General features: G+C 42.4%; 1 protein-coding gene and 1 long non-coding RNA gene across 4 annotated transcripts; both read left to right on the forward strand.

Moving 5' to 3' along the window:
• Positions 1-24541: 24541 nt before the first annotated feature.
• LOC134353619 (potassium voltage-gated channel subfamily A member 4-like) lies at positions 24542-138910 on the forward strand. 2 transcript variants are annotated; one of them, XM_063061755.1, is made up of 3 exons: positions 24542-27709; positions 66272-66527; positions 137537-138910. In XM_063061755.1, the coding sequence occupies exon 1, from the start codon at positions 24547-24549 to the stop codon at positions 26032-26034; it is 1488 nt and encodes a 495-aa protein (XP_062917825.1). In that variant the 5' UTR covers positions 24542-24546; the 3' UTR covers positions 26035-27709; positions 66272-66527; positions 137537-138910. The 2 variants fall into 2 exon arrangements, with proteins under 2 accessions (XP_062917825.1, XP_062917827.1); XM_063061757.1 differs by lacking the exon at positions 137537-138910 and adding an exon at positions 133950-133995.
• Positions 138911-187008: 48098 nt separating this feature from the next.
• LOC134354242 (uncharacterized) lies at positions 187009-238909 on the forward strand. Of its 2 annotated transcripts, none has more exons than XR_010019741.1 (3): positions 187009-187423; positions 187531-187932; positions 238766-238909. It is a non-coding gene; the product is annotated as an uncharacterized LOC134354242 (long non-coding RNA). The 2 variants fall into 2 exon arrangements; XR_010019742.1 differs by lacking the exon at positions 238766-238909 and adding an exon at positions 201218-201452.
• The last annotated feature ends 49449 nt before the right edge of the window (positions 238910-288358 follow it).

Raw genomic sequence — 288358 nt, forward strand, 5'->3', positions numbered from 1 at the left:
ACTTGGAAAAAAAATCACATCTAAAGCTTTGAACTATGAGGAAAGGATGGAATTACTTGTATGTACTTTAGTAGAATTCTTCTCTAGAGGTGACATGGCTGAAGTGTTAAATGACAAAGAAACCAAAAATATACACTGTTCTCCAAATGCGGCTTAGCAAAGTCCTCATGTGTACCTATAAGACCATGTTACTCCGGTATTCAGATTCTCTCAGATAAAAGGTCTGTGTATTTCCTTTCCTAATCACTTGCTGCATCTGCATATTGGTTTTCAGTGACTTATGTAAAAGCACACCCTATGAACATCATCAGTTCCTATTTGTTTACTATTCAAAAAATATTCTGCCTAAATTTGGTACCAAAGCGAGTGATCTCACATTTTTCACTCTTACGGTTAATTTACCATGTCTTACTTGCTCTCTTCATTTAACTATAATCTCTTGCCAAGAGACAGACAATTTGGAGATGAAAGAGAAATGAAGTTTTGTTCAGCCTGTTTTGTAATCTCTTTGCTGGAAAATATGCTGTGCTGATGGTGGGACCAAAGACAATGTTTTCAGTCATTCAGAGATTTTACCTTAGGAAATAGCAGCACGATTACTTTGGATCTGTGACAAGGAGTCTGATGATGTGGAGATTTGGAGAGGTGAGGCAAGTGTGATCTGATCTCTGTCTGCAGATGATGAAAGAAAGGACCAGTACATCAAATAGGAAGGGAAAGGTCATGTCTGAATCCCAGTGATCTCTTGACGTGATGATGAGGGTGTGGTAAATGAAGCCATTTTATGAGTTCAAACAACAGGAATTCTGCAGATGCTGGAAATTCAAGCAACACACATCAAAGTTGCTGGTGAACGCAGCAGGCCAGGCAGCATCTCTAGGAAGAGGTACAGTCGACGTTTCAGGCCGAGACCCTTCGTCCTGACTTTGATGTGTGTTGCCACTTTATGCCACTTCTTGACTATAATGCACAAATAAAAGTTGAACCAGATAAAGGCTGTCATTCTAATTGTGGTAAAGGAATTAAGAATGAACTTATTAGAAAGAGGTTAAGAAATCTTACAAGCTCTGTGTGAATCTGTGGAAATTATCATACAGAGTTTAAGAAACATAGGCCTAGAAATTGGAAGATTTGTCCCGAACATTTATATGTTAAGTTCAAATGTCAAAGTACATTTATTATCAATGTACGCATGTTTTATACAACCTTGAGATTTGTCTTCTTGCAGGCAGCCACAAAACAAAGAAACACAATAGAAAATGTTTTTAAAAAAACCACACAACCAAGACCCAATGTGTGAAAAAAGAGCAAATTGTGTAAAAACAAAAAAAAACAAATAACACACAGAAGTTTAACTGCAGAGACTCCCAAAGCCATGGAGCCAGTTCAGCACTGTGCCAATGGTTGCAGACCATAGCTGTAGAATCTGTTCAGTGCTAAGTACCTTGAAGCGAGTCCACAGGTACAGAGCCCGTTGAGCGCTGAGGTGAGTGAAGTCCATCCAGGAGCCTAAATGGCTGCAGGGCAACAACTGCTCATGAACCTGGTGGTGTGATACACAGGACTTCTTCACCTCCTGCCCAACGGCAGCAGCGAGAAGAGAGGGAGACCTGTCAACCTGAGGTAGACAGCGCTGAACACCCGTTCATTTCCTGCTCTCCTTCTCAAGGATTTTAATTTTGATCGACTCTTTAATCTGCACTGAGCTATGGAGCCAACCATGAATTTGTTTTCTGATGTCAAGAATCAATGTGGTGTTCCCAGCGATGGTCGTTTTGACTGCAGCTGCTAACTCTACTCTCATCCTCACCAAATCCCCCAAGACATTGCAAAAGTGCTGGATCATTTAGTCGGATCAAAAATTACATCCTCAGAATGGAAATTACAGGTTGCAATTGATTGCTCTTCAGAAGAAGTATATCCAGAAGAAGAGTATCCAGTTATTTTGTGAGGTGTCTGCAACGTGTCGCCGTTGGTTGCTGGTGCCATTTTAACACATAAATGCTATTTTATGGATCAAGCAACCATCATAAAGTTGGTGCAGCTACTCTTTGGCATGCACCCTGCCAAAGAATTGGTTATATTCAGTCACAAAGCAATTGACATCATTGGATATATTTCCCTTATTGACAGTGAAACTTGATGGTTTTTCTTAGGGGAACCTATGACTAATTAATTCATGATAAAAACAGGAACACATCATTAGATTAGATTGGTTAATAGTTATATACACCAGGGTACAATGAAATTCCTTGTTTGCATGAAGTTCCCCAGAGTAAAGAGTAAACTTTGTAACAATACAAAGAGTGATGAACACAAAACAGTAAAATGGAGCCAAGATTGCAGAGCAGTCTGAATTAGTGCAGATAAAACACTACAGTGACCTTTATTGATTGATTGATTGATTGATTGATTGATTGATTGGGATACAGCATGGAATAGGTCCTTCCAGCCCTTTGATCTGCACACCCCAGTAACCCATGATCTAACACTAGCCTGGTCACAGGACAATTTACAATGACTAATTAACCTAATAACCAGTATGCCTTTGGACTGTGAGAGAAAACAGAAGTACCTGGAGGAAACCCTACTTATTCCACACACAGAAGGTACATGTTTCTCAAGATGACGTTGGAATTGAATTCTGAGCTCCGATGCTCTGAGTTGTATTAACTTTGTTTTTACTTCTATGTTACTGTGGCATAATGAAATAACCATGAGTATGAGTATGTGACAACATCTTCTCCTAGAAGGTAGAAGGAAATGGTTAAGGTGGCAGGTATCCTTGACAGTACTAGCTTTCCTCAAGCAGCACACCAGGATGGTGGACTAGAAGGCAGGAAATGATGAGCCTCTGATGGATTGGGCTGGGTTTGTCCACTCTCTACAGGTTCTGAAAGTCAGAGTAGGCAGTTACCATATCAGGCTGAGATGCAAGCAATTGAGATACTTTCTATAGCATATCTGTAGAAGTTTGAGAAAATCCTTCTGGATGTGCTGGATCTTCTCAGACACCTAAGGCAGTAGGTACACTGATGTGCTTTCTTGATTCCGCATCAGTGCGAAAGGACTGGGTGAGTCTGCTGGTAATGTAAAACCAACTTGAAGCTCTCTCTACAGCAGCTCCGTCGATGAGGACAGGATTGTATTCCCTTCCCTACCCCTCCCCTCTCCACACCACACATTCTCCCACACCTCTCCCAAGAGCGTTAGGTCAATAACCAACTCTTCAATCTTGCTGATGTTAAGCCCAAGGTTGTTTATTTGACACCATGATCCAAGGTTCATGATCTCTTTGTAATAGTCTGTCACATTATTGTTTTTGATCCAGCTGATCGCTGAACTTAAAAGATCAAGTAGGCATTGCATCTGGCCATGCAGTCATTGATAGAGGGAGAGCAGTAGGTCAGGGGACTGAGCACACATCCCTGGCGAGCACCAGTGTTGGGTATCAGTGTGGATGGAATCTTATGAACAACTCTAACCAACTGAGGTCTGTCATTCACAAAATCCAGAAATACATGGTTGGGAATGAAATATCACTTAGATTGATGTACCGTACATTGATGTTAAGTGTTTAGTATTTCAAAGATTCAAAGCACATTTATAATCAAAGAATGTATAAACTATATACCATGAAATTTGTCTGCTTACAGGCAACCACAAAGCAAGAAACCTGTACGATCCAATTAAAAAAGAGACCAAAAGCCACTGGACAGAGAATAAGAGAGAGAGAAAAAAACCCAAATCATACAAACAATAGAAGCAAGATAACAGCATCCTGAACCAGACTGAGTATGAGATCTGCCTCCAGAGCAGACGGAGTAGGCCCAAGGCTCAGTCCTCAGTACATATTTTACAACGACTAGGATAACTTAACTCAGGGCTACTTTACACCAGTATACCTGCTTGTTAATGCAAATATCCAATCATCCAATTATGTGTCAGCAACTCGATGCATAAAAGCATGCAGACATGATCAAGTGGTCCATTTGCTGTTCAGGCAAAGCAACAGAATGGAGAAGAAATGTGATCTAAGTGACTTTGACGATTGAATGATTGTTGGTGCCAGTTGGAGTGGTTTGTGTATCTCAGAAACTGCTGATTTCCTGGGGATTTTCACACACAGATCTCTAGAGTTTACAGAGAATGGTGTGAGAAAAAAAGAGCATCAGTGAGCTGCAGTTCTGTGAATGACAACAACTTGTTAATGAGAGCGGTCAGAGGAGAATGGCCAGAATAGTTCAAGTTAGTAGGAAGGCGACCCTAACTCAAATAGCCATGGGCTATAACAGTGTTGTACAGAAGAATATCTCTGAAGACAAAACACTTTGAACCTTGAAGCTGATGGGCTGCAGCAGCAGTAGAACGCAAACGTCGCTAGGGCTCCCTTCACTGATCACAGCCATTCTCTGTTGGGCCTGCTTCCACTGACACCTCCAACCCTGCACATGCAGGAACTTCCCAGTATCCACCCAGATAATAGGATTCACCTGCCACTCATTCCAGACTCCTCACCTGCAGCCTATTTAACCCCGGTTCTCATCCACAGCCCTTGCTCACATAAAACCAGCCTGCCTCAACTAGTTTCTCCTAGCTTTTACTCTCTCTGCTTAAAGTTTACCTTGTTGCCTGCTGTGTTCAGTTTCTGTTCTCTCTTGTTCGGTGGCTCCTCGTAGCTTGTTATTTCCTGGTCTATTATTAAAGTTATCGTTCACTGCTGTTCTGCTTTTGGGTCAACCTCCTCTACATTTCCAGACATTTTCATATCTCACTTGTGATCTGTATGTATATATTACTGATTCACTGATCAGTTCATAATTCTTAAGGTCACTTGCAGTCCAATCATATGGACCTGGGGACCCAGAAAAATAGCAAACTGCTTTGCCCCCTTCCCTGTTTTTCCCTTTCTGTCATCACAACCTTCTTTGTCACTGTATGTGTTTGCTACAGGGAGAGTTCTTTTAGCTGTGCCCATCTACTGAGCAGACAGAGGCACAACAATATAGTTACTGTATGCTCTACACTGAGGTCCTAATGGAAACAAATGAAGCCCTGCTTTAAGGCTTGAATTTGTGCCAATTGTTTTTGGACTAACTTACGTAAATGTTTAGCAATCTTGTGAAGATTTTCAGGAGATTGGTGTGGGTGTAAGTGCTATACATACCATATGTTTAGCTGCTATCTCCCTCAGCTCTAGGTTTCTTCCCAACTGCCTCCACCTAGCTGTTAAAGATCTATGCCCAGAATCACAGAGTGGATTCCATCTAATTAAAGGTCCAATGGATATTCTTCACCATGCATCAACTGCATAAGAAATGCAAGGACTATTTTCAGCCTCAATAAATGACCTACTTTGACGTCCATCAATCAAGACAAATTTGGCTGCCAGGAGTAATTTGTCTCTATCTTAAAACTCTTTCTTGATGGCATACATGTGGTCATCTTGATCCATGAATCCATACAAATCTAATCACAGTACAGACTGGACGTCAAGCAAGGTTGCTTCATCACTCTAATACTTTGCTGAAACTATTTCAATACAATGATGGAACTCAGCTCCAACAGAATCTCTGTTGTAATGGACTTAATCTATGAGACGTGGACATCTGTTTTTCTGATGTTATCACCACTATGGAATTATGGCCACCCCAACATCAGTCATCAAATGGCAAAACACAGACAATGCTTGTGAATTTCCATGTTGTGAAGTTCAGCTGAAGGTTATCATTGGTTTATTCACTGAAGACCATGAAACAATGGATCATACACTTTAAAACTGTAAATCAAAGCTCTTCTGCTGATCTGCCACTGCTGTGCAGCATCACCTTCTGATAACAAAGATACACAATAAGAACATGAAAAACATGGACTCACTACCTTTATTTCAAGAGCCAGGACTCAGTGCAACAACAGAGCCTGTAACCATCTTGAAGAAAAGTATGTTTGAAAATCAAAGTTGTGAGGCAGGCTGAAAAAAATGAGAGAAATGTCAACACAAAATCCTCTAAAATCATAAACAGTTTCTTTTCTTCCGCCAATAGATGCCTGAATGGCCCATGAGCAATACCTTGTTCATACATTTTGCTTAACACTATTTATTTTTGTAATTTATAGTAATTATTATGTCTTTGCTCTGTACTGCCGCTGAATTGCACATCATTTAATTCAATGATAATAAATTTGATTTTGAGTCTGTTTCGTTGCTACATCTACGACCAGTCTATTGAAGAAGATGGGGGTGAGGGGTCACTCCCTCCAACAAGCAATCAAGTCCTTGTCAAATGCAGCAGAAGAAAGCAGCAACTGGATTTGGATTAAAAGGAAAGACAACAACTCTGCTGCAAGATGAAGACAGGACGGTACGGAACTGAGGGGGGTGTATCTGGGACGCCAGGTAGCACCGTTGAGCCCTCTGGAGACGTCGTGGGCTTATCAACGAAACGTCAAAGAAGGAGGGTGCCCACCTGATGACCCCGATGATGTACCTACCCTCCCTCCTTGTCACCACTCCAAACCCACTGCCAACATCAAGAGCGCCGACTTACCACAGGGATTGAAACATCAAGCCCTCGTAGTTCTACTACTCTACTGATTCTCTGCTGTAAAAGTAACTCAACCTGGAATTTATTTGTCACACGTACATCGGAACATCAAACATTCAGTGTCATGTGCCATTTGTGTTGAGAATTATGTTGAGGGCAGCCTGCAAGAGTGGCCATGCTTCTGGCACCAATATAGCAAGCCCTCAACTTACTAACCCTAGCTTGTACGTCATTGGGAGGAAAACCACACAGTCACAGGGAGAACATACAAACTCCTTACAGCCAGCAGTGGGAGTTAAACCTTGGCCTTACTGCTGATGTTGTAAAGTGTTAAGCTAACAGCTATGATGCTACCATTATACATGCCCAGTTATGAGGGGCACGCTACTACGTCACTGAAACAAACACTCTAGCATGAACTCATTTAATGTAAGAGATTACCAGGTGGACAGAAGAAAATCCACAACCTATGGACTCACTTTTAAGGACTCTACAACTCATGTACTCAGTATTATTTAGTTATCTTTTTTTCTGTATTTGCAGAGTTTGTCATCTTTTACACATTGGTTGTTTATCAGTCTTTATGTGTAGTTTCTGATTGATTCTATTGTATTTATTTGGTCTACTGCAAATGCCTGCAAGAAAATAAATCTCAAGGTAGAATCTGATTATATATACTTACTTTGTTAATACATTTACTTTGAACTTTTGAACGCTGAAGATTCGAAGCGGTTCTCAAAGCCTTGTTGTAAAGTTTAAATTCCCAATGATTAGTAGAAGTTCTTGGTTTGTGACAGAGAAGAGGTTTTCCAGGTGGCACTGTGAACTTTGAGTCCAGTCACCTGGAGAACATTGAAGCCCAGCATAAATGATGGAAGCAACGCACCATTTCCCAAACTATCTACCAGCTGGCATCATTAAACACTTAATCCACACCAGTGTTAGAGTTTACATATTCCACATTGGTCCCATTGGGTACCTGAGCAACCACAGAACCTGAATCGAGGGAAGTCCTCCTGGAGTCCGAGGGGCTCATTATGAAGAAGATGTGTTTAGCACACCACATGAGTTTCTAGGCAGCAACTGGGAACACGAATTAAAATAAAATGCAGTAACATAATAGTACAAACTAAAATTCAGCTCGATGATTTGAGAATTGACAATTACTTACGAGGCTATAAAACGTTCAGGAAAGACAAAGAACAAAAATAATATGTATCAGTAATATTAATTAAAGACAATTAAATTAGAATGTGAAGATTTAAGTGCAGAATTGGTTTAAATACAATTTATATGGATTGGTCTAAGGAGGATCTTATTACAGAAAGTGAAATGTAAATCAAATTGTGGAGATGAAATTTGCAGACAAATTTTTGAGGCAAGCAAGAATGCTCTAAAGCAATTGCTGTTATTTGGATGTAAAGATGAAGCCACACTCAGGTTGGAGGAACAACACCTTATATTCCGTCTGGGTAGCCTCCAACCTGATGGCATGAACATCGACTTCTCTAACTTCCGCTAATGCCCCACCTCTCCCTCGTACCCCATCTGTTACTAATTTTTATACACACATTCTTTCTCTCACTCTCCTTTTTCTCCCTCTGTCCCTCTGAATATACCCCTTGCCCATCCTCTGGGTCCCTCCCCTTCTTGTCTTTCTTCCCGGACCTCCTGTCCCATGATCCTCTCATATCCCTTTTGCCAATCACCTGTCCAGCTCTTGGCTCCATCCCTCCCCCTCCTGTCTTCTCCTATCATTTTGGATCTCCCCCCCCCCTCCAACTTTCAAATCCCTTACTCACTCTTCCTTCAGTTAATCCTGATGAAGGGTCTCGGCCTGAAACGTTGACTGCACCTCTTCCTAGAGATGCTGCCTGGCCTGCTGCGTTCACCAGCAACTTTTATGTGTGTTGCTTGAATCAGCATCTGCAGAATTCCTGTTGTTTGCTGTTATTTGGAATGTTTTGGATTATTTTAGACATAGCTAGCTAAATTTCTCAACAGAATGTTTCAAATATTATCTCAGAACAATTAGAAGTAGCAGATGCTGTTATAATCCCTTGCTGTCTTTCGCTCTCTCTTTCTCACTCTCACTTTCTCTCACCTCCCCCTGTCCCTCCCTCCCCTTCCCTTCCCTTCCCCTTCCTCCTCTTCCTGCCCCTCTCCCTCTCTCTCTCTCTCTCTCTGATGCGCACCAAAGATATGTTTATCTTCCATGGATCAAGCAAACTTCCTAATTTATTTATGCTCCTGTATCTGAGGGCTAACCAATATTTTATTACAATTTTAAACAGAACTTTGAAAAGACACCGGCAGTACTTAACTGCAGTTCCAGTAGTGTTGACACTTCATGCACCTACTGCTTAATCGTGTTCACAGAAGGAATAGCAGGAACTGGGCAAGTGGAACTGTCATGAGATCTCAGTTGATAGCCCTACTCATGAATAAAACATTGCCTGAAATGAGACTTTAAATGTTTTATAATATCAAATTACATAACAATTGGAAGTTTTTTTTGTGAATTGGGATTTCAAGATCTTTATTAAAAATTTAAATTTAAAAAAAATCGTTCAATTTCCTGTCAACACAAATAAAAACAACTGTATACATTGACTGGGATTAACCAGATAACCCCAATAAATTTGTATGAAGCTGACGACGTTTAGCTTTACAGCTGTGAGGAAGTTTGGGATTTGTGTACAAGCACTGCATGCTTACAGAGAATCCCAAAGTTCTTCACCGTTGGCTACTGTATTCCATAAGAGCACTGGACTTTGGAGCAGAAGTAGTCTATTTGGCTCCACCATTCCATCATGGCAGATTTATTATCCATCTCAACCCTATTCTCCTGCCCTTAATATCATAGAACCTATCAACCTCCGCTTCAAATATACCCAATGATTTAGCTGCCATGGCAGTCTGTGGCATTGAATTCCACAGATTCATCAACCTCTAGCGAAAGAAATTCCTCCTCAACTCCATTGAAAAGGGATGTCCTTTATAGGCTATATCCTCTGGACCTAGACTTCAAGTCAAGTCTTGTCAAGTCAAGTTTATTGTCATTTAACTATATACATGTATGCCAACAAGCAAGAAATTTCTCTGGACTAGTGTGTAAAGCACAGTTGTACACATAACACACATATAAGCACAATAACTCAGGAAACATCTCCCTCTCCATGTCCACTCTATCTAGGTCTTTCAAAATTTGATAGGTTTTAACTAAATACCTCTCTCCCCCCCCCCCCGCCCATTCTTTTAAACAGTGATTAAGTCCCAGAGCCATCAAACATTCCTTATATGTTAACCTTTTCATTCCTGGAATATTTCTTGTAAACCTCATCTGCGTCCTCTCTAATGCCAACAGATCCTTTCTTGGATAAAGGGCCCAGAACTGCTCACAATAGAATCCAGCAGAAGAGTACAAATCTCCTTCTGTTTCTCAGTTATGATGCTGGGAAATTTGCCCCTTAAACTTATACCAGAATAGTCTTGGCCCAGTTTACGTGACTCTCTTCATTGCAATAGAGAGAAATGGTAAATTTCAAACTATCAATATATTTTGAATTGATGGCATTACAGTCAAAATATTGTATACTTAACTGTTCTTTAGTGTTTCAATTGTTTCAATGCTTTAGCTAATCACATCAAGCTTTTTTTTTTAACTTTTGAGAGATTTTGAATGTGAATGCCAACATTCAATTTATTTGACAGCCTTTTTTCCCCATTCAACCTTGTGTTGTAGCTTCATTGGTGTTTATGGCCTTTCTCTCGGACGTATAATTGGAAAATACTGCACTGCAGTTAGACCTGGCTTTCATGGGGAACTTCATAACAGTGGACCAGCTAAAGGTAAGAGCAAATTCTTATGGTAGATATACAATGAACACTGATAGTATTGATATTGGTTCATTATTGACACATGTACCAAAATTCAGTGAAAAGCCCAGGTTTGCATGCCATCCAGACAGACCATTCCATACATGTATAAGTATGCAAGATAGTTAAAAGGAAATTAGAATGAAAAATATACTGCTACAATTACAGAGGAAGTACAGTGCAAATGGACAAATAAAGAACAAAGGCCAAGACAAGGTAGATCCTGCCAAAGGGTTTTGGTCCAAAACGTTGACTGTACTCTTCCATAGATGCTACCTGGCCCGCTGATGCTCAGATTTCCAGCATCTGCAGATTTTCTCTTGTTCTAGATCTTTTAAAAGTCTGTTCCGGAGACTGACAACAGTGGGTTAGAAGTTGTTCCTAGGCATGGTGGAAATGTGCACTTTCAAACTGTTGTATCTTTTACCTGATGGGAAAAAACAGAATGACTGGGGTGGGAGAAGTCCTTGATTACTTTGGCTGCTTTTCTGAGGTGGGTGGAGGGTAGGCAAGGTCGGTAAGGGGATGGACTGGGCTGTGTTCACATCTCTCTGCAATTTCTTGTGGTCTTGGATAAAGCAGTTGCCATATCAAGCTGTGATGCATCTGGACAGGATGCTTTCTATGGTGAATCTGTAAAACTTGGTAAATGTCATTAGGGACAGCAATTCCAAGGAAATCCCAAGCTATTACTTGTACCACAGACTTCATTCATAATGATAAGCTATGTTTTCTAATTAGTTACTTCGTACTTTATACTTTTTTTGTCGCCAAACAATTGATACTAGAATGTACAATCATCACAGCGATATTTGATTCTGCGCTTCCCGTTCCCTGGATTACAAATCGATAGTAAATATTAAATATTTAAATTATAAATCATAAATAGAAAATAGAAAAATGGAAAGTAAGGTAGTGCAAAAAAACAGAGAGGCAGGTCCGGATATTTGGAGGGTACGGCCCAGATCTGGGTCAGGATCCTTTCAGCAGTCTTATAATAGTTGGAAAGAAGCTGTTCCCAAATCTGGCCGTGCGAGTCTTCAAGCTCCTGAGCCTTCTCCCGGAGGGAAGAGGGACGAAAAGTGTGTTGGCTGGCTGGGTCGGGTCCTTGATTATCCTGGCAGCCCTGGTCCGATAGCATGTGGTGTAAAGTGATTCCAAGGACGGAAGATTGGTTTGTGTGATGTGCTGGGCTGTGTTCACGATCTTCTGCAGCTTCTTCCGGTCTTGGACAGGACAACTTCCATACCAGGTTGTGATGCACCCTAGAAGAATGCTTTCTACTGTGCATCTATAAAAATTAGTTAGGGTTTTAGGGTTCAGGCCAAATTTCTTTAGTTTTCTCAGGAAGTAAAGGCACTGGTGGGCCTTCTTAGCAGTGGACTCTGCTTGGTTGGACCAAGTCAGGTCATTTGTGATATTGACCCCGAGGAACTTAATTATTTCTTCAGCAATAGGAAAGATGATATAATATTTAAACTTATGTGTTAGTAACACACCTCCAAGAAGACCACAATCTTGTCATAGTTTGGAGGCTTGAGTGCTTCAACAACCCAGAGAGCTATCTTGACATCAGTAAGGGCTTTTATGCTTTGAATTGTGGTAGGCTCACCCATGCCAAACAAGTCAAAGAGAAGAGACCAGACTAAGAGTTGTCCATCAGTCCTCCAGGTTCAGGGGTTCAGCTCAGGACTAACAACCCTGACTGGTCAAACAAAACTGTTTTGAGATATCAATGAAGAATCCTTCTGCATCTGAGTGACCAAGGATAGACAGAGATGGAGGAACTTCATTTCTGCCCTAAATGCCAGCGGCATTAATGGCAGTAAATAAATAAATTAGTTCATAAAGAGACATGGTGTCAATTTCAACTTAATTGAACTTTTAGTAAAACTGGTCTCAATGATAACGTTGGATCTGGAAATAAAATTGTCCAGACATTTCTTAGGACGTTTAAAATGCAGAGCAAGTCTTGTGATTATAGCTGTTTTGTTAGATGGTCTGCAAAGCATACAGGACCAGCTGTAATACAAATTCCTGAAAATCCACTGAACATTTACAGACAAAAAGGTGATTATATAAACATATAAGCAATCATAAAGAAAATTGATTCGATAATTTAGACCCTAATCCAACAGTAGTAACTATAAAGTCTCAGGATTGTCTGAACTTAATGTTCTTCAAAAAAAGTAATCTACTGTCCTTGCCTCTTATGTGATACTAAACCCACCCATTGATTCATAACTGTCCACTGAAGAACTAATTTCAGAGTGGTAACATTATTACTGGGTTATTTGCTGACTTTTGAAGGGCATTGAGCAAATCTGGCAGACTAAAATTGGGCATGGGCAGAATTTTGTACTGCAGCAACCTGTAACCTCATGGCCCACAAATTCCTCATCTTACAAATGCAACCAAGTCATGGAATCATCTTTGTTCAATGAGGAGTAATGAAGAGAACGTGAGGTTGGCTCTATCCAGTTCCAAAAGGGAGGTGCCAATGACACAAAGTTGCAATATGTGAAAGAAACAGCAAAAAATAGGTGGTTAAATAATGCCACAACTAACAAATCAGACAAAACTGCCACATTTAGTTATGAATGATGGACATGCAAGTTGCTAAGAAGAGAAAGAGGTTCCAAAAAACATTATTTACTCCCAACTGCTGGGCCAGGACATAAATGCCAAAGACAAGGCTGAGGGACTATTGACCACATTCAGATTCGGATTTACTTACACACGCACACCAAACTATACAGTGGAGTGTGTCATTAGCATTAACAGCCAACACACCTGAGGCTGTGCTGGGGGCAGCCCGCAAGTGTTGCCACACATGCTGGTGCAAGCACAGTATGCTCACAATTGCCAGCAGAACAATCAGAGAACATAATGGAACAGAACACAACAAACAACAAAACAACGACAGCAAAACAAGCCCCTTTTCTCCCTCTCACCTACGCACATGCAAGTACAATCCAACAACTTCTGTATCCAAGCTTCTGCCATCAGGCTTTGACTTCTGGTCTCCAATTGACCTTTGGGCTCCGATCTTCAGTATCAACCCTGGACTAACTGATGATGGAACTGAACTCCAGGCTTGAACATTGGGCTCGCCGACCAACTGGCCCTCAGGCCTCCTCCTCATATGCTTCATCCATGTGCTGTGGACAAGTCATCTCGGCTTCCTTCATCATAGAGGCCAGTCTTCAGCAAACTTGATTTATGCAGCATGATATCAAGGAATATCAGATTCAGTAAAAGCTTCAGGACCAGACTATATCATTTCTGTGATACTGAAGACTTTTATTACATAGAAAATTGAACATAAAGCTAGTATAAGCACTGGAAATCCAGAGGGACACACACAAAATGCTGCAGGAACTCAGCAGGTCAGACAGCATCTATGGAAATGAACAAACTGTCGACATTTCAGGCTGAGGCCCTTCTTCAGGACTGGAAAAGAATGGGAAGATGCCAGAATAAAAGTTGGGGGGAGGGGAAGGAGGACCAGCTAGAAGGTGATAGGTGAAGCCAGGTGGGAGGGAAGGGTAAAAGGCTGGAGAAAAAGGAATCTGATAGGAGAGGAGAGTAGGCCATGGGAGAAAGGAAAGAAAGAGGGGCACCAGGTGGAGGTGATAGGGAGGTGAGAAGAAGAGGTTAGAGGCCAGAGTAGGGAATAGAAGAAGGGGAAAGGAGAAGGAAATAAAATTACTGGAAGGAGAGATCGATGTTCATGCCATCAGGTTGGAGGCTAACTAGACCAATTTTGAGGTGTTGCTCCTCCACTTGGAGAATAGCCTCATCATGGCAGAAGATGTAGCCATTGACCAACATGTTGGAACAGGAATGTGGATAGGAATTAAAATGGTTGGCCACTGGGAAATTCTGCTTTTCGCAGATGGAGCGGAAGTTCTCAACAAAGCAGTCCCCAAATTTACATCGGGTCTCACAAGTGTAGAGTAGGCTGCACAGGAGTGCTGGATACGATAGATGATTATAATAGATTCACACATGAAGTGTTACCTCACCTGAAAGGACTATTTGAGACCCTGAATAGAGGTAAGGGAGAAAATGAATGGGCAGGTGTAGCACTTCGATCACTTCCAGGGAAATTAGAGGGGAGGGACAAATGGAGAAGGGATTCAAGGGGAGAGTGCTTCCTGCAGAAAGCAGAGAGTGGGACAGAGGTAAAGATGTACTTGGTGGTAGGATTCTGTTGAAGATGGCAGAAGGAATGGAGAATGATGTGTTGAACTTGGAGGCTCATGAGGGGCTAGTATGTTTGCAAAGCAATATAGTATGTCAGATGAGTTTTTAAACGATCAGCCAATTATCATTTCAAGCTGAGGATAATTTGAGTCATAGAGTCATAGAACTCTACAGCAGAGAAACAGGCCCTTTGGCCCATCTGATGCAGGCTGAATTATTGTTCTGCCTGGTCCTACTGACATACACCCAGACCATAGCCCTCCATATCTCTCCCATCCATGTACCTATCCAAATTTCTTTCAACTGTTGAAATCAAACCCGCATCCAACACCTCTGCTTGAAGCTCGTTCCACACTCTCACCACCCTCTGATTGAAGAAGTTCCTCCTCATATTCCCCTTAAACATTTTACCTTTCACCCTTTACCACAACCTATACTTCTAGTCTGACTTCACATGGTGGGAAAAACCCACTTGCATTTAACCTATCTGTATCCCTCATAACTTTGTATATCACTATTAAATATTCCCTCTTTCTTTGATGCTCCAGAGACTAAGGTGGACCTATTCGCTCTTTCCCTATTACTCAGGCTTCAAGTACCGACTTATATCCATGTAAGTTTTCCCTGCACTCTTTCAGTCTTATCGATCTCTTTCCTACATTCACTACATTTTAAAGTTATAAAAGTATGAAAAAAAATGTTTGAGGTTTAGAAGTTACGAACAGAACACTGTGATCTGGGAGCATTGCCCAAAGCTCTCAAAATCCATTTATGACGACACTGAAACAATTACATTAAAAATTTACGTTCCCAAATCTATTATTGACCGGTCCCTTTCCAGCTATGAAACAAAGGAAGAGAAGAAATAAGAAAGAAAAGTTTGAAGTTATACACTTCTTTATGTGTACACAGAGCTGCAGTGACAAGGGCTATCCTGATCTCAGCTGCTCTCAGTGTGAATTTACACATTTGTTTTCACTGTGACTGAATGGGTTTCCACTTGGTGCTCCTTTTTCCTACCACATCCCAAAGATGTGTGGATTGCTAGGTGAATTGCTGCAGTGCATTACCTCCAGCATACAGGTGAGTAGTAGAATTTAGGAGAGTAGATAGGAAATCGTGGGGAGATTAAGTTGAATTAGTGTACCATCAGGCTCTTCAATAAAATGGGATGACTGCACTCAACGTCACTTGCCCCATCATTGAAATGTTCCCACAATCAATGATTTCGCTTTCAAAGACTTTTCGTATCATTATCTCATGTTCTCATTATTTATTGCTACATATTGATATTTGCATTTGCCCATTTTGTTGTCTTCTGCACTCTGGTTGATCTTTCATTGATCCTGTTATAGTTACTATTCTATAGATTTGCTGAGTATGTCCACAAGGAGACGAATCTTAGGGTTTTATATGATGACATATATGTACTTTGGCAATAAAATCCACTTTGAACTTTGAGTAAACATAAACGTGTGCTTGCTGGTTGGTGTGACCAAAGGGTTTGTCCCCATGTTGTAATACCCAATGGCTTTATGATATTATGGCCTTTTGTGCCTTCAGATATTTAGACACTAAGATTTTGAATACCTGTATTTATCCTTTCCACCTCCCCACTTCTATCTTAAGATGAAAGTTGAAACTTTCCTCTTTAATGGTCATTTATCCTAATGTTGGCTACTTGTCTTGTTATACCTCTCAATAGCTCTCAATATGCTTCACTATATTAAGGGTCCCACATGACCACCAAGTACATCAATGAGAGCTGCATGACCACCAAGTACGTCATTGTGCACCAACTTTAATGTAAAAAAACTCACTTCAAGTGCCTGCATTGATCACAGGATCTTTTCATTACCTACCAGCAGGACTTTTAAAATATTAGTGACGCACTACATCCCGTATATTTTGTTTCAGGGGGAGAGGTAGCTGAGGAAGAGTCAGTTGACGTTTTATTTCTACCTGTAGAATTCTGTCACAACCCCAACTATAATTTAGAAATTGCCTTAATAATATTGAGAACTAAGTAGCCAGAAAAAAGAATATTTGTTTTTCTTAAACTGGGCTCTGGCAGTTCTGCTTTGATTTTACTTAACTCCACATTTTGGGCAGTGATCACAACCGGATAACCGAAACTTGCATCGGTTCCTATTAAATCATTAAATCCTATTATATGGCCAGACAGAAGGCAGACATGTGACCAGTTTGGTCTGTCACAACTCTTTGAAAGTGCATGCAGTTAATTTGATACTGGTATTTTCCATGTCTCTGCAATATTTTTCACCTGTATGTATTTCCAATGCCCTGCTGAAAGCTGCAATTGAATTTGCTTCTATCAGTCTTTCTTAACATATGCTCTAATTCCTAATCGCTCATTTTTCTCATTAATTCTAAACTTGTCATTTTACCTACAGCCCATTCAACCACTTTTACTACTTAGTCAAAATATCTTCATTAACTCTTAAGCAGAAGTAATTTTGCTGATGCTGGAAATCCAAAGCAACATACATAAAATCCTGGATGAACTCAACAGGTCAGGTAGCATCAATGGAAATGAGCAAGCAGTCAATGCTTCGGGCCAAGACCCACATTAAATCTTCGCTCCATGAAAATGCTTGAGATTATTATAACGAGCCACTCTAAGGCTATGGCTACCTTTGGGGTTCTCTGCTAATGTGGCACCATCCTTGGTTCTGGATGAGGGAATAGTGGGTCAGCAGATTTGCTGATGACCTGACAGAGGGCACCATGTGTTGTAGCCATTGCCTTACTTGTAATTTCATAGGGCTGAGGATCAACAATTCTATCATCTACAGGAAAGCAGATTGAAGAATATGAATTAAGAATTATGCAGACACTGTTTATTTACCTTATCAATCTTTCCAAAGATCTTGAAGCAGATACTTGACTCTATGAAGTATGATTCAGTTTTCTTCAAAGTTGAGACCAGATTTGAAGCCTGAGTCTGTTTTGGTTTAGATGCTGTATCCTGTGGATTCTGATTCTCAATATGAAGGTTTAACTGCAGTAGTTGGCCAGATTCCTAGCACAAGATTGCAGAAAACTTCTACATCCTGGAAGCAAATTCCTCCAAACTTGGGCCATTGTGGTGAAAGCCCAATGTAACAATATACACTAAATGGCCACTTTATTAGGTACACCCTAATTAAAATGCTTGTTAATGCAAGTATCTAATCACCCAATCATGTGGCAGTAACTCAATGCAGAAAAACATGCAGACATGATCAAGAGGTTCAGTTGTCATTCAAATCAAACTTCAGGATAGTGAATATATGTTATCTAAGTGACTTTGAATGTAGAATGATTGTTGGTGCCAGATGGGGTGGTTTGAATATCTCAGAAACTGATAATTTCCTGGGATTTTCACACACAGCAGTCTCTAGAGTTTACAGAGAATGGTGAGAAAAACAATAAAAATCACCCAATGAACAACAGTTCTGTGGGTAAAAATGCCACGTTAATAAGAGAAGTCAGAGTGGTTGAAGCTGACAAGAAGGCAACAGTAACTCAGAAAACTGAGCAGTACAGCAATGGTGTGCAGAAGAGCATCTCCAAATGCACAGCATGCAAATCTTTAAGTGGATGGGCTTCTGCAGCAGAAGACCACAAACATACACTCAGTGGCCAATTTTACTTGGTATAGGAGGTGTCTATTTAAGTGGCCAATGAAAGTATATGATGCAGTTAATATTATTTTCATTGTTGCACATCTGAAGTTCACTTCTGCATTCTGTTTGGTAGAGTTGGGAGAAAAGCACACTCTTCATCTATTTGTTTATCAGGCTGTCAAAGACTTAAAAGAAGCAACCTGAGCCACAGAATGAAAGATATCACTTTGCACTCAGCAGCCAGCCCACCTCCTGATCCACTTTTTGAAACAGAACTGAGTCACTGGACTGACAAAGTATAAAGAAATCATAACAGCTTCCAACATATTATGAATTTACTCATATACAGCAAACAATAGCTATCAGAATCAGAATCAGGTTTATTATCACCGGCATATGACGTGAAATTTGTTCACTTAGCAGCAGCAGTTCAATGCAATACATAATTAGCAGAGAGAAAAAAATAAATAAAATAAAAATAATAATAAATATTAAACATAATAATAAACATACATTGAATAGATTTTTAAAAAACATGTAAAAACAGAAATACTGTATATTAATAAAAAATTAGGTAGTCTCCAAAGATTCAATGTCCATTTAGGAATCGGATGGCAGAGGGGAAGAAGCTGTTCCTGAATCGCTGAGTGTGTACCTTCAGGCTTCTGTACTCCTACCTGATGGTAGCAGCGAGAAAAAAGCATGCCCTTGGTGCTGGAGGTCCTTAATAATGGACACTGCCTTTCTGAGACACTGCTCCCTAAAGATAAGTAGCACATTTATGGAATGGAAACTATTCAAGTCCATATAAAGGCCATCCATTTGGCACACAAAGCTCACATATACAATCAATGGCCTTGCACTACTGAAAATTGCTCTGACTTCCTTAGTTATCTGCTTGTGCAAATGTTACTCAGCATCATAAACTGAGCTCCACTCAATAAGCTGAACTCATTGATTACTTGCCTTTTAGAATAAAGCAGAGGAAATTGGCTAATAGGATAAATTTGCCCTTGGCTCCCTGAAATGAATGTGGTAATTTTCTCTGCAATGTTGAGAGCCTGGCACTGCTGTGGATCAATAGCCTCCTCCAAAGATTTATGAATGAAACACAGCCTTCCAAGCCAGACCTTGTTTTAATGTTTTCCTGCTGTTAGTGAAGAAAATTATAACAAATGGAAAAAAAATTAAAGTTTATTATGCAGTAATTGGGTAGTAGCTCCTTAAATCTCTTGACATATAGTGCTTTTTAAAAAGAGAATGTACTATGTACTGGTCGACACAGTAGTACAGAAGATGGTCATTACTTGGAATGAGTCCTAATTATTTCCAAAAATCTCCACTAAAAATAAATCTCAGTTAACCAGTGTACTGATAAAGCCAGTATCATCTAATTTGATGAATGCATTTTGGAGAATTGTGTCTATGCTTAACAGCAAGGAAACGGTAAATAATGGATTTTGGTCTCATTTTGCCATGTGTTGTCATCATTTGCATCTGGCTATTCAGTATGTATGTAATGAAATAGAACTTATTTTGAGATACTTGTACAACAGAAATTCAGCATACAGTGATACCATTAATTATTCCTAATCCTGAAAAGACAATTGCTGTGACACACCCTTTTCATTCCAGGACTTTAAAGGGCACAATATAATATAAAAGGTCCCAGATTAAAATTCAGAATCTTGGCTAAATTAATTGATCTAAGACAGGTGAAAATTATTGGAATATAGAAATAAGACTGCACGGCTGAGTCATGAAGATATAACACTACAATAAAGTAACACAATCATCTACCATAACTATTTTCTGAATCTGACTTTTTAAATTATGAATTCCTTGAGCTAATAGTTTTACCGTAAAATTGAAATTTAATTTGTGGTAGATATGAGCCATGCCTTCCCAGCAGTATAATATATGTGGTGACAATTGGCGATATTAACAAAAAATTAAATAGCAAGTCTAGCAAATATATAGGTGCACCTTTTGTTGCTAATATTTGCAATGTTCCTTTTAATTCAAATCGCTCCACCATTTGCAGTGTGAAAAAGCATCTTGCCCACATGCTCCCTATTTTTCTATCAATACGATGGATTTGCATGTTAAATCTATATTAAAATGTAGCAGATGCTTAAATCAGTGTTACTTACTTGATAAGCTTGAATATAATGTCAATTGACTTCCCAAGTAAAACAATGAGGAAATGTAAAGGGTCTTATCCCTGCATTTCAAAATATTTAAAATTCCAAGAGTGCTGTTAGGCATTCCTGTCTTTTTCTTTGTTCATTTTTAATCCACTTCTTCATTTCCTTCTTTCCTTGAGTTGACTGTAATTCACCTTTTCTAGTGCACTCTTTTTCTCTGTTATTGCCTTGTTTTTAGCTCCATGTGTTTAGGAAGTATATTGTTGGTCCCATTGTTCATTACTTTCTTGGATGCCATCTTGCAGTTCCAGCAAAGTATGCCATTTGTTTTTATCTCAGTGTTGCTGGGGAAAAGCTAATGAAAGTATACGCCTTGATTTTCTACTTGACAAGATACATGTCCATATGACTTGGCCCAAATATAATGGAACTTTTCAACATATTCAACAAATTCCTTCCTTTGTCCTCCATGTTGCTGCAATTTCAATACGAAGAAACTTTGAAAAGCTGCCCTATAGTTGTTCAGCTACTGTACATCGATTCAGGAAATATTATTCAACATATAAAATCAAGGTCTAATAAGCCTTCTGCACTCATGAGGGGAATACAGTTAAACATAGCTTTTCCTGTTACTTCAACTTGATAGCAAATTATAATTACTAATTTAAAATTTATATTAGTCTAAATTAGTTTATTTCCTTAAAATATTTAATCATGGGGTGCCTAAAACCCTTACCAGAGTCAGATTTATTATCACTGATATATATTGTAAAATGTTTTTTGTGGCAGCAGTACAGTACAAATTATAGAAAATTACTATAAATAAATAAGAGCAAAAGGAGAATAGCGAGGTCATATTCATGGGTTTATGAACCTTTAAGTGTTTATTTCAACTAAATAGGTTTCTCAAGCAATCTTTCCTATGTAAAAATAACTTTCTGTCAAAAAAGTGGCTCCTCATGCATTCAAACTGAAATTCCTTTTAATATTGAGATAAAAGACGCCACAGATACTGGAAATCTGGAGTAACACACAAATGCACTGGAGAAACTCAAGTAAGTCAGGCAGCATCAATGGAGGAAAATGGAGAATTGATGACGTGTTGAGACCCTTCATCTGGACTGGAAAGGAAGAGGAGGGATAGACAGCCTTGCCCCATCCACCCTCCATCTTTCTATACCAGCTAAATACCTCCATTCTTTAAACACAAAATACTGTTTTGTTGTTTGAAATTTCCTCCAGCGTGTTGTGAGTGTTACCTCCATTCTTTCCAGTTAAAATGAAGGGTATCACCTTAAATCTTAGATCTTCATATGTCCATTTCCCTCCATGGATGCTGCCTGACCTGCTGAGTTTCTCTAGCGCCGGGGTTCCCAGTCTCGGATGAAGGTAAGCCTCATTGGCATGAACAAGTTTGGGAACCCCTGAGATAAAGCCTTTTTGTGTTGTTCTTTTCAATACGATGTGCAATCCCAATGTTGTACTGATTTTTTTTTGTAAATAAGAAACACAGTTTTCTTGTTACTTAATCATTTTATGTATAAATTTGCAACAGTTATTAAAAACAAATATTTTTAGGATGCAACCGTCAGGTGCAGTTCAGACAAGTTTTCCCAACTACTGCAAAAGCATTTTTTAGTCCTGCAAGTTAGTCCTGACGAAGGGTCTCGGCCTGAAACGTCGACTGCGCCTCTTCCTATAGATGCTGCTTGGCCTGCTGCGTTCACCAGCAACTTTGATGTATGTTGCAAAAGCATTGACTGATTTTGTTAGGGAGGGAGCAAATCACTATTGTTTGCTTTTATAGCTGAAATTACAAACAGACAGACAACTTCATATAATTATATACATATTCCTAGAACAGTACGTTATGTAACCGCTGTAGCTAATTTTAAATCATACCACCAAGAGTTTAAATAAACCTGCAATTTCTATTCCATCCACTAAGGGAGGATATAAGGCTGTTATGTACGATGCGAGTCGCTTAGAAAACACTTCCTTTTGCCCTTCACAATACACAGCACAACTGGAGTTGAGAGCAGCAACAGTAAGACGTATAGATATGTAGTAATAACTAACGTCTAATGTTCTGTATTATTAAATGGAGAGGCGATTCGGCTTTGAGCGGATAAATCTGAATAGAAAATACAATGTTATGGGCAAAATTCAACCTGAAATTGATTTCGGAAAGCTGCATCTGAATGATAATTTACAGCGATTTGAGGGAAATGATCAAAAACTGTCATCGTTTTAATAACATGTTAGGATAAGGACGCAGGGATTATGTTCTTCCATTTGTTTTCCAAGATTGTGTGCACAGAAATACAAGTCCTCGACCCTCTTTACAAAATTCATATCTTTTGATATTTTACTCGGGTAAAATCGGTTTGGAAGCACTTGATCAAGTAATCATAGTGGAATATCTGTACCGGCTAGTTTTGCTCCTGTACCGGTGGTACAGTAATCTTATCACAAACAAAGCAGACTGGAGAGTGACTAACAGAATCTATAACCGGCATGGGTTTCAGACACATCTTGAATCTTGATGCTATTTATCAAGGATAAATCGTAAGTATTATTGTACTGGCCTTTGTGCTTCAATACATATATATATATATATTTAATCTACTTTCATGAAGGTGTTATTTTGGATTAGAAAGCGTCTACAATAGAACAACTCGATTTTAAGACATCTGCAGCGGAAATGTTTTTGGGGTTAAGAGATAGCCTGTAATTGACAGTTTTGCTGTTCAAAACACAGACAAATCAATCTCGTTCGTGCCCTCAATTTCACATGCACACCCTTGATCTGTTTTCAATAAGCTCCAAAAATATTTCTATTGACAATAACGATTTCATTTGGTATTGTGCTGCTCACCTACTGTGGTAGTCAGGTTAAGTTTTTTTTCGCATCCTTGTTGACAGAGCGCTAGCAGTGTAAACAATGGAGACCCCTATTTTTAAGCGGATAAGTCTCTAAGATTGTCTATCACTTAGATGTTATTATGTTGTGTCTGCTTTGCCCAAATGCTAGGTGGGGTTCTGCGCGAGCAACATTGCACTTGTGAGGGTTGTTGGCGGGGGTGGATTCTGTGGGGGAATACGAAATGTCTTTGCACCATCACCCTGCAGAAATCTACTTCTTGACAAGGGCCCTAGAACATTTTGATGAAGTGGCAGCGTCAGGAGAAAAAAACTGATAGATGTTATTTTTGAGGCTGTACTTAATTCGGAGATGTCCGTTTCCATTCCATAAATGTGTTGATATTGTTTATCTATAGTTATACGTACATATAGAACAACGATATACATGTGCATGATATATCCTTATTGGCAGTGCTAATGTATACTTTGCAATATTGATGGTTTGTAGATGGCAATGTTGCTTTTGTGCTTATTATCATGCTTATTTTAATCTGTGTAAACAAAAACTGGATCCGTCAAATTTTATTATTTAGAGGCAATTTTATGTTTTGCAGAGCCTGTGAAATTGCTGGTGCGCTCTTAAAATTGCTGAGGTGTTTCATCCTTAACCAAGATAACAAGTCTGTGAATCCGTGGACCTTTCCAATACTGTGAGGCTGGATCCATTGGTAAAGGAAGATGGAAGCTGCAATGGTGAGCGTGGAAGGCGGTGGGTGCAACAGCCACCCGCCCTATGGCTACGCCCAACGGAGGGAGCGTCTGGCCAACTCGCGTGCTGCCGCCGCCGCCGCCGCCGCCGCCGCCGCCGCCGCCGCCGCCGCCGCGGCCGCCGTTGCCAACAGCAACCAGCACGCGGCGGGCGGCGGCGGCTGTCAGCAGCAGCAGGCACACGCTGGGGAGGGGAGGAGGAGCACCGATCGTCATGGCAACGTCGCCGCTGGTTCGTTCGGAGCAGCCGGGCTTGGTGGTGGGAGCTCCTCGCGAGCGGATGCCAGTCGCAGCGCGCGGCGGCAGCAGCAGCAGCAGCAGCAACAGCAACAGCAGGACAGCCGGAGCCGGCATACGCCGGGGGGTCGCCAGGGCAACGGTGGCTCGCGCGCTCTCGGGGAGGAGGAGGAGGAGGCGGGAGAGGAGGAGGAAGAGGAGGAGGAGGAGGAGGGGGTGGGTCGCCATCGGCAGCGGGCGCGCCGATCCCGCCGCCTGCACCTCAACATGGACGGCGACGAAGCGTCGTGCCCTGTCGAGCCGCCTCCGCCGCCGCCGCCATCCCGCCACGGTTACGGTTCGGTGTACAGCGAGTACGAGTGTTGCGAGAGGGTGGTCATCAACGTGTCGGGACTGCGCTTCGAGACCCAGACCAAGACCCTGGAGCAGTTCCCCGACACACTGCTGGGCGACCCCGGCAGGAGGATGTGCTACTTCGACCCGCTGAGGAACGAGTACTTCTTCGACAGGAACCGACCGAGCTTCGACGCTATCCTCTACTACTACCAATCTGGGGGACGCCTCAAGAGGCCGGTCAACGTGCCCTTCGACATCTTCTCCGAGGAGATCAAGTTCTACGAGCTGGGCGACGAGGCCATGCTCAAGTTCCGCGAGGAGGAGGGTTTCGTCAAAGACGAGGACAAGCCGCTGCCCGAAGACGAGTTCAGGCGCCAAGTCTGGCTGCTCTTCGAGTATCCCGAGAGTTCCAGCCCGGCGAGGGGCATCGCCATCGTGTCGGTGCTGGTCATCCTCATCTCCATCGTCATCTTCTGCCTGGAGACACTGCCCGAATTCCGCGACGAGCGGGACTTCTCCCCGGGCTCCAATGCAGCGGCGGCTAACGGCACCGCCCGGGCCTCGGGGGCGTCCGCCGTCGCCACCACCTTCAGCGACCCCTTCTTCATCGTGGAGACGGTGTGCATCGTGTGGTTCTCCTTCGAATTGTTGGTGCGCTTCTTCGCCTGCCCCAGCAAGCCGGGCTTCTTCAAGAACATCATGAACATGATCGACATCGTCTCCATCCTGCCCTACTTCATCACCTTGGGCACCGAGCTGGCGCAAGTGCAGGGCAACGGGCAGCAGGCCATGTCCTTCGCCATCCTCAGGACCATCCGCCTGGTCCGGGTGTTCCGCATCTTCAAGCTGTCTCGCCACTCGAAGGGGCTGCAGATCCTCGGCCATACGCTGCGGGCCAGCATGAGGGAGCTGGGTTTGCTCATCTTCTTTCTGTTCATCGGTGTCATCTTGTTCTCCAGCGCCGTGTACTTCGCCGAGGCCGATGACCCCAAGTCCCACTTCAGCAGCATCCCCGACGCTTTCTGGTGGGCCGTGGTCACCATGACTACTGTAGGTTACGGGGACATGAAGCCCATCACGGTGGGCGGGAAGATCGTGGGCTCCCTTTGTGCCATCGCCGGGGTATTGACCATCGCACTGCCTGTCCCTGTCATCGTTTCCAACTTCAACTACTTCTACCACCGGGAGACCGAGAACGAGGACCAGTCTCAGGTGGTCCAGGCTAGTACCCTCCCTTACCTCCCTTCTAATTTCTTAAAAAAGTTCCGTAGCTCTTCTTCTTTGGGCAACAAGTCCGAATATTTGGAGATGGAGGAAGGCTTCAAACAATCTCTGTGCTTGAAAAAGTCGAAAGGCAACGGCACAGAGACTGTCAAACTCAATTCTGTAAGTCTCAAAGCAGTGGAGACAGATGTTTGAAGCGACAACTCGTGTCCATTTTCACCAGTGCCAGTTGACACGCCGTGTTCATTCACTCACTGCTTCACCGGTACGCAGAAAAAAAAACAACAAAGTGATCTAAAAATAACGGGAGAGGTTCAGCTTTTTATAAATAAAGCGAAACATCAAAGTAAAATTGCGATGGTTGTATTTTGCAAACGGGCGATTCTGAAACGGTGGCAGTTCTCTTGAATGGAAAAGCTTTGCACTGTTATACACTTTGGAGACAACAACAAAAAAACTTTTTGTAGTTTCTGGTGAACCATGGATGCCTGCTGCAGCCAGATTCCATACGCAGTATACAAACAAACCTCCGATTTTTTTATGGGAATGTTGCTCATTTTGCACTGCACTTTCTTAGTGATATGTTGAAATGAATATCATTAGTTATGTCCTTTTTTTAGATATCTAAGTGGAATTATACATCATTGTAATCCCAAAAGTACTGTTAAACTATTTCAGTTTTTTTTAATAGCCTATAGTTTACTGAATCATCCTGTTGGTGTTTCCCCTTAAAATGATCAGAACAGATCGTTAATTTAAAAAAGAGCCAAAGCTGAAATATATTTATTATGTTAGATTTATTTAGGTATTTTGGATTACCCTGGGCACAGCATTAACATTAACTATGTACTGCAAACTTTCTACTTGTGAGCCAATGGACAGAGAACACTGACAGGGAAATAATGTAAAACCCATGCTTGTGCTGCAGATTTGTGTAATTTCAGAAGCTGATAGGGTGGAATCAGCACATACATTCAAGCACCAAAAAAAAGTTTAATGCTTCGACAGCACCAGGAATATCAACAGTGACTTCCTAATTGGAGGATTATGAAACTGGGCTTCTGGATAACGCATGCACTCATCAATATCGGCTGGATTTTGGCTCTTTTATTTAAGCATTCATGTAGAACCTGCTGAGAAAGAGTTACAAAGCTCCCATGTGAATCCCAATTTCTCAACAAATAGAAAGGATGTAAATTTAACATTGGGCTGTGATTAGTAAGAAGATTACTGTTTAAACTGTCTGACGTGGCTATTGCTTTTGGTGGAATAACCCTGCATACAGATCTGCCTTTTTTTTGCTCTGCCTGTCAAAAGCTGTGAACCTTTGGAAACTTATTGCAGTTAGTCCACTTTTAACAACTGTGAAATAATGTCAGTGGGAGAAATTGCTTGACAATCATTGGAGCCGACTTAATGCCACATTCACCAATGAAATCACTAAGGAGTCAGCTGAAGAATGAAGATCATGGGATCAGGTTGTAATGATTTGAACTGCACTTTCTGAAAGTGTTTTACTGTATCAAGTACCAACTTAAATTAAGCTGCAAGTATCGAGCCTCCCTTCTGTTGAGGATAAATGCAGTGAGTTGCTGCTACATTTTCAACTTTAATCAGCTAAAGTATTTCAATTGCACTCCAAGAACAAGTAGTAATCAAAGAAGTGAACATTTATGTTTGCATACATATTGAATGACGGCTTTGGGGGTTTTCTGTCTGAAAAGCAAGATTTCTAAAACAATATGAGCACCGAATACAGTCTGTCATCCTGAAAGGTATTTGTTTTGGGATATGAACTGCGAATTATTGATCTTCCTCTGAACTAGATATTCCAAATGATGGAGCAGCGAACTGAGAATGAAGTTCAAAGGTATGAAGGGGTTTTATACTTCCTCCTTGGTGTGATGAATAGCAGAAGTTTGCTCACAAATTGCAGTGGGGTTAGTGGATGATGGTAGTGGACTTAAATGTCAGCCATTTGGTGACTGAACACTTCCTGACTCTATACGGTAGAAAATCCAGCACTCTTCTACTCATTAAATAAGCTTTTGTGTAAAATACTTCCCTTCAAACAGCTATGGCTAGAATTTATTTTTAGGTTAAAAGATTTATGTTACAAGCTTCACCTAACCTTGATTTAACTCTCAGATTTTGAGATATTTCAGCATAAAAATAATTGCAAATAATATCCCACATTCACCAATCAGCTTATTTATGCAAGGGCTGTAAATAGAGTACAGACTTCACATTAAACTTTTGGTCATCTGAATACAATGATACAAAGTTGGGTGGATTTTGAGGAGAATGGAGAGAGCCTCCAGGCTGATTTAGGGGCTACACACATAAAAGTTGCTGGTGAACGCAGCAGGCCAGGCAGCATCTATAGGAAGAGGCGCAGTCGACGTTTCAGGCGAGACCCTTCGTCAGGACTAACTGAAGGAAGAGTTAGTAAGAGATTTGAAAGTGGGAGGGGGAGGGGGAGATCCTAAATGATAGGAGAAGACAGGAGGGGGAGGGATGGAGCCAAGAGCTGGACAGGTGATTGGCAAAGGGGATATGAGCAGATCATGGGACAGGAGGCCTAGGGAGAAAGAAAAGGGGGGCGGAACCCAGAGGATGGGCAAAGGGTATAATGAGAGGGACAGAGGGAGAAAAAGGAGAATGAGAGAAAGAATGTGTTTATATAAATAAATAACGAATGGGGTACGAGGGGGAGGTGGGGCATTAGCGGAAGTTAGAGAAGTCAATGTTCTCCACCTCCCCCTTGTACCCCATCCGTTATTTATTTTTATACACACATTCTTTCTCTCACTCTCCTTTTTCTCCCTCTGTCCCTCTCACTATACCCTTTGCCCATCCTCTGGGTTCCCCCCCCCCGCCACTTGTCTTTCTCCCCGGACCTCCTGTCCCATGATCCTCTCATATCCCCTTTGCCAATCAACTGTCCAGCTCTTGGCTCCATCCCTCCCCCTCCTGTCTTCTCCTATCATTTTGGATCTCCCCCTCTCCCTCCCACTTTCAAATCTCTGACTATCTCTTCCTTCAGTTAGTCCTGACGAAGGGTCTCGGCCTGAAACGTCGACTGCACCTCTTCCTAGAGATGCTGCCTGGCCTGCTGTGTTCACCAGCAACTTTGATGTGTGTTGCTTGAATTTCCAGCATCTGCAGAATTCCTGATGTTTGTGATTTAGGGGCTAAATGGTATACTTAGCACCTTGTTTGTGGTCTAGTTGTTTATCAATTAACTTTAAGCTGCAAGAGGAAATCATTCACTCATGAGCAGTTACCTGCGTGTTGTGAAATTTAATGCCCTGCTTACACCTCGTTGAGAAGTTTCTGCCCTCTGCTGAAATTTTTGGTATTGGTTAGGTAGTATACTGATAATCTTTTTTAACGCGATCATGTTTGTAGAAAACAGCTTTTGAAATTCATTACTGGTTGTATGAAAATATTAACTCAGTTTTTTTTGGTGTTAAAACTCAGTCTATAATTAATTTCCATCTTACTGAAAGAGTGTAATTGCCATGTGTAATTTAAATTCAATGACTAGTTATTATATAGGTTAGATCAAAGGTCAGCCCCATTGCAATCCTTGTGTAGTATTCATAAACATGAGAAAATCTGCAGATGCTGGAAATTCAAGCAACACACACAAAGTGCTCGAGGAACTCAGCAGGCCAGGCAGCATCTTGAGCCGAGATAGACTGGGAGACTGCTTTGCCGAGCATCTACGCTTCGCCTGCCAGCAAAAGCAGGATCTCCCAATGGCCACCCATTCTAATTCCACTTCCCATTCCGATATGTCCATCCATGGCCTCCTCCACTGTGTAATGAGGCCACACTCAGGTTAGAGGAACAACACCTTATATTCGGAATGGTAGTCTCCAACCTGATGGCGTGAAAATCAATTTCTCGAACTTCTGGTAATGGCCACCCTGCTCCTCCTCCACCATTCCCCATCCCCTTTTTCCTCTCTCACCTTATCTCCTTTGCCCACCCATCGCCTCCCTCTGGTGCTCCTCCCCCCTTCTTTTCCTTCCATGGTTTTCTGTCCTCTCCTATCAGACTCCCTCTTCTCTAGCCCTGTACAGTATCTCTTTCACTGATCAACTTCCCAGCTCTTTACTTCACCCCCCCAACGGTTTGATCTATCACCTTGTGTTTTTCCCTCCTCTCCCCCACCTTTTAACTCGACTCATCTTTTTTTCGCCAGTCCTGTTGAAGGGTCTCGGCCCGAAATGTTGACTGTACTCTTTTCCATAGATGCTGCCTGGCCTTGAGTTCCTCCAGCATTTTGTATCTGTTCCTTTTGTAATATTTCTAATTTAATAAACAGTTCGGTAACTCACTTGTATGATTTTTGACAATTAATGGCACTGTATGGTTACCCTTCTGTGAGCATGCTCTTAAGTCACAGACTTCTGTCTGTTTTCCCTTTAATTCTTCTATTTGTGCTATGTCTCATTCTAGCTTATGGTGAACAATGAGGTACTGTGGGATATTGTACAGTTAGGGGCACCATGGTAGCGTAGTGGTTAACATGACGCTGTTACGCTGTAAGAAAGTTTGTACTTTGTTCCCATGTGTATGTTGGTTTCCTCTAGGTGCTCTGGATTCTTCCCAATGACATACCGGTTAGTAAGTTAATTGGCCATTGTAAATTGTTCTCTCATTAGGCTAGGGTTAAATTGGTGGGTTGCTGGGCGGTGCAGCTCGACCGGAAGGGTCTGTTCTGCACTCTTTCTCTAAGATAAAAAAGTTTTCTTGGAAGCCCTTTGAGATTGCTCACTAATCATTTGGGAATGGATTAGGAATCTGTCTTATTTGTAGGGCCACTTTTGGGATGTAGTTTATCAGGTCCTGGGGATGTATCAGTCTTCAGTTCCATCTCAGACCATTTCCCCTGGAAAGCTCAATTCCACTATCTCTTTCACACTAGCTCCCATATTTCAACGTAAGATGGTTACTTGTATCCACCTTCAAGAAGACAGAACTAGGGGTTTGTATGTATATAATTCATCTGCTTTTACTTTCTTTCCCATTTCTACATTTATCTTCATTAATCCTTCAAAGTTGAAAGTAACTTTATTGTCAAAGTACATATATATCACCATATCCTGAGATTCATTTTCTCGCAGACATTCACAGTAAATAGAAAGAAACACATATGAGTCATGAAACACAGCACACAACAAAAACAGAGAAACAACTAATCCAAAAAAGACAATACACTGTGCAAATACAAAAAGATGTATAATAATAACAATAAATAAATACCTGGCAGAGATCAACATCCTTGCAGGCAGATTTGCTAGAGCTGTTGGGAAGAGAAGCTAATTTGAAGGGGGGATGGGAGCCATAGTGAAAAGGCTGAGGATAAGACAGTTGCTATATAACTACATGCAGTGTGTAGTGAGACTGTCAGAAAGGACTGGCAGATGATAAGACAAGTTTGTAGACAGTGGGACGAGTTGCAGTATAACATGGGGACAGAATCGAATACGGTGATAAATACAGGTGGTATATTTGAATGCACGCAGTAAATGGAATAAGGTAGGTCTTGTAGCACAGTTAGAGATTGGTAAGTATGATATTGTGGGCATCACTGAGTCGAGGTTGAAAGAAGATTATAGTTGGAGTTTAACACCCACGGATACAATTGTAGCGAAAGGACAGGCAGGTAGGCAGAAGCGGTGGGGTGGCTCTGTTGGTAAAAAATGGATCAAATCATTGGAAAGAGGTGACCTTGGATCGGAAGAGGTAGAAACTTGTAGGTAAAGTTAAGAAACTGCCAGGATAAAAAGACTCTGATGGGAGTTATATACATGACTCCGAACAGTAGCCAGGAAATGGACTACAAATTACAATGGGAGCTAGAAAATGCATGTCGATGTTATGATAGTCAGGGGGAGTTTCAGTATGTGGGTACATTGGAAAAATCAGGCTTGTACTGGATCCCAAGAGAGGGAATTTCCAGAATGACTACAAAATGGCTTTTTAGAGCAGCTTGTGGTTGAGCCCACTAAGGGAAAGACTATTCTGGATCCGGTGTAGTGTAATGAACTGGCAGATTAGGGAACTTAATGGAAAGGAACCCTTAGGAGGCGCTGATCATAGTATGGTAGACTTACCCTGCAATTTGAGAGGGATAAGCTAAAGTCAGATCTATCATTATTACAGTGGAATAAAGAGAATTATAGAAGTATGAGAGAAGAGCTGGCCAAAATTGATCAGAAGGGAAGACTAGCAGGTATGATGGCAGAACAGCAATGGAAAGATGAAGTAGTATTGTAAAGGCAGAATCATGTAACCATGGCTGTCAAATACAACATAAACACAAAAGAGAGGGCATATAATAGAGCAAACATAGTGGGAAGTTAGAGGAATGAGAAGCTTTTAAAAGCCAAGAGAAGGCAAATAAAAAAAGCCATAAGGAGGGAAAAGATGAAATGTGAAGGTAAGCTAACCAGTAATATCAAAAAGGATGCCAAAAGTTTTTCACTTGTATTAAGAGGAAAAGAGAGGTGAGGGTAGATATTGGACCACTAGAAAATGATGGTAGAAAGGTAGTAGTGTGGACAAGGAAATGGTAAATGAAATGACTATTATGCATCCATTTCACTGTGGAAGACATTAGCAGTATGCCAGAAGTCGAGAGTGTCGGGACAGAAGTGAGTGCAATTGCTTTAACTAGGGAGAAGGTGCTTGGGAATCTGAAAGGCCTGAAGGTGGATAAGTCATTTGGACCGGATTGACTGCACCCCAGGTTTCTGAAAGACATAGGTGATGAGATTGTGGAGGCATTAGCAATGACCTTTTAAGAATCAATAGACTTACAAGGTTTGGAGGACTGGAAAATTGCAAATGTCACTGCACTCTTCAAGAAGGGAGGGATGCAGAAGAAAGGAAATTGTAGGCCAGTTTGCTTGACCTCAGTGGTTGGGAAGATGTTGGAGCCGATTGTTAAGGATGAGGTCTCAGCGTACTTGGAGGCACATGATAAAATAGGCCAAAGTAAGCATGGTTATTTAAGGGGAAATCTTGCCTGAAAAATCTGTTGGAATTCTTTGAGGAAATAACAAGATGGATAGACAAAGGACAATCTGTGGATGTTGTGTACTTGGATTTTCAGGAGGCCTTATACAAGATATCGCACATGAAGCTGCTTAATGATAAGATTCCATGGTATTCATGAATAGAGGATTGGCTGATTGGCAGGAGGCAAAGAGTGGGAATAAAGGGAGCCTCTTCTGGTTGACTGCCGTTGACTAGTGGTGGTACACAGTGGTCGATGTTGGGACCATTTCCTTTTATGTTATATGTCAGTGATTTAGATGACAGAATTGATGTCATTGTGGCCAAGTTTGTGGATGATCTGAAGATAGGTGGAGGTCAGGTAGTGTTGAAGAAGCAGGGATGCTGCAGAAGGATTTAGATTACGAGAATGGGCAAAATAGTGGCAGATGGAATATAGTGTTAGGAAGTGTATGGTCATTCATTTTGTTGGAAGGAATAAAAGCGTAGACTATTTTATAAATGGGCATAAAATTTAAACATTCAAGGTGCAAAGGAACTTAAGAGTTCTTGTGCAGGATTTCCTAAAAGTTAACTTGCAGGTTGAATTAGAGGTGAGGAAGGCAAATGCAATGTTAGCATTCATTTCAAGAGGATTAGAATATAAAAACAAGGATGTAATTCTGAGGCTTTGTAAGGCACTGGTGAGGCCATAGTTGGAGTATTATGATCAGTTTTGGGCCCTTTATCTAAGAAAGGATGTGCCAACATTGGGAAGGTTCAGAGGAGGTTCATGAGAATGATTCTAGAAATGAGAGGGTTAATGGATGAGGAGCATTAGATGACTCTGACCTGCACTTGCTGGAATTTAGAAGAACGAGGGAGAATCTCATTGAAGCCTATCGAATGTTGAAAGGTGCAGATATAATGGATGTGGAGAGGATGTTTCCAATGCTGAGGGAGTCTAGGACCAGATAGGGCACAGTCTCAGAGTAGAAAGACGTCCATTCAGAATGGAGATGAGGAATTTCTTTAGCCAGAGGTTAGTGAATCTGTGGAATTCATTGTGGCTGTGGATGTCAGGTTGTTGAGTGTGTTTAAGGTGGAGGTCAATAAGTTCTTGATTAGTCAGGGTGTGAAGCAGAGTAGGAGCAGACTCAATGGGCCGAATGGCCTAATTCTGCTCCTTTGTCTTGTCTTGTGAAAGGTTATGGGGAGAAGGCAGGAGAATGCTGAGATGGAAAATGGATCAGCCATGATGAAATGGCAGAGCAGACTCGATGAGCTTTAATGGTCTAGGTAAAAAATAAATATTGAGGACATGAAGGGTCCTTGAAAGTTTGTCAGTAGCTTGTAGGATCAGTTCATTGTGGGCTGAGTGAAATTGAGTGAAGTTATCCATCCCGTCTTATTCAAGAGCCTGATTGTTAACGGTTAATAACCCTTTTTTCTTCACCTATCTTTGAAGCATTTATAATCAATTTTATGTTTTCCTTAAATTTACCACTTTATTCTTATTCTCATTGTTCTCCTTTGTTGAATTCTAGCTAATCTGTGTCTTCAGGTTTTCTGTTTTTTCTGACTACTTGATTTTTTCACCTCTTTGAATCTAATCTTATTCATAATTTCCTTTGCAAGTCCTTTTCTGTGTTATTTTTGTGCCAGATAGAAATAACGATTGTTCTAACTCATCCATGTACTCTTTAAAATTAATATTAGACACTTTAAATGTTAACATTGTATTACCACCATTAAGTCTTAAGTCCCCCAGTGTATCCTACCATCTGGTACTTCATTATTTTCATAGTTTCCTTTTATTTACATTCAAACCATAGTTTCACAATTAACTTTATCAATCTCTATCTGAATAAAGAATTCTCTCATGTTAATTATTTTCTTATCACACAATAATGAGTCTAGGATGCCCTGTTCTCTAGTTGGCTCCTCATTTTATTTGGTCCAAAAAAAAGTAACAAATGCACTCCCAGATTTGTCCTATACTGTATTCCTGTTACTTTGATATAATAAATCTATACGTAGCTTAAAGTCACCCATAATTAGTAATTAACATATGCATCTCCAATTTTTTACATAACCTCTACTCTTTAGGGGGTTTTATATAGTACAATCAGTACAATTACCTACCAATGTTTTCTGCCTGTTGGTGTTTCTTAACTCTAGATTCTACATCAGGAATTCCAGAACCAGTATCCTCCCACATTCAACCCCAGCCCCCAAACCAACTGCATATGGATTTCTTTTTTTTTAGCGAAATATATTCCCTTACGCCTGTTATTTCTAAATTTAAATATTTCTGCGTGTTCATTTCTCATACTTGGACATCCCACATCATGATTTCAAAATTTGTCACATCTGTTTACATCTATTTGCTCAGTTAATTCCACTAATTTATTGTGAGAGCTCCATTTATTGAGATGCAATGGCTATAGGCTTGTCTATATGACATTCTTAGTTATCTTAGCATTATTTCACAACATGGCTGTGTTTGTTTCTCACCCCTGATTTCTGTACCATCTGCTTTTCCTTTTTCTCTTGTTTCTATTCATTTCTTCCTTCTCCATCTCCCCACTCATGTTCTCATTTAAGTTCTCAACAGCACTACAAAATCCATTTGTAAGAACATCAGTTCTGGTCATGTCTTGGTGTGATCCGTTACATTTGTACAGGTACCACTTTACCAGAATGAATCCCAGTATCCTAGGAATCTGTATCTCTCCCTCCTGTGCCATTTTTCAAGTTTATTCTTTGGTTCCTATGCTCATTAGCACAAGACACAGGAAGTAATCTTAATATCATCACCTTTGAGATCCTGCTTTTTAATTTCATTTCAACTCGTTAAATTCACGTTTATTTATTTATTTGGAGATACAGTGTGGAACAGGCCCTTCCAGTCCACTGAGCCGCACTGCCCAGCAACCCACAGATTTAACCCTAGCCTAATTACAGGGCAATTTACAATGACCAATTAACCTTCTAATTGGTATGTCTTTGGACTGTGGGAGCAGCTGGAGGAAACCCATGTGCACGCTTTCTTACAGATTTGAACTCCAAACTCCTATGCTCCGAGCTGTAATAACATCATGTCACCCAATACACTGCCATGACACTCTTCACTGTACGATAATGTCCTACAGAACCTCGTAGTTCACTGAAAGCTAGAAGTGACGCTACTTACACTACCGATTCTATGACAGTAGAATCAAATCTACCTATGATGTTGTACTGATATGCAGCACAGCAAATGGCTGTTCACTTCCCTCTTTGGAATGTGTTGCAGCCACTCGAGAGCAGGGACGCAAAGTGTCAACCTAGAATGTCATTTATCGCTACAGAACTGCTGTTTAATCCCTTCTAACTGAATCCCCTATCACTACTTTTTTCTTCTTCCCTTCCTCCTATGGTTCCACCACCTTGGCTGTGGCTCCTTCCCTCAATTATGTTATAAATATTTATCAGTTTTCAAGGAAGATGGTTACAGGGAACCCCTGCAATACACTACACCTGGTTGTTAACCACTTTCAGCCATTCCTTACAATGTGATAACCTCATTAAGTATGCTCTCTGTGATATCCTCAGCATCCTGGACGATTTACATTGAATTCGTTCGCAGGTCTCGCTATTCAGCACAGTCAATGAAGAGCTGTATAATGTCAGCAAATATACGTATATACGTAATATACGTATTTCACACATGGCTGCTAGGGATATCCGAAGAGCAGTATGCGATGTGACAAAACACTTGTGCTGTGAAGTGCACTTAAATTAAGTTCCTCAGTTGCTGTCTAATTTTGAACATTAATTTCACTGAAGACCTTATGAATTTCAAGCACTATCCTTGAAAGTCCCTGCATTTATTTTTGCTTGAGAAAATCAGAATGGTATACTGAGGTAGAAATATCCAGCTGTTCCTTTTTAACTGTTTTCTGTGCAGTGCATTACTTTCTGAACTGTAATCTTGCTGATGGTTTCTGAATCCACTTGCAAATTTACCAAACTGCTAATTGAACTCAACAATTAGCAATTTCTTTCAGGTCAAGTATCTGACATGCGCATTTTATCTTCTCACAAAACATTCAAAATCAGAAATGAAGATGCTAGACTTTATTTCTAATCAGTATCTCTTGGGGAAAACTAATGGGATAGAAATTTCATGTTCAATTTATTGTCTCAGATCAAGGAATTAACATATTTAGTAATTGTTAGTGTATATTTGAGCTATTTCAGGCCCAACTAGAATGTCCCATTTTTTTAATTGATGATCACAGTGTCTGATCAAGAGAAATGGTATTTCCATAACATTCTGTAGATAAATAGAGTTTATTGGGGCAAAGGAATGTTATGGTACATTCTTCTACACTGCGTATGGACTTATTGGGCTGTGAGAGTGAAGAGTCTTAAACTTACTGTTTATTGATTTGTCAGTTTTTCAAATGTACCCATAGGTTTTACATTGCTAAGATTGGTATTCATTGTGGTTACTGAACAGTTCTGGAGGCCAGCAATCATCTGAAGTTTCCATTATTAAGCCCTACTGGTGCAAAAGTATAGGAAAGTATTTTTCAAATTTTGCCTATTTGTAATATACTGATGAGTTGGACATCATTGTCAGACAGGACTTTTGTATAATTAGGCTGCATGAAATTTCCTCTAGCCCTCCTATGCTTTGTCAGAAGTCATAGTTGTAAATTTTGAATATCTAACTCTTTAGTGGTAATTGTTTATTCATATAGCTCATGTGAATATCTTTGATAGTTCCACATTGTTTTTTAATTTTTGATGATGAATCTATCTTTCATTGCCAATACTGTTTTCAGAATTCTTAGTTTTATTTTTTGCTTAGAAGCTCTTGCTTCAGTAAGATTTAACTTTCAGGAAACAACAATTCAGATTAAAATCTACAAATTGTACTCACAACGGGAGAAATTAATCAGATATGTTCCCAGCACTGGTTGCTTAAAGTTGTTATACCAAATGCTCCTAATGGCTTGCATCTCAAATAGCCTCTGACAACTAAGTTTAGCTTCTAGCCTTCACAGGTGGCTTAGCTTCTGAGCATGGCGGAACTGTTTCTACTGACAGGAGAAGGAGCAAAGGCGGGTTACTAGCGTTTTAAAATCAGTCGCTTTGGGCTGATGGGACTCATCAGCCATGTTTGGCAGCTCATCTAGGAGAAGGAACACTCCGATCTCAAACCAATGCTGCCATGTAGCTATACACACTCATGGGGAAGGTTTCGGGAGTAAACCCAAAGGAAAACACTGAGCTGGAGTCCCTAAGGTAGTCCTACATTGAGTTCATTGCTGACTGGCAACTCCTGCAATGCCATTGGTGCCTGACTGTATCGGTCTCTGCTGTTTCTTTGGGTTCATCAGTTGCATAGAGAGGGGGGGAGCCTGGGCAATAGCTTGCTCTCCACAGTGTACTGCCCTATCCTCTGTATCAGGTGGACAGCTGGGACACAACGTCCATGGTTGACCCTGACCAACGGAGGGCTTCTAGCACTGCCAGTCAAGATAAAGGAGGAAAATATACATTCAGCTGATTTTGACTTGCGGGCGTTGTGCTAAGCCTGACTGATGTAGGATTGATAACCAAGTACTCCAACAAAAATTTTATGCTCTGCATTTGAGCATCTTGCACAGAGTGTAGTGGAAAGCTTTTTGGAATCTGTCAGCATTACATATTCACATAGGTTGGTTCATGGCACTGGGAAGCCTAAGCAGTAGCTGCAGATGCCATGCCCACACTGGTATGCATAAGTATGTGCTAAACTTGCAAACTAGCTTGCAACTTCTACAAGATAACCAAAAGACAATAAGACCACAAGACATAGGAACAGAATTTAGCCATTTGGAGCATCAACTCTGCTCGGGCATTCAATCAGGTCTGATATCTCCTTCTCAACCCCATTCTCCTGCCTTCGCTCTGTAAACCTTTAATGCCCTTACTAATCAACAACCTATCACCTTCTTTTCAAGTAAATCAAGGACTTGATCTCCATTGCCTTCTGTGGCAATAAATTCCATAGATTCACCACCCTCTGGCTAAAGAAATTCCTCCGTGTCTCTGTTCTAAAGGATATCCTCCTATTCTGAGACTGAGCCTTCGGGTTCTTAATTCACACTCAGAATAGAATCAGAATTGGAATCAGGTTTATTATCACCGGCATGTGATGTGAAATTTGTTAACTTAACAGCAGCAGTTCAATACAATACATAATCTAGCAGAGAGAGAGAAAAAAATAATAAATAAAATAAAACATAATAAATAAACAAGTAAATCAATTACGTATATTGAATAGATTATTAAAAAATGAGCAAAAACAGAAATACTGTATATTAAAAAGTGAGGGAATGTTCAAAGCTTCAATGTCCATTTAGGAATCAGATGGCAGAGGGGAAGAAACTGTTCGTGAATTGCTGAGTGTGTGCCTTCAGGCTTCTGTATCTCTTACCTGATGGTAACAGTGAGAAAAGTGCATGCCCTGGGTGCTGGAGTTCTTTAATAATGGACGCTGCCTTTCTGAGACACTGCTTCCTAAAGATGTACTGGATACTTTGTTGACTAGTACCCAAGATGGAGCTGACTAGATTTATAACCTTTTGCAGCTTCTTTCAGTCCTGTGCAGTAGCCCCTCCATACTAGACAGTGATGCAGCCTGTCAGAATGCTCTCCATGGTGCAGCTATAGATGCTTTTGAGCGTATTTGTTGACATGCCAAATCACTTCAAACTCCTAATAAAGTATAGCCGCTGTCTTGCCTTCTTTATGACTATATCAATATGCTGAGGTTAGATCCCCAGAGATCTTGACACCCAAGAACTTGAAGCTGCTCACTCTCTCTACCTCTGATCCCTCTATGAGGATTGGTACGTGTTCCTTTGTCTTACCCTTCCTGAAGTCCACAATCAGCTCTTTCGTCTTACTGACGTTGAGTGCCAGGTTGTTGCTGCGGCACCATTCCAGTAGTTGGCAATCTCACTCCTGTACACCCGCTCGTCACCACCTGAGATTCTACCAACAATGGTTGTGTCGTCAGCAAATTTGTAGATGGTGTTTGAGCTATGTCTAGCCACACAGTCATGTGTATACAGAGAGTAGAGCAGTGGGCTAAGCACACACCCCTGAGGTGCGCCAGTGTTGATTGTTGGCAAAGAGGATATGTTATTACCAATCCGCACAGACTGGTCTTCTGGTTAGGAAGTTGAGGATCCAATTACAGAGGGAGGTACAGAGGCCCAGGTTCTGCAACTTCTCAGTTAGGATTGTGGGAATGACGGTATTAAATGCTGAGCTGTAGTCGCTGAACAGCATCCTAACACAGGTGTTTGTGTTGTCCAGGTGGTCTAAAGCCGTGTGAAGAGCCATGGCGATTGCGTCTGCCGTTGACCTATTGTGACGATAGGCAAATTGCAATGGGTCCAGGTCCTTGCTGAGGCAGGAGTTCAGTCTAGTCATAACCAACTTCTCAAAGCATTTCATCACTGTTGATTTGAGTGCTACAGGGCGATAGTCGTTAAGGCAGCCCACACTATTCTTCTTTGGCACTGGCTTAATTGTTGCCTTTTTGAAGCAAGTGGGAACTTCCACTCGTAGCAGTGAGAGGTTGAAAATGTCCTTGAATACTCCCGCTAGTTGGCTGGCACAGGTTTTCAAAGCCATACCAGGTACTCCATTGGGACCTTATGCCTTGCGAGGGTTCACTCTCTTTAAAGACAGTCTAACATCGGCCTGTGAAACAGAGAACACAGGGTCATCAGGTGCAGCAGGGATCTTCGCAGCATGCATAGAAGGCGTTGAGTTCATCTGGTCGTGAAGCATCACTGCCATTCATATTGGGTTTCACTTTGTAGGAAGTAATGTCTTGCAGTCCCTGCCAGAGTTGCCGTGCATCTGATAATCACCTCTAACCTCGTTTGAAATTGTCCCTTTGGCCTTGAACTAGCCCTCTGCAAATCATACCTGGTTTTCTGGTACAGGCCTGGGTTGCCGGACTTGAATGCCACAGATCTAGCCTTCAGCAGACAACGTACCTCCTGGTTCATCCACGGCTTTTGGTTTGGGGATGTACAGTAAGTCTTGGTAGGCACACACTCATCCACACAGGTTTTAATGAAGTTGGTAACAACTGCAGCCTACTCATCCAGATTCAAAGATGAATCCTTGAATACAGTTCAGTCCACCGATTCAAAGCAGTCCTGTAGGCACTCCTGTGCTTCCCTTGTCCAAACCTTCTTGGTCCTCACTACTGGTGCTGCCGTCTTCAGTCTCTGTCTATACTCAGGGAGTAGAAGTACAACTAGGTGATCAGACTTCCCAAAGTGAGGGTGTGGAGTAGCACGGTAGGCGTTCTTGATGGTGGTGTAACAATGGTCCAGTGTGGTGTTTCCTCTGAAATTGCAAGTGATCTGTTGATGGTAGTTGCTTAGTGATTTTTTTCAGACTAGCCTTGTTAAAATCTCCCAAAACGATGGTGAAGGCGTTAAGGTGCGCTGTTTTGTACACGTTGATCCTGTTGCTCAGATCATCCACAGCCTGCTTGACATTGGTCAGAGGTGGAATGTAAACTGCTTCCAGAATGACCCCAGAGAATTCCCATGGTAAGTAAGAAGGACGGCACTTAACTGCTAGATATTCCAGGTCTTTTCGTCCTTCTTCCCCCCCGGGAGAAGGCTCAGGAGCTTGAAGACTCATACGGCCAGATTTGGGATCAGCTTCTATCCAACTGTGATAAGACTGCTGAACGGATCCTGACACGGATCTGGTCCGTACCCTCCAAATATCCGGACCTGCTGCTCGGTTTTTTTGCACTACACCTTGCTTTCCCTTTTCTATTTTCTATTTATGTTTTATAATTTAAATTTTTAATATTTACTATCGATTTGTACTCTAGGGAGCGCGAAGCGCAGAATCAAATATCGCTGTGATGATGTACGTTCTAGTATCAATTGTTTGGCGACAATAAAGTATAAAGTATAAAGAATTGGAACAGCACTGATATATTCGTGCATCAAGAAGAGTTGATCATGAGGCATACTCCTCCACCTCTGCTTTTGAGAGATTCTATTTATCTATTCTAACGGTCCACTTACATTTTATCTAGGTCTTTCTCTATTTGCTGCACTTCATTGAGGTTCCTCCTAAAAAGAAAAGAATGTGTACATCCCCTGAGCCATCAAACATGCCTCATACATTAACCCTTTCTTTCCTGGGATCATTCTCATAAACATCCTCTGGACCTTCTCCAATGCCAGCACATCCTTTCTTAGATGTAAGGCGGAAAACTCCGCAAAATAATCCAATTGTGGTCTGATCAATGCCTTGTAAAGTCTCAGCGTTGTATCATTGATATATATTCTAGTCCCCTTGAAATAAATGCAAACATTGCATCTGCCTTTCTTACTACTGACTCAATCTGCAATTTAACCTTTAGAGAATCCTGCACTAGGACTCCCAAATCTCTTTGCACCGCTGATTGCCTTTATTCTCTCTACCACAATGCATGACCATAAACTTCCTTACACTGTATTCCATCTGCTACTTGTTTGCCCATTCTCTTAACCTGTCCAAGTCCTTCTGCGGACTCCCTGTTTCCTCAACGCTATCTGCCCCTCCACCTGTCTTTATATTGTCTGCAAATTTCAAATTTAAAAGTAAATATATTATCAAAGTATATATATATATATCACCATATAATACTACCCTGAGATTCGCTTTCTGTAGGCATTCACAGTAGAAGAAAGAAATACGGTAGAATTGATGAAAAACTACACAGAAAGACTGACAAAAAACTAATGTGCAAAAGAGAAACAGCCAATATTCAAAACCACAAAGCCATAAACTCCATCCAGATCATTAACATAAAACATTGGCCCCAACTGAACACACTACTCATCAGCAGTCAACCAGAAAATTACTTTTTCTGTCCTGCCTGTTATTTCCTCAAAGAATTCCAACAGATTTGCCAGGTAAGATTTCCCTTTAAAGAAACCATGCTGACTTTGGCGTCTTTTACCATGTGCCCCCCCCCCCCACCCCAAGCAGCCGGATACTTTATCCTTACAATGATCTCTTAATATTTTACTAGTCTCTGAAGTCAAGTTAACTGGCCTATAATTTCAAACATGAAAACATCTGCAGATGCTGGAAATCCAAAGCAAGACACACAAGATTCGGGAGGAATTCTGCAGGTTAGGTAGCATCTATGGAAAAGAGTAAACAGTCGAGTTTTCGGGTGAGACCCTTCATCAGGACTGGAAAGGAAAGGGGCCTCACCTCCCCCCATCTTTGTATTCCGACTTCTTTCCCCTTTCCAATCTTGATGAAGGGTCTCAGCTGAAAACATTGACTGTTTTCTCTTTTCCATAGATGTTGCCTGCCCTGCTGAGTTTCTTGAGTATTGTGTGTGTTGCTTTGACCTTTAATTTGCTGTCTTCTGTTTCCCTCTCTTAAAGAGTGCCGTGACATGAAATTTTCCAGTCCTCCAGAACAATTCCAGAATCTAGTGATTCTTGAAAGATCATTACTAATGCCTCCACAATCTCGTCAGTTACCTCTTTCAAAACTCTGGGGTGCTGCCCATCTGGTCCAGGTGATTTATCTACCTTTCAGCTTCCCAAGCTTCTTAGCAATAGCTTAAGAAGCTATTACTCACTTCTACCCATTGACATTATTGAATTTCTGGCAAACTGCTGCTGTCTTTCTGCAGCATCATTTTCCAGTAGTCCAAAGACCACTTTTGCCTCCTTTTTATCTATCAGAAAAAAAACTTAAGGTTTCCTCTTTTATATATTATTGACTAGGTATTCTCTTTTTATATTATTGGCTAGCTTACATTTATCTTTTCTTTCCTTATTGCTTTATTAGGTGCCTTACCTTGTTTTTTAAAAGCTTTCCAATCCTCAAGCATCCCACTAATTTTTGTTATATTGTATTCTTTCACTTTTGCTTTTATGCTATCTTTAACTTCCCTTGTCAGCTAGAGTTGCCTCATTCTCTCTTTAGAATGGCTCTTCTTCCTTGGGATGAACTGATCCCAGAAACTGCAGCCATTTAACTTTGGCCAGTTCCTCTCTCAAGCACCTGTAGTTACCTTTGTTCAACTGTAATACTGATATATTCAATTTTAGCTTCTCCCTTTTAACTAAGCTTCAACTACTGCAGAGTCTTGTCATCTTCAGAAGTTTTCAGATGACTCTGCCATAGTTGGATGCATCAGCAAGGGAGATGAGGCTGAGTACAGGGCTACGGTAGGAAACTTTGTCACATGGTGTGAGCAGAATTATCTGCAGCTTAATGTGAAAAAGGCTAAGGAGCTGGTGGTAGACCTGAGGAGAGCTAAGGTACCGGTGACCCCTGTTTCCATCCAGGGGGTCAGTGTGGACATGGTGGAGGATAACAAATACCTGGGGATACGAATTGACAATAAACTGGACTGGTCAAAGTACACTGAGGCTGTCTAAAGGAAGGGTCAGAGCCGTCTCTATTTCCTGAGGAGACTGAGGTCCTTATAACATCTGCCGGACGATGCTGAGGATGTTCTACAAGTCTGTGGTGACCAGTGCTATCATGTTTGCTGTTGTGTGCTGGGGCAGCAGGCTGAGGGTAGCAGACACCAACTGAATCGACAAACTCATTCGTAAGGCCAGTGATGTTGTGGGGATGGAACTGGACTCTCTCACGGCGGTGTCTGAAAAGAGGATGCTGTCTAAGTTGCATGCCATCTTCGTCAATGTTTCCCATCCACTACATAATGTACTGGGTGGGCACAGGAGTACATTCAGCCAGAGACTCATTCCACCAAGATGCAGCACAGAGCGTTATAGGAAGTCATTCCTGCCTGTGGCCATCAAACTTTACAACTCCTCCCTCGGAGGGTCAGACATCCTGAGCCAATAGGGTGGTCCTGGACTTATTTCATAATTTGCTGGCATAATTTACATACTACACTCTAACTATTTATGGTTCTATTACTATTTATTATTTATGGTGCAACTGTAATGAAAAACCAATTTCCCCCGGGATCAATAAAGTATGACTATGACTATGACTATGACTATTTAAACTGCAGGGTGAATTCTATTATGTTCAGTGTCCACTAAGGGTTCCTTTGCCTTAAGCTCCCTCATCAAATCTGGGCGTGGTACAATGAACCAATCCAGAAATGCTATTTTCCTAGTGGGCTCAACTGCAAGATGGTCTAAGAAGTCATCTCAAAGACACTCTAGAAATTCTTTCTCTTGGATTCCAACACCAACCTGATTTTTCAAATCTACTTGCATATTGAAATTCCCAATGACCATTTATCACCCATTATAATTTGTACACACATCTTGGCCACTGAAGTTCCCATCAGAACCAGGTTTAATATCATGAGATATGTCATGAGATTGTTAACTTTGCAGCTGCAGTTCAATGCAATGCATGATAAATATAGAAAAAAAGTGTAATTAAATATATGTATATTAAATAGTTAAGTTAAAATAAGTAGTGCAAAAACAGAAATAGAAAAATATAGTGAGGTAGAGTTCATGGGTTCAATGTCCATTTAGAAATTGGATGTCAATGGGGAAGAAGCTGTTCCTGAATCGCTATGTGCCTTCAGGCTTTTGTACCTCCTTCCTGGTGGTAACAATGAGAAGAGAGCATGTCCTGGGTGGTGGGGGTCCTTAATGACAGACCGATGCTAGTACCCATGATGGAGCTGACTAATTTTACAACTTTATGCAACTTACTTCGATCCCGTGCAGTAGCCCATCCCCCACCCTCTTACCAGACGGTGATGCAGCCAGTCAGAATGCACTTCAAGGTACTTCTCTAGAAGTTTGCGAGTGTTTTAGGTGACAAATGAAATCTCCTCAAACTCCTAATGAAATATACCCTTCTTTATATAGCATCAATATGTTGTGACAAGGTTAGGTCCTTCGAGATATTGACACCCAGGAACTCGAAATTGCTCATTCTGTCCACTTTAGATCTCATTATGTGATTGGTTTATGTTCTCCCATCTTGCCCTTTCTGAAATTCACAATCAGCTCTTTGGTCTTAGTGACATTCAGAGCAAGGTTGTTGCTGTGACAGCACTCAACTACAGGTGTATCTCACTCCTGTGCGCCTTTCGTCACGATCTGAGATTCGACCAACAATGGTTGGTATCATCGGCAAACTTATAAATGGCCTAGCCACACAGTCATGGGTGTAGAGAGAGTAGAGTAGTGGGCTAAGCATATATCCCTGTGGTGCGCCAGGATTGATTGTCAGCGAGGTGGAGATGTTATTTCCAATCTGCACAGATTGTGGTCTTCTGGCGAGGAAGTTGAGGATCCAGTTGCAGAGGAAGGTACAGGGGCCCAGGTTCTGTAGTTTTGGATCAGGACTGTAGAAATGATGGTGTGAAATGTTGAGTTGTAGCCAATAAACAGCATCCTGACATAGGTATTTGTATTGTCCATTTGATCCAAGGCTGCGTGGAGAGCCATGCAGATTGCGTCTGCCATGGACCTATTGTGGTGAAAGGCAAGTTGCATTCGGTCCAGGTTCTTACTGAGACAGGAATTGATTCTAGCCATAACCAACCACTCAAAGCATTTTGTCACCATAGATGTGAGTACTACTGGCCAATAGTCATTTAGGCAGCTCACACTACTCTTCTTGGGCACTGGTATAATTGTCCTTTTGAAGCAGGTGCAAACTTCTGATCAAAACAATGAGAGGTTGAACATGTCTTTGAATACTCGGGCCAGTTGGTTGGCACATGTTTTCATAGCCTTACCAGGTGCTCCATTGGGACCTGCTGTTTGCGAGGGTTCACCCTCTTGGAAGATAGCCTGACATCAGCCACTGAGACAGAGATTACAGGGTCACTGGGCGCAGAAGAGATCTTTGTAGCTGTAGTTTTATTCTCTCTTTCTAAGTGAGCATAAGAGGCGTTCAGCTCATCTGATAATGAAGCATTACTACCATTCATAATGTTGGGTTTTGCTTTGTAGGAAATAATGGCCTGCAAACCCTGCCAGAGTTGATGTGTGTATGATACTGCCTCCAGCCTTTCTCAAAATTGTTTTTTAGCTCTTGAAATAGCCTTCCACTAGTCACACCTGGTTTCCTTGTACTAACCTGGGTCAATAAGACTTAAATACCACAGATCTAGCCAGCAGCAGACGACATACCTCCAAGTTCATTCATGGCTTTTGGTTTGGGAATATACATTAAGCTTTTGTAGACACACACTCATCCTCACAGATTTTAATGAAATCGGTGATAACTGCAGCATACTTATCCAGACCTGAAGATGAATCCCTGAATTCAGTCCGGTCCACCAATTCAAAGCAGTACTGTAATTGCTCCTGTGCCTCCCTTGTCCATACTTCTTGGTCCTCACTACTGGTACCACAGTCTTCAATCTCTGCCTATAGTCAAAGAGTAGAAGTACAGCTAGGTGATTAGACTTTCAAAAGTGTGGGTGTGGAATAGCATGGGAGGTGCTCTTGATTTTAGTGTAACAGTGGCCCATGTTCTGTTCTTCTGGTACTACAAGTAATTTGTTGACAATAATTATTCAGTGACTTTCTCAATCTGGCCTGCTTAAAATCCTCTAAAATGATGGGACAGGCATCAGGATGTGATGTCTCATGCATGTTGATTACATTGCTCAGTTCGTCTAGAGCCTATGTACACTGCTACTAAAATGATCACTGAAATCTCCTGCGGCAGGTAAAATCAGGGACTTTTTATCCTCAAAGTATCTTCACTATCCACAAAGAATCTTATTTTCTGATTTTTGTCACTTCTTTCTAAGGATTTGATTTCGCTTTTTACCAGCAAAGTCACCACATTCCCTCTGCTTACCTGCCTGCCCTTTTGATATAATGTATATCTTTGGATGGTATGCTCCCAAGTGTGATCTTCTTTCAGACACGACAGGGATGTCCACACATCATGCTGCCATAACTGCACAAAAAGATCATCTACCGTATTTTGTATCCTGTGTTCATTCAAATATCACGCCTTCAGATGTGTAGTCACTACCCATCTTTCCAATTTTATCTCATTTTGCCTGAAGTTAAATTCTTATTCCTTTCTGAATGTTTTAGAAACATAGAAACATAGAAAATAGGTGCAGGAGTAGGCCATTCGGCCCTTCGAGCCTGCACCGCCATTTATTATGATCATGGCTGATCATCCAACTCAGAACCCAGCCTTCCCTCCATACCCCCTGACCCCTGTAGCCACAAGGGCCATATCTAACTTCCTTTTAAACATAGCTAATGAACTGGCCTCAACAGTTTGCTGTGGCAGAGAATTCCACAGATTCACCACTCTCTGTGTGAAGAAGTTTTTCCTAACCTCGGTCCTAAAAGGCTTCCCCTCTATCCTCAAACTGTGACCCCTCGTTCTAGACCTCCCCAACATCGGGAACAATCTTCCCGCATCTAGCCTGTCCAATCCCTTTAGGATCTTATACGTTTCAATCAGATCCCCCCTCAATCTTCTAAATTCCAACGAGTACAAGCCCAGTTCATCCAGTCTTTCTTCATATGAAAGACCTGCCATCCCAGGAATCAATCTGGTGAACCTTCTTTGTACTCCCTCTATGGCAAAGATGTCTTTCCTCAGATTAGGGGACCAAAACTGCACACAATACTCCAGGTGTGGTCTCACCAAGGCCTTGTACAACTGCAGTAGTACCTCCCTGCTCCTGTACTCGAATCCTCTCGCTATAAATGCCAGCATACCGTTCGCCTTTTTCACCGCCTGCTGTACCTGCATGCCCACTTTCAACGACTGGTGTATAATGACACCCAGGTCTCGTTGCACCTCCCCTTTTCCTAATCGGCCACCATTCAGATAATAATCTGTTTTCCTATTTTTGCCACCAAAGTGGATAACTTCACATTTATCCACATTAAATTGCATCTGCCATGAGTTTGCCCACTCACCCAACCTATCCAAGTCACCCTGCATCCTCTTAGCATCCTCCTCACTGCTAACACTGCCACCCAGCTTCGTGTCATCCGCAAACTTGGAGATGCTGCATTTAATTCCCTCATCCAAGTCATTAATATATATTGTAAACAACTGGGGTCCCAGCACTGAGCCTTGCGGTACCCCACTAGTCACCGCCTGCCATTCTGAAAAGGTCCCGTTTATTCCCACTCTTTGCTTCCTGTCTGCTAACCAATTCTCCACCCACACCAATACCTTACCCCCAATACCGTGTGCTTTAAGTTTGCACACTAATCTCCTATGTGGGACCTTGTCAAAAGCCTTTTGAAAATCCAAATATACCACATCCACTGGTTCTCCCCTATCCACTCTACTAGTTACATCCTCAAAAAATTCTATGAGATTCGTCAGACATGATTTTCCTTTCACAAATCCATGCTGACTTTGTCCGATCATTTCACCGCTTTCCAAATGTGCTGTTATCACATCCTTGATAACTGACTCCAGCAGTTTCCCCACCACCGACGTTAGGCTAACCGGCCTATAATTCCCCGGTTTCTCTCTCCCTCCTTTTTTAAAAAGTGGGGTTACATTAGCCTTATGTCTTATTCTTTATTCTGGAAACCTCAGTAAGCTCTCTTGCATTCTCTTTCCTTACTTTTCAAAGCTGTTGAACCCACCCCTCCATAGCCATAGATTTAGTTATGCGATTCACTGGAATCCTGGTCCTGACATGGAGCCCTCCCATAAGAACAGCTCCTACCTTTCCCAATATTGGTGCTAATGTCCCATGAATTCAAACCTATTTCTTCAACACCAATCTTTGAGCCGCACTTTAGCTCTGATCTTATTGACCATGTGCCAATTTGTACATGGCTCAGGTAACAATTCAGAGATTATTAACTTTTTTCCTGCAATTTAATTTTGCCTCACCCTCTCAAATTCTCCCATCAGAACCTCTTTCTTTGTTCTTGCTATGTTTCTACACATGGACCACAACAACTGGATCTTTCTCCTGCCATTCCATATTCTTCTGCAGGTCAGATGAGATAACTTGAACCCGGGCACCAGGCAGACAACAGAACCTTGAGGTCTCTTATTCTTGTGACAGAGGATTGTGTCTATTGCCTTGAATGTACTGTCCCCAGTTACAACTACATTTCTCTTCTCACCCCACTGCTGAATGGCTCCCTAAGCCGCTTTAGTTGAGATTGGAAATCAGCCATAATTTTCCAACTGCTTAGTAAGATTTCAAACTGATATTGGTGGCTTTGAAAACACCCTTAAAATAAATAATGAAGTACAGGTTTCCCTCGCCATCCGAAGGTAGAGCGTTCCTATGAAACGGTTCGTAAGCCGAAATGTCGTAAAGCGGAGAAGCAATTACCATTTATTTATATGGGAAAATTTTGTGAGCGTTCGCAGACCCAAAAATAACCTACCAAATCATGCCAAATAACACATAAAACCTAAAATAACAGTAACATATAGTAAAAGCAGGAGTGATATGATAAATACACAGCCTATATAAAGTAGAAATACTTTTCCACAATCATTGCCTGAACTGTTCTCCGTAGCGAAAATCTCACATAAGCGCAGTCGGCAAAAACACAGCGCAAGCGCTCTCCAGTAACCTTTAAGCTATGAAGCTGCCAAATCATACCAAGTAACACGTAAAAATACACAGCTGATATAAAGTAGAAATAATGTATGTACACTGTAGTATCACTTACCGGAATTGGGAAAGCGCGGAGCACACTGATGGTGGTGTGTTAGACTGAGTCGTCGGAGATTGGGGTGGTGCAGTGGCCCTCACCCTCCGGGCAGCGAACCGATACCGATCTGCGAAGCGTGCAGCGGTAGCTGGGAGGCGCACAGCAAATCTTTAAGAAAAAAGCCAAAATAAACATGCCAATTAATTAGGTGCCGCCCGGCGCATAATTGTCGGCCCAGATCAGTGCCGATTGCCAATTGCATCGCATCTGATCTGGGCCAACAACTACGTGTCGGGCGGCACCTAATTAATTAGCAAGTTTATTTCAGCTTTTTTCTTAAAGATGTGCTGTGTGTCTCCCGGCTACAGCTGCATTCTCCGCGAATCGGTATCTGTCCGCGGCCTGGGTGTTGGGGTGGTGGGACACTGGGGTGTCTTCTCGTCGTCTGTTTCCATTAGAGCAGGCAGCTCATCTTCTCCTATGACTGCCTGCCTCGATGTCGAAGGTCGAGGTTCGTCGTCTGCTGTGGCTGACGTGGAAGGCTTGCTTGACTGCTGAGCCTCTCGCATTTTTCTATCATACAGTTCTTTGTAAGCACTCAAACCATCCTGCAAATATCCCCTAAACCGACGTACCCTTTCAAAATTAAAGTCGTACTTTATCATTACTCATTCGGTTTCGATTGTTATCTTTTCCTCTTCCAATTGCATCAGTTCTTCATCTATCAGTTCTTGGTCATGGGATGCCAAAACCTCTTCAACATCATCTTCGTCAGCTTCCACAAGCCAAACTCACTTAGTCCTTATTTCGTTCACCATGATCAAAATGCTTAATTTTGTCTAGTTTTATGCTAAGTGTAACACCCTTACGAGCTCTTTCAGGCTTTTCCGATACAGTACCATAGAACTCATCTTGCAAACGGCTGCTCACAGGCACGTGTTTAAGCAATGCCAGCGAGAATGCCGTTCCAAATCCAGGGGACAGCGGCTGCTCGGGGCGCGCGCTGCCTTTTATCGCGCGCTGATTTTTTTCCCACACTGCTTTTTATCGCGAGCTACTTTTTTTGTAACAGTGAAAACACCTTCTGTTAGCAAAAACAGGGTACTAATGTAGGTCTTTTGTAACAGTGAGGTTTTGTAAAGCGAACGTTCGAAAAGCTGGGGACACCTGTAGCAAGTCTTATGTGTGAGAGTCTTTTACTGTTTAAAAGGTACAAGAGAGAATTTTTGGCAGATTCTAAACACAATGTTATTCCAACATTGGATCTGTGCAAATATACTCATACTCATTGTAAACTTTTTCATCAACACACACAAAATGCTGGAGAAACTCAGCAGGCCAGGCAGCATCTGTGGAAAAAAGTACAGCCGACACCCAACACATCGACTGTACTTTTTTCCATAGAAGATGCCCGGCCTGTTGAGTTTCTCCAGCATTGTGTGTGTGTTGCTCAGATTTCTAACATCTGCAGATTTTCTCTTGTTTGTAAACTTTTTCATGTCTGTTACTCTTTAATTTCTCTATAAAACACTTTTGCCATTAAAATCAATAATGGGTAGATACAGGTCAAGCAGATTTTAGAAATTAAAGGGAGAAGTCAAGGCCAGATGATGATGATGTTGTTAGACATAGAAGCAGTGAGTTTAATCTTTAAAAGCTGCTGTGCAAATAGCATTAAACAAACAGTAATATTAACATATTTTGTCAAAGCCTTTAATGCATAAAATATTTCACAGGAATATAATCAAGCAGAATTTGATGTTGAACCACAAGGAGATAGTAGGATGAATGAACATTTGGACATGTAGATACATTTTATGGAGATATCTTGAATGAGAAGGGGAGATGGAAAAGTAGAGTAATTTAGGGAGGTTATTCCAGAATTTAGAAGACTAACTGATGACAGTACATCTTAATTTTCTGTATTCTTCTCCAAAGTTGCTGGAGCAATTACATTTAGTAGTGGTGAAAAGGCCAAGTGTGTGAAAGTCTGGTTGACCTTCCAATATAGCAGCAACTGAACAGAATTTAATAGTGATGAGTGTAACATTATATCACAACACAATGTAATAATTTGGAGACAGAAAAGGAGTTAATAGAAATGATGGGTGATATGTTTTGGAACTTCAAGACATCAAACTAATTCAAAGGAAAACTTTAAGCGAGACATGCACATATCCCCATGGTAGCTTCATGATACATGCAATTCATGTATTTTACATAAAAATATATACACAAGAAAGAATGTTTAATCAAACAATATATTTACAAGATTACTCAAATATTACTGAAATATTAAATACACAGCACTCCTCCCTACTTAAATATAAATTCCAACTTGACATAGAATGCATCTCAACTATATACACAGTATATGATCTTATGCAACTACTATACAGACGTTCACAGTATAGCAAATTTTAAATTATCCCATTCAGGCCTAAAGAATTAATCACTATTCAGGATTTCTCACTCTTGTGGTATAACATCTTTCATGACAAGGGAAGTCACACTGCTTGGCAGGTGTGACTTGTGGATGTGAAAACAATCTCAGGTTCTGGGTCCTTCTCCGTGGTGCTTGTAAGAGTTGACTGAGGCTGCAGGAAGTAGTTCTGAGAGCTCTAGACATCTCGTCTTCAAGTTCATGCAACTTGATCTTGGGAAGGTGCATTTAGTTCACTTGAGTATTATTAATTCTTATTTTGCTCCCTTTACTAGCTGCTCTCCTCGTGGTTTCCTCATGCATAACATCATCAAACTAATCCTCTGTTTTCTTATCTCTATTGACTCCTTTCTTTTTGGCCTTCCATCCATCTAGCTGGACTTTGGTCTTTGCATCCTCTTTTACAATCAGCTTTTTGACTCCCACTTGAAGTTCGTGCTGTAACCTTAATGTATGCAGAATAAATTCTGGTTCTTTATACTCATCAAACCCAAATATTTACAACTTTTCTGAAACTCCTTGCACTCTCTTCCATTTTAAAACCAAGCCATATTTCTGAAGTAACTGCCTGATTAACATATCAGCAGCTTTCTCAGATATGTTGCCTACAAAATCTGTTGTAGTCAGACTACTGCTTTTATCATGTTCACACTTCCTCTGAGCAGCATGGTTGTTCCCTGGTCCAATATGCTTTCTAACCAAAGGCACCGAGGTTGACACCTTTTTAAAATTTGCTTTCAGTTGACTCTGTTACCGGGGGTTGGGGCGCGTGGGGATGACATGCAAATAGTGGATGTATCTCCAATCAAGTTGTTGTCTCAAGTAATCAGGCACCAACAATGCTGGTCCTCCTGTTTTTACCACATGCGAGTTTAATGTGGCTTTGCAGATTGTTGTATTTCACTGTTACAAATGTCATTCCCACAGGAGTTATCTTTTCTCCAATACAAGTTCTTAGTTTGCTATCTGGAAGTTTTAATTCAATATCTTTGAAATGCTATTCAAACTCATTTTGTGGAATAACTGAAATGGCCGAGCTAGTGTCCAATTTCATTTTAATTAATTTGCCATTCACTTCGGTGTAAGTCATTTGCTTGTCTATGGTTAGTTTTCATATTGTAAATCTCAAGGCTACATAGCCCTGTGTTACTCTCATCATTATCAGATTTTTTATCAACATCATGCAGATTATTGCTCTTTTTAAAAATGCAACTTGACTTTTTAGCTTTTTCTCTTCCCTGTGCAGTCCATTTATTTTTGCCTGCCCAACTGCTCTTTGTATGTGCCCTACTTTGTTGGATTTTCTGCAAATTTCACCTCTAAATCTGCATTGGTGTATTGTATGTGAGCCCCTGCCACAACAGTAACACAATTTGGTAGACGAGGCCAGTTTCTGTTTAGCCATTACAATTTTGTTCACGCTCACTTTCATTCCTGACTGCAGATCCACAATCCCTCAGTGCATCATTTATCTCATCATTGAACTGAGAATGCTCAGACAATCCCTTTAATTTAGCCACACGTGCTGAAATTGACTCCCCTCATTTTTGATTCTGCTTATGAAACCTAAAGTGTTCTATAATCAGTAATGGTTTTAATTCTGGCTGTTCCTGCATTATTTTAATATCAACAAAGCTCATTTTTACTGGTTTGTTTGGAGCAGTCAAACTTCAAAACAAACTATGCTTTTAAACCCAATGCATTCAACAAAATTGCTACTCGCTTTTCATTGGCTATTTCATTTGCTTCAAAATACTGTTCAATTAGCTTAGTATACATGAGCCAGTTACCCATTTAGCAATTGAATTCAACAATCTTTCCAATGTAGCCTGCTCTTTTATTTTTGCTCTTTTTTAAAATGACTATTATCACCCAGTACTCACTGTTTATAAACGCAAGAATTCTTCCATTTTCTCCCTTTTTTAAAATCTCGACTGCCTCTGCATGTGGTGCACTGTTTTCTTTACTCATCGTTCCTTGCTGCACTTTGTTTTTAACTCAAACATCTCATTGCGCTTCAACAGGTCGAAAGTCATCTTGGGTTTATTTTAAAACTATCTGTTAAGTTTTGTAACTTCTAGATGCTAAACTAATTCAATGGAAAACAAGTGAGCCAGGAGATAAGTTGTGTACTTTGTTTTTCACTTCTGTGGTAGTGTCATGATATATGCAATTCACTTATTTTTACATATAACCATAATTATATTAACAACAAAGAATGTTTAATCAAACAGTATATGCATAAGATTACTCAAATATTACTGAAATATTAAATACACGACAGAGGGTAAGGTAGAGCTTATGGTGTGGAAAACTGATGGCTGGCTGTATTTTCAACATGATCTATAAAAGAATCATGGGTCATTTATAAATGAGAGAAAAATGGGGTAAAAAAGCAACATGGGGTGGTATGGGGGGTTTAGTAGGCTGAAAGGAAAGGATTGGGATAAGAAATGGGTGTGCTGAAGTATACCATAGTCATACAGTAACACACCATGGAAACAAGTGTTTTGGCCCAACTCGTCCAGGCAGATCATCGTGCGCAGTAAACTAATCCCATTTGCAGATATAAAGAGCAATAAGAGTATCCCAATTTAGATCATGTGAGAGTAGAATCCGTTTGGGCGGAGGTATAATGCAACAAGGGATGAAAAGCAACCCTGCCTGAGAAAAGTTCATTGCACAACTTCCCACACATTAAAGAAAAATAATCAGCTGCACTTGTAGAAACACTGTTCATAAAATAGGAGCAACTTTTATTAGGTAAATTAAAATTCTGTATGTGTTGGGGGCGGTGTTGAGTTTTTTACATAAATTGGATAAAAGCAATTTGAAGAATGAGTTCATATTATGAATTCAGGAGCATTCCTAGGAATAATTCATCATGGAACCGACCAGGGAATAGACTATTTTAGATTTTATCTTTAGTAATGAGACCTGGCTATTTTGTAATATAATGAGGAATCCTGTAGGGAAGAGCAATTATCACTGAATCAGTGAATGACATACTTAGTCAAAACTAGATTGTTAAACTTAACACAATTCTGTAACTACCAGGGTTCAGATAGTTAGAGTAGATAAGGAAATTAGATTTATTACCATGATATTAAATCAACAAACCAGTAATTGTTCTCAAAACTTCTTAAAAAATCTCAATAAATATACATTTTATTGAGAAATAAGTAATCCTCAGGAAACTGACCATCAAGGAATAATGGGAAGTATCGGATTAAATCAAGAGACATAATTTAACAAGGAGAGGAAGCTAATGATCATGTAGCAATGAAAGCCATGAATTACTTTAAATTAACTAATTGATTCTCTGCTGTTCAGAAACATGCAACAGATTCCAAAAATTGATCAGGAGGGAAAAATGGAAAATCAGAGTACACTGGTACTTAGCTTAGTGTACAATCTTATGAATGTGGGTGCGAATAGAATCAATGATAAAAGGAGTCATTATGTAATTATATTTAGAGAGATGTATTTCTGACTAATCTAATGCTAAGCACCATGCTCCTTGCTGTGCTTTCCTGTGATGGGAACCTGGAACAAATTGTGCCCTTCTTGTTTTCCTCATTGCGGTGTGTGGCTAATGTTGGGAACCTGCCACAAATCCTTGCCCTCCACTGTTGCTCTCAGAGCATTGTGTCAGTCATAGATTGTTGTGAGTAGGACGAGGGTGAGGGCTGGCATTGGTGGTGTGGCCATTGTGCTGAGATGTGTAACTTAGGTTTCCATCATGATTGGTGAATGTGGGCCATTTACTACAGCCTTTCCTGTAGAATGTAATGGAAGCTGATGTTCCCTTCTTAATTGTGTTTGTTGCCATATAGCAGTCTTTAAGATATGTGTAGCCTGAATAAGTATAAAGTAACTTCAATTAAGCTCTTCTGTTGCTTCTTTTTAATTTTCTGCACTTATTTTTATTCTACTTCAAACACTATCACTAAGTCTCTGTATTTACTTTTACTTGAGAGAATGAAAATTGTAAACTAAAGTAGAAATACCCAACCTTTCCTACTTAACTGCCGTACTTGCAATGTGTTTCTCTCCAAACAGTGATCTTGGATTTCCCTTGCTGTCCTCATGACAGTCTTAAATATTTGCCATTCCTTGCTCTTTCACGCTTCATGCTGATAGTTGGCTAACCCATCACCCCTTTCCTGTGCAGACCTGCCAAAGTATAATGCCTTTACTGCTGCTTGAACTCGGCAATTAGCAATCTCTTTCAGGTTAGACACCTTAAGTGCTCAGTTTCTGCTGCATCTACATCCTGCCTGACCTCTGGAGTTGCCTGAAATTATCAAGTCAGCTAGAAAGCTATCTGGAAGTACTGAGCAGTACAGTGTTTGTCCCTACTACTGAATTCCAATGCATGTAGGCAGCCTGTCCACCCCAAACGATAAGCCATTCATTGTTGCAAGGGCACAAGTGGAAAGCAAAGATTCACACCAAGTTCCCGTTACATAGATTCCCACTCCATCACCATGAGGGCAGGGGTTTGTGTCAAGCCTTCAGTATAGCAACATAAATCCCAACTAGCTGTATTTATGCAAGTACGGGGGAGTATGTACCTGAGAGTCATTCAACATTGAAGCGGACTTTGGCTCACTACATCCAAGCCCATAAGATATAGGAGTAGAATTAGGCCATTTGGCCCATTGAGTCTGCTCCACCATCCATCAATGGCTGATTTATTACTCCTCTCAACCCCATTCTCCTACCTTCTCCCTATCACATTTGACTCCCTGATTAATCAAAAACCTATTAACCTATGCTTTTAATATACCCAGTGACTTGGCCTGCACAATTGGTTGTGAAAATGAATTCCACAGATTCACCACCATTTGGCTAAAGAAATGTTTCTTCATCTCTTCTAAATGGATATCCCTTAATTCTGAGACTGTGCCTTCTGGTTCTAGACACATACAAGAAGAAACATCCCCTCCACATCCATTCTGTCTAGGCTTTTCAACATTCGATAGGCTTCAGTGAGATCCCTCCCTATTCTTCTAAACTCTAGTGAGTACAGGTCTAGGGTCATCAAATGCTCCTGATATGTTAACTGTTTCATTCCTGGAATTATTCTTGTGAAACTCTTCTGGACCAATGCCACACACCTTTTCTTAAATAAGAAGGGCAAAACTGCTCACAATGCTCCAAATGCAGTCTGATGAATGCTTTATGAAGCTTCAGCATCACATCCTTGGTCTTATATTCTAACCGTCTTGAAATGAATGCTAACATTGCAGTCGTCTTCCTTATCACCTGCTCAGTCTGCAAGTTAACCTTCAGAGAATCTCGCACAAGGACTCCCAAGTTCCTTTGCTCCCCTGATTTTTTAATTTTCTCCTGTTTATAAAATAGTCAATGCCTTTATTCCTTTTACCAAAGTGCATGGTCATACACTTACCTGCACTATATTCTATCTGCCATTTCTTTGCCCATACTGCCAATCTGTCCAAGTCCTTCTGTAGATTCCCTACTTCCTCAACACTATCTGTACCTCCATGTATCTTTGTATCGTCTGAAAACTTCCCGCAGTCATCAGTGGAGTTCTCCAAATCAATGACATATAACATGAAAAGGAGTGGTACCAATACCGACCTCTGCAGCACACCACTAGTCACTAGCAGCTAACCGGAAAAGGCCCCCTTTATTCCCGCTCTTTGCTTCCTGCCAGTCAGCCAATCTATCCATGTTAATATCTTTTCTTTAATATCATGGGCTTTTATCTTGATAAGCAGCCTCATGTGTAGCACTTTGTTAAAGGCCTTTTGAAAATCCAATCATCCACTGACACTCTTTTGTCTATCCTGTGTATTATTTACTCAAAGAATTCCAACAGAATTGTCAGGCAAGATGACTATAATCTATTTTATCTTGCGCCTTCAAGTACCCCAAAACCTCATCCTTAATAGTAGACTCCAACATTTTTTTAACCGCTGAAGTCAGGCTAAAGAGTTAAAGTCTGTCCCGAGTCTTGTGGCCCATCAAGCCGGTGCTTATGCTGGTTTCTGTGGTGTGAAGCGACTGCGAGTACGAGACTTGCCCCACCCCCCACCCCGGATAGGATGCCAGTCTGTCGCGAGGTTAACCCCCAGCATTTGCCGGTGCCCATTTTCAGCTGGGTGGACTGTAGCAGTGTGTGGTTAAGTGCCTTGCTCAAAGGGACAACACGCTGCCTTGGCCAAGACTCAAACCCAGGACCTTCAAATCATGAGCCCAACGCCCTAACCACTTGGCTGCGCGCCACACATGAAGTCAGGCTAACTGGCCCCTAATTTCCTTTCTTCTGCCTCCCTCCCTTGTTAAAGAGTGGAATGACATTTGCAATTTTTCAGTACTCTGGAACCATGCCAAAAACTAGTGATTCTTGAAAGTACTAATGCCTCCACAATCTCTTCAGCTACTTCTTTCAGAACCTGGGGTGTAGTCCATCAGGTATAGGTGACTTATCTACCTTGAGACTTTTCAGCTTCTCTTTGGTAATAGCAATGACATTTACTTCTGCCCCTGGACACTCACGCATTTCTGGCATTCTGCTAGTGACTTCCGCAGTGAAAGCTGATGCAAAATACTTTTTGTTTGTCTGTCATTTCTTTGTTCCCCCCATTGCTACCTCTCCAGCGGTCCAATATCCACTCTCGTTTCTGTTTTACTCTTTATATATATATCTGAAAAATGTATTATATCTCCTTTTACAAAAGTATATTATTGGCTAGCCTACCTTCAGATTTCATCTATTCTGTCTTTATGGCTTTTCTAGTTGCCTTTGGTTGGTTTTTAAAAGCTTCCCAATCCTCTTAATTTCCCCCTAATTTTTGTTATATGCCCTCTCTTTAGCTTTTGTGCTCCTTTTAGAATACTTTTTCATCTTTGGGATGTATCTATCTTTCCTGTGACTTCTGAATTTCCCCCAGAAACACCAGCCGCTGCTATTTTGCTGTCATCCCTGCTAGTGCCCCTTTCTAATCAGCTTTGGCCAGCTCCTCTCTCATGCTGCTGTAATTTCCTTTACTCCACTGTAATACTAATATGTTCAATTTTATCTTTTTCTCAAACTGCAGATTGAATTCTCTCATATTATGATCACTGCTTCCTAAGGGTCCTTTTGCCTTACAATCTTCAATCAAATTGGGGTCATTAAAGACACCCAGTACAGAATTGCCATTTCCCCAGTGGGTTCAACTATAAGTGCTCTAAAAAGCCACTCCGTAAGCATTCTACAAATTTACTCTCCTGGGATCCAGCACCAACCTGATTTTATCAACTTACCTGCATGTGAGAGGCGGGACTGCGCAGGCGTGTGACGTCGGGCAGTGCAGCGCGGCAGATTTAAAAGGGCAGACATCCTGCTTCGGGTTTGATTCGAAGAAGGAGTCTGAGAGTCTGAGTGGGAGTGCCGAGAAAGAGATTTTTGAAATTTTCGTTGTTTTTTTTCTCCAACGGCTTTCTGAGAGGCGGGACTGCGCAGGCGTGTGACGTCGGGCAGTGCAGCGCGGCAGATTTAAAAGGAACAAAGCCTCATAGAGCGGGCAGCGTAGTTTGCGGGCGGCGGAGTGAGATGGGAGCAGAGTGAAGACTTAAGGGCTTCGGCTCACCGGGCTTAGGCGGAAGCGGGCGAGGCGAGGAAGGTTTGACATTCATTTTCTGTTGCTATTTGAGGAGAGGGGCATTATGACTGTGAGGGCAGTTTGCTGTTCTCGGTGTCGGATGTGGGAGGCCCTGGAGTCTCCAAGCCTCCCGGACGTCTACATCTGCGCCAAGTGCATCGAGATGCAGCTCCTAAGGACCGCGTTACGGAACTGGAGCTGCAGCTCGATGACCTTCGTCTGGTCAGGGAGAGCGAGGAGGTGATAGAGAGGAGTGGAAGGCAGGTGGTCACGCTGGGCCCACGGGAGGCAGACAAGTCGGTCACGGTTAGGAGGGGGAAGGGGAAAAGTCAGGTGATGGGGAGTACCACGGTGGCTGTGCCCCTTAACAACAGGTACTCCTGTTTGAGTACTGTTGGGGGGGACAGCTTACCCGGGGAAAGCGACAGTGGCCGTGCCTCCGGCACAGAGTCTGGCCCTGTAGCTCAGAAGGGTAGGGCAAGGAAGAGGAGGGCAGTTGTGATAGGGGACTCGATAGTAAGGGGGTCAGATAGACGATTCTGTGGACGCAGTCCAGAGACCCGGATGGTAGTTTGCCTCCCTGGTGCCAGGGTCTGGGATATTTCTGATCGTGTCCAAGATATCCTGAAGTGGGAGGGTGAGGAGCCAGAGGTCGTGGTACATATAGGTACCAATGACATAGGTAGGAAAAGGGATGAGGTCCTGAAAGGAGAATATAGGGAGCTAGGAAGGGAGTTGAGAAAAAGGACCGCAAAGGTAGTAACCTCGGGATTACTGCCTGTGCCACGCGACAGTGAGAGTAGGAATGCGATGAGGTGGAGGATAAATGCGTGGCTGAGGGATTGGAGCAGGGGGCAGGGATTCAAGTTTTTGGATCATTGGGACCTCTTTTGGCGCAGGCGTGACCTGTACAAAAAGGACGGGTTACACTTGAATCCTAGGGGGACCAATATCCTGGCAGGGAGATTAGCGGGGGCTACTGAGGTGACTTTAAACTAGAATGGTTGGGGGGTGGGAATCAAATTAAAGAGGCTAGGCGTGAGGAGGTTAGTTCACAACAGAGGGATGGGAACCAGTGCAGAGAGACAGAGGAGTGTAAAGTGAGCGTAGAAGCAAAAAGTACAAAGGAGAAAAGTAAAAGTGGCAGGCCGACAAATCCAGGGCAAGCATTAAAAAGGGCCACTTTTCGACATAATTGTACAAGGGCTAAGAGAGTTGTAAAAGAGCGCCTGAAGGCTTTATGTGTCAATGCAAGGAGCATTCGTAATAAGGTGGATGAATTGAAAGTGCAGATTGTTATTAATGATTATGATATAGTTGGGATCACAGAGACATGGCTCCAGGGTGACCAGGGATGGAGCTCAACGTTCAGGGATATTCAATATTCAGGAGGGATAGACATGAAGGAAGGGGAGGTGGGGTGGCGTTGTTGGTTAAAGAAGAGATTAACACAATAGAAAGGAAGGACATAAGCCGGGAAGATGTGGAATCGATATGGGTAGAGCTGCATAACACTAAGGGGCAGAAGACGCTGGTGGGAGTTGTGTACAGGTCACCTAACAGTAGTAGTGAGGTCGGAGATGGTATTAAACAGGAAATTAGAAATGTGTGCAATAAAGGAACAGCAGTTATAATGGGTGACTTCAATCTACATGTAGACTGGGTGAACCAAATTGGTAAAGGTGCTGAGGAAGAGGATTTCTTGGAATGTATGCGGGATGGTTTTTTGAACCAACATGTCGAGGAACCAACTAGAGAGCAGGCTATTCTGGACTGGGTTTTGAGCAATGAGGAAGGGTTAATTAGCGATCTTGTTGTGAGTGGCCCCTTGGGTAAGAGTGACCATAATATGGTGGAATTCTTCATTAATATGGAGAGTGACATAGTTAATTCAGAAACAAAGGTTCTGAACTTAAAGAGGGGTAACTTTGAAGGTATGAGACGTGAATTAGCTAAGATAGACTGGCAAAGGACACTTAAAGGATTGACGGTGGATATGCAATGGCAAGCATTTAAAGGTTGCATGGATGAACTACAACAATTATTCATCCCAGTTTGGCAAAAGAATAAATCAAGGAAGGTAGTGCACCCGTGGCTGACAAGAGAAATTAGGGATAGTATCAATTCCAAAGAAGTAGCATACAAATTAGCCAGAGAAAGTGGCTCACCTGAGGACTGGGAGAAATTCAGAGTTCAGCAGAGGAGGACAAAGAGCTTAATTAGGAAGGGGAAAAAAGATTATGAGAGAAAACTGGCGGGGAACATAAAAACGGACTGTAAAAGCTTTTATAGATATGTAAAAAGGAAAAGACTGGTAAAGACAAATGTAGGTCCCCTGCAGACAGAAACAGGTGAATTGATTATGGGGAGCAAGGACATGGCAGACCAATTGAATAATTACTTTGGTTCTGTCTTCACTAAGGAGGACATAAATAATCTTCCAGAAATAGTAAGGGACAGAGGGTCCAGTGAGATGGAGGAACTGAGTGAAATACATGTTAGTAGGGAAGTGGTGTTAGGTAAATTGAAGGGATTGAAGGCAGATAAATCCCCAGGGCCAGATGGTCTGCATCCTAGAGTGCTTAAGGAAGTAGCCCAAGAAATAGTGGATACATTAGTGATAATTTTTCAAAACTCTTTAGATTCTGGACTAGTACCTGAGGATTGGAGGGTGGCTAATGTAACCCCACTTTTTAAAAAAGGAGGGAGAGAGAAACCGGGGAATTATAGACCGGTTAGCCTAATGTCGGTGGTGGGGAAACTGCTGGAGTCAGTTATCAAGGATGTGATAACAGCACATTTGGAAAGCGGTGAAATGATCGGACAAAGTCAGCATGGATTTGTGAAAGGAAAATCCTGTCTGACGAATCTCATAGAATTTTTTGAGGATGTAACTAGTAGAGTGGATAGGGGAGAACCAGTGGATGTGGTATATTTGGATTTTCAAAAGGCTTTTGACAAGGTCCCACACAGGAGATTAGTGTGCAAACTTAAAGCACACGGTATTGGGGGTAAGGTATTGGTGTGGGTGGAGAATTGGTTAGCAGACAGGAAGCAAAGAGTGGGAATAAACGGGACCTTTTCAGAATGGCAGGCGGTGACTAGTGGGGTACCGCAAGGCTCAGTGCTGGGACCCCAGTTGTTTACAATATATATTAATGACTTGGATGAGGGAATTAAATGCAGCATCTCCAAGTTTGCGGGTGACACGAAGCTGGGTGGCAGTGTTAGCAGTGAGGAGGATGCTAAGAGGATGCAGGGTGACTTGGATAGGTTGGGTGAGTGGGCAAACTCATGGCAGATGCAATTTAATGTGGATAAATGTGAAGTTATCCACTTTGGTGGCAAAAATAGGAAAACAGATTATTATCTGAATGGTGGCCGATTAGGAAAAGGGGAGGTGCAATGAGACCTGGGTGTCATTATACACCAGTCATTGAAAGTGGGCATGCAGGTACAGCAGGCGGTGAAAAAGGCGAATGGTATGCTGGCATTTATAGCGAGAGGATTCGAGTACAGGAGCAGGGAGGTACTACTGCAGTTGTACAAGGCCTTGGTGAGACCACACCTGGAGTATTGTGTGCAGTTTTGGTCCCCTAATCTGAGGAAAGACATCTTTGCCATAGAGGGAGTACAAAGAAGGTTCACCAGATTGATTCCTGTGATGGCAGGACTTTCATATGAAGAAAGACTGGATGAACTGGGCTTGTACTCGTTGGAATTTAGAAGATTGAGGGGGGATCTGATTGAAACGTATAAGATCCTAAAGGGATTGGACAGGCTAGATGCAGGAAGATTGTTCCCGATGTTGGGGAAGTCCAGAACGAGGGGTCACAGTTTGAGGATAGAGGGGAAGCCTTTTAGGACCGAGATTAGGAAAAACTTCTTCACACAGAGAGTGGTGAATCTGTGGAATTCTCTGCCACAGGAAACTGTTGAGGCCAGTTCATTGGCTATGTTTAAGAGGGAGTTAGATATGGCCCTTGTGGCTACAGGGGTCAGGGGGTATGGAGGGAAGGCTGGGGCGGGGTTCTGAGTTGGATGATCAGCCATGATCATAATAAATGGCGGTGCAGGCTCGAAGGGCCGAATGGCCTACTCCTGCACCTATTTTCTATGTTCTATGTTCTATGTTGAAATCCTCCACGATTATCGCAACATTACCCTTTCTACATGCTCTTTTTTAGTCTCCCATTGTAATTTGTAGCCCACATCCTGTCTATTTTTCAGAAATTTGTGTATAACTCCTATCAGGGTCTTTTTACCCTTGCAGTTTCTTAAGTATACATCTTCTGACCCTATGTCACCTCTTTCTAAGAAGTTGATATCAATTTTTTTTTACCAACAGAGTCACCCTACCCCCTCTGCTTACCTGTCTGTCTTTTTGATACAATGTATATCCTTGGATGTTAGTTCCTAAATATGATCTTCTTTCAGCCACAACTTAAAAATGCCCACGTCATATCTGCCAGTCTCTGACTGTGCTAAAGATCATCTACCTTATTCTACATACTGCCTGCATTCAGATGTAACACTTACAGTCCTGTATTCATCAACCTTTTTGATTTTGCCCTCCCATTACACTTTAACTCATCACACTGACTGCAATTTTGCCCTATCATCTGCCTGTCCTTCCACACACTTTCACTGCACACTGCATCTAGTTGCCCCATCTTCAGCCCCATCACTCCACTTCCCATCTCCCTGCCAAATTAGTTTAAATCCATTCCACAGCTCCAGTAAACATGCCCGTTACATCTGTCATGCCCGTTAAGTGCCTACCATTTACCATGACTTGTATACCATAGTGTTACAAGTGCTTATACAAGTATTTCTTAAATATTGTGACAATGCTGCTTCTACTACTTAGGTAGTATATTGCAGGTTTCAGTTTCTCCCTTGGTTAAAGTATTATTCAATCCTGTTTAAAGCTCCTTTCCCTTATCTTAAACCTGTACCCTCTGATTATAGACATCTCTATAAGGTGATTGATTCTCGCTACCTACTCTTATCGGTCCTTCTCATAACTTTGTATATTTTAATTAGATTTCCTCTCAGCCTTATCTGCCTTCTCCTCTCCTGAAATCTCCATCCCAAGAAACATGCTGATGAATCAACTTTGCATTGTCGTTGTCTTCATCAAAAGGCTCTGGTAATTGAGCTTTTGATTAATTGATAGAATATCAATTAAAAATTGCAGATGCCAGAAGTAGGTCAGGCTGCATGTGGAAAAAGAAACAGTCAGTGCTTCAGTTCCAAGAGTCTTTAGGTGTGGTCTCACTTGCTATTTCTAGCAATTTATGTTATTGCATTTGATAGAATTTTACTTCCAAAAGAAATCAACTGATTGTGAGAAACCATTGGTAAAATTGCTGCAAGACAAGAGCATCCCTAATTTTATAGACTATCAGGGAAGACGACGATATGTAGGGTGTATTTTTGCTCATATTTATTAATTTTTATAACAATATATTTCTTGTGAGTAGACATAATTATGTATAAAATATTATAATATAACATATATTTTAAATGTAACAAAATTCATTGTCCACCTTGATTTAATGGTAATTTTATAATATTGTAATGTATCTTGTACAATATACTATGAAGCAGATAAAGTTAAAACAGTATTAATAACTTATATTTGAATATGATCTTTTATTTTCTGTTCACAGTGAACATGATTATAGACATTGTGTGTACCTATAATGTAATTCAAGAAGGTTCATGACCATTCCTTGGAGTCTACATAACAGACTTTAACTGTAACAGTTTGAAAACGGAATTTGTGGTGATTTTAGAATTTTAGAATTTTATAATTCTAATCAGTGTCATAATACAAAATCACAAGGGATACAGACAAAACTGAAAGTTCAACAGTAATGAAAATCCAACTGAATAATGAGGCAGATGGATTCTGCAGGATCCAAGGTAAGGACAATTAATATACACTTCTTTTATGCTTTGATCAAGTTATTTTTGGCAGTTGTCCTGTTTGAACTTTGAACAATTATTTCTGTGGTATCTGGCAAAAAATAAAGATTCATATTTGCATATTTATTTGCTGATGCAGGGTTCAGTTTTTACTATGCAATTGGTACATTGAAGTGTATTTGGCAGAGATATAAATTACATTTCAGTGTTGGTGAAATTTCTTTTTCATAAGCTTCTTTTAAATTATGTATGCTTAAAAATTGAAAACAATTTATTGTTCACATTAAGTGTATTTATAAATAATAATTTAGCAGAGAATAAAATTATCAAGACATCAGAATGATAAAAGCAAACAACAAAATAGATCATTTGACCGTCCAGATGTTAACATTGTTAACATGGAAAATCTAATTTTAACATGATTGAACAATCAATGTTTCAAAAATGAATTTCAGAACTAGGCAATGATGAGAATATGATAAGATTATGAAAATTCTGCAATATAATTTTGTTGAATTTTTTTGTTGTAATTGTGTATACATAAATTGTTTAAGTTAAGTAGCACTAGTTCATATGGATGTTAAAGTAAAAGTCTAAAGATGAGGCCAATTTCCCAATCATATTACAGCTCTAATTTCCAGAAACTTGTTTTTTTTTGGACTTTTTCCCCCATCTGCCTCTTATAAATAATAGCTAAGATAAGAGTTATTTGATGTTTCCACTATTCTAGGAGTTCCAGCTTCTTTGCCTCACTCAGGACCGGTATACCAGTAAGTTCTAGTGAGGTCTTTCACTAATTGGTTAGTATTGTTGCAGGTGGTCATTATTTGGAACTTCTCTGGTACAAATGTTATTTGCCACTTATAAGCCATTATTGAACCTGCTGCATTTGCTGCAGAATAGTGAATGGAACTAAACATGTGGCAGTCACCAGCATACATTCAAATTTCCACCTTCAGGAAGATAAACAATGAAAGAGCTGAAGGTTGTTGGTCCTAGTTCCCTAAGGAACTCAGGCAGTGTCTATTCCTCTTTCCACAACTGCCTGATCAGTTGAGATGTTCTGTTTTCAATCATCTCTTGGGGCTGATATCATTGACTTCTAACAACTACACACATTTTTCTTTTTGAAAGATGTGACTCCTGTTGAGGTGGAAGAAGGGCATTGGAGACTTTCAATTTCATTGAGGGGGAGGGAATTATTACAGGGCAGTGGGTGTTTGAGAGGATGGTGGTGTGTTCGAAGGATGAAGGTACAACATTTATTTATCTTGTTAGATCCAGAGTTATCCTATTAAGATCTTATTATCCTGTACACAATGGTCCATGTTCCTTTGAAATATTTCTACAGGAGAATCGAATGTGTCTTTTAGATATGGTATATTAAAATAGCAACAGTAATGGTGACAAATTAATGAGCAAAAAACATAAAATAACGAGGATCTGAAATGACAGTGTTCTCCATCCAGTAGTACTGCTATGGGACTGCCATTTTTAGTTAGTCTGCATTTATATGCAGTAAAATTTGTATAGCTGGATAAACCAGTCAGTATTTCAAATTTTACCTAACACAGATAAAAATGTAAAATAAAGTTAATAATTACAAATATGATTGTTTTAGATCTGGATAAGAGGATAATATTGAGCAAATTGATCTAAAAGTTTTATTGTGAAATCATTTTTTTCTCAAGTATTCATTTTAAGCTTGTAATATATTATCTGGGTTTCAGTTCAGAAGAGCTTTGGTTTTATGTGATAAATTGATCTGAAGTCTCTTCTCAAAGCAAGCAAATATTCAAGTAGGATTTAATTTAAGTGAAATTGCTATTTTATGAATAAATACTTGAAACCATTAGGAATTGATGTTTTTCTGTGTTTTTGCCAACTTTGGCAAGAAAAATAAGTTATTGGCAGAAACACTTCTCAAATATTTGTTGAAGTGCAAAATTAGAGCTGCTTTGGCGTTTGGTGTTAGAAGCAGCTAGTTAAATTCCTACAAAGGTCAGATTGGTTTAGTAATTCTTTTATTAACAAAATGTAGAAATATAATAGAAGAATAAATCAGTACAATATTGGTGAAATAACTATCTCAAGCTACCTTGGGCAATTTTGAGGAAATCAAATCTTGAACTAACTTGGTTCACACAGGCCCCATTTAATGGAAGTAATACATAAAAAGTTACAACGTTCACCCACATTACTCCATGAATTCAGGAAACCAGCTGGATTGTTTTTCTCTGTCAGACTACTGCTTTCCAACCTCACAGTGTTTGTGGCTCACTTTAGTCTTAAGGAATGTCAAGAAGGTTTAAACAGATACTCCAACAATATCCAAAAGCTCTGACTTTTTATGTTTTGTAATTTTTAGGGTAACAAGATCTGCAGGGGGAAGAGTGATGGTTGAGGGAAAGAAAGAGAGAGAGTGCTAGGAGAAGAGAAAAGGGAGAGAGAGTGAGAGAGAGACAGAAAAAGAGTGACAGTCAAGAAGGGGAAAGGGGTTAAGGAGGCAACTGCAGAATAACTCTAAGGCCTTTGCCCTCAACAACAGTTGTATCACTTTGGATAGTGTTGGGGCGGGGGGAGATTTCCTAACAAAGGAAAGTCACAGTAGTCGGGGTTCTGGCACTGAATCTGCTTCTGTGACTCAGGGAACTGGGGAGAAGAGACACGCTGTGGTGTTAGGGGAATTGTTAATTGGGAAAAAGATGATTTTGTGGGTGAGAATGAGATTCCCGGATAGTATGTTGCTCCCGAATGCAGGGTCTGGGATATCTCACATTGAGTCCTCAGCATTCTTAGTGGGAGGGTGAACAGCCAGAAGTCATTGGCAATGTAGGTACCAATCACGTGGACGAGTGACGAGGTTCTGCATAGGGAGTTCAGATTGTAGCATGGATAAAATGATGGCTGATTGGCAGGAGGCAAAGAGTGGGAATAAAGGGACTCTTTTCTGGTTGGCTACCGGTGACTAGTAGTGTTCCATAGGGGTCTGTGCTGGAACAATTCTTTTTACGTTATATGTTAATGATTTGGATGATGGAATTAATGGCTTTGTTGCAAAGTTTGCAGACGGTATGAAGATAGGTGGAGGGGCAGGTAGTTTTGAGGAAGTAGAGTGGCTACAGAAGAAATTAAACAGATTAGGAGAAAGGGCAAAGAAATATAGTGTCAGGAAGTGTATGGTCATGCACTTTAGTAGAAGAAGTGAAAGGGTTGACTATTTCTAAATGGACAGAAAATACAAAAAAAAACTGAGACGCAAAGGGACTTTGGAGTCCTTGTGCAGGATTCCCTAAAGGTTAATTTGCAGGTTGAGTCTGTGGTGAGGAAGGCAAATGCAATGTTAGCCTTCATTTCAAAAGGACTAGAATATAAAAGCAAGGGTGTAATGTTGAGACTTTATAAAGCACTAGGGAGACCTCACTTGGAGTATTGTAAACAGTTTTGGGCCCTTTATCTTGGAAAGGATGTGCTGAAAGTGGAGAGTGTTCTAAGGAAGTTCACAAAAATTATTCCAGGATTGAATGGCTTGTCATATGAAGAGCATTTGATGGTTCTGGGCCTGCATTCACTGGAATTCAGAAGAATGAGGGGTGACCTAATTGAAACCTATCGAATGGTTAAAGCCTTCATAGAGTGGATGTGGAGAGGATGTTTCCTATGGTGAGAGAATCTAAGATCATAGGACACATCCTCAGAATAGAGGAGAGTCCTTTTAGGATGGAGATGAGGAGGAATTTCTTTAGCCAGAGAGTGGTGAATCTGTGGAATTCTTTGCCACAGGCAGCTGTGGAGGCCTAGCCTTTATGTATATTTAAGGCAGAGGTTGATAGATTCTTCATTGGTCAGGACATGAAGGGATATGGAGAGCAAGCAAGTGATTGAGGCTGAGAGGAAAATTGGATGAGCCATGATGAAATGGCAGATCAACCTCGATGGGCCAAATGGCTCCTATGTCTTATGGTCTAAAAGGAAGCTGGGATGGAAGAAGAGGAAGATGGCATGAGCCCTTAGTGCAGGAAGGATGGAAGGAGACAGGGAGAGTACAAGAGTGTCATTGCTTTGGCTTTATATATCTGTTGATTGGGTGGCACAGGTCTGAGATGAGTCCATTGACAGGAATTGTAATGCTCTGCCAGTATCTTTGGCTGCATTTCATGGTGTCAGATAAATTAAGGTTCAAGATCGTTTAATGTTATTTCCAGTAGACAAGTGTAAAGGAGAATGAAATAATTGTTACTCTAGCTCTGATGCAGCACGAAAAACAATAGGATAAATAACAGTAATAAAAACAGAATAAATATTAATATATAAGATAGCTTATATACTGTATATAGACTGATTGTATGTCCATAAAGTGATGCTAGGCCCAGGAGTGCCTGAATCCAAGGTGACTGACAAGAAATGATAAAATAGTAGTAATGGGGAGTATGGCGGGGTGAGTTAGTGGGTGGAGGTGTTGATTAGCCTTACTGCTTGGGAAAAGTAACCGTTTTTGAGTCTGGTGGACCCGGCATGAATGCTATGTAGCCTCCTCCCTGATGGGAGTGGGACAAGAAGTCCATGAGCAGGGTGGGTGGGATCCCTCATAATGTTACTAGCCCTTTTCGAACATCTTTCTGTATATAATATGTCGTTGATGACGGGTAGACTGATGCCGGTAATGCATTGCACAGTTTTGACTACCAGTTATAGAGCTTTTCTGTCTGCTGCAAGACATGGTGTGGTGGATTTAGTACCGATGAGTCCAGAAGTAGATTATGAGAACACTCAGTCCACTTTTATTGTCATTTAGAAATGCATACATGCATTAAGAAATGATACAGTGTTCCTCCAGAGTGATATCACAGAAAACAGGACAAACCAAAGACTAACACTGACAGAACCACATAATTATAACATATAGTTACAGCAGTGCAAAACAATACCATAATTTGATAAAGAACAGACCATGGGCATGGTAAAAAAAAAGTCTCAAGTCCCGATTGACTCCCGAGTCCCTGATAGCAGGTGGCAAAGGGGAGAAAATCCCTGCCATAAACCTCCAAGGCACCGACAACTGCCGAGGCCTTGGAAGCAGCTGACCACAACCGACACCGAGTCCGTCAATCTGAAAACTTCGAGCCTCCGACCAGCCCCTCTGATACAGCCTCCCGAGCGCCTTCGACCTAGCCCCGGCCACCGAAACAAGCAAAGCCAAGGGTTTGGGGCCTTCTGCTCTGGAGATTCCGGTTACCACACAGTAGCAGCGGCAGCGAAGCGGGCATCAAATCAGAATTGTGCATGGTCCCCTACTTGACAGATTACAGATATCATTCACTGGAGAGGCCGTGCGTGCTGTGTTGCACCACCATCTTCTCCTCCTCCTAATAGGTCTAAATAGGAAATCTGAAACTTGAGCATAAGAGTGTAGGTTGAAACTCCCGTGCCATGTTTCACACAGTGCTACAATAAAAGAGTTGCCATCTATAAATGGATTGCAAGGATTATAGGCCATTTGTCCAGCCAGTCCCTGCTGGAATCGATGTCCCATTCTTGCCTCCTGTTATTCCTTAAAGAGTTTTCTTTTGAATTTTCCTTTTGTTCAACATCATAGAGTGATGACTTCCAGTTACGCTCTTCCCCATTTGGAGATATAATTTATATTTCCACTCTATCAAAATTTGTGTTCATTTTAATTATCTTTATTATCTCATCACTTAGCTTTCCTTTCTTAGGAGGAAAGGGGCCCATTACGTTTATCATTTTTTGTTTTGCAAACTTCACATTGCTGGTATTATCCTTATAATGTTTCTCTTAATCTTTTCCATTGCCTCTATATCCCTTAAAAAAGATGGCAACCAGAACTGTCTTTGTGTATAAGTTAACTAAAGTTCAATTCAAGTTTAGTGGAACTTCTCTACTTTTCAGTTCTGTTCCTCTAGGAATAAATGACTACTTGTTTTAATTTTCTGTGATTGGTGTGTTTATACATTGAAATCCCTTTATTCCTAGTCTATCTCATGTAGGATAACAACTTCTAAATCATAATACTCTTATCTTTTTTCCTAGAGAATAACTTTTGTTGCACTTATTCTTGTTAAACTTTATTTTCCATTTGAAAATATCAGTCTCTTTCCTCAGTGATGTAAATAATTCAAAGAAATCATTTAAAAACAATATCGGAAAATTCTGTTAGCATTTGGCTGAATTTTTAATTAAATTATTAGGGCATGATTACATGACCATTTGTACTAACTTGACTTGCAGTAGTTGCTGCATTGCTTGTTTGCTTATTTGTCTTGCCTTCTGAGTCTGAGAACTTTCAAGTAGTGATATAGGGCAAGCAAGGAAAATAAGGTAACCTTGATCGAAAGGGTATTAAAGTAGAGAAATGAAAGAAGCTTGTGATACTTTTGTTTCTATTGTAACCTTTTGTATATTTTCTAGCCTTTATTTAGCATTCTGCAAAATACCAGAAAGTTAATTAAAAATTGTGCTCTTTGGTTTCTGGTTTGCTTTTAACAAGAATTATTCAGTAAGGTTGGTTACTCAATCAGCTTGATTACATCACAGCTGTTGAATAGTAGAAATCCACTTGAAGTTGAAGCTTGACAAGAATAGGCTTTATACATAGATGTAGTTTCGTTAAGATCATGCAGACTCTAGTTAGAGATAGGAATGGAACATTTCGATTTATCACCTGATAGAATTCTATATTAGTGATATTATGTATTAATCAGGCTCTTCCCTGGCAGTCCGGTTTAATAAACCAAAGGCACTTAATGTTTATATTGTTCAGATATCCATAATTGATAGTGTCTTCTTTAATTGGGAAAAAGAACAACATATACTTATTTTAAAATAACTTTTCAGTAAAACTATCAATATTGAAATTGAGGCTATGATTCTATGCATAGCAATTTGGAGGATTTTAGTGAATTTAGTGCTTTGTAACTATAATTGTTGTAATATGGAAAATGTTGCAGCTAAATTGTGTATATAAGCTCCCAGAAATAGTAATGTTATGACCATATCTTTAATACTATTTGGGAAATAAATAATAACCATTACAGTGGGGATCACTGAGGAACTGTCTCTGATACTTTGTGTGAAAATGGACCATTCGGACAGAAATTGCTGGAAAAACTCAGTAGGTCAGACAACATCAAGAATTTTAATGCATGGGGCAGGTGTCATCAGGGAGTGCCTTTTAAATCAGAATTATTTAAAGTAATTAAAAAGCCATTTTGATTTTATTTGGTGAGCCAAAAACCCAGATCATACAAACCTTGGAGGATTGCCAGTTCTATGGAAAACACTCAATGTGGGCCCTCATTTCAGCCCTTCAGTTATTGTCTCACCTTTCTGATTACCACAGAAGAGTCATGCAATCCTGTGCTAGTTTCTATCACAACTGCTTTATGCAATGACACTCATCCATCCTCTCACAAGTTCACTCTTCCAGAAATTGAAAGGAACAGCTGTTTAGCATCATGTGATACCATCTGCAAATGTGACTGATAATGCCTCATTGAATCCCCAGCTTGGATTCAATTGCAGCATTGAGTTGAGAACACCAGGAAGATCATTTAGCAATTGGGCTAATGTGTCACTGCAGTGTGCTGTGTAGGATGGCAATACTGAGAGGACTTTGGGAAGAAGAGGCTGCTCAATAAAAAGTCATCGGCTGATAGGGAAGGATGGGATGAAGTTGAATGAGGAAAAACATGTTGGTTGAGCAGATTGCATCATAGCTAATATTCAGAAATCAGCCGTAAAACAGTGCTTTTTGTGACAATCTGCACAAACCTCCATTAGTATTCATGCCCTTACTATCTATTTGACCACTTCTTCAAAGTGGTATAAAAATAGATTTATATTAATGAATACTGACAGTGTAGATGTAGGAATTGTTGTGAGAAGAAATTGCACTCTAAAATACCAAATGTGATTAATATAAAATTTAGTAATTGCTTTGGACAAGCTGCAACCTAGTGTGTGGGATGGATTGCAAGTTGAGTTCACAATTGCCAAGGCAATTGTTTGTTTTCACTAATACATACAAGTTACTCTCTTTTGATGTACGTATTTAGCTGCAGGATTTGTGATGTAGATTGAAGATACATGTTCTAGGAATTGCTTAAAAGTTCAAAAGTGAAATTTTACACCATTCCACCCATAGTGGTAAAACTCTTAGATAGGCTTTACATTATCTATTAACTCATGTATGTGAAATAAGTAGTTTCTTTCTGATGTCTGGGTCTTTAAAGTCCATATTCTGCCTCCTTCGTAGAGTGTGGGGAAAAAAGAAATTACCTTTTCAGTCCTAGGTGCAAGTATTGCCGCTCAGTAGTGCTCAGTGTTTAACGATACTCTATCCATTCTTTAAGCCATCACAGATTGGTGCTGATGCTTGGGAGTGATGTGAGTACTTTTAAAAGTGTATTAGATGTTGATTATTTCATTGCTTATGTGGATGAGTATATGATTAAATCAGGGGAAGTAATGAAAACTGAATAACAGATGTTTTAAAATTGAGGCATACAAATATCAGAATAGCATGCTCCATTGTGATGTAACTAAAATGTAGAAAAGTAAGAGTTTAAATTCAGCAGTATGCAGAATACATTAGCATTACTGGGGTTAAAAAGGAGAATAAGTCAGCCATGATTGAATGGTGAAGCAGACTTGATTGGCCAGAAGGCCTAATTCTGCTCCTATCTCTTAGGGTCTTATGTCCTGTTGGTTACTCCCGTGAAATTACAACCATCCTGAGTGATCTTCACCATGGATGATTTTAACCTTGCGCTGATGTTGGACTGTGTTGAGTATAGCAGCAGTGTTAAATTGCTGCAATGTTAAATTTTCAATAAGCAGTGTTAAATCTGCATTTCCTTGCTTTTCATAATGGCACTACATTATTAAGTAAAACAATCATCAACATTTCAGAAAAACTTTGCAGAAAGTTTTTGTTTTTTTATCATACTTATCCTTCAGCTTCCAGATGGAACTACCAGAGTTCAGATACTTCAATGGCAATAAAACCCAGATTACCACATGTGGACTATCAAATGAACAAGTCTAGTATTTATTGACAGATGTGGTCTTCTGAATCCATTAATTTGCTTTATTGCTGGACTCCCTGTCTTGTGATTTTCTGTGATATAAAAGCTACGTAAATTCATAATTTTTAGTATATTGGGCAATTTAAAAATCAAGCACTTATAAAGTGCTGGCCTGATCCTCAATGGTGAAGCTCTGCATGATAGCAGAGAATTATATGTGCAAGTGCCATTTCGTGGGTTTTGCTGGTGAGAGGGGTTTTGCAGAGCAAGTTGAAACATGAAATAGCTTAAAAAAAAAGACTGGCAGCTTGCCTAGCGTCACACACTGGCTTTGTTGCTTATCAAGCTCATCAAGAGTGTTCACATTCTGAAACATTTAAAAATGATGGAAATTAATCAAAGGTCAAAGTAAATTTATTATCAGAGTACATATATGTCACCATATACAACCCTGAGATTTGTTTTTTGTGGGCATACTCAATAAATCTATAGAATAATAATCATAACAGAATCAATGAAAGACCACCCAACTTTAGCATTCATCCAGAGTGCAGAAGACAACAAAAGTATGCAAATACAAAAAGGAAGAACTAATAATAATAATAAATAAATAAGCAATAAATATTGAGAACATAAGATGAAGAGTCCTTGAAAGTGAGTCCATTGGTTGTGGAACCATTTCAATGATGGGACAAGTGAAGTTATCCCCTTTGGTTCAACCATCTGATAGTTGAGGAGTAGTAACTGTTCCTGAACTTGGTGGTGTGAGTCCTGGGGCTCCTGTACCACCTTTCTGGTGGCAGAAGCAAAAGGAGAGCATGTCCTGGATGACGGGGGTCTCTGATGCTGCTTTCCTGTGATATTGTTTCATGCAGATGTGCTTAATGATGGGGCTGGCTTTGTCTGTGATGGACTGGGCTGTATTCACTAATTTTTGTAGGAGTTTTGGTTCAAAGACATTGGTGTTTCCGTACCAGGCAGTGATGCAGCCAGTCAATATACTCTCCACTACGCATCTGTAGAAGTTTGTTGAAGTGTTAGATGTCATGCTGAATCTTCACAGTCTCCGAAAGAATTATTACTTATGAGATTATTCTGCGATTAACTTTTTGGGGAGTAACAACAGCTACCTGGTGGTCTTCTCAACTCTTCATTATATTGTAATGAAAATTATCTGTAGTATTCAAAGCCTTATTCAAGTCCCAGTTCTTTGTGTACTTCTTTCCACTAATCCATGGCAACACTCCAACACTGCACAAACACAGAAATAGTGGGGACCACTAGGTTTTATTTCTATCTATGGCTATATTCTTTGTGTGCTAATCAGCAAAGGATAATGAGAGAAACTATTTTTGGATCAAGAAATTGTAGAAGACCTTCCCACCCCATTTCTTTGATCAATTTGAAAAATTATTTTCAGCATGGAAGAAGGCATATTTGTGTTCCATTGCACTGAAATAAGATGTTAAATACCTTGATCACAGATGCTTACTAACCTGTCATACCATTATTAATAAGGAATTAGTTGTAAATTTGATTCAAACCCTCTGTAATTTAAATGTGAAGGTAGTTTACCTTACAACAAGAACTTGAAATGTACAATATCGTAATATTATCAAAGGCCAGGTGACACTGCATGCATTTAATCATGATTAGTCTTGAGCTTTTAGAATCACAATACAATACTTCAATTGTGTCCTAAACCACCAATGCAGTGTCATTGGATCTCTTCAAAATGATGTAAAACTTTAAAAATTTTAATTGAAAATTTGATTAATTGTAGTTTTTAACATTGCAGGCCGAGAAGGAAAAATGGATCAGAATTTGATTTTCTTGTTATGTTAATAATATTTAGATGCAAAGGCATATATTACAATTTATTCAAGAATACAAGAATTATGATTTGCTAGTTCTTTAAACATTATTTTGTCGAAAGAAACATCTGTAGAAGATACATGATATACTGTACTTTAATGTACTCATACTTGTAGAACTGCCTGCTGTAGCTTACATGGATAGAACATTTACCAATTGGCTGACAATCAACCAAGGAGCGTTCTCTTCGTAAAGTTTAAAATCCCAGTACAGACATCTAGCCATCACAGTAATGGAAGGCTACATGCCAGAACTGCAAGAATGATCTGAGCCCTTCACTGTAATTGTACCATCGGAAATGAAGCAGGAGAACTTTGCCTTAGAGTCCATGTCTTAAATTGTTCAGGGGGTATGGGCACTGTGTCTCAGAGCAGAAATGAAAGGAATACTCCTTGTTAGTGAGACCATTGGAATAAGTGTATGGACCAAAAAGACCATGAGACCCAGTTGTACTGGCAAAATTGCTGATCTCCTATTTTAATGGTTATTCTTGAGTTGAATATGTGATATTTTAATGATTGAGGTATTGTCATAGAGTTATAGAAAAGTACAGAACAGAAGTAGGTCCTTCGCCCCATCTAGTCCATTCCAATGCATTTAAAGCAGAACTCCCTCCATTTTCATATGCAGGCATCCCACCTCTCCTGGAAGTTCTGGGAGTCTCCCGCATATTAATAGTGGCTCCCTGATGCCCGCAAATTATATACAATATCCCGGAAATCAATTTTTTTGAGAGCAAGTGAGCGAGAGAGAGAGCAAGAGAGCGAGTGCGAGAGCAACCATGAGAGAGAGAGAGAGAGCGCGAGAGCGACCACGAGAGAGAGAGCGAGAGCGAGCGAGAAAGCAACCACGAGAGAGAGAGCGAGAGCGCACCATGGCAGAGTGTTCCAAAAAAAGAAAATATAAAATGTACGTCACCCCAGACTACCCTAAAGTGTACCCCTGCCTAATAAGGGTCAAAAATAATGACAGTGTTGCTCGCTGCACTATTTGCAACAGTGACTTTTCTATTGCCCATGGTGGGTTAAGACTGTAAAAGACATGTTGAGGTGAGTTTAACAGGTGTTACTCATTCTTGATGAAGTGTCTCGGCCCGAAACGTCGACTGTACCTCTTCCTAGAGATGCTGCCTGGCCTACTGGTGATCTTGTCTGCTGCGTTCACCAGCAACTTTGATGTGTGTTGCTTGAATTTCCAGCATCTGCAGAATTCCTCGTGTGTGTGAGGTGTTATTCATTCATTAGCATAGCTAACATTATTTAAACTAGCTGGCTAGCTGCGAAGGAGCTACTCTATTGAAGACATCCTACCTCTCCTGGAAGTTCCGGGAGTCTCCCGCAAATTGATGGTGCTACCTCCCTGAAATGAGTTTTTGCAGGGTGGGATGTCTGCATATGCATTCAAATAATGTATTTGTTTGACCCTTTCATCCTCTGTCCAAAATATATTGAACATACTGAAAATTTGCCAATATGCATATTTTTTCATTTGGTTGGAAATTAACCATCTTCTGCATTGTTTAATTAGAAAAGTCTAAGAAACTACATACTTTTCATTATACTAATGCCACATTGCTGAGTTGTTTGATATTTTTCCCATGTTTAGGCTGTTAAGATAATTTATTGTCCGTTGTGTGCTGTTTGGAAGGGACTTCCAATTGAAGTAGTATTTGGAAATTCACTCTTCTGTGCCTGAATGTTTGCTGTCATTTTAAATATGTGTATAAGTCATATGGCTCATGAAACTGCTCTTTCATTTTACAACCTTAGCCTGTAGTGCTGTTCTTATCCCAGCCTTTCTCCCTTCCTTTTAGTTACCCTTGGTGGCATAATTGCTGTTATTAATGCCTTACAGCTCCTGAGATTGTAGTTCAGTCCTGATCTCCAATGCTGTCTGTGTCGAATTTGCTTGTTTTTCTGGTGACTGGGGTGGGGGGGGGAGGATGTTCTCCTAGGCACTCTAATGTCTTCCCACTTACCAAAGATGTGCTGGAAGGTTTATTGATTTAATTATCTGTTGTGTGGGTATTTGATAGGAGAGTCAGGGGCAGGGCAGGAAGAGTATAGGAAGTATATGGGAAGAAGATCGAAAATCTGGTTGAATGGAGCTACAGTAATGACTTCTCACTCAATGTCAGCAAAACCAAAGAGTTGATTATTGACTCCAGGAGGAAAGGCTTGAGGTCCATGAGCCATTCCTCATTAGGAAATTGGAGGTGGACAGGGTCAGTAACTTCAAATTTCATGACATTAATGTTTTAGAGGATCTGACCTGGAACCTGCACATACTCTAAGTGGCATCACAAAGACAAATCCTCTACCTTTTTAGAAGTTTGCAAATATTTGTCTTGATATCTAAAACTTCGACAAACTTCTATAGATGCATAGTGCGGTTCATCCTGATTGGTTGCATCTGATCGGGTATTGAATTGACTTTATTTCTTACATCCTTCGCATACATGAGGAGTAAATATCTTTACATTACGTCTCCGTCTAAATGTGCAATCATAGTAATTTATAATAAATAGAACAGTCAATGTAACATAGAGTACACTCAAATCAGCGTGAATTAATCAGTTTGATGGCCTGGTGAAGAAGCTGAACTGGAGCCTGTTGGTCCTTGCTTTTATGCTGTGGTACCGTTTCCCAGATTGTAGCAGCTGGAATAGATTGTGGTTGGGGCGACTCAGATCCCCAATGATCCTACGGGCCCTTTTTATGCACCTGTCCTTGTAAATGTCCTGAATCATGGGAAGTTCACAACTACAGATATGCTGGGCTGTCTGCACCACTCTCTACAGAGTTCTGCAATTAAGTACAGTTCCCATACCAGGCAGTGATGCAGCCAGTCAGGATGCTCTCAATTGTGCTCCTGTAGAAAGTTCTTAGGAATTGGGGGCTCATACCAAACTTCTTCAACCGTCTGAGGTGAAAGAGGCACCACTGTGCCGTTTTCACCATACAGTTGGTGTGTATAGACCACGTGAGGTCCTCGGTGATGTGGATGCCGAAGAACTTAAAGCTGTTTACCCTCTCAACCCCAGGTCCATTAATGTCAATGGGGGTTAGCCCATCTCTATTCCTCCTGTAATCCACAACCAGCTTATTTGTTTTTGGAATATTGAAGAGAGCTTGTTTTCTTGACACCACTGTGTTAGAGAGGTGACTTCTTCCCTGTAGGCCACTTCGTTATTGTTTGAGATAAGGCCAATTAGTGTAGTGTCATTGGCAAATTTAATTAGGAGATTAGAGCTGTGGGTGGCTTCACAATCATGGGTATACAGGGAGTAGAGGTGGGGACTTAGTACACAGCCCTGACGGGTTCCTGTATTGAGAATCAGAGGGGTGGAGGTGAGGGAGCCACTCTTACCACCTGCTGGCGATCTGACAGGAAGTCCAGGGTCCAGCTGCACAAGGCAGGTTCAAGGCCAAGGTCTCTGAGCTCCTTGTCAGCCTGGATGGAATTATGTTGTTGAATGTTGGACTGTAGTCCAAGAACAGCATTCTCACATAAGCATCCTTCTTCTCCAGACATGTAAGGATGGTACGTAGAGCAGTGGCTATTGCGTTGTCTGTCGATTGGTTGTGTCAGTAGGCAAATTGTAGGGGGTCTAGTTTGGGTGGTAGTAAGCTGCAGATGCAATCCTTGACCAGCCTGTCAAAGCATTTGCTTATTATTGAGGTGAGTGTGACAGGTTGCAAGTCGTTCAGGCAAGTCACCTTGGTCTTTTTTGGTACAGGGACAATGGTGGATAATTTGAAGCAAGGGAGCACTCTACACTGGGAGAGTGAGAGATTAAAAATGTCAGTAAACACACCTGCCAGTTGTGCTGCACACACCCTGAGTACTCACCCTGGGATGCCGTCCGGTCCCACAGCCTTGCGACTGTCCACCTATTCGAAACACCTGTGTACTTCAGCCTCAGAGAAAACCAGGTTGCAGGTTGTAGCAGTGGCTTTCCTTGGAGGCTCAGAGTTAGTGACATCGAACCAAACATAAAAGCAATTGAGCTGATCTGGGAGAGACGTGGCAATGTTGGTGGCACCGCAACGTTAGGCTTTGATGTCTGTGATGCAGCCCTCGCCACAAGTCACGTGTGCTATTCGTTGTGAATCTTGACTCAATCTTGCCCCTGTATTGTTGTTTCGCAGCCTTCATAGCTTTGCACAGATTATAGCTGCTTTTCTTGAGCTCTCGCTGATTGCCAGTGATGTAAGCTTGATGTCGCACTGTAAGTGCTGCTCGCACGGAACTATTGATCCAGGGTTTCTGGTTTGGGAAGACCCTGACCATCTTCTGGGGGACAACATCGTCGATGCACTTCCGGATGAAGCACGTGACTCCATCAGTGAACTCGGAGACATTTTCATCATGGAAGACAATCCAGTCAACATCATCGAAGCAGTCCTGCAGCATGGAGGCTGATTGGTCAGACCAATGGCGGACGGCATTAACTATAGCCATCTCTTCTTTCAGCTTCTGTCTGTAATTCAGCAAAAGCAGGATCGAAGAGTGATCTGATTTTCCAAAAGCTGGGCGAAGGAGAACTTTGTAAGCATTGCAGAAGGGAGTGTAACAGTGGTCAAGTATCCCATCTCCACGAGTGCTCACCTGGATGTGCTGACAAGACTTTGGAGAGACTTTCGTTAGCGATGCTCGATTAAAGTCACTGGCGACAATGAAGGCAGCCTCTGAGTCTGTAGTCTTCAGTGTGTTTATGGTCTTGTACAGCTCCTTGAGAGCCAAGTAGTATCAGCCTGCGGCAGAATGTACACCGCTGTGATGACAACAGCTGTGAACTCCCTAGGCAGCCAGTAGGGTCTGCACAGTAGTACCAGGTATTCCAGGTCTGAGGAACAAAAGGATATGAGTACGTGCATATTCTAGGGGTCGCACCAGGCATTGTTAACCATGAAGCATACCCCTCCTCCTTTACTCTTCCCAGTGAGATTTTTTGACCTATTCTCCCAGAACAGACAGGAAGAACCCAGAGAGCTCGATGGCAGGATCCAGTATCTCCTCCATCAGTCAGGTCTCCACGAAGCACAAAACGTTGCATTCCTTTGTTTCCCACTTACAGGAGATTCTGGCCAGGGATTCACAAAGCTTGTTGTCCAGGGACTGAACACTAGCCAGGTGTATTCTAGGGAGTGGCGGCCAATTTGCATTCCATTTCAGCCTCACCAAGGCTTCTTCCAAGGTAGTGGCGGTGTAAGAGATGATTCTCCCATGGATCACGCAAGCAGGGGATCCCAGTGTAGGAAAGGCGGCACATAGTGGGTAAATGCTGTCTTTCTGTGTTCAGAAGGGTCATTCTATCGTATCTGATGTGACTATCAGCTACTTGAACAGAAATAGTTAAGAAAATCGTAGAAATTAGTAGTATACTGTAGATTTGGAACGGAGCTTGCTACACAGCCGCCGTACGCGACGCCATCTTGAGTGCAAACATCAATACCCAGGAATGGAAAAATCGACCAAAAATGGTGGTCCATCACAGGCAAATCCGCTGATGAGCACATTTACGAGGAATACTGCCACAGGAAAGCAGCAGCCCTCATTAACCCCCCCCCCCCCACAATCGTCCAGGCTGTCCTCTTGTCCTCTCTTCTCGCTACTACCATCAGGCAGGAGATGCAGGAGGAGCCACACCATCAGATTTAGGACCAGTTGTAAATATCACACTTCTGACCCATTGTGGGTAACTTCACTCACTATAACGCTGAACTGACTCTCCAACCTATACACTCATTTTCAAGGACTCTACAACTATTCTCAGTATTATTTATTTACTTTTATTTGCACAATTTGTCTCCTTTTGCACATAGGTTGCTTGTCAGCTTTTGTTTATGTATATATAATTTTTCACAAATTCTACTGTTGTTTATTTTCCTGTAAATGCCTGCAAGAAAATGAATCTTAAGGTTGTATGTGGTGACATACTTTAAGTTGCCTGACAATTGAGAATAAGTAATTGGGAAATTATGGGAGAATAGGCTGATAGCATTGCTCAGATGCTTGAAGAAATGGTGCTTGACAATGAATTGTAATGTTGACAGCCCTTAAGAATAGTTTATGTAGTAACTTGGCACTGTAATATAGAAACTGAAATTAAAGAGTATCATATACATGAGAAAGTCTACAGATGCTGGAAGTCCAAAAGAACACACACAAAATGATGGAGGAACTCAGCAGGTCAAGCAGCATCCATGGAAAAGAGTAAACAGTCAGCATTTTGAAATAGTTAAATTAATTAAGTTGTAAAAAATAGAAATTAAAAACGTAGTGAGGTAGTGTTCATGAGTTCAATGCCCATGCAGAATTTGGATGGCAGAGGGGAAGAAGTTGTTCCTGAATTGTTAAGTGTGTGTTTTCAGGCTTCTGTGCCTCCATCCTGATGGTAGTAATGAGAACAAGGCATGACCTGGGGTGATGGAGGTCCTTAATAATGGACACTGCCTTTTAGAAGCATTGCTCCTTGAAGATATCCTGGATACTAAGGAGGCTAGTATCCATGATGGAGCTGACTAAGTTTATAACTCTTTGCAGCTTACTTTGATCCTGTGCAGTAACCCTCACCACTCTGCCCCATACTAGATAGTGATACAGACAACTAGAATGCTCTTCACAGTACATCTGTAGAAATTTTCAAGTGCTTTTGCTGATATACCAAATCTTCTAAAACTCCAAATTAAATATAACAACTATCATGCTTTCTTTATAGGCGCATCGACATGTTGGGTCCAGGTTAGATCCTCATATATTGAGACCCAGGAACGTGAAATTGCTCACTTTTTCCACTTCTAATCACTCTGAGGACTGGTGTGTATACCCTCGTCTTACTCTTTCTGAAGTCCACAATTAGTTCTTCGGTCTTACTGCTGTTGAGTGGAAGGTTGTTGCTGTGACACCACTCAACTAACTGATATACCTCATACCGAAACATCCTTTCGTCACCATCTAAGTTGTGCCAGCAATGGTTGTATTGTCAGCAAACCAAAGAAAAAGATCATTCTCCAATAAATGTTAAAAGTATTAAGTTTAAATGTTTATTGTTGTATATTATTTAGTTTTTATGTTATCTAAAGTATTGACTTGAGACCAGTTCATTAGTGCTAGACATGTTAATGGTTCATTAAGTACTTGGATTTTGCTTTAAAATAAAATATTGTAGAACTAGTGAAGGGTCTTGGCCTGAAACACTGACTGTACTCTTTTCCATAGTTGTTGCCTGGCCTGCTGAGTTCCTCCAGCTCTTTAAGTGTGTTGCTTGGATTTCCAGCATCTGCAGATTTTCTCTTTGCCATTGTGGAAATGTACATGGTTTCTCAGATTTAAAAAAAATGCAGTATAGCTCTTTCAAAGAAAGCCTAATTTAATGTTCAAACCTGCTGGTTTAAATCCATGAATCCTAATACACGAAGCATAGACTGTTCATGTTTAGGATCCCAGGATATGAACTTTACATGGTAAAGTATTCTTATGAGACTAACTACTTTCGATGCTGAAAATTGTATATAAATTTTGTACCAAATCAAATACAATACTTGAACAGGGGTTGTCGACAGAGTTTCTGTGGGTGGAAGTTAGGAATAGAAAGGGGTCAATAACTACTGAGTATTTTTTTATAGACCACCCAATAGTAACAGGGACATCGAGGAACAGATAGGGAGACAGATTCTGGAAAGGAGTAATAATAACAGGGTTGTTGTGATGGGAGATTTTAATTTCCCAAATATTGATTGGTATCTCCCGAGAGTGAGGGTTTTAGATGGGGTGGAGTTTGTTAGGTGTGTTCAGGAAGGTTTCTTGACACAACATGTAGATAAGCCTACAAGAGTAGAGGCTGTGCTTGACCTGGTATTGGGAAATGAACCTGGTCAGGTGTCGGTTCTCTCAGTGGGAGAGCATTTTGGAGATAGTGATCACAATTTTATCTCCTTTACCATAGCATTGGAGAGGTATAGTTACAGACAAGGTTAGGGAAACCTTTAATTGGAGTAAGGGGAACTATGAGGCTATCAGGCAGGAACTTGGAAGCATAAATTGGAAACAGATGTTCTCAGGGAAATGTACGGAAGAAATGTGGCAAATGTTCTGGTGATATTTGCGTGGGGTTCTGAATAGGTACGTTCCAATGAGACATGGAAAGGATGGTAGGATACAGGAACCGTGGTGTACAAGGGCTGTTAAATCTAGTCAAGAAGAAAAGAAGAGCTTACAAAAGGTTCAAAAAACTAGGTAATGATATGAATCTAGAATATTATAAGACTAGCAGGAAGGAATTTAAGAATGAAATTAGGAGAGCCAGAAGGGGCCATGAGAAGGCCTTGCTGGACAGGATTGAGGAAAATCCCAAGGCCTTCTACAAGTACGTGAAGAGCAAGAGGATAAGATGTGAGAGAATAGAGAAGTGTGACAATGGAAAAGTGTGTATGGAACCGGAGGAAATAGCAGAGGTACTTAATGAATACTTTGCTTCAGTATTCACTACAGAAAAGGATCTTGGTGATTGTAAGGATGACTTGCAGTGGACTGAAAAGCTTGAGAATGTAGATATTAAGAAAGATGATGTGCTGGAGCTTTTGGAAAGCATCAAGTTGGATAAGTCACCGGGACCGGATGGGATGTACCCAGGCTACTGTGGGAAGCGAGGGAGGAGATTGCTGAGCCTCTGGCAAGGATCTTTGCATCATCAATGAGGATGGGAGAGGTTCCAGAGGATTGGACGGTTGTGGATGTTCTTCCCTTATTCAAGAAAGAGAGTAGGGATATCCCAGGAAACTATAGGCCAGTGAGTCTTACTTCAGTGGTTGGTAAGTTGATGGAGATGATCGTGAGAGGCAGGATTTATGAACATTTGGAGTGGCATAATATGATTAGGAATAGTCAGCATGGCTTTGTCAAAGTCAGTCGTGCCTTACGAGCCTGATTGAATTTTTTGAGGATATGACTAAGCACATTGATGAAGGTAGAGCCGTAGATGTAGTGTATATGGATTTTAGCAAGGCATTTGATAAGGTACCCCATGCAAGGCTTATTGAGAAAGTAAGGAGGCATGGGATCCAAGGAGACATTGCTTTGTGGATCCAGAATTGGCTTGCCCACAGAAGGCAAAGAGTGGTTGTAGACGGATCATATTCTGCATGGAGGTCGGTGACCAGTGGTGTGCCTCAGGGATCTGTTCTGAGACCCCTACTCTTTGTGATTTTTATAAATGACCTGCATGAGAAAGTGGAGGTATGGGTTAGGAAATTTGCTGATGACGCAAAGGTTGGGTGTCTTGTGGATAGTGTGGAGGTCTGTCAGAAGTTACAACAGGACGTAGATAAGATGCAAAACTGGGCTGAGAAGTGGCAGATGGAGTTCAACCCAGATAAGTGTGAGGTGCTTCATTTTGGAAGGTCAAATATGATGGCTGAATATAGTATTAATGGTAAGACTCTTGGCAGTGTGGAAGATCAGAGGGATCTTAGGGTCCGAGTCCATAGGACACTCAAAGCTGCTACGCAGGTTGACTCTGTGGTTAAGAAGGCATACAGTGTATTGGCCTTCATCAATCATGGAATTGAATTTAGGAGCCGAGAGGTAATGCTGCAGCTACATAGGACCCTGGTCAGACCCCACTTGGAGTACTGTGCTCAATTCTGGTCGCCTCACTATAGGAACGATGTGGAAACCATAGAAATGGTGCAGAGGAGATTTACAAGGATGTTGCCTGGATTGGGGAGCATGCCTTATGAAAACAGGTTGAGTGAACTCTGCCTTTTCTCCTTGGAGCGACGGAGGATGAAAGGTGACTTGATAGAAGTGTACAAGATAATAAGAGGCATTGATCGTGCGAATAGTGAAAGGCTTTTCCCCAGGGCTGAAATAGCTAGCACGAGAGGGCACAGTTTTAAGGTAGAAGTAGATACAGAGGAGATGTCAGAGGTATGTTTTTTTATGCAGAGAGTGATGAGTGCGTGGAATGGGCTGGCGGCGGTGGAGGCGGATACGATTGGGTCTTTTAAGATACTCCTGGATGACTACATGGAGCTTAGAAAAATAGAGGGCTATGGGTAAGGCCTAGTTAGTTCAAGGTAGGGACATGTTCGGCACAGCTTTGTGGGCCGAAGGGCCTGTACAGTATTATGCTGTATGTTTTTCTTTGTTTCTTAACTGATAGCTACTCAGAAACCATGAAGAATGGAGAACTAAGCAATGAAAATTATGTAGCACTCCATTATTCTCTCACAATTTGGTAACTCCAACCATCTAGTTGTACTATTTCTGCCTGCAATCAGACAGAATCTGAAGAGTGTTGTGAAGTGGACTATGAAGAGCTGAACAATGAGGAGCAAAGTCAGTATTGCTTCGAGTCCTCAGATTGCAGCATATTCAAGGATTTGTCAATGAACCTAAATGAATATGCCACAGTCATCATTCATTTCATAATAGCACACATGGATGAGTGTGTACCCATAAAAATATTGAGTCTTCCCCAACCATAAACCCTGGATAAACCAGGAAATTCATAATCTGCTGAGGGCTACATCTATGGCATTTAGGGCTGGCAACCCATAATCAAATAAGAAGTAAGATATGACAAGAACAAAGAGGTAATTTTGAAATAAACTGGAATAAACAGATGGACGAACACTCAACAGCTTGGCAGAGCAGTGATAGTACTTGTTGCAAATGGCAGTGTTCCATCACGCCCGGATGAGGTCAATGCTTTCTATGTACACTTTGATAAGGAGAACTATGACACATTCATATGAACCCCCATGTCTCCAGATAATGATGAGTCAGCTTAAAGGAGTGTGATAGGACAACTGTTTGAGTGGTAGTGCAACAATCACCTCCAGCTCAACATCAGTAAAACTGGAGAGCTGACTGTTGATAACAGAAAAGGGAAGGAGGGTGAACATGTACTAGCTAGATTGGGGATTGGTAGTGGAAGAGTCAGCAGCTTTAAATTCTTGACCTTCACCCATATCAGATGATTTTTTCTTGGCCCAGTACATTGATGCAAGAATAAGGAATGTATGCCAGCGTTTTTACTTCATTAGAGGGTCGGCATGTCTCCAAGCATGCTAAAGAACTTCCAGAGATGTACTATTGAAAGTATCCTGACTAGTTACATCATGATCTGGTACAGCAATTGGAATGCACAGTAGCTGAAGAGAGTTGTGGATACACCCAAATACATCATGGGTACATCCTTGTTACCATCCATAGCTTCTATATAAGGTGCTACCTTAAGAAGGCAACATATGTCAGAGATTCCCACCATCCAGACTATGCCATCTTCTTGTAACTGCCGTTTGCTAGGAGTTACAGAAACTTGAAGTCCCAGACCACCAGGTTCAAGAATGTCTACTTCCTTTCAATCGTTCAGTTCTTTAATTAACCTGCACAACTCTAATCATTACCTCAGTATAGCAATACTGTGACCACTTTGCAAAAAATGTACTTTGTTTCTTTTCGTTCTAATTGTGTTTTCTTATACAAATTGTGTATATTTTTTTCTTGTGAATATTGCATATATGCTGCTGTATGCCTTAATGCTGCTGCAAGTTTTTCATAGCACCTGTGCATGCTTGTACATACAATAACAAACTCAACTTTATAATTTAATATTTTCAGCTTGTATTATATTCAGCTCATATGTCATGCTGCTGTTTATTGATAACAGCTCAGACCTACATCAGACTGTTGTTTATTGATTAAAGGTTGGTGTTCAACCCCATCGTACCCACAGTACTAATTAATAAACTACAAGGTTTGGGACTCTGTACCTCCTTCTGTAGCTGGATTCTTGACTTCCTCATTGGGAGACCACATTCAGTGCAGATCAGAATTAACACCTCCTCCTCACTGACAATTAACACTGACGCGCCTCAAGGATGCATGTTTAGCCCACTGCTGTAAGACAGTACCTGCGACTGTGTGGACAGGCACAGTTCAAGCACCATCTATAAATTTGCCAATGACACAACTAATGTTGGCAGAATTTCAGATGGTAATAAGGAGTCATACAGGAGTGAGATAAATCAGTTTTTTGAGTGGTGTAGTAGATGCAATCTTGTACTTAACATTAGTAAGACCAAGGAATTGATTGTGAAAGGAGAAGTCAGGAGAACACAAACCAGTTCTCATCAAGGGATTAGCAGTGGAAATGGTGAGCAATTTCAAGTTCCTGGGTGTCAGCATCTCTGCAGATCCGCCCTAGACCCACCATATTGATGTAAGATAGCAGCTATATTTCATCAGGGATTTGAAGAGACTTAGTTAGTCACCAAAGACTCTTGCAGGTGTACCAGAGAGCATTCTAACGGGTTGCATCTCTGTCTGGTATAGAGGTACCACAGCACAGGATTGTTAAAAGCTGCAAAATTCAGCAAATTTAGCCAGCTCCATCATAGGCACTAGCCTCCCCAGCATTAAAAACATCTTCAAAAAATGATGCTTCAAAATGGCAGCATCCCTCATTAAGATTTTCCCCATCACCCAAGAAATGCCCTCTTCTCATTGCTACCATTAAGGAGGAACAGGAGCCTAAAGATACACACTCAAGGTTCTAGGAACAGCTTCTTTCCCTCCACCATCAGTTTCTGAATGGACAACGAACCCATGTATACTACTTTACTATTCTTGTTTTTTGGGTTTTTTTTTGCTTTTTGCACTATATTTCTTGTATTTTATTGTTCTTTTTGTTCTTTTATCACTATGTATTGCTGCTGCAAAACAATAACCATGACATATGCCATTAATATTACACCTGATAATGATAGTTTAATCCAGTGGTCCCCAACCTCTGGGCCGCGGACCGATACTGGGCCATGAAGCATGCAGGGGTGCAGCGGTAGCCGGAATGCACCCAGCACATCTTTAAGAATGAAGCCGAAATAAACAAGCTAATTAATTAGGTGCTGCCGGTGGCATGCTTCACGGCCCGGTATCAGTCCGCGGCCCAGAGGTTGGGGACCACTGGTTTAATCAATACCTATGAACAAATATTTAAAGGTTTAGGGGAAAGATTTTAAAACTTTGGAAAATACAGAATATAATTTCCTCTGCAAAGGTTGTCCAAAGCTCACATTACAGTCCCAGGATAGTCAATTTTCATGCTTATCACTTGTTTGGGAAATCCACTGGATGATTCAAATATTTTCTGATATCATTTTATCGGAAGAACCTAAGTTAATAGGTTTTGTAAATTGCTAATGTGTCAGAGTTGATTTGTTTGAGATTCCTCCTGTTGCGTGGGCTGAACTGAAAAGTTATTTTACTGTATCATTTGGAAGTGGCTTTCAGTTGTAATAGGATGTGGATTTTAATCACTGTAAACATTGGAGAAATATGACTTAATAAAGGAGAACCAGCACAAATTTATTCAAAGGCAGATCATATTTGACTAACTTAATAGGATTTTTTGAAGCGGTAATAAAGAAGTTTGACAAAGGGAATGCAATAGATGTTATGGAAATAAGTTTTCAAAGTCCCCCACAAAAGCCTAGTTGACAGAATTAACAGCGGCATCAACTTCATGAAACCTGTACAGATTACAGAGTATGAGGTAGAAGGCAAATCAGGGTGGATAAATCCCAGGGCCTGACAAGATGTTCCCTCGGACTCTATGTGGGGCAACTGCCGTAATTGTCAGGACCCTAGCAGAGATATTTAAATCATCCTTAGTGACGGGGAGGTACCAGAGGTTTGGAGGATAGTCAGTGTTGTTCCACTGTTTAGAAAAAGGCTCTAAACAGAAACCGGGAAATTATAGGCCAGTGAGTCTGACGTCAGTTGTGGGAAAGTTATTGGAAGGTATTCCAAGGGACCAGATATATAAATATTTGGATAGACAGGAACTGATTAAAGATAGCATAGCTTCGTGCATGGTAGGTCATGTCTAACCGACCTTATAGAACTTTTCAAGGAAATTACCAGGAATGTGGATGAAGGCAAGGCAATGGATGTTGGCTGCATGGACTTTAGTAAGGCATTTGACAGTGTCCTGCTTTGGAGGCTGGTCAAGAAAGTTCAGTCACTTGGCATTTAGGATAAGGTAGTCAATTAGATTAGACATTGACTTTGTGGGAGAAGCCAGAGAGTAGTAGTAGAGGTTTGCCTCTCTGACTGGTAGCCTGCCACTAGTGATGTGCCACATGGATTGGTGCTGGGTCCTTTGTTGTTTGTCCTCTATATCAATGATCTGGATGATAATATGGTTAACTGGATCAGCAAATTTGTGGATGACACCAAAATTTAGGGTGTACTGGATAGTGAGGAAGGCTATTGTGGCTTGCAGAGGGATCGGCATCATCTGCAAAAATGGCAGATGGAATTTAATACAGACGTGTGCAAGGTTTTGCACCTTGTAGGGCCAGCCAGGGTAAGTTTTACACAGTGAATGGTAGGGCACTGAGGAGTGTGGTAGAACAACTAGATCTGGGAACACAGTTAAATAATTTGTTGAAAGTAGTGTCACAGGTAGATAAGGGTCATAAAGAACGTTTTTCACAAGTTGGCCTTCATAAATTAAAGTACTGAGTACACAAGATGTGATATTATGTTGAGGTTGTAGAAGACGTTAGTGAGGCCTAATTGTGTGCAGTTTTGGTCATGTACCTACAGAAAAGTTGTAAACAAGGTTGAAAGAATGTAGAGAAAATTTACAAGCATGTAGCTGGGTTTGGAAGACATGAGTTACAAGGAAAGGTTGAATAGGTTAGGATTGTATTCTTTAGAACGTTGAAGATTGAGGGGAGATTTGATAGAGGTTTACAAAATTATAAGGGGTATGGATAGGGTAAATACAAGAAGGCTTTTTCCACTGAGGTTGGATGGTCTACAACCAGAGGTCATGGGTTTAGGGTGAAAAGTGAGAAGTTTAAGGGGAACATGAGGAGAAACATCTTCACTCGGCGGGTCATGGGATGGTGGAAACAGCTGCCAGCACAAGTGGTCCATGTGAGCTTGATTTTAACATTTAAGAGAAGTTTAGATACATAAAGGGAAGAGTTATGGAGGGTTATAGTCCTGGTGCAGGTCAATGGGAGTAGGCAGTTCAAATGGTTTTGATATGCACTGAATGGGCCAAAGGCCCTTTCTCTGGGCTGTACTTCAAAGGTTCAAAGGTCCAATTTAATGTCAGAGAAATGTATACAATATACATCCTGAAATGCTTTTTCTTCGCAAATGTCCTCGAAAACAGAGAAGTGCCCCAAAGAATGAACGACAGATACACGTAAGAACCCCAAAGTCCCCCCCAGCTCCCCTCCCTCCCACGCGTAAGTGGCAGCAAGCAACAATCCCCCTCCCCCCACCAGCAAAAAAACTCAGTACTTCTCTATGATGCTTTGACTAATTAAATCATCAGTGGCAAAGTTAAGAAGTTGTCTTGAAAAACAGATAGTAGGTGGTGATAAGTGACTGTTTTTCCTTTTGGAGATGGTAATTACAGATGATTCCTGGGGGCCACGAATTTTTGATGGGAAAACGTTTTCAAATTTCCAAATGACAAAATAAGAAAAACTTATGGTAAAATTATGGTGAATGAGTCATACATGAGATATACAGGTTGGCTGAATGGACAGACAAGTGGTTGCTTAAATTGAATACAGAGAAGTGTAAAGTGATGCACTTTGGCATAAAAAATAACAAGTGATGACTTCAGAATCGTGATAATCACTGACCTATGTGTCATGAAAATTGTCATTTTGTTACAACAGGACTGTGCAAAGACAAAGTTACTGTAACTTTGGTTAAGCCATAACTAGACCATTTTTGGTTTCTTCACTCTTTAGATATGGCTGGTGACAAGGAGTGCTAATTGACCTCGTGTTTTTCTGCTAAAACCAGGCACAGTGGAAAATTCATTCTAGAAGGAAATCCCTAACTCATTTTCCTAGCTACCCACTAGTTGCTTAAATCTTGCTGACTCTCTATTTCAAGAAAAACAAGGATCTGATAAAAGTCTTTGAATGTGAAGTTGTGACTTTATGCCAGGACTCCTCCACCCACCTTATCCCCGAACTAGGTCTTGCTTAATTTCTATCTCAACTCTCGACATCTTGTCTATGCTTATTTTGTAAATGAGCTACACGTGTTTGCTTGCCAAAGGGGGAGCAGCTTGCTATAGCTATGCAAGTTATTCAGACCATACCAGGAGTACAGTTTAGTCTCCTTAGGAGTGATATACTTGCATTGCAGTAGAAATGCTGAAGTTAAAATTTATGGGACAATTAATTCCTGAAATTACAGTTATATTCCTTAAAATAACACCAATAAGGTAAGATGTAAAAATTATTAAAGAAATTCAATGTTTCTAAACTCTTTCAAAACTATTTAACTACTGAAGTTAAAATAAAATTTGAAAACACAATACACAGATTATGCCAATTAACTATGTAAATTATATTTATTTTTTCTCTCTTGCTGACATACTTCTACACTAAATGAATGGTCTTTCTAGAATTGCTCCAGGTTTAATATGGCACAGGTTCATCAATTGCATTTTCGACATAGATTTTGTCTACACCATATGGAACTTACACCTTCTGTGCAATAGATTCAGACCTTTGTTTTGGAGGTCTGGCCCATCAACAGGATCTTCTAGTTTCCTAAGACAAAATAATCGTTCAGAACCATATTTATTGACACTGACTTACAGTATATGACATGAAATGTGTTGTTTTGCAGTAGCAGTGCAATGCAAAGGAATAATATTACTATAAATTACAGAAAGGAATAATAAAGTATTGTTCACGGACCATTCAGAAATATGGTGAAGAGGAGGGTCCTTAGTGTTGTACGCTGCCTTCAGGCTCTGCCTCTTGAAGATGTCTTCAGTGATGGGGAGGGCTGTGCCTCTGATAGAGCTGGCTGAGTTACAACCCTCTACAACCTCCTTTGATCCTGTGCATTACAGCCTCCATGCCAGGCTGTGATGCAACCAATCAGAATGCTCTCTACCATTCATGTATTGAAATTTATAAGTCTGGGGTTACATACTGAATTCCCTTAATCTCCCAATGAAGTAGAGCCGTTGGCATGTTATTTTGGAGGCTTAAAATAGATCCTCTGAGATGTTGATGCCCAACAACTTTAAGCTGATCACCTCAATGAAGGTTATTGTGTGTTCTCCCAACTTTTTGAAGTCCACAATCACTTCTGATGTTGAGTGCAAGGTTGTTGTTGCGACACCACTCAACCAGCCAATCTATTTCAATCCTGTACATCTCCCTGCCACCATCAGAGATTCTACCAGCAACAGTGGTGTCATCAGTGAATTTCTAGATAGTGTTTGAACTATGCAGTCATCAGTGTAGAGAGGGTAGAGCAGTGGGCTAAGCATGCATCTTTGAGATGTTCCTGTGTTGTTTTTCAGAGAAGAAATGTTACTATTGATCCACACTGACAGGCCCAGGTTTTGAATCTTGATGATGATGCTGAGTGCCAAACTGTAATCAATAAACGGCAGCCTAACATATATTTTGTGGCTGTCTCTGTAATCCAAAATAGAATGGAGAACCAGTGAGATTGTGTCTGCTGTAGACCTGTTGTGGCATAGGTGAATTGCAGCAGGTCCAGGAGTTAATTCCAGCCATAATCAACCTCACTAAGCATTATGATAGATATGAATGCTGAAAAGAGATAACTGTTGAGGCAGCCCACCCTGCTCTTTTTTGGACACCATTATAATGGGTGCCCTTTTGAAGCAGATGGGAAACTAACTGTAGATTCAAGATTCAAAGATTCAAAAAACTTTACTGTCATTCTAACCGTACATCAGCTCTGCAGGGCAGAATCAGACAGCATTTCTCGGGGGCAGTGCAATCATAACATAACAAACGCAACACTAAATAATAAACATAACAATAAATAGTAAAACACAACAGGCATATGTCAGTTAAAATCAGTTATAAGTGTTCAGTACAAGTTAAAAGTGTCCAAAGCAGAGTCAGGTAGAACAGCTATTTAGCAGTCTGACTGCCTGTGGGAGGAAGCTGTTTAGTAGCCTTGTGGTTTTAGTTTTGATGCTCCTGTAACATTTGCTTGATGGCAGAAGAACAAACAGTTCATGGAGAGGTGTGAGGGGTCTTTAATGATATACCATGTCTTCTGGAGGCATCGACTCTGAAAGAGGTCTTGGACAGAAGGTAGGGAGACCCCAGTAACCTTCTCTGCTCCCCTAACCACCCTCTGCAAGGCTTTTTTGTCGACAGCACTGCAGCTGGAGTATCAGGTTGTGATGCTAAAGGTCAGCACACTCTCAACCACACCTCTGTAGAATGTAGTTAAGATGTTAGTGGGGAGTGATGCTTGTTTAAGCTTTCTCAGAAAGTGCAATCTCTGCTGGGCCCGTTTCACAATCCCGTTGGTGTTCCTGGACCAGGTGAGATTGTCCGAGATCTGCACCCCAAGGAACTTGATGTTTTCCACTTGCTCCACTGTGGAGCCGCTGATGCTGAGGGGTGTGTGCTCAGGCTGAGACCATCTGAAATCGACGATCATCTCCTTGGTTTTGGTGACATTAAACATCAAGTTGTTATGGAAGGTTGAAAATGTCCTTGAACACTCCAGCCAATTTGTTGGCGCACATTTTCAGTACCCAGCCTGGTACACCATCAGGTCCTGATGCCTTGCAGAGATTCACCCTCTTGAAGGGTGTTCTGGCGTTGATGTCTTAGACAGAGATCACAGGGTCACCGGATGCGGTGGGGTTTCACACAGGTGTGTTATTCTTCTTTTCAAAGCATGTACAGAAGGTGCTGTACTCACTGTCGAATGTACCACTGCCCTTTAGAGCATTTTGAGCTTATGGCAGTTTCTGTGGTATTCTTTCAGGCTTTTATGCAAGCACAGAACATATCAACCTCAATCTTTAGGGTGCAATTAAATAACATGCATATTCTAAAAATAAGGCATATCTTTCATTATGACAATGTAACTTTGTACTGAAGTATAATCTGCAACAAATCTATATATTTTTAAATTATTTGACACTTTAGTTATAGAAGGTAATTTATCATTCAAAAATAAGGTATAAATAAGGAGGTAGCATGGGTGAAATTTATTTGCACTATCAAGAGAGATTCCTGTAGTTCCTACAGTTTTCTTGGATGATCACTCACAAGCAAGTTTGTTTGTTTTAGAGGTCAGGAGTGAAGTGAGCTAACAGTATGGGGCAGATCGTATCTCGTTTAAAAATAGATGTCATACCCAAAGCAGAACAATTAGCATTCCTTTTCTTTCTTTTTCCCTCCTGTCTCCTTCGTCCTCATGTTCCTAGCACTTCTCCACTCTATCCCTCCCTCATTTATCTCATCCCTCTTTCAACTCTACTGAAACATTAATTTCCCTTTTACTTGCAGAAGCAGCACCCAGCATCTTGATAGGTTACAATGCAATGCCAGCTGACAAAGGTAGCAGCTGCAAACTTTATCAAAAGTAACATTTTTAAAAAGGCTCAATTTAAAATCTATTTATTTATGAAATTTATGCTGCCTTCAGCAGTACCTTCAACAGGGTTTCTTCAAGGAATAGTAGGAACAGTATTTAGGCAGATTTCCCTGTTAGTCTTACAGTCAGGGGAACTTCAGTATTAAGGAACATATGAGTTTGAACATAGACATGGGCAGGAGATTTCAAACTTATTAAATTGTCAGTGTTGTGTCTGTGCACAACTACATATCAATTAAATAAAAGCACAAACACAAGAGATGGCTTTAACTGGTGTATTCACATTGCAGCGAGAGGGGGAGCAGTGCGCATGCATAGACAGCTGTGCAGGTGCAGACAGCAGATCAATATGTACTGCTAAGGGGGGATGTCATTGCTCTGAAAGAAATATATCCTTACACTTTCTCCCCCTTTAGATTAATGCAACATAAAACTGTACATGCGCAAAACATTCAGTTTCCCTTTCATAAACCCATATTCCAAATAAACATACTTTCACAATAACAATCCATAACTAATTTCACAGTTCTAAAGGTTCAGTCTTTTGGATGGTGCTCCATTTCTTTCAGGATAGTGCTTTGAGACCTGTGGAGTGGCATCAGATTTGGCAGGTGTCTTGTCAACGATAACGCTCTCATCACACCTCTGGACCTGTGGAGGTTTGGTAGGTGTCTTGTTTAAGACAACGTTCTCGGTTTCCAGTGTTATTTTGCTGTCGGTGATATGATCATTACTGAGAAGTAAGTCAGGAGACTGTAATGTGTCTGTTTTGTTGGATGCAATCGACTCGGGTATGTTCTTCCGTTGAGCATCCAGTTTCTGGTCCACATGACGTCTCCATGTCTGATCTCCAACATCCACTGTGTACATCATCGGTCCAGTTCTTGCAGCTGCCCTACCAGATGTCCACTTGTCTTCTCGGCAATCGTGTGCAAGGACTTCCTGACCAATCTCAAAGTTCCTTGTTGCTTCACTTAGCATCTGGCTGAACTGTTTATTCTGCACTTTCCTCTATACATTTGGTATCAGGAAGTCTATGCGAGCTCGCAGATTCTTTTCATGAACAGCACTGCAGGTGTTTGATTTGTCATCGCATGAACAGATTTCCAGTACACAAAAAGGAAGTTGTCCAGCTTAGGCTGTAAAGAATTGTTCTTGTCCATCACTTTAATGGACTTCTTGAAGGTTTGGATAAATCTTTCAGCTAACCCATTCGTTGCTGGGTAGTGAGGAGCTGACTTGAAATGTTTGATGCTATTTTTCTTCATGAACAGTTGGAATTTTTATGTGTATTGTGGTCTGTTGTCACTCAGTTTGTTCTGGTAAGCTATTTCTAGTGAAGATGCTGTTCAGAGCAGAGACAGTATTTGCTGAGGTGGTTGATTTCATTGGTATAACCTCTGGCCACTTTGAATGAGCATCCACAGCAATCAGGAACATGGAATCCATGAACGGCCGAGCAAAGTCAATATGTACCCTTTGCCATGCTGAAGATGGCCATTCCAATGGGTGTAACGATGCCTGCGGGGCTGCATCTTGAACGTTTTGGCATTCTGAGCAGCTTTTGGCCAAGTCTTCAATCTGTTTATCTAATCCTGACCACCACACGTAGGTCCGGGCGAGACTCTTCATCTTGACTGTACCTTAGTGTCCTTCATACAGATTTTCAATCACTCTGAGTACACTTTAGTGAGTACCACAACATGAGATCCACACATAAGCATTCTTTGACATACCGACAGTTTGTCTCGTCTTGCTGAGAACTCTGGAAACATAAGGTTACCATGAGCTGGCCATCCTTGCATGGTGATTTCATAGACTTTTGACAATGTTGGTTCATTCCTTGTTCCCCTTTGTACTTTGAAATTTGTTACTGGAAATTGGTCCACCAATGCAGTGTGGATCACTTCTGTTGGGTCACAGTATAAAGACTTTTTCTTCAGTTGCCAATAGGTGAAGAACTAACAAGCTATCAGTATTGCTGTGTTGTTTGGTACCCTTGAACTCCATCATAAGAATGGACTTCCTAGGAATAGTGCCCAACGTTGTAACCAGGTTGCAGTCATCACTGGAATTCCCTTCCTGGGATTGAAAATGGACACAAGGGACTGATGATCTGTTACCAGTGTAAACTTTTGTCCATAGAGGTAGTGGTGGAATTCCTTTATTCCCCAAACTAGACTAAGGGCCTGTCAGTCGATCTATGCATATTTGCGTTCTGTTCTCATCAGTGATCTTGACACAAACGCAATTGGGCACTCAGATCCATCTTTCATAATGTGTGACAAAACAGCTCCAATACCATGAGGGGTTGCATTACACACTAGTCTGATGGGCAGGGATGGGTCATAATGAGTGAGCAGTTCATCGGATGTTATTAACCTCTGTTTCCTTGAATGCTTTTTCACATCTTTCTGACTATTCCCACTTTGCTCCTGTCTGTAACAGTGCATTCAACAGATGCAGCACTAGCAATATTTGGGAGAAACCAGTGATAGAAGTTTACAAGGCCCAAATATGACCTGAGCTGTACACATTTTCCAGTTTGGGTGCCTGTAACACTGCTTCAGTCTTCTCTTTGGACTTCTGTAAGCAAAGCTAGTCAATGGCATGTCTGCAATATGAGATTTCGTTCCTGGAAAAACTCACATTTCCCTCTCTTGGCTTGCAGACCATACTCACTCAGTCTGGTAAGCACTTTATCAAGGTTTTGGAGTTGCTCTTCATCATTTTTGCCAGTCACAATGATATCATCAAGGTAACATTGTGTTCCTCGGGTATCTTGGAACACTTGGTCCATTGCTCCTTGCCAAATTGCTCAAGCTGATGTGACGCCAAAGACAAGACGGTTATACTGGAACAGTCCTTTGTGAGTGTTGATTGTGAGGAACTTCCTGCTTGACTCTTTAATCTCCATTTGCAGATAGGCTTCTGACAAGTCAATCTTTGAAAACTTCTCCCTGCCTGCCAAAGATACAAAAATGTCTTCTATTCATGGCAGGGGGTACTGCACAATATGCAGCATTGGGTTGATGCTGACCTTGAAATCCTCACGTATGCAAATGGTTCCGGCCTTCCCTTTGTTGATCACCGGGACAATGGGCTTGGCTCAGTCGCTCCACTCAAAACCTTGGAGATAATTCTAGACACCTCCAGTCCCTGAAGTTCAGCATCCACTTTAGGACGTAGTGCATAAGGCACTGGATGTGTGTTATGGAATCTTGGTGTTGCTAGTTCATCCATTTGAATCCTGGTCTTTATGCCTTATAGTTTACCAATCCTCTTCTCTAACACCTTCTCACTGGCATTAAGCAGCTGTGCTAGTTCTGGTTAGTGCTACCATTTGGGCTGCCATTGCATGTCGATGTCACACTGAGAGTTTTGACTGAATGTCAGTCTAGTTGGATTGTTCTCAACCATTCACATCTGAAAAGTGCTGGCCCTCCACTTCTCAATATATAAAGCTCTGTTGTGTTTGGCCTCCATATGTCATATTTACTTTCAGTTTGTCTTTGGGAGATACTTTTTCGCCTGTGTAAGTCTTTAGCATCACTGAGGTCTTTTCTAATGGTATTTAGTCTGTTGTAGTCAGCCTCTGGAATTATGGACAAAGCTGACCCTGTATCCAGCTCCATTTTCAGTTTTACACCAGCCACATCTTTTGTGATCCAGATGATTTTGTGATCTGCTTCAGTTATCCTATGTAGTTCTAGGCATGATAGTTCACCTTTATCAGACACTGTTGTCTGATTCTGTTTTGCATTTGGTAACTTTATGCATTTGCTTAGTTTTGTGCTTGAGACTTTTCACTTGGTTGTGCATTTTGTCTATCTTGCACACTCTCTCTATGTGACCTTGTCTGTGACACTTTCTGGAGACTTTTTCTTTGAATTGACAGTCAGATTTGCCACATCGATAATGTTTTTGGAGTTTTTCACCATTCAGGAACATTTTGTGCATTTCACATTCTAACATCCTTTTCTGTAGTTCTGCCACATCCTTTGCTGCAGTATCTACCAATATTGTAATGATCATTGCCCGTTCTAAGATTAGGTCTCTTTCTGCCAGTCGCCTCATTTGGGTGCTTTGACTATGGATGCCATATACAAGCCTGTGTCTTAATACATCAGAAAGACGATCTCTAAAGTTACAGTACTGGGAAAGTTTGTATAGTTCTGCAATGTATTCAGAAAGGTTTTCATCTTTTGACTGGTTCCTGTTGTAAAATCTAAATAACTCAGCTATTACCGGCTGTTTAAGGCTCAATTGATTTTGTAAAATCGCAACAAATGACTTTGCTGGGATTACTAAGTTTCATAGAGATTGTATGTTCTTGGGCCCATTGAGCTAAGAAATGAAGGGCTTTCTTTTGCCTTTGCACGTTGTTCATGTTACAGTACAGTTCAACCATCGTGATATATGCCTCCCAGCACAATGAAATTTGTCAGCTTTCCCGACTGAAGCCATCACTGCGTTATTTTCACTTTAAATTCTGCACATCTTTCACTGTTACTCACGTGTTTTTTAGTGTCTGTGACAGCCTTCTTGTGCCATTTAACTCTCACTGTTTTGTCCCATAACTGTAAATGCAGTTCATGATATTTTTTGACATTCAGTTTCGTATTCGTCGCCAATTTGTTGTGTCTGTGCATCACTACATATCAACTAGAAGCACGTATGCAGCAAATGGCTTTATCTGGTGTATTCCAGTTGCAGAGAGAGAGAGTGGATAATAGTGCATGTGCAGACATTAGATCAATATGTTGTGCTTAGGTTGGGGGGGGTGTCATTTCTCTAAAAGAAATAGATCCTTACATTACAGTCAAGCCTGGAGATGTCTAGGATTTTATTTGATGCATGTTAGAATAATTGTCCCTAACCGTTCTGATAGGAGAAATTGCACGTTTCAAATTCCGTGTGGATTGACGTGCATTTTTGAGTTTCTTGGTTTGTTCAAAAGTTGCTATTTAAGACAAAGTTAGGGAAGTGCACTTGGGGTTCCTCACTGAGGGGTTATGAAAATGTAGTGTGTACGTTATTGGAACAGCTGTCAGAATTAGTGTCAGGAGTTTTACATCATAGAAGTAAGCCCTTTGGCCCATCAAATCTATGCTGGTCATCATGCCTATCTATTCTAATCCTACTTGCCTGCATTAATTCTATATCCTGTCTCTTGCTCATTCAAGAAGCTGTCCAGACGTCTCTTAAATGTTCCTTCCTCCACCAGCTCATCTGGCAGTTTATTTCAGATACAAACTACTATATGTGTGAAAGATTTATCCCTTATAAACCCCTTTAAAATTCCTGCTTCTCACTTTAAACCTATACCCCCTAATTTTAGACGCCACTGCCCACCCCAGACTTCCATGGGAAATGCATTTTGGCTATCTATGCAATCTGTGCTTTTCATTTTATTTTATTTACCTGTATCATGTCATCTGTGTAGGAGGAGGAGAAAATGGCAGCACGACACAGCACGCGCGGTCTCTCCAGTGAATGATATCTGTAATCTGTCAAGTAGGGGACCGTGCACAATTCTGATTTGATGGAGACAGACATGAGAGTACGGAGGAACATCTGGAAAACTTCTGAAATGCCCGCTTCGCTGCCGCTGCTACTGTGTGGTAACCGAAATCTCTGGAGCAGAAGGCCCCGAATCCTCAGCTTTGCTTGTTTCGGCGGCCAGGGCTAGGTCGAAGGCGCTCGGAAGGCTGTATCGGAGGGGCTGGTCAGAGGCTGGAAGTTTTCGGATGGACGGACTCGGTGTTGGGGTGTTGTCGGTGCCTTGGAGGTTTATAGCAGGGAGTTTCTCCCTTTTGCTGCCTACTATCGGGGACTTGGGAGTCGATCGGGATTTGAGACTTTTTTTTACCGTGCCCATGGTCTGTTCTTTATCAAATTATGGTATTTTTTTGCACTGCTGTAACTATATGTTATAATTATGTGGTTCTGTCAGTGTTAGTCTTTGGTTTGTCCTGTTTTCTGTGATATCACTCTGGAGGAATATTGTATCATTTCTTAATGCATGTATGCATTTATAAATGACAATAAATGAGGACTGAGTGTTCTCATAATCTAAAATCTCTCAGCCTCTTTCTTCTGCCAAAAAAATGCCCAGTTTACCTAATTGCTCTTTATATCTTAAACTCAAATCTAGAGACTATCCTTGTGAATGTTTTCTGCACTGTCTAAGTTGAAACACATCTTTAGTCTGCTGACCAGAACTGCACTCTATACTCCAAATGCAGCCTAACAATGTTTTTTACAACTGTGTACTAACTCTTGGACTCAGTGCCTCGGCTAGTGAAAGCATGCATGTTATGTTCAGGGGCAGGTGTATTATCACTGTCTTATACTTATAATGTGACTATTCTATCAACCTGTCTTGCCAGCTTTGGGGAACTATGTTCCGGGGTGTGGTGGTAAACTGTCCATCCACATTGTTTCTGTTGGATTATAATCATAGCATTGAATAATTTCTGGCTGTAGCTTTTATGACGATTTATAATTAATGTTAATACATGGATGTTTACTTGTAATGAGCCTCGTGGAAGCTGAACCATGTTACTACATGATTAGAGTTATTCATCCACTTCTCCCATATCCTCTTGCCATGATGCACCTCAACATTTCTCTTCTTTGTGCCCTTCTTGCTGGACAATATCCTTGGGAACTGATCATGTGCGACTTTAGGCAGTGGGTGTTGCAAAGCTATTCACTTATGGGGAAAAATCTCATCTTTTTTAAATGCAAGGTTAGATAGCACAGGACTCATTAGAATATAAAATTTGGGTGTTGCATACATTGTTTAAAATAGTGTCATAACAAGCCAGACTTGGCCCTGTTGCATATGTACACTCCACATCTAAGTAATTTTGACAAAATTACACAAAATGTAGCATTTTCTACTACCTTTAAAATTTGTTCCAAGTTTCAAAAGTAAACTACTTTTATCTAGAAGTAGAAAAATTGATTGTATTGGTCTAAAAATCTGAAGACTGCCGAGGTAAAATTGTAGCACTACTAATGTCCTGCCTGAACGTAGACTGAGGATGAAACTTTCCAACTCAAGTGTACCATTCACCAGCTGCTGATCAGAAAGTTGTAGTGCCTCCAGATACAGTTACTCTAACTTGTATATCATGATTCTTATAGCAAAACAAATCCAATTTTGGTTTGTAGCAAGATCTCTAACCTAATAAACATTTTCAGAAATCACTTTAAAAAAAAAACCCAAGTAACTTTGCCTACAAATGTATTCCTAGTCAATTACACAAAAATGTAGCATGTTCTATTCTACCTTAAAATTTTTTTTTCCAAATTTCAGAAGCAGACGAGTGTAATAGTACCACTATATAGAACGCTGAAGTGGGTTTCTCAGAATTCTAAAAAGACAGGAATGTCAATGAAACTTCATTAACTTGTTCCTAAGAGATAACAAGTGAACATGGCTGATTTGATATAGTTTCACTTAAATTAAAATTGATTCTTTTATATTCTATGAGATAGAATTTAATATGTAAACTATTAGTTGACATTGTTATTAATAAAATTACAATTACATTGTATCTGGAATTTATTGAGACATTTTATAGACTAGAAAAACAAAGGACCCCTCTAGTTGTTTGGATGAGAGTTACTTCAATCTGTTTATTATCCCCATAATTATAAATACTATTTACTGGATGCTGTTAATTTATAAGTTTGTGTTAAAGGTCTTCATTTTCACAAGAAAAATAAGAACAGGTGCTAGTGCCTCTGCTGACCGATAACTACCCTGACCTGAGTTGAAAGCAATACAGTTTTTTGATAAGACCCCATTCTTTGGATGCCCTACCAGCAAAGGGTATTCCATTATCTTTTGACAGCAATAGTTTTACTTACTATTTACTCATAATATTGGCATTGATGTGTTGAATTGAAGGTAAGAATCAGGTCATGGAGTTCAAACATAAATGACCCCCAAACCATTCTTACTCAATGGATTACCTCTAGAAATTTATTAAAGGCAATCAGTACTTACTTGTCATATTTTGGGGGTGTTGAAGAAGTCCTCATATACTGTAGGTACATGAACGCGCAGGAAATAGAAGGATTTATGCAGGCAGGATGGGTTAGTTTAGTTGGGCATTTGATTACTAATTTAATTAGTTTGGTACAACATTGTGGACCAAAGGGTCTGTTCCTTTGCTGTACTTTTCTACATTGTGTTCTAACAGCATCAACTAACCCCTGAAGAACGCGACAAAGAAGCGTGAGATTGATCCAATTTTCAGAATTGGAAATATAAGGAAGATCATTTTTTTCCATTCCTTAACTCTCTTCTCACTGTACGTTTCCATGAACTTGTCTGTTTCTCAGGATTTCAACCAGAGCATTATTCTATTCAGCATTAGCAGATGAGATGGAAATCACTTAATCTGTACCTGTGCCACTCTGAAAAGGTGTTTTGTGACACTCCTGACCATAATTAGTTCAATGTGCCTAACCTATTCATGATAACAAATAACATTTATCATTGTTCATCTATTACTGCTGAGGTTAGGTAATTTAGATACAGAATTCTGGTCACATGATCACCAAACCTCTGAAAATTACACATTTAAGTGGACTCAGATGGTCAAACTTGCACTGATCACACACTACTACCCAGCTGTTAAACAGCATTAGTTCACTGCTAGGTGTGCTATGTATCTACAGTTGTGAAATTTTATAAAGCAAGTGCTACATTTTAGGAGTTCTATAAGTTTAGTATGCATGAAAAAAAATTTAGCTGAGTATTAGGGTTTAGGTAGTCCAAATTGCCATATTGCAAGACTCTTAGGCAGGCTGGAATAAAGATCTATGGTCTGGATGTAGCCCAGCGCTTAACATTAAGATTCTGAGAAGTTGGCTGGAGTGATAAGTGGAGTGAGAGTTCACCATCGGCTGGCTATTTTGCTAATTCTATCTGAAGAGAGCAAAGAGTTGAGAACGAGGGAGTAGTAAAGATGAGAGATGAAAGATTACGGTATTTATGACTGGTAAATCGGTAAAGATTGCAGATTAAGTACATAGGTGTTTGCGGGAAAAATTGTGGTTGATTTTTCAATAGCTTCTACCCTCCATTGGCCATTGCCTCAGTTATCATTGATTTCATTATAAACAGATTCCTCTTCCTCCTGAGAAAGGTAATATAATCTTTCTTATTCCCTGATATTTAGTTATGGTTGCCAGCAGTTAGGCATTTCTTATTTTTGTAAGAGAAAGAAGTTGGCTCAACCAGTATAGCTGATCTAATAGTGTTCTGCAGTACCCCACTGGTCATAATTTCAGAGGCAATATGGAATAACAGGAATTTCTTAATTTGTCATAAGACCATAAGATAGTAGCAGAATTAGGCCACTCGGCCTATTGAGTTTGCTCTACCATTTCATTGTGGCTGATTTATTACACCTTTCAACCCCATTCTCCTTCCTTCTCTCTATAATCTTTGACATCCCCCTTACTAATCAAGAAGCTACTAACCTCGGTTTTATATACCCAATGACTTGGCCTCCACAGCTGTCTGTAGCAATGAATTCCAAGATTTACCACACTTAAGGCTAAAGAAATTCCTCCTCATCTCTGTTCTAAAGGAACACCGTTGTATTCCAAGGCTGTTCCCTCTGCTCCTATACACCCCCACCACAGGAAACATCCTCACCATGCCCACATCTGGTCAATGAATAACATGAATAATAATAGTGAGTACCTTGCTGTGTGTGCCCGCTGTTTTACTTATTTCAGTGTGAGGATATGCATAAATATGGGTGAATATTAGAAAGCCATTTTTCTCATTGAAAAAATGGTTGTTGTTGGGTGAGTGATGGGAATATTGTGCACTGAGCATTTCTGAGATTGGTGAACAACTAGTAGACTGTCTTTTGGAATTGTATTCACTGATCTTTGCTATTGGAAGTGGGGGCATTGAACAGCTGGCAGTACTACTTCCAGGAAGCATCACTTGTACTGCTTCTTCCTATTGCACTGGAAGCATTTGCCTGAAGGGCCTTCTGGCCCCAGTGTATAGAGGCCCTCTATCAACCAACACTTGCAATACAGAATCAGAAAAGGATGAAGGTTCTAACTTCCCATGTTGTGTACTGTTTATATAAGGTATACTCACTGTTGCTCTGATCCATACATTTCTTAAGCCATAATGCCCCTCCCTATGAGAAAATGGGTTTTAATAGTGCAGCATAATTCCAGCTGCTGCAAATCACTTCCAAAATTCAGCCCACTATGCTGCAACAGTAATTAATATAACAGCAGCATTATCATTGGCTAGGCATCAAGATCACGAGCAGGCAGCAGAGAATTTACATGCTTTCTGTATTAGTTCAGATGGACTATCTTCTGGTTTATAAAAATAGACATGCAAGCAACTAATTAATTTGCAGATTTGGTTGTACAAATTTCACTGGGGATATAGAAACATACTTCCCATTAAAATAAAAATATCAAAGCTACCATGAAGTGCACTGGCAAAGAAATTAAAGTCACACTGACAAATTCAGTGGTTTGTCCTTCTATGGAAATAGTTTAAAATTTCAGCATGTTAACACCTACCCACATTCTCAATCCCGGCTCTAGCCTCATATCTAGCCCTCAGTTCATCTAGGTCCTAGCTCTGACTGCACACTTAACCCATGCACCTGATACCTGCTCCAGCCACATATCAAGAACTGATATCTTGTTACTTGCTAGCTCAAAAATATCAACTGCAATCTCTCTGAAATGGGATGCATCAGATACCACAGGAAAGGCTCTGGTGGAACATACTGTATACCTAGTGTTGTCATCAGTTGACTGTTTAGTTCAATGATACTATTTGAGCAGTCTTCATTGGTGAGTCGAAGTTTGGTACTACGGGGGACATGCAAAAGAGACTGGCAGATGCAGACACTGAATCTAAATTTTGTTGACCATCTTGAAATTTGATACAAGCCCTTTTGGTCAAAGTATACCAGCCTGGTCCATCCTAAGCACAAAACTACAGTACTTTTGTTGAAATACCACTGAGTTAAATACTGCCTTTGTTAGAATCTTTGTACCTATTTTTTTGGATATCTTTGCAGAATTCCATAAAGGAGTTGGCATGCCATAAAGGAGCTGTCCAAATGGATTACTTAGCCTGTCAGTTGCAACTGTGCCCCCGGGTACACAATGCTGACCATGCCAGTCCTGTCCAGAACTTCCATCACCTTGTTCTGCCATATGTTGTCTTACAATGACCACTGGAGGAGCATGCTTTATTTCGCAACATGCTTTATTTCTCAACATTCACTGCAATTAATGTCAATCTTGCAAATGCACTGATCCACAGACAATAAGTCAGAGGATAACAACAATTTTTATGCTGCTGCAGAATATGTTTTGGGGAAATTTGAATGATTTTAGAGAAAACAATGGAGACATGAGAGACTGAACATGCTGGAAATCTGAAGCAACACCCTCAAAAATGCTGGATGAACTCAACACATCTGGCAGCATAAACCTGATGCTGATTCTTCCATTTCATGGTCTGAGACCCTTTACACCAGTGGTCCCCAACCACCAGGCCATGGACCGGTACCGGGCCGTGAGGAAATGATATGATTTGGCGATATGAACCGATATGAGTCAGCTGCACCTTTCCTTATTCCCTGTCACGCCCACTGTTGAACTTGAACGCACATGAAGTCTGCAAGAATATTGTCAATATTAAACCGGTCTGCAAAAGGTTGGGGACCCCTGCTTTACACAACCCAGTCTTTGTAATTGAGATCACTATTTTTTTAAACTAATTATCAAGACGCTGGAACAGGGATCCAATCGCAGACCCAGTACCATACAGAGTGATATTAATTGAGTAACAAATCCCCAGATGCAAACCAAGTCGACGTCAAAGTTCAGGCAGAGGTCAAAACATCCAGAGAAATCCAAAAACCAGAATCGGGAAACAGGCAGAGTCGATATTCAGATGCATGGAGTACAGATACGAATGCTGGAAAGGCTCAGGAAAATTCACTGGCACAATCTGGCAACAAACAGGTGAAAACACGGGACTGAAATACACTGAGCAATAAACAGAGAGGCAGATGATAGGTGGAGCACAATGAGACAGTGGCAGCAATACAGGTAATAATGAGAAACAGATGAGAGACAGTACTCAGTAATACAGGGGCCGGAGTAGAGCAGGAGAGGGGACAGGAGCACATTGCAATACAAAACTGCAGACTGACAGCGAGGGGGAAAACACATAAAGACAGAGTTCAACTGAAGGTACTGACACTAATATCTAATATATACAATTTTATATACAATACTTACGTATTTGTATACAGTATTAAGTTTTTGCTTAAACAAGTGCAAATTTGCATTTTAGTTGTGAAGTGACAGAGCATGGAAACTGGTTCATGCCGACCAAGGCATCCTCTGTGCCAGACCTAATGCCCATGTTGAAACTATAACCTTTCAAGCTCCTCCCCTATGTGTACCTATGCAAATACCTCTTAAACATTGCAATTGTACTTGCCTTAACCACTTCCTCTGCCAGCTCACTACCTTCTGAGTAAAGGAGTTACCTCTCAGGTCTCTTTTCAGTCTGTCTCCTCTTATCTTGTATTGGTGCTCACTAATTTTGAAGAGGTCCTAAAAACAGACTACAGGGAGTTAGGAAGGAAGTTGAGAAGCAGGACCACAAAGGTAGTAATCATTACTGCCTGTGCCACGCGACAGTGAGTATAGGAATAGAATGAGGTGGAGGATAAATGCGTGGCTGAGGGATTGGAGCAGTGGGCAGGGATTCAGATTTCTGAATCATTGGAACCTCTTTTGGGGCAGGTGTGATCTGTACAAAAAGGATGGTTTGCACTTGAATCCCAGGGGGACCAATATCCTGGTGGGGAGGCTACTGGGGAGAGCTTAAACTAGAATTGTTGGGGGGTGGGAACCAAACTGAAGAGACTGGGGAAGAGGCGGTTGGCTCACAAATAGGGAAAGCTTGGAAACAGTGTTTGAGGGAGGATAGGCAGGTGACAGAGAAGGGACACGCTCAGACTGACTTTTTGAGATTTGTCTATTTTAACGCAAGGAGTGTTGTGAACAAAGCGGATGAGCTTAGAGCGTGGATCAGTACTTGGACCTATGATGTGGTGGCCATTACAGAGACTTGGATGGCTGAGGGACAGGAATGGTTATATCAAGTGCCAGGTTTTAGATGTTTCAGAGAGGACAGGGAGGGAGGCAAAAGAGGTGGGGGCGTGGCACTGTTGATCAGAGATAGTGTCACGGCTGCAGAAAAGGTGGATGACATGGAGAGATTGTCTATGGAGTCTCTGTGGGTGGAGGTTAGGAACAGGAGGGGGTCAATAACTTTACTGGGTGTTTTTTTATAAGCAGCCCAATAGAACAGGGATACCAAAGAGCAGATAGGAAAACAGATCCTGGAAAGATGTAATAATAACAGAGTTGTCGTGATGGGAGATTTTTATATCCCAAACATTGACTGGCATCTCCCTAGAGCAAGGGGTTTAGATGGGGTGGAGTTTGTTAGGTGTGTTCAGGAAGATTTCTTGACAATATGTAGATAAGCCACACTTTCAGTATGCTGGATGAACTCAGCAGGTCGGGCAGCATCAGTTAGTCGACGTTTCGGGCCGGAACCCTTCATCAGGACTGAAGAATGAAAGATGGGGAAGGATTTGAAGAATGCTTGTAGCTTCAGTTGAAAGACCAGTAATTTGAAAGACAAAGGGGTGGGGGAGGGGAGCATTGACGTCATAGCCCTAGAAAACAATAGGTAGCAGAAGAAGGAGGCGGAACCATGAGGGAGCTGGGGGAGGGGTAGAGTGAAATAGGGATAAAGGAAGGGAGGGGGAGGGAATTACTGGAAGTTGGAGAATTCTATGTTCATACCAAGGGGCTGGAGACTACCTAGACGGTTTATGAGTTGTTGCTTCTCCAACCTGAGTTTAGCCTCATTATGGCAGTAGAGGAGGCCATATATGGACATATCTGAATGGGAATGGGAAGCAGAGTTGAAGTGGGTGGCTACTGGGAGATCCTGTCTGTTGTGGCGGACGGAGTGGAGGTGCTCGACGAAGCAGTCCCCCAATCTGCGCCGGGTTTCACCGATGCAGAGGAGGCCGCACCGGGAGCACCAGATGCAATAGATAACACCAAAAGACTCACAAGTGAAGTGTTGTCTCACCTGGAAGAACTGTTTGGGGCCCTGAATGATTGCAAGAGATGAGGTGTAGGGACAGGTGTAGCACTTACGCTTACAGGGATAAGTGCCGGGTGGGAGATCAGTGGGGATGGACGTGAGCTCGACTATACCTCTTCCCACCCCGCCACATGCAAAAATGCCATTCCCTATTCCTAGTTCCTCCGTCTCTGCCGTATCTGCTCCGAGGATGAGGCTTTCCGTTCCAGGACATCTCAAATGTCCTCTTTCTTTAAGGATCGTGGTTTCCCTTCTACCGTCATCAATGATGCCCTCACCCGCATCTCCTCCATTTCCCGCACTTTGGACCTCACCCCATCCTCCCGCAACCACAACAGGGACAGAGTTCCCCTTGTCCTTACCTACCACCCCACCAGCCTCCGGATCCAGCACATTTTCCTCCGCAACTTCCGCCACCTTCAACAGGACCCCACCACTAAGCACATCTTTCCCTCTCCACTTTCCGCAGGGATCGGTCCCTCCGCGACTGCCTTATCCGCAGTCCATCCCCACTGATCTCCCACCCGGCACTTATCCCTGTAAGCGTAAGAGCTTCAACTGTCCCTACACCTCATCTCTTGCAATCATTCAGGGCCCCAAACAGTCCTTCCAGGTGAGACAACACTTCACTTGTGAGTCTGTTGGGGTCATCTATTGCATCTGGTGCTCCCGGTGCGGCCTTCTCTACATCGGTGAAACCCGACACAGATTGGGGGACCTCTTCATCAGCACCTCCACTCTGACTGCCACAACAGACAGGATCTCCCAATAGCCACCCACTTCAACTCTGCTTCCCATTCCCATTCAGATATGTCCATATATGGCCTCCTCTACTGCCAAGATGAGGCTATACTCAGGTTGGAGGAGCAACACCTCATAAACCGTCTAGGTAGTCTCCAGCCCCTTGGTATGAACATAGAATTCTCCAACTTCCGGTAATTCCCTCCCCCTCCCTTCCTCTATCCCTATTTCAATCTACCCCCTCCCCCAGCACCCTCATGGTTCCTCCTCCTTCTTCTGCTACCCATTGTTTTCAAGGGCTATGACGTCAATGCTTCCCCTCCCCCACCCCTTTGTCTTTCAAATTACTGGTCTTTCAACTGAAGCTACAAGCATTCTTCAAATCCTTCCCCATCTTTCATTCTTCAGTCCTGACAAAGGGTTCCGGCCCGAAACGTCGACTCATCGTTTCTAACTGATGCTGCTCGACCTGCTGAGTTCATCCAGTGTACTGAAAGTGTTGCTTTGATCACAGCATCTGCAGATTATTTTGTGTTTATGTAGATAAGCCTACAAGAGGAGAGACTATACTTGATTTGGTATTGGGAAATGAACCTGGTCAGGTGTCAGATCTCAGTGGGAGAGCATTTTGGAGATAGTGATCATAATAACCCTCAATAATTTTTAAAGGTGCACTGTAGAAAGCATTCTTCTAGGGTGCATCACAACCTGGTAAGGAAGTTGTCCTGTCCAAGACCGAAAGAAGCTGTAGAAGATTGTGAACACAGCCCAGCACATCACACAAACCGATCTTCCATCCTTGGACTCACTTTACACCGCACGCTGTCGGAGCAATGCTGCCAGAATAATCAAGGACACGATCCGCCCAGCAACACACTTTTCGTCCCCCTTCCCTCCGGGAGAAGGCTCAGGAGCTTGAAGCCTCGTACGGCCAGATTTGGGAACAGCTTCTTTCCAACTGTGATATGACTGCTGAACAGATCCTGACCTGGATCTGGGCCGTACCCTCCAAATATCCGGACCTGCCTCTCGGTTTTTTTGCATTACCTTACTTTCCATTTTTCTATTTATGATTTATAATTTAAATTTTTAATATTTACTAAAGATTTGTACTCCAGGGAGCGCGAAGCACAGGAACAAATATCGCTGTGATGATTGTACGTTCTAGTATCAATTGTTTGGTGACAATAAAGTATAAAGTAATTCTGTCTTCTTTACATTAGAATTGGAGAGAGATAGGAACAGACAAGTTAGAAAAGTGTTTAATTGGAGTAAGGGGAATTATGAGGCTATCAGGCAAGAAATTGGAAACAGATGTTCTCAGGGAAAAGTACGGAAGATATGTGGCAATTGTTCAGTGGATGTTTGTACAGAGTTCTGTATAGGTGCGTTCCAATGAGACAGGGAAGTTATGGTAGGGTACAGGAACCATGGTGTGCAAAGGCTGTAATTAATTTAGTTAAGAAGAAAAGAAAAACTTACAGAAGGTTCAAAGAGCTAGGTAATGTTAGAGATCTAGAAGATTATAATGCTACTAGGAAGTAGCTTAAGAAGGAAATTAGGAGAGCCAGAAGGGGCTATGAGAAGGCCTTGGCGGGCAGGGTTAAGGAAAATCCCAAGGCATTCTACAAGTATGTGAAGAGCAAGAGGATAAGACATGAAAGAATAGGACCTATCAAGTGTGACAGTGGTAAAGTGTCTATGGAACCAGAGGAAAAAGCAGAGGTACTTAATGAATACTTTACTTCAGTATTCACTATGGAAAAGGATCTTGGTGATTATAGTGATGATTTGCAGCAGACTGAAAAGCTTGATCATGTAGATATTAAGAAAGAGGATGTGCTGGAGCTTTTAGAAAACATCAAGTTGGATAAGTCGCCGGGACCGAATGAGATGTACCCCAGGCTACTGTGGGAAGTGAGGAAGGAGATTGCTGAGCCTCTGGCGATAATCTTTGCATCATCAAAAGGGACGGGAGAGGTTCTGGAGGATTGGAGGGTTGCGGATGTTGTTCCTTTATTCAAGAAAGTGTCATAAGGGTGGCGCTGGTGGCAGACCCAAATACAAGACACAGACACTGAAGTACTAGGAACAGGACTAGGTGTGTCAAGCAAGCAAGGGAAGTGGGGAAGAAACAATGCTGGACAAGAAACAGGCCCTGGACGAGGCTAGGATACAGGGCCTGGGCTAGGACTAGACTAGGAAAGCAGGACCTGGATGAGGAACTAGGAACTTGGAACCTGGACAAGGACTCCAAGCCAGAGACTTGTCAGGGACCCAGAACCTGGGTCTTGACTCAGGCTCAGACTCTGGATCAAGGCAAGGACAAGACGTGACACTCCTGTACAGGACGTGGCACATGGACAGGATAAGAATATGAAGGCTTGACTTGGTCGAGGGAGGATAGGAACACAGGGCCTTGGTCGAGGGAGGACAGGAACATGGAACACAGAGCCAGGACCCCTCCTTGGGAACAGGACATGGGGCCAGGACTCATACACAAAACACAGACAGTTCTCAATACAAGGTAGCAGCAAACAGCCAGACCTACCTACCAAAGGCACGGACACAGACAGTTCCCAACACAAGGTAGTGGCAAACAGCCAGACCTACCTACCAAGGCGTGGACACAGAGACAGTTCCCAATACAAGGTAGTGGCAAACAGCCAGACCTACCTAGCAAAGGTGTGGACACAGAGACAGTCCCCAACAACAATAGACAGTTCCTCATCTAGACATAGCAAGGCTCCAGCTTTACTCCAACAGTTGAACTTGACTGCAGTGCAGGCAAAGGTTGCAGGCAAGACAAGGCTTCATAAAACAAGACCATAAGACAAAGGAGCAGAAGTCAGCCATTCGGCCCATCAAGTCTGCTCTGCCATTTTATCATGAGCTGATCTATTTTCCCATGTAGTCCCACTCCCCCACCTTCTCACCATAACCTTTGATGCCCTGGCTACTCAGATACCTATCAATCTCTGCCTTAAATACACCCAATGACTTGGCCTCCACTGCTGCCTGTGGCAACAAATTCCATAGATTCACCACCCTCTGGCTAAAAAAATTTCTTTGCATTTCTGTTCTGAATGGATGCCCTTCAATCCTTAGGTCATGCCCTCTCGTACTAGACTCCCCCATCATGGGAAACAACTTTGCCACATCCACTCTGTCCATGCCTTTCAACACTTGAAATGTTTCTATGAGGTCTCCCCTCATTCTTCTAAACTCCAAGGAATACAGTCCAAGAGCAGACAAATGTTGCTCATATGTTAACCCTCTCATTCCCAGAATCATTCTAGTGAATCTTCTCTGTACCCTCTCCAACATCAGTACATCCTTTCTTAAATAAGGAGACCAAAACTGCCCACAGTACTCCAAGTGAGGTCTCACCAGTGCCTTATAGAGCCTCAACATCACATCTCTGCTCCTGTACTCTATTCCTCTAGAAATGAATGCCAACATTGCATTCACCTTCTTCACCATCGACTCAGCCTGGAGGTTAACCTTAAGGGTATCCTGTACGAGGACTCCCAAGTCCCGTTGCATCTCAGAACTTTGAATTCTCTCCCTGTTCATTGCTTCTGCCAAAGTGCATAACCGTACACTTTCCAACATTGTATTTCATTTGCCACTTCTTTGCCCACTCTTCCAATCTATCCAAGTCTCTCTGCAGACTCTCTGTTTCCTCAGCACTACCGGCCCCTCCACCTATCTTCATATCGTCAGCAAACTTAGCCACAAAGCCATCTATTCCATAATCCAAATCATTGATGTACAACATAAAAAGCTTCAGACACTGGTTGCAGGGCAAGGCTTCAGACAGAAAGTGAAGAGAAGGGAGCAGTCCAGCAACTGAAGCTGAACCAAAGAGCTATTTATGTAGCCGGCCCAAAATGTGAATCAGGTGCCTCAATTAGAGCACCCAACAGAGCAAGGGAAATCCGGAAAACCTGGAATGAGGAATATGGACCGGAATGTGGACTTTACGGACTGGACCATGATAGAAATGAAGTAGAGATAGCCCAGGAAATTGTAGACCAGTGAGTCTTACTTCAGTAGTTGGTAAGTTGATGGGAAAATCCTGAGTGGCAGGATTTATGAATATTTGGAGAGGTATAATATGATTAGGAATAGTCAGCATGGCTTTGTCAAGGGCAGGTCGTGCATTACAAGCCTGATTGAATTGTTTGAGGATGTGACTAAAGACGATTATGAAGGAAGAGCAGTAGATGTAGTGTATATGGATTTCATCAAAGCATTTGATAAGGTACCCCATACAAGGCTTATTGAGAAAGTAAGGAGGCATGGGATCCAAGGGGACCTTGCTTTGTAGATCCAGAACTGGCTTGCCCACAGAAGGCAAAGAGTGGTTGTAGACAGGTCCTGTTCTGCATGGAGTTTGGTGACCAGTAGTGTGCCCCAGGGATCTGTTCTAAGACCCTTACTCTTTGTCATTTTTATAAATGACCTGGATAAGGAAGTGGAGGGATGGGTTAGTAAGTTTGCTGATGACACAAAGGTTGTGGGTGTTGTGGATAGTGTGGAGGGCTGTCAGAGGTTACAGTGGGACATTGATAGGATGCAAAACTAGGCTGAGAAGTGGCAAATGGAGTTCAACCCAGATAAGTGTGAGGTGGTTCATTTTGGTAGGTCAAATATGATGGCAGAATATAGTATTAATGGTAAGACTCTTGGCAGTGTGCAGGATCAGAGGGATCTTGGGGTCCGAGTCCATTGTACACTCAAAGCAGCTGCGCAGGTTGACTCTGTGGTTAAGAAGGCATACGGTGCATTGGCCTTCATCAAACGTGGAATTGAATTTAGGAGCCGAGAGGTAATGTTGCAGCTATTTAGGACCCTGGTCAGACCCCACTTGGAGTACTGTGCTCAGTTCTGGTCCCCTCACTTCAGGAAGGATGTAGAAACCATAGAAAGGGTGCAGAGGAGATTTACAAGGATGTTGCCTGGATTGGGGAGTATGCCTTATGAGAATAGGTTGAGTGAACTTGGCCTTTTCTCCTTGGTGGGACGGAGGATGGGAGGTGACCTGATAGAGGTCTATAAGATGATGAGAGGCATTGATTGTGTGGATAGTCAGAGGCTTAGGATGCTGGAGAGTAGGTACAGAGGAGATGTCAGGGGTAAGTTTTTTACTCAGAGAGTGGTGAGTGTGTGGAAGGGGCTGTCGGCAACGATGGTGGAGGCGGATACAATAGGGTCTTTTAAGAGACTTTGGGTATGTACATTGAGCTTCGAAAAATAGAGGGCTATGGGTAACCCTAGTAATTTCTAAGGTGGGGACGTTTGGCACAATTGTGGGCCAAAGGACTGTATTGTACTGTAGGTTTTTTGTGTTCTATGTTTTCTTTCTTCCGAACTCAGGGGTTCCTATCCTGGGGTCCATGGACCCCTCCCCCCCCCACCCCCGGTTAATGGTAAGGGTTCATGACATTAAAAAGGTTGGGAACCTCTGTCCTAACTGATCAAAATTTCTTTGCAATTCATTGTAATCTTCCTCACCATCAACAAGACTCTCTGATTTAGTATTATTAGCAGACTTACTGATTGTGCCATGTGCATTCATATCCACATCACTTACAAAAATAAACAATTACAGGGAAAATAAATCAGCTATGATCAAGTGGCAGAGCAGACTTTATTCGTTGAATTGCTTAATTATGCTCCTATTAGTCTAAAAGAATCATCAGACATGACCTCCCACACAGAAAACCATGCTCACTATTCCTGATCAGACCTTGACTATCCAGATGATGGTGGATCTTGGCCTCCAGAATTCCTTTTAGTAACTTTCATATAAATGAAGTCACATTCACTGTCCTGTAGTTGTCTGGCCTGTCTTTGCTAACCTTCTTTAATAATGAAACAAAATTCAGAGTCAATTTATTATCAAAGAACAACTCTGAGATTCATTTTCTTGCAGACATACTCAATAAAACCGTAATCGAATCAATGAAAGAGTTCACCAACTTGGGTGTGCAACAAGCTGTGCAACCACAAAAAGAAAATCGGGACATTGAGGAGCAGATAGGGAGACAGATTCTGGAATCTCCCTAGAGCAAGGGGTTTAGATGGGGTAGAGTTTGTTAGGTGTGTTCAGGAAGGTTTCCTGACGCAATATGTAGATATACCTACAAGAGGAGAGGCTGTACTTGATCTGGTATTGGGAAATGAACCTGGTCAGGTATCAGGTTTCTCAATGGGAGAGCATTTTGGAGATAGTGATCACAATTCTATTTCCTTTACCACAGCATTGGAGAGGGATAGGAACAAACGTTAGGAAAGCGTTTAATTGGAGTAATAGGAAATATGAAGCTATCAGGCAGGAATTTGAAAGCATAAATTGGGAACAGATGTTCTCAGGGAAATGTATGGCAGAAGTGTGGCAAATATTCAGGGGATATTTGTATGGGGTTCTGCATAGGTACGTTCCAATGAGACAGGGAAAGGATGGTAGGGTACAGGAACCATGGTGTACAAAGGCTGTTGAAAATCTAGTCATGAAGAAAAGAATAGCTTACGAAAGGTTCAAAAGAACAAGGCAATGATAGAGATCTAGAAGATTATAAGGCTAGCAGGAAGAAGCTTAAGAATGAGATTAGGAGAGCCAGAAGGGGCCACGAGAAGGCCTTGTCGAGCAAGATTAAAGAAAAGCCCAAGGCATTCGACCAAGAATGTGAAGAGCAAATGGATAAGACATGAGAGAATAGGACCAATGAAGTGTGACAGTGGAAAAGTGTGTATGGACCCGGAGGAGACAGCAGAGGTACTTAAAACTTTCCTTCAGTATTCACCACGGAAAAGGCTCTTGGCGATTGTAGGGATGATTTTTAGCGGATTGAAATTCTTGAGCATATAGACATTAAGGAAGAGGATGTGCTAGAGCTGTTGGAAAGCAACAAGTTGGATAAGTCTCCGGGACCGGACGAGATGTAATCCAGGCTACTGTGGGATGCGAGGGAGGAGATTGCTGAGCCTCTGGCAATGATCTTTGCATCATCAATGGGGATGAGAGAGGTTTCAGAGGATTGGAGGGTTGCAGATGTTTTTCCTTATTCAAGAAAGGGAGTAGAGATAGCCTCGGAAATTATAGACCAGTGAGTCTTACTTCAGTAGTTGGTAAGTTGATGGAAAAGATACTGAGAGACAGGATTTATGAACATTTGGAGAGGCATAATATGATCAGGAATAGTCAACATGGCTTTGTCAAAGGCAGGTTGTACCTTCCAAGCCTGATTGAATTTTTTGAGGATGTGAATAAACACATTGATAAAGGCAGAGCAGTAGATGTAGTGTATATGGATTTTAGCAACGCATTTGATAAGATACCCCATGCAAGGCTTATTGAGAAAGTAAGGAGGCATGGGATCCAAGGGGACCTTGCTTTGTGGATCTAGAATTGGCTTGCCCACAGAAGACAAAGAGTGGTTGTAGACAGGTCATATTTTTCATGGAGGTCGGTGACCAGTGGTGTGCCTCAGGGATCTGTTCTGGGACCGTTTCTCTTCGTGATTGTTATAAATGGCCTGGATGAGGAAGTGGAGGGTTGGGTTAGTAAATTTGGTAATGACACAAAGGTTGGGAGTGTTCTGAATAGTGTAGAGGGCTGTCAGAGGTTACAGTGGGACATCAATAGGATGCAAAACTGGGCTGAGAAGTGGCAGATGGCATTCAACCCAGATAAGTGTGAGTTGGTTCATTTTGGTAGGTCAAATATGATGGCAGAATACCATTAGTATTAATGGTAGGACTCTTGGCAGTGTGGAGGATCAGAGGGATCTTGGGATCCGAGTCCATAGGACACTCAAAGCTGCTGCGCAGATTGACTCTGTGGTTAAGAAGGCATATGGTGTATTGGCCTTCATCAACTGTGGGATTGAGTTTAAGAGCCGAGAGGTAATGGTACAGCTATATAAGACCCTGGTCAGACTCCACTTGAAGTACTATGCTCAGTTCTGGTCACCTCACTACAGGAAGGATATGGAAACTATAGAAAGGGTGCAGAGGAGATTTACAAGGATGTTGCCTGGATTGGGGTGCCTGCCTTATGAGAATAAGTTGAGTGAACCCAGCCTTTTCTCTGGAGGATGAGAATTGACCTGATAGAGATGATGAGAGGCATTGATCATGTGGATAGTCAGAGCCATTTTTCCCAGGGCTGAAATGGCTAGCACGAGAGGGCACAGTTTTAAGGTGCTTGGAAGCAGGTGCAGAGGAGATGTCAGGGGTAAGTTTTTACGCAGGGAGTGGTGAGTACGTGGAATGGGCCGCCAGCGACGCAAGTGGATACGATAGCGTCTTTTAAGAGACTCCTGGATAGGTACATGGACCTTAGAAAATTTGAGGGCTATGGGTAACCCTAGGTAATTTCTAAAGTAAGCACATGTTCAGCATAGCATTGTGGGCCGAAGGGCCTGTATTGTGCTGTAGGTCTTCTATGTTTCAATCAATCAATCAATAAACAAACAAACAAACAAACAAGCAAGCAAGCAATAAATATGGAAAACATCAGATGAAGGGTCCTTGAAAGTGAGTCCTTTGCTTGTGAGAACCTATCTATTATGGGTCAAGTGCAGTTGAATGAAGATAGCCTCTTTGGTTCAAGAGCCTGATGGTCAAGTGGTAGTTACTGTTCCTGAACCTGGTGGTATGAGTCCTGAGGCTTCTGTACCTTCTTCCTGATGGCAGCAGTGAGAAGAGAGCATGACCTGCATGTTGGACGTCCCTGATGATGGATGCTGTTTTTCTGCGACTGTGCTGTATGTAACACGGCTGAATGATGGGAGACCCATGATGGACTGAACTGCGTCCACCTCTTTTATAGGATTTTCCGTCAGAGGGCATTGGAGTTTCCATACCAGGCTTTGATGCAGCCAATCAATATACCCTCCACCACACATCTATAGAAGTTTGTCAAAGTTTTAGATGCCATGCTGAATCTTTACAAACTTGTAAGGAAGCAGATACACGGCCATGCATTCTTTGCATTTGCGTGATGGGCCCAGGACAGGTCCTCTGAACTGATAACACTGAGATAATTAAAGTTGCTGACCTTCTCCACCTCTGATTCTCTGATGTGTACTGGCACATGGACCTCTGGTTACTTCCTTCTGAAGTCAATATCAGGATATCGAGAATCCAATTGCACAGGGAGCTATTGAGGCCAAGGTCTTTTGCTTACTTGATTAATTTTGAGGGCATGATGGTATTGAATGCTAATCTGTAGTTGATAAAGATCATCTTGATATATGTATCGTTGCTGTCCAGATGTTCCAGATGGGTAAACTGATGAGACTGAAGGCTGATAAATCCCCAGGGCCTGATGGTCTGTATCCCAGGGTACTTAAGGAGGTGGCTCCAGAAATCGTGGACGCATTGCTAATCATTTTCCAATATTCTATAGATTCAGGATCAGTTCCTGCGGATTGGAGAGTAGCTAATGTTATCCCTCTTTTTAAGAAAGGAGGGAGAGAGAAAACAGGCAATTATAGGCCAGTTAGTCTGACACCAGTTGTGGGGAAGATGCTGGAATCAAAGGATAGGTCCGAGTCAGCGTGGATTTACGAAGGGGAAGTCATGCTTGACTAATCTTCTGGAATTTTTTGAGAATGTAACTATGAAAATGGACATGGGAACGCCAGTGAATGTAGTGTATTTGGACTTTCAGAAAGCCTTTGATAAGATCCCACATAGGAGGTTAGTGGGCAAAATTGGAGCAAATGGTATTGGGAGTAGGGTACTGATATGGATAGAAAATTGGTTGGCAGACAGGAAACAAAGATTAGGGATTAATGGGTCCTTTTCAGAATGGCAGGCAGTGACTAGTGGGGTACTACAAGTCTCGGTGCTGGGACTGCAGCTATTTACAATATACATTAAAGATTTAGGTGAAGGGATTAAAAGTAACATTAGCAAATTTGCAGATTACACAAAGCTGGGTGGCAGTGTGAAATGTGAGGAGGATGTTATGAGAATGCAGGGTGACCTGGACAGGTTGGGTGAGTGGGCAGATGCAGTTTAATGTGGATAAATGTGAGGTTATCCACTTTGGTGGCAAGAACAGAAAGGCAGATTACTATCTGAATGGTGTCAAGTTAGGAAAAGGGGAAGTACAACAAGATCTAGGTGTCCTTGTTCATCAGTCACTGAAAGGAAGCATGCAGGCAGTGAAGAAAGCTAATGGCATGTTGGCCTTCATAACAAGGGGAGTTGAGTATAGGAGCAAAGAGGTCCTTCTGCAGTTGAGTGCGTGAGTGGGTCAGTGAAAGAGTGAAGCTTTGAGGCTTTGACTCGAGAGGCTTCGACGAGAAGAGGCGGAGGACAAGCTGGCTCGCAGTTAGTTTTTACAATGTCTCCTGAGACGGTGATGTGCCTCTCATGTGAGATGTGGCAGTCTTGGGGGAACTCCCCTCTCCCGCTGGGTCACATCTGCTAGAAGTGCATGCAGCTAGGCGATCTGGAAGACTGTGTAAGGAATCTGGAACAGCAGCTGGATGACCTTCGACTCATAAGGGAGAATGAGGCAGTCATAGATGAGAGCTACAGGGAGGTAGTCACACCTAGGTTGTCGGAAGCAGGTCATTGGGTGACAGTCAGAGGGGAGAAAGCGAAGGTGAGCAGACAGGTAGTGCAGAGCACCCCTGTAGCCATTCCCCTGAATAATAAGTTTACCGTCCTGGATACTGTTGGCGGGGACGACCGGCCAGGTGTGAGCCACGGTGGCAGGGCCTCCGGCACTGAGTCTGACCCTGTGGTGCAGAAGGGTGGGACGGAGAAGAGGAGAGCTGTCGTCATTGGAGACTTTATAGTCAGGGGAGCAGACAGGAGATTTTGTGGATGTGAGAAGAACACCCACATGGTTTGTTGCCTCCCAGGTGCCAGGGTCGGGGATGTCTCTGACCGGGTGCACGACATCCTGGTGCGAGAGGGAAGGCAACCAGAAGTCATGATACATGTTGGGACCAACGACATAAGCAGGAAGAGTGAGTTTCGGGAACTAGGCAGAAGGCTGCAGAACAGGACTTCAAGGGTGTCGTTCTCAGGATTGCTGCCAGTGCTACGTGACAGTGATGGTAAGAATTGGAGGAGATGGCAGTTGAGTGCATGGCTGAGGAGTTGGTGCAGGGAGCAGGGTTTTAGATTTTTAGATCTTTGGGATCTCTTCTGGGGAAGGTGGGACCTGTACAGGCGACTGTACCTCTTCCTAGAGATGCTGCCTAGCCTGCTGCATTCACCAGCAACTTTGATGTGTGTTGCCTGTACAGATTGGATGGGTTGCACCTGAACTCAAGGGGGAGCAATATCCTTGCAGGTAGGTTTGCTAGCATGGTTCGGGAGGGTTTAAACTAATTTGCGAGGGGGATGGGACCCAGAGTGATAGAGCAGTGAAAGAAGTCCATGGAGTAAAGCTAGATCTAAGATACAGAGAGGCTTTGAGGAAAGAGAAGCAGAATAAACGGTATTCACCAATGAGAGGGAACTTGATGATGGTGAGGACAATATGAGTGAGGTTGATGTTCTGGAGCATGTTGATATTAAGAGAGAGGAGGTGTTGGAGTTGTTAAAATACATTAGGACAGATAAGTCCCCGAGGCCTGACGGAATATTCCCCAGGCTGCTCCACGAGGCGAGAGAAGAGATTGCTGAGCCTCTGGCTAGGACCTTTATGTTCTCGTTGTCCACGGGAATGGTACCGGAGGATTGGAGGGAGGCGAATGTTGTCCCCTTGTTCAAAAAAGGTAGTAGGGATAGTCCGGGTAATTATAGACCAGTAAGCCTTACGTCTGTGGTGGGAAAGCTGTTGGAAAAGATTCTTAGAGATAGGAGCTATAGGCATTTAGAGAATCATGGTCTGATCAGGGACAGTCAGCATGGCTTTGTGAAGGGCAGATCATGTCTAACAAGCCTGATAGAATTCTTTGAGGAGGTGACCAGGCATATAGATGAGGGTAGTGCAGTGGATGTGATCTATATGGATTTTAGTAAGGCATTTGACAAGGTTCCACACGGTAGGCTTATTCAGAAAGTTAGAAGGCATGGGATCCAGGGAAGTTTGGCCAGGTGGATTCAGATTTGGCTTGCCTGCAGAAGGCAGAGGGTGGTGGTGGAGGGAGTACATTCAGATTGGAGCATTGTGACTAGTAGTGTCCCACAAGGATCTGTTCTGGGACCTCTACTTTTCGTGATTTTTATTAACGACCTGGATGTGGGGGTAGAAGGGTGGGTTGGCAAGTTTGCAGACGACATAAAGGTTGGTGGTGTTGTAGATAGTGTAGAGGATTGTCAACGATTGCAGAGAGACATTGATAGGATGCAGAAGTGGGCTGAGAAGTGGCAGATGGAGTTCAACCCGGAGAAGTGTGAGATGGTACACTTTGGAAGGACACACTCCAAGGCAGAGTACAAAGTAAATGGCAGGATACTTGGTAGTGTGGAAGAGCAGAGGGATCTGGCGGTACATGCCCACAGATCCCTGAAAGTTGCCTCACAGGTGGATAGGGTAGTTCAGAAAGCTTATGGGGTGTTAGCTTTCATAAGTCGAGGAATAGCGTTTAAGAGTCACGATGTAATGATGCAGCTCTATAAAACTCTGGTTAGGCCACACTTGGAGTACTGTGTCCAGTTCTGGTCACCTCACTATAGGAAGGATGTGGAAGCATTGGAAAGGGTACAGAGGAGATTTACCAGGATGCTGCCTGGTTTAGAAAGTATGCATTATGATCAGAGATTAAGGGAGCTAGGGCTTTACTCTTTAGAGGGAAGGAGGATGAGAGGAGACATGATGGAGGTGTACAAGATAATAAAAGGAATAGATAGAGCGGATAGCCAGCGCCTCTTCCCCAGGGCACCACTGCTCAATACAAGAGGACATGGCTTTAAAGTAAGGGGTGGGAAGTTCAAGGGGGATATTAGATGAAAGTTTTTTACTCAGAGAGTGGTTGGTGCGTGGAATGCACTGCCTGAGTCAGTGGTGGAGGCAGATACACTAGTGAAGTTTAAGAGACTACTAGACAGGTATATGGAGGAATTTAAGGTGGGGGCTTATATGGGAGGCAGGGTTTGAGGGTCGGCACAACATTGTGGTCCGAAGGGCCTGTACTGTGCTGTACTATTCTATGTTCTATGTTCTATGTACAGGGCCCTGGTGAGACCACATCTGCAGTATTGTGTACAGTTTTGGTCTCCAAATTTGAGGAAGGACATTCTTGCTACTGAGGGAGTGCAGCGGAGATTCACATGATTAATTCCCGGGATGCCGGGACTGTCATATGTTGAAAGATTGGAGCGACTGGGCTTGTATACACTGGAATTTAGAAGGATGAGAGAGGATCTGATTGAAACATGTAAAATTATTAAGTGATTGGACGTGCTAGAGGCAGGAAACATATTCCCAATGTTGGGGGAGTCCAAAACCAGAGGCCACAGTTTAAAAATAAGGGTTCGACCATTTAGAAAGGAGTTGTGGAAAAACTTTTTCACATAGAGAGTTGTGGTTCTGTGGAATGCTCTGCCTCAGAAGGCAGTGGAGGCCAATTCTCTGGATGCTTTCAAGAAAGAGTTAGGTAGAGCTCTTAAAGATAGTAGAGTCAAGGGATATGGGGAGAAGTCAGGAATGGGGTACTGATTGTGGATGATCAGCCATGATCACGGTGAATGGCGGTGCTGGCTCGAAGGGCTGAATGGCCTACTCCTGCACATATTGTCTATTGTCTATTGTTCCAGAGTTGAATGAAAAGCAAATGAGGTGGCATCTGCTGTGGACTTGTTGCACTGGGAGGCAAATTGGAGTGGATCCAAGTCGCTTCTTGGGCAAGAGTTAATATGTTTCTTCAGCAACTTTTCAAAATGCTTCATCACTGTGGATGCAAGTGCTACTGGACGATAATCACTGAGGCAGGTTACCACGTTCTTCTTAGGCACTGGTATTAGTGAAGCCTGCTTGAAACAACTGGGTACCTCTGACTGCTGATAGCTATCACTTCTTATGAAGGTTAAACACTCTAGCCAGTTGTTCAGCACAGGTCTTTAGTACTTGGCCAGCTACCCTCCTGAACGATGCTTACACGTCGGCCTCAGAGACTGAAATCACAGAATCATTGGGGCAGTGAGAGTTTGTGATGAATCCTCCATGTTTTGATAGTCAAAGTGAGCATAGAAGGCATTAAGCTTATCTGGAGCGAAGGCCTGATGTCACCTATGTCCCTTGATTTTACTTTATAAGAGGTGATAGCATTCAAACCCTGCCATAACATTAGCCACCCTCCAGTCCTCTGGAATTTCTTTAAGTTCTCATTTCATTACAGTAATTTATTTCTTGTTATACATCATTGTGTGTCTGTGATTAGGTTTTGAGTGTTTTTTTTTCTTATCTAATCAGAACCAAAGAAAAACACCCAAAGGCCAACTTAGTCAAATTAAATCACCTGTTGTTTTTCATGTGATTTACAAACTCTGCATGAGACTTTCAAAAGTTGCATGTAGGCTCCTTTCCAATCTTCTTTATATGCTGGATGCACTGGTAAATGACTGATGGAAACCTAGTAATGGAACATGATTTAAAAAGTGTAATATAATTGATTTCAATTTAAAGGTTCAAAGGTCCAAATTAATGTCAGAGAAATGTATACAATATACATCCTAAATGCTTTTTCTTCGCAAACATCCATGAAAACTGAGAAGTGCTCCAAAGAATGACAGATAAACGTACAAACCCCAAAATCCCCCCCAGCTCCCCTCCTTTCCGCGAGCAACAATCCCCCTCCCCCCACCAGTTAAAAAAAAGCAAGCATCAGCACTGTCACCAAGCACTCAAGCACGAACAAAGCAATAGCAAAGGCACAGACTTGCAGTTACCCCAAAGACTTTGCGTTACACCCGGCATTTGACATACCGCAGATTCTCTCTCTCTAATAATGGAGAAAAAGGTGTCTCCATTTTCCCAGCGAGCGGGAAGACATAACAAACAACTCGCTGGTTTATGATGTTACGTCCATTATTTTGCTTTTTTCTAGCTTTCTGCCTGAAGGTCGCAAAGATCCCGGTCTTTGGGCCCACAGCAGATATCCCGACTCCCCCAATGACACACTGGTCTCCTGCCGTGACACTGACCCTCGATCCACCCTTCTCTAGAGCCCCGATCTTAGGCTTCCGAATTCGAGCTGGACTCTTAGGTAAAACCCTTGGCGTGCCGAACAACGGCCAGTCTTGAAGCCCTGGGAACGGGTCCCACTTCCACAGAGATCCGAAGTCAGCATGTAACTCCAGGTCAGGACCTTCAAAAGAACCCTGAAAGGGAAAAATAAAGATAGTTGCATTTTAGATAAATTTATCCAGATAATCTAGATAAATTTAGATGCATTTATAGAGATCAAACATACAGTATGTTCATATCTTGATTTTTCTTTCTAATGTATAATTTTATGAAACAGTTAATAAGCTGAAAAACATCTCTGAACTGAAATAAAATTAAAAACTGCCTTTATCATGGTGAATTTCAATATAATACTCCAACAGAGAAAGATGAAATGGGTGCAGAAAATGCTAGAAATATTCATCTGGTGAAAAACTAAAACTTAAGCTTCATTCCAGACGCAATTGATGGTGATAATCATTTAATGAGACTCTGAGCTGGATTAGAATCATTGATAATTATTTGACATGGTAATATACAGTGGCATGCAAAAGTTTGCCATTGCCCTCACAGTCCCCTGACCTAAACATCAAACTTTTGCACGCCACTGTATCTACACAGAGTGCTTATCAGGGATCCCTACCACCCAGGCCATGCTTTCTTCTCACTGCTACCATCAGGAAGAAGGTACTGGAGCCTTAGGACCCACACCACCAGGTTCAGGAACAGTTATTGCCCCTCAACCATCAAGCTCTTGAACCAGTGGAGATGACTTCACTTGCCCCATTACTGAACTGTTCTCACAACCTATGGACTCACTTTCAAAGACTCTTTATCTCATGTTCTTCATATCTATTGCTTGCTTATTTATTTTTTATTATTTTTTTTTTCTTTTGTAATTGCACAGTTTGTTGTCTTTTGCATATTAGTTTGTCCATCCTGTTGGGTGCAGTCTTTCAATGATTCTATTATGTTTGCTTGATTTACTGTGTATGTCTGCCAGAAAATGAATCTCAGGATTGTATATGGTGATATATATGTACTTTGATTATAAATTTACTTTGAATTTTTGAACTTTGCATCATTATCTTGTAGCTCTGGAACTCAATCCCCTGACTAATGAAGGTCAACCTTCACAACTACCCTAACAACTTGCCCAGTTACTTTAAGAAATCTATGGAAATGGACCCCAAGATCTCCCTGTTGCTCCATACTGCTAAGAGTCTTGCCATTAACCTTGTATTCTGTCCCCAAGTTCAACCTTCCAAGGTTTATCATTTCACACTTTTCTGGATTGAACTCCATTTGCTCAGCCCAGCTCTGCATCCTGTTAATATCCCATTGCAACCTACAGCAATCTTCTATACTATTGCACAACTCCACCAATTTTTGTGTTGTCTGCAAACTTTCTAACCCACCCTTCACTTCCTCAACCAAGTCATGTATAGAAATCACAAAGAACAGTGGTCCCAGAACAAATCGCAGCAGAACACTACTAGTCACCGACCTCCAGGAAGAACACACTCCATCTAGAACCGTCCTCTTCCTTCAATAGGCAAGCCAATTCTGAATCAATATAAACAAGTTTCCTGGATCATGTACCTCCTAAATTTAATATTAAATGTATATTAATTACTTCACCCTTGTGCTTAAAAAGTTGAATATTTAAATTCATTCATACCCTCATTTTAATATCTCTTTGGAAATCATAGCCGCTCATCCTCAGATGTTTCTTATTCATTACCTGATTAAAACAACTCTAACTGACTGAGCAGACTGCTAAAATTATTCTATTATTATCAGTATATGTCCTTTGGCTGGAGAGGGTATGTTTTATGAAATTGGAATGCATTGCAACTGCATTCCTAGACCTGTACCGTGACAAGCTGGCTTCATCAGTAATGTTTAAGAAGATGATAAAGTTTCAACTTTGTTTTGCTGTTTCAGATTGTTAGTAAACTTGAAGGGGTTTTAGTTTCGATGGTGAAATATTTTTGAGTTGTCCTATGAAGTAGCTGTTGAACACTTCAGTTATTTATTGTGACAAAGTGAGTTCTTTTAATGGAACAGCAGCAGAAAGTTAGGGAGTGGTAATTTTTAGCTGCTGGTATGAAAAGGCTGAAGTACAAAAGAAAGCAGTGAAACTTATAGCATATTAGTGGATTTCTTTACTTCACTTTACAGGAGAAGCTCTAACTGAACTGATGTAGCAACAATCAAAGTTCATCTGCAAGACATGCACAGCATTTCCTTATGTAACTGCTTCTATGGCTAAGTGTTATTCCAGGCTAATCAGGCTCCAGGCTTAATGATATTGACTAATTTCCTGTGCATGAGACGAGTAACAAATGCACTCTTCAACAAAATTACCATTACTTACTCTTAATAATTTTTCCTTTGGCTCCTCCCACATCCTCCAAACTAAAGGTGTAGCTATGGGCACCCGTATGGGTCCTAGCTATGCCTGTCTTTTTGTTGGCTTTATGGAACAATCTATGTTCCACACCTATTATGGTATCTGTCCCCCACTTTTCCTTCGCTACATCAACGACTGCATTGCGCTGCTTCCTGCACGCATGCTGAGCTCGTTGACTTCATTAACTTTGCCTCCAACTTTCACCCTGCCCTCAAGTTTACCTGGTCCATTTCTGACACCTCCCTCCCTTTTCTGGATCTTTCTGTCTCTATCTCTGGAGACAGCTTATCTACTGATGTCTACTATAAGCCTACTGACTCTCACAGCTATCTGGATTATTCCTCTTCTCACCCTGTCTCTTGCAAAAATGCCATCCCCTTCTCGCAATTCCTCCGTCTCCACCGCATCTGCTCTCAGGATGAGGCTTTTCATTCCAGGACGAGGGAGATGTCCTCCTTTTTAAAGAAAGGGGCTTCCCTTCCTCCACCATCAACTCTGCTCTCAAATGCATCTCCTCCATTTCACTCACATCTGCTCTCACTCCATCCTCCTGTAACCCCACTAGGAATAGGTTCCCCTGGTCCTCACCTACCACCCCACCAGCCTCCGGGTCCAACATATTATTCTCCGTAACTTCCACCACCTCCAACGGGATCCCACCACTAAGCACATATTTCCCTCCCCCGCCCTCTCTGCTTTCTGCAGGGATCGTTCCCTACGCGACTCCCTTGTCCATTCGTCCCCCCCCCCCCATCCCTCCCCACTGATCTCCCTCCTGGCACTTATCCTTGTAAGCGGAACAAGTGCTACACATGCCCTTACACTTCCTCCCTTACCACCATTCAGGGCCCCAGACAGTCTTTCCAGGTGAGGTGACACTTCACCTGTGAGTCAGCTGGGGTGATATACTGCGTCCGGTGCTCCCGATGTGGCCTTCTATATATTGGCGATACCCGATGCAGACTGGGAGATCGTTTTGCTGCACACCTACGCTCTGTCCACCAGAGAAAACAGGATCTCCCAGTGGCCACACATTTTAATTCCACATCCCATTCCCATTCTGATATGTCTATCCATGGTCTCTTCTACTGTAAAGATGAAGCCACACTCAGGTTGGAGGAACAGCACCTTATATTCTGTCTGGGTAGCCTCCAACCTGATGGCATGAACATTGACTTCTCTAACTTCCACTAATGCCCCACCTCCCCCTCGTACCCCATCCGTTATTTATTTATATACACACATTCTTTCTCTCTCTCTCTCCTTTTTCTCCCTCTGTCCCTCTGACTATACCCCTTGCCCATCCTCTGGGTTTTCCCCCCCTCCCCCTTTTCCTTCTCCCTGGGCCTCCTGTCCCATGATCCTCTCATATCCCTTTTGCCAATCACCTGTCCAGCTCTTGGCTCCATCCCTCCCCCTCCTGTCTTCTCCTATCATTTTGGATCTCCCCTCCCCCTCCCACTTTCAAATCTCTTACTAGCTCTTCCTTCAGTTAGTCCTGACGAAGGGTCTTGGCCTGAAACATCGACTGTACCTCTTCCTAGAGATGCTGCCTGGCCTGCTGCGTTCACCAGCAAATTTGATGTGTGTTACCAAGTTATCACCTTCTTTTGGAGGGTAAAGGCAAGTAGGGAGTTTAATCGAAGCTATGGCTGGGACTTTACATTCAACAAGTTGAAGTGGGATTCAGCTATTGTGGGCATTAGGTCCTCAAGATTTCATCAGGCCAAATAAGACCATAAGATCTAGGAGCAGAAGTAGGCCATTCAATCATGGGCTGATCCAATTCTTCCAGTCATCCCCACTCCCCTGCCTTCTCCCCATACCCTTTGATGCCCTGGCTAATCAAGAACCTATCCTTCTCTGCCTTAAATGCACCCAATGACTTGGCCTTCACAGCGGCTCGTGGCAACAAATTCCACAGATTTACCACCCTCTAACTAAAGTAACTTCTCCGCATCTCTGTTCTAAACGGATGCCGTTCAATCCTGAAGTCGTGCCCTCTTGTCCTAGAATCCCCTACCATGGGAAATAACTTTGCCATGTCTAATCTGTTCAAGCCTTTTAACATTTGCAATGTTTTTATGAGATCCCCCGTCATTCTGCTAAACTCCAGGGAATACAGCCCAAGAGCTGCCAGACATTCCTCATACGGTAATCCTTTCATTCCTGGAATCATTCTCATGAATCTTCTCTGAACCCTCTCCAATGTCAGTATATCCTTTCTAAAATGAGGAGCCCAAAACTGCACACAATACTCCAAGTGTGGTTTCACGAGTGCCTTAAAGAGCCTCAACATCACACCCCTGCTCTTTTATTGTATACCTCTAGAAATGAATGCCAACATTGCATTGATCTTCTTCACTACTGACTCAATCTGGAGGTTAACCTTTAGGGTATCCTGCACAAGGACTCCCAAGTCCCTTTGACTCTCTGCATTTTGAATTCTCTCCCCATCTAATTAATAGTCTGCCCGTTTATTTCTTTCACCAAAGTGCATGACCATACATTTTCCGACATTGTATTTCACTTGCCACTTCTTTGCCGATTCCCCTAAACTATCTAAGTCTCTCTGCAGGCTCTCTGTTTCCTCAACACTACCCGCTCCTCCACCTATCTTTGTATCATTGGCAAATTTAGCCACAAATCCATTAATCCCATAGCCCAAATCATTGACATACATCGTAAAAAGCAGTGGTCCCAACACCAACCCCTGTGGAACTCCACTGGTAACCGGCAGCCAGCCAGAATAGGATCCCTTTATTTCCACCCCACTCATGCTAGTAACTTCCCTGTAATTCCATCCATGGACTCTTACCTTGGTAAGCAGCCTCATGTGCGGCACCTTGCCAAAAGCCTTCTGAAAATCAAGTACACCACATCTACTACATCTCCTTTGTCTACCCTGTTTGTAATTTCCTCAAAAAATTGCAGTAGGTTAGTCAGGCAGGATCTTCCTTTCAGGAAACCATGCTGGCTTTGGCCTATCTTGTCACATGCCTCCAGGTATTCTGTAATCTTATTCCTAACAATCGATTCCACCAACTTCCCAACCACTGATGTCAGGCTAACAGGTCTATAGGTTCCTTTCTGCTGCCTCCCACCCTTCTTAAATAGTGGAGTAACATTTGCAATTTTCCAGTCATCCCATACAATGCCAGAATCTATCGATTCTTGAAAGATCATTGTTAATGCCTCCAGCTACTTCCTTCAGAACCCGAGAGTGCATTCCATCAGGTCCAGGAGATTTGTCCACCCTCAGACCATTAAGCTTCCTGAGCACCTTTTCAGTCATAACTTTCACTGCATATACTTCACTTCCCTGACACTCTTGAATGTCCGATATAATGCAGATGTCTTCCATTGTGAAGACTGATGCAAAATACGCATTCAGTTTCTCTGCCATCCCTGTGTCTCTCATCGCAATATCTCCAGTGTCATTTTCTATTGTTCCTATATCTACCCTCAACTCTCTTGAAAAAGCTTAAAAAAGCTTTTAGTATCTTCTTTGATATTAGTCACCAGCTTCCTTTCATAACTCACCTTTTCCTTCCTAATGACCTTCTTAATTTCCTTCTGCAAGTTTTTAAAAACTTCCTAATCCTCTATCTTCCCACTAGCTTTGGCCTCCTTGTATGCCCTCTCTTTTGATTTTACTTTGGCTCTGACTTCACTTGTCAGCCACGGTAATGTCCTTCTTCCATTCGAAAATTTCTTCTTGTTTGGAATATTCTAAAATTTCTTCTTACTAGGAATATTTACCAGTAAGCTAGCGCACATGTTCAGTAGCGCCTTCTTAAACCAGATCTCCCTGATGTTTCTCTTTCCAAAGACTCTGCCTATTCCTACAAATGACAGAATTAGTTTCTTTTCTCTCCCCACTTTTAGTAATAGTTCTTTCTTTTCCATGTTATATGATTTTGATATTATTCATTACATTTCTGAGGAGCTATGGTTACTGTATTGTGTGATTTCTGTATATTTTCTGGCATAGACAAAGTTGAATTATGGACATCTCTAATAACAGAACCAATTCATTACCCGCTACTTCGTGCTGCAACATTAATAGAATCTTATTTGGTTAAGGAGTAAGCCAGGATATTGTTTTTTGTTTAATTTTCAAGCAGATATATATTTTATCAGACCACAAAATAACTGCAGTATTAACCTCAATCAAAAATTAAATTGTTACCAAAAATTATGAGCAATAAATGTGTTATTGTAAACTAATATTAACAGTTTAAAACAATAGTCACTGAGATAATTATGTGTAGTTAAACAATACTGGCCTATTTATACTGGAACAAATTTCATAATGTTAGTATTACTCTCACAACTAATTGATATAACAAATTTGCAAATACTGTATGAACATACGGCACAAAATTTGAAAATGTGGAATGAAACTAACATAGTTTTAAAATGGTAAATGAGTAAAGAGGAGAAGATGGTGGCGCACCTGCGCGTGCGCAGCCCTCCAGTGAAAAATGATATCGTATCTGTTAAATAGGGGCCATGGACAATTCTGATTTGATGGAGAATGGATGTGAAAGCACAGGGGAACATCTGGAGATCTGAAATGCCCGTTCGCTGCTGTCGTTACTGTGTGGTCGGGAATCTTTCGGAGGGTAGGCCTCAAAATCCCCGGCCTTGCCTGCTTTTGGCGACCAAGAAGGAGGTCGAATCGTTCGGACAGAGATGGCGCTCAGTACTCGGTGTTGGAGAGCTGATCAGAGCTCGAAGTTTTCGGATGACTCAGAGTCAGATTGTGGTCAGCATGGCAGGGAGAGTTTTTCTTCCTTCTCCCATCTGCGTGAGATGTGGGACATTTGAGAAACTTTGGACTTTACTGTGCTCATGGACTTCTTCATCAAGTTATGGTATTGTTGCACTGTTGTAACTATATGTATAATTATGTGGTTTTGTCAGTTTTTTTAGCCTTGGTCTGTCCTGTGTTTTGTGATTATCATACCGGAGGAAATAATGTATCATTTCTTAATGTAGGCATTACTAAATGACAATAAAAGAGGACTATGTGTCTTCATAATCTAACCTTTGAGTGGCTGAAACAATTGAAGAAGGTCCAGGCATGTTCATCAGACTGTGTTGATTACCAATTTCAGCAATGGAACCACATCAAATACCAATTTAGCGAGCTGCAAATAGTTTGATTTCGGATTTCACACTGCAGTCCAAGCATCCCGTGTCACAGTACATAGCTTTAGAGATCAGCCAGCAATGAAAATGCTTGGCTGTGATATCTTTGGATGATTTTTGATGACTGCTAACTTCTTAGGTCCACGTTAAAATAATAGCCGCGTGACCATGATACGGAACGAATATTTGTATCCATAGACAGAAGTGATTGCAGATGCTGGCATCTGGAGCAACAGAACTCTCTCTCACCATATAAGGAAATAAACTAACTGGTGAGGTTTACTATTATTCCACCTGGATACCTAGACTGCACTTTTTTGCATCCTGTCTCTTATAGGGATACCAACCCTTTCTCCCTCTCAAGATGAGGCTTTCCATTACAGGACACCTGAAATAACCTTTTTTTTCAGGAACTGTGACTTCCCTTCTACTGTGGTTAATGGAGCCCTGACTCACATTTCTTCCAATTCTTTGACTTCTGCTCTTACCTCCCCCCACCAAACAAAACAGAGTTAGCCCGTATTCACCCTATTAGTCGGTGCATCCAGCACATCATCCTTTGTCATTTCTGCCAGCTGCAAAGATATGCCACCACAAGTCACATTTTCTTTTCCCTAATCTTTTACACTTTATTCAGGAACCATTCCCTCCCTATTCCACTCATCTCTTCCCAGCTTACCTGATCGCTGGCATTTTCCCCTGCATCTGCAGGAGGTACAAACTTGTTCTTTAACCTCCTTTCTCACCACCATCTAGAGACCTAAACAGCCCCTCCAGGTGAGGCAAAGTTTCATGCGCCCCTTCAAACTTTTCTACTGTATTTAGTGCTCCTCAGGTTGTCACCTCAACATCACTGATGCCAATGGAGACTAGGTGACCAACTTGCAGAGTACCTGCCTCTGTCCACAGTCATCATCCCAAGCTCCCAGTTGTATGCCATTTCAACTCAGCCTCCCATTCTCACACTGTTCTGTCTGTTCTCATCCTTATCCATTGGTAGCGTGACCTCCTGCCCCCCCGGAACACAAAGTAATGACACCTCATGTCCTGCCTGGTTAGTCTTTTACTGCATGTTACGAACACTGGATTTTTAAATTTCAAGTAACCTATCCCTCTTATGCCCCCCCCCCACGACACCCCCATTTTGCATTTTCTGATCCAACCCTGGTCCTCTCATTTTTGTCCCCTTTCCTATACCCACCCTCCAACACCACCTCCCCACCCATCACTCATTTTTCTCCTCCCTCTCTGAGAACCATCCATGCACTGCCACACTTTTTACCCATCAGTTCCACCCCTCCCCCCCAAAACAATCTGGTTCTGTCTGCTTATTTCCTATTGTCACCTTCCTTACTTATTAGTTTACACCACTGAAAGACTCTTTACCTACTTATTACCTTCTAGTACTCGTCTTCAAGTTCACTCTTCCCTCCATAATGTGACTCTCTTTGTGCCTCTTTCTCCCACTTATTATCCGCCTGCCTCTGTTTCTGAGCTCCATATAGCCATGCATAGCACCATCAGGAGTGGCACAGTAGCATAGCAGTTAGCATTAACGCTTTACGGTGTCAGTGACCTGAATTCAATTCTTGCCACTGACTGGAAGGAATTTGTTTGTTCTCTCCATGACTGTGTCAGTTTCCTCCCACATCCCAAAGACGTACAGATTAGTAAATGAATTGGTTTCTTCAGTGTATTCGGGCAGCGGGGGTTCATGAGGTCGGAAAGGCATGTTACCATACTGTATCTATAAATACAAAGTTTAAAAAAAATTGTTTATCCTGCTTATGCTATCCTCAGTCCACTGAAATGTCAGCAGTTATTCCCCCCCTCCCCACCCCACCCCACCAGTACGGATGCAGCTCAATCACTGAGTTCATCGAGCAGGATAAGTTCACAACAGAGTTCTGTGGAATCATGCTTCAGCATGAATGTTAGAAAATAAAAAAAACATGAATGATATAAAATTAAATCAAAATGCTAATGAACTTAGCTCTTGTTAACAAAAATCTGGTGTATTGTTACAATTTTTCAACTTGAATAATACTGCTTTTGTAACACGGACCTATATGGTCCTGTCCCTGTACGGACCTCAAATTAGGCAGAATTAAGCTGTTGCCATGACAAAGTTTGTATGTACATGAGGATTGACCAAAAGGAGGGATTCCCAATCAAATTTCAAAGATCCATTTGATGAAATATACAGAAAAATTAATGAGGCTGATTTTATTCCAAAACTCTATATAAATAAGATTTTAAAGCAACAAACATAAGTCTATGCATAGAAAGATATTACAGATTTCATACAAAGATACAATACTCTTAAGCACATATATATGGCAAGGGAGCCTCAGATTTTTGCACAGTACTAAATTGTCAATGTGGAGCGGAATGCAAGTTTGTAATTCTGGTGGGAGCAAAGGATGTTGAGAATGGTAAGGATGGAGTGGCATGAGAGGGATGTGGAACAGATGGCAGAGAAGGAGTGCCAGGGGTGGGGGGTGGCGTCGGTGCAGACACACCCAGCGCTGCGACATCAGGCAAGATCACTCAAATCCAAAGAATTGGTTTATTTATCATTACAGAATGTCTTGCTAGTGCTGCCCGCTCCTTCTCCTTTACCTGACCATAATTCCCGTCTCCCTACCCCCTTCCCACTCTCAGTTCACAACAGAGATCCATATAAGAATCAGATTTATTATCACTCATGTATGTCATGAATTTTTGTTTTGGTGGCTGCAGTACAGTGCAATACATAAAATTACTACAGTACTGTGCAAAAGACTTGGGCACTCTGGCTGTATACTGTATATACGCCTAACCTTTGCACAATACTGTATTTGTTGAGATAATCTGTTTAAAAAGATGATATACATAAATATATTCAATTTACACAGGCTATGCTGTATTCCTAAAACCATGTAATTGTTTCTCCTTTAGGAATCTAATGAACTTCAATGCAGTAATACAATCAACTTGAATTGGGAAAATACAAGTCTGCTATCAGCATCTAGATTACAGCGAAAAGAAACATCAACAGACACACAACAAAGGAGGAATTTGCACATTACAAACCTGATTTAAATGACTAAAGTGATTAGTGTGGTATAAATTGCTTTCAGAAGAATGTACTTGTTGAATAGGTAGTATAAAAAATACAAGTAAGTTATTAAAACAAAAGAATAGGTTTTAACTTTGGGCACTGTTATAAACTTGGTGGTTGCGACCCCAAATGCTTTTTACCCCATTTATTCCAAGGTTTCATCTTTCACCATTTCATGCACGGCAGCTGGTCTGTCCATTAGCTTCAGGTGGTAAGTCCCTTTAAATATGCAAACTTTGAGTCTATAAATCAAAAAAAACTGCAGATGCTGGAAATCTGAAAGAAAAACATAAAATATTCTGCAAGCAAGGCAGCATCTGAGGAGAGAAACAGAGTCAATGTTTCAGCACAGTGATGTCAAATTTTCTGCTTTTATTTCCTGATTGAAAAGAGATCACTACTTGCAATTTTGATAGCACCAGCCAGTTTTATTAGTACATGCATCAGAAAAGACACACAAATGTAAGTTACCAATATTTTTTGTGTAACTAGAATAAGCAGTGGAGATCTATCTTACTCCACAATAATAATGTGGGCTTTTGTCGGCCTAGGTCCTCCTTGCACCATAATATCCAGGTCTAGATTCTGGCTGGCTGGATTTAACGCCTGCAGCTCTCTGGCACTATTTAATGAGGTCCTCATTTTAAAATGCAACAGGTCTCCCATTGATGACATCAGCTGGCAGGCAGACACCACTGATTAACCATCTGAAAGTTGAAATCTATCCCAGAATTGATCAAATCAACTCACTGTGTATTACATTTATGCATGCATTCCATGACTAAAGCAGATATATATAGATATAATGATGTAAACATGTTACATTTGTTGGTAGAATTAAAAGTTATGGGTACGAAGTGAAGGAAGTTACAAGTTCCAGCTGTACACATTGTAGATGTATTATATTGCAATGACAACTTGTTTTATATTTTCTATATAGTTATGGAATGTTTGTTTCTGTAGTCTTACAGACTTTCCTAACTGATATATGTTAATAAACATTCTAAAGTTAAAAATTATGCTAACTAATGTTTGTAAATCTACAGTCACACTTCAGAAGTAAATGTTTTGTAATATTGATTGACCATTTCTAAATCGGTCAGTTCATAATATCAAAGATTGCAGCAAAGATGAATTCAAAGATATTTTAAAAGTGATAAATATATTTATGCATTGCTTTAAAACTGTGATTTTTCAGAAAGAAATTATCTGATTGCAAAAGTTATCTTCCTATTGTAATATACAGTAATATACACAATTTAATTTTGAAAAGTTTGCAAAATTTGTACATAGTTGTATATAAAACCAGTAAAACAAAGTACTGTAATAGCAAATGAGGCTTAACATCAGCTGTTTACTACAGGGAATTTTTAATCCCAATTTGCTTGCACAATCAAAAACAAGCTATTTTGTGAAATAAAGGAAGGCATGTTACCATGATTATTTATCAGTCCTGTATGTAATAAAATATTGCACATATTTCTTTATCTGTAAAAATACTTTGTTCTTAATTAGATTGTCAGATGGTTCCCTAATTCAAAATTTTATTTTCAGGGTACTTGTATATGCACTTACACAAAAACTGTTCCTTTTGCATAATATAGAAAGTAATGCATAAACCTGTTTCTCATACTGTATATTTTATCTTTCTCATAATTTCCTTCCCTAAAATTAATATCTGTGGCTGTATTTATAATTAATAATTAAATTAATAATTTAAATCACAAACTAAATCACTGCAGCCTTTGCTCAGTGAACTTTAAACATCGATAATATATATTGTTATTCTGAATTTATATTTCCAAAATCTTAAAAATAGATTAAATGATGCAAATACAAACTTTATAAAACTAACATGGCTGCTATGTTGGCAGCAAGGATTTAAAATTTGAAGGTTAATTGTTAATGCTAAAACATCAGCTTTAAAATCAGTGTATTATCTACAGTTGATATTCATATTGCAGCTGCTGTCAATCATTTTATAAACTATAAGATCAGTATCCTTTTCACCGGGCCAAGTCATCTATATGAAATTGGTCTATGGAAATTTTTATAATAGACAATAGACAATAGGTGCAGGAGTAGGCCATTGGCCCTTCGAGCCAGCACCGCCATTCACCGTGATCATGGCTGATCATCCACAATCAGTACCCCATTCCTGCCTTCTCCCCATATCCCTTGACTCCACTATCATTAAGAGCTCTATCTAGCTTTCTTGAAAGCATCCAGAGAATTGGCCTCCACTACCTTCTGAGGCAGAGCATTCCACAGATCCGCAACTCTCTGGGTGAAATGGCCTACCCCTTATTCTTAAACTGTGGCCTCTGGTTCTGGACTTCCCCCAACATCGGGAACATGTTTCCTGCCTCTAGCATGTCCAATCCCTTAATAATCTTATATGTTTCAATCAGATCCCCTCTCATCCTTCTAAATTCCAGTGTATACAAGCCCAGTCGCTCCAATCTTTCAACATATGACAGTCCCGCCATCCCGGGAATTAACCTCGTGAACCTCCGCTGCACTCCCTGAATAGCAAGAATGTCCTTCCTCAAATTTGGATATCAAAACTGCACACAATGCTCCAGGTGGGGTCTCACCAGACCCCTGTACAACTGCAGAAGGACCTCTTTGCTCCTGTACTCAACTCCCCTTGTTATGAAGGCCAACATGCCATTAGCTTCTTCACTGCCTGCTGTACCTGCATGCTTACTTTCAGTGATTGATGAACAAGGACACATAGATCTCGTTGTACTTCCCCTTTTCCTAACTTGACACCGTTCAAATAGTAATCTGCCCTCCTGTTCTTGCCATCAAAGTGGATAACCTCACATTTATCCACATTAAACTGCATCTGCCCACTCACCCAACCTGTCCAAGTCATCCTGCATTATCTCAACATCCCCCGCACATTTCACACTGCAATCCAGCTTTGTGTCATCTGCAAATTTGCTAATGTTACTTTTAATCCCTTCATCTAAATCATTAATGTATATTGTAAATAGCTGCAGTCCCAGCACCAAGCCTTGCGGTACCCCTGTAGTCACTGCCTGCCATTCTGAAAGGGACCTGTCAAACCCTACACTTTGTTTCCTGTCTGCCAACCAATTTTCTATCCACGTCAGTACCCTACCCCCAATACCATGTGCTCTAACTTTGCCCACTAATCTCCTATGTGGGACCTTATCAAAGGCTTTCCGAAAGTCTGCATCCACTGGCTCTCCCTTGTCCATTTTCATAGTTACATTCTCAAAAAGTTCCAGAAGATTAGTCAAGCATGATTTCCCCTTCGTAAATCTATGCTGACTCAGACCGATCCTGTTATTGCTATCCAAATGTGCTGCTATTTCACCCTTTATAATTGACTCCAGCATCTTCCCCATCACTGATGTCAGGCTAACTGGTCTATAAGTCCCTGTTTTCTCTCTCCCTGCTTTCTTAAAAAGTGGGATAATATTAGCTACCCTCCAGTCCTCAGGAACTGATCCTAAATCTATAGAACATTGGAAAATAATCACCAATGCATCCACGATTTCTAGAGCCACCTCCTTGAGTACCCTGTGATGCAGACCATCAGGCCCTGGGGATTTATCAGCCTTCAGTCCCATCAGTCTATCCAACACCATTTTTTGCCTAATGTGAATCTCCTTCTTCCATTACCCTAGGTCCTCCGGCCACTATTACATGTGGGAGATTATTTGTGTCTTCCCTAGTGAAGATCTAGTGTCTTCCCTTTTGATTGCAAAGTTTATCCTTAGAGGATTGAAATACAATTACCCAGTTGCTTTGAGTTGTACAGACCAACTACCAACTCTATGATTCCACCTGGATGATAGGAGATGGAGAGAATTGGAACATAGGATAAATTACAGCAGTATTGTCAACTGAAATAAAAGTACTTACTTGACATTTGGGTATGACAAGTATCTTTTACTCAGAGAAGATTAATAAACCATCCTTTCATTTTTGGTAATTCTGCCTTGTCTTTGCATTGATTCCAAAGTATTGTTTCATCTCCTCATTCCTGTGGAACCAAGATTTCCACAGTAAAGTCTGATGGGGTGATTTAATTCTGAGCTCCAAAACGTTTTGGGATAATATACCATGTTCAACATCCATTTACCCTTCAGATCTCCAGGTATTTAAATAACAATAAAAAATGACAGCCTGTTAATCCTATTGGGCTTCATTTACAGGCAGAAAAGAGTCCTATAAACTGTATGTCATTCCAAAACTGCAAGCCGGGAAAATTTAATACCATATGGCTAATAGAACAGATTTTTTAACTGTACATTTCTTAAACCCTCCTATGTTTTATTTGCAAATAATAGTTAATTTTTAGTGTATATAATGCATTTAACTTCTAGTCTGTTGATCACTGACCCATGTTTTTGCACTTACCCGGTGCAAAATTATTAATTTCAACCATTTAACTACCTTATAATTACAACTTTGTGCTTCTGCTTTGCAGCAAACTCTGTAAAAGCATAATCACTGGTCAATCAATTGCATATTTATCAAAAATTATACTCTTCCAAAAGTAGTTTCATCTAGACCTTGGTTTACTATACAACACTTTTTAAATGTGTAACTACATTAGTGAAAATAAACTTACTGATTATTGACTGCTCAAAATATAGCCTGTTTTTGATAATATTATAAATTGCACCAAAGGTTAAACATGTTAAATCAGTATTTAAGCAAAAAATATTGTTGTGAATACTGTAATTCACTTTACTTTTAATCCCAACTGTAGGGAAATAGCATAGATTTAAAGCCCCAGTTTGTTAATAGTCCCACTTATTTCAGTATAGGTCAGCAACAGCATATTGTGCAATCATTAATAAAGCAAAGTTAAGCACCCATAAACAACTCTGATGTTAAGTTTTATAATGCAGAAACCTTTAGTAGATGCCAAATTGTTCCAGTGAATCTCTATTACATTTTTAACATATTTCAAAACAAGGCAAAGCAGTAAAAGCTACTGAAGTATTAATACCTTATATTCTCCATTAATTCAAAAGCTCACATTGGTTTGGCTGTAGTGACACAGCTGGCATTATGTGAGGAAACCCTGACATTATTTTACAGTTTTATAAAATGTACAAAGTAAATCATGGCCATGTATTATATTTTCTGTGTGTTCAATAATAGATCAACAATGAAACCTACAGTATACTACTAAAACCCAACAAAGTCGATGTAATTTTGTGTAAATGCAGTATTTCAAGGATCTAGTGCAAATTTACAAAAGATCTTTAAAAATTGATAGATAAGAGTAATTGATGCGAAACACAAAAAAGCAGCCCAAGCTTCAAATGATCAAAATCTGATTGATAAATGCTAGAAATTTATCATTCAGGATGCATGCATAATTGTAATATACAAAGCAGGCAGGTAATAATTGTGCAATTTGGTCTGATTCCTAAATTTGTTGATAACATTAGTTTAAACTGTTTTTTTAATGTGAGTGGTCTTTTCTGCAATTTAATTTTACTGCTTATGTTTACTGTTCAAGAAATCTGAAATAGTCTTTATTATATGATAAACCTGTTTGTAGAGCGCTTTCTTAAATGGAACATGTGAGCAGCAGATTTGGAGGAAGATTTTTTATATGATGGTTTGACCATTAAAAGGGGCAAATACCAAAGTCACTATTTTTTTTAAATAAAATGTATTATAAAAGCTTTACTTGCGATGTGCAGAATCACATAATGGTATATATGTAAAAAATCAAGAAGTGAAAAAGTAATATATTTTTTCACAATTGTAGAGAAAAAGATTATATAACTATCTTACAGTTGTTACCTTGTTTATGGTGGAAATATAAAGCAACATTTGGCAAGCACATGATTAAATTCTAAAGTACTTGTATTGTACATAGGTTAAAATGATGACTTAGAACTTAAAATGGAAACCAGAGGAGCAAAGGGCAGCACATAAGATAGTGACTAATAAATCTTTTCACTCTTACTTGCATAAAAGTTCTATGGTATTTAAATGTAAGACAACATTCAAATGTGTTTGAGGATGGCTTGGAATATATTTGATTTGCTGGAGAATTATGTTAGCTACTGGACCACCAGTATTCAAGCTGAATTCTGTATGATCTTTTTACCATGTATACTTAACAAAACCTGTCCAGTCTATTATCTCCTAGTTCACGAATTTTACCTTCACCTCTGTTTTATAAGATTCCTAATAAGTTTATTTTACATTTACTTTGACTGCATAGAAGTGTATACATATCAAATGTTTTATTTATTGAGGTACTACTGTATGTGGGCACATGGTACCCTCATATTTTGTAAAATAAAATCTATGTCCATATGCATTGAAATCAGCAATATTAGAAATGTTAAAAGGGAATATGTGCAATGAAAACAAATAAAATCATTAAAAAAGGAACTGTGGACTGAAGTGTCTAGATGGATATCTACGAAATTCTTTGTATAAAATTTGTCATTTAAGTTATGTATGTTTTGCCTTGACTTTTTGGATAATGCAAGTTGTTTGAGAATTTTATGGTGAGAAAATTGATAAAATATTAGTATTTAGTCATAGAGTCAAAGAGCACCACAGCACAAAAACTGGCTCTTTAGCTCCCCTAGTCCATGATGAAATATTATTCTGCCTAGTCCCATCAACCTACATTGCCCTCTCAGATATTAAAATTGAACCTACATCCACCTCATTTCACCATTAATAATGGAAAAGTGCTGACAGCAACAGGTGGATGAAGAAATGCCTAAGTTAGTCTCAGCAATTATCTACTGCTCAAATGGGATTATTAGTTCTTAGCCTGTCCAAGCATAATATTCAGAAATCAATAAAAGTACAGTATTTAAATATTGCCTTGTAATAGGCTTGTTTTTAAGATGGCATGCCTTGGAATAAATGGAAGCTTTGGCAGCATAAGTAGAAAAAATCTGAATAACAGGAAACAGATTAGTAAAGAAAGGTTTATTGGATTGAAGGGATAGTGGGCTTTCTCAGAAGTTTCTTCAGGTCTCTCATAGCTTCAGCAAATGCACATTAATGATTTGGTTGCAGATGGTTAGAACACAATTTTCATATTAGCAGAAGCCCCAGAAGTTGTCAAGATGAAGGAGATCAGTAATGGGCTCCATAGGCAGGGTGGTGGAACAGGCAGATAGATCATAGTTGAACCTTAACATTTAATGTGCCTCAGCAATGTATTTTGATAAGTAGCTATTTTAATCAACAGATGCAGTATATACAAACAAAAAACCCTATCCAAGCATATTTATGCATAGATGGTTCAAGGTAACAATAGGAAGAGAAAGCAGCTTAAAGTGCAAGAGCAAGGAAGTCATGAACTTTTATAAGACATGAATTCAACCACAATTTTAGTAATATAGAAACATAGAAACATAGAAAATAGGTGCAGGAGTAGGCCATTCGGCCCTTCGAGCCTGCACCGCCATTTATTATGATCATGGCTGATCATCCAACTCAGAACCCAGCCTTCCCTCCATACCCCCTGACCCCTGTAGCCACAAGGGCCATATCTAACTTCCTTTTAAACATAGCTAATGAACTGGCCTCAACAGTTTGCTGTGGCAGAGAATTCCACAGATTCACCACTCTCTGTGTGAAGAAGTTTTTCCTAACCTCGGTCCTAAAAGGCTTCCCCTCTATCCTCAAACTGTGACCCCTCGTTCTAGACCTCCCCAACATCGGGAACAATCTTCCCGCATCTAGCCTGTCCAATCCCTTTAGGATCTTATACGTTTCAATCAGATCCCCCCTCAATCTTCTAAATTCCAACGAGTAGATCATAGTGTATCTAGTTTTGAGCACCACTCATCAGAGGGCACAAACAGGGTGAAAATACACAGTCTTTTTACCAGGGAGGAAAAGTCTGGCAAAAATTATTTGGGGTGAGGGGTTTCTGTTTTCATTTAGGGACTGGGGAAGCTGGAGTTGGGCTTGGAACAGAAGACGCTACAAGGAGATCTGACACAGCTCTTTAAGGTCATGAAGAGTAGACATCAAATGGACAGAAACTGCTAATGGAGAGTTTGAGAACTGAGAAGCAGAATAAAGGTGACTGATAAAATAATCAAAGTAATGTGAGGGGAAAAATATTTCCTTACAATGAATAGAGCCTGGAATGCAGTACTGGAGCAGATTCAGCTTTGTTCAAAAGGGAGCTGGATGTGTAACTGAAAGAAAATTTGTAAGGCTTTGGGGAGTGGGTGGAAGAGTAGAAAGATTGATCTTGCATGGAACTGGTGTGGATTCAACAGACATAATACTTTCTAACATGTTGCAATAATTCTGTTATTCTCAGTGTAAAAATGTACTTAACATTATTATCACATGACTAAAGAAACAAAAGTCTGCATATACTGGAACTTGAAGTGAAAAATAAACTTTTGGAAGCACTCAGCAGGTCAGGCAGCATCCATGGTATTCAAGAAAAAGAAGTACTTACTCAAGAAATACAGCAGATAAACCAAATATTTACAGGCTTGTGAGTCTAATGTTGGTGTAGGAAAGTTATTGCAAAAACTGCTGAGACAAAATTAATTAGCACTTAGAAAGACATATTAATCAAAGATAGCATAGTTCTGTGAAAGGGATATCTTGTCTGACCAACTTGAATGAATTTTAAACAAAATGCATTGATGAAGTCAGTGGGATGGATGTAAAATGCATGGAGTTCAGTAAGGCCTTTGACAAGTCCCACATGGGAGATTGTTAAGAGTTATAGAGTCATCCACCATAGAAACTTGCTGACTGTTTTGCCCAGTGAGGTTATATTTATTTGGCCTCTAGATCTCTAAGAGTCTCCTATGCCCTCATAGCAAACACAAGAAAGTCTGCACATGCTGGAATTACAAAGCAGCACACATAAAACACCGGAAGAGCTCAGCAGATCAGGCAGCATCTGTGGAAATGCCAACAATTGACATTTCTGCCGAGACCCTTCTTCAGGACTGAGAAGGAAGCGGTAAACACCTATGGTGAAGATGAGGCAGTCAGGGCAAGGGAAATGAATGTTACTGAGGGCATGAGAAGTGTTGTAGATGTAGGCAGGAAGGGACTGAACCAAGGGGGATAGAAGAGAATCGAGATATGAGAGCATGAGTTCAATAGGGCAGAAGCAGGAAGAGTCAATAGGTATACCCAGACAGTCTAGTTTGTGGATCTATCCATGTAGCTTTTAAATGTTGCTAATGTACTCACCTCAAGTGCTATTTCTGGCAGCTCATTCTAAATGTGCACCAGCCCTTGCATGAAGAAGCTGCCCCGATGTCCCTTTTAAATCTCACCTCTGACCTTAAACCAATGTCCTCTCGTTATTAGCACCAGCTCCCTGAGTGGTGTTTTCACAATGTCTATGCACATCACGAACCTACAGTACAGTATATACCTCTATCAGGTTACCCCTCAGTCCTGTATGTTCCAGGCAATAAAGTCCAACCTGAACCTCTACACAATCTCTCCTTGTAACTCAAGCCCCCAAGTGCAGTTTACATCCTGGCAAAACTTGCCTGCATTCTAGTTTAATAACATCTTTTAATAACAGAACAGCCAATCCTGTACATGATGCTCCAAGTGTGGCCTCACCAACATCTTATATTACTGCAACATTACCTCCCAACTTCTATACTCAGTACCATATATTTTAAAAGGTTTGACTCTTGAAATCCAGGGCAAGTTGGCAAATTATATCCAAATTTGTCTTGGTAAAGGAGACAGTAGATCATGATAAAGAGTTATTTTATCATGGGGTGGGGGGGACATCGACTCAGACTATAAGAGGCCTGCGTCGGGCATTTTCATGCCTTACAAGGTGCAGATTGGAAGTCTGTGTGGGGCGCCACTCCTTGCACAGACACTAGAGCAATGTGTGATTAAGTGCCTTGCTCAAGGGCACAAACACGCTGCCACAGCTGAGGCTCAAACTAGTGACCTTGAGATCACTAGACGAACGCCTTAACCACTTGGCCACGTGCCCAACACACATCCCCTCCCTCCCCCCTCCCCTTATCATGGGCATTGATAAACCTTCCTCCATAGAAAAATCTCTTGGCCTTCCTTGAACTTCAATTTTATTTCTACCCCATACACATCTTCATTTCTCTCCTTCCTATGAGTCTGGATTCAAATGTATAAAGAAGGGCACTAAAGGTTGCTGGACACTTGTCCTAAGAACTTTGCTAAATCTGGTGATATTTTACAGAAATCAATATGTTTCATAATTAGCAGCTTTTTGTTCCAGATTGGTTGAGAAAGCATACAGTACAATGGCCTTCATCAATTGTGGGATTCAGTTTAGGAGCCGAGAGGTAATGTTGCAGCTATATAGGACCCTGGTCAGACCCCATTTGGAGTACTGCGCTCAGTTCTGGTCGCCTCACTACGGGAGGGATGTGGAAACCATAGAAAGAGTGCAGAGGAGATTTACAAGAATGTTTCCTGGATTGGGGAGCATGCCTTATGAGAATAGGTTGAGTGAACTTGGCCTTTTCTCCTTGGAGCGACGGAGGATGGGAGGTGACCTGATCGAGGTGTATAAGACGATGAGAGGCATTGATCGTGTGGATAGTCAGAGGCTTTTTCCCAGGGCTGAAATGGCTAACACGAGTGGGCACAGTTTTAAGGTGCTTGGAAGTAGTTACAGATGAGATGTTAGGGGTAAGTTTTTTATGCAGAAGTGGTGAATGCGTGGAATAGGCTGCCGGCGATGGTGCTGGAGGTGAATACAATAGGGTCTTTTAAGAGACTCCTGGATAGGTACATGGAGCTTAGAAAAATAGAGGGCTATGTGTAACCCTAGGTAATTTCTAAGGTAACGACATGTTCAGCACAGCTTTGTGGGCTGAAGGGCCTGTATTGTGCTGTAAGTTTTCTATGTTTCTATGTTAATTCATTGTTTGTACATTGTCTTGCTGGATTTGAACTGACATCTGAATCTGTTGGAATTTAACCTCATGCCTTCAGATTATTTGTCTTGGGGTCGTGAATTACCAGTCTGTAACGGAACCTCTTTGCCATTACTGACAACAGTGACACAGGACCTTGCAGGGTGTCATTGGATTCTAGCAATCTGTTTTCTTACAGGTAACAAGGAGAGTTCAGATCACACCCTGGTGGAAGTGGTTGTAGTCCCATGAAGTAGTAATAGGCCATCATTGGTGTATTGTAGCATCTATAAACTCAGTACTCACATTATGCCATTGCCTTTCAACCAATCAGTAAAGTCTCCTTCCAGTAGTTAAGCTACAGTGACTACAGAGCAGGATGTCATAACATTAGGAGGACAGAAGTAAAATAGACAGTGCAATAGAATATATAGACATCATTGCTGAGAGCAGAAACTAAGGCTTGTATATATTGCTAACAGAGTCTGAAGTTGTGTGACTAGAAAGAAACTGCTAATGTTGAATTCAAGATTCAAGATTCAGATTTCAAGATTGTTTAATGTCATTTCCAGTACACAAGGAGAATGAAATAATGGTTACTCCAGATCCAAAGCAGTATATGAAAAACACAAGTAAGACAGAGAACACAATAATAAAAATACGCTATAAATATAAATACATAAAATAGCTTACATGCATTATCTGCTTTTCCGATTTTAATCCTTTTGCTCCTTTTAAATGAAAAACTAGGTGATGGTGGTTGTATTAAAAACTCCTCTAATACAGGATTTTGTGATGGAATTGGTCCAAAATGAAATAATATATATATATATATTTTAATTGTTAAAATTGACACCTATTGGATCAGTAGCTGGTGGAGTTAGACTTAAGTATTCTTGCAAGGTATAATTTCTTTTGCAGCCACTCCTTTTGGAATAGTGTGACTGGGCGACTGAGCAAAGACCACACAAAGCAGAGCAGCCTGCCAAAAGCAGGGCAGGGGGTATACATTGGAATCTTGCTGTATACACCATGGCAAGGAAGAGTTTGTGAGGCAAATGTGATAAAATAAAATTGCCTCATTGACAATGCTTCATGCTTCATCCACAACCCTAACCTTAGGAGAGTGAGAAGCACTTTGCTAGTATTTGTTACAGTGCCCATCAACCTTTACAGTTTCCAGTGCTTCACATCCAAGATTAGCAAATTATTTCTGAGCTGCAGTCCTAAAATTTAATGCAGTGCTCCATCTCGATCTGCTCAATCATCTATGCAATTGATACATTACTATTTCTTCACATTTGAGCTGCTTGAAATAAAGGTCAGCATTTTTAAAAATATTCTATTATTTATGTATTTTATATCAGTATAAAGGACTTCAATAATTTCCATGTGTGTACTCCCAAATTTATTAGCAGTAAAATTTTCTATACATTCTAATTCATTTAATCCAAAGTAGATAATCTCACACCTACACTGAAGTACCTTTTCCACAATTTTGCCTGCCCATTGTAGCACAGTGTTTAGCGTAATTGCTTTACAGCACCAGCAATCAACATTCCTGCTGTTCTCTGTAAGAAGATTGTATGTTCTCCCTCTGTTCTTTCCTCCCACATTCCAAAGTCTTACAGATAGTGAGTTGTGGCCGCTGGGAGCGTGCTAATCCCTGCAGGTTGCCCCCAGCACAATTCTCGGCTTGTGTTGGTTGTTGACACAAAATACAAATGTCACTGTATGTTTTGATATACATCTTTATCTTTTCTGGTCTACCTATTGTGCCCACTAATAAAGTGTCACCTGCTAATTGCTATGCACATTTCTTCATTCCTTCATCCAAGTCATTAATAAATAGCGTGAAAAGTTGTAGTCACAGAAAAGACCTCAGGTGAATGCCACCTGTTTCATATACACTTAATCCTCAATTTCCATCTTCTATTTTTAAACCACATTTAATCTAAATTTAAGGTTGCCTCCAATTTCAAACTCATTTTTAGGCATAACTTCAATTCAACCCTATATATTTGATACATGGTGCCAGAGCTGCCAGTGAAAGCTGCCTACAGGAAGAGCCAATGCCACAGAAAGAGCAGATAAGCTTGGTCACTTTATCAGTTATGTTCTGGAGGTCCATAGATGTGAGATTCACTGACTTTATTATTGTTGGCTCATTCAGAAAATTAACTAGAATGATCAGAAAGGATTTACACCTAAAACCAATGAATCTCTTTTAAATCAACTCATTTTTGTTCAAAGGATCAGATTATGCTGAATGGCCCATTCTGAAGTAGTTATTTACAATTAATATATTTGAATTAAAATATTTAGGTAATCATCATTTTAAAAGTTAGGGTTGTATATTAGAATTAGAATTAATATTTCATAACCTGGCCATTCAAGACTGAGTACTATAATGGACTATGGTGTTGAATTCTTTCATTTGATACACAGAGTAAAGTATCTTAAGGAGTGGAGTCAGTTTACTATTCCTTACATCAGGTAACACTTTTGCCTGTAATAATGAATAATTAAGGCATAGGCAGTAATAGAGAACAGATTTCCCACTTATTCCCTCTGCAACAGTAAAATAGTGCTCACACCCCAGAGAGTCAAAATTATGGAAATGTTTTTGTGCTTCATCACAATTTAGTTTATATGGTTGCACGTTAATTGAATTAATTAACAGACAAACTTGTCAAAATTTATCTATGGAATAATATTCAGGCTTGCCAGTTTACATAATTCATGGCACGTGTGGCAAGCCATGAGAGGATATGATGGTGCCAGTGTGAGGTTGGGAAAATGCTTCATGCTTTAATTTCTGGGCCTTTTGGTACACTAATGCTTCCTCTGAACACAAAGAGACTGCTGACGAGATTTCAGGCCCTAATAAACTCATGAAGTTACCGGGAGTTGAGGGCTTGAATTAGAAGGAAAGGATGAATAGGTTAGAATTTTAATCCCAGGAGCACAGGAAAATGAGGGGAGATCTTACTGACATGTTATAAATTATGAAGGGTAGAGAAAGAGAAAATTCTCGCAGACCTTTTCCTCTGAGGTTGGGTGAGACAAAACTAGAGGGTCATAGGTTTAGGGTGAAAGGTGAAATAGTGAAGGGGAATCTGAAAGGGAACTTCTCCATTCAGAGGGTGGTGCAAATGTGGAATGAGCTGCCAATGGAACTTGTCGATGTGGGTTCAACTGTCACTTTTAAGAGAAGTTTGAAAAGGTGCATGGATGGAAGAGGTATGGAGGGCTATGGCCTGCTTTACTTCAGGTTGGCGTGGACTAGCTGGGTGGAAGGACCTCTTTGTGTGTTGTAGCACTGTATGACTGGATGAGATGGAGTTAGACAGGTAGGACAAAGTTGCATTCAGCAGCTCCTGACCTCAAGGAGCAACCTTATAATTTAAACATCTCTTTTCTATGCACATGCCTCCGGTTTAAAATCCATCTGTCATTCCTCTCCTGGTCTAGTTGATTCTTTTCATTTCTATCAATTATGGACAATTAATGACAATTATGCATTGTCCTGTTGCCACAAAAGAACAAATTTCACGACGCATGTAAGTGATGATTGATCTGAAATAGCTGGTCATTCTTGGGATTTAAATATTACAGGAAGTACTTTCAGCATATTTTGTGAGCTATAGGAACAGAGCTTTTCAACAGTCAGTGTGATCTTAGATTTGTATCCAGCTCTTTATTTGAATGGGTTTGTGAGTACAGCATTAGCAACTCCTTTGGTTGTCAATAAATTCAAGACCGGGACACATGGAATCTTTCAATTTTGAATCTTGTCTGAATTTTTCTCTGTTTGCTCCTTTGTCCAACTCTTCTGCCAGTCCAACTTTTCCAAATTAAAGTCTGTAATTTTGCTTATCGATGCTGACCAGCATCCAGGTTTCACTAAATTGTCCTTACAATTTGTTTGCATTTTAATGCAATGTTTACAGGTATCAGTTGCTTTGGAAATGCAAAGCTATATTCACTGCATCCTAATATTACAACTTAAATGTTAATCTCCTTCTATCATCTAAATTCTCGAATGTTTGCAATCACAATACTATATTGATATGCTTTAATGTATTATTCATGCATGTTGAATTGCAGTGTTGCATTATGTTTTTAAAAAAATGCTTTATTTTCCTAGCACTAACAAAAATAAAAATATCCACCTCCTTCCTCACTTCCAGTCAGGGTCCTAAACAGTCATTCCAGGTGAGGCAACACTTCACCTGCAAATCTGTTTGGGCTCGTCTACTCTATCCAGTGTTCCCAATGCAGCCTGTTCTACATTGCTCTAACGTAGACTGGGGGACAACTTTGTCCTCATGATCAAATCTTTATAAATTTTCTCTGTACTCTTTCAAACTTATTGATACCTTTCCCATGGATAGATGACCAGAGCCGCACACAATAATACAAATTCAGCCTCATCAACGTACTATACAATGTCAACATAACATCCCAACTCCAATACTCAATATAGCTCCAATCTTGTGTCATCCACAATTTTTCTGCTTCGGATTACCATTTTATTACCTAAATTATTAATATAGATCATAAATAATGATGGACCCAGCACTGATCCCTGCAGCACACCACTAGTCATAGACCTTCAGACAGAGAGACAGCCATCTAGTTAGTCCTGACGAAGGGTCTCGGCCTGAAACGTCGACTGCACCTCTTCCTAGAGATGCTGCCTGGCCTGCTGCGTTCACCAGCAACTTTTATGTGTGTTGCTTGAATTTCCAGCATCTGCAGAATTCCTGTTGTCTACTATTGGTCTCTGGCTTCTCCTGCTAAGCCAATGCTGAATCTAGTTTACAACTTCATCCTGAATGCCATGTGGCTTAACCTCCTGGACCAGCTTCCCATGCAGGACTTTGTCAAAAGTCTTGCTAAATCCCTTGTGGACAACATCCCCCACATTTCTTTCATCAACCATCCTCATAACCCCATCAGAAAACTCTGTAAGTTTGGTTAGACACATCCTACCACATACAAAGCCAGGCAGACTATGCCTAATCAAGCCCTGTCTATCCAAATGCTAATATATCCTGTCCCTTAGAATGCGTTTCAAACATTTACCCACTACTGAATTCAAGCTCTCCAGCTTTTAATTTCCCGGCTTATTCTTAGAGCCTTTCTTGAACAACGGAACATTTTCTATCCTTCAGACCTTTGGCACCTAAACTGTGGTTAAGGCTGTTTTAAATATCTCTGCCAAGTCCCCTTCGGTTTTTGCACTAGTCTCCAGCAACGTCTAGGGGGACACTTCATCAGGCTCGGGGGACTTATCCTAATTTGCCTCAAGACAGTAATCACTAGACGTTGCTGTAATCTGGATATGGTCCATGACCTCACTAATCTTTAGTCTTGTCATACTGTCCATGACCTCAATTTTTAGTCCCTGTCTTGTTGTAGCCCATCAGAACTATTGGATTCTTGTGAGATTTCTTGTAGGATAATTTGATAGCCAATTTGTGGTCAGTAGGATCCCAATGACAAATGCATGAAGAGAAAATTTACACGGATGTTGCCCGGAGTTGAGGACGTAGGTTACAGGAATAGGTTGAACAAATGAAGATAGGTGTGAGGTGTTGCAATTCGGGAGGCCAAGTCAGGGCAGGGCTTACTTAGTGAATAACAGGGCACTGAGGAGTGCAGTAGAACTGAAGGATCTGGGAATACAGATGCATAATTCCTTGAAAGTGGCAATACTGTTAGATAGGGCCAGAAAGAGACCTATTAGCACATTGGCCTTCATAAATCAGATTACAAAGTACAGGAGTTGGGATGTGATGTTGAAGTTGTATAAGACGTTGGTGAGGACTACTTTGAAGTATTGCCTGAATTTATGGTCACCTACCTATAGGAAAGATATCAATAAGATTGAAAGAGTACAGAAAACATTCAAGACTTTATTCCTGAATATTACAAAAATGAGGGGAGATTTGATAGGTATATATAAGATTATGAATGGTATAAATAAGGTAAATGCAAGCAGGCTTTTTCTACTGAGGTTGGGTAAGGATAGAACTAGAAGTCATGGGTTTAGGGGAAAGGTGAAATGTTAAGGAGGAACATGACAGGGAACTCCACTCAGAGACTGGTAAGTGTATGGCATAAACTGTCAGCCAAAATGATGGATACAGGTTTGATTTCAACATCTTTTTTCAATATTTTTTAAAATTAATTTTCTACGTAGGAGAATACAGAGTTCAAGAAAAAAGAAATATATCAAATACATTATGCTGAATCGCACATACAATTGCCTTTCTCTATATTCATACAAATTGATTCATTCATAATATTGAAATATAGTAAATTTATTATATGGAAAAAAAATCTAACCCACTACCAAAACCGAAGCTGATTAGTAAAGAAGAAAAAAGGAAAAAAAGTATATTATTAGCCGTCACCTGTGCTTTAACGGCAAATCAAAGGTTTTGAAAATAGTTCCAAAAATGTCTCCACAATGTTTGAATGTCTTGATTAGATTCAGAAACTGAACACCGAATCTTCTCTAAATTTAAACATGACATCACATCACGCAACCATTGAACGTGAGTGGGCGGGACCGCATCTTTCCATTTAAGCAAGAGCGCCCTCCTAGCCATAAGAGAAATAAAAGCCAAAATGTGCAAATCAGATTCCTCCAAAATAATATCCTTTCCTCCAACAATACCAAATAAAGTGGTCAAAGGACTAGACTTAAAATTTTCTTTAAAAAGTACTGAGAAGGTTTGAAACGCTTCTTTCCAATATTTTTCAAGTCTCGGACATGTCCAAAACATATGAATGAGTGAAGCTTCTCCATTATTACATTCATCACAATAAGGATATATATCCAAATAAAAGCAAGACAACTTAACCTTGGTCATGTGGGCCCTATGGACCACTTTAAATTGTAGCAAAGAGTGGTGAGCACATAATGATAAAGTGTTAACCAATTTAGAAATTTCATTCCAAGTTTCCTCAGAAATTGAAGTCTGTAAGTCTTGTTCCCAAAGATCATTAATTTTATTTCTCATTCCCAGCAACATATTATAAATATTACATATAGATCCATTATAAAAAGGTTTCAAATTAAAAGTTACATCTAGTAGATTCTTATCAGGACTTTTAGGGAAGGTACATTTTTGAGACCGTAAAAAGTCTTTTATTTGTAGGTATTGAAAAAAGTGAGTTTTGGGTAAGCTATATTTAGCTGACAGTTGCTCAAACGAAAGGAGACTTCCCTCCACAAACAAGTCCTGGAAGTACTTAATACCTAATCTATCCCATTCTTTAAAAGCCACATCTATCATAGAAGATTTTTTAAAAAATTAGAAAAAATGGGACTTGAAAGAGAAAATCTCAATAAGTATTTTCGGAATTGTACCCAAATTTTCATAATATGGTTAACTACCAAATTATCAGTTAACTTACGCAGGAATAAAGGAAGTAAGGATCCAAGAAGAGAAATAATAGAAAATTTATTAACAGAGTTAGCTTCTAAAGAAACCCACACCAGACAATCCTCACGATTAATGTAATATAACCAAAATGTAAGATTATGTACATTAACTGCCCAATAATGAAACCTAAAGTTTAGTAAAGCTAGCCCTCCATTCTCTTTAGTTTTCTGAAGATGAATTTTGTTGAGTCTAGAATGCTTATTTTTCCATATATAGGATGATATATTAGAATCAAGAGAATCAAAAAAAAGATTTAGGGATGAAAACAGGTAATGCCTGAAAAAGATATATAAATTTAGGTAAACTATTCATTTTAATAGAATTAGTTTGACCAATCAATGATAATGAAAGAGGCGACCAATTTCATAGTGTCCTTTTTAAATAATTCAACGGGGTGAGAAAAATTTCTTTAAATAAGCACTTATAATTTTTAGTAATTGTTATGCCTAAATAAGTAAAGTGGTTTCTTACAATTTTAAAAGAAAGGTTAGAATTAGTTGATATCCAATTATTCAAAGGAAAAAGTCCACTGTTATGTAAATTCAGTTTATAGCATGAGAACTGGCTAAAACAGGAGAGTGAAAAAAGCGCATGGGATAACAAAGCCTCAACATTAGAAATAAAGAGCAATAGATCATCGGCATAAAGCAAAACTTTGTGGATAGTGCCTCCCCTTAGAATACCAGTGATATCATTAGATTCTCAAAAGGCTATGGCTAAGGGTTCTAAAGCCAAATCAAAAAGCAAAGGACTCAACGGACAGCCTTGTCTCGCGCTACATTGAAGCTTAAATGGTTTGGAGTTCTGAGAATTAGTAACAACCCTAGTGGACGGAGCTAAATAAAGTAATTTAATCCATTGAATGAAATCAGGTCCAAAATAGAATTTTTCTAAAATTTTAAATAAATAATTCCATTGAACTCTGTCTCAGCGTCTAGGGATACCACACATTTTGATATCTCCTTAGAAGGAAAATAGATAACATTTAACAAATGACGAATATTAAAATGAGAATATCGATTTTTGATAAATCCAGTCTGATTATCAGAAATGATAGATGGTAATATTTTCAATCCTACGGGCCAGAACTTTAGAAAGAATCTTAGTATCAACATTAAGTAAAGAAATTGGTCTATAGGAAGAGCATACAATTGGATCCTTATTCTTTTTGAGGATAAGCGAAATGGAAGCCTCATAGAAAGATTGAGGCAGCCTGCCCAACTTAAATGAATCCAAAAAAACTGAACATAAATGAGCTATAAGCAGTGAGGAAAAGGTCTTATAAAACTCTCCAGAAAATCCATCTGGACCAGGAGCTTTCCTCGAGTGCAATGAGCGCACAGCCTGGACAATTTCCTCAAAAGAAATAGGTTGTTCCAACTGCTTTTTGTTGTCAACAGAAATTGTGGGAATGGTCAATTGGTCTAAAAAGTTGTTCATTACAGTGTTATCCTTAGGAGAGTCAGAGCTATAGAGTCTAGAATAAAATTCTCTAAAAGATCATTTATTTCTGAATGATCACTGTTAGCTTTACGTATTTCTTTAATCTGCTGTTTAGCTATAAAGGTTTTAATTTGATTAGCCAATAATTTACCTGTTTTGTCTCCATGAATATAAAATTGACTTTTATCTTTTAGGAGTTGAGTTTCAGTTGGATGAGTTAAAAGGAGATCATATTTAGTTTTAATTTCAACACGCCTTTTATATAAAGCAGGATCTGGAACCAAGGCAAACTGATGGTCTAATTGTTTCAACTGGTTAGCTAAATATCTTCTCTCTTTATTAGCTTTTTTCTTAATACTTGCAGTATAAGAAATAATTTGTCCTCTAGTATACGCCTTAAGGGCATCCCATCTGACAAGACCAGAAGTCTCCTCTAACGTATTCTCTTCAAAAAAAAAAGAATACTTTTTCTCTCCATAAACTTTAAAAAATCTTTATCAGATAACAAAGTTAAATTAAAACACCAAAACATGTTTGTTTGAAGAAGGCTAGCGAGACTTAAAGATACGAGCACAGGAGCATGATCCGAGACAACAATCTCTTTATATTCACAGGATCAAACTAATGGAATCATTTGGCTATCAATAAAAAAGTAATCAATCCTGGAATATGTATGATGGACATGAGAGAAAAATGAATATTCCCTGTCTACTGGATGAAAAAGAATGCCAAACATCAACAATACCACATTTCATTAAAAAAGATTTAATAAACACAGCTGATTTATTTGGTATCACTAGTTTAGAAGATGAACGATCTAAAGCTGGATCTAAACAACAATTAAAGTCTCCCATCACGAATGAGTACAGACTCACATCTGGAAAAAATGAAAAAAAAACGCTCAAAGAAGCCTGGGTCATCTATATTCAGAGCATACACATTGGCAAATACCAGTAATTCGTTATCTAGCTTCCCTGATACTATAACAAAACACCCATTAAGATCAGAAATTACTTTATGTTGAACAAAGGAAACTTTAACCATAACCATATAACAATTACAGCATGGAAACAGGACAACTCAGCCCTTCTAGTCCGTGCCAAACTCTTACTCTCACCTAGTCCCACCGACCTGCACTCAGCCCATAACCCTCCATTCCTTTCCTGTCCATATAGCTATCCAATTTTATTTTAAGTGATGACATTGAACCTGCCTCAACCACTTCTGCTGGAAGCTCTTTCCACACAACTACCATTCTCTGAGTAATGAAGTTCCCCTTCATGTTACCCTTAAACTTTTGCCCTTTAACTTTCACCTCATGTCCTCTTGTTTGAATCTCCCCCACTCTCAATGGAAAAAGCCTATTCACGTCAACTCTATCTATCCCCCTCATAATTTTAAATACCTCTATCAAGTTCCCCCTCAACCTTCTACACTCCAAAGAATAAAGACCCAACTTGTTCAACCTTTCTCTGTAACTTAGGAGATGAAACCCAGGTAAGATTCTAGTAAATCTTCTCTGTACTCTCTCTATTTTGTTAATATCTTTCCTATAATTCGGTGATTATTATCTATAAGGATCAAATCATCTCTGCTTTGGCCTGAAACGAAGAATGGAAATGAGATTCTCTCCATCGATTAAAAAAGTGTGAATTGTCACATTTACATACATGAGTTTCTTGAAGAAAAACAATTGGTACCTTAAGTTTTTTAATATAGGCAAAAATCTTATTTCTTTTCACAGGGTGATTTAGCCCTTTCACGTTAAAACTAAGTAAATTAATACTTTGATACATTTTAAAACTATTTATAAGAAAGATTAAAGTGACAATCAGAAGAATGTATATTAAACCCAAACAATAAACCTTGAGATATGGTAACTAGGCAACAGAGTTGACTAAATTTCCAAATCAGCTCAAGGAAAAAGAACTCCCCATCCCCCTTCCTTCTCCCAAAGAGAGAAAATCGGCCAAAAGGCAGCCGATGCCTACCCCCACTAATGTCATCCCCCCAGAAAAGCCTGCTGGAACCACTCCAAAGAATTCAGGGTTGATTACTGTTCCAACCAATACAAAGCAAAATGCAGTAAAAAAAAAATAAGCTTATACAGTTTTACAAAACAAAAGAAGCAATTATTCATATTGAAAAAATATTAAACAGTTATATTTCTAAGTCTAAAAGTTTCTGAGCCTCTTCATTCATAAGAAACCATTTCTTTAAGCCATCTTGCATTGTAATTCTCAGCCGAGCTGAATAGCGAGGAGAAGGCTTGAAGTTTTTGCTATAAAGTTCTGCCATAACTTTTTTAAACTCAGCACATTCTTCCATAACTTCCGATGAGAAATCTTCAACAATACAAATCTTCTGACCCTGGTAGTCAATCATACCTTTCCGACGGGATTCACGAATCAAAAGGTCCTTTGTTTGAAATTCATGAAAGCATATAATGAGCGATCTTCGTCTTGATTCTGAAGTTGATCTATAACTAGGCGATCTGTGAACACAATCAATCAAAGGTAAAGACTGTATAATATCAGGGAATAATTCCATCAAAAGGTTTGCAAAGAATTCCTTAGGATTATTTCCTTCCGTTAACTCTTTAAGTCCCAAGATTCGTAAGTTGTTTCTCCTACTTCTAGTTTCCAAATCAATAGTCTTCTGATTCATTTTTCCGTTGAACTTGGGTTGTTTTTCATACAGCTTTTGCAGATCATCAGTTTTCTTATCCAGTATCCTTATAATCACTTCATGCTCTTTTTATCCTCTTATCATGCGTGATTAAAGTTTCTTGAATACCATCCCATTTTGTACCTATTTGTTTAACTTCAAAGCTGATTTGTTGTGAATCGGCCGACGCTTCTTTTCTGAACTGATGCAACTCCTCGGTAAGCTTTTGCTAGTCTGTAGAAAGCTTTTGAAGCAAGGCCGTAATAGATTCCAAAGCTGCTTTGGTAGTAAGATAATAACACGTTTAGCAGTAATATTTCAAAAGGCTGGAAACAAAAAAGGAAATTATCTAGGAGCACCAGGAAAGACCTGTTACTCCATCAGCGACTAGCAGGCAAGTCCCTGATTTCAACATTTAATAAGAGTTTGGATAAGTACATGGATGGGAGGGTTATGGAGGGCTATGGTCCAGATACAGGTCAAGGAGACTAGGCAGATTAATAGTTTGGATAGTCTAGATGGGCTGAAGGCCCCATTTCTGTGCTGTGGTTCTCTATGACTCTAGGACAATTAATCATCCATTTTCAAATTGATATTTCTTGAGGGATAACCCTTGACTGGAGATGGAAGATCTCTTCATCAATAATCCACTCTCACAAACAGAACACTCTGCCACTATGTTCTGTATGGCCAGAAGGACAAAACACACAGCAGTATAACACTCTCTCAGTACAATGTTAGAGAAATATTATCTTCTATTATACTGTTCATTAAGAAGTCCTTCATATGTTTTCACTCCTACATATTTCTGTGCCAATGCCATCTCTCTATTAATTGATCTACTTTCTACTCAACATAATCCAAGGATACACCTTGTATCGAAATGACAGGCAGGTAGGCAGAGGAGGTGGGATGGCTCTATCGGTAAAAAATGAAATTAAATCCTTAGAAAGAGGTGAGATTGGATCGGAAGATGTATAATCCTGTTGGTTAGAGTCAAGAAACCGCAAGATTAAAACAAACATGATGAGAATTATATACAGTCTCCAAACCGTAGCCAGGATGTGCACTACAAATTACAATGGGAGATAGAAAAGGCAAGTAAAAAGGCCAATGTTGCGATAATCATGGGAGATTTCAATATACCGGTAGATTGGAAAAATCCAGGTGGTGCTGGATCCCAAGAGAGGGAATTTGCAGAATTCTTACAAGGTGGCTTTTTAGAGCAATTTGTGGTTGAGCCCCCCCTGGGGAAAATGCTATTCTGGATTGGGTGTTATGTAATAACCCAGAATTGATTAGGAAACTTAAGGTAAAGAAACACTTAGGGGAGAGTGATCACAATATGATAGAATTCGCTCTGCAGTTTGTGAAGTTAAGGTCAGATGTATCAAGACTACAGTGGAATAAAGGGAGTTAAAGAAGCATGAGAGAGCAGCTGGCCAAAGTTGATTGAAAGGGGACACTAGCAGGGCTGATGGCAGAAAAGAAATGGCTGGAGTTTCTGGGAGCATGTTGGAAGGTACAGGATAGATACATCCCAAATAAGAGGAAGTATTCAAATGGGAGGATGAGGCAACTGTGGCTGACGGGGGAAGTCAAAGATAGTATAAAAGCAAATGAGAGGGAATATAATATTGCAAAAAATGGTAGGAAGATAGTGGTTTGAGAAGCTTTTAAAAAACACCAGAGGCAACTAAAAAGCCATAAATAGAGAAAATATGAAATATGAAGGTAAGCTAGCCAATAATTTAAAAGAGGATACCAAAAGTCTTTTTTTTCAGATTTATAAAGAGTAAATGTGAGATGAGAATGGGATAGCAGACCACTTGAAAATGATGCTAGAGAGGTATATGGGGGAAAAAGAAATGGAGGACAAACTTAATAAGTATTTTGCATCAGTCTTCGCTGTGTAAGACAGTAGCAGAATGCCAGAAATGCGAAAGTGTCAGAGGGAAGAAGTATGTGTCATTGCTATTACTAAGGAGAAGGTGATTAGGAAGCTGAAAAGTCTGAAGGTAGATAAGTCACTTGGGTTAGATGGACTACACTTCAGGTTTCTGAAAGAGGTAACTGATGAGATTGTGGAGGCATTAGTAACGATGCTTCAAGAATCAGTACGTTCTGGAATAGTTCCAGAAGAATGGAAATCTGCAAATGTCACACCAGTCTTTAAATAGGGAAGGAGGCAGAAGAAAAGAAATTATAGAATAATTAGCTGGTGTCAGTGGTTGAGAAGATGTTGGAGTCAATTATTAAGGATAAGGTTTGCGGTACTTAGAGGCACATGATAAAATTGGAAAAGATCGGCTGGCTTTTTAATTGTGAAATCTTGTTTGACAAACCTGTTGGAATTCTTTGAGGAACTAGCAGGTAGGATAGACAAAGGAGAGTCAGTGGATGTTCATTAGATTTTCAGATGGCTTTTGACAAAGTGCCGCACATGAGGCTGCTTAACAAGTTAAGTATTACAGGAAATGTACCAGCATGGATAAAAGATCGAATGACTGGCAGGAGGCAAGGAGTTGGATTAAAGGAGGGCTTTCCTGGTTGGCTACCGGAGACTAGTGATGTGCTGCAGGAGTCTGTGTTGGGGTCAATTTAAATGACAAAATTGAAGGCTTTATGGCCAAGTTTGTGAATGATCGGAAGATAAGTGGAGGGGCAGGTAGGGTTGAGAAAGCAGGGCATCTGCAGAAGACCTTCGATAGGTTGGGGAATGGTCAAAGAAGCAGCAGATGGAATAGAATGCAGGGAAGTGCATGGTCATGCACTTTGACAGAAGGATTTAAGGTGTGAACTATTTTCTAAATGGGGAGAAAATTCAAAAATCAGAGGTACAGTGGGACTTGGGGGTCCTCATGCAGGATTCCCTAACAGTTAACTTGCAGGTTGAGTCGGTGGTGAGGAAGACAAATGCAATGTTAGTATTCATTTGGAGAGGACTAGAATACAAAGGCAAGGATGTAATGCTGAGGCTTTATAAGGCATTGGTCAGGCTGCACTTGGAGTATTGTGAGCAGTTTTGGTTCTCCTACCTAAGAAAGGATATGCTGACATTGGAGAGGGTCCAGAGGAGGTTCATAAGAATGATCCCAGGAATGAAAGGGTTAACATATGAGGAGCGTTTGATAACTCTGGGCCTGTACTCACTGGAGTTTAGTAGATTGGTGGGGTGGCGGGTGATCTCACTGAAACCTATTAAGTATTGAAATGTCTGGATAAAGTGGATGTGGCGAGGATGTTTCCTGCAGTGGGGCCTAATCTGCTTCTATGTCTTACGGTCTTATAATTGTGCTTATGTCTTTCAAGAACTTACCTCAGAAACCCAACTCTTCACCTGCACCATCGCTTCCTCTTCCTTATCGGCATTAACATAGTGAGGCTGCCTGCAGAAAAATGATCAACACTTGTGTGATTATGTGGAAAGGCACTGACCTGAATTTTTAACTCTGTTTCTGACTCCTCAGATGTTGCCTTTTCTCCTGAGTATCAACAGCATTGTTTGTCTTCCATAAGCTTATGATCACCAATTCTAATTATATCAATGCCACTAGATTTGTCTTTGTTAAATAATAGATAAATCAAGATTTCCTTCAACTAAACATTGGAAGACAAAATGCTTCTCTTTCAGCCAATGCATTCCCCTAGCATTGAGTCTAACCTTGTCCGGGCTACTCACTCAGCCTGTATCAGATCCAATATGTTGGTTTCCTTTTGAAGACTCATCGATGGCCTTAGCGTTAGACGACGTTGCACCATGGCATATCACCGTAGTCCAATGGCCTATGCGAGAGGTTTCACCGCTCCTTAAAGGCTGCTCTGAGGGCTTCCCTGATGGATGAGTACTGACATGATCATCTCCCACGGGTCCTGCTGGGGCTCAGAACAGCTCCAAAAGAGGACCTGCGGTCGTCTGTGGCTGAATTGGTATATGTGCAGCCATTGTAAATGCCAGTTGATTTTATTCCTGATGCCATGACTGTCTGGTCAGCCTTTCAAAAACGTTCAACGCTCGTCAGTAAATTTAATTCCTTTGCAGCTACTCCTACCTCCCTTCTTGGCATATGGTGCCTTTGGGTTCCTACTGACCCAAGTTCTGCCTTGTTTGTTTTCTTCCACCATGATAGATACCAACATCTCCTTAGGCCCCCTTACAGATGCCCATGCCATGTTTTGAAATGAAGAGAAAATACTTTTATCATCGATATGAAGGGTAAAGATCACCTTAAATCAGCCCACCAGGATTTGGAGGATTCTGCTACCATACCCCTGCCATCACCACATGACTATGAGCACGTTAACATACCTCTGGAAGAGTCAAAGGCGCCTTCTATTCTTCTACCCGTGGAACATAGAACCCGAGTCTCGCAACTCGTCCGAGCTCCAGATAGGCTCACAATGCCCATTTTAGTGAATTTTTGGGGGGGGCCGGCTTGTGTAAGGTAATTTAGAAGAATGCGGGGGGGGGAATCTCATTGAAACCAACCGAATGTTGAAAGGACTGGATAGGGTGGATGTGGAGAGGATGTTTCCTACAGTGGGGGTCTCCAGAACTAGAAAGCACAGCCGCTAAATTGAGGGGTGACCCTTTAGAACAGAGGTAAGGAGGAATTTTTTTTAGCCAGAGAGCAGTAGATCTGTGGAATGCTGTGCCACAGACTGCAGTGCAGGCCAAGTCCTTGCATATATTAAAGGTGGAGGTTGATTGTTTCTTGATTGGTCAGGGCATCAAGGGATATGGCGAGAAGGCAGATGGATGGGATTGAGTGGGATCTGGATCAGCCATAATGGAATGGCTGAGCAGACTCGATGGGCTGAATGGCTTAATTCTCCTCGTATGTTTGATGGTCTCATGGTCTTATGGTAACATTAATAATTCACAGCCACTGACATTGAGTTAGGTTTCACTTTAAGAGGCTGGTCTGATGTGATGATGTAATCATGTAAAGTACCTTTACCACACTTTGTCTTAGAACCATAGAACCACAGAACACTACAGCACAGAAAACAGGCCATTTGGCCCTTCTAGCCTGTGCCAAAACGTTGTTCCGCTACTCCCATTGACCTGCACCCAGTCCATAACCCTCCAGACCTCTCCCATCCATGTACCTATCCAATTTATTCTTAAAACTTAAGAGTGAGCCAGCATTTACCACATCAGATGTCAGCTCGTTCCACACTCCCACCACTCTCTGAATGAAGTTCCCCCTAATGTTCCCCCTAAACCTTTCCCCTTTCACTCTAAAGCCATGTCCTCTCATATTTATCTCTCCTAATCTATGTGGAAAGAGCCTATTCACATTTACTCTGTCTATACCCCTCATAATTTTGTAAACTTCTATCAAATCTCCCCTCATTCTTCTACACGCCAAGGAATAAAGTCCTAACCTGTTCAAACTTTCCCTGTAACTCAACTCCTGAAGACCCGGGAACATCGTAGTAAATCTTCTCTGCACTCTCTCAATCTTAGAACAAATAAGTTGCCATGGTTTTTCTTAAACATAAAACGCCTCACACCATTTTTATTTGTGAAACCCTATGCTAAATCTTCATCTTCAATAATAGACTCCAACACCTTTCCAACCACTGAAGTAAGGCTAACTTGCCTATAATTTCCTTTCTTCTGCCTTCCTCCCTTCTTAAAGAGTGAAATGACAGTTTACAATTTTCCAGTACTCCAGAACCATGCCAGAGTCTAGTGATTCTTGAGAGATCAATACTAATGTCTCTGCGGTCTTTTCAGCTACCACTTTCAGATCCCTGAGGCGTAGTACTTCAGACTTCTCAGGTTCCCAAGCACCTTCTCCTTAGTAATAGCAACGACACTCACTTTCAAGGACTCTATCTCATATTCTCAATATCTTTTACTTATTTATTTGTTATGTTTTTTTCTATTCTATTTGCACAGTTTGTTCTCCTTTGCACATTGGTTGTTTGTCTGCCCTGTTGGGTACAGGCTCTCATTGATTCTATTATTGTTCTTGGATTTACTGAGTATGCCAATAAGAAAATTAATCTCAGGGATATATGGTGACATATAAATTTACTTTGAAATTTGAATGTCTGTCCCTCCACTCTCGCATCTCTGGCATTCTGTTAGTATCTTCCACCGTGACTGCTGCTGCAGCATTCTTAATAAGTTCCCCCGCAGTTTCTTTGTCCCCCATTACTACCTTTCCAGCATCTTTTTCTAACGGTCTGCTATCTACTCTCGTCTGTCTTTAGATACCTGAAAAAACTTTTGAGTTGCCTTCTGTCATTTTTTAGAATATTCCCAATCCTCTATCTTCCCACTAATTTCTGCAATATTATATATCCTGTCTTTTGCTTTTATGTTGTCTTTGACTACCATATCAGCCGTGGTTGCCTCATCCTCACTTTAGAATACTTTTCCATCTTTGGGATGTATCTTTTTTGTGCCTTCTGAGTTTCCTTCAGAAACACCAGCCATTGCTGTTTTGCCATCATCCCTGCTGGTCTCCACTAGCAATCAACTTTGCTCAGCTCCTTTCTCATGCCTCTGTAATTTACTCAACTCCACTGTAATACTATATATCTGACTTTATCTTCTTCTTCTCAAACTGCAGGATGCTTTCTATCTTACTATGATCACTGCCTCAGAAGGGCTATTTTACCTTAAGCTCCCTAGTAAAATCTTGTTCCTTACACAGGACCCAACCAGAATTGCCATTGCCATAGTGGGTTCAACCAGAAGCTGTTCTAGAAAACGATCTCGTAGGCATTCTGCAAATTCCCTCTCTTGGGATCAAACATCAACCTGTTTTTCCCAATCTAACTGCACATTGAAATCCCCCATAATTATTGCAACATTGTCCTTTTTACATGCATTTTCTATCTCCTGGCCACTATTTGTAACACTATATATAACTTCCAGCAGGGTCTTTTTACCCTTGCAGTTTCTTAACTCTACCCACAAGTATTTTACATCTTCTGACCCTAAGTCTCCTCTTTCTCATGATTTCATTTTTTTTTTAACAATAGAGCTGATTGCAAACTGTTAAAAAGGGCCAAAACCTCTGGAAATCTAAAATTGAACAGAAAAATTTGGAAGCACAATTTCACTTTGACCTGAAACATTAATGCAGTTTCTCCTTCTACAGATGCTACCTAACCTTCTGAGTATTTTTCACCACTTTCTGTTTTATTGCTACATGGAAGGTTTCAATAGGGACATTTAATGTCAGAGAAATGTATACAATATACATCCTGAAATTCTTTTTCTTCGCAAACAACCACAGAAACAGAGGGATACCACAAAGAATGAATGACAGTTAAATATTAGAAGCCCAAAGCACCCCCCCAGCTCTCCTTTCCCATGCACAAACAGCCCCAAGGCAATGACACCCCTCCCCCACCAGCAAAAAGCACTGGTGCCCTCTACTGAGTGCTCTTGTGTGCAACAAAGCATCAATTGGTTCCCCATTGGTTTTAATGGAAGGGAGGGACCCAGAAAATACCCTGTTAATTTTAAAGCACATCATAGGTTATCGGGAGAAAGCAGTGTATAGGGTTGAGAGTGATAATAAATTAGCCATGATGGAAAAGGCTGAGTCAATGGGCTGATTAGCCTAATTCTGCTCTTATGTCTTATGTTCTTATTCCTATAGTCTATTAACTAAAAGACTTTTTTACCGTGTTTTCATTTAGAGTTTAAAACTAAGCAATTACAATTATTTCATGCAATTTTTAAAAGTTTAGCTTTCTAAGTACAAGAGATTCTGCAGATTCTGTGCACAGTAGCACATACAAAATGCTGGAAGAACTCAGCAGATTGGGCAGCATCTATGGTAACTGATAAGCAGTCAACATTTTGTGCTGAGACTCTTCATTAGAACTGAGTTCTTCCAGTATTTTAGAAGTTTTTTAAGTTAATTGAATGCTTTTCAATTCTTCAGGAACATCCAGAATATTTCTAAATGTCTGAAAATTCCAAGCTAAATCTGGCAAATCCAATTTAGTTTTGTGTCACACTTTTTCTCTGATTTTGTGGTTGGGACTAATCTTGGCTTCTTCACTTGATTTTTCGTTTGAGACTGCAATGATCAAATGTCCTTAAGGGTACTCCATAGAAAAGCTTCCCATAGTGTTGCTGAAGATCGTAATGCAAGGGTCTCTAAAGGTAAATTTACTGATGTTGATCACCTTCAATATCAGTTGACCATAAAATCCAGGTCATTACAATCATGGCACCAAAGTATCAACATCAAAATGATTAGGAAGCTAAGCTGAACTGATATAGTGACTGGGGCAAACCACCTCCACAGTTTGGGCTACCTAGAACAGGAGAACATAGCTTCATATTTAGAACTAGGTCTTTGTATGAACAAATGAAAAACTACTGCTAAGGAGCAGTCCAACAAGCAAGGCGTGGTGGAAATTTAGAACTCGCTTCAACAATGGCAATTGTTAAATTTATTCTGAAATAGGAGCAGTAAAGGCTATTCAGGCCCTCAAAACCTCTTCAGTGCCCAATAGGATCATAACTGATCTGACTCTAAACTCAACTCCTACACACCTTTGGTAAACTTTCACCTCCTTCATTATCAATTATCTATCTACCTCTATCTTAAAAATATTCAAAGCCCATGCTTTCATTTTCCTTTAATTTGATTCATTGAGTGCCAAAGATTAATTGTGCTTCTAGCTTTCTCAACTGTATGAGAGGAAAATATTTTGTACCTAAATATCTTAAATGGGTCACAAGCAGAAGAAACGTAATGAAGGATCTCGGCCTGAAATGTTGACTGTTTACTCTTTTCCTCCAGCAATGTGTGTGTGTGTGTGTGTGTGTGTGTGTTAGTTAAGTGTATGATCCTTTATTTTTAAGTATCCCTAGTTCTAGAATCTGCTGTGCCCCTCTCCACACCCAGACTATCAAGTTCCCTCAGGATCGTTTCATTAACTTTACAACTGAGATCAATAAATTTTTGTTCGCCGGAGGTACAAAGGGAGACGATACAGTGATGGGGATGTTAACTCTGGTCTCAGATCAACCATGATCTCATTGCTTGGCAGAATAGATTTCAAAGGACACATAACTATTATAGTTACGGTGCTCCAGAACTATTTATGAGTCAACTGGGTTAATTTTAATAAAACAATTTAACAAATAGGTAATGTAAGTTTTTTTTTTAAAAAGCATTATCACAGTCCTTACTTGCAGCAGAGCTGAATTCTGGTATCAGTTCCAAATGGGGAACAGCAGTAAGATTAGTAGTGGGTCCTTTGAAAAATTCCTGGTTATTCCTGGCTATTCTCATCCAGTGGACAAATGGAAAATATGTGATTACAATCTGCTCATCCATAAATCTTTAAGACTGGAATTAATTTCCTGAGCCGTAACTCATTAATATCAGTGCCAAATTCCTGTCCTCCTGCTTTCCAGCAAGCACAAATAATTTAGTTGCACAGGACAATTTTATATGCAGACATTTAAATCCCAATTATCCTCCTCTATATCTCAGCTGCCAAATCCCTGCCAGAAACACAGCTAGTCAGATCTTGGCTGAAGGAATTTTGTCTGTAAAAGAAGGACTCCAACATTACTTGTTCTATTCGACCAGGTTTAGGGAAGAGAGATAAATCTGGCTTCTGATAACATCTGCATGACAGTTAAAATCCCCAAGGCACTGCACAAGAGTGAAATCAATATAAAATATGAACTCATTCCACAATGGGTAATATTGGAAGCAATATGCAAAGCATTATTTAAAGAGCAAAGTTTTAAGGAATATCATAAAGGGCAGTAGAGAGATAAAAGGATTTAAGACAGGAGGTTCCAGAGTTTTTTGGGGAGTCAGCTAGAAGTCTTGGCCAACAGAGAAATTAGGCGACTGTATAAATGTATGCATAGAAGGAAACAGGCAAACATTTATGTTACTCCTACTTCCTGACTCCTCCCCCTCACCTGGTTTCATCTATCCCCAGCCACCTTCCTCCTCACATGGTTTCACCTATCCCTACCCACCTTCCTCCTCACCTGGTTTCATCTGTCCCTACCCACCTTCCTCCTCATCTGGTTTCACTCAGCCAGCTCCAGGATTTCCAATGTCTTCCCCATATCCAGACTGTCAAGATCGCTCAAGGTCCCTCAAGGAAAAGAGCTTTGACCAGTGACCAATCCAGACATCAGAAGTTTTGAGGGGAGGGTTTCAATCAGGTCTATTGCCTGAGTAGAAAAGCCAACATGGGATTGCTACAACAAAAAAAGATCTTTGGTCAGTGACCAACTGGTATTTGAGATTGGTTAACAAGAACAAACTAAATGAAGGCAGGGCAAATGCATGGCCGTTATCTGAGTGGACAGGGTCAGAGTGGTGATCTTGAGACCTTAGCTCTTCAAGGCTTCCACGAAGTGAAGCTTCAGGTTAAATTGTTTTTCCTTCCCTTCTTTATATATGCTCAGTTAGGATAGTAGAGATGCCAGGCAGGAAAGTGGAATTCTCCTCTTGCAGGATGTGGGAAGGGAAGGCAGGGAGAGCTCCAGTGTCCCTGATGACTACAACTGTGAGAGGTGCATCCAGTTGCAGCGTCTCACAATCCGCATTAAGGAGTTGGAGCAGGAGCTGGAAGTGGATGAACTCCAAATCATTCAGGAGGCTGAGGGGGTGATAGATAAGACATATAGACAGGTAGTTACAGCCAAGGTGCAGGACATAGAAAGGTTGGTGACAGTCAGGAGGGGAAAGGGGTTACGCAGCCAGCGCTGTGTATCCCTGTGGCTATCCCCCTCAACAACAGGTATATCACTTCGGATATTGTTGGGAGGTTTCACTGAACAGAGGAAAGTCACAGTGGTCGGGTGTCTGGCACTGAGTCTGGTTCTGACTCAGAAGAGAAGTGGGGAGAAGAGGCACTCTGTCGTGATAGGGGATTCATTAGTTATGGGAATGGACAGGAAGCTCTGTGGGCGAGAACGAGATTCCTGGATGGTATGTTGCCTCTTGCATGTCAGAGTCCCAGATATCTTGGACCGAGACCTCAGTATTCTTAAGTGGGAGGGTGAATAGCCAGAAGTTGTGGTCCATGTAGGTACCAATGGCATGGGTAGGACGAGTGACAAGGTTCTGCATAAGGAGTTCAGGGATTTCGGTGCTAAGTTAAAGGGCTGGACCTTCAGGGTTGTGATCTCTGGATTGCTACCCATACCAACGTGCTAGTGAGGCCAGAACTTGGAAGATTATACAGTTTAATACACAGCTAAGCAGTTGGTGTAGGACGGAGGGCAGAATAACTGCGAGATAGCTTTTTGGAGCAGATTGTGGTTGTTCCCACTCATGGATCAGCTATTCTGGATTGAGTGTTGTGCAATGAACCAGAACTGATTAGTGGGCTTAAGGTAAAAGAACCCTTAGGGGAAGTGATCATAATATGATTGAATTCACTATGAAATTTATACTTTTTTTTATACTTTATACCTTATTGTCGCCAAACAATTGATACTAGAGTGTACAATCATCACAGCGATATTTGATTTTGCTCTTCGTGCTCCCTGGAGTACAAATCGATAGTAAATATTAAAAATTTAAATTATAAATCATAAATAGAAAATAGAAAAGGGAAAGTAAGGTAGTGCAAAAAAACCGAGAGGCAGGTCTGGATATTTGGAGGTTATGGTCCAGATCCAGGTCAGAATCTGTTCACCAGTGTTATCACAGTTGGAAAGAACCTGTTCCCAAATCTGGCTGTGCGAGTCTTCAAGCTCCTGAGCCTTCTCCTGGAGGGAAGAGGGACGAAAAGTGTGTTGGCTGGGTGGGTCGTGTCCTTGATTATCTTGGCATCACTGCTCTGACAGCGTGCGGTGTAAAGTGAGTCCAAGGATGGAAGATCGGTTTATGTGATGTGCTGGGCTGTGTTCACGATCTTCTGCAGCTTCTTCCAGTCTTGGACAGGACAACTTCTATACCAGGTTGTGATGCACCCCAGAAGAATGCATTCTACTGTGCATCTATAAAAATTAGTGAGGGTTTTAGGGGACAGGCCAAATTTCCTTAGCTTCCTCAGGAAGTAAAGGCACTGGTGGGCCTTCTTGGCAGTGGACTCTGTTTGGTTGGACCAAGTCAGGTCATTTGTGATATTGACCCCAAGGTACTTAAAGCTTTTGACCTGTTCCACTTGTGCACCACCGATGTAAATGGGGTTGTGTGGTCTGCTACTCCTTCTCAAGTCAACAACCAATTCCTTCATCTTGCTGACATTGAGGGATAGGTTATTGTCTTCACACCATGCCACCAGGTTCTAAATTTCCTCTCTGTACTCAAACTCATCAATTTGAGAAGGAGAAGTTAAAGGTCATATGTATCAGTATTACAGTGGAGTAAAGGGGATTATAGAGGCATTAGAGAGGAGTTGGCCAGAATTGACTGGAAAAGAACACTGGCAGGAATGACAGCACAGCAGCAATGGCTGGAATTTCTGGAAGCAGTTTGGAGGGCACAGAATATATACATCCCAAAGAAGAACAAGTATTCTAAAGGAAAGATGACACATCCGTGGCTAACAAGAGAAGTCAAAGCCAACATAAAAGCCAAAGAGAGGGGAAAAAAATAGAGCAAAAATTAGTGGGAAGTTAGAGGATTGGGAAGCTCTTGAAACCCACAGAAGGTAACTAAAAAAGTCATTAAGAAGGTAAAGATGAAATACGAAAATAAGCTAGCCAATAATATTAAAGAGGATACAGAAAGTTTCTTTGGATACATAAAATGTAAAAGAGAGTTGAGAGTGGGTATTGAACCATCGGAAAACAATGCTGGAGAGGTTGTAATGGCAGATGAACTGAATAAATATTATGGAAAAGTCACAGCAGTATGGTGCAAATTCCATGTCTCAGGGGTCATGAAGTGTGTGAAGTTACCATTACTAGAAGGAAGGATCTCGGGAAATTGAATGGTCTGAAGTTATGAAAGTCACTTGGACAAGATGGTGTACACCCCAGAGTTCTGAAAGAGGTGGCTGAGGAGATTGTGGAAGCATTAGTAACGATCTCTCAAGAATTACTAGACTCTGGAATGGTTCCGGAAAACTGGAAAATTGCAAATATCTCTCTACTCTTCAAGAGGGGAGAGAGGCAGAAGAAATGAAACTGTAGGCCAGTTAGTCTGACCTGAGTGGTTGGGAAGATGTTAGAGTCAATTATTAAGGGTGAGCTGTCAGGGTACTTGGAGGCACATGATAAAATAGGCCAAAGTCAGTATGGTTTCCTAAGGAAAACTCTTGCCTGACAAATCTGTTGGAGTTCTTTGAAGAAATAACAAGAGGATAGGCAAAGGAGAACTGGTTGATGTTGTGTACTTAGATTTTCAGATAGCCTTTGACAAGGTACTCACATGAAGCTGCTTAGCAAGCTACGAGCCCATGGTATTACAGCAAAGACTGTAGCATGGATAAAGCAGTGGCTGATAGGCAGGAGGCAAAGACGGGGAATAAAGGCAGCCTTTTCTCATTACCTGCTGGCGACTAGTGGTGTTCCACAGGAGTTCACATTGGGACCGATTCTTTTTACGTTATATGTCAATGATTTGGATGACAGAATTGATAGCTTTCTTGCAAAGTTGGCAGATGATATGAAGATAGCTGGAGGGGCAGGTAGTTTTGAGGAAGTAGAGAGGCTGCATAAGGAAATAGACAGATTAGAAGAATGGTCAAAGAATCAGCAGATGGAATATAGTGTCAGGAAGCATATGTCAGCAAGTGTACTTTGGTAGAAGAAATGAAAGGGTTGACTATTTTCGAAATGGAGAGGAAATACAAAAAAAAAGTGCAAAGGAACTTGGGAGTCCTTGTGCAGGATTTCCTAGATGTTAATTTGCAGGTTGGGTCTACGGTGAGGAAGGCAAATGCAATGTTAGCATTCATTTCAAGAGGACTAGAATATGTAACATTGAGGTTTTATAAAACACTGGTAAGGCCTCACTTGGAGTATTCTGAGCAGTTTTGGGCCCCTTATCTTAGAAAGGATGTGCTGAAACTGGTGAGGGTTCAAAGAGGGCTCACAAAAATGATTCCAGGATTAAATGGCTTGTCTTATAAAGAGTGTTTGATGGCTCTGGATCTATATGCACTAGAATTCAGAAGAATAAAGGGTGACCTCATTGAAACCTATCTAACGGTGAAAGGCCTTGATAGAGTGTATGTGGAAAGGATGTTTCCTATAGTGGGAGTATCGAAGGCCAGATGATACAACCTCAGAATAGACAGTTGTCCTGTTAGAACAGAAATGAGGAGGAATTTCTTTAGCCATTGAGTGTTGAATCTGTGAAATTCTTTGCCATGGGCAGATGTGGAGGCCAAGTCATTATGTATATTTAAGGAAGAGGTTGGAAGATTCTTGATTGGTCAGGACATGAAAGGATATGGGGAGAAAGCAGGAGATTGGGGCTGAGAGGAAAATTGGATCAGCTGTGATAAAATAGGGGAACAGACCCAATTGGCCAATTGGGTTAATTCTGCTCCTACATCTTTTTGTCTTATGGTCTTTTCATTAGCTTTACCACCGAGGCTGGGTTTAGGAACCCCATCACCCAGGACATGCCCTGTTCTCATTGCTAGCATCTCAAAGGGGGTACAGGAGTCTGAAGGCAAATACGCAATGTTTTAGGAACAGCCTCTTCCCCTCCACCGTCAGATTTCTGAACTGACAATGAACCAACTCATGTACACCACCTCATTATTTTTGGCTCACTTTTTGCAGTATATATTTCTTATTCTAATTTATAATTTTAGTGTATTGCACTGTACTGCTGCTGCAGAACAATAAATTTCATGACATATATCAATGATATTAAACCTAATTCTGATTCAGTCTGCTGGAGAAACTCAGCATACAGGGAAATAAAAAGTCAGCACTTAGGGCTGATACAGTCTTAGCCCAAAACATTGATTGTGTATTTCCCTCCATTGATATTACCTGATCTGCTAAGTTCCACCAGCACTCTGAATGTGTCACTCCGGTGTTCCAGCATCTGCAGGATCTCTTATAGCGCTTGCAGACATCCTACCCTGCAAAAACTCATTTCAGGGAGGTCTCAACCTCATAGCACTCTGTGTCAATGAATTTGTTAATTTTGCAAGACATCAGATTCACAAGTATATTGTGAGACAGCTGACTTCTGAATTCTGTCTTAATGTGCCATGTTCACCATAGCTGCTGTCTTGGTTGATGAGCAGGCATAGTTTTTTGCTATTTCTGAATCAGGAAACATTTTCCTGAATAGCTTGCCTGTGTGCTTACACACCTGGAATGGCAGGTTATGTTCAACGCTGAAAGATGTAAAGTACACCTCAGCTCTAGTGACCTTCTCTGTCAGACTTTGGTTTTCTGCTGAAAAGAACTTGAGCAGCCTCCCCTGTGCTTAACCTCCTTAATATTTTGTGGTCCCTAAAAGAAATAAAAGCATAAAGTGTATCCTTATTACAGGTGTGCGCTGCTTAACGTCCATTCGGACAACGTCCGATCGCATATACGTCCATAGTCACTCACATACACACACACACACACACACACACACACACACACACACACACACACACACACAAACACACACACACACACACACACACACACACACTGCCTGCAATAGTCGGGATCAGACCTTACTCTTTTACATCGAAATGGGGGAGTGTAAATGAGTGATTTAGAAGTTCTGTATCTTCAAGTTCAAGTTTATTCTCATCTGGCCGATTGCCACAAACAAAACAACCTCAGTCCAGACCACAGTGTAGCCACAATACATATACATATATGTACTGGGTCCAGTGTTGTTTGTCATGTATATTAATATTAATGATCTGGATGATGGGGTGGTAAATTAGATTAGTAAGTATGCAGATGATACTAAGGTAGGTGGAGTTGTGGATAATGAAGTAGGTTTTCAAAGCTTGCAGAGAGATTTAGGCCAGTTAGAAGCGTGGGCTGAAAGATGGCAGATGGAGTTTAATGCTGATAAATGTGAGGTGCTACATTTTGGTAGGACTAATCAAAATAGGACATACATGGTAAATGGTAGGGCATTGAAGAATGCAGTAGAACAGAGGGATCTAGGAACAATGGTGCATAGTTCCCTGAAGGTGGAATCTCATGTTGAAAGGGTGGTGAAGAAAGCTTTTGGTATGCTGGCCTTTATAAATCAGAGCATTGAGTATAGGAGTTGGGATGTAATGTTGAAATTGTACAAGGCATCGGTAAGGCCAGATTTGAAGTATTGTGTGCTGTTCTGATCACCAAATTATAGGAATGATGTCAACAAAATTGAGAGAGTACAGAGAAGATTTACTAGAATGTTACCTGGGTTTCATCTCCTAAGTTACAGAGAAAGGTTAAACAAGTTGAGTCTTCATTCTTTGGAGTGTAGAAGGTTGAGGAGGGACTTGATAGATGTATTTAAAATTATGAAGGGGATAGATACAGTTGACATGGATAGGCTTTTTCCATTGAGAGTGGGGGAGATTCAAACAAGCAGACATGAGTTGAGAGTTAAAGGACAAAAGTTTAGGGGTAACATGAGGGGAAACTTCTTTACTCGGAGAGTGGTGGCTGTGTGGAACGAGCTTCCAGCAGAAGTGGTTGAGGCAGGTTCGGTGTTGTCATTTAAAGTTAAATTGGACAGCTATATGGACAGGAAAGGAATGGAGGGTTATGGGCTGAGTGCAGGTCGGTGGGACTAGGTGAGAGTAAGAGTTCGGCATGAACTAGAAGGGCCAAATTGGCCTGTTTCTGTGCTGTAATTGTTATATACTTTATATGGTTATATATCACGCACACCACATAAAACAATATATTATCATATTATTTAATAAAGTGTAATTCAAAATGCATATAGAGTGCGCAGCACAGGTAAAGAGTTCGCTGTCCTAATGACAAGACCTCGGTGGGGGCCGGGTATTTATTAAAATCATTTTTTCTTCTGAAAACGGCTGCGCTTAAACTCAGCCCATCGCGGGCTTCGATGTACCTGTAAGTGGAAGAGTTTCAGGAAAAAAAACCCTTATATTCCGTCTGGGTAGCCTCCAACCTGATGGCATGAACATCGACTTCTCTAACTTCCGCTAATGCCCCACCTTCCCCTCGTACCCCATCTGTTACTTATTTTTATACACACATTTTTTCTCTCACTCTCCTTTTTCTCCCTCTGTCCCTCTGAATATACCCCTTGCCATTCCTCTGGGTCCCCCTCCCCCCGTCTTTCTTCCCGGACCTCCTGTCCCATGATCCTCTCGTATCGCTTTTGCCTATCACCTGTCCAGCTCTTGGCTCCATCCCTTCCCCTCCTGTCTTCTCCTATCATTTTGGATCTCCCTCTCCCCCTCCAACTTTCAAATCCCTTACTCACTCTTCCTTCAGTTAGTCCTGACGAAGGGTCTCGGCCTGAAACGTCGACTGCACCTCTTCCTAGAGATGCTGCCTGGCCTGCTGCGTTCACCAGCAACTTTTATGTGTGTTGCTTGAATTTCCAGCATCTGCAGAATTCCTGTTGTTAAAGAATTTGCTTGCTGCGAGCGTGTTTTTAAAGATGTTTTAGTGGACGATTTTGGAATTTCGCTGCAATTTAAACCTCGCTCTAATCCCCTTTAAGATGCCAACGCGCCCCGCCCATATAGGGCAGCCTCGCATAGACAGCCTGTCACCGCCAGCCTTGGGAATTTCTTTGCCAGTCTTTTGTACTTCATCACCGACAGTTGTCCAGATCATTTCAGCGTCATTACAGATGGCAGTAACTGAACTGATGGAATATGGAAGAGAGAGAGAGGTCGACTGTAAAGCCCGCCCACAGAGAAAACTGATAGGTCTACATAGCACAAAGAGAGATCAAGCAGGATTTATTCATTTTCTTTCTTTCTTTTTTTTTTCCCTCTCCCTCTCCCCCTCTAAAAAATCGATATCTGGGATATTGTATATAACTTGCTGGCATCAGGGATCCGCTATCGATATGCGGGAGACTCCCGGAACTCCCGGGAGAGGTGGGATGTCTGCGCTTCAGCATATGGAATTGGAACTGATACGGAACTTGAAATTGCTCACTCTTTCCACTTCAGATCCTTCTAAGAGGATGTGTTCCCTCGTTCTACCCTTCCTGAAGTCCACAATCAGTTCTTTAGCTATACTGACTTTGAGTGCAAGGTTGTTGCCATGGCACCACTCAACTAGCTGGCGTAACTTGCTCCTGTACACCCTCTTGTCGCCATCTGCAATTCTGCCAATAATGGCTGTATCATCAGCAAATTTATAGATGGCATTTGAGCTATGCCTAGCCACACAGTCCTGGGTGTAGAGAGCATAAAGCAGTGGGCTAAGCACACATCCCTGTCGTGCGTCAGTGTTGATTGTCAGTGAGGTAGAGATGTTATTTCCAATCCGCACAGATTGTAGTCTTCCGGTTAGGAAGTCAAGGATCCAATTACAAAATTCTTACAAGGCTTAACAGGATGGATGCCAGTGTGAATGTTTCCTTTGGCTGAGAGACTAGAACTGTGAGGTCACTATGCTCAAAATAAGGGGTCATCCATTTGGGAAAAAAAAATCAAGAGAAACTTCATGCAGGAACTCTTTAGTCTTTGGAATTCTCTACCCTGGAGAATTGTGGAGTTTCACTCATTGACTTCATTCACAACAAATATTTCTATTTATTAAGGGGTAGAAGATCAGGGGTATGTTAAGGAATGGCTGAGTAAGCACATACAGTCACATGACCTAATTAGGCTTCCAATTCTTAAGTTCTCACATTCTTTCATCTGCAGACTTGCTTGTGTTTGCAATTGGCATTATGTGTGTAACAAACCTGAACCCTACAGGCCTGGATTGAATAAATTTAGAATAGAAGACTGACTGAGAATAAACAAAGGAAATCATGAATCTATTCCACTCCAGTTGAAGCCTGGTTGGTGAAGTGGGTGGGGCATGGAGCCCCTTGCATTCTAGAGAAATTTGCAGTTTGGAGAAGTCTGATTTCTTCTTGCCCAACTTCACTCAATGCATGGAGAACTAAGTATTCTCGGAGAGGCTTTTCCCAGGTATTTGACTTAGTTTTTTTCTTTGATCAGTTTTGTTTGTCTCTTTCAGAGTTGGTGTGTTGGGTCAGTTAGGTAGTCCGAGATGGGACTGGCTCATTGGATCACAAATTCTTTCCTTCCCTCATTTTGACTGTTTTTATGCTACAATAAAATTCGTTGCTTCATTTCCTCTGATAGATTGTGCAAATTACACAGCTTGAGAAATCCTTATTGGGCATGTGACTTTCAAACTTTGATTTATCTATTTGAAGAACGGTTTTGTTTAGTTACACGTAGATGAGCATATATATTATGTTTTTATTAGAGTAATATTTTATAAAACTATGAAGTTTGGAAATGTGTGGGTAGAAATAATTTAAGAAAAGAAAGGTAATCTATTATTTATTCTTATTTTCTTAAAGAAACTCCTTTTCAGCCTATGATCCCACAGCTTACATTTAGTTTTTTAAGCAAGGCATCAACAGGAAGTTTTCTTCAATCTTTTGCTGCTTAAAATAACTGACAAAATCCAGTAATTACTAGCTTTTATTAAGTATTTATCACAATTGAGTCTTTCAGTTTTCGCAGTTCATTTAAAACTAGATTTAAGTTTTCACAAAATGAATGACTTCTTTATTGCTAGTCTTACAATATTAACATATTTAATATAATATTTAGACTTGTAAGAAGCACACTGAGTCAAAGAAAATAATCAATAGTAGTCACAGCTTGAAAGATACTTGAATTATTGGGTACTTGCTTCACATGTGACTCATGTGGTGAGTTTCAAATTTCAGACATTCCTGATTTTAAGCCATTAAATAACTTATTGAGCTGGAGTATAATTTTTGGAAAGAAGCTTTTCCATGTCATTGAGGAACTGTTGTTTATATTGGAGCTGGAAAGGGTTGCTTCTACAGTACATAATACTGAACTGTGATTTTGTTTTCAGCAATGGGCAGTCAGAAAATTCTGGAGCCTGATGAATGGCCTCCTGTTCTAGCTTCCAGCAACAGACACTGGGTATTGGAACTAGGAACTAAATGTTCTTTTGCAATATGAGACCTGACACAGCTTTACCAAGAGCTGCAAATTCACCACATGAAAATTAAAGCAGATCTTCTGCCCTGAATTCAATAACTGCCTGTAGTTTTACTGTGCTACTTCCTCCAGAATACTTCCAGGCACGGTCATCTACTGTGAGATGATGACACACATCTACACAGCTGAATGGGCTATCAATGTAAACAGCGAGATGTACTCATAGAATGGCTTTGAAAACCGGAGAGGGCCTTCCCCAAGGCTTACGAGTCAACAAAATTGTCACTAGCATTGGATGTTTATATCATGCCTTCCAGAAACATCCAAATAAGCTCAGAACCTGAAGTATTATTTAAAGAATGAAAATCAGTTTGAAAAATTAAAACACACAAAAAGTAAGTACAAATATTGATAAACAATTGATCTATTGAATCTGGCTTATTAACACAAATAAAAACACTGTTTAACTTACCCAGTAACCAATCCCTTTCATTTATTTGAGTGTACAAGATTTAACATTGTGGGCACGTGGCCAAGTGGTTAAGGCATTGGACTAGCGATCTGAAGGTCGTGAGTTCAAGCCCCAGCCGAGGCAGTGTGTTGTGTCCTTGAGCAAGGCACTTAATCACACAGTGCTCTGCGATGACACTGGTGCCACGCTGTATGGGTCCTAATGTCCTTCCTTTGAACAACATCGGTGTCGTTGAGAGGGCAGACTTGAAGCATGGGCAACTGCTGGTCTTCCATACAACCTTGCCCAGGTCTGCACCCTGGAAAGTGAAGACTTTCCAGGCGCAGATCCATGGTCTCGCAAGACTAACGGATGCTTTTACAGGATTTAACATTACAGTTTCCCTAGACTAGGATCTGGCAAGTCCATAGAAAAACTGGACTCATTTTGAAGGATTCTACAACTCACGATCTCACGATCTCTGTATTACTTATTTACTTACATATGGCTATGGTGTCTAAGACTTTTGCACAATACAGTAGTAATTTTATGTATTGCACTGAATTGCTGTCACACACACACAAAAAAAATTCACAACATATGAGAATCATGATAAACCTGATTCTGATATGGGTCTCTGTTGTGGACTGAAAGTGTGAAGGGCAGGGAGAGGGCAATCATGGTTGGGGAAAAGGGGGAAGGATCGGGAAGCATCAGAGAGATGTTATGTAATGATCTAAAAACCAATTATTTGGAATGAAATAACCTTTCCTGGTGTCTCAGGGCTGGGCATGTCTACACCCGTGCCAACCACTGCCCCTGGTACTCCTTCTCTGCCACCTGTCCCACACCCCTCCCGTGGCATTCCACCCTCTCCATTGCAAACATCCTTTGCTCCCACCAATCTCCGTTCCACGATGACAAATACAGTACTGTGCAGAAGTTGTAGGCACCCTAACTATCTATATTTCCCGAAACTTTTATACAGTACTGTATTTATGTATTTTATTTGTAGTTTGTCTTCTTCTATACATTGTTGTTTGTGAGTCTTTGTATATAGTTTTTTTACTTATGTATTTCTTTGTTCTATTGCGAATACCTGCAAGTAAATGAATCTTAAGATAGTATATGGTGATACATACATACTTTGATAGTAAATGTACTTTGAACTTTGAACTTGGATATGTGCTGATATGAACACTAATGCTGGCATGGAAAACCTCCATAATTTTTACAATGCTCTAAATAAATCAATAATTTAGTAGATTGATTTATTGTTGTCACATGGACTGAGCTAGAGTGAAAAACTTTGTTTTACATGCTCTCTATACAGATAATTTCATTATAACAATATATTAAGGTAGTAGATGGGAAAGCAATAACAGAATGCAGAGCAAAGAGTTACACTTACACAGAAGGTGCAATGCAGGCAGGGAATAAGATGCAAGTCTACATATAATAATGTAGATTGTGAGGTCAAGGGTCACTAGGTAACCATTAAGTTGTCAGTGGAATAGAAGCTGTCCTTGAGCCTGATGCTTTCAGGCTGTTATATGTTCTGCCCAGTGAGGGTTGAGGGAGGGTAGGGAGGATGTCCAGGGTGGCTGGGATCTTTTATTATGTTAACTACTTTACCAGGGCAGTGAGAAGTCTAGGTAGAGTCCATGAATTTCTGAGGTGGTATCCGTGATGTGCTGAGCTGCGTCCACGACACACTGCAGTTCCTTGCAGTTTTGGGTAGAGCCGTTGGCATACTGAGCTGTGATATATCCCGATAGGATGCTTTCTATGGTGCAAAGGTAAAAAATTAGTGTGGGTCAAAGGGGACATGCCAGATTTCTTTGGCTTTCTGAGGAAGTGAAGGTGCTGGTATGCTTTTGTGGTTCTGGCATATACATGCTTGGACCAGGACAGGTGATGGACACTCCTCAGAACTTGGAGCTTTCAACTCCCTCAACATCCACACCCTTCATCTGAACAGAAACATGTACATGCCCTTCATCCCGAGGCCAATGTACAGCTTGTTTGTTTTGCTGACACTGAGAGAAACATTATTGTCATCACGCCATACAATTATGCTCTCTGTCTCTTCTTGTATTCCAACTCATCATTCTTTGTGATTCGGTCCACAATGGTGGTATCGTCTGCAAACTTGGAGATGGACAGAGGAGAACCTAACCACACAAACATGAGTGTAAATGGAGTAGAGTAGTGGGCTTTGGATACAGCCTTGGGCACCAGTGTTGAGGATAATTGTGGTGGAGGTATCGGTGCCTATTATTTCTGATTGTGGTCTGCTAGTTACAAAGTCAAGGATACAGTTACAAGAGAGGGACCTGCTTGTCAGGGAGTTTGGGAGATGAGTTTTCTTTGTAATTATAGCATTAAAAGTGGAGCTGTGGTAATAAACAATAGTCTAATGGATGTCTTTACTGTCCAGATGCTCCAGAGAAGACTGTAGGTGCAGGGAGATGGCATCTGTCATGCACCTCTTTCACGGTTAAGAAAATTGCAGTTGATCGAGGCTGTAAGACTATAGGACAGAGGTGAGAATTGGGCCATTCAAGCCTTTCAGTCCTCTCCACCATTCGATCATGGATGATTTATTTTCCTTTTTGCCTTCTCTCTGCAACCTTTGACACACTTACTAATCAAGAACTTATCAACATCCACTTTAAATATACCCAATTATTTGCCTTTTCACAGCCATGTAAAGTAAAGAATTCCACAGATTCACCACCCTCTGCCTAAAGAAACTCCTCCTCATTTCCATTCTAAACTGATATCCTTTTATTTTGGAACTTGGCCCTCTGGTCCTAGACTCTCCTATGATAGGAAACGTCCTCTCCACATCCACTCTGTCTCTGCCTTTAAATAGGCAATATGTCTCAATGAGATCCCCACTAATTCTTCTAAACTCCAGTGCGTACAGGCCCAGAGTCATGAAACACGTATCATGTGTTAACCCTTTCACTCCCAGGATCATTCTTGTAAATCTCATCTGGACTCTGTCCAATGCTGATGCCAGCATGATCTTTTTTTGGATACTGGGCCCAAAGCAGCTCACATACTCCATATGTGGTCTGACGAATACCTTATAAAGCCTAGGCATTACAACATTATTCTAGTCCTCTGGAAATGAATTCTAACATTCAATTTGCCTTTCATACTACTGACTCAACTGCAAATTAAAACTTAAGGAATCCTGCACTAGGACTCCAATTTCTGAATTTGTTCCTGATTTAGAAAACAGTCTGACTTTACCTCTTTTGCTAAAGTGCATGGTCATACACTTCCCTACACTGTATTCCATCTGTAATTTCTTTGCTCATTCTCCTAATCAGTCCAATTCTTTCTGCATACTCCCTGCTTCTCAACACTGAGTGCACCTCCACCTATCTTTGTATCATCTGAAAACGTGGCTCAAAGCCATCAGTTCCTTCATCCAGATCATTAACACATAATATGAAAATTGTGGACTCAACTTTGACCCCTGTGGAATACTACTAGTTGCTGACTGCAAATCAGAATTCCTCCTTTTATGCCCACTCCTTGCCTTCTGCCAGTCAGCCATTCTTCGGTCCATGGACACTAACATCTAGCCAGCCAATGAAGGGAGGCTAATTGGCCTATAATATCCTGTATTTTGCCTCCCTTCCTTCTTAAAGTGGAGTCACATTTGCAGTTTTCCAATCCCCAGAGCCATTCCTGAATTTAGTGATTCCTGAAAGATCATTACTAATGTATCCACAATGTCTTCATTTACCTTTTCCAGAACCCTGGGATGTAGTCCATTTGGTCCAGGTGACTTATTGAAACTCAAACCTTTCAGCTTCCCAGGCACCTTAGTAATAGCGACTATACTCACTGGTGCCCCCTGAGACTCAAATTTCTGGCGTGCTGCTGGTGTCTTCCACAGCGAAGACTGAATGCAGTTGTTAAGATTGACTAGAAGGCTGAAGTTGATGCACACCATGACCAGCCACTTTAATCGGTTCATGATAGTGGAGGCCAGAGCCACCAGTTTCTAGTCATAAGGTGTTTTACCGTATAAAACCGAGAAGAGGACCATTTTGAAGAGAGAAAAAATACACATAATATCTTGGCACATATAGCTTTTATAATTACAGTGGATTCCAGTTAATTGGCCATTGGTTAAATGGGGCAGACATCTATTTAGGACAACTTTTAAAGAACAAAAACTAATCAAGGAAATATCCAGGCACCCCTTCATTTATTTTGGACACTATGCTGCTTAATTGGTTTCTAATTAGTGTCAAATATGTACACTTGTGTGGTCGCTAGACACTAAACCAAGCTTAGAGTGAGCAGTTCTTAAATAACTTTTTTTTGCGTGTGCTTATCTTCAAAAACCAGTGACTTTTGTCACTGACAGTTGGCGAGAAATCAGCGGTAAGACAATTCGCAATGGTTTTGCTCACTGTGGTTTCAAGCATTCAGACTTCAAAATGTGAGGAACGGTTGGAAGTGAAAATGAAATGACTTCCCTACTTCAACAAGTTAGAAACTACAAAGAATTTGAAGGTATTGACAATCATCTTGAATGTTGCAATGATAATGTAGAAATGTGAAAATTGTCGACAGCATGGTATGAAGGCATTCCATTATCTACAGCAGGTATCTGCCCTGACCTTGTCAATTTATAGTCGATCAAAAGAATGTGGCAGCATGCACCGGATAAATACCTCTATCGATAATTATTAGGAACTAATACATAGTTCTATAGTCTATAGTAGTATTGATTGTGTTCTAATTTGTTCTGTATTTTACTTAAATGCATAACTTTTTACTCAGTTAAACAATAGTTCAATAGTTCAATTTAATATCAGAGAATGTTTACAATATACAACCTGAAATTTTTGTTCTTCACAGGCATCCATGAAAACAGAAGAGTGCCCCAAAGTATGAATGGCAGTAAAAATGGTAGAACACCAAAGCCCCCCAACTCCCCCCAAGAATAAGCAGCACCCTCTCCCACTTACTTCAGCGAAAAGCAGCATCAACACCCTCTACCCACCAAGAAAGCAATAGCAAAGACCTCAAGAGAGACCATGATCTGCAGTACAACAAAAACTAATCATTCACCAGACACTTTGGCATACCACAGGCTCTCTCTTCCTAATAAATTGACAGAGAGGTTCCCCCTTTCACAGTGAGAGGGGAGGCCAACAAAGACAAACAACTCACTAAGCCTGCTGCGTTTGGTTTTCTCCCTGAGTTCTCTGACTCAAGAATCGACAACAAACTGTCCCCTACCAATGAGAAAAAGAAAGAGAGCCCGCAGTCCACTGAGTACAGAGCCTCCGACAGCCTACCTGCTGTTCCTGATGTTCCGTTTTCTTCCATGATGCCTCAGTCAGCAGCACCGATGTGGAATTGGCTTGTTCACAGGACTACAAAGCAATAGTATACCAAAGGTGCACTCATCTTCTAGGCCACATCCTTGGGATAGTGAAAGATGGCCAGTCATGAACGCCTGGGAGCGGATCCAAATGCCGCAAAGAACTCAAGTCTGAGTGTAGCTCTATGTCAGGGTCTCCGACAGAACCCCATCCACCTTGAAAAGGAAAAAGAGAGACATTAAAAGTAGAAATTAAGCTGCTTCCGCAGATGAGCTTGAAGGAGCCTTTGTCGAGCGCCATTATAGCTCTGCCTTCCGAGGCAAGGTTTGTATATTTTATACCTTTTTAACTATTGCCATGAAACTTGGGCTAATTGGGGCAGCCGCTTAATTGGACCAAAAGGTACAGATCCCAGTATGTTCTATTAACCAAAATCCACTGTACTTTCTTGACAGTCTTTAGGGATCAAAGATGGATTGCTTTCAGTCCTGTTCTGTGGATTCCAAGGTGTCGTATGAGGGCAATGCAGGAACTGCAGACTTTCCTCATGTGGATCAAGAAGGTGACTGAGAGGAAAACAAGGAGGGTAGTTGTGAAGTAAATCAGTTTATGCAGGATACACAATGCTTCTCTGTAATCTGGCAGTATGTAAATACTTGTTCATTGCTACATTGGGAGAATAGTGGATGGCAGTGAAAAGCCTCCTGGAATCAATAAGAGAGATTCTGCTTCTCAGAAATAAAATAAAGAAATTGGTTCCATTTTAGCCTTTTCTGGTCCCTAATCTTGTCTTCACACAGACAAAGTTTCCCCTCTTGGAGCCACTGTTAAAATCTGAATCATCAACGGGTGCGCAGAACTAACTTGCTGGCTGTCAGTCCTTACTACCAACTCAAGAGATCAGGTCAAATTTCAGAACTCTTTTGGCAGTTTTCCAGCAGGTAAGTATCACTGAATGATGTTATGTGCCCTCCTGCTTGGTTTTCCATCAGATGACTGGGGTTAAAGTAGCCTCCATTTTTTCCTAAAGCCCACGGAGCACATTTTAATGCGTTGAATTGAGTTTGGGAAATCCATGTTGTATGAGTACGAGCCATTCTATATATGGTTAGTTGATCTGCGTCCAGTTATGCCAGGATGTCTTTTGAAGAATGTCTCAGTTTGTGCTCTTTATAGCAGTGAACTTGGAGGAAAGCCAAAATATCCGTTTGCCGTTGTTACTGTGAGAAAAATAGCAATTGCAGCTGTTTGCCATTAGTTTTGAATCTGATGTTTTTGGAGCAGTTTAGTTCCAGCCAAACTGAATCTTTGAACCAAGGTCAGTGTGCTAGGCTTAAACTGAAATGTTTTCTCTTAAATGCCGAACAAGCATTTCAACGTCATTTCAAAAAAGGTGAGCAAACTTTATCTTGTTTTTATGTAACCATTCATCTATTTTTCTTCACATACTTTGAGACATAGTTCTGGAAGAAAATTGTATCTCTTTTTTGTTCCTTCTAGGGAAGAAATTTGTCTGAATCCATTTTTAGGGACTGAGTCACCGCTAATCAGCCATGCGCTGCCTGAATGAGAGGTCCTAGTCAGGACCCAACTTGGAGCTCGAGTCCTGCTGACATCCTATGAAAAAGTTCTGCACATGGCAACTGTCAGCTTACTTATCTTGCCAAAAGCAGGAGAGGCTTGCTGTATAAAATGGGGAATAAATAGCTCCAAAGTTCTGGTCTTCAAAAAATAAATAACATATTAAAAAATGTGATCTTTCTTCGCAGCTGTAGTTTGAATTGAAGTGGAATTGGACCACAAGCTCCAGTGCTGGGAGAAAGTTCATCTTACAGTGGCTCCTTCAAATTAGGTTCGCCCTCAAGTTACATATGCCAAAGGCCAGCATTCCCTGACATTCAGGTAAAAGAGTGCTCCCTGTAATGTTTGATACGATGTTCGGGGATTTTGACAGAGTAACAATGGAAGAAAGAAAATATATTCAGGATGCTGTCTGACGTGAAGTTTAAAATGCTCTCAATCACTTCTGTTATTCCAAACAGTGGAGGTTTTGAGGTTTTAGGGTTCAGAGAGTTTGGTGAAAGAAGCCCAGGTGGCTTGTGTGTAGAACTGAAATCTAGGTATACCACTAATAAGGGAAGTTAAGGCAATGTGTGGGGCTGCAGATATAGTGATTGTTTGTTCTATTTTAAATTCTGTCATAGGACCTGGGCAGCACTGCTTGGACGTATTTATTCTTTATGCTTAATCATTTATACTGACTGGCTTGCCAGGTTAGTTCAGAGGGCGGTGAAGAGTAAATCCTACATCTGTCAGCCTGGTATTAGAACCATATCTGACTGGTATCAATTTTCCTTCCCAAAGGGACATTGGTGAACCAAATGAGCGTTTCCAACAATTGGTGGTTTCCTAATCACCACTAGTGATCCCATCCTTATATCGGGGCAATATAATAGTGTAGTGGTTAGCACAATGCTTTACAGTACCAAGTGACCCAGGCTCAATTCCCACCGCGGGCTGTAAGGGGCTTATACATTCTGCCTGTGACCACGTGCGTTTCCTCTGGGTGCTTTGGTTTCCTCCCACTCTCCACAGTACCATTTAGTAGATTAATAAGTCATTGCGCTAGGGTTAAATTGGGGAGCACAACTCCAAGTGTCGGAAGGGTCTGATCCACGCTGTAGCTCAATAAATAAGTTCAAAATTTATTTAAATTCTCAGCATTTGTAGTGGGGTTCAACCTAATGTCTCTAGATCAATATCCAAGACTGCTTGTTTCTGGTCTTGTAACTTAAAACACTATGCTACCACTTGGTAAAAAAAAATCACACTGTTGAATGAGCTCAGTGTCTGTAGAGGGAAATGAGCAGTTGACGTTTTGGGTTGAGACCCTTCACCTGGACCAATTTGGGTTGAGTGTCTTTATTGCTGTTCTATCTATTTAGTCAAAAGGTGATTATTCGAGTCCATGTTGTCCCTGTTACATATATGCTGTGTGCTTGAAAGATTGATGCGAGTATAGTTTCACTCCATGGTATAGAAACTGAAACCAAATATCATTGCTAGAGATTGAGAAATAACAGCAACAAATGGATAACATCTAGTATGCATTTAATAAGAAGAAGATCTGTTTTGAATTTGCTGATTTTATCTGCAGTTTTGTGGGTAAATGGAGCCTAATTGAGGATTTATCTTGAAATTAAGCAGCTTCAAATCTCTGGTGTTGTTGAGACAAAAGGAGTGACTTTGCCTTTGTAAGCTGAGCCATGCAATCAACCTGTCGTCTCTCCTGCTACCAGAAAAAGCAAAAGTTATTCCTGTGTCTGCTAAAAAACAGTCATCACCCTGCTTCAGCAATGAATTGAGGTGACTGCATGGTTTCCACCCCCTTGCAACTTTTAAAGAGACAGTACACTGAAAAACATTTCATTTCAAGGAATCTGTCCTGGGCCCAGCACTTAAGTGCATTTACGAGGGAAGTATGGCAGTGCCACTTCTTCGTTAGTTTCCGAACATTCAGCGTGACACCTAAAACTTTGACACACCTCTATAGATGTGTGGTGGAGAGTAAGTTGACTAGTTGCATCATGGGCTGGTCTGGAAACAGGAATGCCTTTGAATAGAAAAGCTTACAAAAAGTTATGGGTACAACCCATCCTGACATGGTAAAGCCTTCGCTACCATTAATCACATCTACAAGGAGTGCAGTCTCAGGGGAGCAGCATTGACCATAGAGGACCCAAGCACCCAGCCGTGTTCTCTTCTCATTGCTGCCATAGAAAGAAGATACAGGAGGCCCAGGACCCAAACCTCCAGGCGCAGGAACAGTTATTACCCCTCAGTAATCAGGATCTTGAACCAGTGGGGGTAACTTCACTCACCACAATACTGAACTGTTCCCATAACCTATGAACTCACTTTCAAGGACTCTTCATTTGATGTTCTTGATATTTATTGCTTATTTAGTTATTATTAGTTTTTTTTTCTCATTTGTAATTGCACTGTTTATTGCCTTTTGCACACTGGCTCTTTATCCTTCTTGTAGGCTGCGGTCTTTCAACAATTATATTGTGTTTCTTGGATTTACTAAATATGCCCACAAGAAAACAAATCTCGGGCTTGTATATGATGACAGATATATACTTTGATAATAAATTTACTTTGAATTTTGAGATGGATACTTATGAGTTTTTTCTTGTACTTTATGAAATGATGCTGTTGCTTATTGATATTTCATAAATAAATACTAGTTTGCAAACCGTGGTGTTATGATGTCCTGTGCTGTCACATAGCAAGTCTAGAAAGCTGATCTGACTAAAATTTACCATCAGTGGCCACTTTATTAGGTACAGGGGGTACCTAGTAAATTAGCCACTGAGTGTCTTTCTGTATGTTTGTAGTCTTCTGCTATGCATCCACTTCACGGCTCAACTCGTCATGCACTTTGAGAAGCTCTTCGGCACACTACTGTTGTAACTTGTGATTATTTGAGTTACTGTTGCCTTCTTGTCAGCTTGAACCAGTCTGACCCTTCTCTTCTGACCTCTCTTGCCAACGAGGCATTTTTGCCCACAGAACTGCTCTTCACTGGATGATTTTTTTTTTGCACCATTCTCTGTAAGCTCTGGAGACTGTTCTGTGAAAAGATCCCAGGGGATCAGCAGTTTCTGAGATAATCCAATCACCCAATCTGGCACCAGCAATAATTCCACAGTTCCCTCCCATTCTAATGTTTCCCCTAAACCTCTTGGCCATTTCTGCATGCTTTTATGCATTGCATTGCTGCCACACAATTGGCTGATTTGATAGTCATAGTCATAGTCATACTTTATTGATCCCGGGGGAAATTGGTTTTCGTTACAGTTGCACCATAAATAATAAATAGTAATAAAACCATAAATAGTTAAATAGTAATACGTAAATTATGCCAGTAAATTATGAAATAAGTCCAGCACCAGCCTATTGGCTCAGGGTGTCTGACCCTCCAAGGGAGGAGTTGTAAAATTTGATGGCCACAGGCAGGAATGACTTCCTATGACGCTCTGTGTTGCATCTCGGTGGAATGAGTCTCTGGCTGAATGTACTCCTGTGCCCACCCGGTACATTATGTAGTGGATGGGAGACATTGTCCAAGATGGCATGCAACTTAGACAGCATCCTCTTTTCAGACACCACTGTGAGAGAGTCCAGTTCCATCCCCACAACATCACTGGCCTTAAGAATGAGTTTGTTGATTCTGTCAGTGTCTGCTACCCCCAGCCTGCTGCCCCAGCACACAACAGCAAACATGATAGCACTGGCCACCACAGACTCGTAGAACATCCTCAGCATCGTCCGGCAGATATCAAAGGACCTCAGTCTCCTCAGGAAATAGAGACGGCTCTGACCCTTTTTGTAGACAGCCTCAGTGTTCTTTGACCAGTCCCGTTTATTGTCAATTCATATCCCCAGGTATTTGTAATCCTCCACCATGTCCACACTGACCCCCTGGATGGAAACAGGGGTCACCGGTGCCTTAGCTCTCCTCAGGTCTACCACCAGCTCCTTATTCTTTTTCACATTAAGCTGCAGATAATTCCGCTCACACCATGTGCTATTTGCATTATCAGACTGGTGTACAGAATAAAGTGGCCACGGAGTGTAATTTATCTGGAAAGGGAAACTGTTCAGCTCGGGCACTGTCTCAGAAAGTTGGGGTTTGCTCCTCACACCATCACAAAAATATCGGCCACGTCTCCAGCCCAACACAGAGAGTGTCCTGACCAGTTGAGCTGTTAAGCTGACACTCATATGTTCTCTGAGGTGAATATAGAAGGTTCTGAAGCACCATTTCATAGAGCTAGAAAATTAACCTCCAGCATATTGGTCAAGGTTTTTTTAATACAGATTATCTTGAGTGACCTGAGAGAGGACAAGCCTATTGCATGGCTCAATTTATAAAGCTCATTGTGACACATGTGTTTGTTAGAACATATTGTGCACAGAATGCATTTCCTATATATTGAAGTGACTACCCTTTATTGATTACAATGTGTTTAGGGATGCTATCATAGTCATAGTCATACTTTATTGATCCCAGAGGAAATTGGTTGAAATGTGCTGAAGTCAGGCACACCTTTTGTTTGATATGCATATGCTGAGTTATCCTGATGTTCTAGAGTACTTAGGGTGTGATTTGCAGCACAATAACTGATGGATTGCTAATAAAGGGTAGCTTCAAGAAAGGACTGCCAGATCAGTACAAACTCTTCACTGTTTTTCTTTCATTGGTTCTATAAGAAGCAGGTTAGAAGGCATGGTAAGAATGGTTTCCTGTGTTAAACAAGCACCACAGGCATATCGTTGGCAGTAAGTTTACCTTTTAACATCAAACATCCAAATATTAATTTGATGGGATGTTATTTACATTATTGCAAGATGATAAGAATTGTTCAATTTACCTTTGCAAAACACTTTTGCTGTGCTTTGCCATTGTTGAATACAATAAAGACTGTTTACACTACATGATGTGGTTGAAACCCACAGAGATGTTTATTAATATCGGAAACTACTGTTGGAAACATAGAAACATAGATACATAGAAAATAGGTGCAGGAGTAGGCCATTCATCCCTTTGAGCCTGCACTGCTATTCAGTACGATCATAGCTGATCATCCAACTCAGAACCCCGTACCTGCCTTCTCTCCATACCCCCTGATCCCTTTAGCCACAAGGGCCATATCTAACTCCCTCTTAAATATAGTCAATGAACTGGCCTCAACAGTTTCCTGTGGCAGAGAATCCCACAGATTCACCACTCTCTGTGTGAAGAAGTTTTTTTTCTCATCTCGGTCCTAAAAGGCTTCCCCTTTATCCTCAAACTGTGACCCCTCGTTCTGGACTTCCCCGACATCGGGAACAATCTTCCTGTATCCAGCCTGTCCAATCCCTTTAGAAGTTTATACGATTCAATCAGATCCCCCCTCAATCTTCTAAATTCCAGAGAGTATAAGCCTAGTCGATCCAGTCTTTCATCATATGAAAGTCCTGCCATCCCAGGAATCAATCTGGTGGACCTTCTTTGTACCCCCTCTATGGCAAGAATGTCTTTCCTCAGATTAGGCGACCAAAACTGCACACAATACTCCAGGTGTGGTCTCACCAAGGCCTTGTACAACTGTCATAGTACCTCCCTGCTCCTGTACTCGAATCTTCTTGCTATGAATGCCAGCATACCATTTGCCTTTTTCACCGCCTGCTGTACCTGCATGCCCACTTTCAATGACTGGTGTACAATGACACCCAGGTCTCATTTCACCTCCCCTTTTCCTAATTGGCCACCATTCAGATAATAATCTGTTTTCCTGTTCTTGCCACCAAAGTGGATAACCTCACATTTATCCACATTAAATTGCATCTGCCATGAATTTGCCCACTCACCTAACCTATCCAAGTCACCCTGCATCCTCTTAGCATCCTCCTCACAGCTAACACTGCCGCCCAGCTTCCTGTCATCCGCAAACTTGGAGATGCTGCATTTAAATCCATTGTCTAAGTCATTAATATATATTGTAAACAACTGGGATCCCAGCACTGAGCCTTGCGGTACCCCACTAGTCACTGCCTGCCATTCTGAAAAGGTCCCGTTTATTCCCACTCTTTGCTTCCTGTCTGCCAACCAATTCTGTATCCACATCAATACCCTACCCCCAATACCGTGTGCTTTAAGTTTGCACACTAATATCCTGTGTGGGACCTTGTCAAAAGCCTTTTGAAAATCCAAATGTACCACATCCACTGGTTCTCCCCTATCCACTCTGCTAGTTACATCCTCAAAAAATTCTATGAGATTCGTCAGACATGATTTTCCTTTCACAAATCCGTGCTGACTTTGTCCGATGATTTCACTGCTTTCCAAATGTGCTGTTATCACATCTTTGATAACTGACTCTAGCATTTTCTCCACCATCGATGTCAGGCCTACCGGTCTATAATTCCCCGGTTTCTCTCTCCCTCCTTTTTTAAAAAGCGGGGTTACATTAGCCACCCTGCAATCCTCAGGAACTAATCCAGAATCTAAAGAGTTTTGAAAAATTATCACTAATGAATCCACTATATCTTGGGTTACTTCCTTAAGCACTCTGGGATGCAGACCATCTGGCCCTGGGGATTTATCTGCCTTTAATCCCTTCAATTTACCTAATACGACTTCCCTACTAACATGTATTTCCCTCAGTTCCTCCATCTCACTGGACCCTCAGTCCCCTACTATTTCCAGAAGATTATTTATGTCCTCCTTAGTGAAGACAGAACCAAAGTAGTTATTCAATTGGTCTACCATGTCCTTGTTCCCCATGATCAATTCACCTGTTTCTGACTGTAAGGGACCTACATTTGTCTTAACCAATCTTTTTCTCTTCCTATATCTATAAAAGCTTTTACAGTCCGTTTTTATGTTCCCTGCCAGTTTCTCTCATAACCTTTTTTCCCTTTCCTAATTAAGCCCTTTGTCCTCCTCTGCTGGACTCTGAATTTCTCCCAGTCCTCAGGTGTGCCACTTTTTCTGGCTAATTTGTATGTTTCTTCTTTGGAATTGATACTATCCCTAATTTCCCTTGTCAGCCACGGGTGCACTACCTACCCTGGTTTATTCTTTTGCCAAACTGGGATGAACAATTGTTGTAGTTCATCCATGTGATCTTTAAATGCTTGCCATTGCATATCCACCGTCAACCCTTTAAGTATCATTTGCCAGTCTATCTTAGCTAATTGACATCTCATACCTTCAAAGTTACCCTTCTTTAAGCTCAGAACCTTTGTTACTGCATTAACTATATCACTCTCCATCTTAATGAAGAATTCCACCATATTATGGTCACTCTTACCCAAGGGGCCTCGCACGACAAGATTGCTAACTAACCCTTCCTCATTGCTCAATACCCAGTCTAGAATGGCCTGCTCTCTAGTTGGTTCCTCAACATGTTGGTTCAGAAAACTATCCCACATACAGTCCAAGAAATCCTCTTCCTCAGCACCCTTACCAATTTGGTTCACCCAATCTATATGTGGATTGAAGTCACCCATTATAACTGCTGTTCCTTTATTGCACACATTTCTAATTTCCTGTTTAATGCCATCCCCAACCTCACTACTACTGTTAGGTGGCCTGTACACAACTCCCACCAGCGTTTTCTGCCCCTTAGTGTTATGCAGCTCTTCCCATATCGATTCCACATCCTCCCGGCTACTGTCGTGCCTTTCTATTGCGTTAATCTCCTGTTTAACTATCCGATTGTGGAATTACAAATCTATACTGAATTATAAGTATGTTAACAAATGTTTTAAAGAGATTAACTTTCTGAAGTAATTAAGCGTATGTTCATGTTCTATAATCTGCCCTGAGATTCATTTTCTTGCGGGCATTCACAGTAGAACAAAGAAATACAATAGAACCTATGAAAAACTACATACAAACAAAGACTGGCAAATAATCGAGGTGTAAAAGAAGACAAACTGTGCAATAAATAATCAAAAAAGATAAATAAATAATACTGAGAACATGAGTTGTAGAGTTCTTGAAAGTGAGTCTGTAGGTTGTGGAATCAGTTCAGAGTTGAGGTGGGTGAACTTATCCACTATGGTTCAGGAACCTGATGGTTGAAGCGTAATAACTGTTCTTGAATGTGGTGGTGTGGGACCTAAGGCTCCTGTACCCACTTCCCGATGGCAGCAACGAGAAGAGAACATGGCGTGGATGGTGGAGGTCCTTCTTGATGGATGTTGCTTTCTTGTGGCAGTACTCCTTATATATATATGCTCAATGATGGGGAGGGCTTTTCCTAAATGGACTGGGCTGTGTCCACTATTTTTTGTAGGTTTTTCTTACTCACAGTTGACTGTGGTTGCTCTATTTCTTTTTCTTCATCTTTCCCTCCACAAATCTGCCTGTCTCCAACCCTTTTTTCCTCTCTCCACTTGCCTTGTCTCCTCTCTTCACGTTTATCCTTTCTGTAATCATCAAGATGGGCCAGGTACAACAGTGATTTCCAAACTGCTACATACAGCTCCAGGTTGCCAAGAGATATAAAGGGTCTGTGAGGTTTCAGTAACATGAGATCCTTCACTGGAACATTCAGTGTGTCGGCAATTCAAGTGCTTATTGAGACATTGCTGTCCCCGACTCAGCTTCTCATTTTCTCAGGCAGTGCATCTCAGGTACTTGTCTCTCGGTAAAGAAAGTCTCCCTTATACTCCATCTGCATCCCTTCCCCCATACCCTAAATCTGTGTTGTCAAGGCAGTATATGGTAACATATACGTATTTTGAATTAAATTTACTTTGAATTTAGATTAGATTATTAGATTATGAGGTCACGCAGTCCTCTTTTATTGTCATTTAGTAATGCATGCATTAAGAAATGATACAATATTCCTCCAGTGTGATATCACAGAAACACAGGACAGACCAAGACTGAAAAAACTAACAAAAACCACATAATTATAACATATAGTTACAACAGTGCAACAATACCATAACTTGATGAAGAACAGGCCATGGCACAGCAAAAAAGTTCAAAGTCTCTCGAAAGTCCCACATCTCACACAGACGGGAGAAGGAAGAAAACTCTCCCTGCCATGCCCGACCACAGTCCGACTCTGAGTCGTCGGAAAACTTCGAGCTTCCATCAGCCCTCCGACACCGAGTACCGGGCACCATCGCTTCGACCCCAGCCTCGGTAGCCAGCAGCAGGCAAAGCCGGGGATTTTGGGACCTTCCCTCCGGAGATTCTCGATCGCGCAGTGGCAGCGGCAGTGAACCGGGCATTTCAGAAATTTCTCCAGATGTTCCTCTGTGCTTCTCACGTCTGTCTCCATCAAATCAGAATTGTCCACAGCTCCTATTTAACAGATATGATATAATTTCACCGGACAGCTGCGCACGCTGCGTCGCACCGCCATCTTCTCCTCCCGTCCACTTGAATATTATCTTTGAATATTATCTAATGGGTGAATGACTCTGGAAAAATGTATGAGAAGTACAGAATGCAAAAATAATTTTGGAAATTGTGACTGACACTTTATATTGTGTTAATCTTAAATTCAGTTCCACAATTGCTTATGAGATTAGAGTATGGTTCTCTTTTGATTGTGATATGTGAGCTGGACTGAGAGAATGAGGTGGGTCTGCACATAAATATTCAAAGTATTTCTGGATGTGTTATATGACATCTATAATGAGCCACAAGACTTAGGTTGTAATGTTCAGTTATCCATGGTTATTGGAATCATGCAGTGCACATAATCCTGTAGTAACGTCAGCCACAACTCAGTTATAACTACCAGACCCTCTGGACAAATAATAATTAATCATATATAAAGCAATATTATGAGAAACAATTTCCCACTTAAATCATCCTCATGCATTCTTTCAGCCATTACTTTCCACATACTATTTCCCCGTTAACCCCAAGGTATTTATCAATGTGTTTGAAATAAAAATAAGCTCCATGGTTGCAAAATGAAAATTCCATTCTTTATTACATCATAAAACCACTTCATTATATGATATTAGTGGTAACCAATCAGTCATGGGAGAGTACAGAAATTTAGTGTGGTTATAACTTTGACAAGAAATTTAGCCGCTGGTCATTTCTGTTGTCCCGGGCTTCTTTGCCACTGCTTGGCAGGAAAAAAGAGAGGGAAGTTTAGTGAACAGATCCCTTTCACAGATGATATGTTCATGGAATTTGTACTTTAAATTATTTTTTTTTCCTGAGAGTTATATTTTAACAAATGTGTAGAGTGTTTATTTCAGTCTCTTCCTGTACCATATTAACTGTCAGTCTCAAAGTATTAGATTAAAGGGATGATGCAAGGCTGGAAAAATCTTCCCATCACTTCATCAGAGACAGTTTTTCTTTATTGGTGAGGTGAAGTTTGATGTAACTCACTGGGCCACCCAGTAGGTAAATACCAGCACATTCCTCCCCCTGCCGGTGCTCCTTCCTTAATTTTCCCTTCTGGCCGCTTTCTCATTCATCACCTTGACTCTGTCACTAAAACTGACGGCTGATTCAGTTCTTGCTTGGACGTTTTTTTCTTCTCTTGGTTGCTCCACATAATAAAAATCTCCTGCTTGTTTATCAGGGGATTTAGAATTATTTGCAACGTTAGCAGCTGGGTAGAGATCAATGTGATTGTCCAATGACTCTTGCCAAAAACCCAAGTCATGGTAGGAAATGAATTCCGGTGTGACAGCTTCGATGGGCGAATAACTGATATAATAGTTTAATTTAATTTATTGCCTAGACCCTAGACTCATACCTAAGCAGTGGCCTCAGCAAAACTATTTCAACAGCATCCAAATGCAAAAGCTTTTCACACCTGAAGTTTATTGAGAACGCTTTGTACAGTTTGCGTTCTGAGTGTCTAGCAACACAAACAAAAGGCCAGGCAGCATCTATAGGAAGAGGTACATTCGACGTTTCAGACCGAGACCCTTCGTCAGGACTAACTGAAAGAAGAGATAGTAAGAGATTTGGAAGTGGGAGGGGGAGGGGGAGGGGGAGATCAGAAATGATAGGAGAAGACAGGAGGGGGAGGGGGGTTGGAGCTAAGAGCTGGGAAGTTGATTGGCAAAAGCGATACGAGGCTGGAGAAGGGAGAGGATCGTGGGACAGGGGGCCTAGGGAGAAAGAAAGGGGGGAGGCCTAGAGGATGGGCAAGGACTTAAAGTGAGAGGGACAGAGGGAGAAAAAAGAGAGAAAAAAAGGGGAAAGAAAATAAATAAATAAACAAACAAACAAATAAATAAGGGATGGGTTACAAAGGGGAGGTGGGGCATTAACGGAAGTTAGAGAAGTCAGTGTTTATGCCATCAGGTTGGAGGCTACCCAGATAGAATATGAGGTCTTGTTCCTCCAACCTGAGTGCGGCTTCATCTTGACAGTAGAGGAGGCCGTGGATAGACATATCAGAATGTGTACGTTGCTTGAATTTCCAGCATCTGCAGATTTCCTCATGTTTGAGTCTGAATGTCTGTTTGTTTTTCCTTAAGCCTCTTCAAATTAAAACACACACAATGCAGGAGGAACTCAGCAGATCATGGAAATGATTAAACTTTCAACATTTCGGGCTGAGACCCGTCTTCCTTTTAAGTTGAGCACCAGCAACCATTTCCTTGATCAAATTTTCAGATCCAGATTTAATATTTCCTTTTGAATTTTGGTGTCAAAGATTATTCGCTTTGTTATGAAGCAAAGATACTAAAGAAAGGTAACTTGTTGTGGCAGGAGTTTTGTCAAAGCAAAAGAATGACAAACTTTTATAAATGCGCAGTGGAGAGTATCCTAACTGGTTGCAATACAGCCCAGCATGGAAAACCAATTCCCAAGAATTGAAAAACCTAAAGAAATTGGTAGATGCAGCCCAGTCCATCACAGGAAAAGTCCTCCTCACCATTCTACAAGGATTGCTGCCACAAAAAAGCAGCATCCATCATCAAGGACCTCCACCATTCAGGCCATGCTCTTATCTTACTGCTGCCATTGGGGAGGTGATTCAGGAGCTTTAGTTCCCACACCACCAGGTTCAAGAACATTTTTTACTTTTCAACCATCAGGCTCCTAAGGCAGTGTGGATAAGTTCACTCACCTCAACACTGAACTGATTCCACAGCCTTTGCACTTAATTTCAGGACTCTAAAACCCGTGTTTTCCATGTGAGTTATTTATTTTCTTGCTTGTTTGATTATTTTTGTATTTACTTTGTCTTCTTTTGCACATTGATTGTATGCCAGTTTTCGTTTACATGTAGTTTTTCATTGATTCTATTGTTTTTCTTTGTTCTACTGTGAATACCTGCAAGAAAATGAATTTCGCATATGATGAGAATATGGTGACATATATGTGAGTGAGGGCCTCCGTCGGTCTGAGTTGACCATGGATGTTGTGTCCTAGCTGACTAGATAAACAAGCCTGGGTGGTACGTTATGGGGGCAATCTGTAGCCCGTGTAGCAAGCTCCCCCTCTCCGCACATCTGAGGAACCCAAAGGAATGGCAAAGACCGATACAGTTTGGTACCAGCAGCGTCGCAAAGTTGCCAGTCAGCATTGAACTCTATGTAGGGCTGCCTTAGGGACACCAGCTCTGGATTTTTCCTTCAGGGTTTACTTCTGAAGCCTTCCCCATGAGTGGGTAGAGATGCAAGACAGTGGAGTTTTGAAATCAGAGTTTTCCTTCTCTTAGATGAACTACCAACCATGGCTGACAAGTCCCACCTGCCCGAAGCAACTGGTTTTAAGATGCCAATAACCCTCCTTTGACCCTTCTCCTGTCAGTAGAAATGGTTCTGCCAGACTTTGTAGCTAAGCCACACATGAAGGCCAGGAGCTGGACTTGGTTGTCAAAGGCTCCTTGAGACGTACGCCATTGGGAGCACTTAATAGGTAGTGGGAGCTTGGCCCCATTACAACCCACAGCTATAACAACCTTAAGGAACCAACGTACTGTTGGACATATACATACTGTGATAATAAACCTACTTCAAATTTGTAAACTTTTGAGTTCCCAGTTGACGACCTGATGAAACAATGTGAAGTAGCTTAATGTCCTTATCATTGGATTACTGATTGGGCATGATGGGGATCTCAATTCTAGAAGTAATCAAACACAAGTTTAACTGCAGATAACAAATGAACAGTTATGGAGATGGGAGGTTACTTCAAAAATCTCTATTCAAAACTGCTGCAGAGTGCAGATGGTCGTGCTGATGAACGGGAAGCAACTGTCCTTAAATAAGCAAGGCAAGGCTAAAAAGCTTAAAACAACATTGGTTTCAAATTTCTCTAGATTTTCTCAAGATTTTACCACAAATTGTTGCATGGCGATTGGAATTGTGTGCAACTCATTTCGCAGTGTAGACTGACAAGCACTTCAAAGGCACAGCAAAAAAAAAACAAACAGCTAATATTAAAATTATTAATAAAATTTAAGATTTAAAAGGATTCATAAGTTCAATTTGTTAAGGTATTCTTCACTGCAACCTTAATAGTGTCCTGCTTGTACGCCCACAAGCAAAATCCAGCAGCTGGTGAAAATTGGAAATGTGTGGAAAGGTAAACAGATACTGTTTCAGGCTGACTCCTTTCCCCTTCCCTTCCAGTCCTGATGAAAGGACTCACACGTTGACTGTTTACTTTTTTCCATAGGTGCTGCCTGGCCTGCTGAGTTCCTCCAGCATTTTGTGACTGCTTTGGGGCTGATGGCTTAAAAAAAAATCTGAGAAGCACCAGAATAATTCTTTAGGCTATCAGGAAGTAATCGACCTGCAAGTGTGTTCTGATTCTTTTCAGTCCTTCACAGTATATTGCTGTCTCAAACAATGCTGGCATTTATTGTCCCCAGGACTCTAGAGACAGATCAGTTAAACTACATTGATTCATTTCTCCCCACAGATACCTCACCTGCAGCATCTCCACAAAATGCATTTTTATTGACACTATTTCATGTGTATTGATGCTGATATATTTTAATTTCGTACATTTTCACAAGTTGTGTGGCACCAAACTTCAACTGATTCATGGGTGGCACCTTCCAGGATCATAAAATTATGAATCAAAAGAATTAACAGCCTACCTTTTGTAAGGAGAGCTCTGAACTTGCTGGTCTCCCTTCTCTGGTAAATTCATGACACAAACCTGTTGGAATTTTGCTGTGATTTCTCTTGGGAATCTGCCCAATAATCCTGCACCAGGCTGGCCAAGGCACAGCAAAAGCAAATGGAGAAGAATAACAGCGCAGAGGAAAGGTAAGGATTTAAGTCTCTTTTCAACTGAGTGGAGCTCAATGCTTATTTTTTTATGTTTTCTACTTTACTTTTACATTTTTAATCATTTAACATTTTACTCTTCGGTTTTTAATAGCTGTTTTTGACACTCAGGGTCAAGATAGCACCCTTTAGCAAGTTCATAACAGGGGATCCACAGAATGTAATTGTTTTTGCTCACTGAGCAGTGATTGTTGCTAGGAAGTTCTTGGAATGGCTTTATATTTAAGCAAAGCAAGGGTAAAACTGTATTCCTGAAGTGTATTGCAAATTTTCAAACTAATAGCTAGATGATAAAGGATTCTGATTGGATACTCTATCAGTTCAACAGTACAATTGGTAATCAAAATAACAGCAAATGTCATATGGCCATAGCATACCACAGCACAGTAACAGGCCCTTTGACGCTCCTAGTTCACCTAACCTGGTCTTCTTCTGAGTCTCATCTACTCTCACCCGGCCCATACCCCTCTAAATTTCTCTTAAATGTTACAATTGAACCAGCATCCACCATTTTCACTCGCAGCTCGTTCTACTCTCGCACTACCTTCTAAGTAAAGAAGTTTCCCCTCAGATTCCCCTTGAATATTTCACTGTTCATACCAAAGCTGTTACCCATAGCTGTAGTCTCACCAAATTCTTCCTATCTACACCCCTCATAATTTTGTATACGTCTGTATAATCTTCCCTCGGTCTCCTGGGATTTAGGGAATAAATTCCTAACTTTTTCTGCCTTTTCCTGTAATTTGAGTCTCAAGGCCAGGTAACACCCTTGTAAATTTTCACTGCACTCTTTCAAGCTCATCGATAACAGTTCTGGAGACCAGAAATGCACATAATATTTTAAATTCAACTTCACCAACGTCACTGCCATACCCATTACCATGTGATGTAGAGGCCAAATTTGGCCATTTGTCCTATCACGTCCACTCCACCATTCAATCATGGCTGTATTGTTTGAAAGCCCATTCTCCACCTTCCTTCCCAAAACTCTTAGTGTCCTCTCCAATCAGGAACCTATCAATTTCTGCCTTAAATACACCCAATGACCTGGCATCCACAGCCCTATGTGGCAATAAATTCCACAGATTTACCATCCTCCAGCAGAAGAAATTTCTCGTCTCAGTTTTAAAGGGATATTACTTTATTTGGAGGTTGTGCCCTTGAATCCTAGACTCTCCTATGAATGGGAATACCCTCTCCATGTCTGCTCTGTCTAGGCCTTTCAGTTTCAGGTAGGTTTCAATGAGATACAGGTAGCACCCACCTGCACCCCCATCATCCTTCACCCTAAACATTAGGTTTATTTCTTTCTTTTTATTAAACCCAGTGTAAGGTTTTGTGAGATGCAAGCCTCAGTTCATGTTTACTTTAAGCGAGGTGTGCACATATGTGGTAGTGTGATGATGTATGCAATTCACGTATTTTTACATCTAACTCGTAATGAATTATTTAAACGAACAAGAATGCTTAATCAAACAACATATACACACGATTACTCAAATATTACTGAAATATTAAATACACTAGACCCAGGTGCCAAAGAAATGAATGCAAAATAACGAGAAGAGAAAATGAAATCTTACTGAGTAGTGTTTGGGTTAATAAGCAATCTGTGGTTTACTTGGATGAAATCCAGACAGCCAGTAGGAATAAACTGACAAATTAATTCTGGAGAAGCTCTCACTACTTAAAACTTTGTGGTAAATCATTTATTATAAGAGATTGGCCTGCGGTAACTCTTTTGATAGTTGTTTCTCACAAGAATTTCACATATGAATGATGAATGAAATATCGATATTTTAATTTGATATAAATTGTTCTTTTTCTGTGCTTTGCATTCAGTTGATAAAATGATTACATATAAACATAAATGAAAGATTGCTAGATGTAGTGATGTATTACCCATTATGATTTTTCTTTTGTTTAGCAAAAGGAAAGTATACAAAATTTCAGGGCAGCCTGTAGCGTTGTGGTTACCATAATATTTTTCCAGTGCCGGTGACCTGGTTAAATTCCCACCACTGTCTGCAAGGAGTTTGTGCAATCTCCCCGTGACTGGGTGGATTTCCTCTGGGTGCTCCAATTTCTTCCCACATTCCAAATATGTACAGGTTATTAGGTTAATTGATCAAATGGGTGCAATTGGGCCATGTGGGCTGGTTGGCCAGAAGGGCCTAAGTTGAAACACAAATTAAGTATTAATATTTATTGGAGCTATTGTAATATCAGCGAATGAGCCTAGAGTTTTTCTGGGCAGCTTAAGGTCAATTTAACCAATCATCAGTCAATTTAAACCAATTAAGGCCAAATGTAAACAAGCTTCCTCTGTGATGAGGAAGAATTTCTTAACCCAGAGGGTAATGAATCTGTGGAATTCATTGCCACATATGGCTGCTGAAGCTAAGCCACTGGGTATATTTAAAGCGTTGGCTCATTATCTCTTGATTCGTAAGGGTGTCAAAGGTTACAGGGAGAAGGCGGGAGAATGGGTTTGAGAGGGATAATAAATCAGCCACAATGGAATGGTGGAGCAGACTCAATGGGCCAAATGACCTAATTCTGCTCCTAAACAACAGGAAATCTGCAGATGCTGGAAATTCAAGCAACACACATAAAAGTTGCTGGTGATCGCAGCAGGCCTGGCAGCATCTGTAGGAAGAGCTGCAATCGACAATTCAGGCCGAGACCCTTCGTCAGGACTAACTGAAGGAAGAGTTAGTAAGAGATTTGAAAGTGGGAGGGGGAGGGGGAGATCCAAAATGATAGGAGAAGACAGGAGGGGGAGGGATGGAGCCAAGAGCTGGACAGGTGATTGGCAAAAGGGATATGAGAGGATCATGGGACAGGAGGCCCAGGGAGACGGAAAAGAGGGGGGGAACCCAGAGGATGGGCAAGGGGTATATTCAGAGGGACAGAGGGAGAAAAAGGAGAGTGAGAGAAAGAATGTGTGTATAAAAATAAGTAACAGATGGGGTACGAGGGGGAGGTGGGGCATTAGCGGAAGTTAGAGAAGTCGATGTTCATGCCATCAGGTTGGAGGCTACCCAGACGGAATATAAGGTGTTGTTCCTCCAACCTGAGTGTGGCTTCATCTTTACAGTAGAGGAGGCCGTGGATAGACATGTCAGAATGGGAATGGGATGTGGAATTAAAATGTGTGGCCACTGGGAGATCCTGCTTTCTCTGGTGGACAGAGCGTAGATGTTCAGCAAAGCGGTCTCCCAGTCTGCGTCAGATCTCGCCAATATATAGAAGGCCACATCGGGAGCACCGGACGCAGTATATCACCCCAGCTGACTCACAGGTGAAGTGTTGCCTCACCTGGAAGGACTGTTTGGGGCCCTGAATGGTGGTAAGGGAGGAAGTGTAAGGGCATGTGTAGCACTTGTTCCGCTTACACGGATAAGTGCCAGGAGGGAGATCAGTGGGGAGGGATGGGGGGGACGAATGGACAAGGGAGTTGCGTAGGGAGTGATCCCTGCGGAATGCAGAGAGAGGGGGGAGGGAAAGATGTGCTTAGTGGTGGGATCCCGTTGGAGGTGGCGGAAGTTACGGAGAATAATATGTTGGACCCGGAGGCTGGTGGGGTGGTAGGTGAGGACCAGGGGAACCCTATTCCTAGTGGGGTGGCGGGAGGATGGAGTGAGAGCAGATGTATGTGAAATGGGGAAGATGCGTTTAAGAGCAGAGTTGATAGTGGAGGAAGGGAAGCCCCTTTCTTTAAAAAAGGACGACATCTCCCTCGTCCTAGAATGAAAAGCCTCATCCTGAGAGAGCAGATGCGGCGGAGACGGAGGAATTGCGAGAAGGGGATGGCGTTTTTGCAAGAGACAGGGTGAGAAGAGGAATAGTCCAGATAGCTGTGAGAGTCAGTAGGCTTACAGTAGGCTCTGTCCGCCAGAGAAAGCAGGATCTCCCAGTGGCCACACATTTTAATTCCACATCCCATTCCCATTCTGACATGTCTATCCACGGTCTCCTCTACTGTAAAGATGAAGCCACACTCAGGTTGGAGGAACAACACCTTATATTCCGTCTGGGTAGCCTCCAACCTGATGGCATGAACATCGACTTCTCTAACTTCCGCTAATGCCCCACCTCCCCCTCGTACCCCATCTGTTACTTATTTTTATACACACATTCTTTCTCTCACTCTCCTTTTTCTCCCTCTATCCCTCTGAATACACCCCTTGCCCATCCTCTGGGTTCCCCTCCCCCACCTCCTTGTCTTTCTTCCCGGACCTCCTGTCCCATGATCCTCTCGTATCCCCTTTTGCCTATCACCTGTCCAGCTCTCTGCTCTATCCCTCCCCCTCCTGTCTCCTCCTATCATTTTGGATCTCCCCCTCCCCCTCCAACTTTCAAATCCCTTACTCACTCTTCCTTCAGTTAGTCCTGACGAAGGGTCTCGGCCTGAAACGTCGACTGTACCTCTTCCTAGAGCTGCTGCCTGGCCTGCTGCGTTCACCAGCAACTTTTATGTGTGTTAATTCTGCTCCTATGTCCTATGGATTTATGCTGATCTACAGTAAATTCTAAAACTCTGCCATCAAGTACTTTCCACTAAAATGTACACTCTGCTATCGCAAATTTAGGAGTGCTCTCACTACTTACTACAAAGATACTGAGTGTACACATCCTTGTAGATATAAGCCAGGGCAAGTGAGTACCAAACCTTTAGGATTTCTGTTCCATATTAAACCAAGTACATCATCTGGTGGTTCAGCTGAAGTGATACTCATCCTAGTAGTTTTGTAAGTTCTCCCTGTCATCTCAAGCGTTTCACCTGAACCTCCTGGTATCCACCCTCATCCCTAAGATGTGGAAGTTGTTAAGTTAATTGTGTGGTTGAATTTCAGGGAGTTGATGTGACTGTTAATGGAGTAAACTGGGAGTAGTATATATTCAATACACTCTCCAGCTGATGAGGATTCAGTGAGGTAAGGGCCACAGTGTGTCTGTGTTGCCTGAATGATTTTGGTTAAAAAGTTTATAAAGTTTAATTACGTGCTGACTTTTTACAACAGCTCAGGGTTTAAACTGAAAAATGTGAAATGTGAATGTTGAACTGAAGTTCGAGTTCATTTTCTTGTCATTCAACTGCACACGTGTATACTGCCAAATGAGACAGCGCTCCTCCGGTCCAAGGTGCATAACGCAGTACATGAAACATACGCACACAGCACATAAAGTACAATTACCAAAAAATAAATTAACAAATAATATGGTGCATTTACAGTACAAGATTAAAAGTGAACAGTGTAACACTACAGACGCTTCTGGGTGGTGGTAGGGAGTTCAGTAGAAGCTGTTTCCCATCCTAACAGTTCTTGTCCCAATGCTGTGGTACTTCCAGCATGATGGTGGGGGGTGGTGGATGCAAAGAGATTGTTGGATGTGTGGGAGAGACCAGTGACAATCTAAAGGCCTTGCATATGCAGTGTTTCTGATAAATATCTTTGATGGGTGGAAGAGAGATGCCAATGATCCTCTCAGCAGTTCTGACAAGCCCTTGTAGGAACTTGCAGTCAGATACCTTGCAACGCTTGTACCAGATGATAATGCAGCTGGTCAGGACTCTCTTGATGGTGCTCCTGTAAAAATCGGTTAGAATGGGGGTGGTCTCACTTGCTTCAATTTCTTCACTGCGTTGTACCTTTTTCTGTGGTACTATTCCACCGACAACTCTGACAGAAGCAGATGCCAGGTTTTTAAGCTCACCAGTGGGAGGTGGTGCTTTAGCACTGTGGGCCCACCACCTCGAGGGAGTCTCGAGGGCTGAAACTCCTGAAGACAGGTGGCAGATCAACTGATGATCCCACTGGTGATAGCACAGGACAGTTAACATCTTAGTCCACATGTATTTTCAATTTAGTGCACTGACTCTTTAACTTTCAAACTGAATTGTAGGGGTATTAAGACAAGATGTGCCAAAATTGAAGTCTTATTTGGCCCAAAGAAACTCCTTCTTGCTCAAATCTACAACACAATAAAGCTTAATAAATCAGTATTGGACTTCTATATGCCAAACATAAATGCCACTCACAATCAAAACAAGGGAACACAGAACAAATTAAGCACAATTATTGCGCACTTCAGTGTTTCTAAACACTAGATTTTTTTTTGTTTAACTGTGATATATTTTAAATAGAAAACACAGGATTATGTAAAGGAAGAGAGTAGGCTTAGTGCAGGTATATAAGATTAACGGACATAGGCAAGACAGCAGCATGAAAAGTTGGGCCAAAGAGCCTATTTCTGAAATGGATTGAAATATGACTCTAAGGTGTATCAATCATTTCTGGCTCCCAAAAGCTTCAAACTTCAAATTGTGTTTTTTTTTCTGCGCTCTAACTTACTTACCTTAACACAAAATGGACTCATCAATCCATCAAATGTCCCCCTTGACTACATAAGTTATGACACGGTCCTTCCAACTACCAGCCGCTTACTTGGCAGTCAATGTGGATTGATGGGTTTCCATTTCTGCTTCAGACTGCTTGTGGAGGTGACTTATGCTGAAATTCTTCCTTCTCAATGAAATGTCTTCACGCAGTGGCTGTTCTTACTCATTCTCAAACCGATATAACTGTTTCCAGATACAGCAGTATTTAACCTCATCCTTCTGCTCTACCAACCTGAAGCATGATAATTGATGCTTCACGGATTGCAAGTTTGCAAAAAGCTGCTGGAAAAACCTATAACTTCATTATACCAAGAAGGAACTTTGTATCCAATGGTCCTGTAGGAAAAAGTAATGATTTTGCAATCCTTTTAATTACCTGTACTTTATTGTCACATCATTTCAGTGAAGTACTTGTGCTTCTGTCGAAAATGTCAAAATACTGACTTAGAGATGGAGTTTATTTTTTCAAGAGTAAAGTCCGTCACAGAGAAAATCAATGGGCCCATATAAATAATGAGAACTGTAATTTCTCTACAGGTATGTGTGCTTAGCCCACTGCTCTACACCCATGCTTGTGTTTTAGGCATAGCTCAAACAGCATCTATAAATTTGCTGATGATACAACCATTGTTGGCAGAATTTCAGATGGTGACGAAGGGGTGTACAGGAGTGAAATGTATCAGTTAGTTGAGTGGTGTCATAGCAACAACCTTGTACCCAACGTCAGCGAGACCAAAGAGTTCATTGTGGACTTCAGGAAAGTAAGACAGAGGAACACAAACTAATCCTCATAGAGAGATTAGAAGTGGAGAGAGTGAGCAATATCAAGTTCTTGGGTGTCAATATCTCTGAGGACCTAACTTGGATGCAATATAATAATGCAGCTATAAAGAAGGCAAGACGGCAGCTATATTTCATTAGGAGTTTGAGGAGATTCAGTTTGTCAACTAAAGCACTCAAAAACTTCTACAAATGTACCATGGAGAGCACTCTGACTGGCAGCATCACCATCTGGTATGGAGGTGGGGAGAGAAGGGGGGCATTGCTACTGCACAAGGTCGAAATAAGTTTGAGAAACCTGTAAACTAAGCCAACTCCATCATGGGTGCTAGCCTCCATAGTATCCAAGATTTCTTCAAGTAGCGGTGCCATAAGAAAACAGCATCTATCATTAAGGATCCCCAGCACCCAGGACATGGCCCCTTGACACTGTTACCATCAGGATGGAGGTACAGAAGCCTAAAGGCACACACTCAGTGATTCAGGAACAAACTCTTCCCCTCTGCCATCCAATTTCTAAATGGGCATTGAACCCATGAACACTACCTCATTACTTTTTAATTTCAGTTATTTTGCTCTACTCATTTTAACTTAACTATTTAATAGACATATTTAGATTATGAGAACACTCAGTCCTCTTTTATTGTCATTTAGAAATGCATACATGCATTAAGAAATGATACAACCTTTCTTCAGAGTGATATCACAGAAAACAGTACAAACCAAAGACTAACACTGACAGAACCACATAATTATAACATATAGTTACAGCAGTGCAAAACAATACCATAATTTGATGAAGAACAGACCATGGGCACAGTAAAAAAAAGTCTCGAAGTCCCGAGTCAATCGACTCCCGAGTCCCCGATAGCAGGCGGCAAAAGGGAGAAACTCCCTGCCATAAAGCTCCAGGCACTGTCAACTTGGCGATAGGTTGGAAGCAGCCGACCACAGCCGACACTGAGTCCATCCATCCACACTTAACTTTTATATAGATATATGTTATTTTTTCTCTATATTTATTTATCACGTATTCCATTGTACTACTGCCGAAAAGTTAACAAATTTCACGGCATGTTCCGGTGCTATTAAATCTGATTCTGATTCTACCAAGACAAAATCAAACCATGTGATGCAATTGGAACATGTACGTGGGCACGCACACACACACCCACCCACATGCGCACGTGTGCCCTTTACAAAGTAGTTCTGGATCATTTGTGATGTTTATTGAGACAAATGTAGAATCAGAAACAGGTTTCATATCATCGGCATATGTCGTGAAATTTGTTGTCTTTGTGGCAGCTGTACAATGCAATACATAATAATCAGAAAGTGCGTATTACAGTAAGTATATACGTATATATTAAATAGTTAAATTAAATAACTAGTGCAAAAAATAGAAAAAAAAAGTAGTGAGGTAGTGTTCATGGGTTCAATGACTCATCTGATATTGAATAAAAGCTCTGCTTTAGATGACAGTTCAACTTCTGGATAGTAAACCACATGCTGACAAACAGAGAAAACGCTGGCTATATTTAACAGCAAAGACTTGTGTTTTACACCCGCAGAAACATGCTAAAGCAAACCGATAACCTGCCAAAAAGTCAGCTGTCAAACGTCTCACTGAGCAGGAAGATACCAGCAATGGGCAGAATTGTTGCATTAAGTGCTAGTGAATGTTGTTGGTTTAGATATGTAGGTACAAGATTGTTGTTATGGACATGGTGGGCCCAAGGGCTTGTTTCGCAGTTGAAAGTCTCTTTGGCTCAAATATCATAAACAGTGTAGAAGATCTTGTAACTTGATTAGATTAGATTAGATTCAACTTTATTGTCATTGTGCCAAGTACAGATACAAAGCCAATGAAATGCATTTAGCATCTGACCAGAAATGCAAAGAATAGTGTTATTTACAAAATAACTGTGAATAAAAAGTAAGTGCTACAGCTCACAAATATAAAAGTACTGAGACAGAACAATATGGGTGCAATACTGCTTAGCGCTGTGATGTGAGGTTCAGCAGGGTCACAGCCTCAGGGAAGAAGCTCTTCCTGTGCCTGCTGTTGTGGGAACGGAGGCTCCTGTAGCGCCTACCAGATGGGAGGAGAGTAAAAAGTCCATGATTAGGGTGAGATACATCCTTGATAATGCTTTTCGCCCTGCCCAGGCAGCGTTTATGGTAGATGTTCTCAATGGTGGGCAATTCGGTGCCGATAATCTGCTGGGCAGTTTTCACCACAAGCTGGAGTTCTTTGCGGTCCGATACGGGACAATTGCCATACCACACTGAGATGCAGTTGGTGAGTATGCTCTCAATGGTACAGCGGTAAAAGTCCGTCAATATCCTGGGACAGAGGTGAGCTTTCTTGATGTTCCGCAGGAAATAAAGGCGCTGTCACAATGGTAGCTAGTAAAAAGTAGATAATGAAAAGGACATAGGGATGCTTCAAAGGTATATTGATAGGTTCACTGAGTAGGCAAATAAGATGTAATGTGCAAAAATGTGTAATTGTATACTTCGGCAGGAAGAATAATGAACAAAAACCATGCTCTCTAAATGGATAGACATTACAATGCTTTGAGAGGTGGTGTCCTAGTCTGTGATTTGCAAAAGCCTAGTATACAGGTACAGCAAGGAAGTATGAAAGCTAACAGAATGGAATTTGAATACAAAAATAGGAAGTGCATGCTTTCTAATACAAGACTGGAGTATTATGTACAGACTGTTAGAGTATTGGAAGTGGTTCAGAGAAGTTTTACTGGACTAAAACCTAGACAGGATGACAAGGTGGATTTGGGGTGGATGATTCCTCTATTGAGATATCTAGAATAAAATTCACAGTTTAACGCTCATGGTCACTCATGTAAGACTAAGATGAGGTGAATTATTTTTCTCTCAGAGATCTGAATTTTTGGCATTCTCTTCCTCCACGGCAGTGGATGCCGAGCTACTTGATATTTGTATGGCAGAAGTAGAGAGATATCATATCTATACTCACGTCCTTCTACAGATGCACAGTAATATGCTGCATCATTGCATTGTACGGGAACTGCTCTCAGCAGATAGGATGGCTCTACAACGAGCAGTCAAAACTGCCCAACACACCACCATCGCTAGCCTCACCACCACCTGCTGATATTAGAGGTTACCGAAGACATGCGTGCAGAAAGGTGCTGGAAAAGGCCAGTAATATCATGAAGGATCCCACACACCCTGCCCATGGACCGTTTGCCCCACTCCCATCAGGGAGGCTATGTTGCCTCCACGCCAGGACCACCAGATTCAAGAACAGTTATTTTCCCCAAACTGTAAGGTTGATCAACACCTCCACCTAGTAACCCGCCCCTCCACACTCCCTACCACCACTACTTTATCATTTCCTGTCAGACTCACCCTGTGTATAAACACTCCTTGGCCTTGCATCACGTTATGGACATACAATCATTTTATGTATATAAGCTATCTATTCATATTTATTGTGATATTTTTATTATTGTGTTCTTTATCTCATTGTGTCTTTTTGCGCTGGATCAAATCCAAAGTAACATTTATTTCATTCTCCTTTACACTTATGTACTGGAAATAACATTAACCGATTTGGCAGTCTTGAAAATGGGAATATGGAAATATATTTTCCATTATTATCAGCCCTAATCTTATTAAATGGTGACACAAGTTTCAGGACTAAATTGATGCTCTAGCTTCTATCTATGTATATATGTTCCTATGTTATGTCTGCTGATATTAGAGTTACTTAAGACTTTTAATCTTAAAGAATTATGGTTGTTAATTAATCAGAATTAATGTGCAGGGATGATTTATGAGAATGTTGCCAAGCCTTGAAGGTGTGAAATATAGGGAAAGATTGGGAACACCAGGAAATTAGGAGACTGAGGAATGATGTTCGAGATCAGGGGTTCCCAGCTTGGGTCCTCAGACCCTTTGGTTAATGGTAGAGGTCCATGGCATAAAGGTTGGAGTAAGCTGGCAACAGAAGCAATTGAGGCAGGTATCTGAGGGGTCTGCATTTTAGCCCCAATCTCTTCTTCTTTGTTTATCCAGTGTGGAGGAAGGCAGGCTGGGAGGAAGGTGCCTTAGTAAACCTGCACCTAGGGCTGGCTAAGATAGGTATCCGTGGGTCCTGGAGACAGGTGGCAGAGGTTTCTGCCCAGGCTGACTGCCTGGTAATGTTCAGGGGCACGTTCATGCCTGGGAAAAGAACACACAGCATCCACGAGTAGCATAGAGGTATTTCAAGACTGTTGATCACTGTTGGGGATCAATGCCATCCTTGATGAGGATGGGAATGTGTTACTTTAGTCTGTGCTCATCATGACTTCTCAGGTTTTTGTTTGTAATGTGATTGTACAATAGTACTGTAGTGGTTCAAACTTATAATAAATGTATTTTTGTAAAAATAAGAGGCAAGTACACAATAATAAAGAGCACAATAAGTATAAATACATAAGATAGCTTCTATAAGTACATTGACGGGAGACTGCTTCACCAAACACCTACGCTCTGTCCACCAGGAAAAGCAGGATCTGCCGTTGGCGTCCTATTTCAATTCTACTTCCCAATCTCATTCTGACATGTGATGAGGCCACACTCAGGTTGGAGGAGCAACACCTATATTCCATCTGGGTAGCCTCCAACCCAATGGATTGAACATCGATTTCTCGAACTTCCAGTAATTACCCCACCCTCATTCACCATCCCCCCCCATTCCTGTTTCATTCTATCACCTAGCTCTGCTCCTCTCCTTTCCCTTCCTTCCATGGGCTTCTACTCTCTCCTATCAGATTCACCCTTCTCCAGCCCTTTATCTCTTTCACCAATCAACTTCCCAACTCTTTATTCCACCACTCCCCCCTCCCAGTTTCACCTATCACCTACTACCTTGTACCTCTTCCTCCCCTCCCCCGCCTTCTTGTTCTGATTTCTCATCTTTTTTTCCAGTCCTGTTGCAGGACCTTGGGCTGAAATGTCAACTGTGTGCTCTTTTCCATAGATGCTGCCTGGCCTGCTGAATTCCTCCAGCATTTTGTGTGTATTTTTCTGGATTTCTAGCATCTGCAGATTTTCTCGTGTCAGGCAAGTACAATAATGATATTTAAAAGACACTTGGATGAGTATATGGAGAGGAAATATTTAGAGGGATATAAGTCTTAACACAGGCAAATGGGACTAGCTTAGGTGAGCAACTTACTTGGCACTTTCTATTTAATTGTCTGGTTTCATGCCATATTACTCTATGAACCTAGATATCTATGGCTCTAACATGAATGGGAATAAAGATGTTAGCATATTAGCCACATGGTTAAAAATTTTAAAAATGCTTAGAATATTAGAATTAAAGACAAAGGGTTGATGATGTTTAACCTCCCATATGTCCATGCCAGGTTGCTGGAATACATGGGGTCACAGTATGGTGCAGGATTAAAGAACATAAAATGTAGGAAAAAGTAATCTTGGCCAAAAATAAATATTCCCCTGAGTCCTGGTTTTAAATGGAACTTTCCAGATGTTTACTAGTGTGCTAATTCCCCTCATATAGTTAGAAACTGGCCTCAAACAATATTTTGCAGAAGATTATAAAAATATACATAATGTATTCACTCACTGAAGTGAATCTGTGCTCCAAGCAATAACTGGCACCAGTAGTTTTCTACTCTTTTTTAAAAAAAAAATTCAGATGAAATATTTGTTTTGAGTTGTTGGGAAAATGTTCATCATGTTTGATTCTGCTATCTGATCTAATAGCTAACTACAGAAGTAAAAACAATGAATGGGAAACACAGGTAGACACCATTGATCACGTTATCTGATGCATTTAACTAAAAGTAAATGTGAGCAGAGTAATTACGGTTATGATGGATTACAAAACTAAATGGACGTCTTAACCTATCGCTGTTGTCTTGAACTTATGTTGACTACTGGATTTTTGAAGCAATTTAGCAAACTGGAACAAGCAATCAAATTTAACGACAAAAAAAAGAACCAATCGATTTATAACCATATAACCAGATAACAATTACAGCATGGAAACAGGCCATTTTGGCCCTTCTAGTCCGTGCCGAATGCTTACTCTCACTGACTTGCACTTAGCCCATAACCCTCCATTCCTTTCCTGTCCATATAGCTATCCAATTTTACTTTAAATGACAATATCGAGCCTGCCTCTACCACTTCTACTGGAAGCTCGTTCCACGCAACTACCACTCTCTGAGTAAAGAAGTTCCCCCTCGTGTTACCCTTAAACTTTTGGTCCCTAATTCTCAATTCATGTCCTCTTGTTTGAATCTCCCCCACTCTCAATTGAAAAGGCCTATCCATGTCAACTCTATCTATCCCCCTCATAACTTCAAATACCTCTATCAAGTCCTCCCTCAACCTTCTACGCTCCAAAGAATAAAGACCTAACTTGTTCAACCTTTCTCTGTAACTTAGGTGCTGAAACCCAGGTAACATTCTAGTAAACCTTCTCTGTACTGTCTCTATTTTATTGACATCTTTCCTATAAGTCGGTGACCAGAACTGTACACAATACTCCAAATTTGGCCTTACCAAGGCCTTGTACAATTTTAACATTACGTCCCAACTCCTATACTCAATGCTCTGATTTATAAAGGACAGCATACCAAAAGCTTTCTTCACCACCCTATCCACATGAGATTCTACTTTCAGGGAACTATGCACCATTATTCCTAGATCCTTCTGTTCTACTGCATTCTTCAATGCCCTACCACTTACCATGTATGTCCTATTTTGATTAGTCCTTCCAAAATGTAGCACCTCACACTTATCAGCATTAAACTCCATCTACCATCTTTCAGCCCACTCTTCTAACTGGCCTAAATCTCTCTGCAAGCTTTGAAAACCTACTTCATTATCCACAATGCCACCTATCTTAGTATCATCTGCATACTTACTAATCCAATTTACCACCTCATCATCCAGATCATTAATGTATATGACAAACAACATTGGACCCAGTACAGATCCCTGAGGCCTCCAACCTGACAAACAGTTATCCACCACTACTCTCTGGCGTCTCCCATCCAGCCACTGTTGAATCCATTTTACTACTTCAATATTAGTACCTAACGATTGAGCCTTCCTAGCTAACCTTCCATGTGGAACCTTGTCAAAGGCCTTACTGAAGTCCATATAGACAACATTCACTGCTTTACCCTCGTCAACTTTCCTAGTAACCTCTTCAAAAATTTCAGTAAGATTTGTCAAACATGACCTTCCATGCACAAATCCATGTTAACTGTTCCTAATCAGACCCTGTCTATCCAGATAATTATATATACCATCTCTAAGAATGCTTTCCATTAATTTACCCACCACTGACGTCAAACTTACAGGCCGATAATTGCTAGGTTTACTCTTAGAACCCTTTGTAAACAATGGAACAACATGAGCAATACGCCAATCCTCCGGCACCATCCCCATTTCTAATGACATTTGAAATATTTCTGTCAGAGCCCCTACTATTTCTACACTTACTTCCTTCAAGGTCCTAGGGAATATCCTGTTAGGACCCGGAGACTTATCTACTTTTATATTCCTTCAAAATGCCAATACTTCCTCTTCTTTAATCATCATAGTTTCCATAACTTCCCTAACTGTTTCCCTTACCTTACACAATTCAATATCCTTCTTCTTAGTGAATACCGAAGAAAAGAAATTGTTCAAAATCTTCCCCATCTCTTTTGGTTCCACGCATAGCTGTCCACTCTGATTCTCTAAGGGACCAATTTTATCCCTCACTATCCTTTGGCTATTAATATAATTGTAGAAACCCTTTGGAGTTATTTTCACCTTACTTGCCAAAGCAACCTCGTATCTTCTTTTAGCTTTTCTAATTTCTTTCTTAAGATTCTTTTTACATTCTATGTATTCCTCGAGCAGCTCATTTACTCCATGCTGCCTATATTTATTGTAGATATCTCTCTTTTTCCAAACTATTTCCAATTTCCCTTGAAGACCATGGCTCTCTCAAACTTTTAACCTTTCTTTTCAACCTAACAGGAATATAAAGATCCTGTGCCCTCAAAATTTCACCTTTAAATGACCTCCATTTCTCTATTACATACTTCCCATAAAACAATTTGTCCCAATCCACTCCTTCTAAATCCTTTTGCATCTCCTTAAAGTTAGCCTTTCTCCAATCAAAAATCTCAACCCTGGGTCCAGACCTATCCTTCTCCATAATTATATTGAAACTAATGGCATTGTGATCACTGGACTCAAAGTGCTCCCCAACACATACCTCCGTCACCTGACCTATTTCATTCTCTAACAGGAGATCCAACACTGCCCCTTCTCTAGTTGGTACCTCTATGTATTGCTGCAAAAAAACTATCCTGCACACATTTTACAAACTCCAAACCATCCAGCCCTTTTACAGTATGGGCTTCCCAGTCTATGTGTGGAAAATTAAAATCTCCGACAATCACAACCTTGTGCTTACCACAAATATCTGCTATCTCCTTACAAATTTGCTCCTCCAATTCTTGCTCCCCATTAGATGGTCTATAATACACCCCTGTAAGTGTTACAACAACTTTCCCATTCGTCAATTCCACCCAAATAGCCTCCCTAGATGAGCACTCTAAACTATCCTGCCAGAGCACCGCTGTAATATTTTTTCTGACAAGCAATGCAACACCTCCCCCTCTTGTCCCTCCGATTCTATCACACCTGAAGCAACGAAATCCAGGAATATTTAGTTGCCAATCACACCCCTCCTGCAACCATGTTTCACTAATAGCTACAAAATCATACTTCCAGGTATCAATCCATGCTCTAAGCACATCCACCTTTCTTACAATGCTCCTAGCATTAGAGTAAATGCATTTAAGAATTTTTCCACCTCTTACTCGCTGTTTATCACTAACAGTGCAAACAACTTTACTCTCTCCTTTTCCTTCCTTCTCCCCCACACCTGTTCCTACACCCTGGTTCCCCTCCCCCCTTGTATATAGTTTAAATCCACTGGAGCCTCTCTAGCAAACCTACCTGCAAGAATATTTGTCCCCCTCCAGTTCAGATGTAAACCGTCCCACTGGAACAGGTCCCACCTTCCCTGGAAAACTGCCCAATTATCTATAAATCTGAAGCCCTCCCTCCTGCACCCTGTCTTCAGCCACGTGTTGATCTGCGTTTTCTTACTATTTCTAAACCCACCTTCACGTGGCACTGGTAGCAATCCTGAGATTTCTATCCTGGAGTTCCTGTCCTTTAACTTGGCACCTAATTCCCTGAACTCACTTTTCAGGACCTCCTCACTCTTCCTACCCACGTCATTGGTCCCTACATGGACCACGACATCTGGCTGCTCACCCTCCCTCTTGAGAATACTGAGAACTCGATCCGAGATATCGCGGACCTTGGCACCAGGGAGGCAGCAGACCATCCAGGATTCTCGATCTCTTCCACAGAACCTCTTATCTGTCCTCCTAACTATTGAATTCCCTATCACTACTGCTCTCCTCTTTTCTCACCTTCCCTTCTGAGCTGAGGGTCCCATCTCAGTGCCAGAGACGCAACCACTGCAACTTGTCCCTGGTGGGTCGTCCCCATCAACAGAATCCAAAACCATTCTATGTGGGACAGGTGGAGAGGCTAGTTTCAGCATAAACCTTAAAAAACTGTTTAAACATAGTTTATTGAACTGTAATCTATATTACTTTAGCTCTAGTGCTTCTACTCGGTTCAGGAAATGAGTTAGCAAGAAACACATTCAGAAACAGAATTCCACATTTACTGTGCTTCTCTGTTAATGCAGTTCAAAGATCAAAGGACAAAGTAAATTTATTATTTCAGTCAATGTATGTCACCATATACAATCCCTGAGGTTAATTTTCTGGTGGGCATACTCAACAAATCTATAGAATATTAACTGTAACAGAATCAATGAACAACCATCCAACTTGGGCTCTTAATCAGAGTGCAGAAGAGAACAAACTCTGCAATTGCAAAAGAGAAAATAAGTAAATAAGCAATAAATATCGAGAACATGAGAAGAAGAGTTCTTGAAAGTGAGTCCATTGGGTGTGGGAGCATTTCAAGATAAAGCTAGTGAAGTTGAATGAAGTTATCCCCTTTGTTCAAGAGCCTGATGGTTGAGGTGTAGTAACAGTTCTTAAACCTGGGGATGTGAGTCCCAAGGAACTCGCATCTTCCTGATGACAGCAGAGAGCATGTTCTCAGTGGTGGGGGTCCTTGATGATGGATGCTGCTTTTCTGTGATGGCATTTCATGTAGAATGGTTGGAACAAATTTACCCACGACTGGGTAAATTTACCCAGGACTGGGCCGTATCCACTACTTTTTGTAGAATTTTCCATTCAAGGGCATTAGTATTTACATGAAAATTCTACAAATAGACAGATATTATGGTTGTTAGTAACAAATGGAATACAGCGGAGATTGAATTTTTTTAATTTAAAGGTTAATGTTATTATATTCAGTATTTCCAAATTTTATTGTGTTGTACACCATGCGATGATCTCACATGGTCTGTACATACCGGCTGTGTGGTGAAAAAAGCACAACAGTGCCTCTTTCACCTCTGACAGTTGAAGAAGTTTGGTATGGGCCCCCAAATCCTAAGAACTTTCTACAGCGGCACAATTGACAGCATCCTGACTGACTGCTTCACTGCCTGGTATGAGAACTGCCCTTCCCTCAATCACAGGATTCTGCAGAGAGTGGTGCGGACAGCCCAGTGTATCCATAGATATGAACTTCCCACTATACAGGACATTTATAAAGACAGGTGTGTAAAAAGGGCCCAAAGGATCATTGGGGACTAGAGTCACCCCAGCCACGAACTGTTCCAGTTGGCACCATCCGGGAAAGGGTACCGCGGCATAAAAGCCAGGACCAACAGGCTCCAGGACAGCTTCTTCCACCAGGCCATCAGACTGATTAATTCATGCTGATACAGAGGTATTTCTGTTATATTGACTGTCCTATTATGTATACTATTTATTATAAATCACTATAAATTGCACAGTTAGATGGAAATGTAACATAAAGATTTTTACTCCTCATGTGTATGAAGGATCTAAGAAATAAAGTCAATTCAAAAGTCATCACAATACAAAAAATAAGGAAGTTTTATATACCCTGATTTTTCAAACAGTCAAAGAAAAAAAATTTCAATTATCCAGGTTGAAAATCTTTTCTTCCTGAACCATCAGGCTTTAAATTGATCATGATGTTCAAGTTTTCTGACATCAACATCGGAGAGCCGAAGTGTGAACTTGCCGATTTTTATACATTAGTGCTACCAGTATCTGCAATTTATTTGTTTTGAAAAATTGTGCGCTATCCATAGCTGATTTGTGCTGGCAGTGCCTCAGATCTGTAGCTGTTTGCCCCATCCCAGCTAAATGAGTCCAGAGTTTAAATGGACCTACAGTAACCCCAGAACATGCTGAGAGATAAATACATTCCGCTTTGTCACTGGACTCCACATGGAGTTCAACAATGAACCTCAAACATATTGAGATTTTCCAGCATTTACACAGGAAAATCTATCTCTGTGATGTCACACCAGTCACACAGTAAGAGAAGAAACTCTATTGATTTGAAGGCCAATTCCCAAATCTGCATATTTGGTGGGAAAAGCTAGGTAAAGTTATTTTATTACCTTACACTACAACTTATGTTCTCAATATTGTCTGTCTGTCTATTTCCTTACTTGTTATTCTGCTTTTGTTTTCTTTTTGTATTTGCACAGTTTGTTGTCTTTTGCACATTGGTTGTTTGTCTTTGTTGTGTGCAGATCTTCATTGATTCTAATGTTTTTCTTTGTATTTACTGTGAATGTCTGCAAGAAAATGAATCTCAGGTTAGTATATGGTGATACATATAAACTTCCAACAAGGTAGGAGGATGGAAATTCAATGAAGAGCAGTTTGGTTCTTCTCCAAAGACCAGGAAACTTTGCTTGACAGTGTAGCCACATACCATAAAAGCTGACTTTCTTGAAAAGTATTTTTGCTTCTTCATCATTCTGAATTTTGACAATTTCTTCTTGCAAGCTCTTTTCTTGTTCGTCCACCTTGCAAAGAATTGGGTTAATTATCTTGTCTGGAATTTCAAGATCATTCAAATTCTTGAATCGATTCTGAAAATCCTTTGTTGGTGACTGCAGGTATAAGCAGTACTCTTGCAAATCACTGTCTGTGAAAGAGAGAGCCATATTTTTCATGCAGGGTAACTCTAAGAACATTCTTCTCCCTGTGTTATGCTTATATATTTCCAATTTTCTGATAAAAGTGGACACTGCACATCTTGGCTGGATTAAACTGAAATTCTCACCCTACAGTTTCATATTTAGAATGTTCATTTAGTCATACAGATAGGTAAGGCATGCCACATTTCCATGTAGAACTTTAATCTTGTTTCCCAAGCTCTTGTTAACTTTGAGCAAAAATTCAACCACAGTGTCAAAGAGATCAAAAGAAATGTTTTAAGCAGGAGACTTTTGACAGCCAATGGACTTCAGTGTGAAGAAGCAAGCATTCAAACTCTTCATTATTGTCCTGGCATAACTGACAAAATATTCTGAAATTTAATAGAGGAGCTTTAATTTGGCTGACAGCAGATATTACAAAAGTCATGCCAGAAAAAAGTTGCCGGCTGAGGTTTTTGGCTGTGGGATGTTGACAATGAATTACACAATGGATTGCAAACAGTCTTGGAACTTCTTTTTTCATAAATGCCACTAAACCAGCATGACAACCTGTCATATATGGTGCTCCATCTATTGTACAAGGAATCATGTTCCTAACTGGAATAGTTTTATCCTCAATATACATTTTGAGCATGTCATTGATTGATTCTCCATTATTTGTTTTTACCTTTTTACAAAAGAGAATCTCTTCATGAGCTTTTCCATTTTTGATAAACTGTACATATGTCATTAACAATGCCTTGTTGTTTCATACAGTTGACTCATCCAGTTGTATCCCAAATTCTGTTTTTTGTAGCTCAGTGCATATTTGATACTCAATGTCTTCACTCATTTCATCAATACGACGAGCTACAGACTTATTACTCAGAGGAATTGATTTTAAAATTTTGCTATCCATTTTGAGAACAGTGCTGAGCACTTCTGATACAGCAGGCATTATTAATCTTCCACCAATTTTATGAAATTTTCCACTCTTTTCTATCATTTTGAAAATGTTATAAGAAGCAATGAGACCACTATCAAGGTCATTTTTAGCTTTCTTATCAAATAACTCAAATGTGCAGTTCTTTTCAAATGCTCCTTTCATCCATTGGAATTGAGTAATACTATAAGTAGCCTTTACAGGGTGTCTTATGGAAGTGTTCTTGCAATCTTGATGGTTTCATGGTTTCAGTAGACAGTTACATATTACAAATCAGATACATGGGGCATTGCTTATCTGTCGGGAACAGAATTAAATCAGACTCCAGGTATGATTGACACACTCCTTAGTTCCTGTTTCTTTGCAGGATTAGAATTCAAGGCATCACACCCTTCAGACTCATAGAGATCGTGCCGTATGTATTTATCCATCATTAATGGGGATGCTGATGACGGCAGTGAGTTGACCCAGCTGGTACAATGGTAGTGGCATACAAAGGAACGGGAGGTGATAATGAACACAATCACAATAGCAAAAATTATGTAGACATAAATAATAAAGGCATCCGTTAGTCTTGCTAGACCATGGATCTGCACCTGGAAAGTCTTCACCCTCCAGGGCGCAGGCCTGGGCAAGGTTGTATGGAAGATCAGCAGTTGCCCATGCTGCAAGTCTCCCCTCTCCACGACACCAGTGTTGTCCAAGGGAAGGGCATTAGGACCCATACAGCTTGGCACCAGTGTCATCGCAGAGCAATGTGTGATTAAGTGCCTTGCTCAAGGACACAACACGTTCCCTCGGCTGGGGCTCGAACTCATGACCTTCAGGTCGCTAGTCCAATGCCTTAACCACTTGGTCATGTGCCCACACTATGCAGACAAGGATTCTGAATATTAGTCGGGATAGTGCTAGTGTCTCACAAGCTACCTTTATACTATTCCAGTTAGTGGGATTGACCAATCATGTAAGTTTTCATAATCCCCAAAAATAGTTGTGGACCGCACATAAGAAGCTGAGATCACTTTGATCACCTCAAGAGGAATCCTTGGGGTTGGCAGGTTCACTGATTGCCTCTATTTCACTGATTGGTTCCGGCCAGCACTGCATGACCTGTTTTCCATAGATCCCTGGAGAAAATTGAGAGGGTGTACTGTTCATATAAGTGGTTCCCAACAAGGTGGTTATGTGTCCTAATGAGACATTAGGGGAAAGCAAAGTCATCGGGGCATTCAAAATTCTTGGGGGGGGAGGGGGGTTGGTAAGCAGCACCTTACTTACCAGTTGTTAATATTGCATGAACTAGTTCCATGCCGCGAGTCATGGGGAACCGTTGGCCACTCTGGTTGCTAATTATGCATTCTCAATAATGTCTGTTTGGTTGGTAAGGTTGGATGAGATTGCCGAGTTTCAGGTGCATTGTGACAACGAGTACTCACTGTCTACAGAGCTATGGTTCTTCCTGTGTTCTAGTGCCTCATCCTTTGTTTTTGGAGTTGCCCACTCTACTAATGGTCGGTCAGGTCTCCTGCCTCAAGTAGGGTGCCCCTTCACCGGCCTTACAGAGGAATTCAAGTGTTCTAAGGTGCATCTACAGATGTCACTCAAAGACTAACATGACAAGACCTTCAGTAATGCTGCACAGACCTTATCAACTGGTGGAAATGGACCCCAGCTGATGCAGTGCAGCAAGGAACAGCAGCCCTTAGCATAGAGACTTTGTGGTGCAAGTCCAACAGTGCAGGAGCAAATTTGGTCTGGCAGCAAGTGGACCCACCTAACACAAGGCCACAATTCCAGAGTGAAGGAAGATGGTTGTCAAGGACGTGTGGTGACAAGAAGAGTTAGACAGAAGTGCAAAGGTTATCTCCCTGGGTAAGTGGGGGCAATAGATGGGGTGGGAATGCATTGAGAGGAGGAAAATCAGCTGGAAGGACATATGGGAGATGGAAGCAAACAGACTTAGCTTTCTCTTCACGGTTAAATATGTTGTGCTTCCCTCACAAAAAAACCTCCACCAGTGGCTCGGTGAAGACCCATCTTATGACCTGTGCCCGATTCCGGCAACCTTCAAGCATATCCTGGCAAGCTGCAAAACCGACCTCACACAAGGCAGATACATCTTGCATCACAACCAGGTCTTGAAGAGCCTAGCAACGGCAATTGAGGCCAAGAGGATAACAAACAACTCCTTGCCCCCTTGAATGACTAATGCTCGGACACCAGCAGCATAAATCCAGGAGGGAGGGAAAAGACCAATGAATCTCCCTGCCAAGCCTGAAACAGGGCAGACGATGATGGCCCATGACTGGAAAACGCTGGTGGATGTCAATAAACAACTCACCTTTCCACCGGAAATTGCTCCCACCAGCCTTAGGCCAGACTTGGTTCTCTGGTCCACTTCATTACAATCATCTACATTGTGGAACTCACAGTCCCGTGGGGAGGATTCAGTGGCTGAAACACATGAGTGCAAGAAGCTACGCTCTGCAGATCCAGCATCTGAAGCTCAGTGATGGGGCTGGAAAAACAAAGCTTGTCCTGTGGACGTGGGTGTAGGGATTTATAGCCACATACACCATGAAGGAGCCGAGGATCCATGGTCAGACTCTATGGCAAACCACATCAGAGGAGGTGGCACGAAGAAATCACTAGCTTTGGATCAAGTGAAGAGACCTATCCTGGGCTCCAAGATAGCATCAAGAGAGCAGAAAGACATAACAGTGGTGACTCTGGGACACAATAAGTCATCACTGATCCCTCCAGAGATGTCGTGGGCTAATTGATGAAACATCGAGGAAGGAGGGTACCCACTTGAAAACACCTGCATGTCAACCCTGTGACACTCACAACATAAAGGCAATCTCGAGCAAGTGCTCATGATCCTTTGGCATGAGGGATATTATCATCTTATCCTGTGTTTTTTTATTTTAATTTCACCTTAAATATGACTAATGATTTGGCCTCCACCACTCTTGGGGGGAAGAATTCCAGAGACTCACTATCCTGAGAAAATAAGCTTTTTTATCACCTTAGTTTTAAATGTTCAGTTTTTATTTATCTTTCTACCAGTGTGAAAACATCTCAACATTTACCTTGCCTAGCTCCCTTAGGGTCTTATATATTTGAATAAGGTCTCCCCTCATTCTTCTAAACCAGTGAAATTGGACCAAAACTCATTTGCTTCTCTTGATAGTACAAGTATTGCTTTGGTTGGACTGAGCTGACTGAATTTCGGAAACACTGTTTTTCAGTGGGGATGTTAAGTGAGGCCCATCTCACGTGAAAGACTTTATGACATAACTTCAGAGACGACCAGCAGGTTTCTATGATATTTTGAGGTCAAGGTTTATCCCTCAACCAAGGCCATTAAAATCTGAAACTGTTTGTGTCCAACTACCTGAATGCTTCCTACATCATAACAAAGAATATAATTTAAAATGATCTAATTTTGTGAAAATAATTTATAGATGCCCTGATCCCATGACAAGTGCTTTGTTCTTGTTACGGCATGGAGCAAGGATACTTAGCCCATCAAGCCCACAACCATTCACATCAGTCTCACTCGCCTCTTTTTGTTTGCCTGTAGACCATACGATCATAAGACATAGGAGCAGAATTAGGCCATTCTAACCACTGGGGCTGCTCCACCATTCCATCACAGTTTATGTATTATCTCTCTCAACCCCATTCTCCTGACTTCTCCCTGTAATCTTTGACACCCTTACTAAAAAGGAACCTATCCACCTTCATTTTCAATATAACATTTGACTTGGCCTTCACAGCCATTGGTGGCAATGAATTCCACAGATTCACCATCCTCTGGCTAAAGAAATTCCTCCTCAAAGACCTCCAACATATTCCCTCCTGCATGCTTGTCAGCGTCCCTTTGATTACCTTGTCACTTCCCCATCCGAAGGGGTAATGAACAATATTCATTTAACCTACCATCACTTCTTTGAGATGTGGTTGCAAGCCAGATCACCCAGCAGAAGCATGCACTCTCATTCTCACTCTGACTCTGACTCTCACTCTCACTCATACTCACACTCATACACACACAGCGTCACCGGGAGAATCTGCAAATGCCACTCAGCTGCCCTGGTCATAATCAAACCCAGGTCTCTGGAGCTATGAGGTGGCAGCATCAGCTATGGCACCACCATGCTGCCCAAGAGTATGAGCCTTTGTTTCTTTGTTTCCCTCAGAAGTCTTGTGCCATAGGAAGCAAAGATAAAACTCCTGAAGATCAAACCAATTGTACATTAACTAATTCCCTTTGAGGGTCTAGCTTGGACACCCCTGTTCATACGCCATTGGTAAACAATGACTCATCTCTCTAAAACCTCATACAATACAAAAGGCACAGAGAAGGCAGGGATGCACTATGATTGTCTAAGTTGAAAAGCAGGAAATACATTTGTTTTCCAGTAATCCACTTGTTTTCATAACGAACGATGTAGACCATCTTTACTCTAAATCTAAACTTAGTAATACTCACACTCCCCACTCCTTCTCCTCCTGTCAAAAATAAATAGCTGTTAATTGCAGAATTTCGGTCCAGATTCAAGAGCAGGCGATCATTCATAAAATGCTGGAGGAACTTGGCAGGCAGCATCTATGGAAATGAATAAACATGAGTCCTGATGAAGGCTCTCAGCCCAAACCATTGACTGTCTATTTATTTCCATACATGCTGCCTGACCTGCTGAGGTCCTCCAGCATTTTGTGTCCGTTACTCTGGATTTGCAGCATCTGCAGAATTTCTTGTGTTTACGCTATCACTCATTTTGTTTTCATCATCGTTTCAAACAAATAGTGATTATTTGTTTAAGAGCATGTGCAGATTATTTGTAGTCTCAATTCCCACTTCATTGCCTTCATTTTGAAGTTGTTTTTTCAATGGACATCAGTTTAGTGTAATGAAATTTATGCGGAATTTAAACTGGTGGCTGACCATCTAAGCATTTGCACTCAGTAATAAGAATCAGAATCAGAATCAGGTTTATTATCACCGGCATGTGATGTGAAATTTGTTAACTTAGCAGCTCTAGCAAAGAAAAAATAAAAAAATAATAATAATAATAAATAAACAAGGTTGTGGAAACCATCGAAAGAGTGCAGAGGAGATTTACAAGGATGTTGCCTGGATTGGGGAGCATGCCTTATGAGAATAGGTTGAGTGTACTTGGCCTTTTCTCCTTGGAGGGACGGAGGATGAGAGGTGACCTGATAGAGGTGTACATGATGATGAGAGGTATTGATCATAAGATAGTCTGAGGCTTTTTCCCAGGGCTGAAATGGCTAACACGAGATGGCACAGTTTTAAGGTTCTTGGAAGCAGGTACAGAGGAGATGCCAGGGGTTAAGTTTTTTACGCAGAGAGTGGTGAGTGCGTGGAATGGGCTGCCAGCAACTGTGGTGGAGACGGATACAATAGGGTCTTTTAAGAGGCTCCTGGATAGGTACATGGAGCTTAGAAAAATAGAGGGCTATGGGTAACTCTTGGTAATTTCTAAGGTAAGGACAAGTTCGGCACAGCTTTGTGGGCCAAAGGGCTTGTATTGTGCTGTAGGTTTTCTATGCTTTTTCTATGCTTCTATTTTTTCTAAATCAATTATGTATATTGAATAGATTAAAAAAAACATGCAAATACAGAAATACTGTATATTTAAAAAAAGTGAGGTAATGGCAGGTATTCTAAACATTTGTGGATATAGAAGTCACTAGTCACTACTTCCTCTCTTCTTTTTGAATCTTGAAGCATATTTAAAAATCATTGTCAAATGTTCCCTAATGTCGATCAGCAATGAAGTTGCTCAGAAGGATATGACTGTGTTCAATGGAGTGGATCTAGGGTCTCCACAATCCCTTCCAATTTCAGTAAAAATGTGAGAAATGGAAGCAAGAGTGAGTTCGGCTACAGATTCCTGCAGGGTGTCTGTACCTCTTCAATTCTGTTCTGTACGCATTCTTGATTTTACTCCCTCCACCAATGGAAATCATTCTTTCAGCTGCGAGTCTCCAAGCTCTAAGGTTCCTTTACCTCCATTCCCTTCTTTGCAACCTTCCTGGAAATCTACTTTACTGCCCTGATGTAGGCTTTCAGGAATACTCCAAGGTAGGATCCTGACATAACAACAGGAATTCTGCAGATGCTGGAAATTCAAGCAAAACACATCAAAGTTGCCGGTGAACGAATTCAAGCAACACACATCAAAGTTGCTGGTGAACGACCTCCACGACCTCCTCTACTGTAAAGATGAAGCCACACTCAGGTTGGAGGAACAACACCTTATATTCCGTCTGGGTAGCCTCCAACCTGATGGCATGAACATCGACTTCTCTAACTTCCGCTAATGCCCCACCTCCTCCTCGTACCCCATCTGTTACTTATTTTTATACACACATTCTTTCTCTCACTCTCCTTTTTCTCCCTCTGTCCCTCTGAATTTACCCCTTGCCCATCCTCTGGGTCCCCCCCGACCCCTTGTCTTTCTTCCCGGACCTCCTGTCCCATGATCCTCTCGCATCCCTTTTGCCTATCACCTGTCCAGCTCTTGGCTCCATCCCTCCCCCTCCTGTCTTCTCCTATCATTTTGGATCTCCCGCTCCCCCTCCAACTTTCAAATCCCTTACTCACTCTTCCTTCAGTTAGTCCTGACGAAAGGTCTCGGCCTGAAACGTCGACTGCACCTCTTCCTAGAGATGCTGCCTGGCCTGCTGCGTTCACCAGCAACTTTGATGTGTGTTTCCTGACATAACATCACCTTTTGTTGTCGGTTCTCCCCAAATTCCAATGGCCTAACTTATGGAAATCTCATACGTATGAAAAAGCTTTTGGTAAACCAACAGGATGGATGGGGTTTCTTGGCTTCTGCAGGACTGCAGGCATCTTCTACTGGGTAGAAGCTGGTGAGCTACAACAATTGGAGGCTGTGTCCAACTGAGCAGAAGAGCGAGCACTGACCAGACTCATTCATACACCTCAGCTCATGGATGCGCTTCCCATGTCCATTTGCCCTTCCCATGTCTGTTCACTCTCCCATCACAACCGTTTCTATGACCCTCTCCAACATATTGTTTTCAACTTACGAACAATTGAGACTACGAATACTTCGCAGGAACAAAACGCTGTCATAACCCACGGACGGCCTGTACGCAACATCAGCATCGTCTTTGATTATGTTGCTGTGAATATCCTTGGGAGTATTTTTAACAACATTAAGGGTGATGTATAAATGGAAGTGGTTTTCCACTTTAGTCTCTGTATAAAGCAACCCACCCAAAGTCAGCCAAGTGATCAAAAATGGTCAAGGATGTCTGGGGCAGTGCAATAAATACAGGAAGTATTAGAAATACTCAGCAGGTTAGGCAGCATCAGAGGAGAGGGAAGCAGGATTAATGCTTCAGATCAATCACCATTTGTTGCTTCACCTGTTGTGCCTGAACTGCTGACTGTTCCCAGTATTCCGTGTTTTACCTGTTCAATTATGTCCAGTGCAATTTAAGCTTTCATAATATTCTGCACTTATTCAAGAAACAATATATAAAGCTCGATCATAAATCTGAAGGAATTAATCATTGTGTATGCTGTTGGATAGGTTTGAGGAATTTCTTAGAATTATGATGCTGTTTTTAGTGCAACTACATGAGCAGACATGTTTTAAAAACTTTGAGTATTATTTTTAACATATCAAGAAGCAGACTACAGAAGCTGGGATATGGTTCTGTATATTTTGAAGTAATTTTTAGTTCTTTGAAATTAGGTTATTCATAGGATGTGGATGAAACTGATTTAAAATGCTTAGCTCATGTAAAAAACAATATTCATCACATTAATCAGCCTGCACTATTCTTAAGTATAATAGGCCTGATTCTTAAAGGGAAAAAATGACTTCAAGCAAAAACACTAGAATAAAATTGTAACATGCAAGCATAATATTCAACACAAATTATCAGTAGTAAATGTAAAGGAAACATTTGGTTCTTTTTAAAAAATAATAACCAAATGTATTTTACAAGCTGATTATTCTTTCTAATGATTACATTTACCAGCTTGTGTTATCACAGCATCCCTGACGTATAATGATCCATTTTGTTAACAGGGCTTTCCCTTGCCAGAAATAACTCTGTTCACAATGTGATGAATACAACTATTATCCATGAATGATTCAGTCCAGACAGAGAGACAAGTGAAATAGACAATCAGGAAATGTTGGGAGCCAAACATCAAATTGCAGCCAGTGGGTTGCATGTACAGATTCAGAACGAAGTTTACAGCAGGGCCAGACACCATTCAACCCATCAGAGCCACAAAGGACGCCATAGAAATGCAAGAAAATTTTACTTTCCATTGAAAAATTGTAAGACCATTAGTTATTCTCTTTAAGAACAAGAATGATTTGATATAACTTACTAATATTTAAAATTCAGCACTAAAGTAGAAACACAAATGCAAGGCCATGTTAATTGATAATCCCAAAAGGAAAATGGCAGATGCTTGAAATCCAAAAATAAAATTCAAGTTCAAAATTAAAAGTACATTTATTATCTAAGTATGCATGCTGTATACAACCTAGGGATTCATCTTCTAGCAGGCAGTCACAAAACAAAGAGGCACAATGGAGCCCCTTAAGAGAACCTGCACAACAAAGACCATCAGACACTCAATGTGTGGAAAAAAGAACAAATTGTGGAAACAATAAAACAGTAAACAAATAACACTCAGCACATTAACAGCAGAGTCCCCGAAAGTGAGTCCACAACCAGAGAGGTAGTTCAGCATAGAGGCGAGTGAAGCCAGTTCAGGAGCCTGGAGGCTGCAGGCCCAGGCCATGGAGCCACTCCAGTGCTGTGGTGAGTGCCCATGGTTGCAGGCCCAGGCCATGGAGCCAGTCCAGTGCTGTGGTGAGTGCCAATGGTTGCAGGCCCAGGCCATGGAGCCAGTCCAGTGCTGTGGTGAGTGCCAATGGTTGCAGGCCCAGGCCATGGAGCCAGTCCAGTGCTGTGGTGAGTGCCCATGGTTGCAGGCCCAGGCCATGGAGCCAGTCCAGTGCTGTGGTGAGTGCCCATGGTTGCAGGCCACAGCTGCAGAGTCACACAGTCCTGGTGAAGGGTCCTGGCCAAAAACATTGACCGCTTATTCCCTTCCATAGATGCTGTCTGACCTACTGGGTTCCTCCAACAATTTGTGTGTACTGCTTTGTATTCAAATACCTTTTATTATACAGCAATCCAAAATGGCTGCCAGTACCTAGGACAGGAGGACTTTGCCTGTTACACGACTGGCGTTTAGAGTATCAGTAAAGGTCTTCCATCTCTGCCGGTGTTCAGGGCTTCTTTCATTGTGTCGGTAGCTTCCTCTCAGTTTTCACTACTGTCAGTTATGCAAGTCCTGGGCGAATTCTCAGGAATACTGTCGCACTTGTTGCTGTTTCCATAACAATTTTATTTTACCAGTCGGGGTTGTTAGCCCTGAGCTGAACCCTCGAACTGGAGGACCAGTGGACCACTCTACCCTTTGACCCATATGGCACGGGTGACCCTACCAAGAGCCAAAGCATAAAGCTCTGACTCCAGCCAACAAAACTCTCTGGGTCATTAAGGCACGCAAGCCTCCAAACCATTGCAAGGCTAGTACCTATATAAGAGAAGTTCAGCAGGTACGGCTCTTCCCACCTCTCCCAGTGGACCGCTACTTTGTTTCATTTTTGCTTCCAAGGTTCACTTTTGATGCTATGACAAAATCTTCCTTCCCAGCAGCTCCTGGCAGTGAATTTTCGGTGCTATTCACTTGTTGCAGACTCCTAATGTTTCATGCATTGTAATTTTCTTAACTATGATAATACTTAGAACAATCTCCTCCAACACTTTGAATGTCATTGAGTATAGAATTAGATCCTGGATAGAGTGGTGAAAGGCCCAAGGTGTATTTTTTTTTGTAACTGATGGATTCTGTTGTACCACCTCAGGCTTTAATCATCAGCCTCTCGGAACATCTATTATAACAATGAACCTGCTTGGGAGTCAGGTAACCGCCACCTGCTAGAATAGTCTCTTTCATGACGGCCATTGAGACATAGTTTAAGGGCAAATGGAGTCTGCGTTGAGTACACTGAGCATGATAATTATAACAGAAACAGATATTGTTTCAGGTCCTACTGAGTTCAGCATTTCGATTGCCACTATCTGTGCCATTACAAGTAATAAATATGCTGAGTCTTAATCCAAATTAACAGCTATGCTTTCCTATCGTGATTAACTTCAAAATTGTTTCATTTGCTGTAAAGATGTATCAAGCTCCAGAAAAAATATGTCCAAATCTTTCTTCATTTTCATTATATTAGTAAAACTGGTATATGATGGTTTCAGAATAATACTACCAATGGCAATGCCCTGCAGACAGTTCACAAGTACTTTTTTTTAACATCTTTTACTTATTCTTTCAAATATGATTCTACTACTAAGTTGCATGTGATTGGAACATGTGATTTACACTTGGATGGTGTGATTTTGGGCCGATTGAATGATCTGGCACTTTGCTGTCTCTGAGGGAGTTGGGTGAGGTTGGGAAGGGAGTGTATGGCCTGAAGACGGGATGTGAGCCCATGATCGACTCTATTGCTTCTCGCCTACTGAGGCGCGAGCAGGGCTGAAGATGAGGAAGGCGAGAGCGGCGTGCGGGAGGGTGTTCAGCACTATTTGCCCGGTTTTCCTCTCCCTCTCACTGGCAGCAGGCCGACGAAAGTGCAGGAGTCCTGGGTTCCATGCTGCAAGGATTGATTGGCAAGGTTCCTAGCTGTGGACTCATTTTGAGGGACTTTGAGGCTCATGTTGTATGTGTTTCTGGATTCTGGTTACTCTTATTTTGCTGCTTTTGTGGGGCAATTGGTGCAGACTGGGCTGCCTCGACAAAGACTGGCTCGGTGGCCTGCAGCGAGCTAGCAGCGCAGAACTAATCTGAACTGAATACTCCTGGACTCCAAGTTTGATGTTTGATATTCTATGTGTTGGCTTTTTGCCATTTACGCAATTTGTTCTTTCTTCATGCAATAGGTTTTTAATCTTTTCTCTGAACAGTTCTATGATGTTTCTTTGTCATGTGGCTAGCTGCAGGAGGATGAAACTCAGAGTTGTATTCTGTATACAGACTTTGATAGCAAATGTACTTCTAATCTTTTCAATCCGCGAATAATAACTCACTGATGAATCATTGACCCAAACGTTCTCTCAATGGAGGTCATCTGATGTGCTGAGTATTCCCAGCATTTACTGTTTTTGTTGTATTATAATATTTCGATTGGTAGTATTTTCAACAGTGAGCTCGCATTTCAGTATATAAATTATCCTTATGACACAGTAGCATGTCTCTTGATAGGTTTTCCTGAATAAATATTGTGATCCATGTAGACCTCAGCTTGAAAAACTGCTGCTCTTACAGAGGCAGATAGGACAACCTCTGGAGAAGTCATGGGAAAAAAATCAGCGATATAGACTACAGGGAACAAAAATATCCAAACAAAATGAGTTAATTCAACTAAAGCATGATAAGAGGCTTACCCACTTAGCAGTTGGTGCTCTATGATGTAATCCCACTGGATTTCTGCCACTTCCTTAATATCCAATATTTCATTGAATTTCTAACATCTGTCCATGCACTGGATCAAGAGAATTCCAATTGAGTACGGTTTGCACAGTTACAACAGTGCCAGGTTCCCTGTTGGAGATGATGGGTAAACATTGTAAGAATCTGTAACTTTGCCGATTCAGGCACAGGTTTGAAGGCAGAGGCTGAAAATGGTTGACTTGGTCAGCCCCCTCACCATGAGCAAGGCAGAAACCACATGAAATTTTTAAATGCAATTTAAAATTATTCATGAAAAATGATTGACATGCAGTTTTGTTGCACTATTTTGACTTCTGAGAGTGCTTTGCAGCCAAAGAAATATATATGAAGTGTTATAAATGTTCCAGTTTCTGAAATATGGCAGTGAAGTGCAAAATGATTCACCTTGAAAGGTCAAAATTGAAGGTAGAATGCAGGGCTAATGGCAGGATTTGTAACAGTGTGGAAGAGCAGAGGGATCTTAGAGTTCATATCCATAAATCCCTCAAATTTGCAACGTAAGTTGATAAGTGGTAGGATGGTTAAGAAGGTGTGTTGGCCTTCGTTAGTCAGGTTATTGAGGTCAAGGGCCGAAAGGTAATGTTGTGGCTTATAAACCTCTGGTTAGAGTTTTAGGAAAGATGTGAATCCTTGGAGAGAATGCAGAGGAGTTTCACCAGAATAATTCATGGCTTACAAAGCATGTCTTATGAGGATATGTTGAACGAGCTAGGGCTTTTCTCTTTGAATAGAAGGAGGATGAGAAGTGACTTGATAGAGGTGGACTAGAAGGCAAGAGGCATAGATCGAGTGGACAGCCAGCGACTTCTTTTTTCCAAGGATGGAAATGGCAAATACAAGAAGGGGACATAACTTTAAGGTATTGGGAAGAAAGTATGGGGGATGTCAGAGTTATTATATTTACACAGAGACTGGTAGGTGTGTAGAACACCCTGCCATGTGTGGTGGTAGAGATAGATACATTCGGGATATTTAAAAGACTCTTGGAAAGGCATGTGGAGGATAGAAAAATAGAGGGTTATGTGGGAGAGGTTAGATTGATCTTGGAGTTGGTTAAAGGGACAGCACAACATCATAGACTGAAGCGCTTGTGTTGTACTGTTCTATGTTCTTTGTTTTATGTTAGATATTTACAACAAACAAGCAACAAGCCGCTGGTGGTATGATTTATTTTAGTTATGTTGGTAAGGGATAAATATTGGTCAGACCATTGGATACTGTGTTCCTCTTCAAAATCCTGCTATGGATTCTTTGATGTCCGCAGAAGAGGATAATGAGCCTTGATTTCATAGCACACTTCCAGTCGTGCAGCATGCTCGGGAATGGCACAGGAGTATCAGCCTGAATTAATTCTCCAACTTGATAAAGTGGAGATAGAGATTACTAAGAGAATCCTGCCAAAATGCAGTACTGTGACAAAACATCACAGTCAGTCCCTAGTCAAACTGATCCTTTGGCAAGCAGTTCTCGGCTTAATCACCCATTCAAAGCCTGGGTGAGTAACTGCAGTCTGCTCCAGCCACTCTCTGCCTGGTGGAATGTTATAATGGAATGAATATTCAGGGAGGTTGATGGGACGCCAATCTAGCAGTGTGTGTTCCTCGGATTTCCAGCATCTGCAAAATTTCTCTTGTTTGTGAATCAAGCAGTTGTGTTGTTTTGGATGCTGTCAATGATCAGGAGTTGTCAGCTCCTCTCTCATCCAAGCCAGTGGAGTGTGTTCCGTCACACTCCAGACTTGTGCCTTGTGAATGGTGTAAAGGCTTTGAGATGTCAGGACATGATTAGATTAGATTAGGTAAAATTAGATTAAAAATGTAAGGAGTTTTGAAGGGTATAAAAAAGGGACACATTTTTTGTGCAAGTGGGAGAACTTTGTCTTCGGTTAGTTCCTGACCGGTAATAGTGCCAATAATTGAAGAAGATAGGGACAAGTACATCTTTCTTTCTTTTTAAATCTTTTTATTAAATAAGTATACAAAGGGTAAACCATAAAGGCACTAATACACTGTTAGAAATTACAGGAGATATTAATACAGAAGAAAAAATTGATACAAACAGTGCAATTTAAACATAAAATAATATAGTAAATTAATAGTATACTGATTTATATATATATATATATATCAATGGAGAAAAGGAAAAAAAAAACCCCAAAAAAACCCCAAAAAAACCCACCGTGCAACTAAACTAAAAGCAAAGCAAAGCAATGGGCTAACTTGGAAACAGGTAGAGTTAAAGAACTTAAAATCACATCCTCAAACCCGACCTCCATTAAAAACAGTTAAAAAAAAAGGCAAGGAGGGAATATAAATATGAAACAAAAGAGAAAAAAAATTACATTAAATGAAAATATTGAATAAAAGATCTCCAGGTCGGTCAAATTTAAGTGAGGAATCATAAAGATTACTTCTAATTTTCTCCAAATTTAAGCAGGGACAAGTACATCAAGAGAATCAGAGTATGTTGAGTCGAAATGAGAGCGAGAGGGTGAGGCAGAGGAAGCGGGGCCGGGGGGGAAGAAAACAAGCTGCGTGTGAGATTGTCGGATCTGTGGCTCCCCTCTCTCATTGCAGAGATCGGCTTGCTTAGAGAGTGTTAAGTATTATTTTTGAGTTTGGTACTGCTACAACTGTAGACTTTTATTTTTCTTTCTGTGTTACATTTGTGCTAGTTCTAGTAAAGTGTTTTCTTATGGCCTTAAACGTGTGTGCAGCGAATGCGCTGATCTTAATAAGAAAAGAACACAGAACAGATATTAAAATATTATCGTTGCAAGGAAGAATCCAAGACAGATTATTTATTCACCTTGTCTGCTAAACATAGCTGCAAATAGTTCAGCTTTATCTTTAATACTCACTGGCAGGACCCCACTGTCACTGTGGAAGGGGCGTTCCTAGACTGTCCTTATCCTATTAGCTCTACAACAGAAACTATTATGGCTAGAGCTTTAATCTGCTTTTGTTTAATGTACCAGTTGCCCTGTATTGCAGATTCACTAAATTGGTACCTCAGTGCTTCTGGCCTGTTGCACTTCTCATTGAAGCAGGGCTGATTTCCCTGACCTTGATGGCGATGGCAGACCAGGGGCTGTGAGAGCTGTTTCCTTCTCCCTAGCTGACATTTGAAATATGATCTGTGTTAATCCAGGTCTCTGCATTACCAGTCTGGCGAAAGGCGTCCTTTGGTCTGCCCAAAAACTTGTTGATGTTCCAGCAGTTTGAGATGTCCGTGCTGCCGATTGGTAAATTTCCAGATTGCAGGAGTACTTGCTGAAGCTTGGTGCCACCAGCACAAGGGCTCAGAGGGAGAGGACCACAGTGTAGGATTCTTCTCCTACTGGAGAGGGAGAGGCCAGGTTGGAAGAGAAAGTCACTCAATTATTATTGTGACAGTATATCACCCAGTGAGCCACATGTGTAGCAGCAGAGCGATTGATGATTATGAGTGCAATAGAACAATATTGGAAGCATTGACTATGAATGTAAAGAATGAAAAAGTATCAAATGGTTTATTTTTGTAAAAATGATTTATTATGAATAAAGCTTATTTTGCTTATATGATTAAAAACAGTGATAACTTCAGTGTGATGACACCTTAGTACCCAAATGGTACGATACCTTCTCACTGTTACCGCAACCAGATCTTTAAGTGAAATGTAACTTCCCACAACTACAATACAGAAGATTTTTTTTTCTTGGGGAGGAGGGAGGGGGCTTTTTCCAACATAAACTTGCTATATCTTTGCAAGTGTTCACATCCTGATGCTCCTGGCTCTTCTCATTATGCTGTCTATAGTTCTATTGTCTTTCCTTTTGCACCCCCCAACCCATTGTTTCCTCGTTTTACACAAATTGTCATTTCTGAAATGTGCTCTGAAATGTTTTATTATGCAATTTTCCCTAAATACACTTTATTTTTAACCAGCCAAATCAATGTAAAGTGATCAACCACTTATCAACCATGACAACATTATACGCAGGGCTATTGGCTGTAAGCATTGAATACTGATTTGTCAATTTATGTACAAGAAGAATTATTAAGTAGTACCAATTTGTTTTTTGCTTATTGTGTAAATTAGATGTCTCTAAGTATTATCCCTGACTGAACATAGAAGTTGAAATAGAATTTTTCTCCTGATACTGCAGAATACATATGTAATTAGTAAGATGGATTAATTTTATGTCATCTCTCCCCACTGATCTCCCTCCTGGCACTTACCCCTGGGGATAAGTGCTACATTTGCTCTTATACCACCTCCCCCGCCACTTAGAGCCCCGAACAGTCCCTCCAGTTGAGATAATACTTCACCTGTGAGTCTGTTGGGGACACCTACTGTATCTGGTGCTCTTAGTTCAGCCTCCTCTGCATCAGAAAGAGCTGATATAAATTGGAGGACCATATTATTGAATACCATCTTGCCGCCCGCCACAAGAGGTGAGGTTTCCTGGTGGCCAACCATTTCAATTCGACTTCCCATTACCATTCGAACGTGTTGGTCCATGGCCTCTTCTACTGTCACGCTGAGAACAACCTTAGGTTGGAGGAGCAACACCTCACATTCCATCTGGGTTGCCTCTTATCTGATGCCATATCATCGATTTCTCTAACTTCTGATAACTTCTCCCCACTCCCCCTTCTCTCTCTATTTCATTCCCCATTCTAGTTACTCTTTCACCTTTTCTCCTCTCATCACTGCTCTTCACCTCCCTCTGGTGCCCTTCCTCCTTTTCTTTCTCAAGGTCCACTGTCCTCTCCTATTAGATTTCTTCATCTTGAGCCCTTTACTTCTTCCGCCTATCACCTCCTAGCTTCTTCCTTCATCATTCACCCCTCACCCACCATTCCCCTCATCTATCTAGCTTATACTGCTTCACTTCCCCTCACCTTATTCTGACTTCTTCCCCCTTCCTCTCCAGTCCTAATGAAGGATCTCAGCCCAAAATATTGACTGTTTATTCCTCTCCATAGATGCTGCCTGACCTGCTGAGACCCTCTGGCATTTTGTGTGTGTTGCCACAGCGTTGCAGATATTTCATTAGGAGTTTGAGAAGATTTGGTATGTCAACAAAGACACTCGCAGGTTTCTACACATGTACCGTGGAGAGCATTCCAACCGTCTGGGATGTGGGGGGGGTGGGTGGGTGGTGGGTAGGGGATCTGCTGCACAGGATCAAAGTAAGCTGCAGAGAATTGTAAACTTAGTCATCTCCATCATGGACATTAGCCTCCAGAGTATCCAGGACATCCTCAAGGAGTGATCCCTCAAAAAGGCAGCATCCATCATTAAGGACCCGCAAAACCCAAGACATGCCTTGCATTGTTACATCATGAAGGAGGTACAGGAGCCTACGGGCAAGCACTCAGTGATTCAGGCATAGCTTCTTCCCCTCTGCCATTCAATTTCTGAATGGACATTGACCCCATGAACGCTACTTCAATTTCTTTTATTATTTTTGTTTAAGCACTATTTATTTAATTTAACTATTAAGTATATATATATATATTTACTGTAATTCTTTTGTTTCTATCATTATGGATTGCATTGTACTGCTGCCACAAATACAACAAATTACACAATGTATCCTGGGGATATTAAACCTGATTCTGATTCTTGTGTTTTCAGTTCTTTTTTAATACAGAGGGAAGTCATTTAGTGGATTGTAAAAGAAACTGGGCCCAGCAGAGTAATCCCATGAGTTGCTTGCCATCACTTCTTATTTCCCCATAACCTTTCAACCTCTCGTCTTGCTCAGAAGCCCATAAGTTCCACTTTGATTCATTTTTCTTGTACCCTGCTCTACTTACCCTATGGATATTGATTTGGGATCTGTGGGGGAACACGTATGTTCAAAGAGATACAAGCTCTGCACTGGACTGCAGTGAAACACAGTCCCTAGAGCTGGATGGACACAGCCTTAACAGCTATCCCAGAATACAGCACAGTGGTTGGTGCCCACGGTGTGATGGTGAGACTTGTCTCCACGGGGACTTCAGCAAATTACACAATGCCCTGTCCCAGAAAGGACAAAGTCAAATAAGTTTAATCCTTACATTTTGTTCTGATCTAGTCAGGCTAACCAAGGATTTAAAAGAACAAATAACAATTGATGCTGTGTTTGATGATATTATTTCTCCCAGTCAGCAGGTAATGTGGGAGTTGGTGAGAGAAGCTGTTGATTGGTGATAACAACCTAGATTTAACTATGACTCACAAATTTGTGAGATCATCCAGATAACCTTGGCTGACTTTCAGTTCGCTGTATTACTGAGGGAGAGTTGGGTTACCGGAGATGCCATCTTGTAATTAGCATAAACTTTCTTCCGATCACCTTTCCAGCTAAAAAGCCTCAACGCATCATCCAAAAAATTGCAAGGATTTCCCTGGGTATTTTGGCTGACGGATCACCCTCAACCAATTATCATCAGCGTCATCATCAGTGATCACTCGTAGTCGAGTATGGACCTTCTCCTGGGGAGCCAGGAGAAATGCCTGAATGCCTATGCATGAGGTCTTTTAACATGGGGAGAATGATGCACAAGCATCACCACACGGTCCTTGACAGAAGAAGGGGCTGCATCCAGAGGCATGGAGACCAAGACAACTGGGGGTCCTCTTCTGCTGTGGCCATCCTTTGCCTTTGCAGCCATTGTGGTGGTCCTCATAGTTCTGAGATTCTGAAGACTAAATTACCACCATCTTCTGCCAGCTCTGTCACTGAGGTCTTGGTTGGACCGCGCTTTGTCTGGTTCCTCCCCCTTGCCCTTACCTCCATGGGTAACCCTACCAAGAGCTAAGCTCCAGACGCCAACGCTCTCAGGTTTTCAGGAACACACAAGCCTCTCCACCAACGGGAAGGTGGCGGCATCCCAGAGAGGCCTCAACCAATAGCACCAAAGTTATCACTATCAGGGCGCATGGTAGTGTAGCGGTTAACACAATGTCTTGCAGAACAGGTGATCCGGGTTCAATTCCCGCTGCTGCCCGTAAGGAGTTTCTATATTCTTCCCGTGACCCCGTGGGTCTCCTCTGGGTGCTCCAGTTTCCTCTCACATTCCAAAGATGTACCACTTGGCAGGTTCATTGGTCATTGTAAATTGTCCTCTGATTAGGCTAGGACTAAAATCAGGGATTGCTGGGTGCTGCGGCTCAAAGGGCCAGAAGGATCTACTCCACACTGTATCTCAATACATGAATAAATAAATAAACCCATCTTACTGCTGTGTGCAAGTTAATATTGTTATCTGTAACATAGAAGTTACCCTTCAGAAGTAACTTATTAGGGCATGAGGCATTTAGGAATGTCCTGAAAACAGCATAAAAAGCATCTTATCTTATAACCATACTTCGAGGACATAAGGGACTGCAGATGCTGGAATCTGGAGCAATAAACAACATACTGGAGGAACTCAGCAGATAAAGCAGCATCTGTGAGAGGAAAAGAGAAAAACACTGCATCAGCACTGACTGGTATTTCTAATGTAGCCTCAGAATGCCTGACTTGCAAGAATTTACTCTTGGCCACCCCTTACAACATACCGCGGAGATGATGCACTTTCAGTGAGCCAGCTGATCTGTAAAAAAAAGATTAATTCGTTTTAGTAGGTTCTAACTACCATAGCTGATCTACCACAGTACATGTGGGGAAATTGTATCAAAACATGACACACAATTAGATATAATGTAAAGAATGGGAATGGGCTGTATGTAGCACAGAATATAGACCGAGAAAAAAAGTCCTTTGTAAAGAAGCTGCACAAATAACCACTTTTAAAAGGTTACAGCCTCATAGGTCAGAATTATTAGGTGTGCATATTATTCACAAATTATCAGAAACAAGAGTTTTATTTTTAGAGCAATCACAATTCTGTGGTTGAGTAATACTGCATGGCCAAGTATACTCTGGGTGACAAACGTGAAACAGAGAGCAGAATTAATTGCCAGATGAGGAGGCTGGAAGATGTGATACCGGATTGAATAAAGATAATATTTGTTATTTTGTTTTCAATTTAACTCCCAGTGAACCATGCTACACCTAATCCATTTCTCTGCAGCTACTCAGATGTACACAGATGGCGAATGTGCTGCGACTAGTTACATCATTGTGACCTAAAAATTGTCTGCTGCAAAAGTTATTATCATTGTAATCGCAAGCAGTAAGGATTGATTCCTTGAATGGATGCTTCCTGCGCAGAGTGATACACAAGGGGATTAATAGCTTGGAAACATTGGTGGATGTTAAATTAGATTTGAGGCCTGCTGGAGCCACAGCCAGCAATTCCCCACAGTTCCACTCCTTTCTGGGAATAGTCAAGCAGAATTATTAATACCATTCCTGTTCATGTCACATGGATATGCTGAATTGATAGCCCTGGGATATTGAATGATAGTTTGCACAATTGGTTTAGGCAAGTAACATCAAAAATGGAAGCAGTTAACGACTGGTGTTCAGAGTCTTGTTCTCCATTTCATGGAGTCATGATCCAAATATTTACATATACCGAAAGATAAAACCATACTACCCGCGCCCCACCACTTGTCAACTCACACACTCATTCTCATCCTAAACTGGTACTCACCCGGCTCCCCGTACCACTCCCCAAATCACAGACCAAATCTCATCCTAAACTAGTCCTCACACTCCCCACCGTACAACTCCCCAACTCACAGTTCCATTCTCATCCTAAACTGCTCCTCACCGAACACCCCACTGTACCACTTCCCAAATCACAGACCCATTCTCATCCTAAACTGCTCCTCACCCCACACCCCACCGTAACACTCCCCAATTCAGAGACCCATTCTCATCCTAAACTGCTCCTCACCCTCCCCACCGTACCACTCCCCAACTCACAGACCCATTCTCATGCTAAACTGCTCCTCATCCTCCCCAGCGTACCTCTCCCCAACTCACAGAACAAATCTCATCCGAAACAGGTCCTCACCCTCCCCACCGTACCACTCCCCAACGCACAGTCCCATTCACATCCTAACCTGCTCCTCACCCCCCACCGTACCACTCCCCAACTCACAGACCCATTCTCATCCTAAACTGGTCCTCACCCTCCCCACCGTACCACTCACCGACTCACAGACCCATTCTCATCCTAAACTGCTCCTCAACCTCCCCACCGTACCACTCCCCAACTCACAGACCCATTCTCATCCTAAACTGCTCTTCACCCTCCCCACCGTAACACTCCTCAACTCACAGACCCATTCTCATCCTAAACTGCTCCTCACCCCCCACCGTACCACTCCCCGACTCACAAACCCATTCTCATCCTAAACTGCTACTCACCCTCCCCACCGTACCACTCCCCAACTCAGAGACCCATTCTCATCCTAAAATGGTCCTCACCCTTCCCACCGTACCACTCCCCAACTCACAGACCCATTCTCCTCCTAAACTTCTCCTCACCCTCCCCACCGTACCACTCCCCAACTCACAGTCCCATTCTCATTCTAAATTGCACCCCACCCCCCCACCGTACCACTCCACAATTCACAGACCCATTCTCATGTCAAACTGCTCCTCACCCTCCGCACAGTACCACTCCCCAACTCACAGACCCATTCTCCTCCTAAACTTCTCCTCAGCCTCCCCACCGTACCAATCCCCAACTCACAGTTCCATTCTCATCATAAACTGCTCCTCACCCTCTCCACCGTACCACAACCCAACTCACACACCCATTCTCATCCTAAACTGCACCTCACCCTCCCCACCGTACCACTCCGCAACTCACAGACCCATTCTCATTCTAAACAGCTCCTCACCCTCCCCACCGTACAACTCCCCAACTCACCGTCCCATTCTCATTCTAAACAGCTCCTCACCCTCCCCACCGTACCACTCCCCAACTCAAAGACCCATTCTCATTCTAAACTGCACGTCACCCTCCCCATCGTACCACTCCCCAACTCACAGTCCCATTCTAATCCTAAACTGCTCTTCACCCTCCCACCGTACCACTCCCCAACTCACAGACCCATTCTCATCCAAAACTGCTCCTCACCCTCCCCACCGTACCGCTCCCCAACTCACAGACTCATTCTCATCCTAAACTGCTCCTCACACTCCCCACCGTACCACTCCCCAACTCACAGATACATTCTCATTCTAAACTGGTCCTCACCCTCCCCACCGTACCACTCCCCAAATCACAGACCCATTCTCATCCTAAACTGGTCCTCACCCTCCGCGCTGTACCGCTCCCCAATTCACAGACCCATTCTCATCCTAAACTACTCCTCACCCTTCCCACCATACCACTCCCCAACTCACAGACCCATTCTCTTCCTAAACTGCTCCTCATCCTCCCCACCGTACCACTCCCCAACTCACAGCCCCATTCTCATCCTAAACTGCTCCTCACCCCCCCCCACTGTACCACTCCCCAACTCACGGACCCATTCTCCTCCTAAACTTCTCCTCACCCTCCCCACCGTACCAGTCCCCAACTCACAGTTTCATTCTCATCCTAAACTGCTCCTCACACTCCCCACCGTACCACTCCCCAACTCACACACCCATTCTTATCCTAAACTGCTACTCATCCTCCCCACTGTACCAGTCCCCAACTCACAGACCCATTCTCATCCTAAACTGCTCCTCACCCTCCCCACCGTACCATTCCCCAATTCACAGTTCCATTCTCATCCTAAACTGCTCCTCACCCTCCCCACCATACCACTCCCCAACTCACACACCCATTCTCATCCTAAACTGCTCCTCACCCTCCCCACCGTATCATTCCCCAACTCACAGCCCCATTATCATCCTAAAATGCTCCTCACCCTCCCCACCGTACCACTCCCCAACTCACAGACCCATTCTCTTCCTAAACTGCTCCTCATCCTCCCCACCGTACCACTCCCCAACTCACAGACCCATTCTCATCCAAAACTGCTCCTCACCCCACCCCACACCGTACCACTCTCCAACTCACAGACCCATTCTCATGCTAAACTGCTCCTCACCCTCCCCACCGTACCGCTCCCCAACTCACAGACTCATTCTCATCCTAAACTGCTCCTCACCCTCCCCACCGTACCATTCCCCAATTCACAGTTCCATTCTCATCCTAAACTGCTCCTCACCCTCCCCACCATACCACTCCCCAACTCACACACCCATTCTCATCCTAAACTGCTCCTCACCCTCCCCACCGTATCATTCCCCAACTCACAGCCCCATTATCATCCTAAAATGCTCCTCACCCTCCCCACCGTACCACTCCCCAACTCACAGACCCATTCTCTTCCTAAACTGCTCCTCATCCTCCCCACCGTACCACTCCCCAACTCACAGACCCATTCTCATCCAAAACTGCTCCTCACCCCACCCCACACCGTACCACTCTCCAACTCACAGACCCATTCTCATGCTAAACTGCTCCTCACCCTCCCCACCGTACCGCTCCCCAACTCACAGACTCATTCTCATCCTAAACTGCTCCTCACACTCCCCACCGTGCCACTCCCCAACTCACAGACCCATTCTCATCCTAAACTGCTCCTCACCCTCCCCACCGTACCACTCCCCAATTCACAGTCCCATTCTCATCCTAAACTGCTCTTCACCCTCCCAACCGTACCACTCTGCAACTCACAGACCCATTCTCATCCTAAACTGCTCTTCACCCTCCCAACCGTGCCACTCCCCAACTCACAGCTCCATTCTCATCCCAAACTGCTCCTCACCCTCCCCACCGTACCATTCCCCAATTCACAGTTCCATTCTCATCCTAAACTGCTCCTCACCCTCCCCACCATACCACTCCCCAACTCACACACCCATTCTCATCCTAAACTGCTCCTCACCCTCCCCACCGTATCATTCCCCAACTCACAGACCCATTATCATCCTAAAATGCTCCTCACCCTCCCCACCGTACCACTCACCAACTCACAGAACCGATCTCATTCTAAACTGCTCCTCAGACTCCCCACCGTACCACTCTCAAACTCAGAGTCCCATTCTCATCCTAAACTGGTCCTCACCCTCCCCACCGTACCACTCACCAACTCACAGACCCATTCTCATCATAAACGGTTCCTCACCCTCCCCACTGTACCACAACTGAACTGACAGACCCATTCTCATCCTAAACTGCTCCTCACACCACCCACCCACCAGACCACTCCCCAACTCACAGACCCATTCTCATCCTAAACTGGTCCTCACCTTCCCCACCGTTCCACTTCCCAATTCACAGACCCATTCTCATCCTAAACTGCTCCTCACCCTCCCCACCGTAACACTCCCCAACTCAGTCCCATTCTCATGCTAAACTGCTCCTCACCCTCCCCAGCGTAACACTCACCAATTCACAGACCCATTGTCATCCTAAACCGGTCCTCACCCTACCCACCATACCACACCCCAGCTCACAGACCCATTCTCATCGTATACTGCTCGTCACACCACGGTCCTACCAAACCACTCCCCAACTCACAGAACCATTCTCATGCTAAACAGCTCCTCACCCTCCCCACCGTACCACTCCCCAACTCACAGACCCATTCTCATCCTAAACTGCTGCTCACCCTCCCCACCGGACCACTCCCCAACTCACAGACCCATTCTCATCCTAAACTGCTCCTCACCCTCCCCACCGTACCACTCCCCAACTCACAGACCCAGTCTCATCCTAAACTGGTCCTCACCCTCCCCACCGTTCCACTTCCCAATTCACAGACGCATTCTCATCCTATACTGCTCGTCACACCACCCTCCTACCATACCACTCCCCAACTCACAGGCCCATTCTCATGCGAAACTGCTCCTCACCCTCCCCACCGTACCACACCCCAACTCACAGTCTCATTCTCATCCTAAACTGCTCCTCACACTCCCCACCGTACCACTCCCCAACTCACACACCCATTCTCATCCTAAACTGCACCTCACCCTCCCCACCGTACCACTCCGCAACTCACAGACCCATTCTCATTCTAAACAGCTCCTCACCCTCCCCACCGTACAACTCCCCAACTCACCGTCCCATTCTCATTCTAAACAGCTCCTCACCCTCCCCACCGTACCACTCCCCAACTCAAAGACCCATTCTCATTCTAAACTGCACGTCACCCTCCCCATCGTACCACTCCCCAACTCACAGTCCCATTCTAATCCTAAACTGCTCTTCACCCTCCCACCGTACCACTTCCCAACTCACAGACCCATTCTCATCCAAAACTGCTCCTCACCCTCCCCACCGTACCGCTCCCCAACTCACAGACTCATTCTCATCCTAAACTGCTCCTCACACTCCCCACCGTACCACTCCCCAACTCACAGATACATTCTCATTCTAAACTGGTCCTCACCCTCCCCACCGTACCACTCCCCAAATCACAGACCCATTCTCATCCTAAACTGGTCCTCACCCTCCGCGCTGTACCGCTCCCCAATTCACAGACCCATTCTCATCCTAAACTACTCCTCACCCTTCCCACCATACCACTCCCCAACTCACAGACCCATTCTCTTCCTAAAACTGCTCCTCATCCTCCCCACCATACCACTCCCCAACTCACAGCCCCATTCTCATCCTAAACTGCTCCTCACCCCCCCCCACTGTACCACTCCCCAACTCACGGACCCATTCTCCTCCTAAACTTCTCCTCACCCTCCCCACCGTACCAGTCCCCAACTCACAGTTTCATTCTCATCCTAAACTGCTCCTCACACTCCCCACCGTACCACTCCCCAACTCACACACCCATTCTTATCCTAAACTGCTACTCATCCTCCCCACTGTACCAGTCCCCAACTCACAGACCCATTCTCATCCTAAACTGCTCCTCACCCTCCCCACCGTACCATTCCCCAATTCACAGACCCATTCTCATCCTAAACTGCTCCTCACCCTCCCCACCCTACCACTCCCCAACTCACACACCCATTCTCATCCTAAACTGCTCCTCATCCTCCCCACCGTACCACTCCCCAACTCACAGCCCCATTCTCATCCTAAACTGCTCCTCACCCCCCCCACTGTACCACTCCCCAACTCACAGACCCATTCTCCTCCTAAACTTCTCCTCACCCTCCCCACCGTACCAGTCCCCAACTCACAGTTTCATTCTCATCCTAAACTGCTCCTCACACTCCCCACCGTACCACTCCCCAACTCACACACCCATTCTTATCCTAAACTGCTACTCATCCTCCCCACTGTACCAGTCCCCAACTCACAGACCCATTCTCATCCTAAACTGCTCCTCACCCTCCCCACCGTACCATTCCCCAATTCACAGTTCCATTCTCATCCTAAACTGCTCCTCACCCTCCCCACCATACCACTCCCCAACTCACACACCCATTCTCATCCTAAACTGCTCCTCACCCTCCCCACCGTATCATTCCCCAACTCACAGCCCCATTATCATCCTAAAATGCTCCTCATCCTCCCCACCGTACCACTCCCCAACTCACAGACCCATTCTCATCCAAAACTGCTCCTCACCCCACCCCACACCGTACCACTCTCCAACTCACAGACCCATTCTCATGCTAAACTGCTCCTCACCCTCCCCACCGTACCGCTCCCCAACTCACAGACTCATTCTCATCCTAAACTGCTCCTCACCCTCCCCACCGTACCATTCCCCAATTCACAGTTCCATTCTCATCCTAAACTGCTCCTCACCCTCCCCACCATACCACTCCCCAACTCACACACCCATTCTCATCCTAAACTGCTCCTCACCCTCCCCACCGTATCATTCCCCAACTCACAGCCCCATTATCATCCTAAAATGCTCCTCACCCTCCCCACCGTACCACTCCCCAACTCACAGACCCATTCTCTTCCTAAACTGCTCCTCATCCTCCCCACCGTACCACTCCCCAACTCACAGACCCATTCTCATCCAAAACTGCTCCTCACCCCACCCCACACCGTACCACTCTCCAACTCACAGACCCATTCTCATGCTAAACTGCTCCTCACCCTCCCCACCGTACCGCTCCCCAACTCACAGACTCATTCTCATCCTAAACTGCTCCTCACACTCCCCACCGTGCCACTCCCCAACTCACAGACCCATTCTCATCCTAAACTGCTCCTCACCCTCCCCACCGTACCACTCCCCAATTCACAGTCCCATTCTCATCCTAAACTGCTCTTCACCCTCCCAACCGTACCACTCTGCAACTCACAGACCCATTCTCATCCTAAACTGCTCTTCACCCTCCCAACCGTGCCACTCCCCAACTCACAGCTCCATTCTCATCCCAAACTGCTCCTCACCCTCCCCACCGTACCATTCCCCAATTCACAGTTCCATTCTCATCCTAAACTGCTCCTCACCCTCCCCACCATACCACTCCCCAACTCACACACCCATTCTCATCCTAAACTGCTCCTCACCCTCCCCACCGTATCATTCCCCAACTCACAGCCCCATTATCATCCTAAAATGCTCCTCACCCTCCCCACCGTACCACTCACCAACTCACAGACCCGATCTCATTCTAAACTGCTCCTCAGACTCCCCACCGTACCACTCTCAAACTCAGAGTCCCATTCTCATCCTAAACTGGTCCTCACCCTCCCCACCGTACCACTCACCAACTCACAGACCCATTCTCATCATAAACGGTTCCTCACCCTCCCCACTGTACCACAACTGAACTGACAGACCCATTCTCATCCTAAACTGCTCCTCACCCCCCACCGTACCACGCCCAAACTCACAGACCCATTCTCATCCTAAACTGCTCCTCACACCACCCACCCACCAGACCACTCCCCAACTCACAGACCCATTCTCATCCTAAACTGGTCCTCACCTTCCCCACCGTTCCACTTCCCAATTCACAGACCCATTCTCATCCTAAACTGCTCCTCACCCTCCCCACCGTAACACTCCCCAACTCAGTCCCATTCTCATGCTAAACTGCTCCTCACCCTCCCCAGCGTAACACTCACCAATTCACAGACCCATTGTCATCCTAAACCGGTCCTCACCCTACCCACCATACCACACCCCAGCTCACAGACCCATTCTCATCGTATACTGCTCGTCACACCACGGTCCTACCAAACCACTCCCCAACTCACAGAACCATTCTCATGCTAAACAGCTCCTCACCCTCCCCACCGTACCACTCCCCAACTCACAGACCCATTCTCATCCTAAACTGCTGCTCACCCTCCCCACCGGACCACTCCCCAACTCACAGACCCATTCTCATCCTAAACTGCTCCTCACCCTCCCCACCGTACCACTCCCCAACTCACAGACCCAGTCTCATCCTAAACTGGTCCTCACCCTCCCCACCGTTCCACTTCCCAATTCACAGACGCATTCTCATCCTATACTGCTCGTCACACCACCCTCCTACCATACCACTCCCCAACTCACAGGCCCATTCTCATGCGAAACTGCTCCTCACCCTCCCCACCGTTCCACTTCCCAATTCACAGACGCATTCTCATCCTATACTGCTCGTCACACCACCCTCCTACCATACCACTCCCCAACTCACAGGCCCATTCTCATGCGAAACTGCTCCTCACCCTCCCCACCGTACCACACCCCAACTCACAGTCTCATTCTCATCCTAAACTGCTCCTCACACTCCCCACCGTACCACTCCCCAACTCACACACCCATTCTTATCCTAAACTGCTCCTCATCCTCCCCACTGTACCAGTCCCCAACTCACAGACCCATTCTCATCCTAAACTGCTCCTCACCCTCCCCACTGTACCATTCCCCAACTCACAGCCCCATTATCATCCTAAAATGCTCCTCACCCTCCCCACCGTACCACTCCCCAACTCACCGTCCCATTCTCATTCTAAACAGCTCCTCACCCTCCCCACCGAACCACACCCCAACTCACAGACCCATTTTTCCTCCTAAACTTCTCCTCACCCTCCCCACCGTACCACTCCACAACTCACAAACCCAATCTCTTCCTAAACTGCTCCTCACCCTCCCCACCGTACCGCTCCCCAACTCACAGACTCATTCTCATCCTAAACTGCTCCTCACACTCCCCACCGTGCCACTCCCCAACTCACAGACCCATTCTGATCCTAAACTGTTCCTCACCCTCCCTACCGTACCACTCCCCAACTCACAGATACATTTTCATTCTAAACTGGTACTCACACTCCGCACTGTACCACTCCCCAATTCACAGACCCATTCTCATCCTAAACTACTCCTCACCCTCCCCACCGTACCAATACCCAACACACAGACCCATTCTCATCTTAAATTGCTCCTCACCCTCCCCACTGTACCAGTCCCCAACTCACAGACCCATTCTCATCCTAAACTGCTCCTCACCCTCCCCACCGTACCACTCACCAACTCACAGACCCATTCTCATCATAAACGGTTCCTCACCCTCCCCACTGTACCACAACTGAACTGACAGACCCATTCTCATCCTAAACTGCTCCTCACCCCCCACCGTACCACGCCCAAACTCACAGACCCATTCTCATCCTAAACTGCTCCTCACACCACCCACCCACCAGACCACTCCCCAACTCACAGACCCATTCTCATCCTAAACTGGTTCTCACCTTCCCCACCGTTCCACTTCCCAATTCACAGACCCATTCTCATCCTAAACTGCTCCTCACCCTCCCCACCGTAACACTCCCCAACTCAGTCCCATTCTCATGCTAAACTGCTCCTCACCCTCCCCAGCGTAACACTCCCCAATTCACAGACCCATTGTCATCCTAAACTGGTCCTCACCCTACCCACCATACCACACCCCAGCTCACAGACCCATTCTCATCGTATACTGCTCGTCACACCACGCTCCTACCAAACCACTCCCCAACTCACAGAACCATTCTCATTCTAAACAGCTCCTCACCCTCCCCACCGTACCACTCCCCAACTCACAGACCCATTCTCATCCTAAACTGCTCCTCACCCTCCCCACCGTACCACTCCCCAACTCACAGACCCAATCTCATCCTAAACTGGTCCTCACCCTCCCCACCGTACCACTCCCCAACTCACAGACCCAATCTCATCCTAAACTGGTCCTCACCCTCCCCACCGTTCCACTTCCCAATTCACAGACGCATTCTCATCCTATACTGCTCGTCACACCACCCTCCTACCATACCACTCCCCAACTCACAGGCCCATTCTCATGCGAAACTGCTCCTCACCCTCCCCACCGTTCCACTTCCCAATTCACAGACGCATTCTCATCCTATACTGCTCGTCACACCACCCTCCTACCATACCACTCCCCAACTCACAGGCCCATTCTCATGCGAAACTGCTCCTCACCCTCCCCACCGTACCACACCCCAACTCACAGTCTCATTCTCATCCTAAACTGCACCTCACCCTCCCCACCGTACCACTCCCCAATTTACAGACCCATTCTCATCATAAACGACTCCTCACCCTCCCCACAGTACCACAATCCAACTCACAGACCCATTCTCATCCTAAACTGCTCCTCACCCCACACCGTAGCACTCCCAAACTCACAGACCCATTCTCATCCTAAACTGCACCTCACCCCACCCACCCACCGTACCACTCCCCAAATCACAGACCCATTCTTATCCAAGACTGCTCCTCACCCTCCCCACCGAACTACTCCCCAAATCACAGACCCATTCTGATCCTAAACTGCTCCTCACCCTCCCCACTGTACCACTCCCCAACTCACAGACCCATTCTCATCCGAAACTGGTCCTCACCCTCCCCACCGTACGACTCTCCAACTGTCAGACCCATTCTCATCCTAAACAGCTCCTCACCCTCCCCCTCCGTACCACTCCCCAACTCACAGACCCATTGTCATCTTAAACTGCTCGTCACCCTCCGCACCATACCACTTCCCAACTCAAAGACCCATTCTCATCCAAAAACTGCTCCTCACCCTCCCCACCGTACCACTCCCCAACTCACAGAACCATTCTCATCTTAAACTGCTCCTCACCCTCCCCACCATACCACCCCAACTCACAGTCCCATTCTCATCCTAAACTGCTCTTCACCCTCCCAACCGTACCACTCCCCAACTCACAGACCCACACTCATCCTAAACTGCTCCTCACCTTCCCCACTGTTCCACTTCCCAATTCACAGACCCATTCTCATCCTATACTGCTCGTCACACCAACCTCCTACCATACCACTCCCCAACTCACAGGCCCATTCTCATGCTAAACAGCTCCTCACCCTCCCCACCGTACCACTCCCCAACTCAGTCCCATTCTCATGCTAAACTGCTCCTCACCCTCCCCACCGTAACACTCCCCAATTCGCAGACCCATTGTCATCCTAAACTGGTCCTGACACTCTCCAAAGTACCACTGGCCAACTCACAGACCGATTCTCATCCTAAACTGCTCCTCACCCTACCCAGCATACAACACCCCAGTTCACAGACCCATTCTCATCCTAAACTGGTGCTCACCCACCCCACCGTACCACTCCCCAATTCACAGACCCATTCTCATCGTATACTGCTCGTCACACCACGCTCCTACCAAACCACTCCCCAACTCACAGAGCCATTCTCATGCTAAAGAGCTCCTCACCCTCCCCACCGTACCACAACCCAAATCACAGACCCATTCTCATCTTAAATTGCTCCTCACCCTCCCACCGTACCACTCCCCAACTCACAGACCCATTCTCATCCTAAACTGGTCCTCACCCTCCCCACCGTACCACTCCCCAACTCACAATCCCATTCTCATCCTAAACTGCACCTCACACTCCCCACCGTACCACTCACCAACTCACAGACGCATTCTCATCATAAACTGCTCCTCACCCTCCCCACCAGTACCACAACCGAACTCACAGACCCATTCTCATGCTAAACAGCTCCTCACCCTCCCCACCATACCACTCCCCAACTCAGTCCCATTCTCATGCTAAACTGCTCCTCACCCTCCCCACCGTAACACTCCCCAATTCACAGACCCATTGTCATCCTAAACTGGTCCTGACCCTCTCCACAGTACCACTGGCCAACTAACAGACCCATTCTCATCCTAAACTGCTCCTCACCCTCCCCACCTTACCACTCCCCAACTCACAGTCTCATTCTCATCCTAAACTGCACCTCACTCTCCCCACCGTACCACTCCCCAATTTACAGACCCATTCTCATCATAAACGGCTCCTCACCCTCCCCACAGTACCACAATCCAACTCACAGACCCATTCTCATCCTAAACTGCTCCTCACCCCCCACCGTAGCACTCCCAAACTCACAGACCCATTCTCATCCTAAACTGCACCTCACCCCACCCACCCACCGTACCACTCCCCAACTCACAGACCCATTCTTATCCAAGACTGCTCCTCACCCTCCCCACCGTACTACTCCCCAACTCACAGACCCATTCTCATCCAAGACTGCTCCTCACCCTCCCCACCGTACTACTCCCCAACTCACAGAGCCATTCTCATCCGAAACTGGTCCTCACCCTCCCCACTGTACGACTCTCCAACTGTCAGACCCATTCTCATCCTAAACAGCTCCTCACCCTCCCCCTCCGTACCACTCCCCAACTCACAGACCCATTGTCATCTTAAACTGCTCGTCACCCTCCGCACCATACCACTTCCCAACTCAAAGACCCATTCCCATCCAAAACTGCTCCTCACCTTCCCCACCGTACCACTCCCCAACTCACAGACCCATTCTCATCTTAAACTGCTCCTCACCCTCCCCACCGTACCACCCCAACTCACAGTCCCATTCTCATCCTAAACTGCTCTTCACCCTCCCAACCGTACCACTCCCCAACTCACAGTCCCATTCTCATCCTAAACTGCTCCTCACCCTCCCCACCGTACCAGACCCAACTCACAGACCCACACTCATCCTAAACAGCTCCTCACCCTTCCCACCGTACCACTCCCCAACTCACAGTCCCATTCTCATCCTAAACTGGGGCTCACCCTCCCAACCGTATGACTCCACAACTCACAGCCCCATTCTCATCCTAAACTGCTCCTCACCCCACCCCACACCGTACCACTCCCCAATTCACAGACCCATTCTCATCCTAAACTGCTCCTCACCCTCCCCACCGTACCACTCCGCAACTCACAGACCCATTCTCATCCTAAACTGCTCCTCACTTTCCCCACCATACCACTACCCAACACACAGACGCATTCTCATCCTAATCTGGTTCTCACCCTCCCACCGTACAACTCCCCAACTCACAGTCCCATTCTCATCGTATACTGCTCGTCACACCACGCTCCTACCAAACCACTCCCCATCTCACAGACCCATTCTCATCCTAAACTGGTCCTCACCCTCCCCACCGTTCCACTTCCCAATTCACAGACCCATTCTCATCGTATACTGCTCGTCACACCACGCTCCTACCAAACCACTCCCCAACTCACAGACCCATTCTCATGCTAAACTGCTCCTCACCCTCCCCACCGTACCACTCCGCAACTCACAGTCCCATTGTCATCCTATACTGCTCTTCACACTCCCCACCGTACCACTCCTCAACTCACAGACCCATTCTCATCCTAAACTGCTCCTCACCCTCCCCACTGTACCACCCCTCAACTCACAGTTCCATTCTCATCCTAAACTGCTCCTCATCTCCCCACTGTACCAGTCGCAAACTCACACACCCATTCTCAAACTAAACTGCTCCTCACCCCACAGCGTACCACTCCCCGACTCACAGACCCATTCTCATCCAGAACTGCTCCTCACCCTCCCCACTGTACCACTCTCCAACTCACAGACCCATTCTCATGCTAAACTGCACCTCACCCTCCCCACCGTACCACTCCCCAACTCCCAGTCCCATTCTCATCCTAAACTGCTCCTCACCCTCCCAAATGTACCACTCCCCAACTCACAGTCCCATTCTCATCCTGAACTGCTCTTCACCCTCCCCACCGTACGACTCCCCAACTCACAGCCCCATTCTCATCCTAAACTGCTCCTCACCCTCCCCACCGTACCACTCCCCAATTCACAGACCCATTCTCATCTCAAACTGCTGCTCAACCTCCCCACCGTACCACCCCCCAACTCACAGTTCCATTCTCATCCAAAACTGCTCCTCACCTCCCCACTGTACCAGTCGCCAACTCACACACCCATTCTCAAACTAAACTGCTCCTCACCCCACAGCGTACCACTCCCCGACTCACAGACCAATTCTCATCCTAAACTGCTCCTCACCCTCAACACCGTACCACTCCCCAAGACACAGTCCCAATCTCATCCGAAACTGCTCCGCACCCTCCCCACCGTACCACTCCCCAACTCACACCCCCATTCTCATCTCAAACTGCTGCTCAAACTCCCCACCGTACCACTCCCCAACTCACAGTCCCATTTTCATGCTTAACTGCTCCTCACCCTCCCCACCGTACCACTCCCCAACTCACTGACCCATTCTCATTCTAAACTGCACCTCACCCTCCCCACCGTACCACTCCCCAACTCACAGTCCCATTCTCATGCGAAACTGCTCCTCACACTCCCCACCGTACCACTCCCCAACTCACAGACGCATTCTCATCCAAAACTGCTGCTCACCCTTCCCACCGTACCACTCCCCAACGCACAGTCTCATTCTAATCCGGAACTGCTCCTCACCCTCCCCACTGTAACACTCCCCAACTCACAGACCCATTCTCATCCTAAACTGGTCCTGTCCCTCCCCACCGTACCAATCCCCGACTCACAGCCCCATCTCATCCTAAACTGCTGCTTACCCTCCCCACCGTACCACTCCCTAACTCACAGACCCATTCTCATCCTAAACTGCTCCTCACCCTCCCCACCGTACCACTCCCCAACTCACAGACACATTCTCATGCTAAACTGCACCTCACCCTCCCCACCGTACCACTCCCCAACCCACAGTCCCATTCTCATGCTAAACTGCTCCTCAACCTCCCCACCGTACCACGCCCCAACTCACAGTTCCATTCTCATCTTAAACTGCTCTTCATCTCCCCACTGTACCAGTCGCCAACTCACACACCCATTCTCATCCTAAACTGCTCCTCATCCTCCCCACCGTACCACTCCGCAACTCACAGACACATTCTCATCCTATACTGCTCCTCACCCTCCCCACCGTACAACTCCCCAACTCACAGACCCATTCTCATCCTAAACTGCTCCTCACCTTCCCCACCATACCACTCCCCAACACACAGACCCATTCTCATCCTAAACTGGTCCTCACCCTCCCACCGTACCACTCCCCAACTCACAGTCCCATTCTCATCCTGAACTGCTCCTCACCCTCCCACCGTACCACTCCCCAACTCACAGTCCCATTCTCATCCTGAACTGCTCCTCACCCTCCCCACCGTACAACTCCCCAACTCACAGACCCATTCTCATCCTGAACTGCTCCTCACCCTCCCAACCGTACCACTACTCAACTCACAGTCCCAATCTCATCCTAAACTGCTCCTCACCCTCCCAACCATACCACTCCCCAACTCACAGACCCATTCTCATCTTAAACTGCACCTCACCCTCCCCACCCTACCACTCTCCAACTCACAGACCCATTCTCATGCTAAACTGCTCCTCACCCTCCCCACCGTACCACTCCCCAACTCACAGTCCCATTCTCATCCAAAACTGCTCCTCACCCTCCCAACCGTACCACTACCCAACTCACAGTCCCAATCTCATCCTAAACTGCACCTCACCCTCCCCACCCTACAACTCTCCAACTCACAGACCCATTCTCATGCTAAACTGCTCCTCACCCTCCCGACAGTACCACTCCCCAACTCACAGACCGATTCTCATCTTAAACTACTCGTCACCCTCCCCACCGTACCACTCCGCAACTCAGAGACCCATTCTCATTCTGAACTGCTCCTCACCCTTCCCACCGTACCAATCCCCGACTCACAGCCCCATCTCATCCTAAATTGCTGCTTACCCTCCCCACCGTACCACTCCCCAACTCACAGACCCATTCTCATCCTAAACTGCTCCTCAACCTCCACACCGTACCACTCCCCAACTCACAGACCCATTCTCATCCTAAATTGCTGCTTACCGTCCCCACCGTACCACTCCCTGACTCACAGACACATTCTCATCCTAAACTGCTCTTCACCCTCCCAACCGTACCAACCCCCAACTCACAGTCCTATTCTCATCCAAAACTGCTCCTCACCCTCCCCACCGTACCACTCCCCAACTCACAGACCCATTCTCATCCTAAACTGCACCTCACCCTCCGCACCGTACCACTCCCCAACTCACAGACCCATTCTCATCCTAAACTGCACCTCACCCTCCCCACCGTACCACTCTCAAACTCACAGACCCATTCTCATCCTAAACTGCTCCTAACCCAACCCACCCACCGTACCACATCACAACTCACAGACCTATTCTCATCCTAAACTGCTCCTCACCCTGTCTACCGCACTACTCCCCATCTCACAGACCCATTCTCATGCTAAACTGCTCCTCACCCTCCCCACCGTAACACTCTCCAATTCACAGACCCATTGTCATCCTAAACTGGTCCTCTCCCTCTCCACAGTACCACTGGCCAACTCACAGACCCATTCTCATCCTAAACTGCTCCTCATCCTCCCAAATGTACCACTCCCCAACTCACAGTCCCATTCTCATCCTGAACTGCTCTTCACCCTCCCCACCGTACGACTCCCCAACTCACAGCCCCATTCTCATCCTAAACTGCTCCTCACCCTCCCCACCGTACCACTCCCCAATTCACAGACCCATTCTCATCTCAAACTGCTGCTCAACCTCCCCACCGTACCACCCCCCAACTCACAGTTCCATTCTCATCCAAAACTGCTCCTCATCTCCCCACTGTACCAGTCGCCAACTCACACACCCATTCTCAAACTAAACTGCTCCTCACCCCACAGCGTACCACTCCCCGACTCACAGACCAATTCTCATCCTAAACTGCTCCTCACCCTCCCCACCGTACCACTCCCCAAGACACAGTCCCAATCTCATCCGAAACTGCTCCGCACCCTCCCCACCGTACCACTCCCCAACTCACACCCCCATTCTCATCTCAAACTGCTGCTCAAACTCCCCACCGTACCACTCCCCAACTCACAGTCCCCTTATCATGCTTAACTGCTCCTCACCCTCCCCACCGTACCACTCCCCAACTCACTGACCCATTCTCATTCTAAACTGCACCTCACCCTCCCCACCGTACCACTCCCCAACTCACAGTCCCATTCTCATGCGAAACTGCTCCTCACACTCCCCACCGTACCACTCCCCAACTCACAGACGCATTCTCATCCAAAACTGCTGCTCACCCTTCCCACCGTACCACTCCCCAACGCACAGTCTCATTCTAATCCTGAACTGCTCCTCACCCTCCCCACTGTAACACTCCCCAACTCACAGACCCATTCTCATCCTAAACTGGTCCTGTCCCTCCCCACCGTACCAATCCCCGACTCACAGCCCCATCTCATCCTAAACTGCTGCTTACCCTCCCCACCGTACCACTCCCTAACTCACAGACCCATTCTCATCCTAAACTGCTCCTCACCCTCCCCACCGTACCACTCCCCAACTCACAGACACATTCTCATGCTAAACTGCACCTCACCCTCCCCACCGTACCACTCCCCAACCCACAGTCCCATTCTCATGCTAAACTGCTCCTCAACCTCCCCACCGTACCACGCCCCAACTCACAGTTCCATTCTCATCTTAAACTGCTCTTCATCTCCCCACTGTACCAGTCGCCAACTCACACACCCATTCTCATCCTAAACTGCTCCTCATCCTCCCCACCGTACCACTCCGCAACTCACAGACACATTCTCATCCTATACTGCTCCTCACCCTCCCCACCGTACAACTCCCCAACTCACAGACCCATTCTCATCCTAAACTGCTCCTCACCTTCCCCACCATACCACTCCCCAACACACAGACCCATTCTCATCCTAAACTGGTCCTCACCCTCCCACCGTACCACTCCGCAACTCACAGTCCCATTCTCATCCTGAACTGCTCCTCACCCTCCCACCGTACCACTCCCCAACTCACAGTCCCATTCTCATCCTGAACTGCTCCTCACCCTCCCCACCGTACCACTCCCCAACTCACAGACCCATTCTCATCCTGAACTGCTCCTCACCCTCCCAACCGTACCATTACTCAACTCACAGTCCCAATCTCATCCTAAACTGCTCCTCACCCTCCCCACCATACCACTCCCCAAATCACAGACCCATTCTCATCTTAAACTGCTCCTCATCCTCCCCACCGTACCACTCCCCAACTCACAGTCCCATTCTCATCCAAAACTGCTCCTCACCCTCCCAACCGTACCACTACCCAACTCACAGTCCCAATCTCATCCTAAACTGCACCTCACCCTCCCCACCCTACAACTCTCCAACTCACAGACCCATTCTCATGCTAAACTGCTCCTCACCCTCCCCACAGTACCACTCCCCAACTCACAGACCGATTCTCATCTTAAACTACTCGTCACCCTCCCCACCATATCACTCCGCAACTCAGAGACCCATTCTCATTCTGAACTGCTCGTCACCCTCCGCACCGTACCGCTTCCCAACTCACAGACCCATTCTCATCCTAAACTGCTCCTCACCCTTCCCACCGTACCAATCCCCGACTCACAGCCCCATCTCATCCTAAATTGCTGCTTACCCTCCCCACCGTACCACTCCCCAACTCACAGACCCATTCTCATCCTAAACTGCTCCTCAACCTCCCCACCGTACCACTCCCCAACTCACAGACCCATTCTCATCCTAAATTGCTGCTTACCGTCCCCACCGTACCACTCCCCGACTCACAGACACATTCTCATCCTAAACTGCTCTTCACCCTCCCAACCGTACCAACCCCCAACTCACAGTCCTATTCTCATCCAAAACTGCTCCTCACCCTCCCCACCGTACCACTCCCCAACTCACAGACCCATTCTCATCCTAAACTGCACCTCACCCTCCGCACCGTACCACTCCCCAACTCACAGACCCATTCTCATCCTAAACTGCACCTCACCCTCCCCACCGTACCACTCTCAAACTCACAGACCCATTCTCATCCTAACCCTGCTCCTAACCCAACCCACCCACCGTACAACATCACAACTCACAGACCTATTCTCATCCTAAACTGCTCCTCACCCTGTCTAACGCACTACTCCCCATCTCACAGACCCATTCTCATGCTAAACTGCTCCTCACCCTCCCCACCGTAACACTCTCCAATTCACAGACCCATTGTCATCCTAAACTGGTCCTCTCCCTCTCCACAGTACCACTGGCCAACTCACAGACCCATTCTCATCCTAAACTGCTCCTCATCCTCCCCACCGTACCACTCCCCAACGCACAGTCCCATTCTAATCCTGAACTGCTCCTCACCCTCCCCACTGTAACTCTCCCCAACTCACAGTCCCATTCTCATCCTGAACTGCTCCTCACCCTCCCCACCGTACCTCTCCCCAACTCACAGACCCATTCTCATCCTAAACTGGTCCTCACCCTCCCCACAGTACCACTCCGCAACTCAGAGACCCATTCTCATTCTGAACTGCTCGTCACTCTCCGCACCGTACTACTCCCCAACTCACAGACCCATTCTCATTCTGAACTGCTCGTCACTCTCCGCACCGTACCGCTTCCCAACTCACAGACCCATTCTCATCCTAAACTGCTGCTTACCCTCCCCACCGTACCACTCCCCAACTCACAGACCAATTCTCATCCTAAACTGCTCCTCACCCTCCCCACCGTACCACTCCCCAACTCACAGACACATTCTCATCCTAAACTGCACCTCACCCTCCCCACCGTACCACTCCCCAACTCACAGTACCATTCTCATGCTAAACTGCTCCTCAACCTCCCCACCGTACCACTCCCCAACTCACAGTTCCATTCTCATCTTAAACTGCTCTTCATCTCCCCACTGTACCAGTCGCCAACTCACACACCCATTCTCATCCTAAACTGCTGTTCAACCTCCCCACCGTACCACTCCGCAACTCACAGACATATTCTCATCCTATACTGCTCCTCACCCTCCCACCGTACCACTCCCCAACTCACAGACCCATTCTCATCCTAAACTGCTCCTCACCTTCTCCACCATACCACTCCCCAACACACAGACCCATTCTCAACCTAAACTGGTCCTCACCCTCCCACCGTACCACTCCCCAACTCACAGTCCCATTCTCATCCTGAACTGCTCCTCACCCTCCCCACCGTACCACTCCCCAACTCACAGACCCATTCTCATCCTAACCTGCTCTTCACCCTCCCAACCATACCACTACCCAACTCACAGTCCCAATCTCATCCTAAACTGCTCCTCACCCTCTCCACCATACCACTCCCCAACTCACAGACCCACTCTCATCCTAAACTGCACCTCACCCTCCCCACCCTATCACTCTCCAACTCACAGACCCATTCTCATGCTAAACTGCTCCTCACCCTCCCCACAGTACCACTCCCCAACTCACAGACCCATTCTCATTTTAAAATGCTCGTCACCCTCCGCACCGTACCGCTTCCCAACTCACAGACCCATTCTCATCCTAAACTGCTCCTCACTCTCCCCACCGTACCACTCCGCAACTCAGAGACCCATTCTCATTCTGAACTGCTCGTCACCCTCCGCACCGTACCGCTTCCCAACTCACAGACCCATTCTCATCCTAAACTGCTCCTCACCCTCCCCACTGTACCAATCCCCGACTCACAGCCCCATCTCATCCTAAATTGCTGCTTACCCTCCCCAACGTACCACTCCCCAACTCACAGACCCATTCTCATCTTAAAATGCTCATCACCCTCCGCACCGTACCGCTTCCCAACTTACAGACCCATTCTCTTCCTAAACTGCTCCTCACCCTCCCCACCGTTCCAATCCCCGACTCACAGCCCCATCTCATCCTAAATTGCTGCTTACCCTCCCCACCGTACCACTCCCCAACTCACAGACCCATTCTCATCCTAAACTGCTCCTCAACCTCCCCACCGTACCACTCCCCAACTCACAGACCCATTCTCATCCTAAATTGCTGCTTACCCTCCCCACCGTACCACTCCCCGACTCACAGACACATTCTCATCCTAAACTGCTCTTCACCCTCCCAACCGTACCAACCCCCAACTCACAGTCCTATTCTCAGCCAAAACTGCTCCTCACCCTCCCCACCGTACCACTCCCCAACTCACAGACCATTCTCATCCTAAACTGCACCTCACCCTCCCCACTGTACCACTCCCCAACTCACAGACCCATTCTCAACCTAAACTGGTCCTCACCCTCCCACCGTACCACTCCCCAACTCACAGTCCCATTCTCATCCTGAACTGCTCCTCACCCTCCCCACCGTACCACTCCCCAACTCACAGACCCATTCTCATCCTAACCTGCTCTTCACCCTCCCAACCGTACCACTACCCAACTCACAGTCCCAATCTCATCCTAAACTGCTCCTCACCCTCCCCACCATACCACTCCCCAACTCACAGACCCACTCTCATCCTAAACTGCACCTCACCCTCCCCACCCTATCACTCTCCAACTCACAGACCCATTCTCATGCTAAACTGCTCCTCACCCTCCCCACAGTACCACTCCCCAACTCACAGACCCATTCTCATCTTAAAATGCTCGTCACCCTCCGCACCGTACCGCTTCCCAACTCACAGACCCATTCTCATCCTAAACTGCTCCTCACCCTCCCCACCGTACCACTCCGCAACTCAGAGACCCATTCTCATTCTGAACTGCTCGTCACCCTCCGCACCGTACCGCTTCCCAACTCACAGACCCATTCTCATCCTAAACTGCTCCTCACCCTCCCCACTGTACCAATCCCCGACTCACAGCCCCATCTCATCCTAAATTGCTGCTTACCCTCCCCAACGTACCACTACCCAACTCACAGACACATTCTCATGCTAAACTGCTCCTCACCTTCCCCACCATACCACTCCCCAACACACAGACCCATTCTCATCCTAACCTGCTCTTCACCCTCCCAACCGTACCACTACTCAACTCACAGTCCCAATCTCATCCTAAACTGCTCCTCACCCTCCCACCATACCACTCCCCAACTCACAGTCCCATTCTCATCCTAACCTGCTCTTCACCCTCCCAACCGTACCACTACTCAACTCACAGTCCCAATCTCATCCTAAACTGCTCCTCACCCTCCCCACCGTACCACTCCCCAACTCACAGACCCATTCTCATCCTAAACTGCACCTCACCCTCCCCACCGTACCACTCCCCAACTCACAGTCCCATTCTCATCCAAAACTGCTCCTCACCCTCCCCACCGTACCACTCCCCAACTCACAGACCCATTCTCATGCTAAATAGCTCCTCACCCTCCTCACCGTACCACACCCCAACTCAGTCCCATTCTCATGCTAAACTGCTCCTCACCCTCCCCACCGTACCTCTCCTCAACTCACAGACCCATTCTCATCCTAAACTGCTCCTCACCGTCCCCACAGTACCATAACCCAACTCACAGACCCATTCTCAACCTAAACTGCTCCTCACCCCACCCACCCACTGTACCACTCCCCAACTCACAGACCCATTCTTATCCAACACTGCCCCTCACACTGCCCACCGTACCACTGCCCAACTCACAGACACATTCTCATCCTGAACAGCTCATCACCCTCCCCCTCCGTACAGCTTCCCCACTCACAGACCCATTCTCATCCTAAACTGTTCATCACCCTCCCCACCGTACCAATCCCCAACTCACAGGCCCATTCTCATCCTAAACTGCTCCTCAACCTCCCCACCGTACCACTCCCCATCTCACAGACCCATTCTCATGCTAAACTGCACCTCACCCTCCCCACCGTACCACTCCCAAACTCACACACCCATTCTCATCCTAAACTGCTCCTCACCCCCCACCGTACCACTCCCCAAATCACAGACCCATTCTCATCCTAAACTGCTCCTCAGCCTCCCCACCGTACCACTCCCCAACTCACAGACCCATTCTCAAACTAAACAGCTCCTCACTCCACAGCGTACCACTCCCCGACTAACAGACCCATTCTCATCCTAAACTGCTCCTCACCCTCTCCACCGTACCACTCCCCAACTCACAGTCCCATTCTCATCCTAAACTGCTCCTCACCCTACCCACCATACCACTCCTCAACTCACAGACCCATTCTCATCCTAAACTGCTCCTCACCCTCCCCACCGTACCACTCCCCAACTTACAGTCCCAATCTCATCCTAAACTGCTCCTCACCCTCCCCACCATACCACTCCCCAACTCACAGACACATTCTCATCCTAAACTGCACCTCACCTTCCCCACCCTACCACTCTCCAACTCACAGACCCATTCTCATGCTAAACTGCTCCTCACCCTCCCCACCGTACCACTCCCCAACTCACAGTCCCATTCTCATCCAAAACTGCTCCTCACCCTCCCCACCGTACCACTCCCCAACTCACAGACCCATTCTCATCCTAAATTGCACCTCACCCTCCCCACCGTACCACTCCCCAACTCACAGACCCATTCTCATGCTAAACTGCTCCTCACCCTCCCCACCGTACCACTCCCCAACTCACAGTCCCATTCTCATCCTAAACTGCGCTTCACCCTCCCAACCGTACCACTACCCAACTCACAGTCCCAATCTCATCCTAAACTGCTCCTCACCCTCCCCACCGTACCACTCCCCAACTCACAGACCCATTCTCATGCTAAACAGCTCCTCACCCTCCCCACCGTAACACTCTCCAATTCACAGACCCATTGTCATCCTAAACTGGTCCTGTCCCTCTCCACAGTACCACTGGCCAACTCACAGACTCATTCTCATCCTAAACTGCTTCTCACCCTCCCCACCGTACCACACCCCAACTCACAGTCCCATTCTCATCCTAAACTGCACCTCACTCTCCCCACTGTACCACTCCCCAATTCACAGACCCATGCTCATCATAAACGGCTCCTCACGCTCCCCACAGTACCATAACCCAACTCACAGACCCATTCTCAACCTAAACTGCTCCTCACCCCACCCACCCACTGTACCACTCCCCAACTCACCGACCCATTCTTATCCAACACTGCTCCTTACACTGCCCACCGTACCACTCCCCAACTCACAGACCCATTCTCATCCTAAACTGGTCCTCACCCTCCCACCGTACCACTCCCCAATTCACAGTCCCATTCTCTTCCTAAACTGCTCCTGACCCTCCCCACCATACCACTCCCCAACTCACAGACCCATTCTCATCCTGAACTGCTCCTCACCCTCCCCACCGTACCACTCCCCAACTCACAGACCCATTCTCATCCTAAACTGGTCCTCACCCTCCCCACCGTACCACTCCCCAACTCACAGTCCCATTCTCATCCTGAACTGCTCCTCACCCTCCCCACCGTACCACTCCCCAACTCACAGACCCATTCTCATCCTAACCTGCTCTTCACCCTCCCAACCGTACCACTACCCAACTCACAGTCCCAATCTCATCCTAAACTGCTCCTCACCCTCCCCACCATACCACTCCCCAACTCACAGACCCACTCTCATCCTAAACTGCACCTCACCCTCCCCACCCTATCACTCTCCAACTCACAGACCCATTCTCATCCTAAACTGCACCTCACCCTCCCCACCGTACCACTCCCCAACTCACAGTCCCATTCTCATGCTAAACTGCTCCTCAACCTCCCCACCGTACCACGCCCCAACTCACAGTTCCATTCTCATCTTAAACTGCTCTTCATCTCCCCACTGTACCAGTCGCCAACTCACACACCCATTCTCATCCTAAACTGCTCCTCATCCTCCCCACCGTACCACTCCGCAACTCACAGACATATTCTCATCCTATACTGCTCCTCACCCTCCCACCGTACCACTCCCCAACTCACAGACCCATTCTCATCCTAAACTGCTCCTCACCTTCCCCACCATACCACTCCCCAACACACAGACCCATTCTCAACCTAAACTGGTCCTCACCCTCCCACCGTACCACTCCCCAACTCACAGTCCCATTCTCATCCTCAACTGCTCCTCACCCTCCCCATCGTACCACTCCCCAACTCACAGACCCATTCTCATCCTAACCTGCTCTTCACCCTCCCAACCGTACCACTACCCAACTCACAGTCCCAATCTCATCCTAAACTGCTCCTCACCCTCCCCACCATACCACTCCCCAACTCACAGACCCACTCTCATCCTAAACTGCACCTCACCCTCCCCACCCTATCACTCTCCAACTCACAGACCCATTCTCATGCTAAACTGCTCCTCACCCTCCCCACAGTACCACTCCCCAACTCACAGACCCATTCTCATCTTAAAATGCTCGTCACCCTCCGCACCGTACCGCTTCCCAACTTTCAGACCCATTCTCTTCCTAAACTGCTCCTCACCCTCCCCACCGTACCAATCCCCGACTCACAGCCCCATCTCATCCTAAATTGCTGCTTACCCTCCCCACCGTACCACTCCCCAACTCACAGACCCATTCTCATCCTAAACTGCTCCTCAACCTCCCCACCGTACCACTCCCCAACTCACAGACCCATTCTCATCCTAAATTGCTGCTTACCCTCCCCACCGTACCACTCCCCGACTCACAGACACATTCTCATCCTAAACTGCTCTTCACCCTCCCAACCGTACCAACCCCCAACTCACAGTCCTATTCTCAGCCAAAACTGCTCCTCACCCTCCCCACCGTACCACTCCCCAACTCACAGACCCATTCTCATCCTAAACTGCACCTCACCCTCCCCACCGTACCACTCCCCAACTCACAGACCCATTCTCAACCTAAACTGGTCCTCACCCTCCCACCGTACCACTCCCCAACTCACAGTCCCATTCTCATCCTGAACTGCTCCTCACCCTCCCCACCGTACCACTCCCCAACTCACAGACCCATTCTCATCCTAACCTGCTTTTCACACTCCCAACCGTACCACTACCCAACTCACAGTTCCAATCTCATCCTAAACTGCTCCTCACCCTCCCCACCATACCACTCCCCAACTCACAGACCCACTCTCATCCTAAACTGCACCTCACCCTCCCCACCCTATCACTCTCCAACTCACAGACCCATTCTCATGCTAAACTGCTCCTCACCCTCCCCACAGTACCACTCCCCAACTCACAGACCCATTCTCATCTTAAAATGCTCGTCACCCTCCGCACCGTACCGCTTCCCAACTCACAGACCCATTCTCATCCTAAACTGCTCCTCACCCTCCCCACTGTACCAATCCCCGACTCACAGCCCCATCTCATCCTAAATTGCTGCTTACCCTCCCCAACGTACCACTCCCCAACTCACAGACCCATTCTCATCCTAAACTGCTCCTCAACCTCCCCACCGTACCACTACCCAACTCACAGACACATTCTCATGCTAAACTGCTCCTCACCTTCCCCACCATACCACTCCCCAACACACAGACCCATTCTCATCCTAACCTGCTCTTCACCCTCCCAACCGTACCACTACTCAACTCACAGTCCCAATCTCATCCTAAACTGCTCCTCACCCTCCCACCGTACCACTCCCCAACTCACAGTCCCATTCTCATCCTAACCTGCTCTTCACCCTCCCAACCGTACCACTACTCAACTCACAGTCCCAATCTCATCCTAAACTGCTCCTCACCCTCCCCACCGTACCACTCCCCAAGTCACAGACCCATTCTCATCCTAAACTGCACCTCACCCTCCCCACCGTACCACTCCCCAACTCACAGTCCCATTCTCATCCAAAACTGCTCCTCACCCTCCCCACCGTACCACTCCCCAACTCACAGACCCATTCTCATGCTAAACAGCTCCTCACCCTCCTCACCGTACCACTCCCCAACTCAGTCCCATTCTCATGCTAAACTGCTCCTCACCCTCCCCACCGTACCTCTCCTCAACTCACAGACCCATTCTCATCCTAAACTGCTCCTCACCGTCCCCACAGTACCATAACCCAACTCACAGACCCATTCTCAACCTAAACTGCTCCTCACCCCACCCACCCACTGTACCACTCCCCAACTCACAGACCCATTCTTATCCAACACTGCCCCTCACACTGCCCACCGTACCACTGCCCAACTCACAGACACATTCTCATCCTGAACAGCTCATCACCCTCCCCCTCCGTACAGCTTCCCCACTCACAGACCCATTCTCATCCTAAACTGTTCCTCACCCTCCCCACCGTACCACTCCCCAACTTACAGTCCCAATCTCATCCTAAACTGCTCCTCACCCTCCCCACCATACCACTCCCCAACTCACAGACCCATTCTCATCCTAAACTGCACCTCACCTTCCCCACCCTACCACTCTCCAACTCACAGACCCATTCTCATGCTAAACTGCTCCTCACCCTCCCCACCGTACCACTCCCCAACTCACAGTCCCATTCTCATCCAAAACTGCTCCTCACCCTCCCCACCGTACCACTCCCCAACTCACAGACCCATTCTCATCCTAAATTGCACCTCACCCTCCCCACCGTACCACTCCCCAACTCACAGACCCATTCTCATGCTAAACTGCTCCTCACCCTCCCCACCATACCACTCCCCAACTCACAGTCCCATTCTCATCCTAAACTGCGCTTCACCCTCCCAACCGTACCACTACCCAACTCACAGTCCCAATCTCATCCTAAACTGCTCCTCACCCTCCCCACCGTACCACTCCCCAACTCACAGACCCATTCTCATGCTAAACAGCTCCTCACCCTCCCCACCGTAACACTCTCCAATTCACAGACCCATTGTCATCCTAAACTGGTCCTGTCCCTCTCCACAGTACCACTGGCCAACTCACAGACTCATTCTCATCCTAAACTGCTCCTCACCCTCCCCACCGTACCACACCCCAACTCACAGTCCCATTCTCATCCTAAACTGCACCTCACTCTCCCCACTGTACCACTCCCCAATTCACAGATCCATGCTCATCATAAACGGCTCCTCACGCTCCCCACAGTACCATAACCCAACTCACAGACCCATTCTCAACCTAAACTGCTCCTCACCCCACCCACCCACTGTACCACTCCCCAACTCACCGACCCATTCTTATCCAACAGTGCTCCTTACACTGCCCACCATACCACTCCCCAACTCACAGACCCATTCTCATCCTAAACTGGTCCTCACCCTCCCACCGTACCAATCCCCAACTCACAGACCCATTCTCATCCTAAACTGCTCCTCAACCTCCCCACCGTACCACTCCCCAACTCACAGACCCATTCTCATGCTAAACTGCACCTCACCCTCCCCACCGTTCCACTCCCCAACTCACAGACCCATTCTCATGCGAAACTGCTCCTCACACTCCCCACCGTACCACTCCCCAACTCACAGACTCATTCTCAAACTAAACTGCTCCTCACCCCACAGCGTACCACTCCCCGACTAACAGACCCATTCTCATCCTAAACTGCTCCTCACCTTCCCCACCATACCACTCCCCAACACACAGACCCATTCTCATCCTAAACTGCTCCTCACCCTCCCCACCGTACCACTCCCCAAATCACAGACCCATTCTCATCCTAAACTGCTCCTCACCCTCCCACCGTACCACTCCCCAACTCACAGTCCCATTCTCATCCTAAACTGCGCTTCACCCTCCCAACCGTACCACTACCCTACTCACAGTCCCAATCTCATCCTAAACTGCTCCTCACCCTCCCCACCGTACCACTCCCCAACTCACAGACCCATTCTCATGCTAAACAGCTCCTCACCCTCCCCACCGTAACACTCTCCAATTCACAGACCCATTGTCATCCTAAACTGGTCCTGTCCCTCTCCACAGTACCACTGGCCAACTCACAGACTCATTCTCATCCTAAACTGCTCCTCACCCTCCCCACCGTACCACACCCCAACTCACAGTCCCATTCTCATCCTAAACTGCACCTCACTCTCCCCACTGTACCACTCCCCAATTCACAGATCCATTCTCATCATAAACGGCTCCTCACGCTCCCCACAGTACCATAACCCAACTCACAGACCCATTCTCAACCTAAACTGCTCCTCACCCCACCCACCCACTGTACCACTCCCCAACTCACCGACCCATTCTTATCCAACACTGCTCCTTACACTGCCCACCGTACCACTCCCCAACTCACAGACCCATTCTCATCCTAAACTGGTCCTCACCCTCCCACCGTACCAATCCCCAACTCACAGACCCATTCTCATCCTAAACTGCTCCTCAACCTCCCCACCGTACCACTCCCCAACTCACAGACCCATTCTCATGCTAAACTGCACCTCACCCTCCCCACCGTACCACTCCCCAACTCACAGACCCATTCTCATGCGAAACTGCTCCTCACACTCCCCACCGTACCACTCCCCAACTCACAGACTCATTCTCAAACTAAACTGCTCCTCACCCCACAGCGTACCACTCCCCGACTAACAGACCCATTCTCATCCTAAACTGCTCCTCACCTTCCCCACCATACCACTCCCCAACACACAGACCCATTCTCATCCTAAACTGCTCCTCACCCTCCCCACCGTACCACTCCCCAACTCACAGACCCATTCTCATCCTAAACTGCTCCTCACCCTCCCACCGTACCACTCCCCAACTCACAGACCCATTCTCATCCTAAACTGCTCCTCAGTCTCCCCACCGTACCACTCCCCAATTCACAGTCCCATTCTCTTCCTAAACTGCTCCTGACCCTCCCCACCGTACCACTCCCCAACTCACAGACCCATTCTCATCCTGAACTGCTCCTCACCCTCCCCACCGTACCACTCCCCAACTCACAGACCCATTCTCATCCTAAACTGGTCCTCACCCTCCCCACCGTACCACTCCCCAACTCACAGTCCCATTCTCATCCTAAACTGCTCCTCACCCTCCCCACCGTACCACTCCCCAACTCACAGACCCATTCTTATCCATAAAGGTCAGTTTTTTATCTATCATTGTTGCCATTTTCACATATTCATACGACTTCTAGTTTTATTACAATAGTGCCTGTAACATTATACTGCCTTACATAAACATGCACCTCACACTTTTTCCCAATCTGCCAGTCTTCAGGGCATGCCACTCTGGAGCTTGTGCTAAAATTATTTTGTGACTCTATGTCCTGGATTGGAACTGTATTTGCTGTGCGCGGCTATATTTACTGTGTTTTACTCCCTTCCTGATCAATTGTATCAGTCTCTGCCATTCGTTTGGATTTATCAGCTGTGTTGAGAGGAGGAACCTGCTGTATGGCCAACAGGTTGCTCTCTATATTGTACCGCCCTCGCCTGCGTACGGGCTTGTGTATCGACTTTGATCTAAACAGCCAGGGGGCAACGTCCATGGTTGACCCTGACTATTGAACCGCCACATTTGCACTCTGACCTCAGAGGAACCAAATAACATTTTTCTTTTTGATATGTACGTGTGTATGGTTGAATGACCTTAAACTTGAAGTTGAACTTTGATTCTTATGTGGTGTGTGCAGTGGTAAATTAGGTAGACTCATCTCAAGAATATCTATTATTCCCTCCTGTTACAACTGGCATTGCGTTTTCATGACTAAGTCGCTATAGGTCACTGGTTGCCTTTTTAATCTGTAACTAGGTATTTGTTTCATTACTAACGGCTCTATATTGGTCAACAAACTGATATTGGTGGAAAGGTGAGAAGGCCTTCAGTACTTCATCGTTCATAAAGATGATGGTTTATCTGAATGGATATCTATCATCTCATCTTGCTAGGCTTCCTCACGGGGAGATGATCTCATTTTGTTCATATAGTGTCAATGTGAAATAAACAAGTAGCTCCAATAAGCCAAGTAGTAGTTACCTAGTGTGTGAGTCATGAGTTCGTCTTTAAATAGACTTACTCATTTTCTTCATATCGACTGATGAACCCAAACGATAACACGCTCTGAAAGAAACTTTAGAGTCTGTATCCATGCATTAGATGTCTCTGTTTTGCTGCCAAGCTTAAAAACACTTAGCTTTTGTGCTGCGCTAAGATCTACTTGCAGACCTATTGATTTTTATCCAAGGCCAACATTTACTGCCTGTCCCTAATTCTCTTTGAGAAGTTAGTCTGGACTTCTGTGAACCAGTGCAGTCCTTTTGCATCTCCCCCTCCCCCTCCAGCTTTCAAATCCCTTACTCACTCTTCCTTCAGTTAGTCCTGACGAAGGGTCTCGGCCTGAAATGTCGACTGCGCCTCTTCCTATAGATGCTGCCTGGCCTGCTGCGTTCACCAGCAACTTTGATGTGTGTTGCTTGAATTTCCAGCATCTGCAGAATTCCTGTTATTTGCAGTCCTAATGAAGGTAGCCCCACACTACCAGTTAGATGACTGAGACTTGGTGATGATGAAAGGATTGTGATATATTTCCAACTCAGGAAGGTGTGTAAATAGGATGAGAAGATACAGTTGCAGGGATTCCCAATGGCCTGATGTTCTTGGCAATCTTGGTGGTAGAGGTGGATTTGGGAAGTGCATCAGAGTAACCTAATGCAAGCAATTGTGGTACAATTGTAGACACAAGAGAATTTAGATGCTGGAATCCGGAGTAGCAAGCAATCTGCTGGAGGAACTCAACAGGTGATGCAGCATTCATGAGTAGAAAGGAATTATCCATGTTTTGGGTTGAGAAGCTGCATCAAGATTTGCTCCTTTACTGTCACAAATGCTGCTTAACCTTCTCAGTTCCTCCATCAACCTGTTCATAGAACATTTGTAGATCATACACACTGCAGTCACAGCACACTGGTGAAGTATGAATGTTCAGTGTAATGAATGGAATGCCAGTAAGTCAGCACGTGGTCCAGGATGGCATCAAGCCTCATGAGAATAGTTGAAGATGTGTTCATCCGGGCAAGTGAAACACATTCCAAAACAGTTCTGTATGTGACTTTCTGTGTGTAGCTTGTTAAATATTTGTGTGGTAACTTACAGAATACATAAACTGATAACATCACAGCAAGAGAAGGCAGACTCCTGGTACCTCAGGGGGACAGGTAAACAAGTGACTGAATCCTGAATCAATCAATCAATTGAAGGTAGTGCAAAATTGGAATTGTGATTAGAAAGTAGAAATATAAATTAAAATAGGTGAAGTTAATGCAAAATTAAGAACAGAAAGAAAATTAAACAGAGGAGCAGAGAAACTGGATTAAAGTAGAAAAACATGTTGAATTGAAAGCTAGAAAAATATTACATTTTTACATGAACATTTAATCCAAAGAAGTTAGATTCATCTCTCATATTAGATTATTTTCTGTAGGCAGGTAGTAACTTATCACAGAATTGAAAGAAATAAATGAATAAGATTTAATTTCTGCAGGGCATCGCATTTTCTTAGTTGTCATGTCCTGGCCAAGTGATATAAACACTAAGAATCCAGTTCAGCTTCTCCAGACTCCGGTTTAAGATGACGCTACTGAAGCCCAATGACTTTTTATTGGCAGCAAATAAAACTAAGAATGCAACTAGATACTTTATCAATAGCACTTTCTCTGGTAAACAAGCACCACAAACAATGGAGAGGCGAGGCAGAGTCGGGACGAGCAGAGGTGAGGCTCTTCCGTCAAAATGGAGAGTGAGGAAAGACTCGAGGTTTGATAGATCTAAGTGCCAGGACAATTTGGAAAGGTAGGTTACAGGCCGAAATGTGGTGGTGGAGACTGGCCCAGAGTGTATTGTTGTGACAGGGCTCAGATCCTAGAGCGCAGAACGACTCGATGTTTGGACGATTTAAGCAGCAGGCCAGATTGAAAAGACAGGGTGTCGGGACCAGAGGCAAAGGTCGGGTCAGTTCTGCTCACTGCTCCACATCATTTACTTAGCTCTGCACTGAACTGAGGAGGCGGCCTGCTCCGGCTGCTTTGTGCTCAATGTCTATGGACTCACTTTCATTCTGAATGCTATTTGCTTACTTTTATTGTTTACATTTTTTGTTTCTTTTCTCTTTTGCACACTGGGTTTTGACAGTCTTTTTTTTTCACAGGTTCTTTTTGGGTTCTTTGCTTTGTGGCTGCCCGTAAGAAGCTGAATCTCACGGTTGTATTTCTTTATTTGTTCGTTTGTTTGCTTGTTTATGCATTTATTGAGATAGGGTATGGAGTTGGTCCTTCCAGCCCTTTGAGCCACGCCACCCAACAATCCCTCAATTTAATCCTAGCCTAATCATGGGACAATTTACAATTACCGATTAACCTACTAACCGATATGTCATTGGAATGTGGGAGGAAACCAGAGCACCTGGAAGAAACCCATGTGATCATAGGGAGAACGCACAAACTCCTTACAGGCAGTGGCGGGAGATAATAAATGCACTTTGAACTTTGAACATTGAACCTTTTGAGGAATTCAATATCTTTTTTTTACTAATTTTTTATGCGTTTCTACAATAGAGCTACAGAAAAAAACCATCAGCAAAATGGAGATTTATACAGTGCAAGTCAAACATGTCTAATATATAATTCATAACAATAAAAAAAGCACCCAAAATAAAATCATATAAGTTTAGTATCCACCCCAACCTCCCACTAAAAAAAAACCCAGGCCAACCACCTCTGTGTATAAAAGAAAAAAAAAACAATCAGAGCACTCAACCCCACAGAGCTGTAAATATATACAAGAAAAAAGAAAATATAATGCCGACTACCAAAACTATAATGTAATTCACAAAAAGCCGTAAAACTTACAGAAAAAAAAGCTGAAAGTAAGGGATTGTAGCATACAAAAAAAAAGGATAAACTTAACCTAAAGAGGAGTTATGAAAATATTCAAAAAAAGGTCCCCACACCTTACGAAACTTTATGTCCGAATTAAGAAGTGAATAATGAATCTTCTCAAGGTCTAATCAGGACATAATATCACTGAGCCATTGAGCATGAGTGGGTGGGGCAGCATCTTTCCACCTAAGAAGAACTAACCATCTAGCCAAGAGAGAGGCAAAAGATAATGTTCGACGTTTAGTTGGATTCAAGTACATGTCTACTTCATCCAAGATGCCAAAAAGAGCAACCAGCGGGTTAGGTTCTAAATGGCAATTAAGAATAGAAGATAGGGTTGAAAAAACTTCTTTCCAGAATTTCTCTAGACTAGGACAGGCCCAGTACATATGGATAAGAGAAGCCTCACCCCCTTTACACTTATCAGGAGTGGGAATAATATCAGGGTAAAACCGTGATAATTTAGTTTTAGACATATGAACCCTGTGTACAACCTTAAACTGCAAAAGGCAGTGACGAACACATAACGAGGTTGAATTAACTGACTTAAGAATTTAATCCCAAACCGCATCAGCTAAGGAGATATTTAGATCCTGTTCCCAGGCAGTTCTAATTTTATCGAAGGGGGCATGCCTCAAAATCACTAACTTATCCCAAATAACAGATATTAAATCTTTACCTAATGGACTGATACAAAGAAACAGGTCCAGAACGTTTTTCTCAGGCATCTCATGGAAGTTTGATATTAAAGGGTTAATGAAATGTCTAATTTGAAGATAGCTAAAGAACTGAGTATTAGGTCAGTTAAACTTTACAGACAGTTGTTGAAAAGTTGCAAAACGATTATCTATAAAAAGATCTTCAAAGCGCCTAATACCCTTTCTATACCAATTGTAAAATGTTGAATCGCGCAGAGAAGGTAGGAAAAGCTGATTGTGTAAAAATAGGGCTAGAGAGAGAAAAGCCATGAAGACCATTAAATTTTCTGAACTGAGCCCATATTCTCAGAGTCTGTTGAATAAGAGGATTAACAATTAATCTAGGCAAATGACAAGGAAGTGCGGATCCGTGAAGAGCAAAAATCACATCTTTTAATGTTGTGAGATGTTGCTTTGAAGCTGCAGAACCAGCAGAGAATTTGGAACTGTTACATTTAATCCACTGTCCCGTTTGCAAGAATCATTTACACAAAACAAAAATGGAAAGTGCTATGAATCTTAGTGCTATTTTGACAGCAATTTACAACCATTTACACTCAAGACTGGTGACCGGTGGTAACGGTTGCAGTTAACGTAACACTAAAATACTACTCGGTTCAATTCCTCCGCCGTCTGTAAGGAGTTGTGACCACGTGGGTTTCCTCTGGGTGCTCTAGTTTCTTCCAATATTCTAAAGATTACAGGTTAGTAGGTTAATTTATCACATGATTTTAATTAGGCAGCATGTGTGCTGTTACCATGTTATGTCACTAAATAAAAATATAAATAAACAACAATATTAGCAAAGGATAGTGATTCACTCTACAGCGTGTCTCTTATATAAATACAAGCCCGAACATTGACTTCACATTGGCTTTGATCATAAGAAAACTTACCCATGAATATCAGTTTGTTATGTATATCTTGCATAGATGTGTTCGTAATGTATATCGTGGCTGTAAAAAAAATAAAGGTTACCAGATAGCAGTCAATTAAAAAGAAAGTTGGAGCTATCAATGGAGACAGAAGGTCAGATCTGAAGAACAATCTGAGACCTTACTGATTTTAATGGAGATGGTAGGGCAAGAATTTAAAGGATTTGTCTATATCCTGGAGCTCCTGCTTAGGAACATTTTGTGGAAATATTTTTACCAGAAGTACTGTGTCAATGCAAGGAGTCGGCTCAAAGGCTACTAATTATGAATAATAGATGCAGGCTTCACCATTATTGTTATTGATTATTTTTCATCGATGCACCATAGGAAACATTCTGTGTGGATGCTTAATAGATTGATACGGCAACGGGTCTGCACGTGACTGCAAAGAGTAGAGTACACAGCTCAGCACTTCACAGGATCTAGACTCCGGAGACTCTGTCAATACTCCTTGCTGCCTCTTGAAAATAGCCAACAGCCAGCATAATCGAAGACCCCACCCACCACCGTCATCCTTTTCTTCCCTCTCCCGTCTATTGTTCTACCTCTCCCAATAGGCAGAAGATATAAAAGCCTGAAAGCATGTATCACCAAGCTGAAGGTAAACTTCTATCCCACTGTTATCAGATTCTTGAATGGACTCCTTATATGATAAGATGTCTGTAAGGAGTTAGTACTTGGCCTCCAATTTACCTCTTTACTATCTTGCACTTAATTGAATACTTTAACTTCATTGCACATTTGTGGTAGCCCTTTCACTTTATTCTGCATTATTATTATTTTGCCTTATTGTAGCTCAGTGCACTATGCAATGATTTGATCTGCACTAACAGCATGCAAAGCAAGATTTTTTTTACTCTATTTTGGTACATGAGACAATAATAAACCAACACCGATACCAATGGCCACATCCTGAAAATAAAAAAAAAACAAATACCTTTTGATGCCTGCTTTAATGCGTTATGCTGAAGAAAAGAATATTCAGTGATCTAGTTCTTCATTGTTTGTGTTAAAGAGAACACTTGTGCAGAATTCCCTCTGTGCCTTTAACTTTATTATTCTGTAAATTCTTACTTCATCTAATTTAGGTCATTTGTGATACACGTCCAAAATATTCCACATGCTTTGTTTACTGGTTGCTTCTTTTCCCTCTTTAAAGAAAGTATTATCCAGATGAATCCATGGAAACCATGTAGCGTGGAAACAAACTACAACTCACTGAAGTTATTAAATCATTGCTTTCTTTTTCAAGTTCTCCAAATATTGCATGGATATCCACTGGAATGTTCTTCCCTAGGTTGGAGTGAGGGCAACTTCAAATGCAGTTCTTTCCAGTGCAAAAGCAGGAAGGTCAGATTTGGATCCCATCCGTGTACCCACAGTAAACCGCCTGTTGTGCTTTAGCTCTTAATGTGCACTGGGGTACACCATTGTAAAGTGTTGATGATGTTGCTTGAATCTGGTTGGTTCACAGAAGATCACAGCTATGAAGAAGATCTCAGGAATAAATATCAGCAACACTACTTTCGTTTATAGGTCAAGGATCTCATGACCTGTACCTTCATAAGGGCAGAACACCATGGGTAGATGCATAGATATTGTTCTTGTTTAAGTTCAGTATTGATACCCATTTGTCATAATGTGTGGAGTGCCTATGGTTTACAAATGAAGTGAGTAAAATTGATGCCATTAGAAGTTAAAATATTTGAACATTTAATGATATTTTTACTTCAATTTTCTCCTTACCTTTTTTTTGAAGGGGCTATTTTTCCTTTGGATAAATTCCACAGGAGTCCATTGGCCCCTTGTAGCTTACTCAAGTGGTTAATATTAAACTCTTTACATTGAGTTTTGTCATTGTGGACTTACCCTGTCTTACTTAATGTTTGCCTTTGCTTTTCCAGTATACCTTACTGATCACAATCTCATCAAAGAGTTCTGGCTCAGAGCTCCCATCATCTCCTCGGCTGCTGTACATTAACTCAACATGGACTGGAAACCACTGAGATTCAAACCACATGAGAGAGGGACTTTAGATTTAGATCAGGTTCCTTTAATATCAGAGAACGTACACACTATACAACTTGAAATTTGTACTCTTCCCAGACATCCACGAAGCAAGAGACCCCATAGAAGATTGAAGCCCCAAAACCCCCTTCCCCCCACCCTTCACAAACGTAGCAGCAAAAGCATCAGCCCCTCCTCCACCGCCACTCGCGCCAGCAAAAGAACCGAAGCATTCCCCCACCATGCAAGCAACAGGAAAAGCCCCACAAAGAGACCGTGATGCAGAGTCCATCAAAACTATGATTTATAACCCAGCACTTCGGTATCTCAGACAGGCTGTCTCTCTCCAGTGAGGGAGAGAGAGGTCGCCCCTGCAATAACAAGAGTGGAGACCAGCAGCCTGCTGTTTCAATGTTCCAGTCTTCTGTGTTGATTCTATGCCCCCTGTGTCCATCGAGAGAGAGAGAAAGAGAGAGAGAGAGAGAGAGAGAGAGAGAGAGAGGGAGAGAGAGTGTGAGAGAGAGGGATCACTTGAGTACATTGTCTGACAGCAACCATCCATTACCAAATACACAGTCTGCTATCTGAGTTTCTCAGTTGGTCAAATCGGTGGGGAACTGAATCATCCATGGGGTCATTTCCTGAAGGCACACAACTTCTAGGCCATTCCTTGAGATTGTGAATTCTGGGCCACGCAGCCAGTCCAAAAATGCACTGCTTGCGAAGAACTGCAGTTTGAACTGTAGATCACAGGCTCTGACAGAACCCCAAACACCTTGAAAAGAAAGAAAATGTAAGAGAAGAAGAATAAGCTCTCTGTGGATGAACTGGGTTAAGTTGCCTGGGTTTGCAAAAACCACTGGCTCCATTTTTCCACGCTCTTCCTGCAGGCCTATTGCTGATACTTCTGTTTATCATTTCAAATTCACAGTAAGTGATCTTTACGATGACGACTTTGTGAGACATTTGTTATTGTCAATGCATTGTGGTACTGATTTTTGATCTGAAATTGGGAATCAGTTATGCAAGGAGCAAGTGATGTATTTGCTATCACCTCCTCCACTTCCCTGGGAAGTCAATGACTTCAGATTCCTGTGTATTCTCAGAGAAACAGTGCAGTAACAGGACCCTCCTGCCCAACATTCACACCCCCCCCCCACCTTGGTCATTAATGAGTCCAATTAACCTACTAACTTGTATGTCTTTGGAAAGTGGCAGGAAATTAGAGCACCTGGAAGAAACCCAAAAGGTCACATGGCGAATGTACAAATGCCTTTCCGACAGCATCAGGAATTGAACCTGTGTCTCTGGTGCTGTAAATCATTAACTGTAACCGTTACACTACCGTGCCATCTATATTTCCATTTGCCAGGCCTGACTCTTGCATGAGGTCAGTGGGAAAAATATGAAGGTCAGCAAGTTGGGTGAGAAATGAGGCAAGATTTAGGGAAACTCTTGTAAATAATCACCATCAGCGGAAGTTCAGGAAGGAGTTGGAGCTGATCAGGAATGGGGAAAGATAGGGATAAACCAGGGGAAAGGGAGACACTTTGATGTAATTGGGGATTGTGGGGTAAAGGTTTAAAGTGGTAAAAGGGAAGTAATCTAATTTTATTTAAATTACTGAAATTCAGTTTAAAATTTTAGGTGTTTTATGTTTTAAAATTTTTATATTTTAGAAATCATTTTCTTCAATTTTAAATATCTTTTCAATTTTAAATATCTCTGAATGTCAGGCTGTTCGAGGTAATGAGAACTTTGCACTTGCTCGACTAACATCATTTTCTTTTTTCATTAGCTCTCTAGGCATTTTAGAGGCATAGCCTCTTAGATAGAAGCAGAATTAGGCCATTTGGCCCACCGAGTCTGCTCTATCATTCAATCACGGCTGACACTTTTTTCCCCTCCTCAGCCCCACTCCCCCGTCTTCTCCCCATGTGGTGCCATCTTTGGTGCCATGTCCAATCGGAACTTATCAAGGTCTGCCTTAAGTACATCCGACGACCTGGCCTCCACAGCTGCCCGAGGTAACAAATTCCACAAATTCACCACCCTCTGGCCTAAGGCTTTGTAGTTTCAATTGTTCACCTCAAGAATGCAGGAGGCCAATTCTGTTCTGTAGCTCCATCCAAGCATAAGCCACTCCATTATTTTCTAAATTCCTTGAGCATTATGTAGGTGAGCATATTAATATTCAACAGACAGCAGAAAGATGACTGTTCATTTAATCAGTTTTAATTGAATTTAATTGAGTGAGTGACGAGGACCAGCACCTTTGAAAATTCTGTCCCCTCAGTGTATTGGATTATTAATACACGTACACTGGTAGACAGCGTCACAGGTTAAAAAGCTTATCCACGGGGATAATCAGGGAGTGCTACAGCTGACTGTTAGCTCTTTCTCCCTACATTGGGGTCTAAAACCTTTCAAACAACAGGTAAAAGTTCCAAATCACCATTGAAACGACAGATATCTTCTGTGCTGATCTGAATTAGCCAACCGGTTGCTTGATGGCTAGTCAATTTGGCAGTTTGTCATCCTTTCTACTGTCTGATCACCATCAAGCTCTCATCAATTGAGCTCCATCTAGTGACTTGGCTGAGAATGAGGAGAAAGCAAATGTCATCCACAGAGGACAACCAAGTTCAAACAACAGAAAATTAGGCTCTTTAAATAGACATCCAATGCCCTACCACTTCAGTTACTCAGTGAGCTCTGTACACACCATTTAGTCTATAGTAGGAGAGAACAATAAGGGGCCAGATAAATAAATCTGAAGCCAATTGTTGCCTTTTCATTTTGATCTGCTGATTGTTTTCACGTATGGCTTTATCATTCATCATGACTTCAGGTTCTATTGTACAGCAAATTAAATGGAACATAATGGGCTGGACTGAGCCAGATATTTGAATAGACTAGACTGACTGGATTTACAAAAGAAAACCAGTCTCCTTGGCTCAAGTTACTGGCAATGTGTAATTTAATTTTTTTTTTCCGCATTTCATATTCAGAGTAAAATATCTGATTGTCTCAATAACCTGATCGCTTGCACTCATTATATTCGGGTATCTCTTTAAAACAAAATCACTGATATATTAGGTTAAATGCACAAAAGTTTTCCTTCAACGAAATATTCATTTGCTTTGATCCTGAATAAATAAGTAACTTAAGTTTCCTATAAAAACGCATTTTAATGGTTCCTCGGAAAGTGATCTCATGAAAGGCAAACTGATGCTGGTTATCTATTTTTTTAAATTTATGTTACTTGCATTTTAAAAGTTAACACTAATTTGTACTTTTATTTAAACAGCATCAGAACAACTTTGCAATAAAATTGCAATTCAGCATGACAAGTAGGGACTTAAGTAACAGGAAATGTTAAAGCCTAGGATTAATCGGATGACACATCTTTGAGACTATTCTTAACCAGCAGCTAAAAGAAGCATTCCAGAAGCCAACAGGACAATCTGGAATCCCAAAGGGATGTGGCATGGACAAAGACTATGTTGCCCCATTGCATATGTGTGTCAGTGCTTTGGAAACAGTCTCCAATTAATCCTTCTTCCTGCCCTTGGCTTGCCCTGGAACCATAACTTTGAAATGACATCATTAATTAGACTAATAAAAGGAGTTCTGAGCACTAATCATTTTCACTGTTTGATGGTGTCTCCCAGTCATGTCTAATGTGTGCAAAAACATCTCTATTACTTTGGCACTGAACAAAGCCAATCATCTTTTCATGGTGGATCATATCAGTGCAATCCTAACTCTCTTCCTGGCAATTTATAGCCCTCTTTGACTGTGCTGTCACTTACTTATACCCTGGGGTAATTGATGGTGACCAACTCATCCTCTAACATGCCTTAGCAATGTGTGAGCAAACCAGAGTACTCAGCACTGGAACATCATGCAGACTCTACGCAGCACCCAAATTCAGACTGATCCCTGGCTGCTAGAGATGTGAGGCGCCAGGATTCAACAGGAGTGCAGGTCACAGAAACTGTCAGGTACAGTGTGTGTCTATATAAAGCCTGCACTCCAATCTAGTTATGCATTCCTCTATCTAACTTTGCAAACTGCACCCTCAAATTTCATGGTCCCATGACTCCATAAGACATAGGAGCAGAACTTGGCCAATAAACTGGACTGGTCAAAGGACACTGAGGCTGTCTACAAGAAGGGTCAGAGCTGTCTCTATTTCCTGAGGAGACTGAGGTCCTCTAACATCTGTCGGACGATGCTGAGGATGTTCTACAAGTCTGTGGTGGCCAGTGCGATCATGTTTACTGTTGTGTGCTGGGGCAGCAGGCTGAGGATAGCAGACACCAACAGAATCAACAAACTCATTCATAAGGCCAGTGATGTTGTGGGGATGGAACTGGACTCTCTGACGGTGGTGTCAGAAAAGAGGATGCTGTCTAAGTTGCATGCCATCTTGGTCAATGTCTCCCATCCACTACATAATGTACTGGGTGGGCACAGGAGTACATTCAGCCAGAGACTCATTCCACCGAGATGCAACACAGAGCGTCATAGGAAGTCATTCCTGCCTGTGGCTATCAAACTTTACAACTCCTCCCTCGGAGGGTCAGACACCCTGAGCCAATAGGCTGGTCCTGGACTTATTTCCTGGCATAATTTACATATTACTATTTAATTATTTATGGTTTTATTACTATTTAATTATTTATGGTGCAACTGTAACGAAAACCAATTTCCCCTGGGATCAATGAAGTATGACAATGACTATGACTATGACTACTTGGCCCTTCAAGTCTGTTCTGCCATTCCATCATGGCTGATTTATTATCCCTCTCAATACCATTCTCCTACCTTCTCCCTGTAACCTTTGACACCCCTACTAATCAGGAACTGGTGCCTGTAACTGGATCTTGGACTTCTTAGTGGAACAATCCCAGGCAGATGTTGACAGCAACATCTCATGCTCCATCACGCTGAGCACTAATGCCTCCCAGGGCTGTGGGCAATGTTCCCTCTGAGGTGTGCACACGTGCACATGCACTCATCTTTTGCTGCTAGCGCACAAAGGAATTTAAACTGCGCACCCTCTAACTCGTTGGCATTGTTCAGTATATTTCACAAATGTGCAGAGTCCTCTTACAGTTTCTGATGCGGAGGGTGTTGACAACATGGAGTTTGCGATGATCTGTTTGTAGATTTTTGAACTGGCTTACTTATACTGTTTTTTATTGAAGAGATTATTCAACGCACACATGTTGTCACTGGGTGTGCACAAGATTCTTGCACACACTGGTCATTACAAATTAGGTGGAACATTGGCTGTGGGCTCAGCCCACTCCTGTTCATGCTGCTGACTCACGACTGTGCTGCCAGATCCATGAAGTTCACTTGTGATACTACAGTGGTTGGCATACAAAGAGGAAGTGGAGAGGCTTGTCAAATGGTGTGAGAATAACAACTTGAGACATAATGTGGACGAAAGAGATGATTGTGGACTTCAGGAAGGCACAGGTCAACCACACTCCATTATGCATCGATGCCTCTGCTGTAGAGAGTGAAGAGCACGAAGTTCCTTAGTGTGCACATAACAGATGATTGGAACTGGATCCACAACACCTCCTCACTAGTCAAGAAGCTGCAGAAGCACCTATACTTTCTGAGGAGATTCCGACATGCAGGGATCCCCTGTCGCCATTCTACAGGAGCACCATTTAGAGTGCCTTGTCTGGCTGCATCATTGTATAGTACAGAGGCTGCAAGATGCCACAAAGGACGGTTAAAACCACTGAGAAAGTCACCAGAATCTCCCTTCCACACTACTTGTGACTTTTACCGGGAGCGTTGCGGACAAAGGGCCAAACGCATTGCTGAGGATCCCCACCACTCATCCTGCAATCTCTTTCCTCTACAGCCATCAGGAAGGGGGTACAGAAACATCAGGACGAAGACTGCCAGACTGGGAAACAGCTTCTTCCCTCAGGCTCTGAGACTAATGAATACCCTGCCACCACCGAGGTCACGTCACTGGGTCAGTGAGCTGTTTACCATTTATTGAGCTGTTTACTGTTTACTCGTGCTGCATGCATTTTTAACTATATTTTATTAACTTATTTGTGGTAATATTTTAGCTTTTGAGTTGTGCGTTTTATATGTTTTATGGTTGCATCATGGTCTGGAGGAAATTTGCTTTGTTTGGCTGTACATGCAGTATATACAGTCAGATGACAATAAACGAACTTGAACTTAATCATGTTCCTTGAACGTGCTAGTTTTCTTTGTCACATGTTGGCTAAGGTCCAAACTCTGGGATCCTCCCTCTAACTCTGTTCTTTACCTGTTATTTCTCTATTAAGTGGCTCTTTATAACTTAGTAGCTTCTGATTGGGCCTTTGGTTACCTGTCCCATTATGGTAGAAATTCAGATAACACTGCTGGGAAATTTTACTGCACTGATTGGTCTGAACTGAGTGTATATTATTCATTATTTTTGATGCAATCGGAAATCAAATCTAGAGCATTTGTTTATATATACAATGTGGTTTTCTCATTTTAAACTCAATTTCCATTTTTGCATATCAATTTCAATAATTTTGATATCATTGCAAAACTGTAAAGCTTCCATTTAGTAACCTGGTTGAGTGAGAGATGAAAAAGAAATCCAGGTTAGCATTTTGATCTGCATCTTTTGTATAAAATAACAGATAGGGCATAAGTTTAAAATGGTAATCTAACCTTTGGGTTCAGATGACATTTTGAAACTTCTTGAGCATCAGACTCACTTTTTTACGTCACCATCTGATCTGTTCTATTAAATTACATCCTTGAATTTCTTTGCATCCATGCAAAATTCATCTCAACAAGTGACTATTTGAAGATAACAGCTGTCATCAGGAATATGGAGTCAAATGGGAAGATTTTCTCCCATTTTGCTATATTTGGAACTAAAGTTTAGAACAAAGATAATTTTCATTCAGGAACCACAAATTATTAATCACAAAACAATTAATGCAGATGAAGTATGCCTGTCCAAAAAGTAGGGGCTATTGGCACTTAATTCTAGCTCTCCATCACCTTTCTAAGCCATACCATTGCCCCTGGCACAAATATTGTGAATAATACCAAGAATGATTTCAGTTTTGACATCAGTTTGATTGAAACTTCCAACATAATAGAGTGTAGTCGGTTTATGCCGCTGACGCTGCTTTGCATGTCTATGATCTATGCTGTCTGAAGAAAGAGAGCTTTGAGAAATGGGTCTTGGGTGAAGCTGTTAAACAAAAAAATAATGAATTAGTAAATTTATTATGAACTATTGTAAGAAAAGAAGAATGAGAATGTAAAATACATTGATCATTAATTATTCACTCATGTCAAGCTACCAGCTGTTAACTTTTACTTCACAGGAGTTTCAAGAACTCTATAACTATCACATTATATTCCTCTCTTCTACAAACCATTGTCATTCTTCCTTCCGCAACATACATTGCCCCTTGGCCAATGGATTACCTGGGCTCTGAGGAGGTGGCAGACGTCGCGGTCCTCATCCTGATTAAAAAGTTGATTTAAAGCCTCCTTTTGACTATGCACTTTACTGACTTATTCTGGAACGATCCTGCACATTTTTTGTCCAAGTAAACCTGGGCAATTAAGCATAAAATTGGCTAGGGATACCTGTTCTCCTAAACTGCTGCATTATGATAGTGACTGGCTGGGAAGTTTTATTTTCATGTTCTGCAGTCATAAAGGACTCTATAAAAATGCAAAGCTTTTTCTTCTAATTACAAGATCCTTTCAACGTGTTAGTGAACGGAGATCTGCAAACCAGAATCAGAAACAGATCTATCATCGCTGACATACATAAAGTTGTAAAATTTGTTGTTTTGTGACAGCAGTACATAAAATATACTATAAAGTACAGTAAATATATACAGTGGATTCCAGTTAATTTGGATACATCCAACTGGAATACATTTTGGCCCAATTAGGCGGTTGCCCAATTAGCCGAGGTTTCATGGAAATTGTCAAAAAGGTATAAAAAAGACAAACTGATTAACAAATTATATATTTAAATGAAATACAGAACAAGTTTGAACACTGCCATTGGTAGTACAGTGCTATAAAACTGTGCATTAGTTCCTAATAGTTATCGAAGGAAGAATTCAATCCAGTGTACACAATAAACAAAATCAGTGCAGATACTTGGTGCGGATAATGAACGGCTTCATACAATGCATTTGATGATTGCATCCTCCAAGTCTTCATTTCATTGCAGCATTGAAGATGACGTAATGATTCCTTCAAATTCCTTGTATTTCCTAACTTCAGTTGGAGTAGAGAAATCATTCATTTTCACTCCCGGCTGTTTCTGTCATCTTCAAGCCTGAATGCTTGAAATCGCATTGAGCAAAACAGTTCGGAATTGTCTTACTGTTTATTTCTCGCCAGCTATTGGTGACAAAAATCACTGTTTTTTGAACACAAGCACATGCCACTGATGTTATTTAAAAACTATTCACTCTAAGCACGATATAGCATCGAACTGCCACAGAAGTGTGTGCGACTGACGGTAGTTAGAACCTGTTGGGCAAGACTCCTGCCTCAACTGAATGGCACAGTGTCCCAAGTAAATTAATCCCGGCTATTTTCTCAATCTGTTTTTGTTCATTAGAACTTATCCCAAAAATGCAGCTCCCCCAATTCACAGACGACCCAATTAATCGGAATCCACTGTATATATATACAGGTATGAAATAGAAAATTAAAGAAATAGTGAAAACAAAAGACAGCAAAATAGTGAGGTGGTGTTCATGGGTTCATGATCCATTCAGAAATCCAATGGTCAAGGATCTGATCTTTGAGTGTGTGTCTTCAGGCTCCAGTGTCTTCTTCTTGATGGTAGGAATAAGAAGAAGGCATTCCCTGGGTGATGGGGGTCCTTAATGATGGATGTCGACTTTTTGAGGCATCGCCTTTTGAAGTCTCAATGTTGCCCATGTTGCTATGTTAGTTGCATTACAAAGACAGAAGCGATTAACAATCTTGTGGGAAAGCCATTGTGGCTCCAAATACTGAAATCTTTCTTGCATTTGCACAGTTGCTTTTGTCTTATTTCATCCTCAGTAGCTTGACTTCAG

The sequence above is a fragment of the Mobula hypostoma genome, chromosome 11 (genome assembly GCF_963921235.1).
Source record: "Mobula hypostoma chromosome 11, sMobHyp1.1, whole genome shotgun sequence".
NCBI lineage: Eukaryota > Metazoa > Chordata > Chondrichthyes > Myliobatiformes > Myliobatidae > Mobula > Mobula hypostoma.

Coding starts and splice junctions, on each gene's coding strand:
- LOC134353619 (XM_063061755.1), top strand. CDS start 24,547: ATGGACGGCGACGAAGCGTCGTGCCCTGTCGAGCCGCCTCCGCCGCCG.